The sequence below is a fragment of the Echiichthys vipera genome (genome assembly GCF_963691815.1).
Source record: "Echiichthys vipera genome assembly, chromosome: 3".
Lineage (NCBI taxonomy): Eukaryota > Metazoa > Chordata > Actinopteri > Perciformes > Trachinidae > Echiichthys > Echiichthys vipera.
The window spans coordinates 14188205-14476562 of record NC_139828.1 but is presented as its reverse complement, the minus strand read 5'-3'; the positions used below and the strand labels follow the sequence as shown (position 1 = coordinate 14476562).

General features: G+C 41.4%; 9 protein-coding genes across 9 annotated transcripts in view; 4 read left to right on the top strand and 5 right to left on the bottom strand.

The window, feature by feature from the left end:
* The window catches only part of fbn2b (fibrillin 2b), a 68253-nt gene extending 28316 nt beyond the window's left edge, over positions 1 to 39937 (bottom strand). Inside the window, exons 1-9 of the mRNA XM_083911063.1 lie at positions 39808 to 39937; positions 35803 to 36131; positions 26565 to 26647; positions 26203 to 26310; positions 20278 to 20373; positions 19108 to 19203; positions 8671 to 8868; positions 5822 to 5947; positions 1073 to 1198 (exon numbers count right to left, since the gene is read on the bottom strand). Of these exons, the coding sequence (XP_083767189.1) occupies positions 1073 to 1198; positions 5822 to 5947; positions 8671 to 8868; positions 19108 to 19203; positions 20278 to 20373; positions 26203 to 26310; positions 26565 to 26647; positions 35803 to 35981 (1012 nt within the window). The 5' untranslated portion in view covers positions 35982 to 36131; positions 39808 to 39937. The remainder of the gene's footprint in view (positions 1 to 1072; positions 1199 to 5821; positions 5948 to 8670; positions 8869 to 19107; positions 19204 to 20277; positions 20374 to 26202; positions 26311 to 26564; positions 26648 to 35802; positions 36132 to 39807) is intronic.
* A 28365-nt stretch (positions 39938 to 68302) lies between these two features.
* cers4a (ceramide synthase 4a) lies at positions 68303 to 80732 on the top strand (the record flags this gene model as incomplete). Its single annotated transcript, XM_083940277.1, has 10 exons — positions 68303 to 68478; positions 71469 to 71586; positions 72966 to 73084; positions 73421 to 73478; positions 73706 to 73756; positions 75232 to 75324; positions 76120 to 76248; positions 77991 to 78097; positions 79350 to 79506; positions 79596 to 80732. The coding sequence occupies 10 exons, from the start codon at positions 68303 to 68305 to the stop codon at positions 79794 to 79796; spliced, it is 1209 nt and encodes a 402-aa protein (XP_083796403.1). The 3' UTR covers positions 79797 to 80732.
* Positions 80733 to 82916: 2184 nt separating this feature from the next.
* LOC310945232 (kelch-like protein 23) lies at positions 82917 to 84992 on the bottom strand (the record flags this gene model as incomplete). Its single annotated transcript, XM_083911264.1, has 3 exons — positions 82917 to 83247; positions 83412 to 83823; positions 84008 to 84992. The coding sequence occupies 3 exons, from the start codon at positions 84990 to 84992 to the stop codon at positions 82944 to 82946; spliced, it is 1701 nt and encodes a 566-aa protein (XP_083767390.1). The 3' UTR covers positions 82917 to 82943.
* Positions 84993 to 85849: 857 nt separating this feature from the next.
* lsm7 (LSM7 homolog, U6 small nuclear RNA and mRNA degradation associated) lies at positions 85850 to 88893 on the top strand. Its single transcript, XM_083940523.1, has 4 exons — positions 85850 to 85876; positions 86153 to 86243; positions 86354 to 86425; positions 88401 to 88893. The coding sequence occupies exons 1-4, from the start codon at positions 85871 to 85873 to the stop codon at positions 88541 to 88543; spliced, it is 312 nt and encodes a 103-aa protein (XP_083796649.1). The 5' UTR covers positions 85850 to 85870; the 3' UTR covers positions 88544 to 88893.
* A 3161-nt stretch (positions 88894 to 92054) lies between these two features.
* On the top strand, positions 92055 to 101305 carry tmprss9 (transmembrane serine protease 9; the record flags this gene model as incomplete). The annotated part of the gene is made up of 15 exons (XM_083911007.1): positions 92055 to 92205; positions 92347 to 92474; positions 92558 to 92625; positions 93367 to 93542; positions 93685 to 93729; positions 94602 to 94715; positions 94886 to 95051; positions 96422 to 96696; positions 96971 to 97113; positions 98272 to 98557; positions 98679 to 98792; positions 98870 to 99038; positions 99116 to 99381; positions 99798 to 99934; positions 101144 to 101305. The coding sequence occupies 15 exons, from the start codon at positions 92055 to 92057 to the stop codon at positions 101303 to 101305; spliced, it is 2400 nt and encodes a 799-aa protein (XP_083767133.1).
* Positions 101306 to 101982: 677 nt separating this feature from the next.
* timm13 (translocase of inner mitochondrial membrane 13 homolog (yeast)) lies at positions 101983 to 105088 on the bottom strand. Its single transcript, XM_083940227.1, has 3 exons — positions 104872 to 105088; positions 103550 to 103618; positions 101983 to 103286 (listed from the first exon to the last, which is right to left on the bottom strand). Exons 1-3 carry the CDS (start codon positions 104989 to 104991, stop codon positions 103188 to 103190), a joined length of 288 nt encoding a protein of 95 aa, XP_083796353.1. The 5' UTR covers positions 104992 to 105088; the 3' UTR covers positions 101983 to 103187.
* Positions 105089 to 109451: 4363 nt separating this feature from the next.
* Positions 109452 to 121389, top strand: enc3 (ectodermal-neural cortex 3). The gene is made up of 4 exons (XM_083911324.1): positions 109452 to 109733; positions 110999 to 112033; positions 112122 to 112883; positions 119855 to 121389. Exons 2-3 carry the CDS (start codon positions 111011 to 111013, stop codon positions 112866 to 112868), a joined length of 1770 nt encoding a protein of 589 aa, XP_083767450.1. The 5' UTR covers positions 109452 to 109733; positions 110999 to 111010; the 3' UTR covers positions 112869 to 112883; positions 119855 to 121389.
* A 17768-nt stretch (positions 121390 to 139157) lies between these two features.
* On the bottom strand, positions 139158 to 185711 carry arhgef18b (rho/rac guanine nucleotide exchange factor (GEF) 18b; the record flags this gene model as incomplete). The annotated part of the gene is made up of 32 exons (XM_083911336.1): positions 139158 to 141414; positions 141889 to 142032; positions 143104 to 143452; positions 150107 to 150256; positions 151026 to 151307; positions 151468 to 151515; positions 151712 to 151780; positions 152926 to 153041; positions 153404 to 153550; positions 153710 to 153895; positions 154198 to 154271; positions 154900 to 155078; positions 155303 to 155379; positions 155511 to 155765; positions 155918 to 156035; positions 156602 to 156727; positions 156849 to 157099; positions 157664 to 157804; positions 160286 to 160392; positions 161083 to 161278; positions 162712 to 162754; positions 164052 to 164119; positions 173308 to 173494; positions 174326 to 174434; positions 175036 to 175110; positions 175590 to 175634; positions 176318 to 176372; positions 176483 to 176609; positions 177261 to 177435; positions 178105 to 178718; positions 179739 to 179881; positions 185636 to 185711. The coding sequence occupies 32 exons, from the start codon at positions 185709 to 185711 to the stop codon at positions 141086 to 141088; spliced, it is 5061 nt and encodes a 1686-aa protein (XP_083767462.1). The 3' UTR covers positions 139158 to 141085.
* Positions 185712 to 189294: 3583 nt separating this feature from the next.
* On the bottom strand, positions 189295 to 273479 carry insrb (insulin receptor b). Its single transcript, XM_083940495.1, has 23 exons — positions 272142 to 273479; positions 249735 to 250283; positions 216712 to 216920; positions 216451 to 216584; positions 210278 to 210417; positions 209893 to 210037; positions 209550 to 209764; positions 208815 to 208941; positions 207671 to 207921; positions 207013 to 207180; positions 206695 to 206893; positions 204942 to 205074; positions 204414 to 204567; positions 203468 to 203616; positions 201205 to 201361; positions 200861 to 200957; positions 200686 to 200753; positions 200341 to 200570; positions 199302 to 199412; positions 199035 to 199197; positions 198798 to 198927; positions 198584 to 198718; positions 189295 to 197363 (listed from the first exon to the last, which is right to left on the bottom strand). Exons 1-23 carry the CDS (start codon positions 272233 to 272235, stop codon positions 197009 to 197011), a joined length of 4113 nt encoding a protein of 1370 aa, XP_083796621.1. The 5' UTR covers positions 272236 to 273479; the 3' UTR covers positions 189295 to 197008.
* Between the last annotated feature and the right edge of the window lie 14879 nt (positions 273480 to 288358).

Here is a 288358-nt window from a genome sequence, read left to right as displayed (position 1 = left end):
CACTTAGTTTATTTTTAATGATCCCGTCTTTTAACTCCTGTCTCCAATGCTTTTAATTTTTATAGTGAATTGGTTCCTCCGTCCTCTTAGGTTTCCCTTAAACACCATATGCCTTTACACTGAAGCTAAACAATCCAACACATGACAGGCAAGCTCACACACCACCTGTGAGATCAGCTCCCATCATGTTTACAGTATGTACGCAACCTATACCAGCAACATGAGCGATCAGTGCACCTGCGCAAGCCCCCCTAACAGTGTAGGCAACAGCACTACATTAGTAATATTGTTGGAAAAGAACATGGTTTGGTTCAAATAAGTATGTATTACGTACTTAACTAACACCATGAGCAGTGAATGAGAACAGTCTGATTTACGATTATCTGATTTCTTCTTGGTATTTTCGATCCATTTCCTCTTTTACTTTTTCCAAAAATAAAAACAAAAGCTCCACAGAGGATTGAGGATAGATTGCATGAAAAGTAGTAAAATAACTGGGAAGAAACATGTATTTCCAATTACAGACACCCAGAGGTTTTACTTTGCTTTTATTGGAGTTGAGCTGGGCCTGTGATGCTGATAGAGTGAAACAGACAGACCCTGAGCTGTCCATTTTGGGGCTAAATCTTGTAATAATGTATTAACACCTGGTTGTGTTTCTCTGTGGCTGCCATGATTGGTGAGGATTGCAGGAATACATTAACACCTGGTAGTGTTTCATGGGACATGTCAGTAAAGTATGCACTTTATTTGTGTCAGCATATGTGTGAATGAGTCAGAGGGGCACTAACATTAGAGTAGATTAATACTGTCAAGGCCAAATAGTGCGTGCAAGTGTGTTTGTCTGCACATGGTGACCACAGGCCAGTTTGACTCATCCAAACTTTACTCACAGGAAGCAGTGATGGAGGGAGGGAAGTTAGCGGCCAGATGTGAAGCTGTTAGCTAGCTGGAGGGTGAGGAAACGCACAAATGACAGAGAGTAAAGTGTGTGTGTGTGTGTGTGTGTGTGTGCGTGTGCGTGCGTGCGTGTGTGTGTGTGTGTGTGTGTGTTTGTGAGTGAGACACTCACCGACACATCTGGAGCCATCCGTGCTGGAGACGTAGCCGCGTGGACAGGTGCAGACGTAGCTACCAGCGGTGTTGGTGCATTCTCCTCCATCACACACACCAGGGATGGTGCTGCATTCATCAATGTCTGAAACACACACACACACACACACACACACACACACACACACACACATATACAGTTAAATCATAAAAATTCAGGACAGTCCTGAATTACGAGCAGAAACAGTTATAGCCTAATAAAAAATTAAATACTGATCGTAGTTCAACATAATTGCCCACAGCGGGCACTGTTATGTTATGTCTGTAGCCTACATGAATTATGTCTGTTGTCCTTTTTTTAGCCGTGTACAGTAGTGCGGCAAATTGATGAACAACTATGCATAGCAGCTATGAGTTGTTGAGTTAAAACATTTACGGAGGGAAACCATCTATTTCTGACATGCAGCCTGTTGACCAGGGACCTGGTGAATATCCAGACAAAAAGCAAAAATGTGAGTGCAGGTACTGGGAGGACTGGATGGCAAAATACCCAGAGATCATTGCTGCCTTATGAGATCCAAACAACGCATTTTGCAAAGTCTGTAAGAAAGAATTTTTGCATTTCACACAGAGGGGAGGCCGATGTCACAATGTTACATAGAACAGAGTCATTGTGTTTCTTTTTTCTAACCACAGGCAGTTGACTATAATAGTACATTTTAGTGTTGGGTTTTGGCTTTTTCCTGTTACTGTTGGTTGACACTGAATGTAATGTACTGGAGACCACACCTTGGCTTGATTATGTGTAATTGTGATATCTACAATTGCTTCCAAACCATAGATAGCAACTACATTGGAAGAAATGGCCGCACAAAAAGAAACTCCCCAGGTTACAGTGAATAAGCTCCCTTATTTTATACATGCCATGGTTTGACTCAGAAATGTGTATGATGTCTGCGAATACCTGGGGATGGTGCTTGGCAGGGCTCACTGAGGTGTGGTACTCTTTATGACGGCATTAAGTTGCATTATTTAGTGGGAGGGAGCCTCATTGCTCCATGACGGGGGGAACCCGAAGTGAAGTTCCAGAAGGTATTGGGTTTTTATGATGTGTCACACTTATTTATACGTATACGTAATTACTGCACCACTGCGGGGCACAATTACAGCAATATTGCAGACGCGCTGTGTGGGGTTATGTATGTGTGTGTACCCTGCACATCAAGTTGGGAAAGTGAAGGGTGTGTTAGTGTTTGTCTTTCTAGGAGTAGAGCGGGTGTAACTTAAATCTATGTGTGTTTTCCTTTGTCTCAGTGTGTATGTAGTAGCGCCTGCCGCTGGAAGCTAAGAGGCTGCCTCCTGTCCGACAGCAGTGGCAGAAGGCCTAGGTGAGGCTGTAAAAGCCCAGCCAAATAAACCTTGTGTCAGCAGCAACAACAACACGCCAGACATTACGCTGCACACAGACGTAGTGCTGTTGGACTGACCACTGTGTGTGGAGGGAAATGTGCAGATACATGTCTAAAACTGAGCGATCAAGTCTGCCTGTGCAACTGTGTGTATCTCTATAATATATGTGGAAAAACTAGGATAAACTGTGTGTGGATTTCCATTTTCCATTGTTTCATGTAATCTAAACTCTGATGTGTGAAACTGTGTGTGTGTGTGTGTGTGTGTGTGTGTGTGTGTGTGTGTGTGTGTGTGTGTGTGTGTGTGTGTGTGTGTGTGTGTTTAGCGTGAGTTCGTGAGAATCTGTGAGTGTCAGAGCAACGAGGAGGTCCGTGTGTGTAATAAGAAAGTCTCCCAAATGTCGTAAGTGTTTCTTTGTTCAGCACTAACAGCTGGTTTTGAGCCAAAGGACCGTATTTATGGAAGGAAAATGGTAGGAGAAGCAGAAAAAAGCAGAAAGAAGAGGAGGGGGAGGGGGAAAAGGAGCACAGTCTGAACTAAAAGCAGGCCATAAAACCAGGTGCCTTGTTGTGCCCAAAACAATCAGATACCCATGACATCTTAACTGCACTTTATCTTAACTGCCCCCAAACCTCCGTAATTTCACTGTGAAAGCTCTAAGGGAGGCTTGTTTGTGCATTAGCTAGAAGGGCATTTCAGTAAAACCTCCCCAAAGGACCTGGTTTGATTGTTCCTGAGATTTCACTAAACATGTGTTTCCTGCAGATCCATGACTTCAGATACACGTCACAACGGTTCTTTTATTTTTACAAGCTTCACAAACACTGAACTCTTTCTCTTCTCAATCAAATTATAAAAAACCTTAAATAAATAAATAAACAGATCAACAGCAGAGCTGACATCAGTACATTCTGGACGTGCTTTCTGATAGAAGTTATTGATGCAAAAGATCCACATCATTTTGAGGATCCGTTTTCCAAATAGAGCGATTTAGAAGTGGTTTGCCAGTTTGCTGTCTTAAGAGTTGTATTGTCCTGTTTAATGCTGACAAGATCAGTCTGTAAGTAGATCGATAACTATTTTGATACTTAATCAGCAATTGTTCACTTATTTAATTGAGGAAAAATGTCCAACAGCTTGTTTGTTGCTCTTTGTTGCTCTTGCCTGGGTTATACGGTATTATTGTTTTTCAGACAGAACTGTATTGTATTGATTTCAGATTCAACATCAGTCATTATGCTGGCCCCACACTAGAGGATAATTGGAGACTTTTGGGGAGTGATTCACCCCTCATAACAATTGTAATTTCGAATCATAAAACGACTTGAAATCCTGTAAGAACAGTGATGGAATATTGCAACAGCCAATGAGAACGAGCTGAACCGGAAGCATCACCAACTGGATGTTGCAGACTTGTGAAGAACAGAAATCTGCCAACAGTGCGAATAAAAACTTTTGTCTCCTGAGCCAGGTGGAAGGTGAAAAGGAAGAAAAGCTTGTGGAATTACATTAGTGCTTGTTTAAGGTCATGCATTTTTATTTTTTTGGTGCACAGCATAGCAAACACAAGTGCAAGCATTTGACGACGATAGTTCGCCTCAATGGATGGTCAGTTCTGATTCTTGCTTTACGTCTTTGGTCTCTCACGTTTTTTTTTAAATCAATCAAGATTTAAAAATGCTTTAGTGTGCACCAGGCTGCAGGTCTTTTCTTGTTGTGACCACCTCATCTTTGCTGAAAAAGATAAAGCTCACATTGTTCATTAAGTGGCAGAAAGAGGAAGAGTGTGTAATTTAAGGTAAAAATAACCATTTAGGGGGTAGAAAGCTTACAGGACTTTCTATCCCTACTATTTCTACCTTGTCTCGCGCTCTTGTAGTATAACTGCTCAGCCCTCTCTGAGGTGGAATGTGGCTACAACATCCACACCCAAATGTTTTGAGCAGCGCTCAACATCTCTTCTTACTGTAAGTCCTGAACCGTTGTTGGCAACGACCCAAAACCACATCTGAGACTGAGACTGGGACTGGGCGAATTTAGTGAAGTCATCCTCCCTGTTTCCTCCTTTATCCACTACGACATAAATCACTTTTTGTGTATGTCACGGTAATTGCTTTCCATGTGGAGACGCTAGTTTTCTTTCTGTATGTGGTGCAGCTCTCAGCCATGCTACAAGTTAATAAAAAGAGAATGCAGATAATAATTCATACACTGATTCACTGATAGTCAGTACGGCCTTGGTCTGTTCAGTAGAATAGATGTCATCTGGCTGAAACAGTTTAAGGGCTTTCTGTAATCCTCCCTAAAAACTAAGAACACATCGGCTCCAGTCCAACAGACACAACCCCTGCCTGGCTAACTATCGCACTGTTTAGCCTGGACATTGTTTAAATTCCACCCAATCAACACATTGTAATGTGAATCCACTCTGCATGTGTTTCCATGTGTCTTCTTTAACTTTGAACATCTCCTAACTTTTTAAACGCTGTAAACTGATCCCTGCCGTATATCTCATTTTAGTTTTTTATTCTTTTGGACTGATGAAAAGTTTGCACGCTCAAGTACTCTGCATTCAAATACGATTGATATATTTTGCAATGTTTTGTCAATCATTAATTGAAAAAAAAAAAACAGCTTGTAGTTATAGAGTGCTGCAGTAATGAGTCCTAAAACCCTGAAATGAGTTAGCATTTTTCCGATTTCCTCGCCTTGAAACCAATGGGTTTTCTGAATAGGCTTTTTGTTAGATTCCTGAAATAATGTCTGTGGTTAACACAAGCTGAATACATTTTCCCGTTTTATTCTACAACATAAAATTTGTCAATAAAAACCCTACTTTTTGAATTTTTAAGCTTTTACGGGTCTTATAAAGCGGCTGAATGAGACTACAGAGGTTGTCAAACGTCATCACGCCAAACACGAGAAATCAAATGGAAGCTAGGGGTGTTGATGCAGTGTGTTTATAGCCTAAAGTTAGCTTTTAAATCTGTTGATTTATGCCTCTGAAATCATACATTATGGTGGTGTTTCATTGGAGAAGAAAGTCTTGCTGAACAACATTATCACAAACGTTTGTTTGTCACAGATCTTATTCTCCGGGTTTTCCCTGAATCCCTCTTTCAAAATTCTAACATTAGCGTGTTTTTCTTTGTTTCATATCAGTGAATTCAGTGGTGTTGTTTTGGATCAGAAAGAAAACAGTTAACATAATTTGGCAATTCAGAAAATAATGGCCGCACATGAATTTGAATCAAATTAATACCTTTGGTCCTCATTATGTATGCTTATTTCTTAACTGTTGAACATGTATTTGTGTTAAATCAACTGCATTACTCAGTCTTGATCAGATCAGACTCACCTTCACATTTGTGGCTGGTTTCACTCTGACGGTGGCCGGCAGGACATTTACACTCGTAGGATCCCACAGTGTTGATGCAGTTACCTCCGGCACAAAGACCTGGCACTGCCTGGCACTCATCCACATCTGAGAAAAGAAGGAAAGACAAATAGATGAGAAGAGACAAAAGCAGAAAACAACAAAAGTTCTTAAAAGTATTGTCATCTGCAGAGCATTGCTTGAAGAGATGCAGCATCCTGTTTGTATTACACCAAGAATTACAAAGGACTAACTTAAAACAATGTGTATTCTATATACATATATGCTTATATCAGTTAACTATGGTTCAAAGAACATTTTAGAGCATGTTTCTGGCTTGTCTTCTGTCTCCAAAACACTGTTATTCATTATTTTCTGCTACATCTTTGCAAAGGGAATGAGGTGAAGTAATGTGGCGCCAGCAGTGATGCCTGAGACCACTTCCAGAAAAAAGACCCACTCCAGCTCTTGTTTAACAGGAAATGGCTTTTTAAATGTACGTTTTTCCCAGCATTCAATGTGAGTCACTTTCCCCAGTATTAAGGATACGTAAGTCAGAGGGCGATTCCTGTAAGAAACTGTGAATACCTCGGATACTGTACCCTTGGACATGCACACACACACACACACACACACACACACACACACACACACACACACACACACACACACACACACACACACACACACACACACACACACACACACACACACACACACGTACATTCAATCTCTGCTTCTTTCTCAAAAAGGAAAATACTGTCTTGTGGTGAGGAACTCTTTCAGCCAAAAGGCTGAGAGAGGAATAAAGCATCTATGAGCCAACATCCTGATGTGGAGCCTGGAGTGCAATCTTTACATTTAGATTCATGGTCAGGTGTGCTTTGTACTTCTGCCAGAGAAACATTTCTCTAGGCTGTCTGTGTGTGTGTGTGTGTGTGTGTGTGTGTGTGTGTGTGTGTGTGTGTGTGTGTGTGTGTGTGTGTGTGTGTGTGTGTGTGTGTGTGTGTGTGTGTGTGTGTGTGTGTGTGTGTGTGTGTGTGTGTGTGTGTGTGTGTGTGTGTGTGTGTGTGTGTGTGAGAGAGAGAGAGAGAGAGAGAGAGAGAGAGAGAGAAAGAGAGAGAGGTGAAAGAGTAGAAACAGAGATTCAGAGAGCACAGGAAGTACAGACAGATTGAAAAAGAGAGTTAAGAGAGGAGGTATTTGAGTCACAGAGACGTGAGTGATTGTCTCCCACTAGCATACCTAAGGACGTGGTGGAGCTAAATACAAACCAGTTACTGATCCCAGATGTGTTACCTTTTTGAATTTCCCTCATAAATAATAGATACAGACCTATTCGTATATATGTCTGGTATTATATCTTATGGAAGGCCTTGTTATCAGATGTCTAAATATTTGCAAGATATACGTACATCAATTATTGTTGCAGAGACTGAGTGCATTACATTGAAATATTTCTGATATTTTGGCAGCCCCACTCAATTTACATACTTTCCCAGCAAATATGGCCCCGAATATGCATCACGGAGCAGTTGATGAAAAGGTTAAAAGATCTGTGTCTTCTCCCTCGCTATACCTAGAGCCATGAACATTACAGCAATTTCATGACAAAATAAGGATCAACGCTGGATTTCACCATTTGATCTGCATAAACACCACTGGGACACTCCACCCAGTTCTGCCCATGTTAGTTTAGTGCAATGAAATGACCAAACATGAACCCAAAGATGGACTTGCTCCTGACAAAAAAAAAATAAGAATGTGACTATTACTTGCTTTGTGCTGGACTTTTTGTTTTCACTCATTATGTGAATTACTGGATGATTCAGGTGCCAAGAACCAGGCTTCTTACACACACTATGTCAACATATCTCTCCATGAAGTCTAACAAGTAGACTATGGGTATAAACCCCTCATGTGTAACTTTCTGTTGTAAAGTAAACAACACTTAAATATGCCGTAATCCCCTACTTCCCAGCATAAATACGTGAACTCAATGTCCTTAACTCTGATACTGCTGAAGTGTGGCCAGGTGCTATAAGCGTCAGTACAAAAACACAATCTCCCTCTGTGACGACTCCAGCTAGACGTCAACCATCACAATCTGCCCAGGGTCGTGCTGGGTGTGTCTGTCTGAGAGGGGCTGGATTGAGGCAACAAAGAGCCTGGCTGGGTTCATTTAACAAGGGACACAACCTCTACATGAGTCATATATTGATGCAATCTTATTGCTTAGTTTGATTGGGACCATAGGTTACTATGGGGCCATGTATGGAGAGACTGGTCTAAGGGGGTTCTGGGACACCAGCATCAGGAATGTTGATGAAAGGAGGTGAATCTTAGTTCATATTTCCCTCAGTTTCTCTCTTATAATCTCCATATCTCACCCTTTTGGACTCAGTTTTGGGTTATGTTATCTCTGTACTGTATCGGTTGGGATTATTTTTGTGAGGGAATAAGGTAGCTTAAAGAAAGACTGAAGTAACAGCTGGAACCAGCTCATAATCAGAGATACAACACCTAAAGCTGTTGTTTACAGGGACATGGAGATGCATGTACACAGCTTCTGCTGAATAAAACCTTAACAGGAAAATACAAGCCAGCATCCGGCCTACGTGTACCTATGTACGTGTAAACACCCTTGATGTTGTTAACACTACCTTGAGGATGTTGTGGGCAGGAATGTTGACGAATGAAGTAATGGTTGCATTGTTTATTGTGATGATCGTGTGTGGCTGGGTTTGTGTGTCCTTCAACACTGTTGGAAAGAAGATCTGCCAGGCGTGTGTACAGGAAAGAGAGAAAGACCTATGTGCTTCGATTCTGACCTTGGCAGGCTCCAGTCCGGATGTTGGGGATGAAGCCTCGCCTGCAGGGGTGCGGCTGGGCGGGGCACTGCTCACAAGGGTGGCCCCATGCTCGACCAATGGTGGCGCAGCAGAGAGTTTTGGTGCAGACGATTCCACTGAGCTGGCCCTGGCACATCTGGTTGTTCACCTGGGTGAAACATGGCCCAGTCCTGTAGTCTATGGAGGGAAAGAAGGAAGAATCCTTTGTTAGTTAGTGATTGATTTAACATTTGATTGATTCTATGATAAAACAGTGATTCATTTCCTCGAGGCCATCTGGTTGCACCGTTAAATGAAACCAGATTATGTACATAGTTGAGAATTTTCTGCTTCATGAGAAACACATATTTCCTGTAACATCAAGTGAGTCAGTGATCTTTTCTTTCTTTCGTGATTTCACTCAAACAACAAATGGAAGGCTGTCCAAAAAAACACTGGCACAGCATTAGAACAGTATTTGAGAGAGATGACTCACTGGACCCTTTAACAGGTTGTCACAGTTTAATTGTTCTTTTATGTCTTGAGTCTTTAATCAACAATCAGCTCAAAAAGTGGAGATTTACAAGTAGCAGGATTTAGACTTAAGAGGAACAATATGAGAGCTGGTAGCAACGTAAGGGCTCACATAGGTGCACGCAATCCCAGGCCTTACTTATTAAACCTGCAGATTAAACTGCAAAATACATCAAGATTGCTTCTTTCCGCAGAAATTTAGCAACTGAATTTAAATGACTAATGTGTATTAAGTCTCTGTGATAAGAAGTTGACGTATAAGCAAGATCCAGCAACTTTAACTAGGAGTTATTGTTGGGTTAAACAGTGGGGGTTTCTGTTTCAACTGAATTGACAGTACAAGCAGCGTGATCATCAGTAACAATCAACCTGTGACAATCATTCAGTCTAAAAATGAATGTGACATTTTAACGCATTTGTAGGCCATCTTCAGGACAATGCACTCTTGTGTGTCCAAAAATGTGTCCGACATATGTTAATAGCTAAAAAGTAACGACAAATGTCTGATGTAAGTCAGACGTGTGTTGAAATGGCAGATCCTCTCTTTTTGGAAAGGGATTGGGAACAAACACCAGAGATAAAGAATATAAATAAATATGCGCAGATGTTGTGAGTAAACACATTATGAGAGCAAAATGTCTTCAGTGAAACCATGGCATAATCCCTTTGAATAAACTTCACAAATCAGGCACAATGACCTCATGCTGAAAACCATTTCAGCAACACGATGGTCGTCTTTTCAATCACATACGGTCTAATGATGGATTCCTTTGTGGGAAAAACCCTTATTATGTTCTCTGCAGTGGCGCCAAACTTAATATAGCCTTCATTAAAAAAAAGTACATTGTTAGATTGTCACAGGGGAGATGAAAGACAAACTGCATGGTTGACTAGCCAAGGCTGTGACAGTGAGATGTGGAGAAAGACAGCGGCCTGCTCAGCTCTGAAGGACAGAATGACATGGACAGATAGGAATCAGTGGTAGTGTCTGGTGGGAGTCCTTCTTCAGACTTATTGGTTCCTTGTGCTACATGAAAGGGGATCACAGATGATGGAAGCTAAAGAGTAGGAGACCCAGAAAGAAAGAAAAAAGAAAAAGAGAGAGGAAAGGAAAGTAGGTCACACTGAGCATGCAGAGTGCAGGTTGGGGCTCACGCCAGTTCTCCGTCTCCTCCATCTGTCTTCACTTCTCTTTGCCCACTTTAAGTCTTCCTGTCTGTCAGTCTTCTACTCTCTCCTTGTCGGCATATCAGCCGCTACTTGATCTTCCATCTACATGTGACCTGGTTGGGACAGTGGAATGGGAACTTATACACCACATGCATCTACTCATGTTCTGACAAATACTGTACTACGAATGAATGATCTGCATAGAAACCTGAACAAAAATACACAAAAAAAAATACTCCCTGCTTACTCTGCTACACATTTACATTTAATGCTAGACTAAACCTAAAGACTAAGGCTGCCATTATTTAAGATTATTGTTATTCAACCAGCAAATCCCATGAAATACCTAAACCATCTATGCTATAAGTCCATCCCTCATTATCACTTCACTACCCATCACTACAGTATCTGGGACATTCCTCCTGCTACAGATATAAACCTTTAAAAATAAACCAAAATGTATATTTTCAAGTTGTTGTTTTTCTAAAACAGCTAGCCTGGCATCAAGATACTTTTTGCAAATGCATAGTCCTCTAACAGAGGTAAAATAGTGCATTTGTTTGGGGTTATTATTTAGTTGCAAATCAATACACCTTTTTGTGCTTTAGTTAGCGCATTCAGCCGTTGGGTGGTGCATGTGAAAATGCCTAAAATCTTTGGTTACACGCTTGTTGGTCAATGAATTGTTGGTTTTGGTCTTTTCTTAGGATTTTTTGACAGAAATACATAAAGCATCTGCAAAAACAATCATCATTTAGTCTTGTTTTGCGACTAGTTGATCAAATATTTAAAGACATAATCTGTAAAATTTTAGATACATTGTTTGTAGCAGCCTTTTTGGCAATAAGATATAATTGTAGGTAAGGCCGTTTTTTTTTTTTTTTGCTTTTTTGTAAACTTTGACACACTCACCTCTCTACTTTCTGTCGGTCCCCTATGTGTTACCCTCTTAAATCCATACACACACATATGTTCCTGTTGCACTTCTGCCCTTACTACAAGCCTGACTCATGTTGGAAGTTCCCGATTTCTGATTTCAAGGGAGCACAACATAACCAGAATCTTATAGGGAGGGAATGTCGCCACAGACACTCAGATTGGAATACTCAGTCAAGAAGCAAGTAGAAGTTTTTCATTAGTGGGTCATAGGATCACCATTGTTTTAACTCACTCTTTGATAGATAGTAACTTAAAAGAAAATTAACTTGATAAAAAAAGATGTATGAATTACAACTTTAAACTGAAATCAGTTCAAATAGACAGTAAAGAAGAAAAGTGGGGGGAAAAATAAGAGGGAAAACCAAAGGACAAAAAGTGATTGGCGCTTCCAACTCTTCAGTCTTTGAACACTAGACAGTCGCACACAGCAGCCAAGTTCAGCAGCGAATGCATCTGCGCTAAATTAAATATATATGCATACACATGCCTTCACAAACACTGCCCTAATCTTCTTTCTCTCTCACACACAGACACACACACACACACACACACACACAAACGTCTGTGTAAATACACATGCCTGGAAGGAAAACACAGCATCTGTCTGAGCTGTAGCGTCGAGCCAAACAAAAGACTGGAGCAGCTTTCTTTAAAAGCACAAAATAACAAACAGTGAAAAAATGCTGTCTATATCAGACTGTCTCAATCACCGTGAGTACTCCATGTGTTCAGGCTTTGTTTGCCTCATGCATAAATTGATGTGTGGTATACACATCTGCATGTGATGCATGTAAAGTCAAAGTCGGTCACGTGTGATCGTGGACTCGGGCAGGTTAGGATAAGGGAGCGATCCAACATCCTGACTCAGTCCTGCTGACAACATTCGGAAGTAATTTTGCCTAATTAGTGTTCAGATTGCTCAATAGATCAAAAACATTCACCAGATCCTTCTATCCTCTATCCTCTCCTTAGTCCTAAATCCGCTGTTATCAACCTCTGCCTCTCATCCAGACGTCTCCGGTTTCATTCATAACCAGCATACATCACTATGAATAAAGTCATTTTCCTCTGATAATGAGAACTTGTCTCTTTGTCTGAGACCTAACGAAGTCTTCTCATTCTTGCAACTTTCTTTCTTCTTTTTTTTTTTTTATAAACATCAGCACTTCTAATAAAAGTTTTCTGAAGTCACTGCCAGTTGTAACTCAGTCCCAAGTTTGCTTCAAGCACTTGTAACCTTTCACCTAGATCAGTCCACATAGATTACCCAGAAAAGTCATATCAGACCATTTTAACGGGATCTGACCCTACACATATGATGTTTTTGTAGTGAAGCCGACCACATAATAATCTAACATTATATAAAAAAAAAACCTGTTCACGCATCAAAGCCAATTACTCTTTGTACTGATGAAAGTTGGATTAAAGCAAGATAAAATACTGTAAAGGCTGAGGTGAAAAAATATTTAATCCTGTCTGGAACGCAAAATTTCCTGGGGAAACATTTTCCCATCAACCCCGTCCAGCTATGGGATGGAGGAGATGGGATGGGGGGCGCTGACCCCAGCGTTGGAAGGGAAAGAGAGGGGAAAAGAAATGGCACGAGAGAAAAGGAAAAATCCTATTTCAGATTCATTTATAACTGCTGAAGTATTTATAAAACTCCCAGGTGGGGCGGTCTGGGAAGATAAGAAACTTGAAATATGAGCTGATCGCATGGAAATTAAGCTTCTATCATTTATACATACTTTCCTTTGACAAGAGGTCGATGGGTCAAATGAATTAAGAGAAGAAATATATACACACTTGCCTCTAGGTGTGTGTGTGTGTGTGTGTGTGTGTGTGTGTGTGTGTGTGTGTGTGTGTGTGTGTGTGTGTGTGTGTGTGTGTGCGCCTGTGTGTGCGCGTGTGTGTGTCTGTGAGCATGCATGTGTTTTTAAACCGGATGTCCTCTGTAGACTTTATACAGCTGGAAGAATTACACTGAGCCTAACGTCATGCCTTTACTCACCTGTTGGAAAGTAGAGACATTTTCTAATTATCCTGTGTGTGTGTGGGGGGGGGGGGGGTGTTCATGTTTGGTTGGTGTGTGCAGACTGAGCACATGTCTGGCCGCCCTTGTGGAATTTCTGATAACATCGCATTGTTTGTGTCCCTGTATCCTTGGCTGATGTGGATATAAATAAATGATTACAATGTGTGGGCTTGTTTGTTTGTGTGTGCACATGTGTGTGTGTGTGTGTGTGTGTGTGTGTGTGACTGTTTGGGAGGTTTGTCCCCATTAAAGCCAACCATAGCAGTCTCTGTTGGTCTTATCAGCGCCATTATCAACAAGCCTGAAATCACTCTTTTCCTTTCCTTTATCCCTTATCATTCCTCAAAGAGTATGTTGCTTTCTTTTCACCCACACCAAAAGCAGTCACCCAAACGTGAGTAAATATTTAACGCGCACACACAAACACACACACACACACACACACACACACACACACACACACACACACACACACACATCCAGGGTAACTGTGGGAAAATGGAAATGGGAGAGATAAGCCTTCAGCTTATGCTGAACAGAACAAATGAGACTGCATGGAAAAAATTACATTAAAATCTTGTTAAAAAGGAACAATTATAAGACAATTTCAACATAGTAACTTTACATTTACTTTTTGGAACTGGGACGTTATATCTTTGGGCATCAAGTCGTTATCTTTGGGCATCAAGTCGTTACTCCGTCATTGTTTCTATATCTCATTGTACTGTTAAAATACTCTTCAGCTATTTTTGTCTGTTTTGGGAAACTTCCCATCACAATGCTGTCCAGGGTGGAACAATAATGCAGACTGTATTGAACGCAGACATCGCCAGGCAAAAGCACAGTCAGACTCCAGGCTCCATCAACAACTACCACTCATGGGACATTCTTATTCAGTGAAAGGGGCAGTAGTGCTTTTTTTTTTTAGTGCTGAATCAAGATAAATCAGTCCATTTTTCATCAGGCCTGATCAAAGACAGCCTTCCTCTCCATTCTGTGAGGCTACTCGAGTATTGATTTGAACAAACCGGAGCCTCTAAATTTGGCCTGGGCACTGGTGAATAATGTCCTCCACTTTTTGTTAATGAGATGGCTCATCAAAATTGAGTGCCCCCATGAAAAGCAGACACTTAAACAAGCTTGTGAAATGTGACTTTCCTAATTACACTTAATGCATAACACGATTATTTAATTTGCAGGATATAATCACACATACGTAGTACGTTAACCCAGTGAGACTTCCAGAGATTTCCAGACATGGATTAAAACAGTGTTGTCTCAGCCAGTTCTTTAGTTGATATTTGCTCCTTTGTGGATTGACATGTGTCTTTCAGCAGAAATTCCTGCATATGGAAAACACATATGGGGTCTACATTAAGAAGCGATGTCACGCTCTTTTAGTATATAATTTATAGACTTGCTGTAAATCCAATTTTGCAAAGCTCCAAACTGGCTGACTCACACTAAATTGTCATTAGGAATATTTTCCACAGTGTGACCCGTCTCTGCCCCTGAGTCCCACCCTTTCACCAGCGCAGCCATTCTGTCCACCCACATTCTGCCCACTCTTATCCAGAGTCAATAGAGCAGAAATAGCGCAGGTTCCTTCTCTTACAGCACCTCGAAATGATGTCACTGTCTGCTGGGGGGCAAATTTCTCCTCTGCAATTTTCTGTTTATTTGCTCTGGACTGGGCTGCGGGCTGGGATTGCTAATGACCACAGAGCCTGTATAGGCCCACTGAGACAAACTGGACTGAGCAGCTAAATGAGCCAAAGCTCTGTGGCCACACATCGGCACCACCCCCTCTTAGCGTACATGCAGGGGAGACATACATTAATGCAAACAAGTTCAATGGGGCTAATATTGGCGTGTGCAAGACTAAGTGTCTTCACCCATGCTGAAAGCTCTATGAGACTGAAACTCGTGCACACAGGCAAACACACACATGCTGCTGATGACAGCGTAACTAATGGCGATGGTGGGATTTATTTTCATTTTAGGAGGAATTACTAATTCTATCTCTATCTCACCAAAGTCAGCGAGCCTCAGGCTGTGCAGCCATATGTGCAGACTCACTCCAGACATGCGAAGCAGGGAGGAGTTTCCCATGACTCCATCCCGGTTCACACATACTGGTTGACTTTCACTGCTTCATAATCATAAACAGTTTTTTTCACTGAATCAGACCGTAAATCTACTGACTCACGAACCCAGTTGCACAAACTCTCAAACCACAATACACAACAGAAGAGAAACTATCCATTTCAAACCCAATATTAATGAAATATACTGGACATTTATCAAAGTTATTGAATATCTCAGGCTGTTTTCTGGCAAGCTGAAGGACAAATTTTAAATTTCAGTTACAATTTCCTCAGTGACTTGTTTGCTAAAGATGCAGTGACAGGTTAAGTGAATATAGATAAATTGTAGATGCTTAAATTCAAGTTGTTTAGTTCCAACTTTCAATTTTCATATCCCACGCACGGTGGCTAGGATCGATTTCTGCTGTCACTAATATGATTTACGCTGTTAATTTGAAAAATTTAGCCCAACTCCGCTCTGGCTGAAGGTTATTTGGCACCGAAAACACACACACAAACAAAGATTTATCAGTGTTTCCCCTGTGACTTCCTACAGGTCCAGCAGTCTCCCTATTCCTGCAACATGGAGAGTGTTTGTACTCCCCTGCATCAGGCTTTGTGTACACAGCTGGGGAGTCCATTTTCATTTTTGCCCTGGCCCTCCCTTCTTCCTCCCCTCCATCCCTCTCTCTCTCTCTCTCTCTCTCTCTCTCTCTCTCTGTTCCCCTACCTTGCTCCACTCTTCATCGAGCAATGTCCATGATCACTCTACAAAGAAAGTCTGTCAGTCCTGTCGGAGGGGGGGGGGGGGGGGGGGGGGGGGGTTATTTATTGCCAGATGTCTTTAAGAGTCCCTCTGAAAAACTCAACCCCCAGAAAACAAGACCCCAGAGTTCTACGGAGAACATCGTTGAGGGTTGTTCATAACAAGAAAAGAAACCTTGAGAAAGGGAGATTAGGAGTGGATAGTATTTGAAGGAAACAGAAGATGAGTGTTTTAAGGAATGCAGAAGAAAGGCTGAGATGAATGAGGTGAGTGAAATTACAGGCCAACAACTTTCCTCTACCAAAGTGTCGGTAACAGCCGTGCGAAGAGGGAGGGGGTGGAAGGTGAGGGTCACAAAAAGGTGAATTTTGGTGAAAGAGAATATCTGGAAGTCAGTAAAGTAAGTAAGTAAAATGTATTTGCATAGAGCTCTTCACAGACAAAAGTCACAAAGTGCTTTACAACAACATACAGTGCGAAAAAACAGAAGAAACACAATACATCAAGCAAAACACAATGCACATTTAGGACCAAGGCTCCTAGTTGACCTGGTGCATGCAGGTCAACTAAAAGTCTGTCTAAACAGATGTGTCTTTATCTGACTTTTTAAGGAATAGAAACCGCAGACCGTGAGGGTACCAACTCAAAAGCTCGACCACCATCATGGGGTGCCTGGGGCGTAAATTTAACATCTAAGAGAACAAGCTGAGGCGATGGGTGAAGTAGCTCAGTCACATTTGCAGGAGCCTGCCCCTGCAATGCTCTGAAAGGCTGCACTCACACTTGATCCCAGATGATCCGTACCATGCTTTAGCATGATTGCCCCCCCTCCCTCTTTGTTTTGTCCAACTGTTTTTGAATACTCTTATCTGACTAAATCTGCGGTAAACACTCCTACTCTGCATCAGACCACCAATGGTGACCAACAGTGGCAACAGACATCAGGACCACCGTCAATACTTTACCAAAGCCCACCTCTTTCAAAGTGTTACGTGTTGTACTCACACTGGTCAAACAAACTAGACATAAGCACGGTACGAATGGTTAGTGTGAGTAGGCCCTAAGTAAGAGTGAAAAATTTAAACTGGATCCTGTATGCAACAGGGAGCTAGAGAAGAGATTTGGAGCATGGGGGTAATGTGGCCTTGCGGCAGCATTCTGGATTGACTCAAAACGATCTAGAGATTGAGATGAGATAAAAGCATGTATAAGCATCTCAAGTTCTCTGGCCAGTTGCTTAACATGGGTGTCAAAGACGATGATTGATCAAATATTACCCCAATACATTACATGATTATGGGGGAAACCTTCTCTGGAGCAACAACCAGAACTTGAAGGCGTAAAGGTTCCTCTCCTTCTCTGAAAAGATGAACTGAGGTGAACAGAAATTAAACGCAGCCTCCAATTCAGGTATTTTTTTCCACCGAGTGCCAACACCCCACCACCACTTCCCACCACACACATACCTCAGGCTTCTGTTCAAAGCTCAGGAGACCGACACCCACTGTCTGTCTGAGTTAGCTGTATGAAGTCATCCACATTAAAGGAGTCTGAATGTTCACCAAGCACTGAAGTAATGAACTAACAGAGTATGTCTGGACTGATAGGAGCACCACTCACGACTGGAAGACCACATCAAAGCCTTCCTGGTTCGATATCTTCCTTAACACGACAGTAAGAGTGTGTAGGGAGTATTGATAAAAGCATGGTCAGTTGACTCCCAAGCTTGACAAAGGCGATTCAAGTGAAAGGGTTTCATTTAAAGAAAAACAACCAAAGATTTACTTTCATACAGTTGGTAGTGGTCATTATTATTCATCAGTTATGATAAAGTTTTACACATCAAGTTAATTGCTGTAAAAAGGAATGCAATCACACAAGCTGTACACAAATGCTCACTTCAGCCATATAAACCTAATATTTGCACCTCATTCAAGAAGTGTATACAATAGACCCACCCTTAGACAGTGTAAAATATGGACATAGTCTCCTTTACGCCATCCATAGGTTTCTGGCGAGCCAAAATTAAGATTAAAGTGGCTCACGTCAGGCCGTATTGACATAGCCTCAGGCTGCATAGTTGTCCGGCACTGGGAGTGTCACTTATGGCTCGTTTGTATGACACCCTCACGTGTTCTTTAACCCCTAATGTACCATAAGTAGTCCTGCAGCTTCCCCCCCTGCAGCCTATTTGAATTTGCGTTTTTGTCGGACCCTGTGATCTAGTGAGAATGCCCGCTAATCCAAAAATGGGCAAAGAGATGGAGTATGCATGTGGCTCAGGCAGGCAGAATGCAGTCTACATTTATGCTAGCTGCATGTGATGGCATCCACCTGTCACCCAAAACAGCCATGCCTTTAATTATGCATAACCTTAAGTCTTTATATAATTTAAACTGGTCAGTCATATATAGATTCACCATCCGTACAGTATTCATGAACAGACAAATCAGCTAAAGAGACCAAAACAGGGTTTTTACCCAGGCTGTTAACATTTTTTTCTGCTGTCAAGTTAAGCATTTAAACATGAGCGTCTATGGTAATTGACTTGCTTTTGGAGCCAACCTCAAGTGGCCATTTGAGGGACTGCAGTTTTCGGCACATTTTTATGTAAATTTGTCAAACCAAAATTTGTCAAAATGTTTTCCCTCCTAAAAAGATGTGTAAACTGTGGGTTACTTTACAAACTGGCACAAATGAGGTATTAATAGCAAAACAAGACCCAGGTTGTGTAAAAAAAAAATCAATTCCCTGTACCTTGTTTCAGCGCCCTTTATTTTTCCCCCAGAAATAACAAGCAAAGACGAGTACCAGCAGGTCTCTATCACAACTATACAAACTGAGCTGACAGGAAGACAGTGAAGAATCATAACTGTGTCAACACAGCAACGAGGATGAGCACTCACCTCTCTCGCACTGCGGGCCAGTGAAACCGTAGACACAGGCACATCTGTTGGGCCCGATGCAGCGCCCGCCGTTCTGGCAGCCATTCTCACACACAGCTACAGAAGACAGAGAAGAATTCGCAGAGTTACACACTTCCCCCTCTCTCTCACTGACACACAAATGCATCTCTCATAAAGCTTCAAATGACTTCACCTTTTAATCACTTGCACCACCAACACAAACACATACTGTATTGTATATTTGTATTACAAACATACGCATTTGAGCATTTTCATTGATGACATCATTTCTACAGCCAATAACACTGACGTTATTCCCTTAATAATCACTTTAAGCTCTTCTCTAACTCAAAATCAACCCCAATGCAAACCTTAAACAACTACAGTGCACTTTGTTTGACAATGTATTTGACAATATAACTCGTTCTAAGCATACAGTGTACTGGGTTTCTGATTGGTCATTATTCAAGTGAAGGCCGGAAGAATAGTCTTAAAGGGGACAAATCATGCTTATTCTCAGGTTCATACTTGTATTTTATGTTTCTACTAGAACATGTTTACATGCTTTATTGTTTAAAAAAACTTTATTTTTTTATTCATGCTGTCTGTCTTAATATACCTGTATTCACCCTCTTTCTGAAACGCTCAGTTTTAACATCTGTCTCTTTAAGCATCCCCCCCCCTGTAAAAGCCCACTCTGCTCTGACTGGTCAGCGTTTCCTGGTTCTCCATATCTGCGCTCTCTGCATCTTTGCACCGTCATTGTATCCGGGGAATGACGATAACGGCACTGTAGCTGCAGTTTCTACCTATATAAAGTTTAGTTGTGACATCACAACTGTACAGAAGACACAGATTCTGAATACCGGCTGTGCATTTCTCTGTGGATTGAGCATTTTGATACTTTTAACAGTATTTATATATCACCACGACCTGCTTTATAATCAAGACATTACAATCTGACTTTTAACAATAAGGATCCTTTGTGCAGCTGCTGCATTCTTAAGTCCAAATATAAAGACAGAAATATGTGTAGTTTGTAAGTATAGTAAGTCTTTTAAAGTGAGGACAGTTGCAGGATTTCCATCACCTTTTCATCTGGCTGAAGACATTTGGTCCTTATAACTATACAGTCTAGCAGGTGACACAGTGCAACCAGATTTCACTCACGCTGTCCGCAGTGGCTGCCTGTGTAGCCCTTTGAGCAGGAGCATGAGTCCTCTGCACAGCTGCCTCCATTCATACACCTGACGTTACAGGACTGAACTGTAGGAGAGAGGAAGTAGAGAGAGAGAGGTTATGGGGTGGGATGATAAGTAAGAAGGGCACAATGAAAGATAAATGTCAACAGATACACTTTCAAGTTGATCAGGCCTCCACATATGATTGCATCAAATAACACGAGCTGCGATATAAACACAAAATGAACAAGATCAGTAACCTAGCGCATGTGCTTTGAGTCAATGACTATATGTTATTAAAAAGGTTTTACTCAAAAGCTTTCAAAACCTCGACTTTTGGGAAATCAAATAGGAGAATTAATCGATCGAGTGGTAAGATTTCTTCTTTACATTATTAATCCATCAAAAGCACTAATTTGTTTCCCAACACCAGTGACTTTCCCAACCATGGCCACTTTAACACATTAAGAAGCCTTTTCCACTTCAGTAGGGTTTGCACAACGCGGCTGTTTCTTTAGCAGCTTTAGATGAACAGACAAGGCCTAAAGGCTCCCAGGCCCCAAAACCAAAGCTAATCAAGCAGAGGGGAGGTAGGCAATAAGTTGAGCCAGCTGTATGCTACAGTCAGTCAGTCAGTCAGTCAGGAATTTGCTGAGAGGTAAGGGAAACTGGGTGAGGGGGGAAGAGAAGTATGGTACAATGGTAAAAACAAAAGGATGCACTGAGGAGCGACTTTAAGGTTTATTAAGGAAAAGAAAGAGAGTAACTTTGAATAGTGGGTGAACAAACAAATGCAGGTATAATCTGACAGTCTCAAACACGTAGCAGCAGCTCTCATAAAGGAAACTAATTGGTGTTGCTGGCAGACAGCAGCTTTCTGCTGAGCCAGCCTTTCACCGAACACAAGAGGACAGAAGACACCTACAGTGCTGGATGGTAGAGAACTGTATTGTCCTATTGTTTCCCTGCCTCCTCTACTTTCTTTTATCCTGGCTCAAGAGGATATTTTATTGTCCTTAAGTCTCCCTGTGCCTATATTTTTTTCCCTTCCTTTACCATTCCCCAAGCGCATTTCATGCTCTTCAGTCTGTAGCGTAATCGCAAGTTCAAAATTAATTTCCTCTCCCCCTTTCTGTTTATGTCTCTTTCTCTCTTTAAGATTTCTGGCATGCAGAGATGTGCAGCAGAGGGGAAATGACTGAGCTTCCCCGTGGCTGAGGTTGTCTAATGAGACTTTCTGAGTTTGCACACTTGCCAACAGCAGGCATACCAGTCACTGTAATCCACCCACTTATTCTGACTGTACCTAAACACACTAAATATGACTTCTGTGATTCATGATAAGTGAATGTACTCCGAGGTAGCTTTTCATTGTGATCCCCGAGCCTGTCTCACTGACAGATTACACAGGATGGACTTCAGTTACATGAGTCAAAGCCCAATAGCACGCATCTTGGACGTAGATCTGTGTCGTTTCATTAAATACAAGGCAGAGGTGAAATCCACTGAAACAAAGCTTTTATTCGCTCAATAATATTTAAATGCATCTGAAGTCTAGAAGGAATTCCAGTTAACTTTCTCATGTGCAACTTGGCAGACCCTATGTACAGCTTTGGCAGAAACAACTTCTTGTCTGGATTGTATCTTATGGCAACATATGGTGATAAATTAAAGCAAATAGTTTGAGACTCTGGGGCAGGCTGGGTTTATAGGTCAGTGTACTAGTGCGTTGTCTCTCTCTTTTTTCTCCCTTTTCTCATTTACTCTCACAGGGATGGGTCAGGTGAACGCTGGGCACTCTATTGACTCTCTTTCTCCACTCAAGGCCAAAAATAGGAGCAGCGATGTGAAGCCTGAATAATGATTGCAATGAGTGATTTCAGTTTACCGTGCCATGTAACAAACCGTGGAGAAAACTGTTCCAGCATGCTGTAATGCAAACTCCCTCAATGTTGAGGGCAACTTGGGTAAACTCTTCCCACAAACACACTGAGTGTCAAGAATATATGGGGAAATATTTTTGGCTTGGACTGGTGGGAACGGAGATGTTGCAGTAAGAGTCTTTAAGTCACTGATGCTGGAGAGATGGAGAGACACTGAAGACACCATGTGTACCAGGTGTCACGTGTTTTCTTTGCAACAGGGACCCGACAGGCGAAGGACAAGGACGCAAACTAGCACTTTTGTAGACAGAAGAAGATGATCTCAATGGTTAACCTCGGCTCTCGCTCCCCCTCCTCATGGCACTTCGTCCCCCTTAGGTGAAGAGAGGTGGTTTGCTCCAATGACCTGTGCCTGGAAAGCTACATGTGTAGAGCAACAGGGTTGGGGGATGTGCATGAGCATGTGTGTGTGTCTTCCAGACGTTGAGCAAAAGGAGTTGGGTGTAGGTTTGCGGCACCACAATGCACCTCTGTACTCTGGTAGTGTCGTCGGTGAGCCGCTCACATCTGGGTGTTTTTTACGAGAGGCTGCGAAACACAGGAAGTCCAGGCTTGTGTGTTGAGCGTGTGCGTACGGTAAATGTGTGTCTGATGGAAAACTGAGGAGCTTTATAGCTGTGTTTTGTCCTGGTTTACACACACCCCGAGAGACCAGTGACAAGTCAGCCTCAGTTTGGGCATAGATGGATGATGTAGTGAAACAGAAAGCTGCATGAGATTCTGGCGAAGCAGGTTTAGAGTGAAATACAAAGATTTCTTTCCATTCTAGGAAACTCGCAGTCCTCCAACTTAGTACCTCACACACCATCAATCTTCTGGTTAAATAAGACCCATTTATTTTCTTATATACCTCATTACTTTGCTGTCAAGATGGACTACGTTGAAGTGTCATGGCTTTTAATTAAAAAAGGCCTCTTTCTGCATTCCCAGGACTCACTAGTGCACAGTCAACAGCCAGTGGAAGCCTGTCAGTCTAAAGACAGCTGTTTCTCCGCATTAAGGCAAGAACATCAATGGTAATGATTTTGTAATTATGGTTATGGGAGGACAAGGTTATGAAGATGACCCTGTACGATCCTCAGCACAGCTGCTCTGCCCTAAACTGTGTGTTTATTATTATTACAAGGGTGACTTTCAGCGTGAACCTTTATAGTCTGGGAACTGACATGTAACTTCAGGTTATCGGTAAATGCGACCCATGCAGTAATGTTGCTTTGGCTTGCTTTTTTTTCTCATTTCTATTTCTGGAAATGTGTAAAATTTCTAAAGGTCTTCCAGGCTATCCACAGAAACACATGCTTGTATTGTTCAAACAGCAAAGATTCCAGGAAGAGCCATAAAAGAAATCATAGGCAACCATCTGTCTGGACACAACATAATCCCAGACACGTGGAATACCATGTAGAAGATCACAAATCTGGTGCTCATTTATTTAAACCTATTTTGCATTCCACAGGCAAGATGTGAGACATAAAGATGCTATCTTTAAAACAGCGAACCAGGGTGCTAGAATCAGGCTGTATAATTAAGGCAGAGGAAATTGACGTTTCCAAACGTATCTCCGAAGAACTGCAATTTGTTTCCAACTGCACTGAATTATCCTGTTAAATGATGGACCCTCTCCAAAAGCTGAATTTGGGAGTCAGCACGTTTGGGAAGACGAGGTCTGTTGTGAGGGAGGGTTTCTTCTCTTGGCCTGACCCAAAGACTCCAGGAAAGATAATGTTGTGAAAACAGCTTTCAACCTAATAATGTGTTACACACAAGAGTATTTCTCTGTGGGAATTCAATTCAAACCAAAGTTTTATTACTAAGCATCAATGACTCGTAGACAATTGGAAACATCTCTCCCATATATAACAAAGATTTAGACACCACTGAGGGCTGTGCATTATATGCAGGACAGTGAAGAAAAAAAACATTGCTTTTCATAGTTTAGTTATAGCTACAGCTGGAGGCTAATAATTTAAACAAGAGACTGCTAACTTTTACCAAATACGGTGACCTCCACAGTTACTCACAGCATTCACTGATGGGTGTATGTTAATTTCAGGCCATAAAGCTGTTTGACCTCAGACATTCATGAAAGCTGCCACAGGATGATCTTTCGCAGTGACCCACTATTGAAACACGCTTCTCATAAACTAATCACAGAACAATAAGGCTGTCTCTGATAATTCAGATTATACAGTATCTCAGTAGCTTCCTTCCCTGCCTATCCACTGCCTCTAAACCTATTAAAAAAAGCCACCATAAATCCATGCTGAAGAAAGCTGAGAAGCTCTCACTCTACTTTATCACTTTACTCTCTAGCGCCATTCCTGCCCCTAAGGAACATGACTTCATAGTGCTTGCCAAAGCACTGACTCTGCAGGAGATCTGTGTATATCCTACCATACAGGTCAGGGGCTGTTTTTCCTCCACCCAACCCTCCGTGCCCTTCCTCTTCCAGATCCTGATTTACACCTCTGGGTCACAGCCAACTGATACTCAGTGTTTGTTAGTATGAGTGTCTGTATATCTGTCAGTGTGTGCAGTTGTGCAATTGAAAATGTGTGTGTTAGCGAGTTTAACAGAATGTGAGTGTATGTAAAAGTTCTGGCAGGGGCCAGGCGTGTCTGACGAGCTGACTTGCGACTAAAGCAGTGAAGCTGAACACATTGCAAGCTACTAATACACACATCGACACATACTTTGCATACTCCCAAAGTGGTGCTTAGCGACAATGTTTTCTGCATGTCCGGCACATATTAACTTCATATTTAAACCCTGCACACACTGCACTAATCTCACTAAGACAAACGTGATTTCACACACTCTACATGTGCAATAAAACACCTCGTTCTGCTCCTGACACACACACACACACACACACACACACACACACACACACACACACACACACACACACACACACACACACACACACACACACACACACACACATCCTGAGTCTTCTGTAACTAAGCCCAGTAGACTGAGCTGGGGCAGCCAGACTCTCTCTACTTTAATCCTGACAAACCCTGTGACCTACAGGCAGTAGAACAGTCCTGGGACTCTACACTAATATTACACTGGCTACAGTACTATTCTGGCTCCCATGAGTGAAGTGTGGAACAGTTACATTTGGAAAAAAGCTGAGCATTTGGATGAGTAGGAACTGAAACTGCTCAGTGTAACAGGCAGTATCATTTCATGGGGAGTTTGGGCCACAAACTGGACTTACATTGATGTAAAAGGGAGTTTAGTCACTCTCCACTGAGTTGAAACACTTCGCAAACAGCTTTTTTCCTTTGGCCATTAGGACTCCTCCCTCTACTCCCCTCCTTACATACCTCTGACATGCATTACCATGACAGTCTGCTGGTGCTGTCCATTTATGTACTTGTGCTGCAGCGAATGACGTACTGTACTGACTTGTTTGTTTGGCTGATACATTAAACAATATATCTGAGTTAACAAGGCTGATGGGTATCTGCAGCAGCTCAAGGTGTTTAAGATGGTTGGCTATTTGCGCTATTTTGGCAGAAATATGCTTATTTGCTTTCTGTCCAAAGTTAACAAAATCCATCCGGCACCTTTAAAGTTCATTGATTAACACATCACACCCCATTTGATTAATCTATACAAAAAAAAGTGTAAAAACTATAATTTCACATTTTACAGGGGGTTATGTGCCATTACATTCTCCCTCTCTTGTTAGGTCTAGGTAAAGATTGGGGTAAAAATATATTTGATACGCAACTTACCTTTAAATAATTTACTAATTTTCTGCTCTTGAAGTGACCTTGATCAAGACACTGAATTCCAAATTGCTTCTGATTTGTCAACGTGAGGGAAGAGATGTAAGTCGCTTTGGATAAAACACTCAGATAAATGTATTTTTTTTTGTCTGTTATCCCCTTATGATGGAGTTTTGTCTGATGAAGTTCCGTTACAGTATTTGCGTGATGAGTGGTACTGCTACTGACCTCCCCCTCCTCCTCCTGCTCCACAGCTGGGAGAGAGCTGGCCATTTGAACAGGTGCACATGTTGGGTCTGGAACAGAAGCCATCGCCACATGAATTCCTGCATATTGCTGGAGAGGAGAGGAGAGGAGAGGAGAGGAGAGGAGAGGAGAGGAGAGGAGAGGAGAGGAGAGAAGAGGAGAGGTGAGGAGAGATGAGTAGAGAATAGGAGAGGAGAGGAGAGGTGAGGAGAGAAGTTAACATGTTAATTAATTGTTTTATGTCTTCAGTCATACACAATGGGTTATCCCACTGCTATTTATTATCGTCTCCACAAGGCTTTGTGGTATCATATTAAAGAGGATTAAAGGATGGAGGAACTTACGAACAATACACTGGTTCCCTCCCGGCAGAGTCTTCCAGCCCGGACAGCAGTATGAATGGAAGCGGGAGCCACACACATTGGGCCTGACAGAGACAAAAAAGAAAGAATAAACCAACTCGCCACTGACCCAGACCTCACACACATTAGTAAAACTCCTAAACAAATACACAGTTATTTTCTGAGCTGCCCAAGACCTGCATGGCCTAGGCTTTTAAAGTAAACAAAACAAACTTTGATACAAAGCCTCCTCAAGTGATGGATGGAGGTATTTTCAGAGAGGGGAGGAGGGGAAGGAAATGCAAGGGGCCTACAACGTGAGAAGCAGGATTTTTGTTTTCATTCAAGGCTGAATTTAAACTTGGAAGGACAGGATGTATAAAGTCCTCCTTTCTCCCAAATTCCATGCCTGACTGTCGTGTTCTCTGGCAAATATCCAATCCTGCTCCCCATCCCTACCAAGCCCCTCTCCCTCAGCTCGGATTCTTATTGGTGGAGAGCCTGCAGAGACCTTTGACACTGTCTGACAGATGTAAGAGTCATCACAGCTTATGGAGCTCTTGATTAGCCTGACAGGTTAACCACAAAGATTTCCTCTAAGGAGATGGCTAAACCACATCTAGAGATGACTGGCCTCAGCTCTCTCTCACACACACACACACACACACACACACACACATACACACACACACACACACACACACACACACACACACACACACACACACGCACACATGCAACAGGAGTGAGGTTTGCTGCAGCTGCTCAAACTAACGTTAAGAGCACTTCAGTTTTTATCTTCCATGAATAATTACACACCTACTTTTAACTCAGTTTATTTGGAAATAGAGTAAAAGTCTCAACAATGCATCAATCCTAAAACCAAAGTCCATATCCTACAAGGAAGTGTGCATGAGTCACTGTGTGCACTCAAGTGAAATACCCCAAGACGCTGCATAGAGCTGTTTAACAAGCTGAAGGGATTCCAACTATGCGGTGGTACTAATGATATCCTTGGTGACCTCTCAAAGCGTATAATGACGGGTATATCTGTGGTCATCTGTGTTGGTGGTTAGCTGTTTGCATTTGCCGATGGCATGACTAAAAATTGGGGGACCACAACTTTGTTAATTGGGATAAAGCTTGATCCAGATGCTCATGGTAAAGTCATTTGCCACATCTCTTTAGTCAACCATTTCTGTCCCCAAGACATAATGTATGACTATGAGATTACCCGGTGAGTTTTTAAGACGACCAAGGACAAGTTAGAGAAGACAACAACTTATCAAAAGGATACACCAGGGATTTGTGAAATGTTCAGACTTGGCTTTGACGTGCGTTTTGGATGATGCAATCATACGTGGACAATTTCAATTATGTCAGTTCACATCATGTCCGTGTGTGAAAATCAAATGCGTAATTTTCAACCAACAGGAGGCAGCACACCTGTGCCTACTCTATTGGAAATTAAAATAAAATACTGACAGGGTCCATTTTTTGTGTCAAGTTCCAGGCAAACCAAATGCCCAATATTGCCACACATAATATATCTTTATGGGCTTTTCAAAATTTTAAGGCATAGTGGACAAAGCCAGCTTACACATGGCAATTGAGAATGCTACACTTGCCATGTGTGGCTCAGAACGCCTGAGCAAGATGCGGGCAATCGCATCTAAGTGCGCCCTCAATGGGAGCACTGCATTCACAGCTGTACTCAGAGCTGTGAACTTGAAATCCGCTCACCCATGACGCATGTTAATCTCAGTCTGAACACGACCTAAGAGATATTCTGACTTTTAGTCCACATTATGACATTTCCCATGATGCAACTAAATAGCCTCTTTCAATCGAAATAAAAAAATGGAAGAAAAAACTTCTCAAGTTCCTCCTACGTGAGACAGATGAACTTCCTCTCCTCCTCAACAGACCGTATCCGTAGTAACCTCAGGGCTGTCACCAGCTGGGGTTTGAATCTTTGATGGATGGAGAGCAGAGCACACCTCCAACCACATTACCAGATGGCACAGGGAAGACAGAGGGACAGACAAATAGCTGGGCAAGCAGACGAGAGACATTTATGTAGGTTGATTTAATGGTCAGACAAAGACAGGAGATAAAAATAAAACAGGAAGGGGAGAAAAGACAGGAGAAGTGAATTCTTTGGAAGATTCACAGAAACTGAAAAAGCAATTGGGTTTTAGAGAGAAAGTGTGAAGAGACCGAGAGGAAGACAGGATGGTGGGAAAGGAACAGGGGATCAGTGGGAGGGAAAGCAAAACAAGTTTATGTTGAGAAGAAGAGGAAGCAGGAGGAGGAGTGGGGAGCGGAAAACAGAGATATGGAAACGAAGGAGAGAGCAGCATAAGCAAGAAGAGGCCAGACCCTTGGCGGGGGTTGAATTTCTGGGGCAAACACACAAACCAAACTGAGCCCTGAAAAAAAACCTTCAGAAATGCATGGAGCAAGACGTTAGCATTCCAACACTTAATGAGCAGTGAACCGAACATCATCCCTGATCTATTTCTCAACACAGCGTTGAAGATTTTCCACAGTTACAGACCAGGGGGATGACAATATATGGAGGATTATAGGGGTTTGACCCTGAGGTACTCTGGTTTGTTATTCTTCCTTGCTCTCTCCCTCTCTCTCTCTCTCTTTCTCTCTCTCTCGCTCCCTCGCTCAGTCTTTTCTCCAGGTCAATGCCTGGTCTATCAAAGAGAGGAGGCTTTAGACTCTAAAGCCTCCTCTCTGTGACAGACCAAAGTCTACCAAAGTAGACTAAAGTTTAGAGGATGAACTGAAGTAAAAACAGAATGAAAGACAGCCATAAAAAAGCAGTTTAAGCCCCAGGGGTTTTCCTCAATATTGAAATGTCCCACTGTTCTGAGAGCTCAATCTAAAGGCGATTAACTCTTCTGTGGCCATGTCGCTGCCTTTGAAGTCGCCTCCCGGCCCGTGAATTGCTCGTTAACTGCCATTAATAGTAATAAAAGGAAAATGGCTGCCACCTCTTCCCAGGGGAAATATTAAGAATGAATGCAAAAAAGGATACTGTAGACAGACTTCAAAGTCAAAGGGGGGGGGGGGCAAATGTTCAGACATGAAGTGGGCCAAATCATTACGTACGGCATCACAATGTGCATTTCTTGTAACTTCAAGAAACTCAATTAATTAGATTCATTTTTAGAGTTGAACCAATATGTCAAATATATGCATCTATCTATCCATCTATCTGTCTGTCTGTCTGTCTATCTATCTATCTATCTATCTATCTATCTATCTATCTATCTATCTCTCTATCTATCTATCTATCTAAAATAAACTTTTTGGATCATTAATCGTTTCATTTTTGAAGCAAATATGCCAAATATTCTCAGGATTTCAACTTTTTAGATCTGAAAATCTGCTGCTTTTCTTTGTCATAACATAGTGAAGTGGATATAAATGGGTTTTGGACTGTGGGTGACATAAAACAAGCAATATGAATAAATCATGTTGGAAATTCTAATAGACATTTTCACAAGTTTCTCTCTTTTGATAGACAAATCAATGAATTAACTAATTGTGAAAATGAACTTCTGATGAGTAGGGTTTTTTTGCAATGGGTTGTACAATTAGAAAAAGCAAAATCAACAAGTCATGCAGCTGTAGCCTGAGGGTCATCTTGCCTGTAGGAATCTACAGGGTTCAAAGGTCAAGGCAGTTCAGAGCAGCCGGCATCCACTGACCTACTACAAGGAAGGGCAGCACAAGGCAGGCATGGAAAAAGTCTACAGACAGTCCGTTTCCATAAAGACAAGACCAGAAGTTCACAGCTGTTAGGGCTTCGGGTCAGTTGTCTGTGTCAGTGTATGTGTGTGTCAGTGTACTGGTCACAGGTCAAAGGTCATCTGCCTGCTATCTGACCCCTTCAGGAAAACTCTTATGTATTGCTGCCCCTAGGAACACCTGGGCCTGTTGCTCTTCTATCAGATCTAAGAGTGGGGATGGTAAAGAGATAGTTTGAATTTATTTGAAGTGGGGTTGGATGAGATATCCATAATTAGTCAGTGTATTACCAAGCCCCACAGCGACTACCTGGTTGATCCAATAAGGAAGTGCCAAAACTGCAGTTCTCCGAGTGGCCACTAGGAGTAGTTTGCATAAAAGAGCAATTTCTCATAGACCCCCATGTTAAATAGGCCATTTTCACAGCATATTAATATTATTTAAGGCCTGGTATAAAAAACATTCTTGTCTGTATGTTTAGGTCATATCTGCATGACAACACTGAGGGGGTACACATTTTCTTACCAGGCTGGTTTCTATTTTATTGGAGGTTAAAGTTTATGAATAATTAGGGGTGCGGCCTCTTAAGTGACAGCAAGCCGCTGGCTCTCACTGCTCCTCTGAGGTATACGTCAGCCAGATGGACTCATCTCCCTCTGCCCAATGTCACATCAATGCCCTTTTTTGGTAAGAGGAAATGAGGCGGAGTCAAAGTCTGACAAGATGGCGACTCCAATGGGCTAGTATGATTGGATCGAGTTGAGAGAATGGACCCCGACTGGTATGCTACGTCCATTTTTTATACAGTCTATGTGTATTACCTACAGTAGATGGAAGTCTGCATGCCCCCCAATTTGGAGAAACAGGCTAAGAAATGTACTGGTGGGGATAGGAGCACACAGCAAAAGTTATTTTAGCTACCCAAAAAAGGCCCATCTAAGAAATATCTACACTGATTAAAGTTTACGCTATATTTCAAATATGTTTACTGTTTTACCTTGCCGTCAAACAACCCTTGAACTGGAGCCATTATATCCATCTGCACTCCTTCAAAGCCACCGGACTCCTTTGACAAAAACAGTAATTTTACCACGTAGGACACAAAAGTTGCTTGTCTACCGCTGCCTTGATCAGTTAGTTTGGTTGTCTTATTGTGTGACTCAAAAAAAAACTTTTTTAAAGGGTTAATTCGGAATTACCAAAGTACTTATGACAGTGTATATGTCCAGTAGGTACTTTCCACCTCTGAGATGAGGAATGAAGGAGAGCAACAAGAGAAAGAGATTGAGTGAGAGATTGTTGGCAGTGTAACAGAGACGGACACTTAAAAAAACCTACAGTAAATTACTAACTCCTGGCAGACAACAAGATATGCAGCTGTATAGCACAGTCACTTAAACTGTGGTCAACCACAAACCCCAGACAGGATATACGTTCATTGTTCTGTTTGTTAAAATGATGCGTCGCTTAGCAGAAGTAATTGTCAACCAAATACAGCTCTGTTTATTAATAATTAGATTATGTAATGGTATTATGTGTGCGAATGCAAAATTGTTGTATGTATGTCAGTGTGGGCAGAGACGTCAAATGTGGGAAGTAAACTGATGACTAAATCTTTTCATACAGTCTGACATTAAGTAGAAAGCACTTTTTGAACGGGCCACATGCCAATCAGCTGTCCCAGATAATCCTTTCTTTACAGCTCAGTCTTAGCCTGCACATACAGTAAGCATGAAATGCAGACACATAAAAACCTAAAATGGAACCCAATGCACATAAAACAGAGAGGGAAACTGGCAACTGTTCACTTATCATGAATATAAATTCTTTCTTGAGCTTCTTTCCTTCTTCTGTCCTGAAATACAGATACTGCAGGTCTGAGGTAAAGAAGTTTCTCCTGTGACATCCATTCTCTTTCAAATTAGGCATACGCCAAGGCAGACTGTAAAAGGAGGACCCCATCCAGGCCATCAGGGTGGTATTGACATTATACTGGGAGGGACTTGAGTGGCTGAAAGTAATTCTCTGCTTTGGGGCTGACTGTCTGCCAAGTTAGCCAGCATCCAAGGCGTTTCTCCTCAGCAGAGCTGGGTAAAGCTGGGCCAAGCTGAGCTAAGTTAATAAGGTGGGTGGCTGCAAAAAAAAAAAAGAACTTGGCTGGATTCTTTATACTCTAACATACAACAGATATTATTAAACTATAAATATTCAACTATATTAGTTGGGCATTTGAAGGCAATTAAGACAACTCATAAGCAAAAACTATCCCTCTTTGTCTCACACTTTCCTTCTCTCGTTCTACTCATCAGACGGTCAATCACCCTTCGAGTAAAGCCGGCCCACCAGCCTGCCAGCCCGCCAGCCCGCCATCCCGCCAGCCAGCCAGCCAACTAGCCAACCAGCCTAAGGTTTGATCAGATACCGCCCTTGAGTGGACTGATGCCAGGCTGCAGTGTGCGGTGGGAGCCAATAAATCAGAGTCAGTCAGCATCAGACACAGCACTACCAGAGACAGACCAGGGTATATGGAGTTCTAGCCAGCAAATAAACAGTGCACTCCAGCCCAAGGCCAGCGTAATGACCATCATTAACCTAACTTCCCTCCATCTCCCACACAGAGAATCTGTGAAACACATACTGACTTACTGACAGTCCACTGTGATCGCTAAAACTTTTAGATGAAAGCATTACAGTTAGACACATGCCTAGGTTTGCACGTATAATAGTTTGTTGGGGTGAATGAGTTGACTTAACATTCAACAACTCCTGTGTAAGAAAACACTTGGCCCTCACGACTAAGCAAAGCCAAAACACTTACTCATCATGTGATTTCTTCAGAGGTTCGATGAAACGTGCTCACAATAGATTACTAATTTTACCCGATTCCAGATTAACTGTGATCTTTTTCAGCCAACGACACTCAAACAGTTACTGAAAATAAATTCAACACATTAGACCTATTTACTTTGGCCAGCCTGCCGCAGTAGATGGGAGGTGGTTTAAAGTTTCTGAATAATTCCAGTGACAGTTCCCAGGCAACACCTAGAAATCCAAAAAATATAATCAAAAAGATCTCAGACATTTTGTCAATTAACTCTGGTTTGTGGTACTCATACTGGCCTGGAGCCCAGCGTGGAAACAGCTCTGAGTTTTTGTGATGCTATATAATCTCATCACCTATTTACTCTGGTACACAAAACTATCACTGCATGAACCTTTCATTGTGAGCACAGCAGCGCTTCCCGAGCTTAACAATGTAATGGAAAAAGTCTGCAGGCTTTAGTTACATGTTCTCATGAAATCACACACATCTTGATGGGAATACAAATGCTATTGTGCAAGATCTCCTGGTTTCCTGACTCTCTCCTCTGGCTGCTGACTGTCTGTTCGACAAATGAATGTGAAATATTGTTCAGTCAGATCATATTTTTAAGTTTTGGGTTCAATGCCAATGAACTCATTTGGGGTTCAAGGAACATTTGATGGGTCAGAGAGGTTAACTCTGGTGGTTGCAAACAGTACAATGGACATTGGAGTAGACATTTTAAAGGGCCTATTACTCTCATTTTATGGTTCATACTTGTATTTTGGGTTTCTACTAGAACATGTTTTCATTTTAAAGTTCAAAAAGCACATTATTTTATCATACAGTCTGTCTGAATATACCTGTATTTACCCTTCGTCTGAAACACTTAGTTTTAGCGCCTGTTCCTTTAAGCCACCCTTCCTGAAAAATCCCAGTCTGCTCTGATTGGTCAGTGCTTCCAGCTCTACTGCATCCCTGCTCCTGGCATCTCTGCAACGTCATTTCAGCCGGGGAATGACTGTAGCAGCACTTTCATAGTTATAGTTGTGACATCACAACTGTACAGGGGTCCTGACGGCTCGTTTAAAGACAATTTCTGAATATGGGCTGTGTGGATTTTCTCTGTGTATCTTCACACTTTTACAGCATTAATATAGAACCGCAACCTAAAAGCTTTATGATCATAGTAATGGAAGCTTAACTTTTTTACAGTAAGGGTCATTTAAAGGACTACCATGTTTGCTAGGTCTGGTATAAAAATGTTTAAAAATGCAGAGGGACAGTTTTCTTTCTTTTAATATTGACAAATTCCTTCCATATTAACCAAAATGGGTGACAAGCCAGACAAATCTATTTCTATTATGCGGGGGGGGGGTCATCACTGAATATGTTTTTAGAGAAAACACCAGTTCTAGGACTCATGTGAGCTGTGCGACTAACAAGTCAGAACTGAACACAATCCACCGAGTTGAGTTAATTCTCTCTTTCTCTCTCACTATCGCTACCAACTTCTTCTTCATCTCATCTCTCATTTACTCATGTGCTCTATTTCTTGCATACTTGTTCTGCCCTCTGTTATTCTCTCTGCTGCTTTGTCACCTACAGCAGTGAAACAAATGCCCCTTTTCATACCCCCCTCGGGTGATACGAATACCTCATTTCCTGTGGCTTGGCACTGGAGGAACCATAAGCTGGGACAGATGGGAGTCTGATTGGAATAACTGATGCAGACACTGAGAAAACGGGCCCCAACAAAACATCCTTTGTTTTTCGAGAAGTGGCGAAATATACAGTGAAAACTTCTTTGCTGTACTGACATACATCCCACATGCAGATTCTTAGTGTTTAGGTAACAAAGTGAAAGAATTGGACTGCAGGAGTGAGAAGGGACAGACAGAGGAAGGGGGGGGGGGGGGTGTTGCAGCTGGTGAGAGGTGATCCTCTGTAGTTCATTTCCCTGGATACTCCCCACATACAGACAGTCAAATGAACAACACCTTTAAAAACATACACACGTATGTATGTATCCACACACACACACATACACACACACACACACACACACACACACACACACACACACATTTTTCCTGCCTCAATTTAAAACACTGGTGCCGGCGATCTCCCCACAGCAGACATGAACTACTTTCTCCAGCTTAACTAATACACTCAGCGGAATTTAGGTCATGCTTTTTCACTCATCATCCCCTCATGAGATGTATAGAAAGCTGCTTTTCCCTCCCTTTCCCATGAAAATGTTGATTTTCTGTAAATACACTGGGAGATTTCAGTGTGGCAGGCAGCCGGTTAAGGTCGAACATGTGCTGTTTTTGCGCAAACAATGTGGTAGTATTCAGCAGCATAATTTGGTATAAGGCGAGCTTGGCCTCAGCCCAGAAAGCACAGCAGTTGAAAGAGAGCTGCCAGGAAAGCAAAGGGGGGAAGCCATTTATATTTTAAACCTTGTCCAGATACAAATACTCTGAGCTGTGTATGCATAAACCAAACTTAATGCACTTTTCTCCTTTTCAGAACTCTTCTTATGAATGCTTCTACAGTATAATATGAATAAAATATCAAACTCTATTATGCATTGGGATTTGACAAAGTCAGTGACACACACACCCACACACACACACACATATACACACAGATTGTCATCCCTACCCTCTCAGTGTCTCCTGGCCGCGGCGTCGAACCCGCTGCGCCTCTCTCTGGTCCACAGTGCCGGTTAAGCGGCTGGCTTGGAACGGCCCATTCCCCGTTTCACCACAAGCCATATGCAATGCCGCAAGACACATTGCCGCCCATCCCAGCAGCACCTGGGCCAGCTTGCCGGATCCCATTGGTCGGTCTGGCTATCCCTCCAATCGTATTATCTCCGTGTTACTTCTTACTCTCTTTGACTTTCTGTTCACTATATGGACCCAGGCTGAGTGGAGGGATCTAGACCTCGATCCAGATCAAAAGTCCTGGTGCGCACTTCAGAGTAGGGGCTAGACAGAGGAAGAAAGGAGACAAAGTTAAAGAAACACTCTGAAATACAAAGGTACTTGTCAAACTTACATCGAGGTCGAAAGTGTTTAATTTCATCTGACACAGTGGTTCCCACGTGCCCCCACAGCCCTGTCAGACAAGCTCATGTACACCCTCATCAGCACCATCACTCATGTTTTATATGTGTTCATCCAATCAAAATGAAAGAAGTCTCTGTCTGTCAGTCTGCCTGTCTGTCCTTCCATTTTTCTGACAACCTTCTGTTCGTCCATTACTTCACACTTGGCAGTATTGCTGAGAACAAAAGGTAGTGCGGTGTCGAGTGCAAGCTCTTGAGATCTACGGGACATACTTATTCTCGCTACCTTCAAGAACAGATGAAGAAAGACAAACCAGAAATGTTACATTGTAAACCAACTCACACATTTCCAGCATCAGCTACCATTGACTTTGAGACAAGGGAACCGGAAGTGCAAAAAATGTTAACTTATTTCTGGCTTTTAGGACTCAGCCCTGCAGCCCTCTGTTGCTCAGGACATAGGGAAACACAGTGTTGAGTGTGAAAGTGTTAGTTGCATGTTTGTATGTGCATGTTCAACATGCGCCTAACACTTTCACTTTCTACTTCTTATTTTTTTCCTGTTGAATAAAACAAATTATACCTGCTTTGAACTGTTATTTATAGGCTCTGGACAAATTAACGTTACGGTTGGAGGAAAAAATGAAATGACCTGCTGTCAGTTCATCGGTCAAGTCTGTCGTGAGGATATTCATGATTGAGATATGAGTGTTTTTTATTGCTTTCCGTGATTAAATAAAAACAATTATCGTCGCCTGCCCACCGCTCCAAACATGCCTATTTGAATGGTAACTGCACTCTGTGATTTATTAACTGGATTTTTTTTTTCAGACAATTGAATCATCTTTATCATTTGTAAGTTAGGCCTAGGCCTATTACTTTGAGTGACAGACGCTGGACATTTCAACCATTTATCAGTTACTTTTAGCAAAAGCTAGCTAACTATACATTGTTACTTCAGCTGTTCATTTGTTACTTTTGGTTAACTATTTCAACTATTCATTTGATACTTAAGCTAGCTATTACGACTGATTTTGTATCACTTTTAGCTATCTATTTCACCTGTTTTGCTTGGTAACTCTCAATTTGCAACACATGATTTTAATGAGAACTGACTCAGGTTGATTGGCAGCTTACTGATTATTCTAACGAAAGTAGTTTTTCTTTTTATTGCTTTTCACATACCTCCTGCAGAAGCACCCCCAGGGTACAAGTATCCCTGTTTCGGAATCACTGATCTAACAGACCAAATCAATTTTCGCTTTGTGAAACAGCTCAAATCATTCTCATACGTTTTCCAACCTAAAAAAAGATTGTGAAGAGGACACGGTGCAGTTCTCTTGTGAAATGGTTAGCAATGGAATTATCCACTGATTTGATTTTTCTGTTTGTGACATGCTTGGTGGTTATATTGAGAAAAGAGAAAACATATGAGTTGGGGGGTGAAAAAGAAGAGCATGCGAGGAAATAACAGAGACACTTAAATCCTGACTTCCAGCAATCTGTTTTCACTATACTGCACTTCAAAGCAGTCTCATAAGTGGTTTATCACTCCACAGACACCAGATACTGTATGTAGTGACTACACACTACAGAGAGAGAAGTCCTAAAGTGATTACAGAGACTTGTTCAGTGTCAAAGATCCAGTGCTGTTGGATATTATATTGTCATTAAGAGGGATTATAAACATATTCAACAAAAGAAGCAATGAAAACGTGTCTAATTATTAGTGAGACTATTTTGCCCCTCACTCTCATCTCATATATATGCAAACTGTTACAAGGCGTCATACATAGGCATTGCTTCAATTTAAAGGGTCAGAAGCCAAAAAGGTTGCAAATTACTGCTCTAATCACAGCCTTGTGCCTAGAGGGAGCCAGAGAAAGAGAGAGAGAGAGAGAGAGATAAGGGTAAAGATAATCAACCAGGTCAAAATGTTTTCTCTCCATCAAATACCACAATCAGAGAAAACACAGACCATTTACTCATCCATGAAAAGGCACCGAATTAAATTACTCCCATTGTTATTCCGTGTGAGTTATGGGGTCTGGCTTTCTAAATCAAATTATTTTGGATCACCCCACGCATAGCTCATATAGTCTTGCAAGCGTGCTCTAACTGCATGAGTGTAAATGAAACTGAAAAACATCTAGAATCCAACTAAACTGGACAGCCGTGAGGTTTATTTTCTCTTCTCCACCTCATTATAGACCACAGGTTTAAGAGTGAACTGTGGGCCCCTGGTGATATATAACCTCAGCGGACAACCACATTATATATCTGGGCTGGACAATGAAAAGAAAATAAATATGGCCCCGCATCCCACTGACTCTCAGATTTATTTTGAAGGAGGGTGAGAGATATATGTGCAATGAGCTCACTCAAGCATCCAGAGAGAGAAAATTGATGGCAAGACAGCGACTAGACAGAAAAACAAATACTAATGTTAACCTAATTGCATGGGATTATTCCATATTACATTTTTCTTGTTTTAAGACAAAGACAAATACAATGATTTAAATGTGTGTACGGCTGCCACAATTTTGATGTGGCCTATTGAAACTGTAATGGTAAACTATTATTACGACATTCCAAAGACAGGCGTATGAAGCTTCTTAGGGCTCGAGTTATTAAAAAAACTTATATAAAAAAACAATATTTTTCTACTCAAACACGACAAAAAAAGGCTGGTTTGAGCTGCTTGCAGTAAAAAAAAAAAAGAAAAAAGAAAAGAGAAGAAGAAGGATAAGAAGAAGAAGTGAATGGAGGCGGGATCAATGCCGAACAAAAGAAATGCCTGATCAATTACCGAGTGGGAGCTCTGCTGAGCACTTCAACCGTGCTGTCAAAATGACGCAGGTCCAGCCTGCATTTCCAATTCATCGACTTATCATTGGTGCGCAACATGCAGTTCAATTCTGACTGACACAATATTTATTAGAAGAGTGATTTTAGAAGTAAAACCACAGCTTTGCATGCCGTAATATTAGTTCAATGTAGTTTTACAGTTAAATAAGTTGCATGGAAATGCACTTGAGAAACACACGGCAGGTCCATAAAGTAGATATAGATCTACAGAAAGTTCAGGTTCCACACTTTAAAAGTAAAAAAAAAAAAAAAAAGCAATTGGCGCAGCTGCAAGTTGACAGAAAGACAAATATGGTTATTGCAGCAGTGAAACGAGCTCTGGAGGGTCACCGCAACTCAATGAATGGAGAAAAACGCAACATCAGCTCCTTATCGCTGAAACACAAGCTAATCCCAGATGGGAAAATAGGTTAGGACACTTTTTTAAAAAAATGGCAAATCTTATCCCAAAGTATGAAAACTCCAACGGGGCGAGCAATCAAACTGTAAAACTTGATGCCTGTCGTTTTTTTTCTTCCTCCATGCAGTTTCTCAAAAAGCCGGTGAAAGGTGCGTCTTCACCGCTTAGGAAAAAATGTTACATTTCTGCATCTACATTTAATTACTTGAGCCCTCTCTGTCTAACACACATGCACAGACAGATACTCCCCGTGAAACAATAGACACAATCAAAGCCATTGATAACTTCATTGAACTACAGTCAACATATCACCAAATGCACACAATACCTTGCAACAATTGGAGTGCCTTGGCGTCGAGGAGCCCAGAGTCGGAATTTGAGACAGGATGTGTGCCCCAGAATGGAATATTGAACTATAGCCTTTTGAGAAAACGAGAGAAGTTAGGGAAATGCCCTGTTTGGGAGAGGGGAGGGGACACAAGAGTGAGGCAGAGACAGAGGGAGAGAGGGGGTAGTAACGGACTGCAGGACAAACCCACATTCCTCAAGACTCCTAGAGTTGTTATAACAGGGGCCAAGCGGCCAAGCCTTCACTCTGTGGCTAACACTGCCTCACTATCATCACTCGGCACAAAAAAAAAAATTCAAGAAAACGGTGATGAGACAAGCGTCTTACCAGAGTAGATGATCTTGGATGATTGCTGAGCAGCAGTTGCATGAGGAAAATGAGCCAATAAGGACATGTCAATAGAACAACTAACATTATGCACTGACAGGTTAAGAGGTCATGGTGGTTCATGAGTAAAATGATAGAATAGACTGTGATTATCATATTTTATGGTCATTTAGCAGAAGTAATATGTGAAGTCTTTAGCTTGACACACTTCTGTTGTTAACAGGACGTGTTACTCTGTCACATTATGTCAAATGTACGCTTGCTATTCAAATAATCCTGCTATTTACTGCCTCGGCCCACTGGTGCATGTGATTGACACATCCTTGTGCTTTGTTGCCACAAGTGCTGATAGGAAGTTAACATTGAGAGTGAGGCCATCTGGGTGGTATATTGGTGAGGACAGCTGAGCACATCTCAGATGTTTCTGCCCACTGCGCTGATTTCACTCCTCTCAACAGAAATAGTTAAGTGCAGCTCCAGAAAGGGAACTCTTTTAGCTAGAATAAACCGAAACAGTAATGGTTGAGTTAAAGTGCCTGCTCTCAACGCAATGTCATTGTTACAAAAGGTAATATATGAATCAAGTGAAGACCACAGATACTCAAATAGACTTTAATTTCATATGAAAATAAAGGTGGAGTCTGCGATTCTAATCCATTCTATTGTTTGTCAAATTCAGTGAATATCATGCACTCCTGTAGCTGTCTGTTCTTGCTGAAAGAAATTCTGCTGTTTGTACACAGCCCTGGCTCTGTAAATGGAATAAAAACAAAGTGCCCCCCCCCCCCCCCCCCCCTTTCTATTGCGTTCAGAAAGGCAGTGGAAACAAGAGGGACAGTAAATCTGCCGCGCGCTGACATTCTGAAGGAGTAACAACAGGAGGGACGTATTTGTTTGGGTGTTGAGTTCAAATATCAATAATCTTTCTCCAGAATTGCTGACCCCACCTTTAATCTGACTTTATCCATCATCAAATTGTTGCATATTCAGTGTGACATCTATCGACGAATATGAGTTACTGTCCTGAAAAAAAACGTTCCACTACTTTCCACAGGACATAAACATTTGTGCTATTGTGGGATTTGATGAGAGATTGTGAAGAAAAACATCTGACAGACAAAAGATAAATGTTTAAGAGCCTGACTTAACAACATCTTTCCATTTCCTTTTGCTACTGAACCTGTAAAAATGGGCTCTATAAAGTATCACTCCAATACCAAAGGTGTTTTAATGCTTCCTATCAAAAATAATAAACTTCTCCATACATCCAATATTAAAACCCTTTAAAGCCTGAATACTCAACAAGTGAACACAAACATCACAACTTTATAGTGAAAGAAACAAATAGAAGCAACATTTTAAGGCACAAAAAACTTTTCCAGATAGTTGTTAGCACCGTCAAGCCCTCAAACGACCTCTGGAGAACCACAAACTTTCTTAGGAGGAAAACAAGTCGATTTGAATCGTCTCCTGTGTTCACACACGCACACACAAAGGTTTAATATGGGTCATAAATACTTTTTAACACAATAGGGCATTATGTAAAGCTTATTTGTTTTCTCCAACACCCTATGATGAGTCTTAAAAGGACATGTTTTGTTGTCTTCTGCCAGTTTTCAAGACAAAGTTTTAAAAATTGGGTAATTACAACCATGTGCATAAAACTTTTTGTCTCTGCAGGACTTGGCATGATGCAAATGTACCAAAGTGAATGTGGGGGACTAGGATTTCCGGATAAAAGATGATGTAAAACCGCTTTTAATTCTCAGGGGATGTATTTAAATTTTACTTGAAAACCTGAACATTTCCACATTGTGTTCATTGATGAATGAGTGTTCAGCTTTGTTGCCACCACATGATTTAACCAGCAGTGAAACTAACCAGGAAAAATTCATATTCAATCAGATTTAACATTTGCTACATTCTCCTCTCGAGTATGGACACAGACGTGTGAGCATGAGAATGTACGTCAAAACGTTCGTACCCCCTCTCACTTCTTCCTGTAGAACATGGCGATTCATTCAAATGGTGAACACGCAGCCTGCTGCAGGACCAGCCTTCAGCGTGCAGCAGAGTCCAGCAGGATGATTTGTGGTGTGCTGCAGAAGCTCTTCGGGAGTCTCGCAGTCTGACACTGACACCATGAAAGACTGCAATAGATGGAAACAAAGATTTAGACCCTTAAGGAGTTTTGAGCTCATTTATGTGTGTATATCCCCCCTTTTTTCTGTCTTGCCTCCCTCTTTTCTCCCAGCAGTCCCTCCCTCTCCCCTCTAAATAGAACCACATTTCGCTTAGCAGTGATCTGGCTACAGTGAAAACACACCACTGTCTGTGTGTATTGTGCTTTCAGAGCCCGGGGAAATAATTTTACTGGCCCTCCCTTCCTTTGCTTTCTCTTGACTCACTTGTCTCCCATCTCTTTCTTTAGTGCGCACACGTTTGTACACACACGTATGTAAAGTCACACACACTCAGACACACCATATGTCGATCCTAAGGTAAATACATTTGGCTCGAGTAGCAGGCTGCCTAAACGACCCAGGAACTGTGTTGCACTTGTGATGCCACTTACTTGTCATTACTGTAAAGTAGAAGAGAAAATGTTTTTGTTTGTGCGCTGGATTCATGTTTAGAGGAATAAGAACACATGCTTTTAAGATTAGGAGTTGCATTGTCAGGTCTTATATTTGTTATTCCATGGGAGAAAATGGGATCATGTTGATAAAAGCAAGTTATTTGTCTTGAGCAAAGCAGACTGCATTATTATTATCCAATGTGCCTGGCCCAGTATAAAGAATGTGGAGGCTCAGTCGAGCTTTGGGGTCCATCTTGTAGTTCACATTGTATATAAGATGACAAGCCAGTACAGAAACCAGATGAGGATTGCATTGTCCTCACATGAACACATAGTTTTACATTCACACACACACAGATACACACACAAGCACACACACACAAAACCCGCCTACCCTTCAAATCCCACCCCTGACTTAGATTCCATACGTCAGCTTTGATTACCAGTACCATTCATGAATAGAAGGATATGTTGTGATGCAACTGTGCGTCCTTGTCTTTAGCGTGAGTGCAAACTGAGATGTCTTCACTTATACTTGTATATTAGTTGAATTCTTGTAGCGGTGCCGGATCTCTCCCAGCGCTGAAAGACAGAACCAGGGGAGACCATCGGAGCCTGACGGGGGCCTACAGACTGTCTTTAGCCCAGCCAGAAGAGCCTTCACTGAGCCAAATCTCTTCCATGACAGCCTCTCAGCAGGGAGAGATTCATGGCCAGAATTAGTCATACTGTACTGCTGTTCTCAGGGGTGAACCGGTGCATATGTGGGTCATTGAAGGCTGGAGGGGTTTATGTTAAAGGATTAATTGGTTTCCATAACTTGTTTTTCTTTATTTCTAAGTTTTATAGCTCACGTTGTCACTAAGGGGGGACATGAACAAACTCCTTCATGATGTATAATATAACACAGCTAAAGGTCATTATTCATTCTGTATACAGACTTCCACATACGCTGTTTGTCACACACTTAAAAGATACAAGGTAAGATAATATGAACACAGAGAATACTTGATACGTGATTAACTTTTATGAGGTGTTCAATTGTGCAGTAACTCTAAACTAGCTTGCCTCAGATATGATGCAAGATATTCCATATAGACTGTTTGGAGTTCACACGCCTCTAACATAAGTGGTGAAGCTGGATGCACACCAAAGAACCTATGCTTCAGCTTGGCTAGTTTTAGCTTGTGGTTTTACTTGATGGTGGGAAATCAGCTGTCACTGGAGCTTAGGCATCTTTGGGGTTTGCAGTGGAGTTGATGTGTTAAAAAGAAGTGGAGCATATTACTGAAAGATATTAAAAGGTCCAAGGCTTAGGTATAGGTTTGTTTGGATTTGAATCTTAGTATGATTAGCAGGTCAAATTAGGCAATGATGATGAGGCTCACTGGAGCTTCAAAGCCCTTAAAGAGTGGAAAAAACCCAAATCCTCTTGTTTGTGTACATCACTGACTGACCCAGTTCCCATTTTCCAAACCGAATGTATTCACTTTGTCTCTCTCTAACTCGTAGTATGTTTTGGCAGAGGGTAACCTTAAGGTCATGGGAGCGTGCGGGTGTGTGTGTATGTGTGTGTGTGTGTGTGAGTGTGTGTGTGTGTGTGGTAAGGTGGGTCTGAGGGATTAGAGGTTGGTTTCGTAGTGTCATCATGGTCTTGGGGTTTGTGGTTTGAGTCTGTGGGGTCAGGGTGGAGTGTGACTGGGTCTAGAGATGATCCCAGCTGGGAATTATGTGGTCCGCCAGCGGTTTTTCCTTGGGTGGATGAAAATATGATCGCTGCACCACACGCATGAAAACACACATACACACACACACACACACACACACACACACACACACACACACACAAACAAACACACACAAGACCGCATTTCTCCTATGAACTCTGGACAATGTACAACAAATAAGGTCCAGACATAGTGCAAAGTTTCTCTTTCACACATGTAACAAACACCAGAAGATTGTCCCCATCAGATGCATTTTCACTTACCGGGAATACCCTGTTTGTTTTAGGGGAGGGGTAGTGCCTGGGTAGAGCGTGGAGGACATGATGCTGATTATACAGCAGTCATGAAGCCAGTTCATCATTTTGTCACAGACAACTGAGTGAATTTGTCTGATGATTTCAGCATTGCCCCTTATCGAGAGATCAAAGTTCCAAAATCCCATTGTCTCTCTAGTTAGACATGTTTGTTGAACCTTCTCCTTCTTCGCCCCTGGATGGTTGTAGTCTTGGGGTTTTATTTGAGCTTTATGATAGAAACATTATAACCCCCCCACTATCAAAAGATAGATAGAGACAGACAGACAGGCAGACCTCAACATGTCCTCACATGCAGGACACCTCGCAGGCTCCTTTAACAATTTTTTGCTTAGTTCAAACCCCTTCTCCTTTTCCCTCTGTCGTGCTTGTGACCTCTTCTGCCATCTCCCTTTCTATCCTTTACTTACCAGGCCGTCTTTTTTTTTTTTTTTCGCCTCACCTTACCCGTAGTGCAGCTTTGCTTGGCTCTGTAAAGACTTGGCCTTGTGCAGCTGCGCTGCCCCAGTGATGCAGTGGGAGAGGAATGTAGAACTTCAAAGTATAACACGAGCAGAGACAAAGAGTGGCAATGTTCAAGGAAGGATGAGAATATGTGATCTCATAAAACAGCACACAAACACATTGGTCCATTTATGCGAGGTTAGACTGCAGAGGATGATGAGGAGGGAATACCTGCCTCACATGTCCCACTTGCTTTGTGGGAACCAGAAGAGAAAGAGGCGGGTATACACGTGATGTTGTTCCCCAGAGATAGAGCACAGTGTAACACTGCGCAGCAGCCACAGTTAAATGACTGTTAAAACATACAGTGGGGAGAGACATTGAGAGAGGGTCATGTGTACGATATGGCTGAAGTTTGGTTTTAGTGGGCCATGGAGTGAGACTTTGGTTGGGGCCCCTGAAAAAAGGAAGAAATGAAAAGAGAGAAAGAGGCAAAGAGAAATGTAGCAGGATTCCAAGAGAGCGGAAAGAATCCTCAGACTGCTTGCTAACAGTTTGAGGGGCTAATGGCTTTCAGATGTGCGCAACGTCTTTTGTATTTTCAAAGGAGCATAAAACATTCCCTCTCAGAGGAATCCAAACAACGGCTGGAATTCAGACTCAAAATTCAAGACAGCGGTTAGGACTATATGTTTATCTAATGTTCGACCATGTTACAAGTACACACTGGGTTTTACATCCACAGACACAGGCCGATACTTTTTTTAAATCAGTTTTCATTTTTGGGTTCTTTACTTTTCTACAGTGTTGATGGTTTTTTTTTCTTTGGTAGTGCTGTAGCCTAACGGGTGTAAAGGGATGGGCGGGGCGGGTGTTTTCCCTATTTCCTGTTCAAACCTTGGGGGAGCTGGGACTTGAACGTGGTGAGGTCATTTCTTGCTCCATCTGTAAAGTTGACTGCAGAGGTGGGAGGTGGCTGAGGTTTCCTTGTCCACTCAGTTTCATGTATGTCACAGCTGCTCTGTGACAGACCAGGGGATCCATTTATCAGACAGTTTATAACACCATTATAGTGTCATTTCAGTCAATAACATGTACTGTAAAAGACACGCTCTCAAATCTGTCCATTATTTTCGGTTAACTTAGCTGAATGAGAATGGAAACAAATTAGAAACAGCTAGCACTGTTCTCTCAAAAGGTGACAAATCCCACCACCAGGTTACTTCTCCTTTGTTTTAATCTGTAAATTAAAATGAAAAACAACAATTTGATGTTTTACAGTATGTGCTGGACTATTTTTTGGCTGGGACCAATGACATCCTGGAATCTCTGCTGGTTAGACTTAGACTTAGACTCTGACTTCTCTTTATTGATCCCTTTGGAAGGGATCCCACAAGTAAATTGAGTCAACTAGGCAACAAGCAACTAACTTATTTGAAATTACTTTACCTTATCCAAGTCACAGCTCCCCACCTAGCATCATTTGGGTCTCATACACTGTGGGGCGGGTAACCAGACGGACATTTGTCTTTTCCCTTGCAAAACTGAAAAATGAAAACCCTCTAATAAAGCATAAATCTCACCTCACACAGGAACTACACAGGCCGACACAGACGCAAATTTGAGTGTTTTACCAGGTGTCCCAACTGTGCAAGATGCACTGACAAAAGGTGTGTTGAGATCAAAATGAAGGTTCAATGAAGTTCAAAGATGGGTGTGGTCGGTGCAAGGGAGCAAGGGAGCAAGGGAGCAAGGGAGCAAGGGAGCAAGGGAGCAAGGGAGCTGGAAGTAGGGGGCCAGAAAGTAGGGAAGGGGTCATTACCCCACCACTTACACCACTGGCCCAATTTGGCATAGCTGGTGTAATCCCATTGCAATATAGTCTCTGGTTAGTTATTGTTTTCTGCCCACCAGAAAGAATATAAGCATACTTTCAAAATGTGGAACTATTCCTTTAACCTGATAGAAACTGACAGGACAGATGGATGGAGAGTCACTGACAGACAAAAATAGAGATTGTTGTATTATTAGTTAGAAAACAAATCTCTACTATCAGATTTCTACGAACACTCATATAGACCATCTGCCATTCTCATATCCAAGAACGTTTTATGAAGAGTCACATCGTTACCTTCTGTCTGAAAACTTATTTCTGACAGACCCACTTGTTTTCAACATAAAATACTCAATGATTCAAAGCCCAGAAATCCATCACTCCTCATTGTTCCAAAATGAAATCAAATCTTTTTAAAAATCTATTTAGGAATTCACATCCTTCCAAGGTTTACTTCTCTAGTGAAGACAAAGACATTTATATAGAAATTTGAATTTCTAATTCCTGAATCTTTTCTGTTTTAAGACATGTGACTTCATTGGGATTGCATCAGGACAGAGTGTAACCTGTTTTAGTGTAAATTCAATTAACTCAGTTCAACAAATGTGTTTTTGCAGTGACCTCTGGCTTCACCTCCTCCTTTTTTTGTCTGTATTATCTACTTTACACTCCACCATTGCTTTTGTTCACTGTTGCGCTGTCTTTGCTTGTCCCCCCTGACTGTCACTACCCTTTTTCTTGTTTTAAGGTCGTCATCAATGTAAGCATCTTTGAAAAGCACTATATAAATGTAATGAATTATTATTATTATTATTATTATTATTATTATTATTATTATTATTATTATTATTATTATTATTATTATTTCCGATAAAACCCACCAAGAATTTCCCCAAGCCCAGCCTCTGAGTATGAAGCACTCCACACTGAGGCGTGGTCCTCTTAAAATGAATTATGCCTCTGAGTTAAAAAGGAATGAGGTGAAAAATGAAGCCTAATCCTCTCGTTGACTCTTGGGGGGTGTGGGGGATGGGGGGTCTGCCGCGCCATATGAAATGGCGTCTGGATTTTGAAACAATCTATCAAGCAGAACGTGAGTATAACAACTTTTATATCTCCATCCTTCCATCCCCTTAATATGTTTGCACTTTAGTGAGCCATAAACGTGTCGTCTCCATTCCAGTGGAGCCATAATTTGCCCATTGCAGAACTACAGTACATATGTACCTTTATGTATTAAAATTTACTGTGGTCTCATGTTTTAAAACGGTTCAATTTATGTTTACATTTAAAAAGTCAAGATTTACTCTTGGAGGGTTTTATATCCACAAGGATTTGAGATAACCCTTGTACACTTTAACCATTAAATATCTTCAACCCATGATGTTATTTTGTGATGAAAAGTTGGAAATTATGCTGTGAACTTAACCTCTATGTAAGTCATGTAGGCCTACTCCATTTAATACGGATTTCCTATATTCTCCAGAATGCCTTTTTGACTTTCCCTTGAGAACATGGCTGAACTTGTTCCATTCAACTGCAAATTATCCCAATGTGTAAGAACACATAGTGATAACATTACTACTACTACTTCTGTACTAATAATAACAGTGAGACAAACATTGCAAGATTTTCCAGTCGAGAAAAAGTGAGTCATGCCTGCTGTCAAAATGCAGCATGTCAAGTGGCTGTTTTGTATTTGGGTGTGTTATTGTAGGACCCCAGTGCACCTTTGGTGGGTTGTTGTGGTGTCCCAATTGTTAACAAGAACACCGACAGATGTTTTCCAGTTGTTCGGCATTTTTTAGATAAATATATCTGAATTGCACCAAATTAATTCAGCACCTAACAGCACTACACAGCCAACTTCATTTATGTCCAGTTTTATGTATCTAGGGAAAATCTGTGAGTCTCCAGTGGTGGAAGAAGTATTTAAATGCTTTACTTAATTAAAGCAGCAATTCACCGATGACCAAATATTCTGTTACAGGTAAGAATCCTGCATTTAAGTGTGAGTGTAAGTGCATAAGTACTGACAGCTAAGTGTACTTAAAAGCATCACGCACTCATCACATAATACAGCCCTTTTCAGCATGTTTAATACAGAAGTCACATAAATAATGTCTTGTGAGCTAGTTATTTTCTTGTAAATAGATGAAAAATGTAAGTCTTTGAGAACTTCACAACAGTATTTCCCTCTGATATGTAGTAAAGTGTATGTGTGTCGAATAAATCTAGTAAACCAAGTAAAATATATGTACAAGATCAGTGTCATTGTACTAAAGTAAATGTAGTTTACCAAGGAACAACTCAAAAACACAGTAATAAGAAGAAACCATAAAAGCTACATTGTATAATGCAACCTATAGTGCACAAGAGCACCCCTTCACCTACAGGTTTATAGATGAACTAAATGCCTGCAGTGACATTGGACCTTCAGAACTATCAACGCTAAAACCGGCACATCGGACATCGTCAGAGGTTTGCAACCCAAAAAAAACCTTGAATCCGTAATCAAAGATAAATTTCAGTCTAAACACATCACCCTTACAATAAGTACAGGCTAGATTGGCCAATTTCCTCCATCTGGATGGATGTCTCCCATTACAAACACGTCTTCATCTCTGTCAGCGAAGAATAAATGTTTACCCATAAATGTTAGCTCCCCGTCTGCAGAACAGGTGAAGATCGTGGCGGGGAATCTGATCATCAAAGCCAAAGGATTGAACATAATATGAGCTGCTTCAAGCAGTTTGAACCATGTGCTCATTTTAGTATCATTCCAAACCCACTAAGCCAATAATTTATAATCAGGGCAAATAGCACGAAAGTCCTGCTTCAGTTCACTTTCTGGAGCACAACAACACACGGCCTGTTATCTGCAAGTGTTTGTGAGCATACAAGGAGAAGAACAAGCGTGTGTCCTTGTGTGTGCGGGTGGAAAAGCCACAAAAAGCTTTTTATGAGTGCAAAACTCTAGTAAAGCAGGTGTACTTGGGACAAATGGGAGAACAGGACGTCCAGCAAACAGCCAGCCTGCTGCTTGCTCTGCTCTACTGCTGCACTGTGGTCATTATAGGGCAACAGATGCTAAGATACTCGGAACATCCTCTTAACCTACCTGCCTATCAGCATTCCTTCCATCTTTCATCCATCCCTCCAAGTCCTTCCTGCGGTTGTCTCACGCTCACTTCATGTTCGGCTGCAGCTGTTTTACACGGGGGAAATCACAGAAGTGATGACGAAAGTAGAGGAGGGGCAGATCTGTGTGTGTGTGTGTGTGTGTGTGTGTGTGTGTGTGTGTGTGTGTGTGTGTGTGTGTGTGTGTGTGTGTGTGTCTGTGTGTGTGTGTGTGTGTGTGTGTGTGTGTGTGGAGACAGTGAGTGAGTGATAAAAATATGTCAAGAGATGAATTCTTCTAAGGAATCGTCACTTTGTGCTGCAATGAAAACAAAACAAGACATACTCTGTCTATGTTCCAATAAAACAAATCAAGAATATGCCTCACTTATCCTCTTTATGGGAAACTGAAGTCATGTCCCTCTATCAACACAAACAGATCCTGTTGTTCCCCACGACTGTCTGTGACACATTTGTTTAGGGTCAGGCCTCTATTGCTGTAAGACACGCATATGCTTTGAGGCCTATTAAAGCCGCGTATCAATGGACCACCCAAGAGTTTTACACAAACCAAAAAAGGGGGTAGGGGGTGGTGGGGGGTTAGTGTAGAAACAAAGCAGAGCATTCGATGTGACAAGAGGAAAGATCTAACGAGATGAGTCAATTTTCACGCGCTGACCTGCTAATATATACAAATGGTCCAACACGTATGCTTGCCTGCACACACGTACTGTAGATGCGACGACGAGGCTGCGTGGTCACTACCGTGGTGTTTTTTCCGAGGGTCAGTTTGGGTTGAAAACATAAGGTGGCCAGCTGTGTTTGCTACATCATGATATTACCACCCGTTTCTGTTTCTCTATCCCTCCCTCGCTCATACACACATTAGTTTTGAGCTCATTTGTCTATTTCAGTCTGTCTAGGTCACAGCGATGTTGTTGCTCTAAAGGACAAATGCATTCATCTACAGCCACGTTTACTCAGATCCCTTGTCGGCTTTCACACTCATACTTTCCTCGCTTTCATCGTTACCAGTCATGTTATCAAATGTTGCTTTTCCTTGATAAAGATGGAGTAGGTTTTGCTAATTACTGTGATATCATACAATTTTTTGAAGGAATAGTTCAGCATATTGGGAACTACATGTATTCACTTTCTTGACAAGAGTTTGATGAGAAGATCCAGCCCACTGTCAATATGACAGCCAACATCATAGCTTAGCATACAGCCAAACAGGGGAAAATGGCTAGCCTGGTTCTGTTTTAAAAAAAATCAACCTACCACCAACTCTAAAGCTCATTAATTGAAGTGTTCTTGAAGATTTTTGATTGAACCTATTGGCCACTGAAGGCCCTTGCTTCTGCAGTATTACAAACTGGGTTCTGGTGGCGACATTCCAGAGAAAATTCACAAGCAGCACACAATATGTTTCCATCACCCTACAGTTGTCGTTCCACCGTGGAGGGTTGATGGAGCTAATGCAACAGACTCACTTTTTAGCTCACTTGTGTGTAATGCACTGTACGGTTTCTTCATAATCTCTGCTAGCGTTGCGATTAAACAGCTACAGTGAACCAACCAATAAAAGCGTGATGACTACAGTCAATGATACTTCAAGAACAAGTAAAAGTGAGATCCAATGACACACCTGTATTACTGCATATTGCCAATGGTGGCAAAAAAAGAGAGCAAAACAGAGATCTTTAATATTTATCTGGTTAATTAAATCCGTACAAAAACAGAATTGTACAAGACACAAGTTGTCATAGTCACAGTCACAGTCACAGTTATGTGCTGAATATTTCGTTTCGGTCTTTATGCTAAGCTAACTGTATCCTAGCTGCAGATTGGGTATGGTATTCAGAAGAAAGTGAACAAGCTTTATTCAAAACCAATAATTACCAAAATGTATAACTATTCTTTTAAGAATGGTTTAAGTAGCAGCAGCAGCAGCAGCAGCAGCAGCAGCAGCAGCAGCAGAAGCAGAAACTAAATCATTCTAACATTTCTTTCTATTCCTTTCAGATATTAAGATAAAACGTCCAATGCCAAAGTCTATGAATCTGGGTTCATTTTTCTGCTAAAAACCTGCTTTCCCTTTTTCACACAATGGGATTGAGAAAAATCTGCTGAACACCAGCTGGATTTTCACTGGCGAATCACGATTATTCGGCCAAGTATGTTATAGGTTTATTAAGTGTGCATGTGCACATGGGGAATTGGGAAGTAACGTTTCACTAAAAGAATGCATTATAGCATTTCCTTTTGGCAATAATCAATTAAATACAACAAAGGATGATAAAACAAAAGGCGGATCATGATGTCAGTTGATATTTTGGAAGGGTTGATAAACACAACAAAAGGTCGCAGTTCCTCCCTCAAACTGATTACACGCAGTCATTTTTATTTTTATCTGCATGACTCTGTTTCACTCACTCACTCACTCACTCACTCACTCACTCACTCAAAACCAGAAGTCGCTCACACCCGGTCTCCAACATGTGTTTGCTTGGCATTGACAAGTGTGATCCTGCTCAGCTGGGCTGTGGCTTCTTGTCACCCCACTGCAGCTCCCACACGGGGCACTTTGAAGTGTCAAGGGCCCCCCACATGGAGAAAGCAGTACTATAGGTGTACGAGCAGACAGAGGCCTGGGGGTGTGAGGGGGCGTTTTGTCAGGATGAAAGGCGCTGCTGTAGCAGTCCAGCTGTTTGCTCTGCCAGCCCAATACCAAGGAAAGACACAGGATTTGGCAGAGTCAATATTTGTTGCTTAGAGTGTCTGGTTGAGTCAGTGATAGACTCAGTGAACTCTTGAGAGAGCCTGTGAGGCCGCTTAGCTGCCAGTTCGTCATATTTGTGGTTCTTTGAATTCTAGCCTGTCCAAAGCTGTGAAAAAACACTTCTTTATTAGATCCTTAATACAGAGTAAACTTGGCCATCAATTTCCCGAGACGTCTTGTAATGATACTTGGAAATGGAAAGCGCTGAGATGTGACTGTGAAGGTGTGTGGTCTCGCGGAGGAAGTGTGTGTAAGCCTTTCTATAACATGTTCTCTCGCATCTGGTACTAGTTGAAGGTTGGTGGTTTGAACGTGCCCTGCGTAATTTAAAAGTCTCTGCCGCAACAGTTTTACTTGATTAGCTTTACTTATGTTGCTCTATTTTGTGTCTCCAAATAAAATAGAGACTCTACGTAGCAGATAAGAAACGTGAGTGTACATTTATCAACAGCATGGTTAGTCAATTCAGCTGAACTACCGTGCATTCTAAAAAATTACGTTCCCATATAACTAAACTTCAATCTCGTTCATTTTCGAGGGAAACGGGAAAAAACAGTGTGAAATTCCATGCACGGAGGTCGAGAAACACAGAAATGTTCTTGTCCCATGTGAAACCAAAAGTCAACGTACATCTCTTAAATCATTTAATTTAAATTATGTAACAAATGTTCCTTGTTTTAACCCAAACCATCATCTTTTTCAAATCCTTACCAAGTCATTTTGTTTCAATCCGTCACATAACTACGTTTAAAAGAGTGAACGTTTCATAACTGTGCAGGTCACTAGAAAATGGAATGCAGTTTTTCTGTGGGAACACAATATTCTAAAAGATGGGGTTTTGTTCAACTAAGTCTCAAAAAAGAGTATCAGTTCACAGCCTTTTTCCCCACCTCCTAGGCCTGCACATGTTCGTGATGAGCACACACTCAGACGTGTGCCTTAGTCTTTTGTATATGTGGAGGAGGAAAAGTAACATTGGAAGAGGTTTGTGACTTTGTGGCCCAGTGGTCAAAATATTTAAAATTCTAAATTAGTTATTATTACTATGGTTATAGTAGGTTAAGTTAAGATTACAGTTTGAAAAAATGGCATTTTACAGTGATATACAGTAAGTGTGTGTGTGTGTGTGTGTGTGTGTGTGTGTGTGTGTGTGTGTGTGTGTGTGTGTGTGTGTGTGTGTGTGTGTGTGTGTGTGTGTGTGTGTGTGTGTGTGTGTGTGTGTGTGTGTGTGTGTGTGTGTGTGTGTGTGTGTGTGTGTGTGTGTGTGTGATCACCGTAATCGGAGGACTAGCCTAAGGAATGCGGTCAGCTCTGTCAGCTCTCTCCGCCCTGTCCGTCTTCATTATGGCTGTTCTCATACTCGTCATGTGATTTACAGCTACGGGCCCCAACACCGGTGATATAGGGCAAATTCCTGACCGGGATCAGTCAAGTTCCATACACACAGCAGGGGTCAGGAGCCCAGAGGAGAGGAGGGCTGGATCAAGAGAAGGGGAGAGGAGATGAGGAGATAAGAAGCTGGAATTGGTGCAAACAAAGGTAAGGAAAGAAAGTATAAAGACTTAATGAATCTTTGGATTTGTCAATACCTTACTTGGCGCTGCTATCATAAGGGTTGGAGGTTTATCTTGATGAGGAACTGATGAATGCAGGGCATATGTACAAAGACATTAACTGAGGGGATATTGAAGCCAATGTACCACTGGACAAAAAAACTCACTAACACCCACTAACATTTGGCTTCTGTATCAAAGAGTATTCCCAGGACAAATAGCTCCGCCTAAGCAGCAATTAAATTAAATTAGTCCCCACAGTTTGAAAGAGAAACTGAATAAGAAACAAAAAGAAGAAAGAAGTAACTACTATTTACTGTATTCAATGCCACTGGTCTCCACTGTTTACTTACCCTAGTTTGCGATGTCAAATGTGATACCCCAGGAAAAACAGGCATGCTCATATACTGGCAATGAGAAAGGGGTCTACCGCTTACTTTGAGCGTGTTTTTCCCAGTATTAAAATTCTGGCATACATATACACACTCATTTTGCTGAAAAAGGGGCATAACATGATGAGACAGAACAAGGAAAAAGACATGAGCCATTTCCAAGTCTGGGGTTTTCTCTGAGAGGTGTGAGGTTTTACAGTGTTTAAAATCTCCAAAGTCTTGTTGACATAAGAACTCAGCAGAGATCACGGGCCAGTTCATGGAAACAGCCCCTCTGCTGTATACTGTGGTGGTGATCAGATTGAAATGTAGCATATGCCATTCATGTAGGCAGTTTGGCTTTTATCCCAAATGCCATAAAGTACATTTCAACCATGGGAAACATTGTCACCATCGAAACAAAGCCAAATCCCATTCAAAATATAGATTTACAAAGCTACAGATAACATTTAGTTTAATCATGCAAAAAGATAAACACCGTGCTTTAGCATGTGCAGAAAAACAGAGACAATCGTGTGATGGTAACACACCAGCTGGAGCACCAAATGGACCCTTCCCACCCTCTTACTTGCACGGTTGTGATGCTAAGGCTAAATCGGGAAAGTGCAATAGCATAAAGGACATCTTACACCCCTACTGTCGGTGTCATTCCTCGGACCACACCCATCTTTAAACTCAGGCTTCATTTTTTATCTCAACTACATACCTGTAAAGTTTCATGACAAAATCTGACTTCAGATAGACAGAAAGATGTATAAACACCCTGCAAAGTACTCAAAAAAACGTATGTGTTAGTGCCTGCTACATTAGATTTTTACAGGATCACATTTTGCCATTTTGCCACACACACAATCTCACAAGTTAAATAACAATACTAGCGCCCCTGTCAAGGTTGGTAATGAATATATCCATGGCCAAAGCTAACAGAGCCAAAGCAGCCCTGTGCCCTTGCTAACATATAGCAGGGCAATGAAAACAATGTAAAGGGTTTATAACTGCAACAACACATTCCCGGCTGTCATTGCTGATGCCAGATAAGGGTGCTGCTGTGGAGTGGCCATTCCTATCATTGTGTGTGAGCGGTCAGCATGGCCTATTGTGAAAACAACCCAGTTGTTAGCTACTTGAACAAAGGCCGGGCTTGTAACAAGTGAGATAATGTAAGATGTGGTATGTAACTGCCTCAAACCACTTCAAAACCAAGAGGACAAATAAGTGGAGTGGTGGAAAGAGGAATCAAAGCAGCAGCTGGTGATAAGCAGCAGCGTCTGGTGTGAGAATGATGACAATAGATAGTGATAAATAAGATGAGGATAAAAGTACGACTGCTCACAGGCATCAGGTGGCAGATTCTGTCACAACCAGGCATGGTTGATTAGAGTCGAGGAATAGCAGCAGTTGGCTACAAGGTTTTTCCGTTGGCCTCCAAAGTATGCTCCCTACGCCCCGCCACTGTTACATCTTCCTCCACATGCCTCATGACCACCTAAACCCAGTCTATCCCTTTGTCATCCCCAAGTTGTTCCCTCCTGACCAAGAAGGAAGTCAGCCAAATATGATGCAGTCGGAGAGACCTTAATGGTGGTATGATAATGATAATCATTACTGAGATGATGATGAAAGATGTGTTGCTGTGAGTAATTCAATGATGTCACTGGAAGACAATGAGAGCTGAGGTGGGGAGAGGCAGCTGTGCGCGTCCCAACCTGTAAAGCGAAGGGACGAGTCTAAGGGCAGCTGGGATGAAAGTGGACTCATGAGACAGAGCGACAAGAACTACAGAGTTTATTAAAGGTGGTGTCAATTACAGTCTTTTAGATATTTGTCCAGACACTAATGTAATTAGTAGGAGGTCTGGAGGTTTGCTGATTGTTGAAGGACGTTTAACAGAATAAGTGGTTGAAAAACAAGGCAAAGGTTGCTAGGACAACAGGGTACATTTTCTCTGGATGAGGGCACATTTTTTATTTACTTTAAAGTACAACACAATGAAGCTCATCTGGGAATTAGAACTAAAAGGAACAATGTGTGCAATGCAACATGGCAAGCAGTGATGGTTTCCATTTGAGTCTTAGTTCCACTGGAGTCTAAATTCCAGGGAATTTCCAAATATTAGTTTGATTACCCTAAACAATACGAACAACACACGATCACACAAATGATGCTGGCAATATATTCTTTATTTGTCATACTATATACAAATCCCATAAAAGACCAACGCCAACAATGAACTAACCCAAGTAGTATGTCCTGTGAAGCCCAAGCATAACCACTGCCCCATACCATTGTTGTCCAAATTACACCAATGAGCCACAATTTGGTAACGTGACTTCTCACCAGATGAATATAGTTCCGCCTTGACTCCACCTACTTCCATTCAACCATCTGGGATCGCTCCATAGGAAAGTGACTTCAGGCGGTTGAGCCAATCAGGACCGCTGGGCGGAGGTTTTATAGATGTGATGTAGCGGAGAAGCGACCGTTCGCATCGGTGCTTCTATTTCATTTATTTTGTCCAATCTAGCGAATATTTCTTCTTTTAAAGAACACCAGAGAATGGCCCTAAAGACTATTGTCGGTGGAAACGATGTTTGTGCCCTTCTCCCGACTGGGTTTGGCTTTTCCCTACGTCGCTCTCATCAGCGTCACAGGTTGGTTTTAGATGAAAGTGGTTGAAGTAGCATGTCAATAAAGATGACAGGGCCTTGTGAAAGGGCCCAGCCTCCTGGAATCACTATGGAGCGATCCCAGATGTATCGAAGGCTTTTTCAATGACAAAATCAAGGGAGTGCTCAAGTTTTTTTTTAGTGAGTGAAATTTTAGTATTAATATATGCTTGAATCATTATTATCAAGCTAGGATTGATTTGGTCTATAAACCCCTCATTTGGTCCTAAATCTCTTTGCCCATTTTTAGATTAGCTGAGAGTCAGGCACTGCCAAGATGGTAACGACCAGAGCCACTGGAGCCGCCCACTTTGAGCTTCATTTGGCTCTTCAGAAACTTATGGGTGACGTCACAGATACAAGACTTCATCCATATTTAAAACAGCCTGTGGTATTAATCGACACCTTAAAATAGTTCTCAACAAATCCACAGTTGATTCCTGTTTGAGTAATTAAGCCAGAAGTAACAGTGCTCAGCTGTTTTGGGAAATGACTGAGCCTTCTTTAGGAGATAAATTGTATGTATGTGATCAGTTTTTTAAGATCTACGTCTTCAATAGAAACAGATGGTTTTGAGTGCCATAGAGAAGGTAGGGTGGTCAGAAAGTAATAATAGACAGACCAATGTATTGTTGGTTTCATGGGATTTGTTATAGAAAAGTATAGAACATCAGAAATATGTGGTTTGAACTACTTATGAATGAGTCTAGTTGAATTATTTACAGTCAGAAACATTCATTGTCTGCCTACGGCAACTCCACTTATTGCCTTCAGTAGAGGTCTCAGGTCTGAAACTCCATTTATCATCCCTACTGTCTAATAAGTAAGTAAGTAAATCAAAATGAAGGCGGATCCTCCACTCTGTTATGGAAAATACAAATGTCATGGTCTCAATCTGTCAATCATGGCTCTTCCAATTTGGATTTTGTTGAATTCATGTTTTCTTGAGTTTTTCTAAATCAATCTTTCAATGAAAGATTAGAGGATAAGAGTTGCATGAATAATTTGATCTTGAATAAACTGAATTTAAGAATTTTAGAAGAAAACTTTGACACAATTGAGTAGCTGAAGAAATAGGACCGTACTTATGGCTGAGGAATGCCATGAAACAGACCTATACCTGTGAATACCTGCGACCTTTCCCCCAAAACAAAAGCTAAACACCAGCTGGACATAATAGCAGGGCATTAGTGAGGTGTACCGTTAGCTGGGAAAAGAGGGGCAATGGCTGAAAGCAATGATTTTACTGCTCAGCTTCACCTGGTTTCTCCTTCCAGACGTTTCAGAGCTGTTGGGTTGTAGACGCAAGTACAAGTTAAGCATGAAGGTGAAAGTCCCCTCAGAGCATACATTAGTCCTAACAAAATATATATAAAAGCACATGAAAGTCTTAGAAATGAAGGTAATGAAAGTCTTTTGGCTTTGTTCAACTTGTCGTATCCTGGTCCTGGTGTTCTAAAACCTCACACATCTGTGTCTCATGTTTCTTGAAATAAACAATAGTAAGTATTTGCAAATGCATATTGTGACTCTGTTTTTTATACAGTAGAACAAACACACAAACAACCAATTCACAGGGAAGAACAACACCAAACACAAAAGAGGAAAGTTACACATTATGTGTCACATAAGTTACAAGGTATTGACATATGGTTAACCACTAACCATTAACCTTTTTTTATTAATCAGACTAAAGACAGGTTGCCAGATTTTCTGAAAGTCCCTTTCTGTTTGACATAGTGAATCAAATTTTTATCTTGATATAAAATATTGCCTAATTCCTTCTGCCATATATCAAACATTGGGAACTTCTCAGATTTCAAGAAATATAGCAGCAGTCTTTTGGCTAGCAATGTGAGGTAGAGAGATGGATTAAGCTTGATACCTGTCCTTCACTCTACCTGGCTCATTCATAACAAATAACACAGTTGAAGGGACAGGGGGAACCTCCGGATCAAAAGCCGTGGCAAAAAACATCTTGTGAAGAGAAGTGCAACAGACATTTCGACTTGAAACACGCAGGTGAGACACATTTTAACTTGAAAAAGTGTTCCAGTAAGCCAGGACAGTGAGTCAGCATACACAGCACTCTATACCTAAATGGAATGTGGGCATTGTTTTAATGTCATCATTTACTACTGTGACAATTCAATTCAATTCAATTCAATTTTATTTACAGTGCCAAATCATAACAAAAGTTATCTCAGGACACTTTACAAATTAGGTAAAGAACACACTCTATGACTTATTTATGATTTACATAGACCCAACAATTCCCCCGTAGAGTACGGTGGCAACGAAAACCTTCCCTATTACAGGCAGGAACGTCAGACAGACCCAGCTCTGTGGAGGACGGCCGGTTGGGGGGGGAGAAAAGGAAAGAGAAGGAGAGAAAAGACTGAGAGATGCACAGAGAGAGACAAAGACAGACACAAAGACAGAGACAGACACACTTCCAGTAACAATAATAATATCTATAGTAATGTGAATATGACTTAAATGTTATGGCAGTTAATACAGCAGAATAGTAGAAACAAGCACAGCTAAGATTATAGATTATAATAGTAGCAGGAAGCGTCATGCAGGACCACGGCAGCAGGCACCACCACGATCAGCAGAGACCTGCGAGACGACAATGAAGACAAAATGTGTGCTGTGAAAAGGGTCTTTCTATGAATTGTATAAAATTGTGCATTTATTTAACATGCCTACTGTGAATATTTTCCACATTTAATATAGTCTGTACTTTTAGCACCTTATTCTTTCTGCCAGTTTTCCCTAAGTTAATTTGATGATGGACTATTTAAACCGCACCTTTAATACATCGTATGGTATAACAGTCAAGGGACAATCTAAAGCAGCATTATGAGGTTTCTGCCCGTGAAGTGGCTGAGCTCCTTAAAAGATTTGCAATTTTAGAAAACAGAGGAAATGTGAAGTTGATTGCTGAACGGTGTTCATATCTAAAAATCTACCAGAGATATGAGACCCTGCCTTCTCCCTTCAGAACAGGCCCTCCAGACCTGGTCTAAATGCATGATTGGATCACATAGGAGTGTCTAAGTATATTTCAGGGGCTTGGGGTGGGGTTATTTCCATACACGTCTACAAACCAATAAGAGAAGCTTTAGGATACGAAATGAATAGGATGACATCATCGGCATTGGTTTTCTCTCCTTATTTAAAACATGGTTCAGATTATACATAACATTTTAGGTCGGGTATGAATTGAAATAGTCTTTTTGTTGCGTCCTGGTTTTGTTTAGTGGCTTGTTTTTCCTCAACCACTTACTTTTCTTTTCTTCGTTCATTTGGTAAACATTGTTTCCAAATACTGGGGCATAAAGAACACACCTGCACATGTAATTAAAGTGAGCAATTTGACCTTTATAAAAATTCTAATTAAATTAAACTAAATTAAACTTGTATGATGTGTTTTTATTCTTATACCTCCTCTAGTTTCCTGTTTAAAAGAATAATAACCTCTGAAACTGTGTCCTATTATTGTCAAACAATGACGCCAACACTCAGCGTTGGTTGGTTTTCCTGGGAGGTTATGTCTTATGACCCCAGGGTCTCTTAAATACTTCCAGAGTGAAGCGATGAGAGGCTGACCCCCAGCCCAACACGTCAGATGACATAGCCTCATCTGACTTGAAGTTTGCCTGTTAATTAAGGCTGTAAACAGGTGGGTGAGAGAGGCTTTGTAGCTGACTTTATACTTGACAATCAAACTTCCTCACTTGAAGTTTAATGACCTCCTCAGGACCCCTTGAAGGATGAAATGTACCTTTCACCAAGCACATAAACACACAAACACACATCTGTACACAGACACACACAATCCTCTCCGAGGATTACCCATAGAGCTCCTTGTTGTAAGTGTCCTTGCTTCTTTATTGCTTCCACAGCAAAAATGCATTAACGACATACTCTCTTGGCATAATACACCTTAAAATAATACTTATTATTATAGCTTGGAGTGTTTTCCTTTGTTAATTTTTCAGAAATGAATTGAAGAATGTGATGTGTTCTGATAGCAGCAAAGGAAATATACATAACTTTCTGCAATGAGTGTGAATATCACACAATATCTTAAGTTGTGAGAAGAATATGCTCATTTTTATGTGCTATATGCATCTGAGGAGTGTGTGGGAATGAGGGCTAGGGTTGTGGGGGTGTTCAAAATATGTTGTCCTATTTTACAAAAAAAGGTCAAATCTAAAACAATACTATACTTCAATAAAAACACAATTCTCCTTCAACCTGGCCTTTTCAAGGTTTGAATGAAGTCCTGATGGGAAAGCATATGAGACTAGCAGTTGTAAAAGGAGTACTTAGAGCCTTTGCTTCAGTGTGAAAATACTATTAAATGTAAAAGTTCTGTATTTAAAGCCCTACTTAAAGGTAAAAGTACATTGGATTACATTATTTTTATCGATTCATCTATGTATAATATACATTATGTAGGTAGTTTAGACCAGTGGTTACCAACCATATACTGCATACTGCCATAGACTAGACTGTTTGACATCTGCAGATCCTGTTTGTCTGGCGCCCTCTGCCGGTATGAAGTGGTACGACTTTTTAGTTCAGTATAAGAATGAGGTCACACCTTGTTCATGAGGGAGATTTCCAATTACCCCAGGACCACCATCTTTACTGTATTCTTCCAGTTGTTGTGTTAGCCTGACCTCAGAGTGTGTTGAAGAGGAGGCCCTGTACTGTTATCTTTAGAGCTTAGACCCGGAGAGTTAACTGTCTTCACTCTGGGGGTCCAAGGGATAACTGACACCAAAATCAACAGACAAGAGAATGAGAAACAACAGTGGAGAGCTCAAGGAATGCTCTGGGAGAGAAATTAATAGAGGAAGGAACAGAGAGGAATGAGGAAAGAGGGGAGACGCGGAAAGAGAGCCTGCATGTGAGAGCTTATTCCACAGGGAGCTGGGAACAGAGGCCCTGTTGTGTTGGCAGCCACAGGGGGCCGACAAAACACCTGGCAGAGAGAAGAATAAGGGGATGACAGGGAGACTTGGGGGGGGGGGAGATATATTGGAGAGAAAGATCAATGGAGCCTCTGCTGAGGAGACTGTGTCTGTGTGTTTTCTTAGAGAACTCAAGAGAATGAGAAAATAAAATAAAATACAGGAATATCATTGTGTGTCTAACCTATAAAATGTGCCTGTGTATGCTCTTGTGTGTCTAGCCAAACAGCTTGCTAATTGTGCGTGTGTGCTTTTGTGCACACTACAATCCCAAGTCAGGGTCCCGTGGGAAAGGTGTGTGTGTGTGTGCTGGTGTGTGTGTGTGTGTGTGTGTGTGTGTGTGTGTGTGTGTGTGTGTGTGTGTGTGTGTGTGTGTGTGTGTGTGTGTGTGTGTGTGTGTGTGTGTGTGTGCGTGCGCGTGTGCATGTGTATGTGTGTGTGTGTGTGTGTGCCTGCTTGTGCGTGTAAATGTGCGTGTGTGCGTGTGCGTGTAAATGTGTGTGTTTCCTGGAGGAGCCTCTGGCCCCAGCTGAAACGTGACTTTGCTCCAGCCAGGTCCTCAGCAGCTCAGCTCAGCTCAGCCAGGATCAGAGCCGCCACCGCCGCCACCAGTGCTGCTGCTGCTGCTGCTGTGAAGCACTGGTTTCCTGTGCACATTCCCCACCTCCCCGGCTGTGTTATTCTTGGCGCAGACAGAGGGGTACTAAGAACCAGGGGCCTTGCAGAGGCCTCCAAGGTTCACTCCTCAAGGCCTACAGAGTTCAGAGGTAGCTGGATGTAGATGGTAGACCTTATCCAAAGTCAGTCTCAGAAATATTAATTAATATTAACTATTGTATGGATTGCCATTATTTTATAGTGCAGACATTGCACTGTGTTCCCAGGGGCTGAATCCTATTGTCAATGCCGATGAACCCCTGACTTTTCATCTTGTACCAACATTTGATTCACATGTCTAAAAAAGTGAAAACCTCAAAGACTATTGGATGGATTGCTGTGAAATTTGGCACAAACATTCATTTTCCCACTTTGGGGATCCTTTAAAGTTTTCATCAAGCACCATCATCAGGTCCAGTACATTGGTTCATGACAGAAATACCTGCAAAACTGTCGACATTTCCACCTGACCTTTGTGTGTTGTTGTATTTAATCAATTAAAAAGGTGCACAGGTTAACATTATACCTGCTAAACATCAGCATGTTAGCATCATCATCGTGAGCACGTCACCTTGCTGATGTTCGCATTCAGCTTAACCACCACTTCAGTGTTTAGTCTTGTTTCACTTTGGTAACCATTTTCAGAGATCACACTATATTCGTATTTGCATGGTGTAGCCCCCTTGAGGCTGCAGGTCACGTCAATAACAAACTGCATTCAGCCAGAAGAAAAGAGAAGGCTTTCATCACAGAGGAGAGGATGGATTAAAAAAGGTAAACAAAATAAAGTAGGACACAAGAACGCAACAGGCATGAATACAATATTTATATCGACTACAGACACACATGGTTTGCAGTTAAACAAATTTAAAGTGTTGCCCTGTATGTTCAGCATTAACAGTAATTTGTATTTACTACCTTTACCCACTGTGCCGTGTTCGTGCATCTGTTGTTGTGATTGGCCGTAAAACAGGAAATGAACTCAGTGTTTGTCACACATGCTTCGACACCAATGTTCCACTCATTATACCAATTATTATCCAACACACACACGCACACACAGTCACACAGGCTTGTCTGGGCAAGAACACACACTGACACCAGCATCCATGGGGAAAACCACTGCATGAAAGCATATGGTTTCATTTCAAAACCAACATTGAGATCACTTTTTTTTCATCAAGGCTCTTTTAAAACGTCACCGAATATTCAGTAGATCCAACTGGTGTCTTTGTCTTTATCCATTGACTGTGTAATGTTGACATCTGTGTGTGCGTGTGTGTTTACTGTCTACCAGCCTGATTCACTAAGTATGGTAACCTGCTATTATTCCAGAGTACATTCTTGCTCTGGTGTTAATAACATCATTGTGTCTCATAGATTTATTGATAGCTTACTTTAGGGAAATTTACTAAAGTGTGTATGATAAGGAAGTAAAAAGGGACTGTGCATTTCCACACATGTGTATGACTGCACACGAGTGTACATACCCATTTATTCAGCTAGTTCATGTTAGAACAGGTGTGCTCGTGTTAGCATTTCGGAAACGGGTCATCCTGCAGTTATGAGGACATAAAAAAAGCATACACAGCTCTGGTTTGAGAAAAAGACAACAGCTGGCCAACACAAAGTGATAACAGTGAACACACCCAGCTGGCAGGAAATGTCTCACTGCAGAGATGATATCGTCACAGCGCAGTTACACCTGTCAACCAGAGGACTTATCAGTGTTTCTGTAGTTCAACTCCGGTCATCAAAGGTTTCACATGGCAAATTAAACATTACCCTAAACACAAAACTCTGAGGCCAGAAGAACACTTTGTATTTGTGCGTATACAGAATACTTTCACAGGTTCCCGCAACATTATAGTATGCAATCGACCTCTTGCTGGACCCGCCTCACATATTTCAAGAATTTCTTTGCAGAAAAATCTCTTCATCTCTCCACCATAGCTGCCTCATCAGTCACATGTTCTGTCTGCATCACCCTCAACTCCTGCTCACATTCACATGATTTTAGACCTGAACTTGTCCTGCAAACTTAATGACATACTTAGGACCTAAAAGGAAGACATGCACATATAACCAGAGTCTGTTCTACAGGGGTGCCCTGCAGAGAAAGCACTACAATAAACTTTAAATTTACTGCCTGTAATCCACAAAGCGAATAGCTTAGGAAGTGGTGGTGACAGAAATCCATCAGCACTCACAGATCTACAGTTACAGTGAATATCCTGCATTTAATGTCCTTCAGACTTTGCCCTCCAGGCTCTATGAAGAGCAGCAAATTGGGCAGTGACGAAAACACGAGTCATTGGCAGTGTAGCGAGAGGAATACCTGGAATAACACCTATTACTTCAAGACTGTATTAACTAAAGAGGTTTAAGATTATGTGACATAGGAAAAATAAAGTTATTATAACTACACATACACCTACATATAGAACCTCTGGTGAAGGGTTGAACTTTTTATGACACCAGCAAACCAGGACTATAGGGGAGCTACTTTATCTCTGTGAGAGAAGACGCAAAGGAATTTTGGCAATTTTCAAAGTAAAATATAGCAAAGAATTTCTCTTCTAAGTAGCCTACCGTTAGAGTATGATTGGTATGAAAAGCAGCGTCATGTGAGCACGACTGTAAACCTTATCAGCTTACTTAACCTGAGCGTTGATTGATGAATGGTATAAGAGACAGGAAATATCCCCACAGTGTAGTTTCCTGAATCCACCCAGTAAAGTGAGAACGTGTCGTTTTTCTCCCGGATGAAAATGTCAAAGCGAACTTTAACATTGCTCATATGACTGAATGCCAATATGGTCATAAATATGCTGGTGATGACAAACATGACTGTTAAAGGTTCTGGTAAATACTAATAGATAATATCCCTATTGCCATAAAGGCTCTTGCACCTGAAATTAAAAAATCTCTCTAACAAAATATTGAATTCCTCCTAATTACTTCCTATTATGTTCTTCCCTGTTGTGTGTATTCTGCAAACCCTGATAAAACCGTGATCGCCATTCTTGGTGTACTACATGCTATTAAAGAATGACAAATATGTATATATTGCTCTTTTACAAAGAAATAATGGATAAACGCTCTGCCTCTTGTTCATTCTTGTGTCTCTGTGTCTCTGTTCATTTCCGTCTGCTCACCTCAGGAAGTGAAACAAGAGGAAGGTAGGAAATCATTCGGCCTGCTGTGATTTTCTCTAGAAATGTCCACAGCTCATTTCTGACAGCCAACATACATTCAATTAAATTATTATTTTTCCCTAAAGAAAAAAACAAACCATACAAATGCTCTTATCCTGTAGTTCCAGCAGGTCATGTGATTTACTGCTGCAAAACATGTTTTCCCCAATGACACATGAAATAAAAACAAGATGAACTCAACAGGAAGACAAACAGAACATCGCGTGCAGAAGATTGTCAGACTGAATAAAACACGAACTGATTTGCTTATTTGTAGCTTTGTTCGCACAAAATGACCACATGTTGTCACATTTTGATGATTGCCATAACTCTATTGAAAGGGTATGACAGCATGTTGTTATGCTGAACCGCGATATCACGATGAGACTGGCTCGTAGAATAATGACTACCACGTGCTTATCTCAAAAAGGGTGACACAAAACCCAATGAGATGACGGAGATGACAGCGCATGCCTCTCCCCGCCCTCGGCAGGAGCAGGTTGCGTCAAACTCGCTCCTCCTCTCCCATTTGCTGCTGTGCGCTTCCCATCTCCATCACAGGAGCGCGGACAGGTAACCTCAATGTCGCATTTCTATTCGGTTATGGAACAACACTAGGCGTTTTGTGGCGTTTCTGGCATGGGAAATAGATAAATGTGATTGAATAGGTGGGCTGTTGAACTGATGGAATTGTTCAGCCGGAGACTGTTCGGCGGTAGCGGGATGTGAGGGGCTTCCTGTGGCTGCCAGACATGTTGCGTGTTTTTAGTGTAACCTGATGTTATAATTTCTCTGTAGGCTCGACAAGGAGCGCGTCTGTTGTGTCTCTGGTTGCGCCTCGCTGTCACGCGCAAGGTGTTGTGGTGTGTGTTGCCAGCTGCCTGCATGGAGTCCTAAACATCACGCTGTACCGCTATTACCAACATGCCATCAATGTGACGCCATAAGAGGCAGCTTTTTAAACACAAACCGATCAACTTTGAGCGTGTGGTTTCATAATCGCATGATGGTGTTTGTGTCTCTGTGTCTATGTGTTTATGAATGTTTGTCTGTGTATGTGCACGCCTGAGCGTGCGTGCGTTTGTGCGTATTTAAGAGAGACCTATTTGAAGCCATTCATGCGTCAAAGCTGCCTTATTAATGTTCAGGTCTTGTTGGGATAGCCCACACGCAGAGGCTGACGCATGTTTTTGTTTGCTTTTTGCTGGTAGATTTTTATTTAGTAATGACTAAATAAACACTGTGGTTTCTTGTTGTTATTTTGTGGTCTAACCAATGAATGTGGTGTAGAGCTAAAATAATTCGTGGATCGACAGAAAATTAAGCAGCAACTATTTTGATAATCACAATTGTTTCTGTCATTTCTCAGTAGCCTTTGGGCTAAACTTTTATATTCATTATCGATCAATCTGTTGATATCTGTTTCAATTGACTGATTAGTTGTTCGGTCCATAAAATCTCAGAAAAGTTATTTTTTCAGGCTTAAATACCAAATATTCTCTTGTTCGGCTTTTATAATGTGATGATTTACCTTTTTTTCTTTGTCATATGACTGTAAACTGATTTTTTTGGGGGGGTGGACTGTTTGTCAGATACAACAATCACCTTGGGCTCTGAGAAATTTAAAATGCATTTTACCCTATTTTGTGATATTTTTAAAGACCCACAATTAATCAATTAAGACCGAGTCATCAAGAAAACAAACTGAGGATTAAGCCAAGTAGTTCATTTAGATCGATGTGTGGTGGAAATGCAAGAAGCTGTGCCTTTTAAGGTCTAATCTTCAAGGTTTCTGTTGCTGTTAAATATGAATAAGGCATCAATGTTTTAACAGGTCAAGTTTGCCAGGGAGCCTGACAAACACTCACATGAAACACTATTCTCCTGTCCTCAGGATGGAGGCCCTGTTAAATGAGTGGCTGTGGCAGGAGGAGTACTGGCTTCCTCCTGGCATCCGCTGGCAGGACATTGAGATAAAGGAGGACGAAGGCCGCTTTCCTCTACCCAGGGATCTCATCTACACCTTGCCACTGGCCTTCGCCTTTATAGCCCTCAGATATGTCTTTGAGAGGTGAGACACACCTGCCTCCATCACTGCTGGACCATGAATTCACAGACGCAAGATCTACTTTTGCATTGTTGTCATTAACTTTGACGTCTGCTGTGCTTGACTCGCTGGAGCAGTAAGTTTTCAATATTTATGGTTGATATTAGGGCTGGGCGATATGGCAAAATTATTCTATCCCGATAGAGGTCACTGCATATCTTTATAATGATTTATATCAGGATCTAGCATGTTTTCTGGTGATTCAGTAAATAAATATTCTATATGAAACCACCACAGGTAAAGCCTATTTTTGAATACTCCTGTGTGAATTAAATACTTGACAAATGACAACTGCTGAATATTTTCTCATTTTATTGAGAACTTAAGTGTCAAATGAACACAATGTGCAAGAATCAGAACATAAAACGTCACCAAATGATGTAAATATTGCTTTATAGTATTGCCGCACTTTTTTGACATTGCAAGAGAAATAATATAGAACAAAATATACGATCTACATTTTTAAGCTGTTTTGGCAACATATATCTTCCTTTTTGTATCGCCTGCTTTCATGTCGCCCAGCCCAACTGGGTTATATAGAAGAGGGACTTACTTTGATGATATATTCTATCATATTGCCCAGCCCTAGAGGATATGTTTGTTGATCTCAAATTATGTATAATTTATGTCAAGTAACAGTGTCAAGGAAACAGTTAAGCGTGATGGTGAAATGTTTTAACACATTGTGTGTGTCTTATTTCCTCTTGGCACTGGTCGTGCTGGCGGGCTGACGGGCTGGTTTTCTGTCTTCTAAGCTGCCTGTGTAGCTCAGCATAATGGCTCCTTTACCCTTCATTAGTGCATCCAATAGATGGAAGGTACATGCAGTGGGAGGCAGGCTTCATGAGTGGACAGTTTTAAGCTGCTGACTGTGTGAAAGCCCTTCCTCCTCCAAGAGGAGCCGGGCTCTGCCTTAAAAATTATGATGTATACGTTGGAAGAAAAGGAAGATAATATGCGTGGCGATGATGCTGGTTTTCTTTAGAGCTGATGTAGGTTTAAAGCAAGCTACAGCTAGTGGGCTAAACTAAAGCTTCTGATGTTGAATCGCTACTGATGCCGAGATAATTAACAGTACTAATTGCTGAAACAACCTGTACCAACCACTGTGCACTCACCGGGGAAAAAGACACAGTGGAAAACTTGAATGTAAATCCCCAGTATTGGTTACACATTGTAGAAAGGTCAAAACACCTGAAGTTTATCTTCAGCATGAGATAACGACAATAGCCTACCTGAAAAAGTGTGCTTGGTTTTGAAATATTTGAGCTTTAAGTGGATCTTAGTCATCTTTTAAAGGTCCCATGTTGTAAAAAAGTGAGATTTCTATGTCTTTTGTATTATAAGGCAGCTTGAGGTGTTATATAAATACTGTGAAAGTAATAAAACACTCAATCCACAGAGAAATGCACACAGCCATATTCAGAAACTGCCACCAAGAGCGCAGATGCGGAAGACCCGGAAATGCAGACCAATCAGACTGGGCTTTTTCAGGAGAGGAGCTTAAAAAGACAGGTGCTAAAATGGAGCATTTCAGACAGAGGCTAAATACAGGTATATTCAGTAAATATAAAAACAATATGTGTTTTTGAACATTCAAGCATGTGTTTTTTTGTAGAAACCCAAGATACAAGTATGAACCTGAAAACGGGCATAATATGGGACCCTTAAAGCACTTAATAGTCTGATTTCACGAGTTGCATTGATCAAACAGAGATCCTGGGGCTCAGGAACGCTGTATTATGTAAATTGTAAATTTAAAGCGTGGAGTGCGTGACTGTAAGTTGATGCTTAACAACAAGGCTGCTGTAAGAGGCAGCTCACCTGTACACTCAACTAGTTTTGCTGGTAGCAGGAGAGGAATTGACAAAGACGCCGACACCTGATGGATGAACAGATAGGAGGCTTGTATTTGCGTTGGTTTCCCTTATCAGCTACTGTATTATCTGTCCTCAACGCTGATCATCTGTGTGAGCTTGTTTGGCAGTAGCAGTGTAAGATTAGTATCATTGTTCGGCTTAGAGCCTAATTTGTACCTTCATCAGGTATTCATAGCAAACTAGTAACATTAGATGTATTAGTAGGAGATGAGGGGTCAGTGACTCGCATATGCTGTATACCAGCGTGCACCTATGTGTTGTAGTGTTGGCATGTGTGCAGTCTTGTTGGTTGTGGTTTTGGAGGAGCTGTCAGTCAGCAGAAAGGTGAAAAGGTGCGTCTTCATGTGATCATCCTGGGCCACAGCTGTTTTCTTGTGTTGAGCTAGGGTGTTTGTGTGTGTGTGTGTGTGTGTGTGTGTGTGTGTGTGTGTGTGTGTGTGTGTGTGTGTGTGTGTGTGTGTGTGTGTGTGTGTGTGTGTGTGTGTGTGTGTGTGTGTGTGTGTGTGTGTGTGTGTGCGACTGTGACTGTGACTGTAACTAGAGACAAGCTGTCCTGACCTTCTCATTCTCTCTGATCTCTCTCCTCCACCCACTTCAGGAGATAGAGTTACACACTTGTGATCATGAGTGTGCGCGCACACACACACACACACACACACACACACACATACACACACACACACACAGGCACGCACACATACATACATTAATGAAAACATCTCTCCGGTGCTTATACACTCACATTGTTCTCTCTCTGTTGCTCTGTCTGTCTCCATCTATCTTTAATTGACACACATGCAGATCAGGTGTCTCTTGATGCCATGTCAGCTAAAGGCCGTCTGGCCAAATGTCACAGTAGGCCCATGGGAGAGGCTCTACAGGCTGTAAGGAGCAGCATAATGACTGATGTTGTTGCCATTACTATGTACTGTACTGTGGGAGGATCACATTGAACAGCTGCTGATCTCACATGAATCCCTCTGGAATTATAATCTAGTTTGTTGTGTTATAAAGATTGGATTTGTTATGAATGTTTTTGTTTTTTTCTTCTTCTCCTATTCTCTGTCCTCTCAGGCTCATCGCCGTCCCATTCAGTAAGCTTTTAGGTGTGAAGGACCAGATTCGGGTTCGAGCCACTTCTGTCCCAAAGCTGGAGACCTTCTACAAACAAAACAGTCGGCAACCCTCGCAAGTTTGTATTACCGCTCTACCTTCACTTTTTATTTTTTTGACAGAAAATCTCCAACCAGTAATTATCAAATAATATCATCATATCAAAGCAAATATTAGTTCTCCCCACCTTTACATCTTCAGTTCTGTTTACTCAATAAAATTTCTTAACGGCATCCTTCATCTGGGGAGCCTTCAGCTATATATATATTGCTTCACCAACAACAGCGAGCACCTTATGGATTTCTATTCCCCCAAGTTTCACTCTCAGGCTAAAAGCTGCCGTAGTATTTTTGAGGGGTGGCTCTCCAGACATTTACTAAAGGCTGAAAAAAGTACTGCCACCTCCTCTGTGTGTTTTTCAGGTAAAAATAAAAAAAAACTTTGATCTACAATTAATGTTTCAAAATGATACTAGAACTGAACATAAATCATAGATAAGGCAGTAAAGGACAATAGTCTTTTTATTGATGACACTTATTTATCTATTGGTCTATTAAACAGGGGCAGTACACATTAATCTTAGCTGTAAATGCTCTAGTGTCAAACAAAAATTATATTTTTCATCATATCCTGTATGATGTGTTTGCTCTGTGTACCTTCTAAATTTTAATAACCATCATTATACTATTATAAATATGATTGTTATTGATTATAATACAGCAGTTTACACAGCAAGTTTTTTTTGAAGAGCACCATTATTATTGATAACCTTAAGTAGTATTTGCTAGATTTATATGAACATAGTTTATCTCTATCTTTGATGTCATTGAGAACCCCACATACATAAACAAAACCTCCACTCCTGGTTACAGCTGGAGGAGATAAAACAGAGTCTGAAAGCAGTTCTTAATGCCATACTCGTGCATGTCTCAACAGAGATCCTGTATAACCCTGCAGAGTAGATGCAAAGCTTAACTGCTTATGAGCCTCACTCTCATAATGGCTAGTGTGATATGATGAACAGGACGGAAAATGTGTGATCGGCTAATGCAAACGTGGAGGTTTGCATCGATGCAAAATAATCCTGGAACAAGGATATGTTAACAAAACAAGGACGTCCCTATAGAAATGCATCTAATTAACAAGGTTTACCTGGACGGCCTCCACCCTCCTCTTGGTTTCGCTTGGCACTGCTACACTGCTATTCCTGCTCTGCTCTGCACCTGTCAGTACAAGACATGGCCTGACATATCAACTGAAAATGAAGCACTCCATGAGCTCTGTGTTGTTTGATGAATGCATAATTCTGTTTTTCCCTGGTTTATTTGAAAAATCATCTATTTCCGTGTGCCCTAGACCACCAGTAACACCTGTCTGTTGCCTTAGTACTGTACTGTAGTACTGTATTACTAGTACTGTACAGTATGTGTGAATATGCATTTGTATTTGTGTATTCAGAGTGAGGTGGTGAGCTTGGGGAAGCAGTGTGGACTCTCCCAGAGAAAGATCCAGACCTGGTTCAGACACAGAAGGAACCAGGACCGACCCAGCAACACCAAAAAGTTCTGCGAGGCCTCGTGAGTTTTTATTTTCAAAAACACAGTTTTGTACGTCTGTCAATTAAAGCTGTAGCAAAAGTTGCCTGGTGCACATTTCACATCACAGCATTCATGTCACACGGTGGATGTTGTGTAGAGTCTCAGTCGTCTTTTTTTTTAAGACATGGATTGTTTTTACAAAAGGGAATTATATCAGTAAAATTCAGCATGTTGGAATGAAACCTCTCATACAGTACTGTTGCACATAAATGCGTCTTTGACATTTCTCCAAATTATTCCTGATAAAACTAATTCACTACTTTAATTAATACTGCACCCATTAACAAATGGTGGCATTTATTTTGATGTGTGCAGCTGGCGATTTGTCTTCTACCTCGTATCGTTCACTGCGGGACTTGGCTCTTTAATTAACGTAAGTCTGCTTTAATTCTTTCAAAAGATCACTCCTCATTACTGATTAGTTATTTAAACAATTTATAGCAATGGGACTTGTTATTGGATGTGAGCAGTAATGTATACACAAATCCCAAATGGTGTCATAGTCCTATAATGTGTAACTGTATTTGCTGACAAGGCTCGAGTTCATATTCATTCTGAAGTTTGTTTTGTGTGAAGACTGATGGTTGTTTGATCTTACAGACTCCGTGGTTTTGGGATCACAGAGAGTGTTGGAGGGGTTATCCCAAACAGGTGAGCAGAAAATGAAAGGATTGATGTTTTTTATGTAAACTCTCAAACATCTTCAGGCAGGATTACCACAAACAGCAGTTTTAGCGCCCATCTCTTTAAGCCCCCCTCCTGAAAAAGCCCAGTCTGCTCTGACTGGTCATCTGCACTCTTAGCATCTCTGCACCGTCATTGCAGTCGGGGAATGACTCTAACGTCACTGTAGCTGCACTTTCTATATGTAGTATCGTTGTCTCATCACAACAGTACAGAAGTCCTGGCGGCTCCTTTAAAGACACAGTTTCTGAATACAGCCTGGGTGCATTTCTCTGTGGATTGAGCTTTTTTATACTTTCACAGTATTTATATAGCATCTTGACCTGTTTTATAACCAATTTTTTATGTTAGATTTATTAGTGGTGTCAATAATTGTGCGTTATACACAGCCTTCATACTAAAATCCACCTTGTCTCAAACACAACTGGGATGTACAGTAACACCTTTAAAAGAAAAGTGAGTAGAATAAACAAAAACGGGGAAGGCCCCAACAAAAACATTCTTAAGTCTGTGTTTTACTGGATTAAGCCATATGTTTGGTTAGTACACTATATCCACCCATTAACGTTTTGACCCCAAATTCGAAAAAAAGCTAATATCTCTGCTGTGTTGATGACAGTTAGGTATGCCTGCAGGTCGGCATTCCTCAGGGGAAGCCAGCCTTTCCTCGTGGGGTCGTGGCCTCGAACAGAAAACACTAGAAAAAAATACAAAGCCGCATTTTCTGCAGTTTGACTGATTACAGCTCATGCAGGCAGCATTGCCACTGACCTTTTTTCCCATTTCTGAGGTGGCCTCTGACAGAGAGAAAGGATGTGTTTTCAAGGGTTAATGCCTCAGTCAACTTCCTGCCATTGTGTTGCTACAGACTGTGAATGCATGAGGTGTTTTGGTTACACCGCCGCAATCTTTGAATTAAAACACTTCCTCTTTTTGAGAGCACGATTGTTAATAAGCAGTCTGTTCTTGATGGGTATGTAAGTGAGTTATATGGGACCATTAAAGGTCCCATATTGTATAAAGTAAGATTTCCTGGGGCCTCATTTATAAAGCTACTTATTACTGCTCCCATTATCGTCATTCCCTGGAAGCACTGATGGTGCAGAGACGCTATCTGATTCAAAGCAACCAGACAGGGTGAAGCTGTCAAAGCTCAAGTCATGCGGAATCCTGGGTAGATTTAGAGCAGAGGGTGCCTTTGGGGTCCCATTACACCCAACCCTCACCCCCTAACAGTTCATTTTGCTCTTTTAGCTTTATAAACATCTAGTTTCAAAAATGGGTGTTCATTGTTTTTGCTTTGCTGCCTTCCTCCAAAATACTGTACGTCTACCATATGTTTTTTGATGCTACGCAGATAAACTGGATGAGGAAATGATTTTGCCACATGCCACTGAATGTAGATTTTCTCTTATTGTTTCTCTCTGTCTCTCATTCTTCAGCCCGTGGCCGAGGCCCATTACTGGTATTACATCTTAGAAATGGGCTTCTATTTGTCGCTGCTTCTGTGCGTCTCTGTGGACGTCAAGCGGAAAGTGAGTGTGAGCTTGATTTCAAAGGATACCCCCCCCCCCCCACACACATACACACACACACACACACACAACCTTAAAACCTCAGAGCAACACCCTGTCAGTCTTCACGTAGTTCCCTTTGCATTTCCTCTCATTTTGTGCCTGAGATTTAAACTTTCAGTCAAATGGTCAAAATCAAAAAGCTAGACGTCATCACTCAAACACTTGTTTTTTGCACAGTGAAATCCGAATGTTTTCCTCTACCACGATTATACTTAATATGGATTATGCACTGGATTATCTCCTATTACATCACAGCTGTGTGCACTTTGCCATTGCTCCTATTTTAAAACTGTGTGTTGCAGGATTTCAAATCTTTAGTAAGAGATTAGCACAAACTGTGAACTTCACTCAAACAGAAATAGAAGAAATTGATTCACCCCGGACTGTACCTAAGGGACACAAACCTTAAAATGTGTTCTAAACTACTAAGACTTTGCTTTGGTGCTAAAATGTTTATAATGTGTTTTAAGGAGACAGTTTGAGATACTTGCTGCCGCAGCTTTCTTCTTTCTTTTCTTTTTCCTAAATCCAGCAAGAAAAAAAATTGGTTTTACCAGCAGCTCCAAGGTTGATCAAAGATATCTGAGCTTCAAACGCAGCAACAAATCTCTCCTGACAGCATGTAAAGCTTTCCGATACTTGGACACAACTGACGGACAAAACCGCAGAGGTAGAGTTGCTGAGGTCTTAGTTAGTGTACTATACATCTTCCTCATAGTGTGTGGTCTCTGTGTATTCACGTGTGCATTCCAGGACTTCAAGGAGCAGGTAATTCATCACATCGCCACCCTATTCCTCATCGGTTTCTCCTACTGCGCCAACTATGTGAGGGTTGGCACTCTGGTGATGCTGGTGCACGACTCTTCTGACTTCCTTCTGGAGGTAAAACACCTCACAAATTTCCGTCTGTATGAAGTGATTCATTCATTCAAGTGTGTTTTTCAAGTTGGAGAACGGGAGAAGGAGGAAATGCATCATCAAAATGTGTTAAAAGTTAAAAGGAATTTGGTTTACTCACATCCAATGCTTTGATGCCAAAAACATTGCACAAAGGTCAGAGGGAACTTGACTTGAATTGAACCATTGTGTAGTTATTGTGGAAGTTTTCTTTACACACTCACACATTTCAAACCTACTTCCGATATGTTTTTATTGTTGTATTTCTTTGCATTTTGTTGTTGTTTTAATTGTATTAGTCCAGTATTCGTTTTTAGTTTAGTCCAGGTTTGACTTTTAAATTTTGTTTTAAGTTAGTATTAGTTTTTCAGAAAGTTTGAGTTTTATATATTTAGCTTTAGTTTTAGTAGTGGTTTTTGTTAGGCCTTGATATAATGTCTCAGGAGCATCTACATACCTACATACAAAATATCTACAACCCCAAATTGCTCCCCGTGCTGCGTATGGGTGTGTGGATGTGGTGTGAATGGTTACATTAGATTAGATGGTATGTAGATGTCTGTGTGAAAGGGTGAATGTGACAAGCAGTGTAAAAGCGCCATGAGTAGTCAGAAGACTAGACAGGCGCTATATAAGTGCAAGTCCAGTTACCATTTACCATACAAAATACATGGTTAGAGAACCTAATGTTTAATCTTCTCGCTAATTCAATGTGTGATGGGCACAGTGTCATCTCCTGGAGTGTCATGTTGGTTCAATTTATGTAGTTCAATGTCGCAAAAGTTGACGGAAATCCATGCTGTCTCCTTTAAATCGGTAGTGAAATATTAAATATAATTCAAAACAATAAATCTAAATTATTTTTTATTGTTTCATTATTATTTTCTTTACCCAGGCAATATTGTTTTAGTTTCACATTTTATTAAGTTTCAGTTGTCTAAAGAATAGATTTGTTTTAGATTCAGTTTTAGTTTACCGTAATGACTCTGGTATGAACTGAGCAGCACATAAAAAAGCTTTGTGGTTTACAGTACAAATCCAAATATACTTTGTGGCAGTAAAAGTCTTACCTGCGTGGTCCACAGCCAGACAATAGTTCCATTGTTCTTGGGTTAATGAGGCTGATTTTCCTGGGTGTAAAATTTCACTGATACCATCTGAAGTTAACTGTTAATCATCTCAGAGCCGAAGAAAGATAGAACTGATCATGTGACCTCAGGCGAGACTGGGTGTCGTCTGGCCTTTGATTAAATTCAGAAAGTAAAGGTGTCATAGTCAGTCTGTACATGTTTTTAATTGGTGGTAACCTTCTTAAGTTGAATAATAACAGAATCACATTTTGACCTGTGAAAGTCAAAAAATAAACTTCAGTGCCTGAATTCATTCATCTCTATCCTGCCAATGATTTGATAATAGATTTAAAGGATGGAGAATTTTGGATATTTCTTTCTTGTTTTGATTTTTTTTTAAATACTTCATAATTTATTTCATATGCGTTTGATATTTCCTGTTACCACAAACCAAAAACTGGTAGGTCGTGTTTAAGGAGACTATCCTGCAGCTAAAAGCCTGTCAGTCTGACGCACTGAACTTCCTTTTTGGCTGCTCCTCTGAAAATCGTGCTGGAAACAGTATCAGAGAAAAGCCTGGGATTATGTAGAGATTAATCATGTAAGATGTATCAGTGTTTGCTTTGCATAACTGACAGGTACTTTTTCTTCTGTCAGTCTGCCAAGATGCTTCACTATGCTGGCTGGACGAGGACGTGTGACTCGCTGTTTGTCATCTTCTCTCTGGTCTTCCTGGTGACGAGACTGGTGGTGTTTCCTGGCAGGTAAAACATCATGGTGGAATATAATACTTAATATATGTTTTTTCCTGATTCTTGAGCCGTTGTTTTTAGTTGGATTTTTTTTTTTTTTTTGCAATTTTTCCAAGATTTTGAAATTTCCTCACAACAAACACATGGATTCTCATATTGCCTCATACTTTGGAGTAATCAAGTTTTAATGCAGTGGTCATTTGGTCAAGTCTGTGTCCTAACAATAACACAGCAAGGCAAATCAGACTTTTATATTGCATCAAGCAGGACCTACGTATATACATGAAATTAAGGGAGAGATGTTAGAGCGAGGGGGCTGCCAGTGACCGGCGCCCTGAGCAGTTGGGGGTTCAGTGCCTTGCTCAACAGCACCTCAGGAACGCCCAGGAGATGAACTGGCACCTCTCCACTCACCAGTCCACGCTCCATTCATGGTACACACAGGGACTCGGACCGGCGCCCCAAACAAGTGAATGTGAAGGAAACTTGCCAAAAACCCCTCCTGGGGCTTGAAGAGTGGCATTCTCCAGGCAGCTTATTACAGAATTATGGCTAGGCACACAATTTGTATGAATCTATCGATAATATTAGGTATAGTAAAAAAAACACCCACAATACCCACATATGCATGCATGCACACACCCATACACATATCAACACTCATTCATAATACATGTTTATAGAAACACTAGCATTAACAGACTAACAGCATGGATTCATGTGATATGGCTTAGAGTTTTCATAAATCAAGAAACAGTCATAAAAGGTCTAAAGACGTGTCTGACAAAGAAAATGATTGGTTGGACACAACTTAAGTAGGCAACCCACATGGCCAATATTGGTTGGAATAAATCATTTCAGGGCTCTTTTAACATCTAAAAAATGTAAAGGCAGAGTATTTCACAATTTTTGACCCTCAATAGAGTATACTAAACTGAGATCTGAAAGTTCAGGAATAAGGGAATGATGATTGTATGCAAATATGTCATGAGGGTTCTTTTTAAGGAACTATGAACAAATACACCAATCTGATGATGGTTCACATGAAAAACACAGAGGACACCTTATTAAAGAAATGAGAGGAATGGCTTCAGTCTACACTCTGATGTCCCACCAAGCTGCCATCAGTGGATTCTCAGCTGAGAGAGAGCAGCAGGTTTACTGTTAGAAGCAGTACTTGTGTGGGTGAAACGCTCTAAACCTTTCAAGAGTTGGCGCTACAGCGATACTAAGTTTGATGTTTCTTACTGTGTTTGTTTTCCAGAGTGGTCCACACAACCTTGGTGGTGTCTCTCGAATTCTTCCAGCCCTTCTTTGGTTATTACTTCTTCAACATGCTGCTGTTGGTGCTGCAAGCACTGCACATCTTCTGGGCCTATCTCATCCTGCGCATGGTCCACAAGTTTGTGTTTCTGGGCAAGGTGAGAAGAGTGCAAATGGGAAGGGAAGGGGAGAGAGTACAGTCACTTTGGTATCAAAATGTTTTATTTTTTTATTTTTTGATTCATAGGTGGAGCGTGATGAACGCAGTGATGAGGAGAGTGAGGTGGATGATGAAGAGGAGGAGCCTGAGGAAGAAGGGGATGAGTGCAGCTGGGAGCAAAGAAAGGGCGCAATCAACTCCAAACTGGCATCGCTGGCTAACAACTGTGTCCTGAACAACCTGACCAACCAGAGAAATATAAACAGCAGACTGCCCAAAGCCAGATAGTGGAGCAGAGTCCTTTCATGTCGACCGAACCTCAACGGAAAAAAAAGTTATTTTCCCTTCCTCCTGTTGGAGATTAACTCACTTCTGACATATGATACATGCACATGACTTGTGTGCGTCCAACACGGTCCACTGATGATTTCAGATCAGGATAGTTCTGTATCCTGCTTATCTTCAAAAAAAGAGGGCAAAGAAGCACAGCTGATTGTAAATCTGTTCACCAAGTGGGAGATTAGGAAAAAGCGCCGCCGTTACTGTCGCCTATACTATTACCTACTGTAAAAATATATTTGGTAAAACAAGGAGTCAAAGGAGAGAAATTTCCCTGACAACAGATCATGCGCTGTTTTTGTGCAGATTTTGTATTTATGTTGTTTCTTTTTAATTGTATTATAATAACTTGTTTTAAATACATAAGGATACTAGTTCTTGAACTGTGCAGTAATGCATTAATGCTTCTTCTTTTTTTTTTTTACACAAAATCAAATTGTTCTACCCTAGTATGTGGTATAACATGTTTTTAACAGAGCAAACTAAAGCTGGAATTCAATAGTAAGTCATTCCCACAGCTTTATATCCACATGCACAGTATGGTTGATTGTACATAGACTATTAAGAATACTGATTGTAGTAAGTCTGTTGATAAACCACTTTATATATCTATTTTTATGAACCATTTACTCAACAGCGAAATTTCATGTTGTGGTTTGTGGTAGAATCCAAAAGGCTACCGCATAATTTACTTAGGGATGATAAAGTTATATTCTTCTGTGATAGGATTAGATTTTGTCAGTTATGTTCAAACTCACTTCTTAGAAGAGATATGGCGCCCCCTAGTGCCCAAAGCAGAACTCATCTCATCTTGTAGAAAAGCTGTTTGTCTGATGACAAAATGATGCCTTTATAAAAAACTGTAGTGCTCCTAGAAATATGGACTTAAACCATACGTGTGTGTGTGTGTGTGTGTGTGTGTGTGTGTGTGTGTGTGTGTGTGTGTGTGTGTGTGTGTGTGTGTGTGTGTGTGTGTGTGTGTGTGTGTGTGTGTGTGTGTGTGTGTGTGTGTGTGTGTGTGTGTGTGTGTGTGTGCGTGTGTGTGTCTGTGTGTGTGTCTGTGTGTGTGTGTCTTTTCTACTTTGAATATCATTGTAACAGGTTGCATGATTTCTCAACATGGTTTTTGTTAAGGTTTGCTCGGCTGGACTTTAGTTTGTGCCTCGGCTGCTGTTTTTACACTATTCTCTGACAAACACTTGATATTAAACTCTGTTTAAGTAGGTTTGCCTTCACAGGGCAGGTCTTATTGTGGCTGGTTTTAATGTTTTGCTTGAAGTGTTGGTGAGGCTGGTTGTGAACAGTAAGCCATGAAAAGTATGCACACAGCTGGGCATTAGTGAAATGTGAGATATTTTAGATAGCAGAGTTGTCTACACAGGTAAAAATGCTTTATGGCTCAAATTAAATGTAAATATGTAATCTTTTTTATAAAAGTTGATGGCATATTTTGATATGACTAGACTGGGCTTTGCAGGAAGCCCTGAGAGGCAAGTTTATGGTGATCCATTTTCTAAGTGTGATCTAAATTGTTTTCTATCCATGTTTATGAATAAAGAAAAGAAGGGGGAAAGTTTTGCCAAGATCAATTTATGTATACAGTATATACTGTATAACCAGGTGATAGTCTTCACTTTTAAGTGTTCATTGTTGTAACACCCATTTTGGCCACAAGGATGCTTCACTACCCCAGATCTAAATAGACAGTTTCCTTGGAATTGCATTGCTAGGCAACAGCTTGAGTCTATTGTGGTGCTCTCTTGTGGCTGAAATTAGTATTACAGCAACTTAGAAGAATGATCCTTGCGAAACTTTTTTTTCACCAGAAAACAATTTAGCTCAGATTAGAGATAGAAAATGGATGACTTAGGGCTTCCAAAGTGCTACTTTACTCGTACAAGAGGTCGTTTGGATTTGACATATATTTAAGCACAGTAAAATACATCGCTCAGTGTCAAGTGAAAACTGTTTTTCAGGCTTGGCTCCTGATGGGTCATCATTATTTTCAACAGGAAAGCACAGAGATATTGTTCAGACAACAACTGCAGCACACTCATACACAGCAGGTCATTCACGATCCAAACTGGTGTCACATTTTCAAAGGTTAGTGAGGACAACTCTTTAAGACAAGTGGTTAGACTAGAATCATGGTTGTATTTGTCTCTGTGACCCCATTGCACTGTGGGCCACGCATGATCAATTTGTAGAGCACTAAAAGGGCTGATCCACTGAATAACACATTTGTGACTCAACCAGAATATTGTTTTTTAAATCAAAAATACATATTAAACCAGGAGAAATGTCCTGTTTCCATGAAAGTAACTCTTGGCTGTTCTCTTATGAGTAAACATGGACGCTCTGTTGATTGTTTGGCCAGTAGGAATGTTTTAATAAAAGACTTATATTGCATAAATTAGTACTGCTGTCTTATTTTAAGTGGAAGGTTTTAGTTTTGAGTATCATTCAATGTATTTTTCTGAATTTCTTTATATTTGGAGCAAACATCCACTTGGTCTTATATATGAACTGATTAGATTTTGGTGGTCAAAGGTCAAAGCTCAAGGTCACTGTGACATCACAAAACAGGTTTTTGGCAACATTTCACACTGATGTCTAAAATGATAACATAATGAAGTGATGACATTTTATATCCAAAAGGTGAAAGGTCAGCTTCCTTGTAATATTGTTATGTTCTACAGAAACGCTTTTCTGGCAATTATTCAATGCTATAACTCAGGAACCGAAGATGTTACCAATTTAGTATCTTGGTTGCCCACCTTGAAACTGTGGCGACTGTAGTTCTTCTTTGTTGTCAGCTTGATAAGTGTGTGTATGAAGCCTCCATACTTGGCAAAAAGAAATACATATAAATATATATATATATATATATATATATATATAACATATATTATTCAAGTCTGGACAGTAATGGATGCAAACTTGATTGGTCAGCTGAGAAGGACAAACGCAATTTTTATTTCACCAAAATCATGACTTCCTGAATAAAAATATATTTGGGAAATGCTCTAAATGACACTTGATACAACTACAAAGAGTGTTGTATGGAATAAATGAATGCATTTTTATTTGGAGACCTCACCCTACCATTCTCATGGTGACACACCCTCTTAGGGGCACAGGGCAAGGTATGGCATCATCTACCTCAATGCAAGTGTCTATGTAGGGGTCCATCAGCACCATGTTTGGGAATGCTTTGTTACTCTTCCTCTCGCTGACCAAGTACATCTGACCGCAGACTGTTGTGCAGCCACAGAAGAACTTCCTGTCCAGACACTCCTCCTCCAGCACAGTCCATTCATCTGTCTCCACATCGAAACGCAAGGCTTGGCCTCCAAACAGGTAGAGGGCACCGTTGAGCTCTGCTGCGACTAGGTCATATCTGCGAAAGGGGAAAGAAAAAAAGGGGTTAATTTTCACATAATAATTATCCTGCTATGTAAGGCTGAAAGATATTTTGAAGAAACTATATACTAATAAAGAAAGTTTGTGTCAGAATATGTCAGAAAGCAAAGATGAAGAGTTGCTGCACTACTGAAAACTCACCGTGGAAGTGGAGAATAGGACACCACATCCCACTGATCCTCTTTCACCCTGTACCTCTGAATTCCACCATACGCCTCCCCGTTTTCATCCAGGCCACACGCCACGTAGATACAGGACTCCAGAGCAGCAGTGGCCGCCCTCTCCACAGCTCTAACCATGGGGCTGATGTCCTCCCATCCCTCCTCTGACCCCAGGACCAGCCTTTCTACATCAGCCACAAGCCCTTCATCCATGCTGCCCCCAAGGACATACAGTACAGAGTCCAGCCCTATGGAGCAGTGACTGTGCCTGGACTTCTGCAGGGTCGGCCCATCCACCCAGTGCTGGTTCCCACATTCGTATATCTTGACCCAGTCCACACTGAACCACAGCACATCCCTGAAGTAGCCGCCTGTCACAACTACATTGTCTCCTACATAATGAGAGAATCAGAAAATAGAGAAAATGTGACGTCTGGATACAGAGACTATTATAAAGATAATTGAGATGCATTTACACACTCCGCATGATGAATAAATACACATTCAGCCCCTCACACATCATTCATTTCATTACTAGCTTAATCTTCCAAACTCTCATTCACATCCAGCAATTACCTACTGCAGCTACCGAGTACTGTGTGAGGTTCCTCCTCTGAAGAGGTGGACAGCTCTGCCATCTACCACTGAGTGGGTGAAACTGGTACAGTGACTGCTGCTCCTGATCATGAGGTCCACCTAGGACATAAAGGCTCTCTTTGGCCCTGGCCCTCGTCATTGACCTCCCCATTGACCAAGATGTCGGGAAATGTTCATTGAGCATGCAGATGAGCCTGGCTCTCGGGTCACAGCCTCTCATTTTAGTCAAAAGTCCAGTGATAAAAGGTAAAGAGAGCGACTCAGGCCTCACCAGCTGAATAAGCTCCAGAAAATGTTCCTCTCGTTTGGGGTCAAATGACGCCCAGTGTAGGGTGGCCTCCAGAGCCAGATCATCTTTATCGATGACCAGGTCATCACAGGCAAGAAGGTCTGCTACGGTCTCCTTAGACAGAGACAGGAAGTCCTCTTCAGCTGTAATAGCAGAGAAGTGTGTGAGTGCCACCTGTCGTGCTGCGGTGTAGAGCTGAGTGCAACCCAGCTGCCAGGCGTAGGCCATCATCCCCAGACAGTTGCTGAGGTGCAGCTCACGTTCCAGGAACTTGCAGCACAGCAGCCGCGCTCGCTCCAGTTGTAAAAAGTCTGCGGTCTCAAGGATCCCCAAAACATTTTCTCTTTCCAAAGCTAGATTGGAAGTCTTGCTGTATTCCATCAGAACCCTGAAATGCTGCAGACTCACACCTTTGATCTCAACTTTCCTTTTGCTGCTCTCGAGGCCACAGCCAAAAAACAGAGCCTTGAAGTATGGACTCTGGAGGGCCAGTCGTTGACGGTTGACATAAAAGCTCTCTCCTTCAACCCGAAGAATAACATCAGGGATCAGATCAGACGCAGGAACTGTCACATCTGAAGCAGATTCGTCCTCCTCAGGTTTGCTACTCTGTTCAGAGATAGCTGTGGATTTAACGCTCTGGGGTATCAGCTCAGTGTCAGCTCTGCAGGCCATGTCACAACAACACCAAACGTCTTCTGCACAGTGCCTCGTCCTCGTTCTAGTCTACACACCGACTGGTGGTATAAATAGACTTTCCCCCTGACTGACTGCTGGCTAAACTCAAAGGAGGTCAGTTTGACAAACATATGCTAATTATAACACAGGGAGGCCAGGGACTAATAATTTAACATAATTGTTTGACTATTAAGCTGGGATAAAGTTAACAACACTGACACACAGACACAGACACAGACACACACAGACACACACACACACACACACACACACACACCCTGAGAGACTGCTACCACAGAAACAATTTATGAAGAAATTTGAATATTCATAACATTCATGTGTAAATTAATATAACTAGTGCCTTTTATCTATTTACTTTTAAAGTTGTACCTGCACAAGTGTCACATTTAAAACAGTATGCTGCTATTACTGCTGCTTTGCTGCTACTACTACTGTTTTCTGGTCCTGCTTTTATTTATTTGTTTGTTGGTTGTTTTGCTTTGTTTGTTGTTTTGCTTTATTGACTGTAAATTAATATATAATATAAATAGAAAGAGGTACAAGGTACATACATAGTTAAATAAAAATAGAATAAAGTACATAGTAAATAATTAAAAAGTAGAAGTACTTCAGGCAAGGCATTATCCCCTTCTATCAGTCAATGTAACAGTTCTCAAATAGGTTTATTTCATTGTACATGAGTGTAATGACAAGAAAGATCATTCTGATTCTGATTTTAACTGTCAGCTGCAACGATTTGATTGGTGGAACCCTTCTGAGGTCACGATTTGATTGGTGAAACACTTCTGAGGTCACGATTTGATTGGTGGATTCCTTCTGAGGTCACAGTTTAACTTCCGTGTCACGCAGCTAACATGGCGGTGAGTTCGTATGGTTTTCGTTTTCATTCAAATATCATTTTATCGCTGCACCCATAAACGTTTTCATGGAGAGGCTATGTTTAGCCAGTAACTGTTTATTCCGAACATGAACGCGAGACGTCGAAGTAATATACTACAGTAACGCGGCGTGTGTCTTACGTTTGCTAACGTAGCTAGCCACGCAAAGCTAACCTCAAGCTAAGCCTTGTGTGTTTGTGTTTCGGCTAGCTCAACTTACATGTGACTTACAAACAAATGCCCCTTTGCTCTGTGTAGGATAAAGAAAAAAAGAAAAAGGAGAGCATTTTCGACCTATCCAAATACATCGACAAACCGATTCGTGTGAAGTTTCAAGGAGGACGAGAGGGTATGCCTTATAATCCTGATGATAACAATGCTAATACATGTAGCCGGTGTTGTGGCATTGTTTCCCTCAGAGTCATTGATTTAACTAATGTAAGTGTATTTCCCTCTCAGCCAGCGGTGTCCTGAAGGGGTTTGATCCTCTGTTGAACCTGGTGCTGGACGGTACAATCGAGTACATGCGTGGTAAGTTACAAACTAGCAGGGGATATTATATACTTGCATCACTTCCCACTGTAGGTGTGTTTGGCCAAAGTCTGGGTCCCTTTTGGTGTGTATTTCCATTGCCCTTCACTATAACCCAAACGTATCATGTCTACAGTGCCTAACCTGTTGTTGTTTTTATTTTTTCTCTATTTATCGACGTCTGCTTTATTGTTTTGTCTCTATTTAATCTGTTTTTATTGCTTCTGTTTATTATCTGTTGTAAGTGCAGCGAAAGTTGCCAGTACTGCAGTCAAAGAAAAGTTTTCCCATGGGGACTATAAAGTATAACTGAATTGAATTACCATAACTTGGCATTAACCTTAATTAGTCAAGTTTGATGGGAGCAGCAGTACAGAAAACACCATTTGAAAGGGGGGAACAAAACATGAGCAGACTACCACAGTAACACCAACTATGATATCTAAAGCTGAGTAGTAGTGATGCTGGACAGTATGACCGGATGAACCCATGAATTGGCTTTAATTCCCCATATGATATGAAATTTTCATATATCTGAAACAATTGCTTTAACTGTTAAATAGGCAGCAAGATATATATTGTTTGCTGCGAAGAGTGCTACGTCAGGGCGCGCTGTGAGTGAGGGACCCCTACTAACTGCATACCCTTCTTACTAACAGTTATAACTTTTAACACATAAGCCACAACTAACTCTCTTTAATTGAAAAACACCATCACACACAGCAACTTGTGACACAGACAATTTGTAAGACTGATAATTGTAACTACTGCAGCTATAAACCTATAAAGGCCCAATCGTGCTAAAATAAACCACTGTCATATTGTGAAACTGCCTAAATCTTAAAAGAACTACTGTGGTACATTTTTTGGTCATACTGCCTGGCACTAAGTAGTAGTAGAAGTAGTATGGATTATCAAGAAAGGAAGTAAAATGCCATTGCTGTGTCCAGTTTACCGAACAAAAGTAAAGAGTTGGTTATATAATGGTGTGTCTTTTTCTCTATCTATTTAGCAGAATGCCAATTCAAACGCCAAAACATGACAGTTGGTTAAAAATGCCTAGTCGTCGTTCATGAAACCTTTAACTATTATCATCCCTGCCCTTATATACAGTGTTTCATTAAGGATGAAGCTTTCCGGCTGTCTTGCCATTTGTTTCCAAAAAGGGATTTGAGGCTTCAGGTCGTCACATTCACTAAGCACAGTGACATCTGGTGGCTTACAAAATTTATAGCAGCACCTCAAGACAGGCTGAGAGAAATTATGGGTGCATTTCCACTATGGTCAGCTACCTGAACTGAGGCCGGTCTATCTCCAAAAATGCCCCTAATTTGCATGTGAGTCACCCAGGAGGCCATTTGACCGGGTAGAAAATGGCCCTGTAGGAGATCTACCAGATTGCTGATTGGATAACGCTAAGCGGGGTGTGACATGTGGTAGTACAGATGCCACAACAACACCGTGAAGTAGAGCAGACAATTTTATCCATTGGTGTAGTAGAACGCAGTGCAGAAAATGATCTGTGCACGCACAACTTTGCACAGGTTTGCGGCCATGACGATTCTGACCTGTGGTCCTTGTCTGCATGCTCCCTCTCTCTTTCTCTCCCATTTACACACGACACAAATGCACCATACTGCAAGCAGGGTGCAAACCTCTCTGTCAACAAACACGTTTGCAGCGCCTCAAATTGTTAAGGTGGATTGTCTTCTTTCATGTTACTTGTACATAGGTTGACTTTGTGAATAATACAGGCCACCTTAAATCAAACTACAACTATTCTGTATTTCTCCTGAGGAAGAACACACTGCTGTTTCACAGTCACTCACTCACTCATCTTCAACCGCTTATCCGGGGTAGGGTCGCAGGGGCAGCAACTCTAGCAGGGGACTCAAAACTTTCCTTTCCTGGGCCATTTTAATTCTTGTGTCTGTAATCTTTATCACTTATTGATAAATCAATGTTGTCTGTCCAGATCCAGATGACCAGTTAAAGCTGACAGAAGACACCAGGCAGCTGGGGCTGGTGGTCTGCAGGGGAACCTCCGTAGTGCTAATCTGCCCTCAAGACGGCATGGAGGCTATACCAAACCCGTTCATACAGCAACAGGACGGCTAACGCACAGTCTGTCACTCGCTGAGTTACAATCTCGCACACACAACTACAACCACACACACACACACACAAAAACATTTGTGGAGTTTTTTGTTGTTTTAATTAAAAGTATAATGGTAATAATGCGTTAAACAAAGCAAATTTCTGTTAAAAGTCATAAGTTGATCAGCAAAAGGACACTTGAAAGCACTTCACTTTTGTTTTTGTCTGGTGTGCAAGTTTGCAAAGATTTGAGTTGTAAAAAGCCCACAAGTTTGCAAAGTGTTAACAGTACCATTTTTCTTTTTTATCCACAATAAGAAACTTTTTACTATTCTTTGTTGTTTTTGATAATAAAATAAAATGAAAATTTACGAGTGTTAGGTTTTGTTCTCATTCTTGACCATGTTGGATGTATGGATACAAAACTAGATGGCAGATCCAATTTAAAAAAATAAATAAATTCAGTGATTTTTTTTTTTTAATGTGATTCAAAGAACCCTGAAAGTTGCAGCTGTTTAATGAACAATGGACTTCTGTCTTCCATGGCTTGGCAGTCTGAATGAAGCAGCCTTTTCCAGTAGGGATTATATCCTATTCTTCAGGCTGTCTACTGACCACTGATATTAGTATCGATAGTTACTTAGTCTGTCTGTAGCTGAGTGTAATTTGGCCGAAAATAGACATGTTCTGGTTAACTAAATGCTAAAATACTGTATAAACAAACGCATGAGTTACCACCAAATATTTTCACATGCAGTCTTAGTAGATTGTTTAATAACTAGTTCAGACCAGTTGGAGGTCTTGTTAAACATGTCTGTGGATGAGCTGCTGGATGGAATACAGTTCCATCCTCTTACGCAGTAACAGTGTTTGTGACTTGAAAGTGTTTAAAGGGATTAAGGGAGTTTGTGTGAAGATAAGCCACTCAAGCCTGTGTGCACACTGCCAGACATCTGGGGCAGTAACTGCTGTCACTTGGAAATGCTTTAAGCTGGGTGGGGGAATAATGTAAACTGATTTAGGCTACCTTTGTTAGGATTGTTCCTTGAGAGGGATTGAGGGGAGCCATTATATGTTGACTATTGCATTAGCAAGCAGATGGGTCCTAATTTAACAAAAACAGGCAAGTCATTTTAATTTAGCGACTGCTGTTGAAATACTAACGACATTAAATTAGTGCCACTTATCAGTGTTAGAAAGTAACTAAGTACATTCACCAATTACTGTACAGTACTTGTACTTAACTTGAGTCATTCCATTTTATGCTACTTTATACATTTCAGAGGAAATATTGTAGTTTTTCCTCCACCACATTTATTTGGTAACTTCAGTTACTAGTTACTTTACAGATTATGTAAACTAAATATTAACAAATGAAATAGGATATATTGTTATAGATGAACCTACGCAGCAGTCTATAAAGTAAATCAAATGAACCCCACCTTTATCAGCTGCAATATAAACGTAATATTTACATTAATCTCTCAATAGTTATAATTCAATAATACACTATTCTGAAACAGGCAATTCTACCTAATGAGTACATTACTTATTTTACTCCGAGTATGCTTCTGTACTTTTAAGTAACATTTTGAATGCAGGACTTTAACTTGTTAGAGAGTATTTCTACAGTGTGGTATCACTACTTTCACCTAAGTAAAAAGCTCTGAGTACTTTGCATTTTTCTTGCGAACAGTAAATCCTGAATTGGGGCTCCAAATTCCACTTAGCATTTAGATTTTTATTACATTTGCGAATAAAATACTTCTTAAGATGTACTTTTATCAAAATTCACTCCATTTCTCTGTCATACCAAGTTCAGTAGGTGAATGAACTCGCACTACAGGCACCTTAACAGATCAGAGAAACTAATCCAGGTATAAGGACCTAATTGTTTTTCCAGGTGTGAGCCCGGACATCCAGGCAGAATAGAGGAGGCTTCGCCCCTCCTCTGCTGCTCAGTCACTGTGTCACAGGAGCTCCTACAGGCAGCAACCAGAGGGAGCCCTGAGCCCCACTGAGGAGATGTTTTTGTCTTTTTTTTTTTTTTTTTGCATCACTTTCCTCCAACTTTCTGTAATGAGTGTGTGTGTAAAGGAGAAGCCGCTGTTTATTTACAGTAGGGGACGGTAAAAATGCTTGTGCAAACCGGGGTGTAACCGAAGGGATCAAGGCCGATGGGAGGAGGGTCGTCCGGGGGATTTTCTGAAGCCGAGTCGACTTCCTAAAGTACACTGAAAAGGTGAGCTTACCTGCGGTGACGGCCGCGGCACGCCCCTTGGCAGGTGGAACAAATAGCGGACCTCTCTGTCCTTTCCCTTGTCCTCCTCCATCCATGCATCTATTCCTGTGTGCGCAAAGTCACGCACCGACAACTGCGGGATATCGTGATTGTCCGTGTTCGGAGGAGAGTAAGAGAGAGAGAGAAGAAAGAGGTGAGTGAGTTTACTTCAGAACATAAAGCCTTTATTGTTTAATGCTTCACGCAGGGATGCACCTGGAGGCACCGAGCGTAATGTGCTCGTGCAGGGAATATTCTCACCGAGTCCCGTTTATTCAGTGAGATCCTGTTGTGTGCAGAATTTAAGGGAGAGTTAACTTGTTTTTAAGTGTGACATTTTTTAACATCTCATCTGTGATCGCCAGGCAACATGGCCTCCCTGCCTGGTCTCTTCTGCCGGACAGAACCACTAACAGTGGCGTACACAGACTCTTTGAAGGGCAGGGGCGAAAAGGGAATAAAGGCGCACATATAGCGCAACCTTGCCACTGATGAGGGCACTTTAACACGCATTTTGGCCGCTAGAGAGCACTTTAGCAGGCGGTTTGGCTCCTAGAGGGCATTTAAGCAGGCATTTTGGTCCCCATTAGGGCACTTTAACACACGGTTGGCCGCCAGGGGGCACTCTAGCATGTGTTTTTCAACAATATTTTATCATTTGGGCATCTGGGCTGGTGCCTATGTTCCCCGCTTTGTATGTGACCGGAGAACATAGGACCCCTTCTGTTATTTTTTCCACAATCAGTGCCCAGCAAATAGGTTTATGTAGACCCTAACACTACCCCCTAACCCTGCCCCTCACCTTAACCGTTACTTCTAGCTCTAACAGAATGCCCAATTAAATCTGTGAAGGCAGAGGCTTAAGTGACCGGGGAAGATAGGGATGACCCCAAACCACCTATCTTCCTAGTCAATATTTCCATTGTTTTGGTAATCTCATTATTCTTACATTTTTGGTAACACCTTTATTTTTGGTTTGTTTTTTTTCATTTATCTTTTATAATGCAAATGAGTGGAACACAATAAGCTACATCTTTCATGTTCCTATTTGGACATTGATATCTATCCTCTTGCACATCCCTTACCCGCTGCATTATATAATAACGCCTCACTTACTATAACATCTTAGTCTAATGTTACTTTGCAGAGTCTCAAATATTGTTACTGTATTTTTTTACCAGGACTTCATCAAGCGTTATGATACTGGATACAGTGGAATGTGAGTTGTGAGGTTGGTGCTGTGAATCCAACATGGAGGTGAAGAAGGATGGAGGAGGAGGAGAGCCGTGGTCATCTACAGGAGCCGCCTCTGCTCCTTCCAACTCTGCCTGCTACAGGAGCACCCTCATATTCTTCCTCTTCTTCTTCCTTGTTATCGGGGTCTTTGTAGGCCTGCTTATTGGTGAGTGTCACATTCACCACACAGTTGTTCTTAAACATATACAGGTATAACATGTTATAAGCTGTTAAGACTGCTTTCTATAAATCATTCTACATCATCAACTCATTCTTTGAACGAACCGTTTCTGCATGTTGTTGCCAGCCTACCTGGTGCAGGAGAAGCATTACTTTATGGAGACGGTGGAGCTGAAAGGTCTGAAGTATGATCCAGTTCTGCAGGATGAGAACTCTGCGTTCTCCATAGTACTGACCTCAGTTTTAAAGTCCAAGGTTAGTGAAGACTGTCACCATGTTGAAATCGCATTATTTTCTTTTTTAAAAGTGTTAAATTGTACATTTTCCTTTTCTTACAGATTAAAAATGTCTTCACTGCCTCGTCGATAGCACATCACTACGTTGATTTTAGTATTGTTGCCTATGGGTGAGTGAAAGCTGAACTGAAGTTAATGATTTACTTGAGTTAAAAAAGCATCCAGAGGTTTAAACACAGGGATGGGTGATATGGTCGAAACTTTATATCTCAATACAGGGCGTTTCATAACTTAATAAGGATCACGATAAAACATGTTTTCTAATTCAATAAAAAACATTCTTTATGAAAAAACACGTGGTTAAACCTATTATTGTATACTCCAGTCTGAATTAAATACTTGACAAATGAAGAGTGATGAGTATTTTCTCAGTTTATTAACTTTAGTGCAAAATGAACATCTGAGAATCAGAATAAAAGCGTCGTCCAAATGATGTAAATATTGCTGTAATGCAGCTTTGCTTCTGTTTTTTTCCCCCCGACATTGCAACAAAAATAATATAGCACAATATACCGTATATAATAGAGATTTTTATATTGTTTTGGTGATCTATACTGTATATCTTCCTTCCTTCCGATATTCGCCCAGCCCTACTGGGTGACAGAAGAAGGTCTTATCAATACAGGATATCTGCACACACGTGAAATCATGCGTTATGTTATCCAGTTAATGTTAATCTCTGAGAAGTGTGAGTTAATGTGATTGTTACTGTCAATTTAGACAACGTAATTGTGTATCCTGAAATGTCGTTATGATTTTTTTCACCGTATTGATTCCATTGAAAGATGATAAATGATCATATTGAATCATCCCCAGCCCTAAACAAACCACATCATCTGTCTCTTCCCAAGTAACATTAATGGTGACGTGATGGCGACATTCAGGCTGGTCTTCAGGGTGTCCAAGATCCAGGAGTATTCAGACAACTTTGTTCAGGACCTGCTGAGAGCAGGACTCCGCTCAGTAATGCATGGAAAACCACTGGAGGTGCCAGAATTTGGAGAGATCAACGCTATCATCTTACTGGGTAGTAAAACTATATTGTCATCCGTAGACTGTCTGTGGTCCTACGAGAGGGTGTTTGTAGTCGGAGTGACACAAATCGGCCTTGTGTCAGGACTTCCACAGTCCTCACAGGATCTAATGTTTGTCTTTCTCCTCATTCCTAGGAGCCAGTGGGAAGTCATTTTATGCTATTGGAGATGATATGATAGGTGAGTGAATATGCAGTGTGCATGCAATAATGCAAATAATCTCCCATCATATATTTATAGCATGTAGGAATACCAAATGGATTGTGTTTCTTATATCAGGATTTTATGTGACAATTATTTAAAAAATATATATATAGTTGAAAGAGCTGATTTGATACTTTTCTGTGACTTTTAAAGGACAGGTTAATTTCTCCAGAACTTAAATGAACACTCACATGCTGCCCATACTGGCTGTGAAAAAATCTCATTACGTATTTCCAAGGTATAAGGTGAGGGAGAAAATCCACAGTCCTCGTTCTGTGCAAAAAAATACATTCTAAAGTTCATCTGGAGCTAATATGAAGCTTCAGCAATCTAAGTTTATCAAGGAGAGGAGAGTTTCATTCAAAGTTTCAATCTTTTTTCAGCTTTTTTTGTATTTTTTTGTATGTTATGAGGACTGTGGATTGTGTTACCCATCTCTCACATTTTAATCCGGAGTGGATCTCTTTATGTCGTATGAACAGGAGGAATAATTACAGTGACCAATAACTCTTTCCATGTTCAAATGTGTATGTGAATATCGTTTAAAGGCAAACAAGTATGACAATTATAGCTCTGTCATATCAATGGAATTGCCCTAAAGCACAACCATCATTCTTTGGCTTTAGATGGAAAATAATACCCAATACTATAAATAGTGTTTCATATTTTGGGGATGACTGTTTTTAGCTGTAAGGCAATATTTTCCTAGAAGATGATAATGAGAAATCATTTATAACGTTTATAGGATAACTAAATGGGGTAATAAAGGCATCTGATGTGATAACAAATTGTTGTACTTTAGTCTGTGACTCTCATCCTGACATTTTTCTATCGTCTGGGCTCTCTAGCCAGGTGTCCTGACAACACATTCACTTGTGACAATGGAGAATGCGTTACCAAATTGAATCCAGAGTGTGACTTCTTCCGTGACTGTGCAGATGGATCTGATGAAGCTCGTTGTGGTGAATGATTTGAAACTACTACTGTCCTTTTAGACCTTGTCATCAGATTTTCTTTTTCTCAGTTGTTACCGGTACATAAGAAAATGCTGGCACTGACATACGTGTAAGAAAAAAATCACCAATTCATCTCTGTTTTTGTCACATCATCCAACTCTTCCTCCCCCCCTCAGCCTGTGGTACACGTCCTGCTATGGGGAGTCGGATAGTGGGTGGTGAGGATGCTCGGCAAGGGGAGCTACCGTGGCAGGTCAGTCTGAGGTACCATGGATACCACACATGTGGCGCCTCCATCATCAACGAACGCTGGCTGGTCAGTGCAGCACATTGCTTTGAGAGGTAGGCATCATTTCCGAGACTTTTTTTTATAAATCTCCAAATCAGTGACATTAACTACGCTTGCCTCAGCAGCATTCAAAAATTAAGGTCGATATACATATGCATCTCATCTTATCTTCAACCGCTTATCCGGGGTCAGATCGCGGGGGGAGCAGCTTTAGCAGGGGACCCAGAACTTCCCTTTCCCTGGCCACATTAACCAGCTCTAACTGGGGGATCCCGAGGCGTTCCCAGGCCAGTGTGGAGATATAATCTCTCCACCTGGTCCTGGGTCTTCCCCGAGGCCTCCTCCCAGCTGGACGTGCCCGGAACACCTCCCAGGGGGCATCCTTACTAGATGCCCGAACCACCTCAACTGGCTCCTTTCAACGCAAAGGAGCAGGGGCTCTACTCCGAGTTCCTCACCGATGGCTGAACGTCTCACCCTATCTCTAAGGGAGACTCCAGCCCCCCTCCTGAGAAAACCCATTTCGGCCGCTTGTACCCGCGACCTTGTTCTTTCGGTCATGACCCAGCTTTCATGACCATAGGTGAGGGTAGGAACGAAGATTGACCAGTAGATCGAGAGCTTTGCCTTCCGGCTCAGCTCTCTTTTTGTCACAACGGTGCGGAAGAGCGACTGCAACACCGGCCCCGCTGGTCCGATTCTCCGGCCAAACTCACGCTCCATCGTCCCCTCACTTGTGAACATGATCCCGAGGTACTTGAACTCCTTCACTTGGGGTAAGAAGAAGAAGAAGAAGAAGAATTACTTTATTTATCCCACACGGGGAAATTGGATTTTTTCACTCTTATTATTATACATGCTACACACACAGACCCGAAATACACACATGCACAAACAGGGCCTATACATGCAATTAGTGGAGAGATGTTAGAGCGAGGGGGCTGCCAGTGACCAGCGCCCCGAGCAGTTGGGGGTTCGGTGCCTTGCTCAACAGCACCTCGGAAGTGCCCAGGAGATGAACTGGCACCTCTCCAGCCACCAGTCCACGCTCCATACATGGTCCACACGGGGACTTGAACCAGCGACCCTACGGTTCCCAGCCAAGTCACCTATGGACTGAGCTACTTCCGCCCCATAAGGACTCATTCCCTACCTGGAGTAAGCAATCCACCGGTTTCCTGCTGAGAGCCATGGCCTCAGATTTAGAGGTGCTGATCGTCATCCCAGCCGTTTCACCCTCGGCTGCGAACCGATCCAGTGAGTGCTGAAGGTCCCTGACTGACGATGCCATTAGGACCACATTATCTGCAGAAAGCAGAGACGAGATCCTCAGCCCACCGAACTGCAACCCCTCCCCACCACGACTACGCCTCGATATCCTGTCCATGAAAATCATTTTAAACATTTTCTTTTCTGTTTCTAGGGACAATGACCCCAAGGGGTGGACGGCCCTTGTAGGGGCCAGACTAGTGAGCGGTGAGGAGGCTGAGTCCACAACAATTAGAATCAAGTCGCTGGTTGTGTCTCCATTCTACAACCCCATGACCACTGACAATGACGTTACTGTGCTGGAGCTGGAGACCCCTCTGAACTTCAACTATTACATCCAGCCTGTATGCCTGCCCTCCCCGTCTCATGTGTTTGCCCCCGGACAGAGCTGCGTGGTGTCAGGGTGGGGCGCACTACACCAGTTTAATCGTGAGTTTGCCTGCAGTACACATAAACACATCAACACATGAGGGGTTTAGAGGATAAATGGTACCCAATACTAAGATGTAAATATTGTTTTAATATATTAGGGATGTTTTCTAAGCTGAGAAACAAATAATCCATCATGTGGATATGATAACTCAACGAGGAGATAAATCCATCCGATGTCAGCCAGTTGAGAAAATAAAAAGAATCCAGGACTATATGTGGAAATATGATCAGTATGAGTCATTCAGTTGTCTGGTGCTCCTCTGCCATTCAGCTCTGTTGCCTCCCACACTGCAGAAGGCAGTGGTGAAAATCATCGACTCCAAGGCGTGCAATAAATCATCTGTGTACAGAGGAGGTGTTTCTCACAACATGATGTGTGCCGGATTCCTGCAGGGCAAGGTGGACTCATGTCAGGTCAGTACTGTTTCACATGGTACACAATAGCACAAGCTATCAATTTACATTTTCTTACAATACTTTCTTTTTTCAGGGCAAAGTTTGTATCCCTACACTGATAATCTTGAAACTATAAATGGGGTCCAAACTGTATATTAACATTCATCCCATCCTGAAAAATAGAGACCTGTGGGCTGTTTCTATTATTTTCATCTCAGCATACCATGATGTGTGCTTTTTAATATTACAGTGAGAAAAATTAACATGAGAAAAATTCCTCCCCAGTAGAGGCTCAATCCAGCTCCCATTACAGTTCAATCAATATATATATATATAAACGGTATAGAGTATATATCACCAGGACACAGTTTAGATTCAACTCATAACACATTATATGGCAAAAACAACCCAAGGTATACAGAATTGAAATAATGCACTCCGATAATTGAACTTAAAATAGATATTTATGTTTTCCTGCTTACAAAAATGTCTTACATGGAGACTTGAACCTCTGTCCCACTTGTTTTAGCTTGTCCTGGTCATTGAATTTTCTAAACAAGGTTCAATTTATTCATCCATAAAATCATGGATAGTTATTGTGCTCCCATCCTAATCAAACAGCACTGATTACCTGACATTGAAGTCATAATCTGTAAGGTTTGAGATACGTTGTTTCTAGGGGCCTCTTTAGCGGTAAGATGTAATTGCAGGCAAGCCTGTTCTTTCTTTTTTTTTCTCTCTTTTTTAAACTTTATTGAAACACATTAACCTCTCTTTTTTCAGTCCCCTATATGTTACTCTCTTACGACAAGCCTGACTCAGAGGTTGGAAGTTCCTATTCCTATTACAAGTGAACAGAACATAACTGGCATCAGAGCTCCACATGGCAGACCAACGGCTGTCAGCAGCGTCACTAACATGGCGGTGTATTTGCATTTAGGGAGGGAAATATGCAATATGCAAGTAGATGTGCTTTCATTAGTGAGTCATCTGATCAATCACCATTGTTTTAACTCACTCTTTGATAGATAGTAATTTAGCAGATGATTAACAAGATGAAAATATTACAGATTATATCTTTAAACTCAACTTTACTAAGAACAAGGAAGTCACAGAAATGATACTAACAAGGTTTTTGCTTTGCCGAGTAAGTCAGAAATTGTGTTTTCCCTGCAGGGTGACTCTGGAGGCCCTCTGGTGTGTGAGGGGGCACCAGGGAGGTTTTTCCTGGCTGGGGTGGTGAGTTGGGGTGTAGGCTGTGCCCAGATCAACAGGCCTGGGGTTTATTCCCGCGTCACCAGGCTCCGCAACTGGATTCTAAGCTATGCAGATCCCAGCTTGGTACCTGATTTTTCCCAGAGTGCTCCCACTGTGCCAGTCACTGTGACAGGAGGAAACTTTGATTATGCACCAGTACTCGGGACCACAGCCACGGATGTGCCATCTGCACCAGCACTACCTGGTAATGTCATACTGAAAACAGCTTGATTTGTCACTCATTCATCAGTAAAGTCAGTCATAAATCACACAAACTTTTGTTGTCTCACACTCGTGCTACATGATATGTCCATCAGGCCTTTCAGTCTATAACTGCAGTGGAAACTTCCAGTGTAGCACAACATCCTGCATCAGCAAGGTCAACCCAGAGTGTGACGGCACCCCAGACTGCCCCAATGAGGCAGACGAAAGAAACTGTGGTAAGTTTAAACGTGTAAATGTGTACACATATAGCATTTAAAAGAAAATATTTCTGATACGCGTTTTTTATTATCAGACTGCGGTGAACGGCCTGCATTGGGCTCCCATAGGATTGTGGGTGGAGTAACAGCTCGAAGGGGGGAGTGGCCTTGGATTGGTAGTCTCCAGTACCAGAGACTGCACCGTTGTGGTGCTACACTCATTCACAGCAAATGGTTACTCACAGCAGCACACTGTTTCAAAAGGTACTGCTGAACCTAAACTTCACCACAATTATATTTGTTTACAGTAAAAATAACTCGTCTTCATTTGTAACCCCCAGTGACCCTAGCCCCACTAACTGGGCTGTGAGCTTGGGATCTGTGCTGCGCTCCGGGGCGGTGGCCCTGGTCATCCCCATCCAGAGGGTCATTATTCACCCTGCCTTCAATGGCACCAACATGAACCATGACTTGGCTCTGTTGGAGCTGGCAGTCCCAGCCCCCATGTCCTCCACCATCCAGTCTGTCTGTCTCCCCTCACCAGTGCACCGCTTCCTCAAGAATGCAGAGTGCTACATCACAGGCTGGGGATCCATGAGGGAAGGAGGTGAGATATTTAAAATCACACTGACTCGAGGTTCAGTTTTCCAGAAAGCATTGAACAATTGCATAATGACATTGCATGTGTCAACAAATTGGGAGTGTTAAAAAGTGTCTGGTGAAAGCAAAACAGACTTGAGTCTAGATACCTCTTTTTTCAATTCCTATAGGATTTTATTTTTGCACTGAGGTCCGTTGCAGTATTTCTCACTTACCCTTATGGAATTTAGCCATGTAGATAGTTTGGCTTTTATCTACTTAGGTTCTGACTTATCAGCCCCTGAAACTCCTGCTGCTACTCCGCAAAAATGGAGGTGAATTGAGTTGCAAAAATGCAACTTGTCTTTCCAGAAACAGCGTTGTAATCTTAGTCTTTGTGAATATGCATCACCCACTAATAAAATTATTATTTTTTTGGTACAGGTTCGTTGACCAACCTGCTGCAGAAAGCTTCAGTGAACATCATTGACCAGGAACACTGCCAGCAGTCATATGGAAACGTGCTGACTCCTAACATGATGTGCGCTGGTTACATGGAGGGAGGCAGGGACACCTGTTTGGTAAGATGCAGGACATTCTACTATGTGATACAAATACCTTTCACACAGCCTGAAAATGGGCTGGTACATGTGGGTGGTACAGTCTTAGCAGCATCTGAACAAGATTGTGGAACAATACAATACAATGGTACTCGGAGGCTCAGGGAAATAGGGCCATGGCTCAGATAAATCTCTTTACAGTGGATGGTTAACCAGCTCAGAGCAAGTCAATCTTGGTCTTTATTCTTTAGCTGTTACTTTGACTTCTCTGTGGAAAGAGTAAAAGCACATGAATAAATTAAAATTTGAAAATACTTGTCGGATAACTGTGTTGAAAAAAGTGTTGCTTGTTCATCTTGCAACATTGAGCATTTGCAGTCATGGCAATCATACTTCTGTCTTATCTCTGCTTTTAGTTCGATTCAGTCTATTCAAAATGTGTTCTGTTTGTAAAACACTGTAACTAAGTGTATTATTATTATTATTATTATTATTACTACTATTATTGTTCAGAAACATTGTCAGCACTTATGTGAGGGATGCTTGTCTGATGGGAGAGAGTACAGCCCCACTTTTCACCGGCTACCTCTCCGTAATCTGCTTATGTAAGAAAACCCACATGCATTCCAGTCTCGGTCGAGGCACCTGGCATCTCAGCAACAATCCAAGTGACATTCTGTTTGTACCTTACTCTTCTGCTTCCTCACTCATCCTTTATCAATTATTTTATTCTCCTTTACATGCTGGAGTTCTCCTTGTTTTGAGTTTATTTTAAAGGGGACATACGTATTGTGCTCTTTTTCCGGTTCTATGTTCAGATGCTTTAATGACCAAAAAACATGTTTTTTTCTAATACTGTCTGAATATACCTGTATGCACCCTGTCTGAAACACACAGCCTCTGTCTCTTTAAGCAAGCCTGTTCTGCTCTGATTGGTCAGCATTTCTACATTTTTTACATCTGCACTCTCTGCCCCATCATTGAAACGGCACTGTAGCACCACTTTCTATCTATATGTAGTGTAGTTGTGACATCACAACCTTGCAGTAGTCCTGAAGGCTTGTTTAAAGACACACTTTCTGAAAACTGGCTGTCTGTATTTCTCTGTGAGTTAAAGGTTTTGATACTTTTCATAGTATTTCGATAAACACAATTTTTTTTATAATATTGGACCTTTTAATTTCTAACAAATTATTATAAAAGCCACTCTTTTTCTCCCCTTTCATTCAGGGGGACTCTGGAGGGCCGCTGACCTGTCGTGAGCCCTCTGGCCAGTGGTTTATTGCCGGAGTTACCAGCTGGGGACATGGATGTGGGCGAATTGGATTTCCGGGGGTTTACACTCGTGTTACATCCGTCAGGAAATGGATATCTACACACCTGCCTTTCTGAAGAGGCAAAAAAAAGGAGCTGAACTTGCAAAAAAAATAGCAAACTACATGGACATAGTGGAATGTATTGATACATCTTCTCCAGAAAACTGTACTGTCAAAGGACCAAAGTCATGCTAAAAGCCACAATTACAGTTTCCAAAGTATTGACCTGTGTGACCTACAGGTCATAGGTGCTGTTTGTAATACTGTGGATCATCCTCTTTCATAATGTACTGAAGGAATAAGGAGAATACTGAACTGTGGCTTATGGACATTCTGCTAGCACATGCATGCTTGAAAGTATTTATTTCAGTTATTTATTTTCCTGAACGGTAATTTACTGTACATGGTGGATTTTTCTTTTCATTTTGTGTGGGGTTCTGAATACGTGTGGTTCATTTATGGGTACATTTCCTTGTGTTTTTGGTATCTATTCTTAGAAAACAAGACAAAGATGCAATGTTATAATTGTTAAAGGGGTGGGTTTTCTGGGAAAAATATAGTTGTGTTTGAAAAAAGCTTTAAAGGAATGTTGACTTGAGTTTGATAAACACATGGTGATGCTTCATTGATAAATATACAATATACTTTGATGAGAGACGTAAGAGGAGACTGACAAGATTTATTGATTTTTCCTGAAAATCATTCCATTTGCTCACAATCACACTGCAAATAATGTTCACAAGCTTTGGTGGCTCTTACTTCCCCACATAAACTCATCATGAGAGAAAAAAAAGGGGATTGTGGTTCCCAGACATCTGACAAGCTGTGCACATACAGCTGAGGAAGGTTCAGTACCCCGTGTACAGCAAGGCAGACCCTGCTCAAACAAGCCCACTACTGTGGAGGGCTGCAGATAGAGTGACAACTAGAAAACAGGTCAGACAAAACAGTTTTGTTCTCCGGGCGTACTTTGATATAGGAGGCTTGTGAATGTCAGGTTCACGCTTGTGAAAACACCAAGTTGGTCCTCAATTCTTCCTTTTGATTTTAAGTAGGTCTTTTAGAGCAAACGCATGTTAAGGGATGCTTGTGTTGTCCCCAAGGGCTCCAGTTGTTCTGCTTATTTTCTAGGCACAGTTGTGTAGTCTCTCTCTCTGAGCATAGATGAAAAAGAATTGGCAACAAACATGGGCACACTGACCGCTGGCAGTGTTTTATGGAGCAATTTGGTAACTGAGACAATTGTGTTTACAACTATTACAGGTATCATCATGTGTTCCAATTATACAGGCTCTTAAACACAGGACACATTCAACCTTAATTTGATGGCAGGAAGGGGGTTAGCGTTTCTACTGAAGCCACACTGTAGTAAACACATACTGTCATAATTACTCCAAAAAACAAAAGCCATGGTGCAGGAGTTGACTGATTTAACATTACATTGAAAGGGTGATTTATTTTCTTTACTGCTTATCCTATTCAATATATCCCAGCGTTCTCTGCTCAAGACATGGGGTACACCTCGGACAGGTCGCCAGTAAAATCACAGGGCTAATACGCCACATACTCAGACACATCACACTCATGTTCACTCCAACACGCAATTTAGAGTTTCCAATTCTCCTCACTTGCATGTATCTAAACATGCAGTTGTAGATTGCAGCTTTTTTACAATGCATGTTAACATAAAAACACAAATAATCAAACTTTGTTACTGAACTGTTCCTCAGAGACATTGTTATGGCTAGAGTCCACAGGCTCTGCTTGCCTGGCTTTCTGTGAGGTATTATGATGATGATGGTGGTGCGCTGCTGATGCTGCTGCTGCTGCTGCTGCTGCTGCTGCTGCTGCCACAACAAACCTGTGCACAGCTCCCGGCCTCCAGTGGAAACCCTGCGCTCGTCTTCACTGAATGCAGCAGCCCGAGGACAGGGAGGGAAGGGCGAAGAGAGGGATGTTCACATACGAGCTCTTTCCTTCTGTAATCTGGAGTTGTATGTTCGGGACACGGTGTTCCAGGCATCCATATATCGGTCCATACACATGGCAATACATTTCTGTGAGGACAAAACCAGTGAGATTAACACAAGTCATAATCTTTTTAAAAGGCTGCAACAATAAACAATCATTTTCATTATAAATCACTCTTCTAATCATTTGGTCTACAATGGATGAAAAACTGGTACATTTTTCCAAAACAGAGACGCTCCCTTCACGACCATAGAAGTCAATCTTCACATCAGATTTTAATAGATGACCAAAAATCACTGCTGATTTTCTACATCTGAAAGCAAACTGCTCAAGGTCTCAGCGTGCATACCTGCTCAGAGTTGTCCAGCGTGCTTCCAGGTTTACCTATGCATTTCTTGAAACATTTGTCCGTCATTCTCTGAAACACAAAAATAAATTATTTGTTTTTTTATAATTAATTACCAACAGCTGACAGTTTACAGTGTGACCAGGTTTGTAGGGTAAAAAAACCCTGGGACGTCTAGAAAGAAGCTGGTTTGAAGGCACACCTGGTTTGAGATACAAAGGGGTTTTGGAAGGTAACGTTAAATTGTGTCAACAGCATTTGAATGACTGCTGCTGTTTCAATGAGTTGTATTTCACGAGCCTTGGGGCCCCAGGCTAGAACTCCACCCCCCAAAGCAAAACAAATAAATGTAAACTACAGCAATGACAATGTGCAAAGTTTGCAATGACAGGAGGAGACCTGACCTTCTTAACCCTTGTCTGGTTTTATATGGACCCATTTCAAGGTTTTATAAGAGAAATGGTACAAGTATACATTCACTTCTACCTGAAACTCACTGACCTTAGCTTACTTTATGTGATAAACATGTACATAAAAAAATAAATAAATAGAGCACACATGCTACTATACCCCACACATTTACTTCCTCCATATGGTCTTAGGGCCTTTGACCCGCGCACACACACACACACACACAAAGATAATGTTACATTATTAAAATGTAGCACTCACTCTTTCCCCTCTTTCATGTGTCCTTCACCACCACCACAAAAAAACAATCACTTCCATAGTTCATTGTGTTCTAGTAGAGAAACACACATATGTTGCCTCTATTGTTTGAAGTTGAGATAAAGACAATATATGTAAATGGTTTATGAAGTAAAATTGGATTTCACACTTGTTCTGAAAACCCCAAATATGCCCAGGGTCAATCTGACCGGAGGGATACCAGAGGGTCACAAAAGTGAAGACCATACAAGGGTTAAGGGGGCCCACCTGACTCCACTCAAGTTTTTGTTGTTCTGGTTTTATTGCTCTTCATATTAATATGGTCACAATTTGTGTTTTAATGGTTATATTCATATTTTGACTCTTTCAGATTATAATGGTGTTGAACGTTCGGGGGGGGGGGGGGGGGGTGTATGAATTTTTGCCCAGGGCCCCGACAAATACTATAATCGCCTCTGGAGACTTTTTAATGACTCCTGCTGTTTCAATGAGTCATATTTCATAAACGTGATGACATAACAATGACAATATCGTCATGTAAGGCTGTGACGGGATTAATAACGGCGCTCATACCAACGTTACTACATTTACTTATATATGTAACGTTACTCTTCCATGCTCCGAGTTAAGTGTTAGTTTAGTCTTTGCAGCTTTACCTGCAGCAGCTCCTGAGCGTTAGCAACCGCGATCTGGACCTTGACCTGCTCCATGATCGCCCCGCTGTCCACTTTCCCACCGGCACCACCTGCTGAGAAGTCTGAACCGAACCCGTCCATTTCTACCGGAGTCGGTACCGAAACTTTTAGCTTTAATCAGTCTTCTTTGAATGCACGTGCGAACAGCTACTGTTAGCTAGGTTTGGCTCACGTTAGTTTTCGGTGCCCTTGACAGCGGCGGAAGACTTCATACGTCACTTCCGTGTAGGATATTGTGAGTTGGGAAATGTAGTTTTTGTTGAGCGGACACGTTCGCGTGTTTGCCGCACGGTGGAGATATACTCCACTGAGAGGAATTAATGAATAAATAAATACATTCATGAATAAATGTGTAAATAAATAAATGCTTTACATTTATTTCTACATGTTTGTTAACCTGCATTTATTTATTTATTTATTTCAGTGTCCATATGTTAATGAGAAAGGAGTTCCCTTTTATTCATGCATTTAATTTATTTATTCCTTTATTTCAGTCTGTCTTTTATCTGTTTATTTCTGCATGTATGTATTTATTCCTTTATTGATACATTTATTTATACGTATATTTATGCATTTATTTATTTATCTATTGAGACTTTAGTGATGTTTAGTCCTCTATACTAAACTCTGTAATGCAGTGAATAATAAGACTCTTTTGTATGCTACCAACAGATAACTTTTGATTATAAAGCTTTTCTTTACATATAATCCAATAGTTTAATGTGCACATTGTTGGAAATTGTGTTATGAGGTTTAAAACAAAATCAATCCCGTTTGTTTAAATGAGAATCTAAGACAAAAAGTAAATTAAATGTATGAAAGATAAAATAGTAGTCTTTATATTTGTAGTACAGTAGCTGTAAAAGACAAAAACTATAATGTAGGTTGTACAGTGATGCACTAAATGTGTATGTGTAATGAGATACAGATGTAAACAGGTAGTAAAACAGCAAGAAGTATATAAAGGTTGAGTGACTCATTTTTTGGCTGAGCATCTTGTGTGATAGCATTTGTAAATCAGTTACGTGTGAAATTTTCATTTATTTCCAAAACATCACTACAACCATTCATCTCCTGATCATTCACATCAGGCTGTGTTGAAAAAAATAAATTAAAATTATAATAAATAATCCACAGTGTTTCATTTCTATCAGAATATTTGATATTCCCTTCAATTATATTGCATTCATGTTCAGTCTGTTATTGCAAGGTAGTTACTGTAACATGAGCGGTAACTCAACTATTTGAAAAACAGCACAACACAACATAAATAGAAAGTCATAAGAACCTCTACATTGTTTGGTGTTGAAGCCCAGCCATGAGGATGACCCCCTCCGAGGACCCCTCTCCTTAAGTTTCAGACGGGATGACCTCAGTGAGAAGACCACCTGCCTTGAGTGAACAAATATGTGGTACAGTGAGTCTACAGGCAACAATGGAGTGACGGTTACTGTCACTGTCAACAGACATGTGTGAGTGGCTTGTTGCGGTGCTGGGGGCATTGAGGAATAATCGCAGGGGGTCTGATTAGTGGCGTGCCTGCCTAAGAGTAATTAATGACCAGTTACACAATGCTAGCACCCATACATACACACATGCACACACACACAAGTCCTCAGACCTGTTTGGCTTCAAGCCACTGGGCTGGATGGGGGAGGGGAGGGTTGGGTTAAAGTGCAGCAAAATGAATTAACCCTAGATTACAATCATGAGTTCATTAATCTAATCTGCTTAAATTGTTAATCTCCTTTAGGCACACTTGTGTGTATGAAAGCATTTGGCGCAGTCAGCTATAAGCAAGGCTTCAACAAGCGCCACCAACAATGGTTTTGAGAATGTGAATTACCCACAAGTGTTTATGGTGTCGAACTCTGGGGTTACACAGGACTGTCGGTGGTTACTTTCAAGTATGGGTGACTTAAAATATGAATAGCAGTCAAGTTTCAGTCCCTCGTGAGGAAAGGATGGAAAACAGTGGATAAAAGGGAAGCTCACTGAAAAACACACACACATTCAAACTCAGACAGTCGAGAAACAGCAGCAGCTTTTAATCTTCAAAAGCAGCTGTTGAGTGACAGTCAGGGGGAGAAAGAGAGAGAGAGAGAGAGAGAGAGAGGGAGAGAGAGAGAGAGAGAGAGAGAGAGAGAGAGAGAGAGAGAGAGAGAGAAAGAGAGAGAAAGAGGGGGGGGGGGCCTGAGCAGTGTGGCATTGACTCAGGTTGTGGTGCTTGTGGTGCGGAGATCAGTGAGCTCAGTGCATGGACAGTTTCTCCACAGAGCCCCTATTGTTTGAATAAAAATGAGACCTCAAATATTAAAACCACTGATCCATTAACTGTTTCAAGTATATATATATATTTATATGTATTTAATTTTTCATTTGTATCTGTCTTCTTCCTTGCTGACTTGGCAGAGATGTTGGCCTGTTAAAGCATGAAAAGCACAGATGCAGCTAATAACATAAACTCTGTCCCAGTTAAGGCGAATAGCCAGCATGCACAGCAGCAGGGCCCAGACCTGGTACACCTAAATGGAATCAAGCCATTATTAAAATTAATTACTACACCTGCAAAGATGTTGGGACATTCTACAACCATCTTTATTTGTTTTAAAGTACTTGGATACTAGTTACTTTTTGTCTATTACATAAATACATAGAAAGTGCACAGAGAGAAAGAGCTTTTCATAGCTTCTGTTTTATAAGCAGCCCATGGAATTCCTTGTATGTGCAGGCTGACTTGGCTGATTCTTGACTGGCCTGATTCTTGTCCCAATAGCTCACAAGTTCTTAAATCCTTCAGAAAATGCCAGGAATTCAGCTGGAGAAACGATCTCATGGTCCTCAGAAGGACCTTAACCTGCCATCATATGATCATTAAGACTGTTGGTTATGTGGAGGTGGCAAACAGGGCAGGGACTGTGCTGTGCCTGGTGCCTTAAGTAGAGATGCTAAACAATATCTTGATGACTATATTTTCAGTATTAATATATGTGGAAGCGTGTGTGAAAATCCTATAATGATGTTCTCTTTTTTGCTCTATCGGTTCCAGAGGTGAGGTCATGAGGTCCTGTTTCAGTGGGTTATCTTGCTTTCTTTAGCAGCTGGAGGAGGTTTATATGAATCCAAAAATGTGGATAATTTGTAAGTCAATTCCAGTCTTGTTAGACTCAACATGTTTGTTTTTTTGTTCAAGTATGAACCTGAAAATGAGCATAATATGGGACTTTTAGAGTCTTTTTTATTTCATCTTGTATTTCATTTTTGTCTCATCTTAGTTAAAGTGAAATTCAGGCGTAAAATCATCCCAGGGTTTTTTTCTGCAAATACACTCATCAAATAAGCCATCAAAGGCAATCTTTTTCATGTAACAACTATTACCGGAAATATCCTGGAGAGTTGCTAACAGTAATTAATGTAATGTAATGCGGCTAACACTGAGCTTGGGGCAGCAAGGTGAACGCATTAAAACAGCTTTTTTAACCACTAATACTGCTCATGATAACACCAAACCTCTGCAGTAGCAGAGTCCTTACACATAAAACAAAGCACCAACAACATAGTTTGTGAGCTAAAGTTTATTAAGAGTGTTTTGAAAGATTTACCAACTGGCCTCGGTTGCAGCTCCTCCCATAGTAAAGTCCTTTCAAGTCAATTACCAAATGCAATCCAAAAGGAAGGAGCCCATTGGTGCTTGTAATGTGTCGGGACTCTCATCATGCTACTGCAGAGGTTAGGTGTTATTTTGAGCAGTATGAGTGGTTAAAAAAGCTGTTTTAATGCCTTCACCATGAATTTCTTATCACTGTTAGCCACATTCAACTGTTAGCGATTGTTAGCGACTGTACCGGATTTCCCCGTTAATAGTTGTTACGCAAAAATGTCTTGATGGCTTATTTGATGAGTGTATTTGCTGAAGAAGACCCTGGGGAATAATTTTACGCTGGAATTTCACTTTAATGTTGCTAAAAAGATGCTGTAAAATTGCTCTTCTTTATAGAGGCAAACTAGAGTTTACTGAAACTTACAGCTGCAGGCAGGTGAAACACACACACACACACACACAAACACACACACACACACACACACACACACACACACACACTCACTCACATACACACACACACACACACTCACTCACATACACACACAAACACACACACACACACACACACACACACACTCACATACACACACAAATACACACACACACACACACACACACACACACACACACACACACACACACACATACACACACACACACACACACACACACACACACACACACACACACACACACACGCACACACACACACACACACACACACACAGAGGGAGACAGGTGTTTTTTTATACTCTTTAAGGCAATGCTATTCCACAATGATGTTGTGCATTGACCCCTGAAGTTGGATGGAGAATAAAGGGAGCCTTTGCGGCAGTGTGTCAGCCCATTGGACAGTCGGGAGGAGTGGGAGGAGCCGGTGTGAACACCAAGGCTGCCTCGGCTCTTTCTCTCCGCTCTCGTGCGTCGCTCTCGTGCAGGCTCCGTGGAACAAACCGAGCCCTTAACTTTCTTTCTTTTTGTGTTAAGGCTACATTGTTTTGTTTCCGCGCGTTTAGAAAACCTCGAAGCTTGCGACGCAGACAAATGGATCGACCGTTTCTTAACACTGTAGGGTATGATAGCGTTTTAAACTCGGAAAGCGGGTTTGTCTTTTAATTTGGCCACAAACTTCAAAACAAAACCAACGACGGAACAAGTTTTGGAATCGAGATATTTAAAAAAAAGAAGAAATCCGGATCAGCTTATTGCGCCCATCGAGGTAAGCATCACTACCCTCCTGAAGTGTCGACCGCAGAGATACGTGCTTGTTTGTCATTTCTCCAACTTCCGAAATGTGAGGAGTTCAGTCACAGATGTGTGTAACATGGGAGCCTTTGATGTCAATTGGTTGTAGCAGCCTGGATGTGTGCAGTCTAACTTGGGAGGAAAGTTGAGCGCATGCTGAAGTGCTGACCGTAGTTTCACATTTACTGCACAAAACGAATTGGATTTCACGCTGAGTTCCTCCACGGAAGTCCACAGTCTCCCCCCTTCCTCTTTCAGTGGGATTGAATAGCCGACTTAAATTTATCTGCTGTGAAACAATAGAGGCTTTAAAGCGGAAGAAATGTATTTGGTCGTTTTCAAGTTGCAGTGGGCAGTCTTTATTCACGTACTGTGCCATGCCATTAATTATTCAGACGTGATGTATTTATAAGTCATTCATTACAACTTCTTTTCAGCATGAATTCTCTATTAAATGCATCAAATACATGTTTTAATAGACTTAATGCAGCGACTACATGCCTGTCTAAACCCCACTGTGATCATCAAAATCATCTGTTGCACCGTGGTTACATAATTTCATCCTCAAGGAGCTGCACTGGGGTGTCTGAGGCATCTCATGTGGGCTTTGGGAGCTTTGGCACCATCTTGTATTAGAGGCAGCAAGAGGAACAAGTTGGAAGAGATTGATTGGCTCTCTCTGTGTTTGGAGGTGACTCACAGGCCTGAAATGTTTATAGGGGTGGGAAGATGTGATATAGTGCAACACACCCAGGTGCTCTTTCTTTTGTCAACCATTAATTACAGAAGGAAGGTTGAATTAAAAGTTAATGTCGCTCATTTGTTGTCGCAGGTTTGGAGAATCCAGTCTTGACGGTGATTCATGTTTTAAAGTGTAAAGCTCTGTGTACACATGCTGGTTTTGCTTAAGAGCGCTCCTTATCTGATCTCCTTTCATCTCTGAAGGCTGAAGTTTATTTCCTGATGTAACTCAGCTGATATGAGTATTTTATTTCTGAGAACAGCCCATTCATCAGCTGTTGGCAGAGTGAGTTTTGTTTGATCATAAAATGGGAGGAGTGTTTATGGTCGTGTTCACATCAAAAGCAGGGCGCATGACCTGATAAAATCACTTCCTCCTGTCCAACTAAATGATTGAATTGAATTAAACAAAACGTAAAGGAGTGGCTCTTATCACATGTGCTTGCGTATATATATATATATATATATATATATTTATCCTCTTGTTTCCTCTTCCAGGTCCAAGTCAAAATGTCTGTCAGTAACCACGAAAACAGAAAATCTCGCTCAAGTTCTGGCTCCATGAATATCCAACTCTTCCACAAGACGTCCCACGCCGACAGCCTGTTGACTCAGCTCAACCTGTTACGTAAACGAAAGGTCTTCACAGATGTTATCCTAAAGGCCGGAAACAGATCCTTCCCCTGCCACCGTGCTGTTCTGGCGTCCTGTAGTCGATACTTTGAAGCCATGTTTAGTGGTGGGCTTAGGGAGAGTCGGGACGCCGAAGTCAACTTCCATGACTCCTTGCATCCAGAAGTGCTGGAGCTCTTGCTCGACTATGCCTACTCGGCCCGAATCCTCATCAACGAGGAAAATGCAGAGTCGCTCCTTGAAGCCAGCGACATGCTTCAGTTTCACGACATCAGAGACGCGGCCGCGGAATTTCTAGAAAAGAACCTCCACCAGTCAAACTGTCTGGGGATGATGCTGCTGTCAGACGCCCACCAGTGCCAGAGACTGTACGAGCTGTCGTGGAGGATGTGCCTGGCAAACTTTGCTACTCTCTTCAGGACTGAGGACTTTCTCAACCTGCCCAGAGACAAATTCCAGGAGCTGATCCTCAGTGAGGAACTGGAGGTGGAAGATGAGAGCCTGGTGTACGAGGCTGTTATCGACTGGGTCAAAGCCGACATGGAGCATAGGCACAGCGAGCTGCCTGAGCTGCTGCGTTGTGTCCGCCTGGCGCTGCTCCCTGAAACATACCTACTGAAGAACGTTGCTTCAGAGGAGCTGGTGATGTGCCATAAGGTGGGTCGGGAGATTGTCGAAGATGCCGTACGGTGCAAAATGAGGATCCTCCAGAATGACGGTATTGTAACAGGGTTCTGTGCCAGGCCGAGGAAGGTTAGCCAGGCCCTGCTGCTGCTGGGAGGACAGACTTTCATGTGTGATAAGGTCTACATGATCGACAACAAGACGAAGGAGATCACCCCCAAAACGGACATCCCCAGCCCCAGAAAAGAATGCAGCGCCTGTGCTATTGGTTGCAAAGTATGTATATGAGATATACTTGAATATGTGCATTTGAATGTAATGCTATGTAGAAGTACACAAAATATGACCTCTCTCTGTGTCTCAGGTTTATGTTACCGGAGGACGTGGTTCTGAAAACGGGGCCTCCAAAGATGTCTGGGTCTACGACACGTTACACGACGAGTGGTCCAAAGCTTCGCCTATGCTGGTGGCCAGATTTGGACATGGGTCTGCAGAACTCGACCACATGCTGTACGTTGTGGGGGGACACACTTCCCTTGCAGGATCCTTCCCTGCATCTCCCTCTGTGTCTCTCAAACAGGTGGAACAGTACGACCCTCAGACCAATAAATGGACCCTGGTGGCTCCGCTCAGAGAGGGGGTGAGCAACGCTGCAGTCGTGGGTGCCAAAAACAAACTCTTTGCCTTTGGGGGCACCAGTGTAAACAGAGACAAATACCCCAAGGTGCAGTGCTTTGACCCCTTACAGAACCGGTGGTCTGTGCCGGCTGCCTGTCCACAGCTGTGGCGCTACACTGCGGCGGCCGTGGTCGGCAACCATGTGGTGGTGATCGGAGGGGACACTGAATTCTCAGCCAGCTCTGCTTACCGGTTCAACAGCGAGACGTACCAGTGGTCCAAGTTTGGTGACGTGACGGCCAAACGGATCAGCTGCCATGCAGTGGCCTCAGGAAACAGACTATATGTGGTTGGAGGGTACTTTGGGGCTCAGAGGTGCAAGACGCTAGACTGTTACGATCCATCGTCAGATTCTTGGGACAGCGTGACCAGTGTGCCCTACTCGCTCATTCCCACTGCCTTCGTCAGCACATGGAAGTACCTCTCAGCATAGAGAGAGACACACTGAGTGAGTAATTGTAGTTTCCTTAAACTGAAAAAAACAAAATGTCAATTATATGTGCTATTCATAGAGTCCCTTGTATTGTCATATAATATACAGGAACTCACTTAATGGAAACAAAAATGTCGTCCGATAAGTCACAGAACAGGGGTGAATGTCAGTTTGATCCGGACAAGGCCAGTTTAGAAACCCCTCACTGTTTTCAAGGTTGCTAGTGGTTACAGTTACACATTATCTAGCTGCTGTGACGGCTGGCTGTTGGATAAACACGGTGGAGTCCTGGTTTAGAGAGCTGGAGGAATGTCAGCGGTGTCGGTAATTACAGAGCGAGAGCTACAACACAAGACCTCTGTCACTGACAGGACTAAGGTGGAAAGAGGCGGGGATCAGGTCTGTGCTTGCAGTGGGCCCGGTTGCTCCGCAGGGCCGGCCCTGGGTGCTAACTGAACGCCTAGCAAGAGTCAGTACCTCAAAACAGCTGTGAGCTATAAAAGGTGATGTGATATACAGTGTTTAACATATGGAGGGCTTGGAGCTAGAGGAGCACAAGGAGCATTCGGTGATCTTCAGATAAGAGCCGAAACAAACCTTTTCATTAGCTTGTATGTATGACACACCACTTACTTTGACATGATTTAAGAAAATTTCCCTGAAAGTCCACTTTCAAACTTATTATTAAAAAAAAGTCTGATCGGTAATCTTATCAGGAATGTAGGAGGGGGGTAGTAGGGATAAAAAGGGAAGATTACATCTCAAGAGAATGAAAATATGATTGACTTAGATGTAACATCATATCAGTGAATAATTGCTCAGCCTAATGTGCCTGAAGGAATGACAGGTGGCAGTTTTCACAGCTTCATGTGAGATAAGGGATGATACATTCCTCCTGAGGGGTTTTTTGCACAGTGTGTGTGGATGGAGGAATGTAGCGGCCACTAGATGAAACGCGAAGAGGATGTACAGTCACACCTAGAAGGTTTTTGAAGGTTGCTTTTTTTACATGTGCCCGGTGGTGGTACAGTGAGTTTTTAGTTTTGTTATCTTACTTTAGCACTGATGCAATTAATGGATAACCATTTAATGCTGCAGGAGTCATTGGGTTTGCCTTTTTAAAAAGCATCTTTTTATTGTCGGCCCTTTGGTTTTATCTTTATTGGAGGTTTTATTAGGCTAACTACATTCACTGAGCTTTCACAAAGCACACGTCAGTCCCAGTTTATTATTTTTTAACAGTTTAATGGCAATTTGCTATAAAGCTCCAGTCTTTGATCAAGGAAAACAAATGTCCACACCGCTGTGCAGACTGGAAATTTTCTGTGACTGAAATTTGGATAAATCATACTCCTCTACTGCAAAACAACTGCTTTCTCTGTCGGGCAAGTCATTTGAAACAAGTTCCTTTTATGCTGCCAAGAAACTTTGAAAGTAAAACTGAGTGGAGGCAAGTGAGAAGCAGAGAGCTTAAGTGTGACTTGTGTCTACAGTAAACAGCTGGATATGATGGAGCTGGGGGCTTAGCATTATGAGGCTGCTGGTATGGACCGCTAGCCAACTAGGCTTTTTGGCCGGGATGGAGACAGACAGGCTGGCTATGAAAGATCAAGGCACCGCATCTTTATGAACTCTTGCATTTACAGTAGCTACCGCCGGCTGCCTTTCTGTTTAATTACAGCAGACATGGAAAAAGCTCAGATTTCCAGCTTGTTAAGCAGCCGTCCTACACTGACTCTCTCACCCGAGACACGGGGGCTTGGGAGGACAGAAGTGGCAAATATGTAGGGAGCAACAAAGTGACACCAAGCAGGACGCGTACACACAAACACACACACACACACACACACACATGCATACGGAGAGCGGGAGATGAAGTGGAGAGTTAGTAAGACCAGAAGAAGCAAAGCTATATTTTGCACCATTTGGCAGCCGGGACTAACGCCTGCCTAAAAATACTTTGCTCCCGAGGTTGTCAACTTTCAGCTGGGGTCAGAGAGAGAGAGAGAGAGATGGGCCCGAAAACCGCCAGTCAGCTGTTCAAGTATTCACTAGTAGTATTGTGAGTTTTTACGCAGTTGTGAAACCGCTCATTTTCCACCCGTACTACTGTTTGTCTCTCTCTCTCTCTCACACACACACTCACAGGCAGTCACATTGCTGGTGTTGACTGTCCTTTAAAAAGCCAGCCATCCTCACTCTAATTCGGGAGGAATGAAGGTGTGGCCTGCATTCCCATTAGTAAAGATTTGTTAATGTTGCCTGGTTGTTGAGGCCCTTCAGTTGTCCTGGCCTGTATGGGATTACCAGCCTTTTTTGTCACCACCTTGTGTAGTTGTCCCTGTGCATTTCCACCAGATGTGACCAACCACAGGCCAAGCCAGAACCCACTGTTGATGGAAAAGTATTTGTAAATGATAAAGCATCATGGTTTTTATTTGTTATGGTCCAGGTGGGAGAAGTTACTAACCTTTTTAGGCTAAAAACATGACTAATTAAATAGTTTTATTGTAATATCTAAATGAGTCCCTGTACAATCTTTTCAGTGACCAGTTCCACTTTAATTAGTATATTCAGTGTTTGTTTTGGAGATGGTAAGTAGAGTACCATCATGGTATAATGTGGTCAGTTGTTGGTACCAGACTACAGCCAGTAACCAGAGATCCATGCACAAAGTTCAAGGCAGTCTCTCTCTCTCCTCTAAACCACTGAACTATAACGGCCCCAGAGATGACCCCCCCCCCCCCCCATCCCTCCCTTCTCATCAGCCTTCTCCTCTTCTAAAACTCACAGACATAAGCAGCATTCTCTTTTTAACAGCTTCAGCCGAAGCGCTTACGAGGTGGGCATGGCTCTGTTGTGTGATAGGGTACACCTGGAGAGGTCAGGGGCTGCAGTGGGAGTCCTCGGCGGGCTCTTCTGCTTCCCCAGACAGCTGCTGTAAAATGGAAAGGTCATGGTGGGATCAGGGAGGAGGAGTGCAGAGGCCCCAGTCACTCAATACTAATGTTTTATTAATGCCTCGTTGTGAGGGCCACCAGGAACACACGCTGAATAAGGCTTTTATTGTGGCATCTGTGTACAACAACGATCCCCCCCTCTTCTCTCAGACAGACACACGCACACACAGTCAGTTAGCACGTGCACACAATTCGTCTTCAGTCCCTTGAGTAATCAATCTGCCACATTACGGCCTTCGGCACGGCTGCTTAAATTTGCATAAACCTAATGGAGTTTTTATTGGTCTTTTCTCCATGCTGGGAGTAACAAAAAGGAAAGGGGAAAAAGATGCTTAAAATGACTGAATAATCACCCAGACTAATTTGATTACGTCCTCAAAAAGAGGCGAGCTGTCCTACAGTTACAGGGGCCTTCTCAGTAAGCCAGCTGGGATGGTACAGAGTGCGCTTTCCTGGTAATTAATCTGAATTACGTAATATTTGTGCCCCTGAAGAAGCACTGAAGTGGTGCGTATTCAGTCACAGAGACGCTCTTTGTTCTCAGTCTTAAACTGGAGTTTCTCAAAGGATTCACCAAGACTCTATACACTTTGCAGCTGTACCAAGATACTTGTGTCTCTGAGTCCTTTATCAGTCCCTGAAAACAATGCAAACACATGTAAATGAAGTGGCTGTGATTCATACGTTAATCAATACTGTGCAAGTCTTTGTGTTCATTAGTAAACATGGCACAGGCCTTGTTGGACACAAGGGACAGATTAAGAAAGAGGACTCAGCTTTGGTATGGTGTATTTTGGGTAATTGGGCCTCTGGAAGATGCAGATGGAGTCCAAGGTGTAATAAAGCTTTAAAAAGTGGTGATGAATGTCATGATGCAGGTGTCGTTGCTGTGAAAAATGTCTTAGTCTTGGTGGTGCTGCTCTTCGAACCATTGTTTCCTTTTTGAATCCCAGAAAAGTCCAAGTTTTGGTCATTAATTTTGTTTTGTCAAACTCAATCTGGCCTTATTCCCATGCGAGGGAGAAAGATAAGTGATGGGGGCATTCAGACGGAATCAGGTTAAACCTCAGAGTGCCAGATCCAATCACTTCATATAGTTCAGTCCATCTGTTTGGTCTGCTGAAGGACACATGGACTCACACTAGTTACCGCAGCAGAGCAGACCGAAGGCACACGCGGGACATCTGAGCATTTTTCTGGGCTACAGTTATTAACCCTGCCACCTGTTGGCACACCAGACATCTTCCTCCCTGTTGGCAGAAGGAAGTCGGACTTGTGAAGGTTGTTTTTGGTGCAGTGAGAATTTGAAAGTCAGGATGAGTTTGTCCGTATAAACAATTGTGGAACTGTGTAAAAAGCTGCAACTGTGCAGCTGCTGCAGCTCAGCGTTGAGTATAATCGACCTTGACATGATGGGTAATAATGACAGGACTGTGAGGCAGTCTGAAGCTCATTTCTGGTGACAGCGGGACCCTTGTTGTGGCTGAGGGAGCTAAAGTTTGATCATGCGAAAAGGGGATGGTGTTATTGAATGAATGTACTGATGGTGACAGACATATAACCTTTGTAGGTCAGAGTGTATCTCTTTGGAATACAATCTAACCTTTTTTGTTCAATAATGCACATTGAAGAAATGCAGAAAAGTGTTTTTGAACCATACGATTTTTACAATGTTCACCCAGTGTTTGTTCTAGGATTTTTCTTTTAGTGGTGGGGGTAAAGGGTAAGGGTTAACAGAGTTCGAGCCACCGCTCTCTTTGCGGCAAAGTAGCCTTGTAGCGGTATCACTATTTTCCAACTATAGCTGTAGTCTATTGTGGGACTCACGTGAGCGCGGTTTCCATTCTCTGTCTAATGAGAAAATGCTAAACACATCGTTGTTTATCTGATTGTCATAACTTTGCGACTGATTGACACCCTGTCACCGGTCCAGCTGCTAACCCTCAGTGTGGGGACAGAGTGGATTTTTTTTTTACCACCACTGCAAAATGTATATAACAGAAACACTGCACATTCTTGACATGGCTGGCCTGGGTTGGGACCCTGCTTGTGTCTTGTCAACATGAATGCAACGTGTGAAAGCCCGCTCTCTTTGCAGTAGGTAGAGATAGAGAGACTAAATGTAAAAAATTGCAGCTCTTCCGAAAATGAAACAGTGATATTGTTGATGTTGGAGCAGAGTAGCAGAGTATTTAAGATACAGAGGCGTGTTCATCATCATCTGCACATGGGAGAGATTAGACCAGCAGCAGCAGCAGTAGACCTCAAGAAGTGCAGGCAGTGATCCATGCACATGTACGCAGAGAGACAGCAGCAATGGAAACTTCTATCAGACCTGCAGTTGCGTGTGATATAATAAACGCTGCTGCTGCTGCTGCTTTACTTAGATCAGGAAGGGTGAGCTGAGTTTGTCTTGCAAATGAGCTCTTACTGGTTGCTTTCAGGGCTGGGTATCAAACTCAAATACTTTTTTTGGCACCAGCCGAAACGTGTCCTTAGTACAGAGTATCATTAACAGTCGAGTTCTGAAAGCTGGCTCCTAATGTGTTGCCAGATTTGTAATCTTGATGATTTATTCTGAGCAATTTGGTGCAGATTAAAATAATCATTTTATTATTACAATTTTAGATGACTAGTTCTTGTACAACTGCTGGTGTTACAACGTTTAACAGGGTGATTTCTTTTGTTAAATTAAAGGAATACTTCTCTGGTTGCCAAGCAACCTCACAGTGGTGATAGGACACCAGGAAGCCACTGCTCAGGGCCAAGACGTAGACTTGTACATAATAACCCCCCGTAAAGCCACAGCTTGTCGTTTTTACACTGAAGTTGTTGCAAGGATTAAACAAAGGAGATATACAGTACAGTACAACATGTTCATTTAGAGTTGCTGTTAGGGGGATTTTGTTGCCAGGCTAGCGGTTTCCCCCATCATTCCCGTCTTTGGGCTAAGCTAACCGGCTTCTGTAGCTTCATATTTTAATCAAGATATATGAGTGATATCAATTGCATTTGTGTTGTCTAGTACATCTATTTTAGCATCCACGTTCATTGCAAAATACTCTAGTTTGCGTAGCAACAACCTGACAGTAATTCTTCCAGGGAGTTTAAATGTATAAGTAGATAGTTTATACTTACTGCTTCTTTCCCTGGAGCATGTTTGTAACCTCTTTTTGGTTCTCTGCTACTAGTGCAGAGCCCCCGCTGCTATGCTTCAGGCAATGTATTCACAACCGTAACAGATGTGTGTGGATCAGTTGGGGCTTCAGTAGTATCAGTCGGCTTTGTCAGCCATGGAAATGAGAACTCATTAGGTTATCCAAACAACCCCCCCAGCAGAGTCTGCCTGTAACTGTCAACTGTCTTGGAGAGTGTAGAATAGAGAACACGCACCGCACACAGCCGCATCCTTCATTTGCTCTCGCAGACCTGAGTTATCATCAAAAATATGCAAATCAGAGGTTTAGAGTTTCTCTCCAACCTCCCGAACATCCAGTGGAACATTCCTTCATAACAGCAGGGGAGGGAAATTAGATACTGAGGTTGCAGAGAAAGACGGAGATGAGAGATTCCAAAGAATTCACAATGTTTGTAATAAAAAACTGTTCTTCACACATACAGGAAAATTGAACCATAAGAAAGCCTCTTACAGTGCGAATTATATCTGGATAAAGCAGATTAGCAGATGCTTTTGGAATATGCGTTTAGTTCAGAGAAGCTTATTTTTACAGCGTGGGGGTCCTCTCCACTGCCACCCTCATATTTATTACCTAGCGACACAAATGGCTTGAGCAGCTTAATCCGACATGCCAGGAGGACTTTGGTTAAATAACGGCCCATCCTGAGGCATTATTAACGCTGTGTGGGTAAGCCTGATAAAATGGCATGGTGATAAGCTGATGTGTAGCCCGGAGGACCAAAGTCTCGGCATTCCTCTCCGCTCCCTGAGAATGTCATGTGGTCGGTCCTCATACAGCAGAGTTCACGGGACCTGAACAATAATCTCCCTCTTGTCTCTTTCTTTAGATCAGCCGTGTCGTCTGGTATGCAGACATGTGTCTCCCTTCAGCGGCTGCACCAAGAAGGAGGAAGAGGAAGAGTTTGAGTATTCCTGCTGTGGCTCCATCCAGCCTGATTCACACCATCTTCAGCTTGCAGAGAAGTGAAGGCCTAGAGTCCTAGAGGCAGCCCCAGAGACTGGACGTCTGCGGCCTCTTTCTCACCTGATCTGTTTACTCGTAGTTCTTGTGTAACTTTCCCATGTAGCCACTAGCCTGAGCTGGACTCGTTGCCATGTGTACTGCAGGGACCTCTCACATTCTCTATATAACATGTGAAGCACAGCCAGGAAGCAGACCAATAGCATAGATGTGTGCTCTGCCTTGGATCTCCAACGCTTTTCTCTCTCTCCACTTCCTGGAATCTGCTACTGCGACTGCTATCGGCTCCGCACTGCTCAACTGACTCACTCCATCGTACCAACATGTGTTTCATCACGCCAGTAGATTGCCAGTGTAAAAAACTCTGTAAGGAGCTCCTTAGGACATGTTGTTTTACAGTGAACTAAAAAAGAAAGCCGGCCCTTTTTGTAGCGGTTTCTTTCCCCCGCGTGACACTGAGCGTTTACTCAGGTGTAATTTATTTGGAAGACTGAATTAGACCTTTGCTGTGCCAAGCGTACGGGGAAGGAGAGAAGACGTTTAGAGGAAGTGTATGATTTTGTGCACAGAAACAATCTTCCTGTCTGTATTTTTAGACTCTGGACTTGGGCTTCCCTCAATTTTGGTGAGCTAAATCTGTATCTTCCTTCTCAACTTAAAATACAATCTCACAAGAGAGAACGTGGCCGAAGAAGATGCTTTTCTGTTCTTTTCAAACTATGACTTTGTCATTTTTGTATTTTGTGTCTCAGGGGTATGTATAGTTTTGCCTTTATTTGTTCAAGGAAGAGTAACGTCTTCTGTCTACTTTTTTTGTGAATGTACTGTTTTGTGACACTTTTTTTCTCACTTTAGAATACATTCTTGCATTGTTTTGCCATGTGTAAATGTATGCTTATACTTGATAGCGTTGGTCAAATGAATTTAATTTCTATGGATCATACTTAAAACATATGTATTGCCAAAACCTGAACAGCTAACCTTTGTGTCATTCTGGATTGAATTAACAAAAAGCTAAGTGTGTCCAAATTAGTACTTTTGTAGCTATAATATTATTTTTTCATTTCATATTTCAGGATCTTTAATGGAAGTCTTTTGTGTGTATAGTTTGTATATTTGCTTTGCATTTGTAGGAGCCTTTGATTTGCACATTTTGTACAAAGAAATTTCTCAATGGTCTTAATTTTGTATGTATGTCTTAACCCAGCTTGGGTAGTGTGAATAATCAAAGCGTTTTTGTAGCAAATTATCAAGTTGTTTCTCTTTGAACTGTCTTCACTTTGCTGTGTGCAGTTTTCCAATATATCAAATACACTGATATATTAAGCTATTACTGATACACCACCTGTTACTTCATGTTCTACAGCTCATAACTCATCAATAAATATCTTGTTGAAAACATATTTTCCGTTGTTTGTCCTCCTTTCCAGGGAATGACTGGAATTCAGCAGCTGTCATTTTAACAGCGTGGGCAGCCGTGTAATCACACAGGTACTCTTAAAGTGCCTGGAATAGTTTCCAAACGCAGGTTAGGAGTGGTTTTGGTATTTACCAGGAACACCCGTCTCTTTCCTCCTGTCTGTGCGATGAACACTTGCATGCTTTGTCTCTCTTATAATCCCCCTTATCATGGCGATATCACACTCTGCTTATGTGGCATGTAAAGAGCAAGTCTCTGCTGCCCTGGCACTCGCATGCAGAGGGGGAAGAAGTGCTCAGATCTTGTGGCTACAAGTAGCAACACCACAATGTAGAGATACTTTATTACAAGTGGACCTCTTGAATACAATTTTAACTTAAATAAAAGAACAAAAGCATCAAAATATATGCAAAGTGCTCATTATGCATATCTAAAATATTACATAATTTATTTGTTGATTATTTTGTATTAATCTCAATTTACAAAATGTACGTAATGTTATCAAAAAAATGTAGTGGATTAAGTGCAGTAGAAGTATATGTACATAAAAAGTATCTGACCTAAAAATTGTCGTTATATACCGTACTTGGGTAAATGTACTTAGTTAATTTCCACCTCTGCTCACATGGAAGATGTGAATACACATTATAAGCCTCCAACCTTGAGGAATGTGCTAATGCAGCTCAGTGTCAGGTGATGCTCCACCATACCTCTCATTCTGCAGCGGCTGGGTTTACGTGAGAAACCGGTGCAGTCCAGACTGGGCGTTGGATGGGAAGAAGTCTGGTTGGCACATTTGTGCAGTGGCAGGGAGGAGAACCAGAGAGGAATGTACCCGCACCCAGGTTCAGGGAGGCAGCTCGTAATGTGCTGCCTGCAGGCTTGAAGTTTGAAGATGTTTGTGACGTCTCTGAGCTACTGAGCTGTGGTGCTTGAACAATCTACCCCCTCTATAAAATGAGACATCACTTGATGGTTGTTTCTTTAGTGGCTGGTGGTATACTAATAGAAACAAAGTATTTACCTGAAAATGAGCATAATATGGGACTTTTAAAGAGCAAGTGAAGAAAATGTCAAAGCTCTGAGGAAGTGGGTACAAATCCCAAATGATCTTGTGAAAACTAACCTGTGGCATGAACGTTCTCTGTGAACAATGTTAACTCAAACCACCTCTTATGTGAACAGAGGCCCTGCACATTTCATTAATGTATTTTAGTGTAAAGTTTTTACTGCTTTTGAAAGCTGAAATTCTGTCAGGGTTACAGGTCCCGTATCATCACTAGGAAACCTAATCTACCTGTTGAACTATCCAACACTTGGCTAATTCTTTGAAAGTTCTGGTAAATAAAATGTAAATGGACCTGAGTTAAGGTTTTTGTCAAGACTTGTTTTCTTAAACTGGCTTTTTTTTGTGTTGTGCATTCACTGTCCCTGGTAAACCCTAACCCCATAAAATGAAAAATAAGATAACAAATGTTGTTGTTTTTTACTTTAGTAGCATGCAATATACTTTTTACATGTTTTGACTTACTATACTATGACTTTTTTCTTATTACATTCCTTTGACATACTAAACTAGGATTTATTTTTTTTTTTACTTTTTTTGACATACTATACTATGACTTTTTTGGGGGCTTATTTTTTGGACACCACTTCTTTCAACCAATTATGCTATGATTGCTTTAGACACGCTAACATATGACTGATTTAAGCATTTTTTTGGACACATTAAATTTTGACTTTTTTCAACATACTAAACTATGACTTTTTTGGCACAGGCTTTAGCACTAACATGCAAGTGTGATAAGATCCACAATAAAAACAAACGAAAGAGAAACTCGAATTACAACACACGCAGAGACTTCATTCTCTACTCAGGACGCCATTACTCCACTGTATCTTTACACAGCAAATGCCTGTTTGTTGCCATATTAATGCTCTGAATGTACAGCTCCTTCAATATGATTAAAAAACTTGATTCTGTCAACACTTAAACATGTTGTTTTTACGAACATGTTACAAGGCTGTCTCACAACTCATCTCTGTTTCTAAAATGGATGGATGGATGAACACATACATGGGTGTGCAAGGGTGTGTGTGTGTGTGTGTGTGTGTGTGTGTGTGTGTGTGTGTACAGTACGTGTGTGGTGAGAGTGAAATGAAATGCAGGAGGGACACACAAACACCATGCCAAATGTTTTGCAAGTTGTTTGCATGTTGTACTCACATGTTGTAGTGGGATTTGAATATCCAATAAACATTTCCTCAGATATGTTGACTGCTGTCACATGGGGTCTTAAACATTAAAAGATGGAGAGTAATATTCTATTCTGTCACGAGTGACACAATGCAACACCATTATTAAATATTTTCAAAGCCAACCGAAACAACTTCAAAGGCCGCTGTTAATTGGATGTAAACAAGAGGCGTCTCCAAAAAATCCCCCTCTGCCACCATGACATCATGCCTGTAACAGGCTACATCCAGTCAAGCATGTGGACATGTTTGTGCCAGTATGGGTACAGTGATTCATCAAAGGTTAATTTATGGATTTTTAAATACAATGCAGACGTGCATAGATGAAAGATGAAACAGCCCTCTCTGAAAAGAGGAACTGGCACTGGACAGCAGGATGAGCAGGCCGGTCAATGGCTCCTATTGTCATGCAAAATGTGCAAACTGAGCGATTTCAAACGGATCTTGCCGACAACACAATTAAACCATGGCGAATAAATAGACATTTGAAAGTCGGCTGCAGACAAAAGAACTTCAGACACCGCCAAAACAAAAAAAAAAAAAAAGGGGGGGGGGGGGGGGGGGGGGGGCAAACTGCCATAACAATCTGGATCCTGGATTGAAAGATATGTGGGGTGTCTGTGCATGTGTGTGTATATGAATTTATGCTTAATGTGCATCTGTGTCTTTAATTTGTGTGTGTGTGAGTGTGTGTGTGTGTGTGTGTGTGTGTGTGTGTGTGTGTGTGGTGTGGCAAGAGCAGTTACGGTTTCTTGTTAACCCATAAGAAAGGAGGCAACGAGGTGGAACCGACAAGGACGATGCGCTCTGCCTCTCCACCCAAATATTGGTGTGTGTCTGCTGGCCTGAGACCCCCAGCTGGGGCCTCTGCATGCTTTGGACGGGGACAAAGACGCCTTGATGAGGCCAGGATCGACCTTCTCTCACCTTCCCCAGGGGGCCTGGAAAATGTCCCTGCAGGCTGATGCAGGAAACCCCACAGACGAAGGGCAGATCAATATATACCTTCTGGCAGAAACAGATCTGATCTGACAGATCTGCCTTTACTTTATATCACTATATACTATATCAAGAGAGGTAACCGTCTACTTAATATTTCACTGTTTGTAACTCGATTGTAGCTAAATATATGTTTGAGAGAGCATATTTTGCTAACCAGGTCATTACTAAGAGATCATTTGGTAGCAGTGTGAGCAAAAAATGTATGTATATTGGTGTAGAGAATATGTGGTTGCAGATGGGCATGGAGTGTGCGCAGTAGTGTGTGTGTGTGTGTGTATGTGTGTATATTGAAATACCACCAGGAGCCACATCTTAAGAACTGTGGACTGTCTGAGGAGAATCGTCACTCTTCCGCAGTCACTCTTACATAAGTGTCCCCTGTGCAAATCTGTAAGTAAACATCATATTCTCTCTCTTTCTCTTATTGGCACGAATACTAAGAAAGACACAACAAGCCTGGCGTTCAAGACTAAATCATTACTAAACTATGTCGTTCCCCTTCTCTGCATCGAGGCTGGTTGTGTTAAATGTGTCTTTTCGACTTTCTCCCCCCTCTCTCTGGCTGTGGGCATCACTGCTGGCAGCAGCTCTGAGGTTTCAGAGCTGACTGGGTAAGTAAATGAGGAGTAAACAATGTGTGAGACAGACAGACAGACAGTCAGACAGCCTAACTGCTGGAGCGAATGCAGTGTGTGTGTGTGTGTGTGTGTGTGTTAGGAGCTTGAAAGGTCGGCTGGCACCAGGAGGAAAGAGAGACCTGAAGCCCTTCCTTTGAATCTGCACTCATATATTCAGAACCTCTGCAGACTGAACCATATTTGACCACGTTTTATATAATTTATAAAATGATATGGTAATACAATATAGGAGCAGCTATCGCAAGACTGTATTCTAAAATCAAAAATACGTTGAAAAGATTCTGATACAGCCACATCATTTAAATCTTGTGTTTACGTTTTCAGCTGCTAAGGTTAAGAAATATAAGATACTATACCATATATATATTATACTGTGACTATAATATTTATATCACATAAGAACTTGTGGGGATTTTTGTTCTTTACATACTATACTATGATTTTTTCATGATATTTGTATGGCATAGTATACTATGACTTATTAATCAGTTTTCATCAAATCAAATCATTTTTTTATAAACAACATTTAAAAGCAATAGCATTTGACCAGAGTACAATCAAATATAGCAAAAGCACAAAAAAACACAAAAAAACAAGAAGGACAGGTTTATTTTTTTATATACAAAAGACAAAGAAAGGCAACTTTCATACTGAGCTAAAGACCAAGGAATAAAACGGTTCTAAAACAGGATCTAAACACAGGCAGTGAAGAGGCTACTGCAAAAGTCTGATCCCCTCTGTCTTTCAACAATGGCCCTGGACTTTTTTTTGCCATACCTATGACTTTTAATACATTTTTTAATACTTTTACTTATACTTTTACCTTTTAGTGCATAAGATCCAGTACAATCCTTATTATAATATAATGGATTGGATTTATAAAGCGCCTTTCTCAGTACTCAAGGCGCTTTACAGAGTCCAGGCTCCATTCATTCACAGAGACATACATGGTGGAGGTAAACTACAGCCCCTCGGACCACCTCCTCAAACATCATACAGCAGTCATACACACTCGCAAGAGGCAAAGAGGTTGAAGTGTCTTGCCCAAGGACACAGTGACCATGATATAAGTAGGGCAGGGCTCGGACTACCGACCCTTCGAACATTGGCCCACTCGCTCTACCAACTGAGCCTATTAGTACTTAGTGTTTTGTCATTATAACTTGACACAGAGGTGTGAAATTGCAATCAGTGTGGATTACAGGCAGCCTGTTTTGTAGACCTGTTCTATTTTTGAGTGTCTGTGCAGTGAAGACCTGTGGCTTTGACAGAGGGAGAGGGAGCGAGAGATGTGAACATTGTGACAGGAGAGTGCTTTCAGACTGGTCAGGATTTGGCTACAGTAATACAATAATAGATTTTAACACAATGGAATAATTACCCAGTGAATTACGGGGGGGGGGGGGGGGGGTAGTCAGAGAGTTGATTGTTCAGCATTTAGGTCTTTGATGAGTACAGTTCTGTGTTTGATTCCTTGTACACCAGCTCAAGCATGCAAACACACATCTAATCATTTTACTGTTATTTGCAGCCTGAAGTTTGTTTTCTCTTTCTGTTGATGGAGCCGGTCCAAGATCAGTGGTGTAAACAGAGTATTAAGTACTGTAGCCAACTTCAGTGCAATTTTGAGGGACGTATGTAAGTAGTATCAATATCAATTTTCTCCTACTTTCTAGTTTTACTTTACCACATTTCAGAGGGAAACATTGTACTTTTTACCCCTTCATCCCACCTTGTTGGCTTGTGAACCCTTACATGTCACGTTTGTCATGTTTCAGAAATCTATGAGCTGTTAGTTCCACCAAACACCAAACCAACATTTGCCCTCTAAACTTTTCAGTTTCATTTAAATCACTGTTAACGGCACAAAGAGGTAAAAGTATCCAATATACTGAACCGTCCAAAAATATGCATTTATGTGGTATAACTATTTTTGCCTCATTCCTGCCCCATTAAAGTTGTACTCCATAAGAATTGAGATATGTTGTTTCTAGCGGCCTCTCTGGCAGTAAGTTGTAACTGCAGGAACTACTGTTCTTTCAGAGCCCTCTTTGTTCACGGTCACTATGTGTATGTTGACTATTTATTAAACTTTTTTTGATCTTTTATTGAAACACATTCACCTCTCTACTTGCAGTCCTTCCACTATGTTACCCTCTTAAATCCATACACACACATGTTCCTATTAGACCTCTGCCCTTACTACAAGCCTGACTCAGAAGTTGAGGTGCCGATTTCCAATTACAAGTGAATGCAGCATATCCGTTAGTGAGAATCTGTCAGCAGCGTCACTAACATGGCGGGGTATTTATGTCGCCACAGACACTCAGATTGGAATACTCAAGTACAAGTGCTTTCATTAGTGGATTGTATGATCAATCACCATAGTTTAAACTCACAATTTGAGGTAGAAATATAAAAGACAATCAAATAGATGAAAGTACAACTTTAATCATCTCACGACTCCACAGATTTATCTTGTGACCCTTTGCAGGGGGGCAAAGCCCTATTCACTGGACAGAACGACCTACTTGTATGTTTAGTAGTTAAAACTACACCTTATATGAATACTATTTACTCGTTGATTCATTATTAATATAATAATGTCATACTTTGATAATTTGGGTACATTTTTGCTGATATTACTTCAGTGGGGTTTTGAATTAAGGCCTTTTACTCCTACCAGAGTATTTTTATACATTGTTTTACTTTGACTCAAGCAAAGGTTCTGTCTTCCACCTCCTCATGATTTCATGAATGCGTAGTTGCATGCCTCTCCGACAAATGGCATTTTTCAGATGCCTCTCCCCTCCCGTTTTTTATCTCCTTACAAACAAAGGTGGGAGGACCATCTCAAATATGCACCCTGGTAGAATCGCCATTGTGATCTCCCATCACGTCAGAAAGTCAACATGAGGACAGTTTCATTCACAAGAAAAAGACACAAAGGCTTCGTCCACTGACCGTAGCTGATGAGCACTGACTGTGGGCAGAGCAGAGACGAGCTGGCAGACATTCCAGGCAAGCCCGGCATACTTTATGATTCATGTGGTACAAAATTTCTCTTCCTCTTTGGAACAAAGACACAGCAAAGCCCTTTGTGTTTTTTTTTTTTTTTTGCAGGAACTGAGATTCCTTTTAATATAATTTCCTCTGACTCTCATTAATAAAACAGAGATTAATTCCCAGTTGGGTTGGAGTGAGGCTAAAGGAGGGGGTTGTTGAAGGTTGGGGTAGCATGGAGGGGTTTGATATGTTGCCTGAGGTGACACATTTTCACACACACACACACACACACACACACACACACACACACACACACACACACAAACACACACACACACACACACACACACACACACACACACACACACACACACACACACACACACACACACACACACACACACACACACACACACACACACACACACACACACACACACACACACACACACACACACACACACACACACACACACACACAATCCCTCTTGCTTCCCCAATCAAAAGCCCCTTTCCGCTTGGAGAGAGAGGAAAAACTTCAAACGCATCATCCACAGCCTGATGAGAAGCTGGAGTGTGGCAGATGTAAATCCGCCCTCTGGCACACACACACATACAGGAAGACACACAAAAATTGAATTATGAAAATAAGCCGCATGCATGTGTTTGTGTTTGAGGTGACCCCTTCTGTTGCACCGTGTCCGGCTGACCACTCCGGATGAGATGTGACACTGAGGATGAATAATAGAACAGAGAGACACTCGGACGTGTCAGCAGCATCTGTCTCTGTCTCAGGCTGACGTGTGTCATCCTCCCTCCTCATTCAGAGCAGGGAGCCAGGCCTTATACAAAACTAATGAAGCAGACACGCTGTATTAACACACACTCTCATGCATGCACGCACACATATAGAGACACACAAACGAGTGTGGCTCTGATTGAACGAGGGGTGCCATGTGGCCACAGCGTGACCGGCATCTCTCATCTCGGATTCCTCAAATTCCCCAGAGAGCCTCACTCTGCTTTTGATACACAAAAATGAGATCTCAGTGAAGAGGAGAGGGTCAGCAGAGGTGGGTCACTGCAAACACTCGCGAGCAAGACCAAAACACTGAATGATTTATGATACAGCCGTAGTGAAAAGCTGGTTATTGTGTGGTGCATTGTTCAGAGTTGTAATTGAACTGAAGTGGAGTTTGTTGTCATTTTCAAAAAGGGCAATGGCCCAACTGCTGTGCTCTGATTGGCTGACAGACGCCGTTTCCCAAAGGGACAAGGGAAGGATAATAAAAATAAAAAAAACAGAGAGGAGAGGTAACAGATATGAAGTACAGAGGAGGAAGATATTTGCTGGATTTGAACAATAGCGCAGTCTTCCTTTCTTTGTGGTGAAGCAGGTTGTTGTGCAAGTTACAGCAGACAACAGAGCTTTCATGGGAGCTCGTGTCCAATTATCATATTATCCTACTTAATGCACTTTAACACTCTACCAAGAGTCTTTGACATATTAATGGTCTGAAAGAAAGAATTAGAAAAACATGCAGTGTGTGTGTTTGGGTGGATGTGTTTACAGTGTGTTGTGCATGTGAGTGCACGCCCAAGAGTGATTACACTGGGTTGGCAAATAGTTTCTCCTCTGTTGCGTAAGATAAGTTTCTTCCATCAAGGTGATGAGAACCTCAGCAGACGACTGAAGGATATTAGTGGTGAACAAAGACAAGAGGCGAAACTACGGAAGAATACTGCAGACAGGCATGAGATTTAAAGGGAGATTAAAAAAGAATGTCAACAATTAAGTCAATAAATTGGAAAAACCATTTTGAGTTTAAAGTCGAAATGTCGAGAATAAATTTGGACTGTTGAGGATAAAGTTGAAATATGCTACTATTTCGAGAATTATGGAAGAGTATTAGTGCCAGGGATGGGGGGGGGGGGTAATGAGGAGGAAGATTTTTTTTTATTTGACTTTATTCTCAACTTTTCAACGTTGTCCTCAAGCAAAAATCGACTGTTTTTCTTATGCCTGGCACTAATAGTGACAGTTTGAATTTATTGTCAACATTTTGACTAGTTCCTCCTTTCACACCTAGCTTAGGCGAGTTTGACTGCAGTCTCCTTTTATATTGTACATTAGTTGAACTACCCAACTGAATATCAAGTAGTTCAAATGAGCCTCACAGCTCACCAAAGTAAAATGCTAATTACACGTTGACTTTACTTTAAGTTAATGTAGCTGAGAATACTTGATTTTAAAATGCCAGAGTATTTTTTTTACATTGTTGCATTTCTACTGTTACTGAAGTAAAAGAATAAAAAATACTTCTTCAAATACATTTAGAGTAGCAACACAATGCCACCTAAATGAATATTTTATCAATATAATGAGGAAACGTTTGTACTGAATGAAACTGCAAAGTGGAAACGTGTTTATACTTAATGTACCCTGCAAAATATTCAACGTGATTATGTCCTTTTAAAGCGTGATTAACGTTTCATGAACATGTTTAGCTGTTGTCAAATGTAAGGTTGGCTGAATATTGTGGCCTTTATTAAATACTGAAAAAGTCCAAACTGCCTTGAGGCAAAGACGATCTTCCTCTGACCAAGTGCCTTTGTCTCCTAAACCTAACTATGTTCTTTGTTACACACCACTTCCTTCACTGGAAAAAAAAATATTGCCAGTTGATCAAATCCAACAGCAGTTTGGTGCTAACATACTTGGCTGGACGTTATTTTCTATTTCCAAATTGAGAATTCAGCACATTTATTTTTGCCGTGTTTTAGGTCACAGGGCCTGTTTTACTTTTAACTCAACGGTTCGGGGTGTTGGCTCCACAGATCCAGTGTCGGTCAGAGAGCTGAGTATGCCTATGATAAAACTCTGGACACTGTGGAGATATTCAGCTTTATATGGGCTTTTGGTTTATAGATTGGCTTTTGTGCCTCTGAACCGTTTCTGTCCTCTTATGTTTTTGGTAAATTATATTAACATGTCTGTATTTAATGATGGTACCTTTGAGTTAAATAGGAGTTTAAACAGGAGTTTTAAAATTCAAATTCTTTCTTTCTGCATGCTGGCACACACATCCCGCAGCTTTGTCTCATGATTTTGATTGTGTTGCAGCAGTTAGTGGCCTTTTGCTCTTTTGGCAGCGTCTTTACGTCTCCACTCCCCCGCCTCCTCCCTCCCTTCCCTCCTCCTCCCTCCCTTCCCTCCTCCATCAACAGCGGCCAGACAGCCACCCAACCCTGCCAGCTCTGGTGGGAGGCTGGCAACTGCTCTGTCCCAGCTCCTAAATCAGAGGCTGTGTTTAGATCCCCCCCGCGTAGAGCCGCACTACACTTGCGATGAGCTCTGCTGCGCTCCACTCTTCCAAGATGACAGAGGAAAGTGCTGAGGAAGCTGGACGCAGTTATTCTCACCTCTGTTTGTCCATGTCGTGCTGAGTCTGTCAGGCTTTTCTAGAAAACATTCTCCCTTTTCTTCTTCATCAGCTAATATTGCATTTGAGAAGGGACAAAGAGTGTTGGTGGTTGTTCTTGCAGAAGCACTCAAGGACAATATCAAAGAGCATATGCCGATAAAGGACACACAACCATCTTATTTAGAAAGAGAAGGCAACTTTTCTCTGCTTTTGATGATGTTGAAAGGTTTGTACCAGAGTGAAGTGCACCACCTGAGGCTACATTCTTCGAAAGGAACAACAAATCTTCAAAATAATACAGAGACCTTTAAGTGCACCATTAACAAAAGTGCATCTGCTTTACCTGATACTATAGTGAGACCCTACAGCTCCTTGTACTTTATATTCACTTCACATCGCTGGCTTTAAGGGCTTCCTGCAGGCCTTTTGTTCACTTTTACTCCCATGTAGGCTATGTTTTCCACTTCCCTTTCTTGAAAGCAGTGCACATATTCCCCAACGTACCTTTAGAAACAACTTTGATGATGGGATGGGAAGAAACTTTAACACAAAGCTCCTATTGGGCCTCTCCAGAGAGAAACGTAGCTACTTAATTTCCCCACATCTTCACATTCTGACATGGAGAGGGTTTTCCATGCTAGCTGCCAGGATGCTATTTGTCTTGGCACCACCAGTGTTTGACTTTAAGTATAAAAAACGTGTGTGAGTGTGTGTTTGTGTGTGAGGGAAGTTCTTTCTGCTTCTTTGAAAATGCCACAGAGACCTCCCACACCGCATCAGCCTTGAACAATACTGCATCCTGAAATACAGCTGGAAAATGTTTAAAGCTGTGGACACTGATTTAACAATGTTAATTATTGTAGGCTCCAGAGCGGATAATTGTGAAGGGGTCCTTGTTGGTGATCAAACAACTGCAATTTAGACTACAGGCTTTATGGCTTATTAAAAAAAATTCCCTGAAGTCATTCAAAGTTAAACTTACTTTTTTAAATAGTTTTGCACGTCATATTTCAACATCTATTGAAATACACTTGCTTGCTTTCTTAGTTAGAGAATATTGCTACTACTTTCATTTCTGCATGGTAAATATGAAGCTACTGCCAGTAAGCTTAGCTTAGCATAAAGACTGGAAACAGCTAGCCTGGCTCTGTCCAAATGCAATACTGCGCCCAGTTAAGAAACAGGCTAATCCAGAACATCATCCCTGCAAAACCAGCTTGATGTTTCTACACTGTAGGCTACAATTTAACAAACAAAATAAGAGATGGTAACTGATTTTGTTTGTTTATTTGTTTGTTTGCCTTTGGACAGAGCCAGGCTAGCTGCTTCCAGTCTGTGTCACATAGCCTACAGCCAGTCTTTATAACCAGCTCTGACAGGTTAATGTGCTTATTTTATGTCTTTTTGAGCTAACTTTACAACCTGAAAAACATTGCCAAAGAGTCTACAAACGGCTTGAAAAATACACGAATAAACAAAATTTCCTTTTAGAATTGTTGCAGGCTACATTTGAACAAGTTAAATCATGTCTCGCTGTGGTAATAATAAAGTTAATATAATAAATGTATTACTTAGTAATGTGTTCAAGTGGGATATATATATAAACACTAGAGTCAAAATCTAAGCACTACTGGGGTTATCCCTATGTTCCCCGGGTCTTATGAACGTAGGACCCTTTTTCCCCAAAAGGGTCCTACGTTCCCCGGTCGCATAAGCCTCTGTCTTCTCAGATTTGATTCAGCATTTTGTTCGGGTTAGAAGTTACGACCAGGGTGTGGGTCAGGGTTAGCGGTAGTGTTAGGGTCTACATCAGCCTATTTACCGGGGAATTCGGCACTAATTGCGGAAAAAAATAACAGACCGGGGAACATAGGACCCTTTCTGTGACAAGCGAGGAACATAGGACATTTTTTGTGAAAAGGTCACATACAAAGCTGGAACCGGGAACTTAGGACCCGGGGGACATAGCTACACTTCCACATTACTTCTATTCTTCTAAGTTACTGTAAGCGGTTTAGCTTTACCTCTCAATAATGGATTCAACCATTGCTTCATTTAGTTATGTGAAATTAGTTAAATGAATTAGTGTGTTTACTAAGATGTTTATTTTTCAATTAAAGATAGACAGGAAAGAGCTAGGTGAAAATAAGCACGTAAATATCCTTTTGGCTTAATGTTAGTTAATGCTAACCTCTGGCTTCCTCCTACGTTTAGGGAGTGTATCCATGTTCCCATTGGTTCCCAGTTCAACATCAATATTCAATATTTTAATATGAGACATTAAGGCGACCTTTCAAAGCGTTTTCAACAATGAACCCCCCCCATGGTCAAATGTTAAATGTAGCCTGCCTAGCCTATGTTTTCCTGGGTCAGTTCAAAGCACCCACAGTACAGCCCACTGATGTTATCTCCTTGAAACCAACGCCTTGAAATGTTTGGACAGGCAGTTTTCTTCTTAGTCTGTAGTCACAGCTAATTTTACATGTATGTTGTCATGAACAGCGTAGCCTACATTTCTATGGTTTAATTAATATCTGTTAGTACGGTAAAACAGATGCAGAACAGTCACATTCTAGATTCCAGCTTCAAATTGAAAGGTAAGATATCAAAGTGGTGTCAATCTTCTCTTTTACTCTTGGTTAGAAAGCAAATAAGCCAAGTTTCCCAAAACTATTCACCTAATCGTAGACTAAACATTGTTTTGTGATGAAATGTTTTGTCTCCATGAAACACAAAAGGACACATGTACATGAGAATCTAATGTGTTTACTCTACTCTGGAACAGGCTGATCTACCACAATGGTTGCATTCATCACTTCCTCCTGCAGTGTAATCAGCACACAGGGCACATGGGAATAAAACCGGAACGACCAGACAGTCACTGGGCTACAGCTGACTGCAAAATGCAAATACTGTCAGCACAGAAGAGCGATTCAGCACAGAGCACACTTCCTTTATATCCATCTCCCCCTTTCAATTCACCCGAGGCGTCTCTTCTGGCAGAACAATAGCCCTTTCCACCTGATCTGATTTCTACCTGGCATAACCGTTCTCTGCGGAGGCCTTTTCACCATTGCCCCCCACACAGGGACTTCCTTTGTTGATGAAAGATGGAAGACCAGTTGAGCAGCCTGGATAGGAACAATGATTCTTATTCATCCAAAGCAAAACTTTGAAGCAGACAGCATGAAATCTCTCCAAGTTTACATATCACACTTTACAACCCAGGAGAAATACCTAATGTCTGAGGCGTAGATACTGTAAATATGTAACTACACGGTCGTTTCAGGCCACAGCCCTTTACTGTTCTTCTCTTTATCTGTCACTGATAACACCTACAACCTGAAAAATACAAACCTTATCTTGGACAAACTTCTCTTTTCCAGCATGTACCCCCAGCTGCCAAGGAGGTTATGTAAGCAGAGTTTGAAGCAGCCTTGGCTGAGAGACTTGTTTTCCTCCCGGCTATCTTCCTGTAATCACCTTGGGTGTTAGCAAAGAGAGATAGTGTCCGCTTTGTCATTTTTTTTTTCAACAAGAGGATCTTTGTGTCAGCCAGGAGTGATGAAAAAATACTAAGATAAGCAGAAGCAGCCATGAAGCACATTCCTTCATAATGTCACTTGCAAAAACAGCAAGCAGGACGCTGAGGAGGACGCAGTGTGGTTTAAAAACAATGCTGATGTGGCTACAGTGGTTTTCAACACGGGGCTTCTGACACATCCACAAAGGGTCGCAAGATGAATCTGAGGGGTTGCAAATGATTAACAGGGCAGCAAAGCAGCAAAAAACCCATACTTCTGCCTCAATAAAACATGTTTAGATTTTTAGATGTTGGCATCGGTTGCAACGTCAGTGAGTTCCATCATTTGGTGCAGACTGAAACATCTCAACAGCAGCTGAATGGATTGCTATTCAAATGTTCTTCCCAGAAGATGAATCCCACTAACTCAAGACCTTCTGACTTTTCCTCTTACACCACCACAGAGTTCACATTTGTGGCCTCTTATCAGAGGCAAAATAATGATAATCAAACCTCTTACGCTCACTGAAATGAGACAAAGGAAACCTCACAACTGATGACGAGGGTCACAAGTAGACACTGCTTCGGTCTGAGGGGTCACGACAAGCCAAAAAGGTTGGGGAAACTAGAATTGGCTCAGTCGGCTGGACTCTTTGAACAGCCTAATGGCTCATTCAAACCTGCCTTCTGCCAAAGTGGGAGAAGTTGTTAGAGCTGAACAGAACAGCAAAAACAAATACAAACCAACTGCTGACACAAAGTCTATCAAAAGATTTGTCTCAGCGTTTTATGAGCCTACAGGGAGGTTCGTCTGCACGTCTGTCTCTGCGGAGCATCTATTTGTTTAACTTTGCGGTGAAAAGTGCCTCTGACACAGAAAAACAACAGCCAAGGCTCCTGACATCCTCCAAATTGCATTACATAAAATGCCTCTGAGCTGAGAGGCGGTTGAGTTGAGGATTGGAGACATTGGATGAGAGGAGAAGAGACAGTCGGGGAGACATGAAGTGGGCAGAGCAGTGGAAGGAATGAGACAGAAACAAAGCCGGAGTAAAATGCAGCTTCCCCTCCACAGGGGAAGCAGCCTGGAAAAATAATTGTTGAGAGGAGACAGAGGAAAGCCACTAATGACAGTAGACAATAAAAACAGGCCACTGCTGCAGCGTCTTCCCAGCCAGAATGACAATAACGCAGGAACAGACAGCCCTGCTCTTACTGTAGCAAGGGATTGAACAGCCACAACCACAGCACCTGAAAATAGAGCTTTGTCTGGGAATAGACTGTTATTAGGTCGCCTAAACACTGTTAGCGCACCTCCTAGACACAGAGGAATGACTGGGGTGCTAGCTAATTGGGTGGTCAGGATTATTTTGACAAGCGGTGAATAGAAATCTAAATAATGAGGCAGAATTATATATCACATGTGACAGTTGATGAGGGGGGGAAGAAGAAACAAGTCCTTGCAAATACACATTTACTTAGAATGACTTAAGACTGTAGATGGTCCACAAATGCAGCAAACCGTGTTAAAACTCAAGACAGTGAATACCAAAAATAATTTCAAGACTTTTTTTATTATTACTAAACTCTCTCTAAGGCAGCAGTTGTGTCCACAGGTCGTTCTAACGTCTCGCAGTGAATAAAATAAAATGGTACAAAAAAAAAAATCAGTTTTGCTGTGTGCTACAACATCATTAGATAGCTCTTAGTAAATAAAAGTTCACAGACAATAATAATAACAACAATAAGCATTATAAACATTCATTTTCCCCTTCAAGTATGCTACTATCCAAAGTGACTAGTGTAAAATTGGCCGAGGAAATAAAATATGTTCAGGATTATTTACACATTACAGGTCCAATATGCGCATGAGTGCGTGTATAATAAAAAAAAACACATGTCTGGAAACAAGTTTGAAATGTTTCCACTGTGTTTTTGGTGGCAAGCGTACACTCTCTCTCTCTCTCTCTCTCTCTCTCTCTCTCTCACACACACACACACACACACACAAACACATACATACAGTGATGCGACTGACTGGCTTCCAAGTTTTTAAACAGCAAAGAGGTTCAGCATTTCAGTAAAAGAACATTTAAGACTTGAGTTGATCCAAACAGCGGCACCAACAAGGAAGCTTCCACCTCGTCTGTTGAGGTTTACTAAGAGTCTCGTACCTTGAGCAGAACTATAGTGCTCTCTTACACAAGTTTTCCTGCTGCCTGACACCTCTCACTTGGGATTAAAGGAGACACTTGGAAACACAGGAAAATGGACAGTTATGGGAATGCTTTAAGTTTGTTCTTATCCTTCTTAAACGCCAAATTCAAGGCCCAATTCTCTCAAATTCAAGGACCCAATACAGCATTGTAAGAGTTAATTACTGTTACAATACTGAACATTAGTTCAATGAAATGTGGCTGACACGTGAATCAGTGGGAGACACATGAAGACAGCAGAATGTAGCCTGTTCTTCTACACTTTCAATGATCCATGTCTATTTTCCCCCCTTAAATATAACAAACTTTCAAGGACCTGTGGGAACCATGACTCATGTCTTTTTCCAAAGCGTTCAACCACATCCCATGGTCTTCATTAGGAGATGCTCATTTGTCAAGATCAGTAGCTGCAATGATTTAATCAATAGCTCTTTTCTTTTCCATGGTCCATTGGCACAACTATTCAAATGAAGACCATGTGATATAATTTGAAAGCTTGTAAGTGGACATTGAGTTGGGATTGTTCTGTCAAAGTCTGGAAAAATATTACATTTTTTTTATAAGGTTCCACCCACTGAGAACCACCAAGTATGTTCCCATGCACACTGCAATTACAATGTTGAGATGGAGATGTACATAAATGCTTCTACAATCATCTACAACTGTATCAGATGAGCTTGTATCCTGATAATGAAAACTCAAGTTGGATTACGCCACTTGGAACTTCAACACCCCATGTGATTTGTTTTGCTCTGGTTTCAAAAATAAAACTCTCTGTGCATAAAGAGATATTTATGACCTGGAACAAACCGCAAACTCTAAAATTAGACCTGAAGCCAGATATGAGCTGGACTACAATGTGCCGTAAACACACTTATAATGGACACTCCCTGGAGGATGTTTTGCCAAGTATTAAGACTGTGGATGAACACAGAACCAGCGCAGTGTCATTTATCCTTCATCCTTTAAGAGCACAGACAGGATCCCAGTCAACCCAGTGTGTCTTTGGTTTAACCAACTGAAAAAAGCACATGATTTCGTTTCTACGGCTGCTACATAATCTTGGTTGAGACATCACTCATGAATCGCAGCAGAAATGACAGACAGTGCACCTCAGCTTCAATGCTACAACATCAACACACATCAGGAGATTAAATATGAACACCTTCATTTTGTTTTTCATTAAAAAATAACAGCAACGACTGATTGTGGCTTTGTTAAACGGCCATGTTTCTATCCAAGCAAGGTGTACCGCATTCATACACACCTTTGTTTGTATTTTAAGTGTATACAGACATATATGCACGAACAGACTTTTGGCTGACTTTTGCATCTTGATGCATGTCAAATATCTCTGTTCCTAATACAATAATGTGTAAGAGGGCAGCCGGTGCAGAAGATATCACATACAGTATGTACAATAATATACATAAACACTCAGAAAACCTGCAGCTAGTGATCACAGCTTCAGACACAAGCTTACACGGGGACAGACGAAAAACTCTGCTAGCATTTTCCCCTCCAGAGACACAAAACACAAACATGTCAACTACTTCATGATTTAAAGGATTCTCACATGTATACAGCGTAATCTCTGTATTCCATCTGTGGAAAAAAAAAGGATAAAAACTGACATTTAACATAAGCGTTTTTGCTGCAGGACCACACTGCACCCAGTTACAGTACCGCTTTTCTGTCAAGCACAGATTTAAAACCCAGCTAATGAAATGTCATAGGGCAATCAATAAAACACACTTTCAATGAGACCCCAGGGTCTCAATTAAAAGCAACACCTTCATATATATCTCAAAGATATACCGGCTCTGCTAAATTTCACCCATCCTGACAGTACAGAGACAAGCTTTCAAAAACAAGACTTTTTCAGTCACATGAACTTTTCATTTCCTGACTTGAGTGAAAAAAAAAATGTCTTCAGAAAGCTGCGAGATATAAAACAGTGTGCACCTTTAGGCTTTGCTGTCATTAACCGACTTATCAGTATAATCTTAGCTGTGTATGTTGGAAATAAGACGGGGGTTTTGTTCTACTGGACTGACTTGTGCAAAATCATTAAGTTACATTTTCTATTCGTATGATGATGGATTTTAATAATAATATATCAACTCTGTATGAAATTGTTGTGACTATTACTTATGTTCATCGAAAGCCTATAACCCCAAATTATGTCTCTTCCCTGCCAAAGCAGTTAAAAAAAATATTGCCCTTAAAACAACATGACGGGTGAAATGTCGCAAATTGTACAATAAGCTATGGTTCCACTTGACCAGCAACAGATGCGTTTCTGCACGATGTGTCTCCTAAAGGGACAGATTTTGTGAAATGTAACAAACTCAGCGAGGTCTTTTTTGATGTCTTCAGAGTACAGTCTGCTAAAAGTTTGGTAAATATACTTTTAATATCTGAAGGCCAATAGAATTAAATTAAACTCAAATTGACATGTTTCTGCATTAAAGAAGTGAACTTTTATCTACCAGCTGACTCACTTGCAATAGTGACGCAAATATACCTTTGAAACTGTGTTTACAAAGCATTATCAGTGGAAGTAAAAATGAGTAAATCCTGTGTGTTTGAGAAAAGCTACTGCTAGGAAATGAAGAAAAGACCTTCAGCAGATGAATGTCACAAACTGTACAGACATAACAAAGGCACCCCTGAGTTTGTGTCACTCTGCATGAATTTGAACAACAGTTTTGCCACAAGCTGAACTCTCCCTTCATTGAAGCATAATTACAAAATAGCCTGAATAAAAAAAAAAAAAAGGTCTGTTTCAGGTTTCACAACCAGTGGCAACACCAGAATTCCACAGTTCAGTCTTCTGTAACAATCACAGATACAATCACAACAAGAACAACAAAATTAAATGAACCTTCACAATTTTGACACCTGTACACCCAAACAACACACATTTAGTCCATTAAAGATCATTCATTAGTCTGGAATGCAGTATTTACACTGTGCAAGCAGAATATTTCCTGTATTAAGATTTGGATCATTTCTGAGTTCCTGCTAAATCATCTTTTGTGGTTCCAGGTCCGGTAGAAGCAGATGATCGGACCAGGGCGCCATCGCTGCACCTTTCACTTCTTCATGCTTCACTAGCTAGCCTGACCTCCTGAAAAATCCCTCGACCGTTTTTCTTTCACAGTGTTCCTTTCAGTCAAATCCCCTTCAGCTCTCGTGGCTCATGTCTTTGGATTGGTTTAACTTCATTTAAACCGTTTAGTACAAGTTTACAAGGAGGCTTTGTCGTCCTCTTGAGTCAAGAAAATAAACTAAAAAAATTAAATAAAAGAAACTATGGGGTTTTAATAAACTCAGGGTAGCAGTGTTAAAATATAAATGTCATCTTTTTTGAATACGGTCCACTGAAGAGCACACAAAGGCTCTGCTCTCGGGTATGGATTGCTGTAACTTTGTACCGATATTTAAACCATCTTACCTTATCAACCCTCAATAACACTACGCCTGCCCACAGTGAGGAAGTGGCTCCCTGGGATGGGACACATGATGACGATTTAGGACCAGCAACCATCTGATAATTATTTTCTTTTTTGTTTCTGCTGGTTCATCTGAGGGCAGCCAAGTGGACTTTAGAAGAAGATGACATCCTCCTTGTTGAGGTCTTCTGTGGCGATCTTGTAGGGTGGCGGCATGCTGTGGCTGTGGGTGAGCCCGTGAACATTTACCTGGACATGGGCTTGGGCGTTTGGACTTAGGCTCCGCGGCTGCAGATGGGACTGGAACTGGAGGGAGCCTGTGCTCTGTGAATGATGAGGGATGGTTGGAGGCTGCATTGAGGGCTGAGGATGGGACTGTGCAGGAGGCATGGGGGGCTTCTGAACATTTGGAGGGTGGGAGGTGCTGATGGAGGAGGGGGGCTGGGTGTCTGGCCCAGCGTTGTCTGGAGGACTAAGTTGATCTGTTAAAGACATACAAGAAAGTCTTTTAGAGAACAAGGTATAACTCTAAAAATAGCATAATACAACTGGCAGGTTACTCATTAGTACCTGTTTAATAAAGCTGGTCTAACTGAAATCCATCACTGAAATCCTGCCAGTGTTATGTCAGTGGTGATTGTTAGGACGCAGGATTAAAGTGTCTGTGTCAGCAGTACAGCCTGTCATTAATCACAGTGAAGCTTGTGAAATTGATAGGTGTTTACACAGGGTGAGGCTGGGCATGAATGTAAGCTTTAGAGAGGAACGTAATCGGGTGGGGTCCGGTTTGCCCAAGTGGAGAATGTGTGTCTCATGTTTGTGTCTGTGAGAACCACGTTTAATAATGCAGTAGAAAAGGCGGGTCAGAGGAGATTGTGTTTGGGTTTGCCCTGACGGAGCAAAAGGAGGAAGCATGTGTGTGCGCGCTCATGAGGTTGTGTGTATAAAAAAGGTACCTGCGTGGTGATGTAAGGGAAGAGGGTGGGGAGGGGCTGACAGCGGGAGCTGCTGGTGGGGGCTGATGGAACGCTTGGCCTTGAGGGCGTTGTCATCTCGGGCAGACAGCTTCAGCGGCAGCATCTGCTTCATATCCACTGAGGCTGAGAGGAGGAGGAGGAGACAAGGGGAGAGAGAGGAAGACAGAGCAAAGAAAACAAGAGACAAAGAGGCAGAAGGTGGTTTAACTGTAAAATTAGATTGCATTGGTAAACTAGAGCAGCTTCTCTCAGGTCACTATTTGATGAATCAGAGCTGATCCAATATAGACAGCTAATGTGCTTCTGAAGAGCCACTTAACTCATGCAGCTCAGGTCAAGCTCATGTCAGGCACAGATGGCTTGTATCTCGAAGAGTGGGTAAATTAAACACATTTTGAAGAAGAGTGTACAAATTTCCCCGCTGGGGATCAGTTAAGGTGCATCTTATCCTAGCTTGTATGATACTTTGATGTTATCAACTTATGCACTGTTAGTGCAAGTGTAACAGAAAAGTTGCACACACCACCCTCTTCGTTTGTTGACTCCTTCCCTCTCTCCTTTTGTTTTAGAATAAAAAGAGGATGGTGCTTTCCTCCTTACAAACTATTTATTCATACTATATGTGACATGACAGGGTGAATAAAATCTGAGTGTTGTTTCCAATAAAGAAGATTGCCATACCTGCAGTAGAGTTGCAACGATGAGTTGAATAATTGATTAACAGAAAAAGAATTAGCTGCGTTTTTTATATTTGCGTGTATATTCGGTACCTTTTAAAGACTAACTCAATATCCATGAGCATGTTGCGTTCACTGTTTTGCTCAGAATTACTCTAAAAGACTTATGTGCATTCAACTTGTGACCACTTGGTATAAATACACTCGGCACCACAGAACCCCCCGCCACCTGCAGCTCCTCAGTATTCCCATGTCTTTTCCCCCAGGTGCTTGACAAAAATGAAGGGACAGTTTCTGGGATTTAACTGGTGCTGCTCGCTGACTCCGCCCACATTGCAAAATGTAAATTAACATATTTATTTAGCCTTTTTATTGGCCATGAACCTCGCGTTTATGCACCTATTCTCGAAAAAAATGGACTTAAAGCGAAAATAAAAGCTATGCTAAATAATATAGCTAAGTTATGTGAAACACGCGAGTGAAAAGTGCTTGTGAGTCACCTGTGGTAACCCCTTACCAGTGCTGTCAGTGCGATGTGAGGCCTTGCTAATCTTGCCTCCTTTTCCTTTGCCACTGCTGAAAGCGGCCAGCTTGGTGGGGATCTGCTGCTGCACCCCAAGCAGTTTGTGCTGCTGGTTGGTGGTGCTGAAGAGATGAAGGGGCACCTCCGTCTTCGGCAGGGTGGAAGAGCTCGCCTCCCGCCGCAACAGCACTTCAGGCCGCTCCTGATAGTCAGCAGGTGCGACAGACAGGCTGGCGCGCACCAAGGGCTTCTGAGGCTGGGGCAGGTCTGTGACGTTGGTGGTGGTGTTGAGGCCAGCGGACATGAGGAGCTCCCCGTTTAGACTACCAGACAGAGGAGCCACCTGGAGGAGGGGAAGCAGACTGGACTTTATTTGCTGAGACTTGACTGAAGTCTTCAATTGTTGCAAACATCATCATATAAGACTTCAGTGTGCAAGTTCAGAAAGGTTGGCTTCCCAACTCTGCACTGTAATTATCCATATTTGTGGTCAGATTCCGTTTGGAGTCGGGAGTACGTATGTCTGTGTGTGTGTAAGCAGCCTGCTGTTAGTTATGTATGAGTATAGAAGTATATTACTGTAGAAAAACAAAACAAAACTTAAGAACAGCTTAAGAGCACAGAAGACACACGCACACACAGATGCACATTATGAATCGTCTGTGGGACGCCATGTCATTACAGAAACACAATCTTTTGAGGAGCAGGGTATTTATGGGCTACAGAGGGAATCAGAAACACATGCGACTGTTTCTGCTGAGCACACATTTTGCAAACAGGCTTTTGATGTATTCCAAGAGACTCAAGGACAATGCACGCACACACACACAAAAATGAGAAACATAAAACCCTTAATAGTCCCTGTGCACATAAAGGCGTGTCTAACAAAACAAGCAGAGCTGTTGGACAAGCAGGAGAACAAGAAAATGGCTCTCATGACATCAGTGGATAAAAGACACTGACTGCATTGTCCACTTAATTACTAGACTGAATGAAAGATGATCTACAGATCGAGTCAACATTATCATCCAATCTGCATTCAATGATATTGACTGGGAGGATTTCTGCAACAATCGAGTGGTGTAGTGTTAGTAATCCCACGTGTTGCATTACATGAACTATAACAAGGATCTTTTCACTGTATTGTAAAAAGTTTAAGCCCTTCTACAACCAAAGAAGATTTATCACACATTGCATCAAAATGTCAACATAAAATTGGTCAAAAGGGTAGATTTTTGGCTGTTTGGAATCGGCTTTGTATCTCCATAAAGCTACATAAAAGAACTTAATGTTTGGGATACAGCCAAGAGCCTAATCTTAATGGGCTGGAAATGATCCTTAGCCCCATGTACCCAAATATGGACTGCTGAAATGGTCTCAATCACACGGACAGAAAAAGAGAGATCTCTGGGCCTCATCCAGACAACTGAGAAGTCTGAATCAGTTACTGAATCTGGGCATTTCAGATATACACACTTTTTGTGTATACTTCAGTACATTGAAGCTTTTGGGTTTCTGCTCATTAGTGTATTATCATGTATTTGGTCTTTTTGAAATGATACATTTTGAAAATAGATTAAAAATATATATAGTGCAGGTTATTTCCATCATACCAATTTTAGGTAAGAGGGATTGGAAGACGAAGAGAAGATGTAAAGGTTCCAATCAGACAAGAGATTTTTTTAAGAATACCATACGTGCATTATTAAAACATAGTAGTTAGAACACTTTCCAAAAAAGTGTGGATTTATTTGTAGTTTGGCCAGTATATGCTTTGTTTTCCTTTATAATAATAATATAATAAATCGGCAAACAAATGTCCATCAGTCTAACGGCAGTTTTACATAAAGTGTCTTTAACTTAAAGTCTTGCATCAGTCTGCAGCTGTTCTGTTTGGTATTCAGTCCACATGCTACATGATTGATGATGAAGCAGAATACTTCCTGTGGAGAGGGGGAACACATGATGACAGTGTTTTACAAGGCATGAAGGGCAGACTCATCTGACTGTGTGTGTGTGTGTGTGTGTGTGTACACATGGAGACAGAGTTTTCCCCAGTTGTAACAGCAGAGCATGACAGGACCCGAGGCAGAGAGGGGCCCTGCGGTGGGAAAGTCTCCCTACTTCCTTCTCTAAAGCCCCCGTTTTTCTTTCCCATCATTTTCCTCCCTCAGCACTCACTCATCTGAGCACACAGATGTTGCATTGTTCCCAGAACAAGGTGATCGGCTTCAAGCGGCACAAACAGCAGGTTTCCAGGGGCAGTAAACTTTGTGAAAGCTACAGAGCACAAAGAGCCCTGACTGACAGCACATAAACAATTAGCACTGGCTGCTTTCCAGAGGCTTCTGTTAATGACAGGCTTGGACTAGCTAATTATACAGCCAGGTTCCTCTCATCCTGAAAAGTGCTTGGATACTCCCATACCATACTGCACAATATGTTGCCTTGTGCACAATGTGATACCAGTGGAGAGGACATCGGTTGTTGAGTCTTGCTTAAATGAGATAAGCAAACTCATCAAACTAATCCAAACTCAAACCGTGTCCATGTTACTCATACAGAAATAAACTTGATGATCATCAAACAGAGTAAATACTGTTTTATATGAAGTTTGGTGATGACAAGCAATGACTCATTCATACAGTGCCTCCTGGGGCATCACATTAGAGCTGAAGCGGTTTGACGATTAAGTAACAATTTTAATTATTGATTCATTATTAATCTACGTAATTTATCAATCAACAACGGCAAACATTTTCTGAGTCCAAAGATTTGATGACATGGCTTGGCGGGCATTTTTTTGCAATTTTCTGATGTTATAGATAGTGTGCAGATTCATTGATAATGAAAATAATCTTTACGTCACATTACCCTATCTCAAGAATCGATGGCACAGAAAAAAGCAACTTATAATTACCTCTGCCAGGAGGTCATGTTTTCCACTCGGCTTGTCTGTCTGTTTGCAGTATAAACAAGAAAACTAGTGACCGGTTTGTCGTGAAGCTTGATGGAAGGACGTAGCATGGGCCAAGAAAGAATTTGTTACATTTTTGAGCGGTAAATAAATAAATCTTGCGGGAGTGGGCAGTTATAACAGCTACCGATTTGAAACTTTGCTGCAGGTGGGAACCATGCATGTTGTTAAAGAGCGGGTTGAAAAAAAACAAACTGCAGGTCCAAGGATTTTGCGAGCACCAAGTAGAAGGTTGAAATCTGAGTAAACAAAATTAGTTGAAAACAAGATTAACGAAGGCCATAAACAGCTCGCTGGCTAGACAGTCCCATTCTGAGCTGGTGTCTGTATCAGTCTCATAAAAAAAAAAAAAAATGAATGCAGCTCTAACTATGGACCGAATGTGGCGTAAAAGTTTGTTTCACTATCTTCCTTTTTTCTCTCACAGAGCAAACTATTAACTCAAACTATGGGTGGTTTGACATTATTGCAGGTGAAGATGGCTACAGAATAGTGCCGCATACAGTGTGTGTCAAACAGGTGAGAACTGTGTAGGCAAGGGGTGCCAGGCAGTCACTAGGGGTGCTTTTTCAACTCTCTGTCTTAACTTTCCTGACTACAATAACTTCAGAGACAGATGGCATAATAAGAAAAGGTCTGCCCTCGAGCTTGGTGTTATATTTATCCTCTCAAAGCAAATGGCACCAGCTGATTATAGAAGAAGAGTCACAGGTATATGTTTGTGTGTGCACGGTAAGGGTGTTGATGTGTAAACCTCATGAACTCACTCAATAACAGCATCGTAAATCAGCCTGAGGCCAAACAGGTGAAGAGATAACGTAGTGCAAAAACACAGATACAGGTCAACATTTTACAACTGCCCTTTCAATGTTTCACTTGAGCTTTGTAAATCTCCCCATGGTTTTAGCGATGTTCTGTCATGTTCATGTACATACTCACACCAGGTAGCAATTCAGTTTTACAGTTTTCTGCTGTTGAGCAAAAACCAGGACAAAAGGGCAGTTGTTAACTTGAGTGCTTTGCCTAAAAGGTATCTCAAAAATGTTACTGAAGGAAGAGCAATGGTTATTCATTGATGCATTTCCCCCAAAAGTCCTCCCTAATAGGCCGCAGATTAAACCTTTGACCTTATAGTCAAACAGTTTTCTACCCTTAAGTTTCAAATGTATGTTCCATTTCTTATAATTGACTCTTGCTGTATTATGCAGGTAACTTCTCGCTTGACTGTTTACTGTCAATCAAATCCTCGACTCCAGCTCTAACCTTGGTGTGAACACGTTTTAGGACTTTACACTCACAGGACTATTGAGCAATCAGACTTGAGGCACTGTTGGTGCAGAGCCAATAAAAAAAGCTCAAGCCCGATGCATTCTTTATTGAGCGGCCAAGTGTGATCACATGAGATAAAACATGAAAGCGAAGTTCCTTTACAGTCAGGGCATGCCGCAACAAGCATCGCTCTTGCGCAAACACACACACGCACACGCACGCACACCTTTTTTTTATGAGGTCTAATCATAGCTCTACGGGTTTGCTGATGAGTCTTAATGTTGGGTGGTGGTGATTAAATGCCTGCTGATATCAGGTTGGCACGAAGCCTGGAACAGTTCCTGAGGTCACAGCTGATGAAAAGGCCGTTTGATGTGTTTGCAGAGGGGGAACAAACCACTTCCAAATCTCCCATAACCGCAGCCAAGAAATTCCCATAGCACAACCAACAGTATGGAATTGCAACCAATACCTCTGCATGTGTACAAAACACAGAAACGCACTACATAGCTGGTACAAAACAAATATTGTGGGCATGCTTTAATGGGGTGCTGATAGGCTCTGACCTGCTTTATGTCTTATCTTGCAGTCCATGTACCAAACAAACCGTGCAGCAATCTTATTTACCAACACTGTTTCAGTGAAGGCCTCTAATTACCAGGGTCCCTGCATTACTCATCCCAGCAGATTAGGTCAATTCAGCCAGAGGCTGTGGTTTTCTAGGTACAACTCACTGTCTGAGTCGGCCTTCTGCAGCCAGTAATGAGATGACACACACAATAGCTCAAGTCAGCGTTTTTTGTTTGTGTACGCCTTGAGTTAAGACTACAGTGAACTCAGGACTGAGGGATGTCAGTGAAAGATCTTGTGACCATGAAACCTCTGGAATGCTAGATAGCAAGGCAGATGTCTGAAGATGTATAGCTGCAGTATACAAATAATAAAAAACAACAAGGGAATACACAATTTCAAAGAAAAAGTATGTATAATTCTGGAGGGTACTGTATGGATGGCTTGTGTCATCTGTTACTCAACTTGGTATGCAGGATGAAGAGGCACTTGGCCCGTCACAGATAACTCTCCAGCATCAACAAGATAGCAATGTAAGGCAGCAAAAAGCAACTAATGACGTCACTAGAGACTGCCTCAATCAGAAAAAGATATCAGTCTGGGAGCATGTGTATCAGTACAGCTCTTCAGGTGATCGGTTCTACTTCTTGGAAAACAGCACTCTAGTGTCTACGCAGAGACAAATGTTTTTTTCTTCTTAAGAAGCAGAAAAAATAAGAGAAGTAGAAGATGCTGACTCATCCAGTTGAAATGTTTGGTCTTCTTCTTTGGGAGCATTGCATTAGTCAGAGTGAGCGTTCCCATCAATAGGTGTGTTTTTATTATGGCCTCAACTGACAGCAACCTAATCATGTGCGTGACTCAGAAAGTGGCGCTGTCAATAATGCTCATGCTCCTCTCCCCGTGATCAAATATTGCTTCTTTTAAAAATGACCACAATAAAAGTCACCAATTTATGAAAAATGACTAAATCAGCCATCAGCTACTACTGTAAACCACAGGAAAATCCCAGTCAAGTACAACACCTCAAGAATATTTAGAGTCCGGGATTAAAGGTTTTTTTTGTGTATTTTGTGTCAAATTATTGATTACTTTAGTGAGTAGCCGTATAATAAGCGGGATAACGCTTATTAAATCAGGTTTATTTTGAAGATAAAGTCTGTATCAAGATCCATCTCTTCGGCTTGTCAGAGAGAACGCCAATCAACCAAACTGTGATGTTTATATGGGCCGTTGAAAGCACACATAAACACGGCTTATATTAACTTCACTGTAGCTCCTTGAAAGATCTTTTGTCACCGGGCATAACATTACAGTCAGTGGATCTTTCTCAAACCTCCTCTCCCATGAAAATGAAAAACAATGACCTGCATTGTACTGTAAGGAGAGAAAGAGGGATAGCACAGGGAGGAGAAACAGAGGTAAAGAGAGGTGAAGAGAAAGAATGCTTCCTACGTAGGTGGATTCCTGGGTTGAGTGGTTAGAGATGTATTCAGTCGTCTGAGTGTTTATCATTTGTCCATCTATGAAAGGCTGTGGGAACTGAAAATCGCTACTTTTCTACCAGTAAGAGAACCTGAACACAAGAACTAAAGGTTCCTTCCTTCATACATATATTATAATAGTGTTTCAGATGCTTGAGTAGCTGAAAGGGGTGGGTACAGCGTTCATGCCCAAGGGATGGGACTGAAGGAAAAAAAGAGGGGTATGGAAAGTTTTGGAAAATTGATGCAACTGCGAAAAAAAAAAAAGAAGTAAGAGAGACAGGAAAGCTCCTTCTTATTCTTAAATCTGTGAGTAATCCTCACCAGCACCATAGTTCCTGGTGTTACCTCTTCACCTCACTGTCACCTAGCGCCTGGCCTTTATTTTAATTTAACATACAACTTTAAAAAGGAACAGCAATATGACCTTCAAGTTAGAGTTTCATATTTTTCAAAAAGCAGTTTTTATCCTTGTAGGCAGACATCTAATGTAGTATAAACAGAACAGTGACTTCTCTCCACATCCTTTATTGGACTACATCCACTACGTTTTACTTTTTTGAGGTAAATCATTTCTGAGTTATTAAGAGATTGTGTCCATTAGCAATTAGCTAGCTTGCTAGTCTTGTACTGTATGTAGAGCTGCTAAAATGTATCAATTAATCGACAATTGATTAATCTGAGTCCTTTTTCCCACCTCAATAGTCTTCCTTTTGATCTTTTTCTGGTGTTCCAGACGTTCCTTTTCTTTCTCCACAGCTCTGGTGGACTCTCTCAGCCTCTCCAGGTCCTGTTGGTACGTCTCCCTCTGACTCTCCAGCTCCTTCCTTTCTTCTGCCAAAAGCTCCTGCATATTGTGTGGAATATTGTTATTTGAAAATACATCCTGTGTTGTCTTTTATGTTATTACTAGAGTGCAAAATGTACACACTGAACCGAGACATGAACTTGAAAGGAAGTACAAAAGGTTTCTAACATCACGTCGTAACAGCATCAGACTTCACACGTCGCATTGACACTTATTCATAGAAGATGTGGAACAAGCTGTAAACTATGCCCCTGAAAAAACACGTAAATGTCCCGTGCACCAGCGGACTCCTGATGTGTTTAACAAGGAGCAAGCGCCCTCACTTCAGAGTCTGCCTTCTTCTCAAACTGGCCCCTCACACACACTGTAGTGAGAGTAATTTCCTCCTTATCTGGCCTGTTTAGCTACAACAGCACATGTATTTATCTTTCGTAGTGAGAACGTCTCGTTTAATTTCAACTTCATAATCAGCTGTTCTCCATCCATCGCAGCACTTTCAACAAGCGCATAAAGAAAAACATAGAAAACCGGGCGTCCAGCAAAAGTGCAGCTCAAAGTTGCACGCTGCATCACTCGCGGTCAGGTAGGACATTCCAATGGAAAACGATGTAATCAAAGTGATTTTATCGCTAAATCAATATAGGAACAGTATATTTCTTTTCATTACAAATCATGATGAGATGAAAACATAGGACAATGGTACCATACATGCGAGGTCATGAAATTCAGCCCATTGCACAGATCTTCTTTAAAATCTAAATAAATCAAAATCTGTTCCACAGCCCTCGAGTAAGACTGAGCACTTCACCTCCAGCCGTCTGCATTCCTCCTCCCTTTGTCGGAGCCGGGCCTCAGTGGCCTCGACTTGCTGGCGGTGCCTCTCCCTCTCCCTCTCCCAGCGATGCTGCTCCTGCCGGTGCTGAGACTGCAGCTTGTTGAAGCTAGCCAGTTCTTCTCTCTGCAGGGCCAGAGTCCTCTGTTTCTCCTGCTCCAGGAGCACGTTCCCTCTGTGGCGGCCAGGCAGGGAGGCCCGCTCTGTCAACGAGGCCCGCTGCAGCTCAATGTGACTGTCCTGCTGGGAAATTATGGCCTGAAGACAGAGAAAAATAACAGTAAGGGACATATTTTAATTTTGTACTGCAACAATGTTTATTGACTATCAAAGTGATACAGAAATTGCAAAGATATACAATCCACCATGGTTTAGTTAGTTATTTCCATAAACAGTGGATGAGACAATATTACATTACCTGCAGACTATAGAGCCTTTGGGAGAGCATTAGCACTCTGTCAAAGAACTAAAATGGAGAAACAGGAAAGGTTATCATAAATGTTATCAATATCAACTATCATAATCACAAAAATAACACAGCATTTAATTGAATTAGAAAACTTCTCATGGATACATATTTTCAGTTCAGCAGGCATGGCTATGAATATCAAAACAAAGCAGTTGTGCAGCACAAGGTGACAGATCAGAGAAGGAGAGTTTACCTCAGCCTCAGGGAAGGAGTTGGACCAGATGCGGTTCCATCTGGCAGGAGAGCAGCAGCTTTCATCAACCTGAGCAACAGTCAGACACAAAGCAGGTCATATTAATGAAATCACATCACAAACACAAATACACAACACAACACAATACAACATGGGTGCTGTGAAAATGTTTTGAACATTTGAACTGCTGTGGTCATATGCCATTTTAAAATAAACTGAAATATTGTTTTTTTTATACTATACTTTGTGTCCAAAAAAAAATAAATTAGCTGATACACAATTCAGAATTGACACCATGTAGGGCGCCTCACGAGGGAGGTGTTCCAGGCATGTCCAGCTGGGAGGCATTAGGTTTGTAGTTAACACAAGCTTAAGAGATTTTGATATTTTGTTCTATGACATAAACGTTGGTAAATACTGTTTACCACTCACGTTTTGTATGTCTTAATAAAGGCGGTTGACAGGGACATTAGATGTCACCTTCACCTTAGTGGTGACATGTGGTCATGCAACCGTGGTTCATTAATAGCCAAAGGTTGTTTTTTTTACGTCTGCCTATTACGCTTCTAAAATCATAAAAGTGGCGTTCATTTGAGAAGATTATCCTGCTGAACAAAACCTGTAAGTATCACGAACTTTGGTTATTTCCTGCCATCATTCAAAATTCAATGGAAACATCACATTGTCTTCTTGATGTGGGAACCAGAGAGATGTTAACTTCCTGGTCGGCCTACAACAATATCATCCTTGCAGCTCTATTAGCCATGGTGGCAAAACTACTACTGTTCTGAATGGCAAATAGTGTTTAAATGAGTATTTTCACTCAGTACAATACAGGAAACACATTTTCTTATAGCTTAGACATAAAAATAAATAAATATGTAGGACCACAAATTGTGCTGTCTGTTTGTATAACAACTGATCCTGTGACAGAGATTAAAACTGGCTTTGTTTCTCAAACACTGCTTATTGTTAGCAACATGTTGTTAGATTGTCGACCTGAACATTCTTGTTCTTGTTTTATCAAGGCTTTATCTATTTATAAACAAATTAAATGACCTGCGAGAACAGGGTTACAGTAAACATCAGGACATGGAAACTTTCCAGATGACTTGGTCTGGTCATCTCTATTTACAGGAAATAACAGTGACTCATCCCAAGATACACTGTTGTTTACTCTCTCTGTGCGAGTGTGTGTGTGCTTGTGCCCCTACCGTCTGCTCAAGGGTGTGGCTGCCACAGAGGTCTTTGAGCTGAGGGTCGGAGCTAGCTCTCTGGCTTCTGTCTCTGTTTCTGGACTCGCCAGAAAAGTTCTTCTTCACACTGCCATCTGGCCCAGACACACCGACACACAAAAAGGAACACACACAATGGCAAACACACACAAGTATTTAAAACAAACAGATACATAGAAATAATGACAATCACAAATACTGCACAGAAACAACACACATATACATGTAAAACTGTGCCCATCGATGTCTTTAATTGATTTGATTTTTTTTAAGTTAGGAGTGTTGGACACCATTTTTTTTATGAGAAAAAAAACCCCACAAATTCAACCAATAAAACCAATTCAAGGAATAATTTGTTTATAATTCACAATTTATTAATGTCATAAAGGCCACTGAAATACAACTGCAAAATCAGTAGATGGTAGACTTCCTCAGTGCATCATTGTGCTGGACTCACTTTTACTGAGGATGGTGGGGCTGCTGTCATAGCCCCCAAAGGTATCCGCTCGCCTGGGCAGAACCGCAGAGCCGCTCCCTTCCTCAAACCGTGAGGTTGGAGCCTCCTCCCTCACTCCAGACTGCAGCAGGTTCTGGAGGTTCTCCACTGAAGTGAAAAAAATGGCAAGTTGGGGTTGAAAAGCTGAACAGAATGAGATTTTGAAGGGAATTGTAGCAAATTCTACTGCATACTGATTTATTACATGAATTCAGCAAGCAGTACATGCATGCATCTGTATCTAAAGCAGACACAGCATTTTCCTACCCTCAGTAATAGCTCCTTTGAGCAGGGCCTCCCCCTGCTGGAGGTCTGAGGCGTCTCCTCGAAGCAGAAGTCTGGAACGTGAAGCTGCGTCTTCTAGACCTGCCACAGTCTCTGCCATATCCGCAAACAGCTGCAGCTTCTCAGTAAGAGCCTGGACGACCACAGCATCCTTCTGGCTCAGCCGTTCTACGATGGAAAACATGAAACGGAAGAAGAGGGGTCTCAACTTTTTAAAACAAAAGGATAGGGAAGCAGGTTTTGTCATATATTCACTTCTTGTGCATCTACACAGCAACCCTTATTTTTTTACCACCCAAAATTTATGACCAAAACCATGTGTCCTAATTCAGTTTCAATCTATAGAGAGGAGATGTAAAGAAAAAGTCAATTAACTTCTATCAATTTTTATGATACATGAACACCCTCTTGTGGCCTACGATATCTACTTCTTCTTTATGCATGTCAATGCTCACTTGGTTTACAGTTACCTTGAAATTCTTTGAACCTGAAAGCTCGTGCCTCTTCCTCCTCGCTGAACAGCCTCTCTTCTGTGTGAGGACAACTAAAAGACAGGACAGAAGTCATTGCAGACTGGGAAACAGAGAAGGATTTCACATGAGAGACACAGGCCCCTGATCCGAGTTCACTTGACACCAAAGTCCTGTTTGTCTGATTAGGGTGAACACTGTGTACTGTCACAGTTCCTCAATCTCTTCCTGGGTCCACTTGAAAAGGTGGTCTTGAGTACGGTTCATGTACTCGGGTATGGCTCACATCAGTTTGAAAACAAACTCTACCAAAACACAGAGGTGAGCGGCTATTTAACCAGTTAAATGCCATCGGTCTCCTGTGAAATCTGTATGCACGCAGGTCATCTCATCCTTTGAACTGCTGGGTGATAAAGTTGGAAGGTAGGCAAGGGGATTGTGTCTCTAAAATGTAAACAATATTAAGTATGATACGAAGGTCGACTCAATTGTATGGGCTTGGGATCTTGCGACTGGTGACGCTTTCTACACAGTATTCACAAACAAATGTCCCATAGATGATGACACAAGTGTACTCAGGTATGAAACAACCTTACTAAGCTAAGCTGAGCAGCGTGGGAGTGGAGACAGGGGGCTATCCTACTCAGGCATGGTACAAATACATCGTACCCTAAGGTGTGTATTTCTCGTAAATGCAGCTACCTCTCCACAGTTTGCCGTATGTGTGCCATCCAAGTGTTTCGCTCCTCCTTGGAGGTGGTGTGGATCTCGTACATCTCTGGCTCATTAGAGGAGGCACAGATAAGAAACATGGCTTTCTCCTCATGGGCCACTTCCCTAACAATCAACTTCTGAAGAGAGATCACCGACGGCTTGTTATCCTGGGTGGAGGAGAAGAAAGAGGGAAAGAGACAGGAGGGTGTGCTTTTTGGTTACTGGTTTTATCGTAGAAAAAAATCTGATGAATGACATTAACAGAGACGTCATGTATCACTGACTAAATTCTGCTCCCGCTCATATCTTACTACATATTACTCAAGTATTCTTCTTTGATATACATATCGTTTTGTTAGTGTCACACTGTCAAAACAAATAAGTCACTCACCACTGTTGCAAATACATATCTCTGATCTTTCTCTTGCAGCAAGAGCAACACATCTGAAAGGAGCACTGCAATAATATCTGAAAGGACAAAAAAATCACAAATGACACTTTTAGACTTTCAAACTGAAGAAGAAGGTAGATGCACACCACTAGATATTAGATTATTATTATTATTATATAGTATTGTGCATCATCATGCCATATCCTACCTTTGAGCCTGCCAGAAGCAGCTTTCCAGTTGACTGTGCCTTCATGCAGCAGCCGTCTCCTGCCCTGCGTCAGGTCCTCCCTGCGAAACACTCGGCCATCTTTGATTTTTCCCAGTGCCTTTGGCTCCATCTTGTTGTGTATATCTCGGAGGCGAGAGTTCTTCTCATGGACATTAACCAGCGTGTCAACCTGAACGATGGTATCTTTAATCAGACCCAGCGCACGTATTAGATCATCGTGCTCCTCTGTACCCGCTGGAGACAGAAAAAAAACATGTGATACTTAATAGATGCAACAAAATTAGAATATAATGAGTGGAGTTCATCCTCCCTAAATATACAAGTATACACTCTTTAACAGAGATTTAGATTTAGTTATCAGAACAATGCATGTGAAAATACTGGACCTTCAGTGTTGTGTATAATGCGTTCCACAAGTACTGGGTACTTGGTAATGCGTTGCGTCACCAACAGAATACACTCGGTCACACCTAACCTCCGCACAATGGAAAGGTTGTTGATTTTCTGATAAGAAAAAAGGCATTATTTAATTCAACATTTATGAGACTGCAAGTGGACTGAATTCACTTAAAGCTGCAGTTAGCAAGTCTGGCAGATCAAGTTAACAAATTTCGAACGTTTACAACTCTCATGCCTCTCCCCCACCACCGCCAAGCACTCAGCACGCATGCATCAGATTCCTGTAAACATGCCTGTGTCTTCTCTCATCGGTAAACAGCATGGGTTACTAACTTACTCAACTGCTAACGTCATTTAGCGTATGCCTAGCTTGAGGCGTGTTTGTGTTTGTAACATGCACGATGGGGGAGGTTGGATCTGTGGTGTGTGCTAAACTGTGAACTGCGCTGAGTGGACAGAATGATACGGGTACAGTGGATTTTTGCAAAACAAACAAGCTCTGGGTGCATGTAGAGGTGTGTTTTTTTCTCTTTTCTCTAAAACCGGCATTTTTTTTTTCTATCACAACATAGTGTCGGCTTCAGTGAATATGATCAAACAAATATTGCCGACTGCAACTTTGACTAAAGATGTACTGTGGCTTCAATCTGATATCTAGACTAATGTCTTACCCGTATGATGTTTTGGAACTTTTTGTTGTTTTGTAGCTGTTCTTTGTAGTAGCTGACAGCCTCTGTGTGGTGACTGCAGAAATCTCCATAGCTGTCCTTCATCCTCTCTCCTATCTCACCTGAGAACTGGGGAACAAAGAAAACTGTTCTATTTTTTGAATGGCCCATATTACACATGTACTATGCTTTTAACTGCGTTGCTGTGCATGTGTGTTCTTGTTGGACATGCTATGCATCTCTTCCCTACCTGTGTGATCAGAATGTCTGCCAATCTGTTGATAGCATAGTTCCTGTCGTTGGGCAAAACAAGACTTTCTCGCTGCCGCTCTTTGAGACGAGACAGGAAATGTGTGTGAAGCTCGAGGAGGTTTTCCAAGCGGGGGAACAGACAGTCCAGCCTGCCTGAGTCCATCTGGAGGTTCTCCTTCAACTCCCGGACGTACACACGCAGCATTATCTTCAGTGTCCGCACATGATGCATCTCAGTCTGCATCAGCTCTGTACAAGATGATAAAGTTACATGTTAAGTTTGTGCCATGTAAAGCATGTACATGTATAATGCATTTCAAGGCTATGGACCGGCTCACAATTCATGCCATCCAAACCTGCCTGAAAATATTTTCTTCATATTTGAATTTGATTTCAATATAATCTTAAAAATTAAAGCGGTACTCAACTCAAAATTGAGGTTGAGGAGTTAGAAAGAAGTGTGCCTACTCTGCTCAAGGCTATAATTGCTGCTACTAGCATAAAACACCTGAATCTCCAATCCGACGATCAATGGTCAAGTTGCACTGTAGGTAATGCAGACACCAGGTTTTGTCATGAATGAATAATGCATGGAATAAAAAAGACGTTGCGCTGCATCAGTTTTTCACACACACTAGGCGCCAAGGCCTTTTCTAGAATGAATTCTGTGTGAAATAACAACTTTACGCCACCTTGCTTGGTTCTCTATAAATTAAGAAAAAGTCGACGTTGGAGCTTTCCTTCATTGCGGGACTAGAGACGTATTGATTGGACAGGTAGAAGTGTGAAAACGATCTAAGAAATCCCACTTACCATATATCACATCCTGTCTCTTCACCACTTCTTTAGAGTGCTTCTTAACATACTGAGGGTCGACTGCCAAACTCCACGACTCTGCCTCCAGGTCCTGGGCATCAGACTCCAGCTCAGCCCGCACTGCTGCATAGTGAGCATCTAAGGAGAGGATCAAAAACAATGACACAATACAGTCTTATGAAACACGGTAAGAAATTGTACAAAGTTGGGAGTCAATGTTTAGGTCAGCGTCTTCACTGGAAGGTCAGTCAGAGGTAAAGGCTAGCAGAACAGCTGGAAGAAAACAGGTGGATGACATCTCTCAAATAGAACGCAAAGATTAATCGATTAGTTAATCGACTATTAAATTAGTCTGCTACTATTTTGATAATCAATTCGAGAAATGTTTTTTAAAAAAAGTTTTAAAAAATTCGATTCCACCTTCTTAAAGGGGAGGGGTTCTTTTAGTCTATGGGGAGGGGTTCTTTTACTCTATGACACTAAACTGAGTATCTCTGAGCTTTGGACAAAACATGACATTCGAGGATGTCATTCTGGGTTTTGGCAAACACTGATCAACATTTTATAGATCAAACAACTAATCGTTTTATGTCCTCAATCATTTTGAGAGAAGAGCTGCAATAACGATTTTTTAAATATTTATTAATCAACAGATCTTGTTTCCTCTTAAGGACAAAAGTAACTCAAAGTCAACAAGTTCTTTAAATGTTCTTTATTCAGAAATAATAAACAATGATATTCAAGAATTCTCTTAGAAAAGGTCTTAGAAATGATTAGCCTCCAAGTGCAAGAATAGTTCCCTGCTGACGTAATGTCTCGTCTGTTTGTGTTTTGGCAGGGCTGAAAGTGATAAATGAAGATAGAGTCAAGGAAATATGAACTAAGTAATCTTGATTAAACATAATTTGTCCATCCTTTCCTTTCCTTACCTATATCTGGTCACATTTAAACCTGCGCTCAATTAAAAAAAAAACTAAAACAAATCACCCAACTTGGGGTTTGGACGATTAGACTCATCAGTGTTGACCTACTCTAGCTGACCCTACACTCTACTCATACTACTGTTTACTAAAAGTGCAAAAAATGGTGTGTGTTTACAAAATGTGACTAAAGGCCCCTACACATGCTACACGGTAAAAACGCTATGCGCTGGCTGCTCCATTCATTTCCTATGGAGGAGGCAGTAGCGCCCAAGGTAACGGCACACACTGCTAAGATTTGCCTCTCTGCTGCTGCGCTCAAAGTACAAATCAGCTGAACGTTGACCTTGTTGCCGCTGACCTTTCCAAAGCGCAACCAATGAGATAGAAGCTTTGAGTGGGAAGTGTACATTTCCTAGGCAAGCCAGTTAGAAAGATGAAGGAAAAACTCATTGTGTGTCCGAGTTTCCCGAACTATATATTCAATCATCTTCAACCGCTTGTCCCTGTCAGGGTCGCAGGGGGGCTGGAGCCGATCCCAGCTGACATCGGGCGTGAGGCAGGGTACACCCTGGACAGGACGCCAGTCTATCGCAGGGCACACACGAGACGAACAGAGACAGACAACCATTTACACCTACGGGCAATTTAGAGTCATCAATTAACCTAACACATGCATGTCTTTGGATTGTGGGAGGAAAGCGGAGAACCCGGAGAAAACCCGAACTATTTAACGTTACATTAAAGTCGTTTCACGATCTTGGAAGAAAGCGTGATGATGGAGGTTCATAAGCAGTCACACCAGGTTTGTGAATAGGCAGTTTACAAGCAAGCGGTTGTTATTATACTAATGTTGATTATACTAATGTTGATTAGGCGTCTATTCACAAACCTGGTGTGACTGCTTATGAACCATGAAGCATTACGTTTTCTTCCAAGAAAGTGATACGGCTTTAATGTAACATTAAATAGTTCGGGAAACTCGGACGCGCAATAAGTTTTTCCTCCATCTTTCTAACCGTCTTGATGTTGCTCTCAGGTTGCCTAGAAAACATTAACATCACACTCAAAGCTTCTATCTCATTGGTTGCGCTTTTGAAAGGTCAGCAGCAACTAGGTCAAAGTTCAGCTGAATTGAACAAATCTGAGCGGTGCCTGCCGCTACCTCAGGCGCTGCTGCTTCATAGGAAATGAATGGAGCGACAGGCGCAAAGCGTTTTTACCACGTATTATATGTAGGGGCCTTCAGAATTTTTTTATTGATACAGTACGCTTAGTGGTTCAAATTAGTACATACAAGATAATAACCTAACCATAACCAAAGTATCCTTTGGACATTGTCAAATTGTTTTTCTTCAGTTAATTCAGCAATATACTGTAGAGCAACAGAGAGAGAAAATGCTCCTGTGGCAAGCTAGTGCCCAATTAGCCTGTCTCTCTCTCTCTCCCACACACTACAACTTAATGAGACAGGGTGAGGTCACCCCTGACTCCACAAAACACACTCCACACAGTCTACTCCTTGGATTTAAGAAAACACCACTCAGGCAAACGCATAGATCTTAGAGGACTGAACACGCTGCGATAAAGGTATTGTTATCACAATAACCATGTCCCTACAGGAAACTATTTGAAACAAATGTGGAAATTGGAACTGTTGAAATTGAGGTGTGATCTCCTCCTCAGTCAGTCAACTCACCTTCAACGATGATGGACTCTGTGGTGGAGGGAGCGAGGGAAATGGCGTCTTCGTTGCAACGTTTAGAGCGGAGAGCATCTGTCTCATCCATCTCCCCGGGGAGAGATCTGAGGGATGACAACCACAGGTCCAAGGTGGCATACATGCTGACACTGAGACTAACTTAATGCCACTAACTAGTGGCAGCCTAAATAAATTTAGGAGCCAACATATGCATGTACCGATCCACATAAACAATGACATAAAAATAATCACAAAAGAGAAACCCAGGCAGCTGCATTTTTCTTTTTCTCCTGCTTACTGTTGCCCAATCTATGATTCCTCGTCTTCTGCTAGTTTACACCTTCACTACGCCTCTGTCTCTCTCTCCCATGTCTTTTCTTCGCGATGCAGCAGAATAGTTGTCCACTTCTGAGATCTGTCTAGACTCAGTTTCAAGGCTGTTACATAGATAGTAATAGACAGCTTGCCTTGATGTCAACTATAAATACACATTTCACGATGGCATAGAGAAAATAGCATACCAGCATCATCAAAGAATCTAAAAATATCCGGCATTAACATACAGCAAGTCCTGTAAACATCTACAGAATTACAGATGTGAGGGAGAAATAGCTAATTTTTGTTGTTGATTTTGTATTCCAGGTAAAAAAAGAATTCTGTCATTTGGGAGTAATATTTTTTTTTTAAAGAAAACAAGTTACAAAGAAAGAGAGAAATAAAAAACGTCCTCTGCACAAAAAAAGGCCTTAGGTGGAGGACTGAAAAAGGCTAACTTGCAAGGCAGAGATACTCACCCTGAGCTGTTGTGGTGACGGAGGCTGTGGCCAAGGCTGTGGGCTGTGGTGGAGGCGGTGGTATTGGCGGCAGTCGGCTGAGGTCCCCACGGATTAATGGTCATGCCTGGGGTGCTAAGGAAACCTGGGTGGCCATCAAGGGCCTGTGATGAGGCTGGGCCCGAATGCTCTCGCTCTCTGTCCCGGTCTTTTAGCGCTGGGGAGGAAATATGAGAGACAGGTGAACGGAGGTAACTTGCAGAGCTGGAAGATGAGAAGAAACGAGACGAGGAGAGAGAGAAAGGAGAAGATGACCAGCGACGAGGGGAAGAAGACGATGAGGACAAAGAGGCAGGCGGTTGCTTATTTGACTTCTCTCCTAGTTGACCCCAGTATTTTTTCAGCCAAGATCGAGGAAGGGTTTGGAAGAATCGGCATGTGATCAGGTCATGGTGCATCAACACTCGGACACCAGCATGCCCGGACAGACCCCATGATGAGGCAGAGGAAGATTGGTAGAAAGAAGAGGATAGTTTAGTGATCCTGGAGCAACTTTTGGAGGCCCCTTTGGGTTGGGTAGTGCCTTTGGTAACTGCTCGCTCCATTGTGAAAGCCTCGAACTAGGAGGAGCAGCAGAAGGATCTTTGTAATAATCCAAACTCCAAGGTAAGGTTCAATAGTCTCTGTCGCAGTATCAGTAGATGCAGTATTATTGTAAAAGTAATAAGTGATGTGCCTTCACCGCTGTAACCCAGGAGAAACAAGGAAAATCTGTTATATATATGCGACCCGCCCACGTCCTTCATGTCTGATCTCTCCCTTTCTCGCACTTTCTGATTCTCCACTTTTCCTCACTTCCCCCATTCCAGGCTTCCTGACCCCCTAGATGAGCTACTGATTGGCCAGAGCAGGGCAAGAGGAGAAACCAGGTGTGGCTGACAGGACTCCAGCTGTTCAGAGCAGAAAAACAACTGCTACAGGAGATTAATTTACGCTGCTTCTGCAGCCGCTCATGTCTCCTGAGGGTTCACTCACAAGCAACAGGACCTGCAGAACTTTAGCTGGAATTGATTGAAATTTTTTGGGATGGACCACTTGATAATGAATAAAAGCAAACAGCACATTAACTCAGAGGCTAATCAATATACCAAATAGCCTTCAATCTAATCTAGCTTCCTTTTGTTTCTCTTTGCTCCTGGGCTGCTGTGCAATAGACATACAACATGCACGTTAAAAGAAATAGCTGCAATTTTGTATCTTATGGTTTGGAGAATCCACTGCACCTATGTGCGCCGCTGTATTATTGATCAGGTCGGTACTGTGTATAAATTGTACAATATCACTAAATCTGTCCTGGGTGAATTTAACCAGAGGTAAAGCTCCTGACTGTTGTTAACAATGGCCAATCATCACCTTTGCCTATGGTCTGTTGGATGCCAATCTCCCACTCTAGGCTCAGTGTGTAGGCAGACACACACACATATACCAAGATCCCCGCCCCACCCACCTCAGACGTTCATCTGTTTAATCCTCTGCAAACCATCAGAGAGGCAATTTATCCATCAATGTACCGCTCCCGCCCTACTGCAAATGATACTGTGGTCAATGGGATGCACAAGGTGTAAATCTGCACATGCACATTCTGCTTACCAAAATTAGGAGATCCTGATGGGCCAGACCTCAGAGAATCTCTCTGTGTGGAGAAAAGAAGGAAAGACAGTATTTTTTCAAGACCATTCTCCCAAGGTTTTATCAGCTGAGTGGCAGATAACAAAATGCCTAAAAATTGCACTGTTACTGTACTTTCTTTACAGGACGAGGCTGCTCACATGGCCTTAACAAGCAAAGTCCATCTCATGCTGATTCATAAGAGTGAACAAGGGCATGTAATCTTCAGTCGAGTTGTTTTAAATGCCCTGACCTCTCCCTGCCAAAAGTGGATTAACACCGAAAACACATCGAGCTGGCCGGGCATTGCATGGCAGCTGGCCGCACTCCACTGTTGCTTGGTGTGTTTTTGGCGTTATGCTTCTCTGTTGAGGTGGTGCAGTAGCTAAATGTGGAAGCTTCATTGTTACATAGAGGGATCCCCTTTAGCTTATATGCACCGCCTCAAAATGTAGCAGAGCATAAAGCATAGGCTTTGTGGAGAAAGCAAGAACTGTGGTTGCAGATGCAGGAAGTGCCTGTTAATAGTTAAAACAACAAGTTGCAGAAAAGCTGCAAAATTTCAATTTTGCAATGTAGCATGGTCATTTCTTAATATTGCAAATCTTTTTCATGTCACAATTGTCATTTACTATTAAAAGTGAATATAATGTAATTAGATCCAATTACTGTCAGTATATAAACAATGAATACATGCAGAATATAAAATCCATTGTCTGTGTCACTGATCCAAAGTCTGAGCATGTGTACACGTGTATGTAAAGATAAGAAACCATTAAACATACTTTTATATCATCACACCTGGATTAGGCAAGGCAAGGCAAGGCAGCTTTATTTGTATAGCACTTTTCATACACAAGGCAGACTCAAAGTGCTTCACAGCACAACATTACCGTAACAGCACTTTTATTTTCCCAAATAGAAAACCTATAGATCAGCTACAGAAAGTACAACATCCAGCTACTAAGACTTTTATCCAGAGGAAACAGGTTTTGAACACATCACCCAAATTTAATCCTCTCTGTGCTGGCTTCCAATACATTTTATAAACAGATTTAAAAGTTATTTTTATTACTTGCAAGGCATTAAATAGCCTCACTCCTCAATATATCTCAGATCTTTGATCCCTATACAACCCTGCTCGTACTTTGAGATCCTCAGGCAGGGGCCTCCAATCTATTCCTGAAGACTAAAGGGGGACACAGCTTTCGAGATGAGAGCCCTGAGGCCCCAAATAATAGAGCACAGTGGAAGTGAAGGTACTAGGTTGTCTTAACTGTAACCTTAATCCTTGTTTTTCTGTGCTCCAGTGTAGTGTTTACCTTATTCCTGCTGCTGGTGCACTCACCCAGCAGAGACTTGCAGCTCTTGTGAACGTTCACTGCACAATCTGAAAAACAGCAGGACAGGAACACAGAGTCAGTGAGTGTTGCATTAGATACAGACCATACAGTACACAGAGGCAACTGTGGTGGCTTTTGGATTGAATATGGATGAGAAAATTTAAGCCGTAAACAGAAGTCTGAAATTTCACAACCAATCCAACAGCTGCCCTGAAGGCAGTGTTTGAAGTAAAAGGTTGTGACTCAACCAAAGCACTGAAATGGTGCTGAAACAAAAGCCTGGAGGCGAAGCTTTTTCAACTGCCGCCATCAACAATCACAAAGTCAAGTATTTGTTTTAAAAGAGGTATTCTCATCAATTCAAAGAATCACTTCTGGCTTCATTGTTGCAGCAGCAACTTCGTGGCTTCTGTTTTGTTTATATGTACACGATACAGAATCACACTGTGGGCCGGAAGGCCAGAAACTCCCTTTCTCTTAGTGAGGTTTCACTATTTGTCCACTTTTCCCCCTGTATGGAAAACGAAGCTACTGCTGGTAGGTTTAAATTACATGACTGATTGTATCTCTGCTTATTAACACAGATACAAATCAAAGTTGTTTTGGAAAAGCTTACTGCAGCCAATAAGTTCTCTCCTCCATGGTCTACTCAATTACTCAAAAGACAAAACACTTCAATCTTTCAGCCTGACTACATATTGTATAAGGTAAGCAACAGAAGCCTTTCCTGAGAGACTAGGCTGGCCAAACAAATTAAGTTACTATGCAAAGTCTAATCCCAACCCTTTCAGGTAAAACCAGACTGACGTAGACAAGAAACACATGGCCTTTAATGCAAAACGCACTAAAACGAGAGCTGCTTCTCTGTAGAAGCTGATCAATGGAAACAGGTTGGTGAGTTTTAACAGCCTGATCTAACGCAGCTATTAGGGAAAAGCTGAATCCAGCTTACTGCACAAAGTGGGCCACTCAATTCTGGAAAATACCAAAAAGACTGAAAAAAATAAAACATGTCTGTGTTTTGAGTGTATTTAAAATCAACTGGTGTTAAAGTGCTCAGATTCTCATAATAACACTGTTCTTAATGTTGTCATAATTTGTAGTTTAGCAGTTATCAGTTATTTTCTCAAATGACACAAATCATTTTTCTTGTGAAATGATGCGCTCAGTGAAACTCAAACTTGACCGGTAGCTGGTGTTTATGGCAGGTAACAAAGTGAACATGTTTGTTCCCTGAACACTGCCCCCTTAACATTTACCATGTTACATGGAGCATGTGGCACAATGGGGATTGTTTGGTTCCGGCTGCATAGCTTGTTGACAAAGGTTTTAACATGACTTATACTAGCAGCTTCCACTAGCTGCTGTAAAGCCTACTGTAAAGGCCTCTATTGCTTATTCCTCTTCTATGTGTCGAGACAATGGAGACAAAAACTCTTCTTCCTCTGCAGTAAATGCATGAAACAGTGACAGATAATCATTTTTGTGTGAGTGAAGTGAGGAGGAATAAAACATAGGTGCATATATTATACACTGCGAGTCCTTTATATTAGGGAGTGTTATCTTCTATCTTGCACTTACATTTAAATCCAGTCCTAACCACATTTATGCTATTATTTCACTTCATTCATAATCTCTAACCTACACCCCTCTGTCTCTGTCTCTCTCTAGTAATAAATGAACAATTGCTGGCCAAGCTGAAGGAAAAGAAAACAGAAACTGGCTTCTGAATAAGCTTCACCAGCAGCGCTGTATCCCTCTTGGAATTGTGTCCAACAGTACTGAACTGTTACACTACATTATGGACCAGTGCAAGCCAACTGAATCACATTTAGACACAGAGTAGTGCCCCAAAACACAAAATATATACAAACAATGCATTTTCAGAAATGAATGCTTTAGATCAGATAGTCCTCATCAGATTTCCCTCAGTTTTGAGGATGGAGAAAATATTGGGGGGGTGTTTACCTTTCGATGGAGGGTAATGGCATGGAAGTCAGTAAGCCAACAAACTCAGCAGTCAAGCCAAGCCAAACCAAGCCAAGTCAAGTCCATCTCGCTCCAACTAATATGCAAAATTCTTGTCTCTCTGCCAGCCTGGCTCTTTCAGACAAAAAAAGCACAGCAAACCTTCAACTAGTCTAATACAGTCTATTAAGCCAGTAGTATGTTTCAACAAAGCCTAAACACTCACACAGACTGGGCAATGCTGAGAAAAATATTGCTAATAACAGGAAAAGATAAGAGATAAAATATAGATTTGATAAAAAGTCATGTCATTGCAACAACATCCCTTGAAGTCATCACTGAAGGATCCAAACGTAAGCTATTTCTTTTTTGGAATGTGTAGTAGAAGTGATTATACCACTGCATTCAAAGGATATTTTGCTTAATGGAAGTTAAAATTATACTAAGATAAGCAAGAACACTGTGTTTTCTGTTTACTGATATCACAGCACTTATCGGCAATGACTGGTTGCAGCTCCAGACCACCTCAATGTTTGGCAATTCCAGTGTACCAATGCTGCATCAGAACATTGGTCACAACTGACAGATCAAAGTATACACAGCTTAGACATTAGGCCAGTAAAACGTATACTGTTGTCATAGTGGTCAATATCACCTGCTTGACATAGTGGTTGAATGTCGAGCAGCTCTGCCACTCTTGAACCATGTGATAAGTTCCAGTCACTCACTCATGTCAGCAGCACTGTGGTTTGCAGCTCATCCTCGAGATACTCAGCCCCCACCCCCACACCCAACATCTGCTGACTGGTAACTACCCTATCACATAAGAAGCACACTTGAGGTGTACGGCGCACAGTTCAGTGATTCTCTCAATGAACTAGAAATGTAACAGGGCCTAGGTCACAACTGAAATCTGCAGTCAGAGATGAGTAGCTTTGTCAAAAAAAACACTTAACAGGCGTTTAACTTAAACCAACAAAAAAGTTAAAACAAAAATCACCTGTGCTACAACCCTTCCTCTAAATAGAGAATGTGATGTCTCCTGTTATCAGGAAAAGAAGGCAGGAATCAGCAGAGCTCCTGATAGTGAAGGGTTGGTTCTTCTAGAGAAACATTTACTCCTACAACAGGACACTTAAAGACATGTTTTTCAGATTTAAAGTTCAGCTGTGTGTGTCATGGCAATATGGGCAGTGTGTATCTTTAAGCATGCTTTGTAGGACGCTAAAGCGTACAAAACAACAGGGAGCTGTCTTTTAAAGTTCTGTAACAACAATACTACCTCAGTCTAAATTAAAGGCTTCAAACCATGTAGGCTAGCGCAAGTGTGCAGTGTTTTCTATGGGCCACAGCATCTGATTAAAGATAAAGTCGTGGTCCACTAGTCACATATTTAAGTGTATGAGGATAAACTGCATGTACCCTCCTCACACTAAGTGTTAACTAAGTCAAAAGTAAATCTTTCAGAGTGTTACTTTAGATGGTGCAGTGCCACATTCTGAAGTGAAACTAACTCGGGTATATTCAGTTGCTACAGCAAGAAATAATGTGTGAGCCTGAAATGTTGTCCAAAAGGAAACATGCACAATGTTAAGTATTATATGAATTTTATGAATTTAAAACTGCTCTATGCCTCTATTTTCAGCCCCGAGTAAACGTACTGTAGGCTGGCTGTGGTTTCCTTACACTATACTTGGAATATAAACCTGTGTTAAAACCATGTTTGCCCCCTACCACACTGTGCAGTTCATAGAAAAACCCTGCTACCACAAATGAGGAAATGAGTTTACAACAGCTGTGTCGAAGGTATTACTTTTTCACACAGCAGCCAAAAAACGGACATAATCCTTAGTATGCATGACATTACTCTTAACTCCATGAGACAATAGGGACAAACACATCAACAAAATCACCTGAATAAATAAATACCTAAATAAGTCATAGAGTGTGGTGTATACCTAGTTTGTAAAGTGTCCTGAGATAACTTTTGTTATGATTTGGCACTATAAATAAAATTGAATTTAATTGAACACTCGGGCAAACCCTGAAGCAGCCAGCCGACCCATGACATCATCTAGTGAAACAGGAGGAACTGGGGCTTGGGGGGCTTTCTCACTCAGTGAAGCGAAGCATCTCGGCCGGTCACAATTCTCCAAATAGGAGCGTCATGATTGCCATTAAAGACCAGTAGCATACAGATAATACTAGAAGGTAACGTTTGGGGAAAGCTCAGACAGAAGTATGGTGTATCCAGATCTATTATGGGACTTGTGTCCATCACCTGACTAATCAGGCCAATAAATACCATAAGAAGTAGAGGATGACAACTGTTTAGGAGGTACACAAATACTGAGAGGTACTCAGAGGCAGACATGGAGGCAGTCAGACTGTAAATCTAGTAAAAGGCAAACGCCCAGAGAGGGCAGAGCAATGATGCATGGAGAAGTGGTGTGCTAACAGGATGAGATGTGTGTGAGACCCAGAGCCGGTGTGGAGTGGGCTGCTATGCCCCAGCAGACCTGCCAAGCACAATTACCATGTGACCCAGTCAGAAAGAAAGCTTTAACAGATAGGTGGAAGAGTTTAAAAAGCAAGAATTTGACATTTCAAGAGCAACTTCATTGAACACATCGAGCCAGTTAACTGCACAACTCTCTGGGCCAACTACTATAACAGGTTGGGAGCACCAGAATAAAAAAACAAGAGACAAAGCAGGACCCAATGTTTATGTGAATAACTTGAAATAACCTTTAAATTACCTTCATATTAAAAATACATCACATTAGAAGACTAAACAGCTGACTTTTAGTTAATAACAGAAACCATATTAATTACAGCACCCTTTTCGCTCTGCACCATTGCACTATTACAATGTTTACAATTTCATCGTCCTGTGTTTTTATATATAGTTATACTGTATCTGTACAAATTAGTTAAGTATTTATGTTTGCCTCTTTGTTCATGTGTATGTATCCTTGTTTTAGCTGTATGTCTATTTCTGTGTATGTAAATTGAGAGTGACAAAAACCCAGAGCATGTTTTACACTTACTTGGCCATTAAAGCTGACTCTGATTTTGAGTAGTGACCTCGGATGCTAACGTTAGCTTAATTAGCAATCACCTGTTGAGCTGCCAAGTCTGCAGCAGAAGCAAAGACAAACTCCTTTAAAACGAGCCACATGAAGTAAAACTAAAAAGGAGAGTTGTGCAGCATTCAGATACGAAGACACACACAAGACTTGACGTGGTCTGTTGTTGTAGTTAAGCTAATCAAAGCTTATGAACCTAACCTTTATTCTTTTTCAAACAGAAGCGGTTGTAAACAGGCTAACGCGCTAGCATTGAGTGGCTAATAGTTAGCTTTAAGATTTAATATGGGCCAGTTTGTGATAAATTAAACACAGAAGAAACTTTGGAAGTAGGTTACCCTTGTTAACTAACTGACTCTAAGCCGACATAACATACAGCCCTCGGGAAAAAGACGCAATAAAGTGGTTGTTTTGGCTAAAATTAGCATATTAGCTACTGAGCTAACGGCCAAAACAACGGCAGTTATCCACCTGATCCCGCTCGAGACCATCGCTCTGCCTCTTACCCTTCCAACAAGACCCGGGTTCATCTGAGTCAGCTGCATCCCGAAAAGAAATGTAGTCTTCCCGTGTGAGAGATGAATCTGTTCGGCCATTGATATGAACAGTAAAACAAAAAAAAGTTCCCCACTCTGTTGGTTTTGTCCAGTTTTGTCTCACTGGGAACAATCTCTGGCACACAAACGACGCATTCCACAGGCTGAATCCCCACAGGGCTGGGTTCAAATTAAAGGGACACTCGCTCCTTTTCTCAGGCCTGTGTGTGTGTGTGTGTGTGTGTGTGTGTGTGTGTGTGTGTGTGTGTGTGTGTGTGTGTGTGTGTGTGTGTGTGTGTGTGTGTGTGTGTGCGTGTGTGCGTGTGTGTGCATCAAGTGTCAAACTTTAGGATTTGTAGCTTCATCACTCTCGACTGTCATACTGTGGAAGTCCACAAAGGATCCTGCATGTCCAAAATAATAATAACTTACTATCTGAAAATAATGACTCAGTATCTCAAAATAATAAGAAACTTTTCTCAAAATTATAAGAAACTTTCTCAGAATATTGACTTGTATCTCAAAATAATAATCTCATTATTGTTTAAGATAGACTATTTCATTATTTTTAGATACTAAGTCAATAATTTGAGATACTTTCTCATTATTTAAAGTTACCTTCTCACTATTTTGAGATACTTTCTCATTATTTAAAGTTACCTTCTCACTATTTTGAGATACTTTCTCATTATTTTTAGATACTAAGTCAATATTTTTAAATATTAAGTCAATAATTTTAGATACTTTCTCATTATTTTAAGTTACTTTCTCATTATTTTGAGATACTTTCTCATTATTTTGAGATACTTTCTCATTATTTTTAGATACTAAGTCAATATTTTTAAATATTAAGTCAATAATTTTAGATACTTTCTCATTATTTTAAGTTACCTTCTCACTATTTTGAGATACTTTCTCATTATTTTAAGTTACTTTCTCATTATTTTGAGATACTTTCTCATTATTTTGATATACTTTCTCATTATTTTGATATACTAAGTCATTATTTTTAGATACTTTCTCATTATTCTGAGATACTTTCTCATTATTTTGATATACTAAGTCATTATTTTTAGATACTTTCTCATTATTCTGAGATACTTTCTCATTATTTTGAGATACTAAGTCATTATTATGAGATACTTTCTCATTATTTTGAGATACTAAGTCATTATTATGAGATACTTGATCATTATTTTGAGACACTAAGTCATTATTTTGAGATACTTTCTCATTATTCTGAGATACTTTCTCATTATTTTGAGATACTAAGTCATTATTATGAGATACTTTCTCATTATTTTGAGATACTAAGTCATTATTATGAGATACTTTCTCATTATTTTCAGATACTTTCTCATTATTTTGAGATACTAAGTCATTATTATGAGATACTTGATCATTATTTTGAGATACTAAGTCATTATTTTGAGACACTAAGTCATTATTTTGAGATACTTTCTCATTATTTTAAGTTACTTTCTCATTATTTTGAGATACTAAGTCATTATTTTGAGATACTTTCTCATTATTTTGAGATACTAACTCGTTACATTGACTTACAGGATCTTATTTTGGCGGAAATTGGCTTCCATTCTTAACAGCCAAGCTTGATGAATGGGGAATTGTCTCAGAGGGAGAGCGAGAGGGATAGATGTGTTATTGGTTTCTGGTTAATGTCTAAAAGAAGCTGCACAGTCTGAATCACACTGGATGTGTGGTGCCCTGTGCCTTGTGAAATATGCCAGATCAACTTTGTTTAATAAGCACACTATTTAAAACAATCACACATTATACCCCCCTCTACCAGACTGCAGGATTTCTAAATGTCCTGGACGTTTTATGGCCTTTGTCTCCTACAAAACTGAAGCAGGCAGGAAATGTATTAGGTAACAGCCATGAAATAATGAAGTGGTAGCACAGAATGACTAACTGTTCCTCTCCTTGCACTGCTGGTAATGGTCCAGTTCAAAGGAAATGACATGGCACTTTTATTGAGAACAGTTCTGTTTCCTTGTTCTTTGTTTGAAACTTTTTTAGTGATGTGAAATTCTCCACCAACAGAGCACATGGCTTAGGAGAAGCCGGTCTCTGAATTACGATAATTTCAGCAGATGTGTGGCATGGGACTGGCGGCGTCATGAGGAAATACCCAGTGGAAAATTAGGTTATGACTTAAGCTGTATGGCTCATGGAAGATCAACAGAAAGTCTGACTTTAAGCAGTTTCATCGCATCCCGAGAATGACACTTTAATTCTAAATTTATTATATAATAAAAATGAAAGTCTAAGCATTTCCAATTAATCCTACTTTATGCTTAAACTCACTACATATTGGAGGCAACTGTTGTACTTTTTACTCCACTTTGCTGCAGTTCCTAGTTATTTCTAAAACATCTAATCAGTTTATAGAAGATTAATAGAATACATATGCATCATTATTAAAAAAATTATATTCAAATGATGTATATGATAAAATACATAATACATTTAACACCAAGAATAGTGTATTTCTGCATAATGAGTGTGTTTTGCTTTCGATATTCTAAGTATGTTTTTCCTCACTTTGGACCGTTTTAAAAAGGTGCTCTTAAAGGTTACATGTTGACGGTCCTATATTACGCTATTTTTCAGGATGGATTTTTACTAGAACATGTTTACATGCTTGAGTTTTTAAAAAACCCATTTTTTCTCATACTGTCTGTCTGAATATACCAGTATTCATCCCCTGCCTGTCTGCACTCTCTGCACCATCGCTGCAGCCGGGGGACCCAACTGTAACAGCACTTTCCACCTGCATACAGTATTTATGTGACATGTTGACAGTTGTACAATTTTACAGACGTCCTGGCTTGTTTCTGAATACGGGCTGTGTTTTCCTCTGTGTTTTGATACTTCCACACTGATTCTATAGCATCTCAACCTGCTTTATAATAAAATAAAAGATGGAAATCTCACTTTTTACAATATGGGACCATTGAAGGATGCTATAAAACGATCATGTTAATGTCCACCGATCTATATCATCATAAAAAGGTGTATATTACTTTGTATATTACAGGCTTCATCAGCTGACCTGCAGGAGTGGCATAAGAGAGACAATAAAAGGTCTACTCTACTAAAAGTGCAGAGATAATTGCAAATTAGAAGGTTACGTGCTGTTTAAAGAGGAACTGAAAGGGAACACCATCTTCTTTTTTTAAACATGCGAAAGCCACACTCAATATGATGATGGCATGTGATTATCACTTTCTGGGTTATGACATAGTTGTGAAAACAAAGTGAAAACTTGTTATCTTGATGCTGTGATCTGCCACGTAACAAATGTGCCAACCAGTGTATTAAAATAACATAACGTCAGAAATACTTTTACCTAAAAATAAAAAGATTTTGAGTGTTTCCTGAATCATTTGTGAATGTTTTATAATTCATTACAGTTTCTGGTTGGGTGTGTGTGATTGTTTAAGGGTGGCTCTGTTTTTTTGCCTGTGTGCTCCAAGAAGTGTGTGAGTGAGCATGCGTGCAGTAGCATGGGTATAAATAGGTGAGAGTTTGTGTGTAAGCACAGCACGTGTGTTTTAGGCGTGTCGGGCTGAGAACAAGCGTGGGTGCGTGTACACCTGTGGTCGTGGTGTAACTCACTCATGCACTGCAGGCCATGCTTTCTCTGCAGGCTCTTGCTGCACAGTGAGCAGGTGGCACAGCTGGAGAAAGCGCCTGGCACCAAATAATGTCCGTCGCTGCTTCTTCTGTCACACACTTTCTCTTTGGCCTCTCGCTCCTTCTCCTTTCCCTTCTCTTTCATCTGCTCCTTTTCTCGGTTCTTACCCTGCAGACAGAAGAACAAGAAAAGTCAAACATAGACGGAGGCATTGCATTATACATGCAAATGTGTGTGTTTTCTTTCACTGTGCCACATAGTGCATGGTTTGGTGTAACATTACACAACCATGTCAGAGGCAGGATATATAACAGGGTTTGTGTAAGTAGATTAGTGACCTGTGTGTACAGCAACATGCTCACCAGGGAACTGTAACACCTCAGGATTTGATCTTTTCTGTGCAGAATGCTTAGCTCTTTAAGGTCCCATATCTTAAAAATTAGATTTCAATGTCTTTTTTTGTAAGTATAAAGCAGGTCGAGGTGCTATTTAAATACCATGAACGTATCAAAAGGCTTAATCCAAAGTGAAATGCTCACAGACGTATTCAGAAAGTCTGCCTTTAAACAGAACTTCTGTACAGTTGTGAAGTCACAACTATAAAATACTGTATACAGGTAGAAAGTGCCACTACCGATCCATTACAGTCATTCCCCGGCTGACGGTGCAGAGACGCCAAGGGAGCGGATGTGAAAGACCCAGAAACACTGACCAATGAGACGAGACTGGGCTTTTTAAGGAGGGGTCTTAAAGAGACAGGCGCAAAAACTAAGCATTTCAGAAAGAGGGTGAATTTGTGTATATTTAGACAGTAGCAGAAAAATAATGTGTTTTTGGGTTAATAAAGCATGTACACATATTCTAGTAGAAATCTTAAATATGAGATATTTAAAATACCTTTTAAATGCTAATGAGACCATATTAGTTTGCAGTTTAGGCAACACGGTATATTGCACCAAAGCGACATTATGCACCTTGTTTCTGTGGTAGAGGGCTTACCTTATCTTTATTGAAGGAGCCAGTCACCCTGTTCCTCAGAGAGCTGAGAGTCCTCTTCACCTTTGTGCCTTTCTCCACCTTCTCCACACGATCCTCCTCTTCTTCAGTCCTGGTCGAAGAAGTGGGGAATGAAATACACAACCAGAAATAAAGGAAACACAAACATACAGAAACGCCTCTTTGTCCAACAGAATTTAGTCATTTTACTCACATTTGATCATCTTAAAAAATCTTTTAAAAGCTTATATCCAGATGGAATAGTGTTAATCTCGTGCAAGTTATTTGATATGCCTCATAATTGTTTCACTCTTTTGTGATTGACACTGTGGAAATCAACACACATGAAATTATGCTAAACAGGTGATTTTGTCGGATAGTTTCAGTTGCAGTGATGAAACATTTAATTGGTGTGTTGAAAGGAAAAGAAACCACATAATTGCCAAACTAAGAGCATATTTCATTGTACAGACACTTAATGTTTTAACCCTTTTGGTTTTGACCTAGTCTTGCATTGCCAGGTCTATCACCACAGCATTGAAGAGATAGATGGCTACCCCGGCTTATCATTGTGGTTAAGTGAAAAAACAAGCGTGACCATATTTATGTTATAGATTGCCAATGGAAAACCTCTATGCAAATAAACAAGCTATGTGGAGACAAACTTTTATTTTCATCCAAAACTTCCATAAATATGTGTTTGCAGCACTTACTCTTTAGAGAGGAACTCATACCACGTGACATTTCCTGAAACTGTGGAGTCCGACTTGTTGTTTCTCTGCTTCGCTCTGCGGAGGACAATGAGAAGGTTTCAGTGTGGAGAGAGACTTGGTTTAATTGAAAAACCGGCCCAAATATTACCCATATATAACCATACGACTTTGAAAGCAGCACAATAGATACTATGAGAGTATAACATGATTTATCCAGCAGTGCACTTTTAAGTGATGTGTTTCACGTAAGTCCGCTGGGTTTCATTGTCAGGTGAGCTCAACGTCAACTAATGATTTTGTGAAATAAATAAAAAAACTTCTAGTGTTCCACAGACCCTTTCCAGACAGGATGGCATACAGTGTCAGTGCCCAATCACACATGCAAAAGCATGTGCCAAAACATGCATGTACATACATGTGCCCGCACCCACCCACACACACATAAACGCACAAATGCACACACACAGTGCAGTGCTCTCCCCTGGTCTGTCTCTGCTGCTGCTCTGAAAACTGGGACGAGCTTTTGAGCAAGCAGACCTCTCCTGTTTACTTACCCATGGTACAGCTTTAGCTCCTGCAGAACTTTCTGTACCATCAGCCTAAGACAAACAAGACACTGAGGCTGAGTAGGGGCTGCCAGAAAGTAGGAGAGGAGAGGAGAGGAGAGGAGAGGAGAGGAGAGGAGAGGAGAGGAGAGGAGAGGAGAGGAGAGAAAAAAGGACAAAACTGCTGGGAGCTGGGTGTCAAACTGCGATTTAGGGAAGAATCCTCCCTCGCCTGCTGCGTCTACACAATCGCCAGAGCAAACAGATACTACACACACACACACACACACACACACACACACACACACACACACACACACACTAAGGGGCCATCTAAGGAGCTGGGAGAGAGGACTGTGGGAGGAGGAGGTTGCAGACATATGACATGGAGCAGAAATGTCATGAGGGAATGGGGGAAGCCCCTCTGTTATGTGGGAGTTAGACAGCAGCAGCAGACTATCATGATTTACAACTACAGAACAGTATGTGAACTATTGTCCTGAACCATTCAAAAGCTACAGGTATAATTTACAGGACATAAGCGATCAACAGTTGCCTCCTGTGAATCAAACCGAAGGAGTGTCTGTTTTCTTTCTTTCAAGCATCATTAAACCTGATCTGCCAGTGACACTGAAGCATCCTCTGAAGATGAAATACAGATTTCACCACATATAGCGAGTCATAAAGGGGTGTGTAGTCTACCTCAAGCCGCAGGCGTAATCAATGTATAGACTTACATATGGCTTTGTCCGTCAGTCGAGTGTAGGTTTTCTTCAGGGTCGAACTCCTCTGCTGCAGTAGAGAAAAGATGATGATATAGAAACTATGTTGAAAACAGCTGCCTATAGACTGCAGATACACAAACTAACATTGACTGTACATGCATCGACACTCAGCCCCACCTCCTGCTGCCCTTGCAGCCTGTTTGGATGTCTGCACAACACGTGAAATGTGTGCAGCACGGGAACATTCGTCTGTGGCGAGGATCTCTGAGCGGGAGTACAGATGCCTGCCAGGCACGCCACAGGCCTGAAAGCATTGAAGAATAAACACACATGTACATCACATGCACATTTGATCTGTTTTACCTCCACTCCCCAACATACAGCTGAGATATGATAACATTTACTTAAAGTGGCCTTTATTAGTTTCACATTTATATTTAGTCATTTTTGGTCACTTTAGTATCTTCCTTATTTTAATTTAATTGAATTGAATTAATTATGCGCATGACGCAAAGACTGAGTGTCTTGCTATTTAGTTTCTAATATGCCGGCATCCTCAGCTGACTTTTTGTCTTTCAGAGGCTGAACACTAGCTTACAGCGAGAGTGGAGATATTGGTATCAAATGAATCAGAGACCATTCAAAGGTAGAAAAATGCACAAATGTCAAAAGTTCCAAATGCAACATTGATTTTTCTATGTTGTTCCTCAAGGTCTTGGTGTCTTGATGATGTATTTTGGAGGGATTGTTAATCATCAATTCTCGAGTGGTAAAATATGGTTAAAATCGAAGCCTTTTTTAAAAAATGAAAGTATAAATTTGTGACCTGTTTTCAAGGAATTATGTCTTCAGTGGAAACCAATGTGTATCGAGCTGGAGATCAAGTTTCACAGTTTTCGTTTGGAGATAAGATTTCTTGACATTTATATGTCTTATTATCCTGTTGCTTTATTACCATGCTAGTGACCCTGGGTCTTGGACCGGGGACCATCAGACTGGAGTCATCTCTCTCATCTCCAGGAAATGCTGTGCAGCTGTAGGACTGCTGCTGGGCGGACTGGAAGAGACTTTTCTGCCCCTCATCCTCTCCCTCTCCATCGCTGTCCATGTTATTGGTATCCAAACTGAGTCTGGCAGCACACACACACACACACAAACACGCACACAAACACACACACACACACACACGCACGCACACACACACACACACACACACACACACACACACACACACACACACACACACACACACACACACACACACACACACACACACACAAACACGCACACAAACACACACACACACACACACGCACGCACACACACACAGACACACACACACACACACACACACACACACACACACACACACACACACACACACACACACACACACACACACATACAGCAAAGTGTTCACCACCGAATAAAACTTTTGAGCGAGACACACTATGACCTGAGTTTATTCTTGGGTTGTTTTTTGGTTGAAGTATTTTGGTGCACTGTTCATATTCACACCCCAAAGTAAATGTGACTGCCTTATTTAATTAGCTGTGAAAGAACAACCAACTAAACCACCAGAAACACTGAGCTCAGCTAAACAGCACAGCAAGGTTTTTTTTGTTTGTTTCTTGTTACTGTTTTTGAGAGTGACAACTTTCAACAAAATTTCTTCCACTGATCTGTTCGAAAACATATGAAAATGACTCGTGAGTGCAGTTTGGAGGTAATTGTGTTTATCCTTAAAATATGTCTTCCTCCAATTCTTTCCATCCTTTACAACCATCCATCCATCTTACCTCCTGCCCAGGTTGATGGGGGACACAGGAACACCCCAGCTGTGCCTCCGAGACGTTGACATGGATCTGACCAGAATAGGAAAGCTGTCCAGCTCTGACTCTCCGTCTAAATCCATAGTGGTCTGCTCCTTTACATCCTCTGATCCTTTTATTCCGTGTGCTGTTTCCATTGATCCCAACAGTCCATTCAGATTAATTGTCAAGCTAAGCCCTACTGCGGGGCCTGAGGAGTCACCGCTGTCAATGATACAACCTGACAATAACTTCGGACTAAGCTGAGTGACCACAAAGTTTTCATGAAGTTCCTCTGCAGGGTGTATATAGTAGGGGGAAGATGGTGCAGTGACCTGCGGGGAGCGTGTGCTCAAAGAAGTCTGTGCAGGCTGGTGGATGACAGGACTGTCTGTGTTTAGAGACACCTGCAGGCCAGCAGTTAGGGTTTTGCTGGGGACTGTGGTTACTGTGGATGCAGTCTGTGAGGCCGGTCTGCCTCCCTCCAGGTCTTTAAAGTACTCAGACTCTCGGAGAGAAGAGCTTAGCCCCAGCAGGTCCTCCTCACTGCTGTTCACCTCCACACAGGGGTAGTCATAGTCACTGACTACTGAACACGCATCCTGCAAAAATGGAGCATGAAAAAATTAAAGAGAGGGGAGAGAGGAGAAATAAAATAGGCATGGAGAACAGAGCAGAGATAAACAAGATATTCTGAAGTAATATTGAGCTGCAATCCAAAATTCAAGTAACTCAAAACTTACTTAAGTCTGCAGCCACTCTGGCAGCTATATTGTCATTAGTTGCAGGTATTTGGTCATAAACCAAAGAATTGGACAAAGTGAAATTTGACCCAATGATGGCACTTGATGAAAGGTCAAAGGATCAAAGTTATTACAAACATTCTTCATGGACATGAAGGTCTAAATATTTTTTATTTATATATAGAGAGAGTAAAAGTCAGGCCATCACCAAAGTAATGAATGTATCTTCAAGTAAACGTTAATGTATGTACAATTTTGAGTCGATCCATGTTGTGGTTAGCCTGGCATCACCAGTCTAATTGGCAAATGCTTATTCGCCTTGGCCCTCCCAGTTCATTTTTTATTTCTAAGGGGCATTATCAACAGTGCAGAGCAAAATAGTTCTAAACCTGCCCCACGAGATAAACAGTTGTGATTGGTCCGCCCACAGCCAGGTCGGGTGGAAATCTTTCTTTGGAAGAGGGGACAGGCAAATCCACCAAACTCATGTTTCCTTTGTTCTGGCAGATATGTCTGGCCCTTCTCCCTTGTTTCCAGACTATGTTGTAGTCACTGAGTATGTGAAAATGTTGACCTGCTGATGACTCTTGAGTTCAGAGGACCACAAGTCATTAGAATTTATCCACTGGGGACCTTGAATATGTGTTGCAAATGTCATGGCAATAAATCCTGTGAATGTTTCACTCTGAACCAGAGAGTTCAATGTAGCGGTGATGCTAGAGGAAAGTCATGAAGATGCATTGTCCGGGAACCTTGAGACTAATAATTGTTGCTTTGGTCCAAAGCGGTGGACCGGCCAACTGACATGAGAGCCAGGGTAAAATGAAAGGAAAAATATTGGAAATAATAAGGATTGAAACTAAGAATAAAGAGCTTTACCTGGTCTTTATTGGTGCTACCAAAGAAAACATCCTCAGCGATAGAGGCAGGGGACGGTGAGGAGGAAGAGCCGGTCCTGCTGGGAGCATGAGGCTGGACACTGAGCTGGTCACTGGGCTGCCTACATGGCTTAGACTCTGATGCTGAAAAATAATGGATGTAATGTTTGTGAGTTAAAAAAACATTACCCCAAAAACTCAATAGCTTCAACACTACCATAAGGAGAACACAAACACAGAGAACGGCAGCTGATTTCAACAGCTTCACAACACCTGCTTAATCAGCGTCAGCGATTTTGAGTATGACGGAAGAAAAGCTCTGTTACAGCCATGCTCCGTCCTCTCACTGAAAGCTCCTTTACATTTCCATTGCATAAACAGATTCCTGGGTTCCCATGATGCCACAAACCACTGTCATCTCTGCAAACTGCTTGGTGAGCCAGCATTAGTCTCCATGTCAGCGGTGGAGAGCTGGGGATTATTCCCTGGCTGAGCTTGCCTGTGGTAAATAATGTAATATGCTGTAGTAAGTGCAGTGCAGCAGCATATATGGAGCTTGGTATCACATATTTGAGGTCAAAAAAAGTGTTTAATTGTAACATTTCTTACATGTCAGTGTCTCGTGGTGTCTGAAAGGTCTGTTAAGGCGTCTGAGTATGTTCACTGTTAAGGTTTCAGCCACACCATGCCCATCTGAGGAGGGGAGAGACGCTGCTACTACAGGTTACATAACCTCATTTCATAAGGGACGCCTCCTGTGAACCCAAACCCTACCTTAAGCCAGCCTGGCTCCAGAAGGCCTGACTCAGTTCTCCTTGAAAAGATTTTGCCCTCTCTCTGTTCTTCTGTAAAGGTTCATTTTCTGATTTAGCATGACCACTGTAAACAGGTTTCTGCTGGCACTAATGCTACACATGTCAGGTTCCATGTGATTTCAGTAATGAGGGAATGATGAAAGAGATAATGCTCAGACTCTTTGGACTATCCAACAGACCCATGCTAGGAGTATATTTTAAGTTGTGAAGAACAAAATGAATGCGACCTCACGCATGTAAGTTCACTCTCCTTTTAGCTTTGGTTTGATCTTCACTAAATACTGAGAGATATATTTTGCTCTTTAGCTGATGCAGTTAATGCTTCACTACATCTTAACCTGAAAGTGTCTGACTGCTGTTTGGTACTGGCAGGTTGGTCTGCAGTAAGTTTATCAAACATTGTGTGTTAGAAACAGCTGACTGCAGATGCTGGACACGATGTGGATGAGAGCGTTGAGACTCAACAGCAAATTTGCGGGCTAAAAGATGCTAAAAGATGCTAAAAGATGCTACGGAGAAGAAAAAATGTGGTCAGAGTGATGACAAGAGCGGCTTTAAAAACAGAAAGGATATCATATAGTCCATTATGCTTTCTAAAAGAGACCTAGGGCACTAGAGACGTCCATTTCATTTCATAACTTTTCTTTCAGATTATTCGGGAACGACTTGCATGAAATCCTTGTAATAAGCGTAAGCTAATAGGTAATAAGGGCCTTAGTAGTCCTTATAAGATTATTGTGTGTTAATAAGACTATACAAGTGTTAATAATCGCATCAATTCCAACAATATGTGTGATTGTTTGAATAAGAGTGTGTGAAAATTGTTTTGCGCAGCTCAGTCTTCGACCTCAGGGATATTGTTGTGCAGTGAGATCAAATGCAGACAGGCCACACTCATGAGTCCTGCATCATGTTCTGCTGCAGCATCCAATCCCCTCTTCAGTTCAACAGCCAGAGATGCTCTCACATAAACACACAGACAGAAACACTGTAGATCTATTTTCTATTTTACTAAATCACTCCCTCGGGCTGCGGGGATGGCAGTGTCCCTGCTGGAGGGAGAATTTGTTTGCGTCCAAATCTCACTCGTGTTAAGTGTAAACTCAGACACTGCTGCGGCTGCTTGATGCTGTCTCGTAGTGCCGCTGCAGCCTTTTATGGTTGGCCTCTTATATCTGCTAATACATCACACAAGGATGAAACATCAGTGTGTGTGTGTGTGTGTGTGTGTGTTCTGTGTGTGTGTGTGTGACCATCATAGTCAGCTGTTTTCCCCACAGTTTGTCTCTACATAACAAAGGGTGGTCTGCTACTCAAACTAATGACTGTTATCAACTTATAAATTACTGAGGTACATTAACGCCTCATCTGAAACTCTTTCAATTATTACATTTAACATTAAATACTTAATATAACACTACATGAATATTACTTTTATTATATTGTTCCTCTTTTCTCTAAATTGTGATTCCACAACGGTAACTTCTATCTATTAAAGTCCTCCTACAGAAACGTTTTAGTGGTAATTCTTAGGACCTGTGTTCAGTTGTTCCCAACAAATAGAGAGTGTATGCAGCCGCCTAGAGAAAAGATGCTTGACCCAGCCTTTTTTCTCCCAGAGCACTCCTACTTTTTTGAGCGCTTCTATTTGAAAATCCTTGAACCTTTCAGAAAAGCACTTGTGTCTTCGGTAAAATATCACAACTAGGACAGAAAAGCCATTTTTTTGGAGCAGATCAGCAGGACTCTCAACCTTACTGGTGAGTGTTGTGCTTTTATCATCGTACCACTTGTTGTTAGCTGAGCCAACACCCTGTTAACGTAGCATAGTGTTAGCTACCTTGCTAACGTCGTAGAAACAAAAGTGCTCCCCAGTGCTTTTTTATGTTGACACAGGCCCTTAAGATTTCAGTCCTGTTGATCTACAATTTCTATTTGAGTGAAATTAATGGTGTGCTCAGCGTTCAGCAGTCTGAAGACTTGTTGTTGATTAATGTTTTCAAAATTGTGCATGTAGTGGGAAAAATATTGGCATATTTTTATTTTTTTAGTCACTGTTGCATCTGCACACACAGCGTATTTGGCCATATACCTGAAATGTACTCGACAAAAGCCCCACAATGAATCTATTCACTATTTTACTGAACTGTAACTTAAGCTGTTTTGTAAGAGTTAAAAGTACATTTTTTGTGAGAATTAATCCTCACAAAATTAATAATAATTAAAACACGCTCTAGTGGTGCAGGATTTTCTTTTTTCCTTTTGTTCCTCAAAATGACTAAAAATGTTAGTGTTTGGTTAAAACTGAGAGAGAACAGAGATCCCATCAGAGTGAACATAGCTTTAAAAATCTCTATAAATAATGTATTTCTGTATGAGAAATGTAATTTTCATTGTGCAGAATGTAAATGACAGATTTGTGTGTGTTATGTTATCTTGTTTGTGTTTGATGAACTAATGTGAGAAGAAGGAAACGAGGGCACATGCTCACCACAAAGCTCATGGTACATATGTCTGCAACGCTACATGACAATCACAAGAGGAACTCCTGCATCACATGATACAGTCAGTTGATTATTAATAATGTACATGGTGAGTTTATGACAAAACACCGATTTAGAAAAGGTGTCTACAACGGAGACACTAGTACAAGAAACACCTTTTTATGTGTTGTTAAGGTCACTCTGATGCGAGACACCACACACACACACACACACACACACACACACACACACACACACACACACACACAGCCCATATATTACCAAGCTGCAAACACCACAGATGACAAGATAAAAATCACACTAGTAACTCATCTAACATAAATATATTATTCAATACTTCAAATGAAGTGTTAAGATTAAGGTCACAGTGAACATCAGTGCATGGATGATTCACGGACTGGTGTGTGTGTGTGTGTGTGTGTGTGTGTGTGTGTGTGTGTGTGTGTGTGTGTGTGTGTGTGTGTGTGTGTGTGTGTGTGTGTGTGTGTGTGTCTGTGTGCGTGTGTGTGTGTGAAAACAGAACACAGACGCTGTTAGATCCGAGGTCGAAGCACACATCAAAACAACTGTCATCTCAAAGATCCTCTTTGATCAGAAATTCGACCGACTACTGTTTCAAAGTGCCGAGCTACACAGACACCACGGCTGAAGCAAAATGGAAGCGCCCTTCATTTCTCTAAGAAAACGTCATATTCCCCTGAAGATAACAGCATGGGAACAGACAGCACAAAATAATTCAAGCTCTATGTGTCATAGAGAAGGATGAACAGAAACATTTGAGTTGTTGCGTGTGTGTAAACCTCCACATGTTTTTTTCTCAGTTAATTCAGTTTGTTTGTTTTTTTTAAATGGATTTACTTACAAAACTATAAAATCACACCAATGCTGCACCAAACGTCATCTTCAAAACCCTTCATACATGCTCTACATGTCACGGTGGCATACGAAAAAATAATCAGACAATGATTTTACAATAAATAAAGCTTTTATCCCCAATTTTATATATAATATGCTTTAATTAACCAGGTTAAAGTTCAATTGAGATTAAAGATCCCCTCTAGACACGTGTTAAGACATATACAAGTAGTCTATTCGGAGCAATACTTATAATAATACATGTGTCTGATGCGTTTCGTCCACAAAAAAAGTTAAATTTCATCATTAAAATCCTATGAAAATGCAAATTGTGTGTGTGTTTCCTGCTAAACACAAGATGTTTCCTTCTTTACTTTAGAGTCCATTCTGTGTTTGTTTAATGGCAGCTTCAAGTGTCTACATCACACTTACATACGTTGAAAACTGGACCAGGATTAACTTTCAAACTCATTGTGATGTCACAAATCCTGCTTGTAGTCCCGCCACTTAAAAATTGGTTAAAAAAGCTCTCTGCATCATTCTGCACGGTGAAAAAAAAGGGGGGGGGTCTTTAAAATCTTTTTCAAGAGTGGCCTGGCCAAGAGGGCGACAAAAACAAAAACAATACAAACAGGCAAAGACCACTGTCACACACTATAAGTACTGAGTGCGTACAAAATCCAGTTAAAATGCAATATAAGAAAATAGTTATCATGCATAAATAGGAAACATTTTTAAAAAATATCAGTGAGAAATTTTCACAAAAGTTTTCAAAAGGAGCACCGGTACTATTTTCTCAATTCTTTAAGATGTGAGAAATCAGGCCGTACTTACACATGTTTTTGACACAGATAAGAAAGTACCAGCAGAAGAAGAGTTTATACCAATGTTAAGACCGGACATAGAGAGATGGCCATTTAGCAGCAGCATACAGAGCACAGTGGTGTACAAGATTTCCGCAGCACAATGGTACACAGTGTCCAACTCCTTTAGGCACTGGTCAGGTGCATTCATAGAAAGTAATCCAATAAAGGTAGAAATGAAGCACAAAATCAAATGTTTCCTTGCCTGGAGGGAAAAAAGGGACTTTATCCTTAAAAAAGAAAGAAAGTTAATTAAAGTTTCAGCTTGGAGAAGAGGTTTTTAATGTGTGATTTGAATGAAAACTTGTGATCAATATTATCTAAACACGTGTATGTTGTGAACATTTCGATTTCAAACCCTTGACCAGTTGAGATCTTAGGAAGATTGGATGTTAACTTTTTGCCTTTTGAAACCAGCATTGATTCAACACCAACAAGTTAATCAAATGGGACTGAACTACATCAAAGACAGACTGCAGGAATTTAAGAGTTTGCACTACGGAAGTGGACGAGCAACAGATACAAATGGGACGTAGCATTTGATAAGATATCACAGAGATCTACATAAATTGAAAACAGCATTGTTGATAGATGCACTGGGATTCTCACCTCTTATACAATGTACCTGGGTTAGAAATGACTCACTGAACTTTGCAAAATAAACCTCTCATCCGATACACAGCAACCGTCACTCGCCACAAGCCCCAAAATGGTAAACAACAGCCAACATCCTCCTGAGGTCAAATCTAGTGCACAACCTCTACTCGATGATGACCCCCTCTTCTGTCTTCTTAGTGTTCCCTCTGCACCATCCAACAAACACAAAAGGCCTAAAGTGTCATCAAAATGTATAACCAGTACCTCTCTTGAAGGACCATCTCTTCATCCAGAGTTTGGAGAAGGAGGGCCAGGAGTTGTTAAGAGGAGAATCCGCCATACGAGCAGCGCAGTGGGGAGGCCAGCAGGAACTGGAGCTCGCTCACACTGGAGCTCTGGCACCCAGTGAGAGGAAGAGAGAGAGGGGGGGAGAAGGGGAGTGCAGGAGGGGAGAGGAGGGACGGAGGGAGGGAGGGGAGTCGAGAAAGAGAGAGAGAGTCCAAGAGAAGTAATAGGGAGCTGTTAGTTGGGGATTACCTCCCCAAAGGAGACAGAAAAAGAGTATGAAGCCAAGAAGTGTGAAATAGTTGGCTCTGGAAATTGAATTATTTATGATACAGTGAACGAGACTCCAAAAAGGGGTTTTACGCTTTCGGTTTTACTTGCAGGTGGAGGTGTTACAATAACAACATGTTCTACTGTGAAGAGGATCGCCTAGTTTCTGATAAATGCTTAAGGTGGATTCTCACCGCACACATCTTATAAGATGATTGCTGGATGGCAAAAGGCAGAGGAGGAGATCAGAAATGGGTGTTTGGGGCGACACAGTGAGCAGAGGGGCAGTCAAGGGAGGTAATGTGTATTTTAATAGTCTGAGATCCCAGGAAACACTCAGGAATTAGTTTAATGCCTAAAAAAAACATGTTTTACTGTTTAGGGAAATAAGGCTGGAACTGAAAAAGAGAAGGAAGTATACGCAATGAAAGGGCAATGATACATGCATGGGGCTTACTTATTCAGAGTCAAAGTGGCACAAACTATCACATCTTCTCGGAAGAATTAAAGCAAGTGAGGTCTTTTGGAAAGCTAAGAAACTGTGAAGAGGATCAGTATACAGCAGAGAGAGGCGAGGATCTGTAGCTGCTACAGCTACTAGACACAGAGCCTGACAATTGTTGAAACCATTGTGCTTCTTAATTTGTGCAGTGTAACTACGGATGACTGTCAAGTTCAGCTCACTGCACATCAAGTGGAAAAGTCTTCCTACTTTCCCACAGACAGGGGAGGCAGAGAGAACACTGGCACAGAGAAGGCAAGTAGAAAATGTACTAAAACACAACTCTACTGAAGAAGAATACCTCACATTTCAAACACAACGCATAGATAAATGAAAGGAGAGAACAGGGCCCTTGTGTGCAGATCACGGTTTGAAACTCAGAAAAGCAACATAAACTCTACTTACATTTGATGATAGGCAACAGATGGCAGCATGTAAATCCTCCCTGTTCACCTAAACAAGGCAGAAGAGGGGAGAAAAGATGGTTCAGAGTCCCTCAGGTCTGACTGTGTTCTGTGTGGACGTCAGCTTCGCCCTCATACTGACAGCACAGAGAGACAGCCACAGGATCTCAACCCTGCTTCCTCTTTTTTCTCATTCTGTGCCGCCAAATGGCCCACACGTACACTTCCACACATCGCTGCAGCTTTAAAAAGTGTTGTGGCAGCTGACGAACTTGACGGTAGCACAGCACTATTACATAAGTGCAAGTTGTGAAGTCTTCTGTTGACAGTTAACCTTTGTATTTTGACCCCACTTACTCTTAAAACATGTTTATTGTGACAGACAGATCAAACTACAATGAAGCTGGTGGATTCACAATTCAGTGTATCCATCACCGAGTTGTAGTGTCATCTCATGACTTTCATTAGTGTGATCTCTGTTCTGCAGTTGTGTATCTCTTCATGCTTTGCAGCTTTGTGCTCACCCCTGCGCAGCCCTGAGAAAGTGGGTTAGGAGGAACTAGCTGCGTTTGTAGTGGTTTCAGTCAGAGCACAACTTCATGGCAATCGCACGTACATAGAGATGCACACTGTACTACCGCTCATCATCTTTTACTCTTGAGATCTCCGTGAGTGAATGAACGCAGAAGCACACATGAATTAACTGCCAGGCCTCGATGGTTTCCCCTGCAGCACAATTCACAAGCAGTGAGGAGGGCAGCAGCTATCAGTGCATGAGAAACATTTACAAGGTGTGTCGTCATTTGAAATTGTCAGAGTGATTCTGCAAAAAAAAATACGATTGATAATAAATACAAACATATAGAGCTGCCCTCTGATTAACATTGATAACTTGCGTGTGAAGAAACACTAACCTCAATTACTGTCAAGGTGCCCTTGAGCAAGGCATTTAAGTCGTGCGATGGGATCATTTCAAATCAAATCAACCTTTATTTATATGGCGCTTTTCATACAGAAAAGTATCGCAAAGTGCCTTACAGAGATGTACAGAAGAAGAGAAACATCAAATAAAATCAGGAGAAGAAAGTTAAAAGAACCCAACCCTCCCACAGTCATGCACAGAGACACACACAACTGTTCATACACACATTCACATAAACACACACAGTCTTGCAGGCACACAGATACACTGACTCACACCTACACCAACGCTGGCTGTCACTACAGAGACATGGCCGGGCAGCGAGACCTGAGTTACAGAGGAGGCTAGAGGAAGCTACCTATTGGGGGGCCAACCACACCGGGAGAGATCCCAGTCCAAGGTCACAGGGAGCATCGCCACAGACACCACCGCGACCCAGGCAGGCAGGAGCCTCCGCACCAAAGTGCAGAGCCCTCTAGCCGCCCGGGCCGGAACCGTCCACGGGACAGCACCCCCCGCGGCCAAGTAGGAGGTCTATGGCTGCACCTGTTGCTGAGGAGTGAGTGTGGCCAGGAAAAGCAGGAGAAGAGAGAATGGGTCCCTAACAACAAAATGAAAGCTAAAGGTGTGTGACAAATAGAGGTGGAAGGGTTATTTTTCTGAGCTTTTACTTAGAAGTTGCAATATCACAGTTAAAAATACTCGATTACGAATTTTACTTAAAGGGGACATGATGCTCATTTTCAGGGTCATGCTTGTATTTTAGGTTTCTAGAACCTGTTTACATGCTTTAAAGAAAAACACACACATTATTTTCTCTAACTGTGTGAATATACCTGTATTCACCCTCTGTCTGAAACGCTCAGTTAAAACACCTGCTTCTTTAAGCGTTTGTTCAGCATTTACGGGTCTTCTGCATCTGTGCTTTCTGTGTCTCTGCACAGTCATTGCAGCCGAGAGCAGCACTTTCTACCTATATATAGTGTAGCATAGTTGCGACATCACAACCAGACATAAGTCCTGACGCATCGTTTAAAGGCACAGTTTCTGAATACAGGCTGTGTGCATTTTCTCTGTGGATTGGGCGGTTTAATACTTTCACAATATTTATAGAACATCTCTAACCTGCTTTATAATAATAAAAAACATGGAAGTCTCAATCTCAAACGTAGATAAGTATTATCAGCTAAATGTACCAAAAGTAAAAGTACTCATTATGGAAGCCAAACGGACCCGATCAGTTATATTCTTATACATATGATGCATTTAGACGTAAACAGTTAAACCAGTATTTGTCAAACAAATGTCAAATAATAAAGTAGCATAAAACGGAAAAACTAAAATTAGGTACTCGACAACTGTGCACAAGTAGGGTACTTGAGGAAAATCTATTTTGTTGCTTTCCTCTTCTGGTGACAAAACAAATCTCAACAGTTTTTTTTTTTTAAACTTTCATCAGCATATCTTCATCAATGAAGCGATAATTAGTCTTATGGTTGTATATGTATAAAAGCTGAGTCAAGGAGCACGAGGAGACACATATTCTCCAATAATTTTATTCATAATTTTAATATAAACAGTTAATTGTTGAATAATTTACACACAGCAAGATTTTTATTTTCATATCATTGCAACATTTTCTGTACATGTCACTACTTGGCTCTCCTTTGAAAACATAGAAAAAATAAATTGTCAAGCGTTCATTTAGTCATGGCACATTTTTGATCCTGTACAATATGCGTGTGTGTGTGTGTGTGTGTGTGTGTGTGTGTGTGTGTGTGTGTGTGTGTGTGTGTGTGTGTGTGTTCAATATATTGATATATGTGATACATAAAGATAATGGCACATTTGGATCCAGTGTGAGGGATGAAGCGATCTCTGTGGGTTGCGGGTTTTTGGACTTTACATACACACATATACACCTGCTGTCTGCATACTCACCGATGTCTCAACATAATGTTTACACAACATATCCCAAAAAATTAATACATCAGCATATTCATCGGCAATAAATGACATTAATAAAGAGGTATCCTGCAAGACTACACACATCATTCTGGGGACCACCTATGTGCACTGAGGAGAGAAAGACTTGAAGGACACAGAGGAGGAGGAGGAGGAGGAGGAGGAGGAGGAGGAGGAGGAGCAGCAGCGATCAGAGACAAAGAAAGCCGTGGTAAAGACTTCAACAGAGGACAACACAGACACAACTCCATCGATTTAAACAACGTACAGCACAGGTAACAGGATAGAGATAAATATAAGCTATTGGTGTGTAAACTGGAGCAGACCACTGGACCGACAGATGACTTTAAACTAAAGAAGAGGCTGCTTTTCCTCAGATTTGTCATCTAACAAACAGGGTCACCACACCTCCAACGCCCCCGCGCTGTCTGTCCTTAAACAATGCCGCCTCTCTCCCTAATCAATAACACAAACATGAACAGTTCATCATAACACTACTGACAGACAGTACCTAGTATTCATTCATGGCTGAAGGTGTTTTCACCTTTATGCTGAGCCTTCTTGAAGGGAACAGCTCAACATTTTGGGAAATACGCTTGTTCACTTCCTGGCAGAGAGTCAGAGAAGAACGGTGCCATGCTCATATCTGTCCGTAACACATCAAGGCTACAATAGTAGGTATCATTATAACGCATCAGTAATGTAGCCGAAGCTATGACTTTTCCACTGAATATCAACCAATCAATTGAAACTTTCTCTAGCACTTTTCCTGCACAGCAAAGGCAACACAGAACACATGCGGTGGTGTGTTCACGGCAGTTTTCCTAAAATTAGATTCAATAAATCACCGGATTCTTGCCAACGCAGTCCTAGATGCTATCGATTTTCTCATCTCAACTCTGCAATAAAGCAAATAAGCGTACTTCCCAAAATGTCTAACTATTCCTATAACACTTCCAGCGTTACAGTCTAAACTTAAAGATGTATGGTCGTTGAACCATCAGTAAAACATTTTTTTTTTTTTTTTAGCTTATTCAGGATTTTATCACTCGTTTCCTCTTCTTCAAAAGGATGTGCAGTGGTCTTTTCCAGTTTTCCCACATACAAAAAAAAACAAAAAACAAAACACATTTGCAAACTAAACACACGTCTCTTGTCAGAAACAATTTCATACAACAACATCTGTGACAGGGTGACGTATTTGTGACAGGACAAAGGCTTTATGGTTGACATGCTGCTGTGGCTGGGCTGGGTGGCTGAAATGCACGACAACATTCAGAACATGCATCGGATTAAGAGCAGGGTTCATTTGCGAAACGTTTTCAGGCCACATACTGTTTATGTCTTGTTACGCAGGGGTAAGCCCTCAGACTGGAGTTGTGCTGCTCCTGTTAAATACATTGACAGACTTGACTCTGCTTTGTTTTCTGTGTAGTGGGTTGTGTCATGATAAACAACAAAAAAAAATCTATCCTTTTAAATTTAGAAAAAAGTTATATACACATTGATAACAATGTTAAATTCATAATGTACATGAGTAGTAAAAGTTTACAGTCAGAAAAAGTAATTGTATTTGCCCTCCATACTTTGGCTAAAAAAAATAGAAATCAACATCTCTAAAATGTAATACTTTTTTCTTTTCTTTTAAACAAAACAATAATACATACAATGCTTTGTTCTCACCCTGCGCTGCGTTACGTTACTAGCATGCTCTGTCCAACCGCTTTTTAGGTCATCAGAGTTCAACAAAACAAACCTAAACTTCCCTAAAAGTCAAACGCTTTCGTTTTCTGTGGGGGCCGAGGGGATCTGCTGCTATTTACAGTGAAGAGCTTATTAATGCGTTCATTTCTTTTGAAAGTCATGGAACAACTCAATGCATTTCAAATGGAAGTCCCCAACTGCAATGCAATCACTTGTTGCTACTCATGGGTTTTTGCATGTGCTATGGGGCGTCGCTGTCAAAACAGACTGATGAGAAACAAAATCAGTAAGCATCAGATTATCAATCTATCCGCTGGTATCGATAATTCATATTCCCATGCACAAAGCAAACCAGAGCTTGGCAGAGGAGAGACACAAGTTCAAGTGTCATATAATCCAAATTACAGTATTTTCCCACCAAGCAGTGAGAATGTTTTTCTCTGCAGTTACAGCTAAAGAGAATGCATTAAAAGAGAACTCCTGTGATTTTATTTCATGTTTGGCGATGGGAAAATCCTCTTTTGCGATTGGTGAGGACACAAGTCTCCTCTGAGGGGAGTGGACTGGGTGGGAGGGGTCAGGAGGGCCGTTAGTCTGAGCAAGGCACTGTGGATCGGGGCCCTGTTTGCTTCGCCACCCCTGACCTGCAAGGCTCCCATCCAACCGCTAGAGGGCAGTCCAAACCACATCACGTCAGAGAGAGAGAAGAGGACTCCTGATTATCTTCAAAGGGGCTTGAAGAGATTGCGAGATTTCAGATTTATGAAAAAGGGTGTTTGGGTTATTGTTGTTGAAAACTTGTCCTTGGATTTATCATCTCCATTTTGCTTTTTGCAAGGATGCTGAGAACTTGCGCTTGCGTCAGAGTCGATAAAAGGTAGGTAGGTAGCTCTTTTTCCTCCTCCTCCAACCACAAAGCATCAGGCCGCCTCCCTGAGACAAAAAAGTTACAATCTAGATTTCATGTTTATTAATAGTTCTTATGGCACACAGGATTGTCCCAGTCCAGCTTTTTTTTCCCTTTGCAGAGGGGTGCTGGAAGGTAGGTGTGTGTGTGTGTGTGTGTGTGTGTGTGTGTGTGTGGGGGGGAGGGGTCCTCTTTAAAACTTTTTAACCAGCCCAGACGTCAGTGTCCTGATGAGCCAAAACAGACCCAATCCATGGCATTGACAGAAGGTAAAGGTTATCTCTTGATATTCACAGTAGAAAAAATTTACATACAAAACAAAAATCAGAACAGAGAAATAGACAAATAAACCAGCGACAACGACTGGAGGACACGTGGGATTTGAACGCTAACTGTTTTGACCACAAAGAGATGGATGGACAGACTGAAGAAGAAGAAGGAGAAGAGTAGGGCTTTCTGCCAGACAACAGGTGTAGTCTCGATGTGACTTTTAAAAAAGCATGAGGATCGAGGGCTGAGCTTCGTTTGCCTTGGCTGCATGTAGATGATCACAGATATGCATTTAAAGCCAAGAGACTTTCCTTTTTTTTTACTCATGCTAATGTCACATCCCCAGAAACCAGTAGAGCCGCCACTACATACAGTCCAGAGGATTGGTGTATAAAGCTACGCCCGGGGAAAGCCTCATTTTATAAACTGGAGCAACAATAAAAAGGATAAACTGTCCATGAAGTCGATTAACTGCCTGATGTTTAATAAGTGTAAAAATTATAAGGGGAAGGATAATACTTGTATATCTTGTAAATTTATCCCTAAAAATCAACGCCGCCGCCGAAAATATCCACATACTGCAGGGGTTGATGACAGCTTCCCCCAGGACACAAGAAGAAGAGAAAACTGAGGAAAAACGTAGGTAGAGGGCTTTAATACACCACAGGGGGAAAGGAATTCATCAGCAGTGTTGGTAATGTACGATAGAGTGATACTATTTGAAATGACGGGCTACTGAGAGACTGACGGGGATGATTTAGGCTCTTTAGACTGATTCCTCCATATGCACTGAGGTAGACTCTGGCCAAACACAAAGACGACGACAATTACTTATTTACTGACTAACTATCTAGCACTCCCGCTGCTCACCATCAGCTACACCACCTGTACAATAACAAACTAGGCTTTTACATCGCTCCGCTCTCAAATACCTTAAAAATGCTCGACTAAAAAGCTAACTGTGTTCTTCTTACACAATGACAATGATCATAATAAAATAAATATCTGGTATTTCAAAGATATGGGCACCATCTTAATTAAAAATTGCATATGCGTGTGAACACCACCACAAGATAAGCAACCTAGGTCAAGGTGGAGACGAGAGCTATGTCCTGCTTCCAAACTACATACTGATTCGAACTGAGTATGTAGTGTTTACAAAGATGCAACTGCCAAACAGTGTACTATTAAGATAACAATTCAGCATTAGTATATAGTGTGGAATTATGACACAGCTAAGGTCCACTGTTTTTTCTGTCATGTACACAAAACTGATGGGCATCAGATTTTTTTTTTTAAATATCTTTTTTTCTGCTTTTTTTTCTCCAAACTATGTCACAGATTATTTACAAAGTACAAAAGCCCAAGATTGTAACTCCTCAGAATAATTAGCTAAAATCTACATCATACCCTCAGACGCCTTTGAGTGCACAACAGCAGACTCTGGCCAATCCACAGTGTCACCGCTAAAGCACTAGGTGAACATTAGTGTTCGAACCTTAGGCTGGCAACAAGCCGAAACGAAGAAAAAAAAAAATGTTTAAAAAAACTGCCCCCAAAGACCTCTACTTCTCTTCCAGCAAAGAACAAAGTTGTAACCCAATAAACACAAATGTAGATGCAGCTTTGATTTCTCTGCCTCATGAGAAGAAATGCAGAGAGAGCACAGAGGCCTGTGTGTGTGTGTTACTTGCAGATATAACTAGCCTGGACGTGGCTCTGGGTTTGAGAAGGCACTGGTAAAATATGGAGGCAGCGTCTCTGCTTTCTCTGACTTTGATTTTGTGGGTTCTCATTGTTGACAGAACGCTGCCAACACTTTGGCTATACTATACGTAAGTGCTGAATGCTGTTCGGCTAGATTGGCAACCACATTGGTCTGTTTGTCCAGAAAAAAAAAAGTCTGCTGACTATCACCTGCCACATCGACTGCTGTGATTAGAGAGCAAGAGAGGAGCGTCTACGGAGGATCTACTATGAAACTTTGACGACCTTTGGGCTCCGAATGAGGGTCAAAGTGAATTAATGATCTTAGGAGGACACAATGAAGAGTCAGCAACTGGCAAAGGGTACAGTTGACAGGAATGTTTTTGATTCCCGGAAGGAAGGGACAAACTTCAGATCGTTCGATTACTAAGAGGGAAAAGTCTTTCATGTGAGTGCTCTGGATCGAGTCGGGTGTGATGATGGTTTCAGCTTTGCCGGCAGGGAGGGGACAAGGGAACGAGCAGTTCCAAATAAATCCTGGAATGTCAGACCTGAGTGAAATAGCTGCTGCACACCGTGTCCTGACTGCCTAACTGCATGTGATAGAGAGAATAATAGGATTAACAATCACTCACACACTCCCTCTCTCTCTCTCTCAGAAAGATGGAGAGACCTGCCCATCTCTCCTCTCCACTACCTGCTGTGGACAGAGTTGGAACTTTCCATATTTCTCTCCAGCTCTTCGACCACAGAACATGGAAATTTCCAACAGCCTGATTTTGAGCGGTGAGTTCAGCAGCAAATGGGAAGCCTCAAGAAGACTGAGGAGGGAGGGTGTGCAGGAGGTGTGTGTGTGTGTGCGCGGTGCAGAGCAAACCTAACAATGAGAGGGGAACCTAATGTGTGGATTTAGTAGAGCCTTCCATCTAAAACTGAGGTCCCGAACTAGAGCCTGATCTCAGGTCAGATGAAAAGGGAACTCTACTACTCTCCAATTTAAATTATGCGGGTCGTTTAGTGCTGGTTATAGAAACAGATAAGGGGCTCATCGTTTCACTTCACCTGCATTTGGCTGAGAGCTGGTGTTAATTCCCCACCCTGGCCCGCTCCAAGCAGCACCGACACAACTGAGAGACCATCACTGTTACGCCAACATAAGGAAGTCGCACTCTCACTGACAGTTAACGACGACCTGGATAACCAGCTAAATCACGTGAAGGACGTCATAAAACAGTGATAACAAACACATAAAGACCTTAGCTCCAACGTGATGTGACCAGAGAAGAGACAGCAGACACAGAGACAAACACACATCAGGTGCACTTCCACCTAGAAAGACCTCATTCCCCCTTTTATAAAGCTTTTTTTTTTTTTTTTTGGTTATTTAGTTGTTTTTTTTCCACGCTGTTGTAGTAAAGTTGCCTCCAGATATTGACAACTATCAGTGGGAAAAAGGTTTATAAAAAAAAAAAATGATGCAGTTGAGTTGACAATATTTTGGGGCTTTATCCCTTCCCATCCTTACGGAGAGAACGAGTGCTCAAGAGAGACTGGAGGCCTAAGACACAGAGAGCACTGATGGTAGATTAGTGTGATTTCTGGGGCTACAAAAATAAGAAAATTAAAAAACCCAGAAAGAAAAAAAACCTGGCAAAATAAAATACTAGCAAAGCTTCTGATGAAAAATATTACAAATATGAAGTATTTACAAAAAACAACAATGTCATATATTATATATGAAATATTGATACATAAATATCAGTATTCCATATATACTATATATATTATATATATTTATATATTTCTATACCCACTAAAATATATCAAAGCAGCAGCTATTGGTCAGTCTGAGGAACTCTTTTGTCCAATTCTTAACTGTTTAAATATCCTTCAGCCATATAGTGAGGACACAGAAATAAAACTGAGAAAGAGGAAAAGAGAAGAGAAAATAACAATAAGAGCAAATAAATTAAAACTAGTCACCAAACACCCGATGAATCTGTGTGTAGTTTGGAATTCTGCAGAACCAAAACAATAAAAACAAAAAAAGAAAACATTCCTCTAGGAATAGATGTTTGTTCTAGGACCAAGTCTCTGAAAGTCATCCCACCGTTCCAAACTGATTAAGTCATTGTTCAAAAGGAAATTAGTAAAAGCGCTGATAGACACTTCTCTTTGTTTATAGGCCACGTACAAAAAGGCCACTATCTGAGTAACAAGATTTCACTTGGAGAGAAAAAACAAAGCACAGAAATGTGGAAATGCAGATTGGTGGGGAGAAAGGAGGGACAAGTCTTGAGGGTTGAACATAAGCAGCCTTCTTGGTTGTCTAAGGTTTGTTGTGTTCACAGTTTTCTTTTCTCTCTCCGTTTTCATCACAAGGAGTCCTGGAAACGTGGCAATAGTGAAAAACAGAAGATAGGTAATATGGTAATAGAAAGTCTGATGTGTTGTGGAGGAAGTTAAAAAAGAGTTTACACCATGTTTGCACCCCCTGGCTTGCCTGTGTGCGGCAGCCATGAGGAAGAAAATAAAAAGTCCTGAGATCTGTGTCTTTTTTGAAAGGCTTCTCCAAGAATCAGAAAATCATTTGAAAATGATGCGAGGAACTTGAAAGATACAGAAAGAAAATTGACTGGAAGAGAAAGGGGGGGGGGTGGAGGGGGCAGGTTAAACAAGTTATTTTAGGAAACAGGAAATGTTAGGAAGGGCTGGATCTGGGCAACGATAAGATTCGTCCGTTTTTCTTGCCACCGTTCATATGTGTGTAGGGGACATGCTCCTCATAGTTCCCCCTGAGAGCCACCGAGGGCCCGCTGTCCCTGCCTAAGCTCTCCTCTCTCTGTGAGTATGAAGATGGATCCAGTGGGATGCTCTCCATGTTGTCCAGGTCCAGGTCATACTCCTCTGTCTCGGGGACTTTGTTCTCCTCGCTGTAGAAGAAGGAGAACTCGTGGAAAGACGGGTGCAGGTCCTCCCGCAGCATCTCGATGATCTCATGGAACAACGGCCGCATCTTGGGGTTGTACTGCCAACACATCTGCATTAGGCTGTGCCTGGAAAAGGGAATAAAAAGGTACAAAGCTTTAACCCTTTAATGCATACCTTAGGTTCTTACCCCAGGACTACATACACGCTGTTTAATTCATTCATTTAATCCAATTAAAAGGTATCTACTCAAAATACTGTGGGACAAAAGTGAGCTGGGATTGCCTCCACATGGCTCTCACCCCAGTACATGAAATAAAGTTTTTTCGACCTTTTATCCTGACAGCACAATGAGACACGCAATGTGTGAAAAAGCAATGCATCTTTATCTCAATCTTCTGTTCCAGTCTGTTCCCAGACCTGGAGAAAAACAACCACTCAGAGCAGGGAGGTCTCTGACGCAGTGTCAGTGACTGATCAGGAGATCAGATTAAACTGTGGAACTAGGCAGCGTGGATCAAATGTGAATTCTGTTACTGTATTTTCATTTTTTCGCATAAAGTATTTTCAGAAACATAATTTAGTGTTCGGTTTAGCTGTTAAATGAGAAAGTTTGTGGCAAAGTTGAGCTGAAACCAAGTACCTTTCTCGTTTTACAGCTAAACAGTACACTAAAATATGTTTCTGAAATCAATTTATGCAAGAAACTCACTGGGTGTACTCAGAGTAGGGCTGCTCGATTATGGCAAAAGACCTAATCACGATTATTTTGGTCAATACTGAGATCAAGATTATTTAACGCAATTACTCACTGCCTTTGGAAACACACCGCATTTATGCATCTTTTAAACAGTGGATATTCTTAAACTTTAAATACTGTACGCAAATAAAAATAATACATGAAAAAGATGGTGAATAAATGGCAAATAAATAAAGTAAATTATATATTCTATTTAAATATAAATATTATATATGTAAACAAATATTATAAAAATAATAAATATAAATAAATTACAACAAAATGAACTAGATCTAATATGTTGTAGTGCACTGCCAAAACTTTATGAAAACTCCTAAACATATATTCAACATATTCCAGTCAGTAACCCAGTGAAAATGGACAGAAGCGCTCTCCTGTAAAGGAAAAAGGTTTGTTGGATTTATAACACAAGATGAAAAAACCAGAGCATCATTGTGAACCGAAATTCAGCACAGTAATAGTTCCATTTTGATGATCTTGTTCGCTGGAAGCCCTGACTAAAATAAAAATATATACATGATTACAAGACAAGTGATAATTAAAGGATCAAGACAACACAAGTTCCCCCAGGTGTCTGTATTTACTCACATCCTCTCAGGGCAGTTGTCCGGCCGGTCCAGGTATCCTCCATCCATGACAAACTTTAGGACCTGTTCGTTGGATAAACCCTGGTAAGGCTGCTCTGCTAGCGTGCTGATCTCCCACAGCACAACGCCAAATGACCTGCAGACACATACAACCACGTGTGATCGAAAGGCTCCAGTAATGTAATCAGGACTGGAACGACTGCAAATTAACTTACCAGCAGTCAGAATGGGCAGTGAACACCCCGTCCTTCAGAGACTCTGGAGCCATCCACCTGACAGGAAGCAGGCCCTTTCCTCCTTTACGATAGTAGTCAGTCTCATAGATGTCTCGGGTCATACCAAAGTCTATCACATTGATAAACACAATTGATTCAATTCAACCATAACACACAACTACCTGAGATTGACTGGATATGCACCGAGGGAAATGAAACAAACACAAGAAACAGTACCTCCGATCTTGACAGTGAAGTCCTCTGCCACCATGCAGTTCCTGGCTGCTAGGTCTCTGTGCACAAACTTCTTGGCGTTGAGGTAGGCCATGCCGTCTGCAATTTCTGCAGCCATTTGGATCATCTCCTTCAGTATAGGTGGTGAACGGCCTGTGGGGTTGTTCTATGACAACACACAAACACACACACACATAGAAATATCAGACCTAAGTATCCTTTAGCCGAAGAGGTCTCCACCTGAAGAGATGGGGTTTCTGTGACACATACCTCAGAGTCCGGCCTGAGACCGCGAAGGTAGCTCTTCAGGTCACCATGGGTCATCAGCTCCATCACTACCAGGGTGGGCTGACCTTTGGAAACCACACCTAACAGACGTACCTACAGAGTACGTACAGAGAAAAATAAAGTTAAATAGACATTGTCATACACATGTGAACTAAACAATATTTACTAAGACTTTGACCGACTAACAACATTAGCTAACACTTCTCCTTGATATAAACCGGTCCAAAACGAGCACCTCATCTCTTGTTGGGAGGTAAAGAGATTGATATCTTTTATATTTCATATAATATAACTCAATTAAAGTTCAGGTTAAATTGTCCAAGGAGTTGTGGTCACATGAACTAAGGTCTGCTACAACGGTAAGCTTTTAGCTAGGTTTAAAGTGTGTGGTTAACTTATATTTTAGAATCAGTACTATTACCTTTTTAAAAATAATAATAATAATTGTTATTATAATAACTTCTTATCTGTTTTTATTGTATCTTAAGTTGTTTTTGTCCCGTATGATCTTTACCTATTGTTTTTCACATTTAAGAGAAAGTTGCTGCTGTTAACCAGGCAAGCAAGATAAAACATTTATAAAATGTTGCCACTATGTCAACTTTCTCTCTCTCTGGGTAATAATAATAATAATAATGATGATTATAATTAATGATTATTTTTATAATATGAATAATCATTCCCACAAACATCTCAATATGATTTTACAGCTGACAGCTCAACATATGTCAATTTACTTGGTCCTTAGAAGGCTGCTTAATGAAATAATATTGGTAGGCACAATTGCTTACCAAGTGTGAACATTTGTTGTTGGAGTCAAACTGTGTGTCAATATGGCAGCGTCAACACAGCTAACGAGTCATGATTCTATGAGTCATACATGTTGTTCATGCTGGTTTTCACAACATGATGGGAAGCTGTAATATACTGTAATTCACAAGTGTATGGACAGACACTCCAGTGTGCCTGTTGGTCAGTAACGAGGCTGTGAGAAGTTGAAAAGCGTTGTGCAGTGTCGTACCACGTGATGACAGCTGAACGCCTTCATGACAGAGGCTTCGTTGAGGAACTCGATCCTCTCGCGCAGGCTGGCCGATTCATTGACCGTCTTGACGGCTACCCGTGTATCAGGGTCTCCTTTGATGATGTCCTTGGCGATTCCCTCATACACCATGCCAAAGGAGCCTTGACCCAGCTCTCTGAGCACCGTGATTTTGTCCCGGGGCACCTCCCACTCATCAGGAACATACACTGCATGAAGCAAGGCACAAATTCACCCTTTTGATTAAGTGAACCGCTAACAAATCATCATGAGGTGCAATTTATCTATTTAAATACATTAGCAGTTCTGTGATAATGTCCCTACCGTCGTTGGTGCTGATGTACTCAGGGTTTGAGGAGGCGATAAGGGGTCCTGTCGGGCCTTCTGTTTGTCTGTAACACAACCACAGAAAGCGTCAGAGACACTGAAAACTGTATCAGTTTATGTATCCAGCAGGGTGGATCATCCTGACAGGTAGATTCCAAGTCAAAGACCTTACCTCTTCTTGAACATCACAAAGACTCCGCCTCCCACGAACAACAGCAGGATGAAGCAGATAACTGGACCCATCACAATCCAAATTAAACCCTGATCGGCTGTAATTAAAACAGAATTGATCATTGGTCAGTTCACTTGGAAGATCAGAAAGTATGAAAGATCTACGTTTAAGAATTATTATGTGTAAGTAAAACAATAATAACAGAGCTGAAATAAGCCTTCGTTATTAAATATCTTAGAACATTTCTGAACAATTATGTAAGCAGTTTATAAACCTCCAGATTCATGTGAGTAACGCATGACATGCAAGTGCAGTTAAGTCAGATATACAGCCTCCTGTCTTACGATTGGGCATGAAGAAGTAAGTGGTTTCTGTAAAAGAGCCGTTTCCTGCCAAGGAGGTGGCACGGACCCTCACGCTGTAGTTTCCAGGTTGCACAAGTGAAAGTTTTGTGCCACCTGACTTGAGGTAGGCCGGCCGCGACACACAAGCTGTGTGATCCTGGGAAGAGAAAAAGAAAGAAAAACGTGAGCATGAGAAATCACAAGGAATAAACTCTAAATCTGAGGAAACCGAGATTTTTCTAAAGGTTGCTTTACCCAAATCACTATTCAACTTATTTCTAGCAAAGAGAGTTCCACTACAACACTGTGAAGTATGAAGTGTGTATAGTAGTTTAGTGTGATTCTTGGCTTTTAATAAACAAACTGCACTAAAAAGGCACAAATTAACCATGACTCAACTTTGGTTAATTATGACCTACTGGCAAAGGTTCACACTCAATACTAGCAATACTATTCCATTCATCGAACTAAAACAGATTTCTTTTTTTTACGTCTAGGCAAACTATTTCAATTTTGCAAACTATTTGTTTAAACTCTCATTTCCTTTTGTAGAGTGTTTTCACATTACCACTCTGCCAACTCAGAGCTATTAAGCAGGAGCAACTTTAGATTCAGCGTCCTGACTGAGAAAATATGAAGATCTCAGATTAATGGGCATATGAACTTGAGTTCATTTCATGCTCTCAGACTGGGAAGCACATCGCCATTATTGAATGATATAACTGGGTTTACTCATAATAAAAACATGTATAACAACAATCTAAGTGTGTAAAAAGGGAAAACGTTGTGGATCACAACTAACACCAGGAGAAATGCAGAAACACACATAAAAAGAAATTGAAATCCATGAGTCTGTTGCCTGGGTGCGTGCCTACATTCCCTCCTTTGGATTCTACAACATAAATATAAACTATAAGATATTTTCATATTGCTCCTTGACCACCAACTTAATTTAATCCAGATAAGAAATAACATCTAAGAAATAGGATCGTCTTCCAGTGTAATTCATTTAGAAAGCCTCTCATTTAAATCTAGTAACTGCAGTACACAATCCAGTAACAATTTGACTTTTAAATATCCCTCATGTACGCAACATTTTCAGAACTGGCTTCAAGAACTATGCGTCTTTTAAATGAAATGAACTGCAAACTGCCCTCTAACTAGAGCCTTGCATTCCTCTTGGAGATTTTAAAGCGTTAACATCTTGTGTTTTTTATGGTATTTTTTTTACAGTTTTTTCTTTTAAATTCCTTGTTTATTGTGTAGTTGTGTATTTTCTGTTTTTGCTGATTGTGCTTGTTCTCAGGTCTCTCTTGGTAAAAAAAAAAAAAAGATCATAATCTCAATGAGACTGCTTGATTAAAAAAATAAAGGGGAAAAAACATTTAATTAAAAATAAATGCATAGTTTTACTGTTGGGATAACAAAATATGAATTAAATGAACAACAGAAGTATTGCTATATATTTTTTAGATTTTAGGTAGCAGATATAAAAGGAAATAAAACAGCAAAACTGTGCTAGAATATCCACAACTTTTAGTATGTAGGCCAATTAGTAGTCAGTCATGCGTTTAATCTTGCCATATGCCACCACTGAGCAGTAAACCCAATAATTCATTTGACCCTCTGACATTCTCCAAACAGCATTTTAAATAAAAACAGATGCGTTTGGGTCAGCTGCAGGGTGTGTTAGCGAGTGGTGTGTTTTCAGTGCAGTGCGGGAGATGTCGTCTGAGATGCCAGTCCATCCCTGCCACTGCATTCTAGTCTTCCTCCCTGCCTCTGTCACTATGGTAACAGAGTTGCTACTGGCTCCTAGGGTCAGGAAGTGCAGCAATGAATAGCAATGAGAGATAAATTCTCACATTTACCGCAAGTAAACAACAACAAAAACTAGCACACTTACAGAATCGCACACAGCACGTCTGCACACAAACACACAGACATAATAATATGCAAACACACGCAGCAGAAAACATCAACACATGCTGTGGCAGCATTGGGAGTTTGTAAACAAATGTTTCCTTTGTTTCTCTCTTCATATAAGGAGCAGGCAGCAAACCTTTCCTGTCTGAGTCTACCCAGTCTCCCTACCCTCTTACCTTCATCCAAGTATTTTTTTCATGCACCTGTCTCCTCTTTAAGCCTTGTGTTTCTCCTTCCAACAGAGTATATTGATCATTTCTGCTGGCTCTTTCCCTCCTTCACTCCTTGTTAATTCAGTTTAGGAAACTCTAAAGGTTCGGTGATGGTTGATACTGACCTCTGTGTCTCCAACCTTCTTGTAGAACACCTCGTACAGGATGATTAGGCCGTTAGGAGAGCGAGGTGAATTCCATTTAATCAACACATATGGAGGCTCGGCTGTCACTATTTCATGGGTCACAGGGCCTGGGATATCATCTGCTTTCTCTGTAGATATCAGACATAAGACAAAATATAAAGGCATTGCATTTACACATCATTCTTAGTTGGCCATGTTTGTCTCTGATTGCCTCTAGAAACTGTTGCAAATCTGGAAATCATCTCTGTTGCGCCTCGTCCACATGTACACAGGTATTCTTGAAAATACGGTTCGTCCGACCATCATTCTACAAAAAACTTCTGCATTGTTATAAAGAAATCTGTCCAAATGAACATGCAAAAACACAATGGAAGCACTGTCAAGAGCATGCTAGAACAACCGATGGCAATATAAAACTAAAGCCATATTGGCCAATCACGCAAAGAAGAGGATGTTGGCAAATCAGTAGCCTGAAAAAAAAGATATTGGCGCAAGGCTACTTAGTGCAATCTATGTAAAAAGTCGTGTTAGCAGTTAGAACCAGCACTATTTTGGCCAAGCCCACCATTGCACAAAACGTCGCCTCATTTGTGATGTCTCATAAAAAGAGATAACGAGCACACTTAAGTTATGAGCTTAAAAATCTGTTCCCCTGTCTATTGAACAACACTGAAAACACAGTTTCTGAAAATTTTCACCCTGGCAGGAGTTCAAAAGGCCATGCTTTGCAAAGAAAGCAAAAATATAATAAAATAATAATAATATTATAAAATAGAATAAACCTCCCCCAAAACTGAACATTCTAACCAGGTTTTCTTATAGGACTGTTGTATTAGACTGTATTACATTTAGGTACTGTAGGGTTACCTGATAAAATGACAAGTGAGTGTGTGTAAGTTTTGGGATTTGATCTATTTGTTCTTACCCTCTGGCATAGTTCGAGCACTGACATACGTAGCCATGCTGCAGCGTTTGAGGTCGGTTGCATGGTTGCAGGCCATGATCTCTATCTTATAACTGGTAAAGTGGTGCAGGTTGGAGATGACTGTTGACTCCTTTGAGAACACCTTCAGCTCCAACTGAACAGAAAGGACAAGGGAGATGATTACTCCAACAGCGTCAGTGATTTGTGGTTACACTCAAGTCTCATTATATACCAAAAAAAGGGTCTTTAATAAAGTTCATGTTAACTTAAGCACAATATGGATGATGAACAATGTTTCATGGAGAATAGCATTTTTCATTCTAAGGCGACCCTGAAGAGTTTTCACTTTTGTTGCTGCTGATTTTGAGCAACTTGTAATAGGATATCCATATTCACTTTCTTATTTTACATCTGCATCTTAAAACTGGAAATCGAGGACTGGGAAATGCAAACAATCAGCACATATGTTAAAACGAGAATAACAAATGTATGTTATACATTTATATACATATCTAAATTATTTGAGACCTTGGACTCCTCATTTTCATTGTTTTCAGGGGTAGCCGTGGTGGAGCCAAATGCCAGACCGGGGGCGGTGGTGAGGAAGAAAGAAGGTTGGGTGGCGTTGGCGACTCCGACTGACCGTCGGCGACGAGATGGTCTGGACAAACAGAGCAAGAGGTAAAGCAATTAGCAAAAGTTAGGTAAAATGCCACTGAAAACCTGACTAAGTAAAGTTATTTTTTAGAGATTCTGCATACAGTCCTCTGACACAAAGGCTCTCAGACATGTTGGGATAAATTATCAACAGAAGTCCGAAGCATTTCATGTTAATTAGATCCTGTCAGATGGAGCAGCAGTGTGGAGGAGGAGCTCTGCTCACACTAACCTTTACAGTGTGTAGTAAGTCGGACTTTGTGACATTTATCCACAAATACCACCTACTGCCCTGCCATAAGAGCTAGCAACCCTCACCACTGGGTGGTGCCAATGAGTAGGTTGGCTTTAATCTCAGCTGTTATGAGTGTAAGCCCACCACAAAGGCTGTGAACATAAACCAATTAAGACATAGAAGACCTGCAGTGCACCTCTGTGTAAGCACAGGTAAAGTCATTGTCTACGAATTAGAAATCTTTCTTCCTTCTTCCCAAAATGAGCAACTTTAAGTGTTTTGAGAAGTGCACTTCACCCCAAGCTGCTACAGTGAAGCCTCTCCTTCACTGTACAGGGAAGTGTAGTTAATGTTGAACCAATACTTGCTCGGGTAGGAGAAAAACACAAAGCTTCCTGCATCCCTTTGCGTGATGGAAAAAGAGAGCACGAGGAGTTCTTTGTGTACTTTAGTCTGTATGGACCTGACCTTGGCCGATTTAATAGCATGGGTTCAAAATCCAGCTGAGGTGTGTGTGTGTGAGTTTGAGTGTTTGTGTGCGTCCAAATGGCCGTCTGCATGACTGCACCCCTGACTGGCATGAATGATAATGGGCACAGTAATCACTCCCCTGGGGAAGCGGAGGGAGAGACTGTGGATGTTTGTGTGTGTGTGTAGGGCAGGGCCACTGCGGCCCAGACAATAAGCAACTCCCACCCTAAGCCCCCCACAGCGGTGTACACACACACACACACACACACACACACACACACACACACACACACACACACACACACACACACACACACACACACACACACACACACACACACACACACACACACACACACACACACACACACACACACACACACACACACACACACACACACACACACACACACACACACACACAGTTGGCACAGAGCTGTTTTGAGACACACATCATGGTGGCTGGGACAAAGGAGGCGTCGCTCTACAGTGTTGCTGCTTCACGGCTACAATCATCAACTAACAAAGCAAGAAGCTCCTGTTAGTGCTACACTTTGAATGTATAAAAGCTTTTTAGACAAGGTTCATTAAAAGTTGTGACCGAACTGCTGTACAGTGTGTGCCTTTAGTGTGGCCACTGCGACAAGAAGCCTAAAGATGGCCTGTTTTGCCTAATTATTGATCGCTTACTTCAACCTGTTTCAGTGAGTATGTAACATTAATCCACCTAAGATACATCTTTAGTGGTGATGATGTGATGTATCATAACTTTTTTGAGTCTTAGTGAAAAACATGCTTTTAAGTGAAACATTTCATAATAGAAACTGATAATATTATCATAAAACTGGGATCAACTGTTTCTGTCCAGATGTGTTGGTCATGAGCTGTGAATATATAATCACAATCTTAGATGTGTACCTGCTCTCAAAGACCGCATTGTGGAGGTAGTTCTCAAAGGTCTTGCGGTACTCTATCTCCTCTTGCTCCTTCTTTAGCTGGTTGTCTGTTTTGGGACAGGCGCAGCACCTGCCCCCTGAAGCGGGCTCATCTGTGTGGTTCCACTTCTGCTCATCATCGCTGTCCAGGTGGGTCGGGGTACGAGACGGCAGCTTCATCCCTGGGCAAAAGAAAACAGGCATGAGAGAAAGCCAGGCAAAGGACTGTGAAGCGAGCACCAGCTGATTTGAAAACACATCGCCTGAGTGGATTTGAATGGATCAACCTGTGAATACTGACCTTGGAGGCAGTAGTCGAACTTGTAGAGGTCACTGTCCTCAGACTGCTTACGGCAAATGACGCGGTAGTGGGTGATGTTGCCGTTGGGACTGGTGGGAGGCTTCCACTTCAGGATGATCTGAGAGGAGGAGTTGGAGGAGGAGATGGGGTCCAGTGGCACAGAGGGCTCTGAGGGTGATGGAGAACGACAGTCAGGACTGCATTGATGTTCTTAGGCCATGTTGAGAACAACACACACTTATTCATTTAAATGGAGCCAGTCTGGGGATGGAGCCAAGGCCAATCAAATATATGTAAGTGCAAATCTCATCTCATTTCGACTGTTTACCTCATAATTTTTACAACTAACAATAAATGATTGGTGTGGTGACATTTTTCCAGACAGCAAAGGTGGGGAGGAGGAAGACCGTTATCAAGCAAACATGTATGTAAAAAACAACGCAGGGTTGAAAATATGCAAAAAAGGTTGCCAGTGATTTACAAGGAAATGCATTCGGCATAATTGTTTGTTTACAAGAAAACTCCACAGGGTACCTGTGAGCCAAAACAGTCAAAGGTCCAACAGTTTTGATTCTCTATCCATCGATCCATTCCGTCCAAAACAAAAAGTCTCTAAAAAACAATTTTCCTTTATTTCTTTTTAAGTGGTGTAACTCACTGGAGGCATTGGTGCGGACATAGATGATCTCGCTCTTGGCTCCATGAACCTGGTGCTCGTCGGATGCAGACAGTTGAGTTTTGACCATGATAGCGTACTGGGTCCAGGGCTTCAATGGTCGGATCAGGTGCCCCGGATCATCGGCCTTCTTGCTGTCCGTGGAACGGGATGGAGGATCAACATCAGCGATCGCCCAGCTGTTAGAGCCACACGCGTCCTGTCCATCAAACTCCGTAACATTCTTATACGGCCTAAAGCAGATGGTAAAAAAGAGATTGAAGAAGATGGATCAGGAGCTAGAAATTGACAGTAAGAAGTACAAACTGAGCTAATTTGGTCAAGGTAAGGCAATGCAATTTTTATTTATAATGGCACATTTTAGTACAGGTAACATATGCGGGGGAGCCAAACAATTAAGTGCCTAGACTATGAATAGAATTTTGAGGTTGATTTTTTTATTGCACTAGGAGAAATTGAAGTGATTTGAGTACTGCAGCAAAGAAAGTATTACAGTATTTGGACCTGATTGAGATAATGCATGGACCATCCTCTCAGGGTCAACTTGAGATATCAATGTTCAAACTTTAGATGTTTTTCAAGTGACAAAAAGCAGCACTTGAAATGACTTTCACGGCAGGGTCCAAAATAACTTGTGATCTGGGATCTGCACTCCAGAAACGCTGATTCTAAGATTGAATACATCTCTTATCTCTGTTTTTTCTGGTCTTTATTCAACTGTAAAAGAGTTCATGACATCCAGTTGTTTATATTCCCTCCGTGTGTGTTGTAATCTGAGTTTCTCTGTTTGTTGTGATAGCCGGTCCGGACGCGTGCATTTTAGTGCATGTGGCCGTGAAAAATTGTTTGTATTTCAAGTATTGGGGAGCAGTATGTTGACTTTTTTTCCCAGTATTTTATTTTCAATACAGCTCCTTAAAGAAAAGGACCTGTTGAACCAACGTAATTGTTGTCATTCGATTATAATATAATTTACAGTATCAAAGGCAGCAGTGCAAGCATAGGCCAATCGTAATGGTAATGGTTGCTCATTGTGACGAACTGCTGATATTTTATTTTGTAATAAAGTTTGGTTTGTTTTGTGCCATGGTACGGAAGAATCCCACCATTTTTGTCAAATACTTACGCTTCTTTGTAGAGAACCATAAAGCCCAGCAAGTCTCTGAAGTCTAAGGGCCAAAAGGGCTCCCACCTCAACATAATCATATTTGATGAGGTCTTGATCACGGTGAATTTCAGCAGCTTGGTCTCACCTAAGGGATGAAACAGATGATGCTCAGCTCATACCTTTGGTAAAAGAGCAAATGAACAGTAAAACCTCAAAGACCCAACTTCTTTTGCTTTTGAGGCACAGATAAACACACCTTAATGGTTAAAATACAAATATATAAGCAGTTTTTCTACACAAACATCTAATTTTCTCAAATAAGTTACATGTCAGATTTGCAAAACACACATCACACATAGTAAGGATGTGATTTTCCTAAAGGACAGCTGTCTAAATATTTTATGTCATTCAACACCTGGCTGCTATCATTTGTTCAAGCAGCTCTGCAGTTCATTCACTGACAACACTGTGCATTAGGTATATTGCAGTGCAATAGTATTCTTCAATACATTCAGCAAATAGATGAGTGACGCATGTACTTTCAGCCTCCTAAAAGGAGCAATGTTGAGGTATTCACATCAAAGAAACAGGAAAATCTTTTTTCTATTAGGTGGAAAAGATGTAATTATGTTTGTACTGCAAGCACAAACAAACATAGAGCAGATTTAATACAAACATTTTAAAAATAAATGCAATCAGTAAGGATGTGAATATAAAATGACAATCTCAAGTTTGACATTCTGGTTATCTTACAGGAGGCTTGGTCCCCGTTGGTGCGTACAGCGATGTCATTCTTTAAGTTGCGCTCCTTGGTTCCCGTTACCTCCTCCATCTTTCTGATTTCAGACATGCAAAGTTTGGAGTTGTAGTGGAAGAACGTACGACCACGATTAATGGTCAGGTTGTGCTTGGACCAATCCCACAGCTCACGTAGGTTCTGGTTGTCCAGCGCATAAAAAGCGAAGACACTTAAAGAGACAGAGGGATAAAGAAATTAGCACAATGTTTATTTGAGAGGAGAGGAGAGAAGAGGAGAGGAGGGGAGGGGAGGGGAGAGGAGAGGAGAGGAGAGGCGAGGAGAGGAGAGAAGACTTACTCTGCCTCGAGATGCTCCCCCCTTATAATGCGCAATTTGCGGAGGAAGGAGAGAGAGACCAGGGCGTAGGCTCTGCGAACAGTCAGATAGCCTGTGATTTCTTCAAGTTGGCCCAAACTAGCCTCCAACTCAGCTGCAATGTTATCTGCAAGGAGATGGACATTTGGTCATGTAGATAACCAGTAGGTGATGGCAGTGAACACACAGATGGTCATACAGTCAGACAAAGACATACACTTGAATGTCCAGGTGGACAGACCAACTGTATGGCTAGAAGTCCTGATAAAGAGACACAGACTGAGAGCGGTGGAAAGAGAAAGACACAGTGTGAGAACCAGCGCCTCTATAGGAGGCCCAGCAGGCGGTGAGGTGTAGTAGTACTTACTCCCTCCTCGTATCTTGATGATCATGTTGCCGTGGAGAACAGTGCAGCCTCTCAAAGCTTGGGCTGAAGTTACAGAGTCAATCGTCTTATTTCCCACACACAGTTTAGGACACAGGCCTGCACATGGCGAACAGGTCAGCCTGCGTAGAGAAAGGGAGATGCACACAGATTAATTGTATGTCAATGCAGTAATGCATTTAATCTACAGGGATCATTGTGCTCGATACATTCCGAGCCGCCAGTTGACTCTTGGAGGTGTCATGGTAATATTTAAGAGCAAAGCAGAAGCAAACAACAAACTGTTTTTTCAGAAAGGAAAACAAAATAAATACCATGAATGTTTCTGTGTGCAGATATCACATATGGAATGACAGAAATGAACGGTATGAGGCAGGAATGCTCAGTGACATACTAGTGTGGGTGGGTCGGGACCGAGGATGACATGGCATTTTCAAACAACAAGGCTGAATCTGTTAGGTGGAATTTAACTGATACACATTTCTCCTCCTCACTGGAATCTGTTCTGGATTTTATATATCGTTTTTACCTCGTTTGTAATTTTTCACTGTGTCTTCTATATAAAGCCGATATAATAAATATGCTATTAAAAGCACAACCTTTACTTGACTTAAAATAAATATGTCCATTTCACTATTACCTGGGGTAAAAATACTAAAGCGATTCACTAAATATCAACAATATTGAGGTTTCTCAAACTGATCATCTCAATGAGAGACAATCAAACACAGTCATGTATTCCAACAAATGAGCTGATGTATTCAGAGGTGAATCTCTATAATTATCTCAATTAATGTGATAAGTCCCATAATGAATCCATAGGCTTTTAGGAGTGGAATTAGATCATGCAATCTCTCATCCACATCTGAGCCTCCTTCAATTTTATTAGCCCTGGGGGATAAAAGAGATCCTTTTCTTCAATTACTTCTGTTGTCCATACAACACACACACACAAACACACTCACAGCACAATCACAGACAACAAAAACAACATGACTGAAACACCAGCTGCAGTTCCCAACAGGCATTCTTCTGTGTCTCTCTCACAGCTCTATGAGTGGCATCCTCTCCCTGCAAACATGTGCTTGTGCACGCAATCACATACACACATGTACCACTGAGCAATGAGGCCTTGATAGGGATGCCTTTCAGGAAATTCATTCACAAAAGGCAGGCCTTGTCTAGTGAGCCTTGTACACGCCATGCAGAGAAAAGGGACCCGATGCTTCATTCACAAATGAGCGCCTCTCAGAAGAACATAATTTGTCTCTTTTAATTCCGCTTCCAGCCTTGACATCTCCTACGACAAAAGATCCACCTCAGATTTAAAATGCTGCTTTTTGAACATATCCAAACACCATCGAGTAGATAGCATCCCCCAACCACCAACGTTTTTTCAGGGGGCTGCTCTGATGTGAGGTGGCCTCGCAACCGAAGCAAAACAAAGTTGGGTCAAATCTGTATTCTTGAAAAACACATCCACAGACCACAGGACATGGGATGACACTGGTTCACTTGAATGGATTTTGAAGCAGTCCAATCAGGGTTTCAAAACTCAAAGTAGAGGAGACAATGACATCAAACAGTAGCACAGCAGGCACCTTTTTAAAGCAGCCCCTGTGCCTAACAAAGGATGCTGTTGTTCGCTGAGGGGTCCATGCAAGCCCTGCCATTTGTAAGCTCACCCTGACTTAATTCTATGTTTATGTAACTCTTATTATAATCCCCCTTTCCAGGAAGCACACACAAGTACACACAGTATTACCCAAATCGTGCCCCTACTTTCCCCTTAAACAGCCAAGCTGTGCTACAGACGCCATTCACCATGGTGACATGAAACACTGAGTCCCAGAGGTGTTGTTTTGGTCCTTGTCTGGCTTTTCCTATCCACCCTGAGAGAGCCAAATGACCCATTACACACCTGGCTTCTACTAGTTTCCATCTTATCAAGTTCTTAATAATTTACATCAATCAGAGACCGAATCATTGTTTCCCCTCTAAGACTTCTGGGTGAGTGGAAACACACTGCAATGATCTCTCAAAACAACAGTGAGAAAAAAAAGGTTATTTTGTGTGTGTCTCTCTCTGTCTCCCACATGGAAAATCATATATTCAGCTCCTCGAAAGTAATGCTCTAGTTGCAGTGTAGAAAGAGAGAATGTTTTGAGCTGTTGTACTGAAAAACACAGACACACAGGCAGACAGGCTGGGTCCAACTGCAGCTCTTAAAGGGACAGTGTTTATCTGTCCGGCTGAACTCTGTGACTCCAGGGTCTGCTAGAACCATCTACAACAGAGGCCGCAGCTGACGGCTTTGGTTTTGGCGGAAAACACACACACGCACGCACGCACGCACGCACGCACGCACGCACGCACGCACGCACGCACGCAAACTGAAAACATTTACCGGCCAAAATATTTTCTCAATCGGCCACAAAACTGTATAAGCCATTCAAAAAAGTGCAGCTAATGGTATTGCTGTAATTAAAAAGCTCATCTCCCCACACGCTTATGTGTGGAGCACCACTTCCTGACAAATTTTCTTTTAACTTCCACCTTTCTCCTCCAGCCATGTTCAACCACATAGTTGCAGACTCTCATTGGTACCCAACCAGTACCACAGGTAATCACACTGGGTAACGAGCTAGATAAAGTATAACCATAGCGACGGTGGAAAGGGAGGGTAAATCATAGAATTGTGATACAATTACTGGAGATCACTGTTGTGCTTACAGTATACCACTAACTTTACAAACTAAACACGAACATTACAAATACTCAAATTTGCATCATAGGATTTTATTGTTTCTTAGTGTCACGGAAAAACCATGATGCAAACCTTTTTCTCCTAATCTGGTACATCCCGACTCCCCGTCAGTCCTCATTGGTGTGTTTGTGTGTACTGATAGGTAAAATGTTTTTCGTCTGCCTGTCTGGATGTGTGAGTCTGTCTGTCTGGATGCAGCTTCTGCCAGACTAAGCTACTGTGATGACGCCTGTTCTTCTTGCTTTAACCAAACCATAGCAAAACAGACGCACAGAGGCCCTGATGTTGCTACTGCGTCAGAATACCAATAAAAAAGAAAAATGTGTTTATCACATAATGTGTGCACACATATATCTTTACGCAAGCATACGCAAACACACACAAAGGATGCCATTCTGTCTTATGCCCCAGGGTGTATAAATGAGACTTAAAGCAATGTTCTTTTCTGTCTAAGCACCTGATAATCCCTGCAGGCTGGCAGCATACAAGGGAAAGTCAATCTCTCTCTTAAACACATACAAACACACAAGATACATTTTGGAGAAAGTAATGTTGGGTTGAAAACTTCCTAACCATTTCCGTTGGGTGTACTAAAGCTCTGTGCACCTGAGCGTGTGTTATTTACCAAATAAATATATCTCTCCCTATATAAACCTCTCTCTATCTGGATACAGTGGACATTTCCCCCAGCCGGCACCAGAAAAAGGTTACCTGACCAAATGAGCTAATGTAGTCACAAACACGTTCAGCACACACAAACAGTCAAATCCATGTACATGCACGCACATAGACATATAAGCAAAACACACAAACACCATTAATCATCCAGCCACCTGCGGCTTCAAGCAATGCAGACATCTCCAGAACACAACCTGCTCTTATTAGAACAAATTTAGAGAAATACACCTCTCTGTGCTTCTTTTTCACTCACTCTCCATCTTCCTTCCTTCTTCACACTCCATTAATGTCCCTTTCTGTCTTTACACCAACAAAAAGTGGTCTCATACTCAGTAAAGCCTTCTGTCATAGCTTAAAGACACAAAACTACTACTTTTTCTTGGTGTGTCACTTGGCATATAATAATGTTTTTAAAGCTCCTTTGATAGTCAGATTTGACTAGCCACAAAAAGACGACCGGAGTAGTAAGAGCTCAGTCTATTACGCTAAAGCTACTGAGAGGTCTAACCCTGGAATGACCTGGCTGCCACACTTGCTTTGGTTTGATGGTATCATAAACTACCTTTGCTCTGTGTGTGGGCGGCTTTTTGTTTGTTTTCAATTACAGTGAAGCCCTTTGCTCGCTGATTTCTTTCGCCGCCCTATGCACCTTGCGTTTTTGTGTGCTAGACATTATGAAGTCATTTAACATCATGGCAATATACCGGTTAGGTAGAGAACAGGTGATTCACTGTTTGCCTAGAAAGAATTTAAAAAGACGCAACTAGCAAATGTTCCATCCTCATTGCCAACACCTATGTATGCGTTTTGAAAGCACGCAAACAAGAGCGGTTTCAAAACAAATATGTATCCTCATCATTCAGCAACAGCTACACTACACTACACGCTAAATGAGGAGGTCAGTGACGCTCCTCTGTCCCTGTTTACTACACTTGAGAATGCTCAATAAGGTCATGCCCTTGCTTGTTGCACATGCAGGCAAACCTGTGTGCTAAATAGGACCAGTTGAGGTCCAGACAGTTTTTTGGCATTGCTTTTACTTTCATGGCACCTGGCTGACACGTTTATCCAGAGGGAGTTCACAATTAGAGGTTTGGTGTGCTTAAGGGCAAATGCATTTAACAGGCATTTGAACCTTTGATCTTTCACCTATATACTTTTAACCACATTAAACACTGAGCTACACTGCTACTACAGAGAGCCTATATGCCCAAAGCATTCCTCATCCAGCCACGAATGTTAGTGTCTCTTACCCCAACTGGGTTTAAATACATCCGCCAAACCTGACAATCAATCAACCATTCTTATTATACTAATTTGTTATTATTTCACATGAAATAATCTCATTTGAGTCACTTAACCGGACTAAGTAAACAGGTCCCAGACTGTAAAGTTGAGCTCAAGTTCCTACTGAATAATCCCTTCAATAGGAAAATAATTGGCTACTGCGTGCATAAAGACCCAGGCTCATTATTTCACCCTGGTGCACCCTTATATGCTCTTTCCAAAATAATAAACACTTTAGCACGATTAGAAATGTTGCACCATGCTGATAAAAATATTTTTTTGTATGCAACACAAAATCCAGTTTAAGTAAATCAAGTTAATGCATTTATTCTGCATATGATAATGTTAATAACACTTTTCTAAACTGCTATGGACAACTATTTGTTCTTTTATGTCAGTTTGGGAAGGCTTCGACTATATGCAGCTGTGTAATCACTGAGAACACAATGTGATGGAGGCTCTGAAAACACCATGGACTCATTTACAGCAACTGAGATTAGAGGACTTATTTGAATATGACGCTATGTAGTCTCATGCCTATATGGCAGCTTTGTAGTTGGTGCTACTGACTAACTTCAATATTAAGTGACATTAGAGCAATAAACTTTAATTTATTCACATGGCATGCTGCTTATTTTGTGATTCATACAACTGAAGGTTCAACTAAAATCAGAATACTAATGGAGTTTTCACAACCTAAGGGTTGAGAAATAATGACTGCAGATTACATGCAGTTTGTATTCAAGTTTATCACAAAAGCAGGTCTTGGCTTACAAACAATCACATGACTTCTTAATACATATGTTATTTCAATGTTATATTTCAATTGTTCCTTAACAAACCATTGGCTCCCTAATGCCTAATTCCAGTGTCCTATTCTGAATACTTGAAGATAAAAATAAATATATATCCAAACATATAACAAATAATATGAATGTGGTCTTCCCCATGGACTAATAATTGACACTGCACATGACTGTAAATCGTAAACCTGCATGTTTTAATAGCTAAAAAGCACTGCTTACATTTCACAATGAGGCAAACAGAGAGGCAGGTCATGTTTTGCCTTTTTCTTTGCACCTCTACAGTGTCTCAGCCTAATGTGTCCTCAGAGGAGACTTTCCATGGTGGAAAAATACTACTGACTTTTTGTTAGATCAACTTCTAACACCATCATCTATCGTGTGCAAATGTTATTGAGTGTGTTGAGTGACCACAGTCCACTCGTTCTTTCCGAAGTCACAGAGGGATAATTTGTTGTGGGTGACAGTAACATCTCCAATCATGTAATGATGGCCACCATCAATAAGCAAAGCAGTGTTTATGGTGGCATTAAAGGTAGGTGTGTCTGTGTGTGTGTGTGTGTGTGTGTGTGTGTGTGTGTGTGTGTGTGCGTGTGTGTGTGTGCGCGTGAGAGACGTACGTAGTGGAGTTGATAGTGGTGTACCCAGAAGGACACTCTGGAATACAGGCACCATTGTGGATGACGTATTCGTAGCAGCCCAACTCCCGGTCCTGGTTCAACTTCTTAGTCAGCTTACACTGGTTGTGGAGCTCCTGGATTTAAAGACAAGAAAAACACATATGAAACACATGTGTTTACACCAGTGTGTGTAGTTTACTGTGTCTACGTGTGTGCTTAATATTATATGCATTAACCATAAGAATTTCAGTTATTACAAACCTGACAGAAGGAGAAGCTGATGCAACGCCAGCCTCTGAAGACATAGTATCCGGGAGGACACTTCTCCAAGCAGGTATTCCCATGCTGAAGGTTCCTGCAGGCCACACAGCTACTTGCATTGCCTGGTTCAGAACAGCCACCTAGGCACTGGTCATGGCAGCACTGGCCCCGGAGGGTACACGCACTATGCTTACAGTTGTCCAAGCACACTGAGGAGAGGAGGAAAAGGAGAGGAGTGGTTAATGTCAGGTTTGATACACATGGACTCAGTCATACTTTATTTTGACCCCCCCTAGTATAACCCTGAAGATTGTGTTTATGATGGCCCCTGGAGATGAGTGGGAGAGCAATGCGACTTATTCAGAGTTCACAAAAATACAGAAGCAAAGTGAAATGTACAAACTACCAAATATAAACAGCACAGGACTGCATGGAGGCAAGGATATTTCTCTCCTTCTAGCATTTAACGGCTCACGGAAGGTTAAAACAAGAAGGGACGGAGAGAGCAAAACCCTGTGGTCATAATGACCACCAAGTGGTGGTTTGCTCTGATCTGAGAGCAGTGAGGGAACCACATGCATGTTTGTTGCATGAACTATAAACAGGTGTTCTCAGCTGAGCCTTGCGGTTTCTTGTTGCCTCTTGAATGTGTCTTTTGCGAAGGAGAAAATGGGAACGTGTACTGCCATCAGAAAGTGTTCAAACTTGCAACTGAAAAACTTTTGACCATCACAAAAAAAAAATCAAACCAATGTCACAAATAAAGCACAGAAGCATCAGTGATTTCCTTTCTGGCTGATTGATTGCAGAGTTACCAATCACTTGATCCCAAATTACCCCACACATTTCAGACACACTTCTCAGTTTTTCTTCTACTGTAGAAAAACAAAGCATGGACCTATCTAGCCTAAGCTACTGTATTCAGGGCAAGGTTGGACGATTTATATCACCTATCGACTATGCCCAAGTACATCGTCGGTTGTTAATATCGCCAGACCCTAATTCAAGGTTCACACACCTTCTTAAACATCAAATCTGAGGACTCAACACGGCATAGTTTGAGACATGAATTACTCTTACAACAAAAGAACATCAATTTCTATTCTTACACAATATACACAAATCCAAGCGCTTTCAATCCCACCCATGTCGATTTTCAGAATATTTCATGGCCTTGATTTTTATTCTCAAATTCACAAACTTTCAAGGATTTCCCAGATCTGGGGAAACCATGTGAATTGGTTAAACCCTGTTGTATAAACAAGTTGAATAATAGGCTATAATTGCGTTCCCTCACCTCTGTTTTCTGTGGTCATGTTACCCAAAAAATGCCACGCACGCTATCAGACAAACACTACTCTGCAGTCTACAGTCTGCAGCGCCATAGAAACAACCTTAATTGCTAATAGGCTGAACATTATATGTCATTGGCTTATGTCAGGTTTCATTTGACCTATTGGGAAATTTGGTGAAAAGGCGTAAGTGTCAATTGTGATTGGATTAACAGTCAGGTTTGACCTGTGCACCCCCTAATGATCTAATAAACGAGCTGTTATTGCCTTGTCTGAGGGCAAGTAGAGATTCATTACATCTCACCTTATACCAGTGACTGACCTTTTTTTTTTTTTAACCAACTGCACATACTGACTGTAAAAACAGGACAGAAATTCACCATAGGGGAACGGGTTGGTAAGAGTCTAAAATCCACTTTGGCAGGCAAATAACCTCAGCAAGATGTTTAGAGACAAAAATGTAACTTTTTAGATTTATCAGATATACGTAGCACCTTTAGACAACAGCATATGTTTTTTGTGCTGGCAATGCATGCTAAAGACACCAAATAAAACCAGTGTTTCAATCTTTCCATTAACTTTGGAATCCATTAGAGAGAACAGCAAAATATCTAGGCCATATCTGACCTTCGACTGGGTTTCCTGTCCATGACCCTGTGTGTTAACCAGGGTCTCTCACCGTGATTCTAACTATACTGTCAGCTTTGATAACATGTGCTAACTCAACCAAAGAGCACCAGGGTAAGTGGTGGATCTAAGTCAAATAAAAAGCTCAAAACATTTATATGATTATTTGACCTATAACTCCCTTATAGGTGAAAATGTTCAGCAGGAAAATTCTGCATTAGAGAGTATTGTTATTAACTCCTATGATATTTGAGCTATCATTACCATAAACCGACCTAAAATAAAAGATGGACTGCTGTCTGGTAGGTTTCCTAACAGTTACAAAATTGGAAGACATCATTTTTGGAGAAGTGCATCACACTGTTAGCTTAAAAGAGCAATGAGGCCACTGCATGCCAGCCTTCGTGGGATGCCACCTCTGTGAGGACATCACATGAGCTCTCACTGCCAAGTATACAGCTAGGACCCCTCCTGCACTGAGAGGGCTGCCCATTGTGCTGCCTGAGTAAAAGCAGAGAGGACAGACAGGCTTGTGGAAGGGGGAGCGGAGGGGTTGGATAATGAGGTTAAAGAAAAGAACAATGAAGAACTGGACAGGAGGTCAAAACCTCAGAGAGGGGGGATGACTAATGTAGAAAAAACACAATCTCCGACCTTCTGGGGTAGTTCATGCAGGGGTCGCTCCATGACATTTTCTTCACTAAGAGTTAGTAAACCCACTACTGCATACAGTCGTCTCTGACCCACGGAGAAAAAATGCATAGCTCTTCCCCAGCCCTCCCCCTCTAGTCTGTCTGCTGTGTGTGTACATGCTGTGACCATGGCATCACATAACAGAGCAGGGAGGGCTGAGACAGCTCGCAAATCCAGCTCCAGTCCACGATCCATGCCGGAGTGCCACTCCAGCCCCAGATCCACCCTCAGCTTCAGCCAATGTGTTTGCTGACTGGGGGAGGCAGCCATTCAATGGCCTCTTCCATGTCAGGGAGGAGAGACGCCCAGGGTTAACCCTGGCCTTGCTGGGGCAGACAGGGGGCAGACGCAGCCAAGTAACCAGTGTGCTAGGGAAGATGATTCCACTGCTGCTGCTTTGGGTGAATTAGAACAAGCTTAAGAGTGGAGCTGGGCCGAAACAGAAATAATCCATTCTGTGCAGGGTCATAAAAAACAGTTGTTTACATCCCCCTGTTATATTAATAGAAATGTGCAAAAAAAAAATATCAATGCACTAACTTGGTATTTTATCTTTCTGTTCTTTTCTTTGTTAACATAAGGTATATCCACCCATTTCCCCTGCTGCATTTATCTGATCCCAGCGCAGCGGTCTCAGCAGGGAGCACTATAGTAGCATAACACCACTACTGCAGCAGCATTATTCCCCATTCTGCTCACGCTAGCGCCGGGCTACACAAGCTAGCTGCAATGCCAAACATGCTCCAGTCAGCTCACTCATTCATTCATTCATCCCCTCCTCCTCCTGCTGCTCCACTGTCCTCTTCTCTATCCCTCCCATCCGCCACTGCCTCACCCTACCCTGCACCACTATCTATCTCTCTATCTGCCTCCCTGCCTTTCTAGGCCACTCAACCCCTCCCACTTTCATTCATACAACGCCTTGTTTTGTTTTCATGCTCTATGGAGGGGGATGGAGGGGGATGGAGGGGGAAATAGGGGGAAGGAGGCATGGATGGAGGGATGGAAGGATGATTTCACTCATGCTTCAACAACAAGGAGGAGGCAGTAGCATCCTGGATAGCTTATCTCTCATTAAACTAAACACACACACCTCACTGTGTCATTCAATAATTTGCTTGGCACACACACACACACACACACACACACACACACACACACACACACACACACACACACACACACACACACACACACACACACACACACACACACACACACACACACACACACACACACACACACACACACACACACACACACACACACACACACACACACACACACACACACACACACACACACACACACTCTTCCAGTAAGGGTTTTAAATGCAAAGCCTGATCAAAGGTGTGTTGTGTTTACCTTTCATTTGGCCATGGCAGTAAAGAGCCCTGGCTGCTCAGTCCCCGGGGAAGGAACATGGGAGAAGCTGGGCAGCCAATAGCGTGCAGCCACACACAGCAACTCTTCCTGCTCTTAACACATAAAACCTCCCCTTTAATTGGCAGTGTTGTCTACAGGCGAAGTGCTGGGAACAATAACAAACACGTTTTTACCCCAGAGCCATTTACTCAGGAGAACGTGCACCCGCACGGACGGACGCACGCACACACGCAACCACGCGCACACACACACACACACACACACACACACACACACACACACACACTCACGCACACACACACACACACACACACAGCTGCTGGATTCACGTTACTATGTCTGATGATACTATATTTGGCCACGGTGGGAGTCCTAAGCTTCGATCTGATGTAAGACATTCTAGGAGGGGGGTGTGGGGGGGGGGGGGGGGGGGGGGCACTGATTCCTGAGTGATACTGTCATACAAAGCGTCAACATAGATGCAAGCAAGTGCACACATACCCAAATACAAACACGCTACACAAATACAAATACGCTAAGGCAAAGGTCTGTTTGTGTTCACTGTTGTGGCCAAAAGGAGAGGAACAGAGGAGGGAGAGTAGAGAGGGAATGAGGTAAGCTGAGGAGACAAGGAGTGATACAGAGTGAGATAAAAGGTGAAGGAGAAAGGTATTCAATATATAATAATGTTAGCATAACTTTTATTTCTATCATAACCTATCAATGCTTGCTTTATCCATCGAGCTAAATAGCCCCCTCCCATTATGATAAGCCAAGATAAGTGTGGCCAGAGTCAGAAATGCAGGTTTAGTGTGATGTCCTCAGGCCCAGAATGAATTACAAAAAAGACTATAACTATAGGGGATATGTCCTGAAAGTCATGGATACTCAAAAAGACTGTTAGCCATATGTAGGTATTCAAAATCCATCATTGAAGGCTGCTGTAAAACGGAAGATGAGCTGAATTGCTTCCTGTGTAGCCAGGAGCTGAACAGCATTGCTTGATAAATGACAGGGAGCACAAACTGCATTGCTGGCTGCAACAGTGTATGAAGGAGCAACTGAAGGAGAATGAAGAGTCAGAATAATAGGAAAGCACTAAATATAGCGTACGCAATGAAAGGTGTTGAAATGAGAGTTATATTGTGAGGACTTATATGAGCTTAAGTGTACGGAGAAGGAGTTGAGGTGTCATTCAAGTGTCTTAGCTGGAATAAGGGTAAATCATCAGCTGAGGTCTATACCCTGTAAGCACTGCTATGTACTCCAAAGAGTTGATTTGTCTGTGTAATGTAAAGATTTTTTTAATTTTATTTTAGTCTTCATGAATCTCATGTTAGGTTTTGGGGCTTTAATTTTGAAAATTAAGCTTTAAAAAAGCTTATTAAAATTGTCAAATATTAAAACAAGTATAAAAGACACAAATACTAAAAGTAATTCAGATTTTTTCAATGAGCTAATAATGTTTAAGTTTGGATGACGTTTCTATTTTTAACGAGAAAGAATAGTAAAGAGAAACCGAGAAGAATATAAATGGGATTTGCTGTTGCCCAGCAACATGGTGGGGTTGGTGATAGTGCTTCATGTGTTTTTTGGAATGAAAATATATATTTTTGTATTATAGATTTAAAATGAACTTGTGAATATGTGCATTGTTCTTCTGTATCAAATGATGAAAAGTAAACAGTCATACCCCCCCTTTCCGTCTTCAACAGCCACTCCCTCTCAAGGTTATTGACACACCGCCATTATGCAAGAAACTTTCCAAACACAGGAACCTGAGAGGTGTCCATGAGTTTACTCGTGCAAATATCAAGATATTTCACTGCTGTTACAAAGCTGAGTGGGGTGAGGAGCAGTTGATGAGACCTGATGAGAAAGGGCAGTCACACTAACCCTGCAGGTTTGTGCAGTAGGGGTGGGAATCACAGAGTACCACAATAAGTGATACTATCACGATATGTTGCCCAGAATAAACGTGGTATCACGTAACAGCGAAAAAGGGGCAAAAAGCAGGAATTTTGTATTCATTCACTGCATTGTGGTGTCAGTTTCACAGAATTTGAAAACTGAGATGAATCAATGTACAATAAAGTGCAGAGTCGTAGCTTAGAGACTCTTTAACACACACTCACTGACTGCAAAGTGTCATGTGCTGAAAGCAACGCTACTAAAATAAGTTCTTGGGAATTGTTGTCAATCAGTGTGGCTCTGGGCATCACTACTACTAAATGAAGAAAATACAGAAATAACATTCAGGAAATCTGTCTCCCATTCTATCGGCTCTATTTATCCTGTTTAGCTGTCACTGCGGTGTCCATTAGTGTGTGTGACTCACACGCTGAAGCCAGAATCCAAAACGGCAAATGTTTGGACATATAATGCATGTCCAAAAGGTCTTACGCATACCAGCTTCACACACACACACACACACACACACACACACGCACACGCACACGCACACGCACACGCACACACACACAAGATGTCCGTTGCCCTGTTTTATGTCACTGGGTTACGATGACCTTATCGCCAGAATTGTATATTGCATGTGGTAAGAAACTGACACATTTGTAAGGCCATTTTACACTAATGCATGTGCATAGTTGTTCACCTACTGCAGTGATGCTTACCCTATCGACTATTTGAACATAAATACAGGGCCAACAATAATTAAAGCATCACCTTCACAAGAACCTCCTGTATCAAATACAAATTCTTATATAAAAGTTAGTGACATCAAGGGAGGGAAAAGTCAGAGCACCATGACAAAAGATTTTCCATTGTTGCAAAGTATCTGTGTGTGTCCTATTGGCTCAGTGACCCAGACAAAATTGAGTTACCGATGGTTGGAATTGGCTGAAAGAGAACAGGACTCGTCTCTCTCACACACAAACACGTACGGTTCATGCAGAGGTCTCTTTTTAGTGTTTGGTTCACTCAAGATAGCCAACCTCCCTCGCCCATAAACTCAATGACCTGCCCTTTGTAAGCAGGTCACTGTGGTGGAAACGTCATGTTTGTGTAAAATTGAAGGAATATGCAACCGAATCATAATTCTACTTATTCACTAAATGATTTAGCTGATCTCTTTTTTGTTTACAGTTTTTTTGTGTCATCAATTACATTATCATTCAGCAAGATATCACACAACAAGGTTCTTAAATCTAAAATAAAACAAAATCTAATATCTTCTTTAGCCATTGAAATGACAAGACTTAAGCACTAAGCACTAAAAAAGCTTGATCAACTCAATTAGAGGTTTCTTGCTTTGCTCCAGGACAATTCAACAGTAGTTGCTGAGGGAGCAGAAACATGTATTTGCCTTAGGGAAGTTAGACTTACTGTCTTTACATTATTTGCTGTTGCATGATATAATCCAGAAACATTCAGATCACAAGCATCCTGCTGCTGCACTGTTTAGTAAAACCTGTCTATACAAGAGCAAAAAAAACTATTTTATATGTCACATATATGTTCGAACAACAAATACTAAAGTCTGAATGTAGTGTGACCCTGGAGCATGAACTGATACACACAGACATGTAGACAAACAAAGTGACGAGGTGAATCTGGATTAATTGGCATGATTTTGCTCCCTGCTTTGTCTGTCTGTTCATTGATTTCTGTGTCTTCCTGTGTGCTGGCCAGCCCAACTGGCCCATCTTGTTACCATGGAAATGAGTCCAGACATAGACTGTCTGCAGTAATTAGCTACATGCTCCCAACAGGCGTTTTCTTAGATTCCCCTCTAGTCATCATTTGTGTCTAGTCTTTTTATCATAAAGCTGCACTCGCACCATCTCACCCTTTAAGATTTGCACCCTTCTCTCCTCTCCCTGATTTATTCCCCCTATCTCGTCTCCTCCTCTTCTCCTCTTGACCCTCCTCTGCTAGTTTCCCTTCTCCCGCCCAGCCATGGTGTCTCGCCCCAGGTGACAAATGTGCTCCTACAGAAAGCCACAGCCACTAGATCTCATTACAGACGCTCAGCATGCAGCTACAATCAATACGTCCCACTGACGGCCCTCCTCACCACTCCCTTATTCGTCTCTCTTCCAACAGATCTGCTGTAACTCCCCGCTCACCCATCCTCATCCCTTCTTCCTATCTATTTCCTCCCCCCATGCCACCTCTTTAATTTTGTCACACTGCCACCATTTGCTGCTGGCTGAACTTTTTCTGACATCTAGATGCAAACATGAAATACACACACAAACAAAGACAATCTGGGACCGCACGCACGCACGCACGCACGCACGCACGCACGCACGCAGGTCCAGCAGGTTTTGCTGACTGGACAGTTTGGTGACAGTGGGCAGGTGATGGAGAGAGGCAGTGGGTGAACATTCATCTAAAGAGCAAGACACCTGCATCACTGGCCTCATGATTTTCCTTCACATCGCCACCAGCAAGAATCACTCATAGACACACACACACACACTGTAACAGAGCAGTCTCTTCATAACCAAACCCCAGTTAACAAAATGCCGGTACCATGCTCAGGCTGCTGCACTGGCAAGCCAAAGCAGTCGGCCGGAGTGAAAATAACCAGAGTCAAAAGTATCCTGCTGTTTCAAATTCTACGATTTCACAGAGGAAATTAAATGTCTGAAAAAATGAAATAACGGTAAACACCTTTTTTCTATTAAACACACACACACACACACACACACACACACACACACACACACACACACACACACACACACACACACACACACACACACACACACACACACACACACACACACACACACACACACACACACACACACACACACACACACACACACACACACACACACACACACACACGCAGTGATTTGACATCTTTAACTGGGCACTGCTAAGTGCATTTTTATGGATTGTTGTTGTGCTTAGATAAATACCCCTTCATCTGGGTAATTTAATCAGTGGCGCTGAGTGGCGGCCCAGTCATGACTAAGGTGTTTTAAGCCTTCCCTTTCTGCCTCAATGGCCCATTATCTCCTCATATAAGCCACAGAAAGAGAGAAGGAGAGAAAGGCAAAGACAGAACTCAATTCCCTCTCTCTGTCCTCAGTTGACACTGAGAAAATATTTATCAAAGGGCTGATTGTCAGATTCCTTCTCTTTCTCTTCTCCTCTTTCCTAACTCCATCTTTCTCTCTTTCCTCTCGTCCTACCTCTACCTCTGGTTCTCTCTGTTATCCCTAGCGTTCTTGTGTGTCAGGGGCTTTGAGTTCAGCTTGTCCTTATGACCGGGACAGGGACTTGGCGCTATTGGGGATGCTAAAGTTTGTACGATCTTGGATTAGTCAGTGAAAAGACTGGGACCAGGCTTCCTTGATTAGTCAATTAATTGATTAGTCTACTGACAGAAAATGAACTGGCAAAAAAAATGATATTTTACTTTTTATTTAAATACCCTTTCAGGAAAAACATAAACACCAAAATGTTAACGATGATACTTTTCGGTGTCAGCCCTTTGAATATCTTTGCTTCGAGACTAAATGAATGGTAACAAGTTTTATATATTTTTACTGGGTTACATGTGTATATAGACAGACACACACACACACACACACACACACACACACACACACACACACACACACACACACACACACACACACACACACACACACACACACACACACACACACACACACACACACACACACACACACACACACACACACACACACACACACACACACACACACACACACACACACACACACACACACACACACACACACACACACACACACACCTGTGTTTCTGCAGGCTGGCCAGCTGCACTGAGGTGTAGGCACAGTGAGGGGGCCAAAGCAGGATGGCTGCAGTGCAGATGCTAGCTGCCCTATTTCATATTCACAACATAGCGCTAAGCAGAGCTTCGGTACACAGGCAGACAAATACACATATACGCATGCATTCATGTACAAAGAGCAGAGCAACTGATTGTAAGAGGAAAAATAACACCTAACGATGCTACAGATGTTTCAGAAGTTTCATAACAGATGATAAAGCTTACAAATGTACTTTCAAACTACTTTTCTACATCAAATTAAATCACAGACATTACCTTAGTTCTGAGTCACTGAGTTAAAAACGCAATGCTTTTTTTCAAAATACGGCCAGATGTCATTTTAAGTGCCCTCAAAATCTGAGCACCCCCATCCTGCTCGTCTCCTCCTTCCATTCATATCCCACAAGGCCTCAGGAAGGCTATTTATTCTGGGAGGAAGGAGGGAAACCCTCCATCATTACTAGGAGAAACAGGCTTGTCACACGGGGGTCACATACACACATTCCATAATCTCATGTCCAAACCACCAAAAATACAGTACATGTAGTGTCACATGTCGCAGACTCTAGTATCTTTCTTTTGTTCTAAGACAAGCGTCCCTCCCTTCCTGCCCCTCGACCCCTGACCCCAAGACTGGAGAACAACATTACAGCTGCCAGCCATGAATATACGTAGAGCTGCCTTCATAGAATATTAATACATATAGGGATGTGTCAGTGATCAACTGATATCTTCTTACTATGACCGTCTCATTTCTGACTTTCTTTTTTATCTTTCCAACAAAAAGCAAAAAAAAACAAAAAACATGTCTGCTGCTTCCAGATGACTAAATGAAACGCTGCCAAATATTTGCAAGAATATTAAACACAGATCTGGGAGAAACACTTTGCATGTCACAATGGTGAATTGTCAGCTACAAAATGTCCTTGAGGAGTTGAAAAAAAAATCCCTGACATGGACAAAAATGGTTGCATTGTCTAGCACATTGGCATGGGTTTGAAGGGCCAGTGGTCAGTAAAGTACTTGAGGTTAAACAATCTAAAACATGGTGGTCATAATAACTTTGCCCACAAAAATAGTTATGGAACTGTGGTCATCAATTCACAGTCATCCTCATCCTCACAACCTTGCTACAAGTTGCTGAAGCCTCGGTTTGACCTAACTGAGACTCATCTTTCCATCAGCAGAGTGAGAAGCCAGGGAAAACAGCGGAGGACACAGGCCAAGGGTCCCCTGGGCTGGCGTGCAGGGACTGATTATGGAGAGTGTTAGTCATAAGCAAAACAGAGTAAACTCAAGATTCAGGCTCAAAAAGCGTCAAAGGAATTTGGGGAAAACCGGGAGATCCTTTTGCTTCTGTTTGGTCTACTTTTAGGTCATCCATCTTTCTGATCACATCCCCTGTGCTTTTTGTCCTGTACTGGAAACATTGTGTGAAGTCTGTGGGAAAACCGAGGACTGGAACCAACCAGGTCTACAGCTCTGGATGACAGTAAACCATGTGAGATATTGAATACAAAAATGTTTTATGAAAAGTATCAAACTCCTATTCCCATTTGGTTCAGGCAAGGGGTGGCGCCTGGGTAGAGCGTGCAGGAGGCAGGACATGACGCGGATTACACGCAGTCACGCAGCTGGTTCATAATTTGTTCATAAACAACCAAGTCTCGTGCCTTTGCTTATATTTGTCTGACGATTTCAACATCTTACTGACAACTCTGTTGTTTCTGATCTTCCATTTTTTCACAAGCCGCATTATAGAAACATCATCAACACGCCCACCCGTTTGCTGTGAATTCTCACACTTTGGACTAAATCGGACATTACACAGACTTTGTACTAGGGAGCTCACAGGGTAAAGTCTGTTTAAAGTCTGATCCAACTGATTCGGACATTAGCGTTCTCACATACAGCTCCTCTGGGTAATATGATGATTTCAGGTTTGCAGTGCATGTTTGAAAGGGGCTTAAGTTTCCCAAGTCGCTGTCACTTTGAGGTAAACCACTGCCAGACAAACCATCCTATACTATAGTTATTTAAGAATTAATATTCATTCATTCATCTTCAACCGCTTGTCCCTGTCGGGGTCGCGGGGGGCTCGAGCCGATCCCAGCTAACATCAGGCGTGAGGCGGGGTACACCCTGGACAGGACACCAGTCTATCGCAGGGCACATAGAGACGAACAGAGACAGACAACCATTCACACCTATGGGCAATTCACAGTCATCAATTAACCTAACACGTGCATGTCTTTGGACTGTGGGAGGAAACCGGAGAACCCAGAAACCCATGCAGACACGGGGAGAACATGCAAACTCCACACAGAATAATAATAATATAAGAAGAAAAAGTTATTTTGGACACTGCCATTGTCTGTGCCTCTTATTTGCCAGGATAGATATTTCTGCTGGTTCGGATGATGGCTCGCTATCTGCCTGCCAGTCCACCCCTCAAACATGGCCCTGTTGTAACGCTAATGCAGCGTGTGCTCCTCTAAAACCTCCCCTAATTAAAATCTTAGTTCCAATAACTGCCAGACTAAAGAGATTTTCAATAAGCACACACTATTAACTGCTGCAGTAGAGAATAAAGGGAGATTATGTGCATGTGTCCCTGCGTGTGCATCCACATGCCAATGACAAGAATTATATATGGGATGTTTGGACCTAGACTATTTGCACGTCACAACAAACAACAGCAATCTAGCATACAAGCTAATTTTTTTTTACACCTCCTCATAGCAGCATCAATTGTGAGCTGGTCGGGCCATAAACAGATGCTTACACCACCCTGGTCACACATTATGTGCCCCGACATGCCTTCAGTGAAGATGGGAGGAAGGAATGGAGGCTCGGGCCGATGCAGCATGTTAAAACAGAGCATAATACGCACTTGAATGCATCGATACAGATGCACAAGCGAAGTGAGCGGTGGATGGAGGAAGGGGATCAGGCAGAAGGGTTAAGCTTAAAGGGAGGGAAGGAGCTGAAAGGGAGAGGCAGAGAAAAGTCTTGACACAAGAAAGACAGAGAAACAGTGAATGATGCAGCCACGTGGCCACTACGAGGAGAACAATTAGCAAAACGACACAACCAAACAGTATGGATTCAACAGTCCAGGATAAAGAGCTCTGCGTTTGTGTCCTCCTAGCCTTCACTCACTCAGTCTGATCAGTTCGCTTTGACAAACACCCCTCCCCCAGGCTTGTTTTTCTCTCCTGGTACAGGAATTCACAGGGCGTCTCCTCAAAAACAAGATTAAACCGCGGACAGTTACCTAAGGATGGCCATTAGAGATATCAGTTAAGATTCTGCTAGTACTCATATTTATAAAATAAATCTATCACATAAATCATATTTCTTATGGTATATATATATATATATTTGAAAAGCTACTTTTAAATTCAAAGTATGATTATATATTATTTATCATCTTTACTTGTATTTTCTCAGAATGAATAACTGAAAAATACAATATTCTCATGGCATCAATGTTTGATACATTTTTTCCAGGTTTCATTTTCTCATCAATGACCACATGAGCAAACCTCCTCCACTAAGTCTGGGCTCTCACCTGTATTGCATATAAAACATACAAAAATAAAACCAGAAATGATCATTCCTTCTTCAGCTCTGTCATGATGAAACGGTTGTTTATCAGCATTTTGATGCCTGCTTTATATAGATGACACTGCATGAATTGAAAATATTGACTATTAGGGCTTAAAAAGAATATGACAATAATTTCATTGATTTAACTCCAAATTAATGCCAACCTCAGATTCTCACGTCTGTCTTTCTTTGCATGTTTCTGTCTGCAAAGCCGCCATGTGTGAGACTGTGAGTAAGAACGGGGAGCTGCTTTTCACTGTAAGCACCCAAACAGGGACTGGAGGGAGGGGCGGCTGACATCGGGCGTGAGGCGGGGTACACCCTGGACAGGACGCCAATCTATCGCAGGGCACATAGAGTCATCAATTAACCTAACACGTGCATGCCTTTGGACTGTGGGAGGAAGCCGGAGAAAACCCACACAAACACGGAGAAAACATAGAAACTCCACACAGAAGGGATTCGGAACAGGAACCCTCTTGCTGTGAGGCGAGGTGCTAACCACCACACCACCGTGCCGCCTGAAATAATGAGACACAGGACAATAAAATCTGCAGCTCAACTCAAAACATGTTTGCCTATTACAGACCAAACTACAGTGAACATGTTTTACAAACTATTTCCAAGAATTCAAATAAATGGGGAATACAGACCACCACATCTCTTCCGTTGGGGCATAATAACACTGTCTGCTTTACTGAACAGGGCCTGTTGAGCTAAATTGGCCTTTCAGAGTAAAATCTCCTAGCGTTTAGCAACACGAGCAAGGATACACAATAATTTGCCATTTAAGGAACTTTTGAGTAAAAAATAGCCAGTATACACTGAAGCTGAAAGCTTAGCTCAAAGCACATTTGTGGCTACAGAAAACTGTGTAGCTGTAATTGACTTGATCCTCTGTCATGTGTATAATCCAAATTTGATAGTAACATAAAAAGAAAATATACAAAGAAAAGAAAATATACAGCTGTAGGACACACCAGCTGCAGCAAGTGCCAGTCCCCTTCCACCCATTACTTCTTTGGCAGCGGGCACTACAGTGGAGGAGTTGCTGTTTTATTCTGAAAACATTCACAAGCTATTATAGCTGCAGCATAATGTGGACATTTGAAGCAGAACACAGAGAGGAGCTGGGTCCTCAGCCAGTCTTTAGGGGCCTGACTGAAAAACAAACCCGAGCTGAGGGATTTACACAGTGGGGTGACTGCTGTAGGAGAAGGGTCCAAACACAAAGGAGGACTCCTTGGTATCATGTGGCCTAATGTGTGGATATGCACATACATAATACATGTACACTAGAGTATAGGACAAAGAGTAAGGAACACAACACATACATTGGAGAAAAGGGTGTCAGGGGACTGAAGAGGCCCTACTTATCCTTTGGGGCACAGGTGTTGTCAACAGAGGCCGGCAGGCAGCCTGGGAGTGGGTGGGTGGGTGGCTCACAAAGAGAAAAGCCTTTCACTGAAGCAGCCAGAGGAAAATAGAGGAAAAGACAAACTAGCAGACACTACTTGTGCCTCATGGAAAGCTTTGGATCAGTTGCTGCTTATAAAATAAGAATAAATAACAAATACAGCTTGAATAAAATCACAAACTTTTCTAAATTCACCTCTGCAAATTGCAATAGCTTGATTTTCCAGCTACATTCAAAATCCCCAAAACAATACAACCCAAAATAACCTTTGTTTTACTGTTGGTGTGAAGGAATATCTGAGCAGCAAAAAAAGAAAAAAAATGGGGGGCATGATAGGAATTTTACTCTTGTGATTGCTGTGACTCTGTGAATCTGAATCGTGCACAAATATATGGCCTGTGGCTACCTCAGAGTACCTTTAAAAAGATCTTGGCTAATATGTTAGGGTGGGCGAGAAGGCAGGGTCACAAATGACAACTCATACTTGATCTGTTTGCCTGGTTTAGCAAAGGGCATGTGTGTAACATCATGCACGTAAACGTTATTGACCCGGAGCAGGCGAACACAAAGACGCCCAGAGCTGATTTACACACATCCAGCAAACAATAAAATACAGAGCAAGAATATTATCTCTGGATGCTGCCAAGGCAAACATAATGAAAGCAGCTCAAATAAATAGATGCCGCCTGCAGCTCAGCTGGCTACTGCACGGATGTTATTCTAAGCTGCTGTTTTGCAGATCTGTGAGTGTGAGTGAGAGAAAAGTCATTCATATGTGGTGAGTAAAGAGCAGTTTGTGGAAAAGTAGCATTTAACAGGTGGGTTGCTAAATATCTCTTCGTGAGGATGTGAAACATGCCAATCCTCTCATTGTTTTTAACTCATTGAACAAACAAGCTCGATGAGTTTTTTATGTGCAGCAGAAAAAGGTTCTGTGGCCAACTTGCTTAAACACCACAACCCCACTGTATAACTGATGTGATTCTCTGCCACAGAATATTGGAATAGCAAAGGTAAACAGCCGTGTGCTTGTGTATGTATGTCTTTGTAATAAGATTTTAAAAAGCCGAATGAGGGCTAAATTAAATCAGTGCAGAGGGGAGAGTCTGGGTGGTGAGGGGAAGAGCGTTTAACGGAGAGCAGCAGACAATAAACAGGTATTGGTGATTTATGCCATCAGCAGCCATAGCCAGCTAAGTGTTCACTGAAGGACTCATTGACAGTACATGGAGAGAAAAGATTATGTCTAACAAAGGAGAAGATCAAACTACTGCTTTGTTTTAATTAGATCACATGCATATTCAATCTGTTATTTTCACTCTATTTGGTCTTGGACTTAAATAAAAGAGGGTATTGCCATGAGCTGGTACTACTTAAACTGAACTTTTAAATAGCTACACTTCAGATCAAAATTGGAGAACAAATAATTAATAATCGATTTTGGCAATATTGTTTTTTTATTGTTCAGAATTTGGTAGAATATCCACTGTGGCTATACCACTGCTGTACTAGCATATTTGTTTTTTTAAACCAAGGCACTTCAACAAAAACCTTTATTTTGTGATGAAAACAGAGAGCAAAATTATAGAACAGTAACCCCTGTGTCAGAAGAGAAGATGTCAACACTGTTTTCTTCGGGCTATAGGATTAAAAAATAGGAAGTGTAGAGGCCCTTGCTTTGAATGACTTCAGCACATCTGTGCCCACTAGTTTCTCACACTGCTCTGGTTTGATCTTGGTCCGTTCTTCTTGCAGTCTCTTACACAGTTCGGTAACTGTAGTGGGTTTCTTAGCCATTACTTTGTTGCCAAGGATTTTCCAGAGATTCTCTATGGGGTTTAGATCTGGACTCTGGGCTGGCCATTTCATTGTTTCAATAATCTTAGCTTTAAGGAACTGCCCTGTTCAACACTGAACTAGTGAGCAACTCCAGCTGCAGTGTTGAACCGATTCCACATTGAGAGTCTTTGCCTTTGCATTGTCCTCTCGTGCACTTGTTTTGTGTGGACAACCAGCCTTTTTGAGGAACTTAAATGCTTGAATATTTGTTAGTAGGACGTGTCCTTGTAAAGTTTCAATATTCTCGAAATCACAGACTTGGAACGCCCGACCTCTCTTGCAATGATTGGGAGGGTCATCCCTTTCATCTGGACAACCTGCTGTCGCAGGGTTTCAGTCACCTTTCAGCAGCTTTCCATCTTGCAAAGTAACCAGGAGAGCTGACAGATAAATAGGGTGTGTCCAACAATTAAGTAAATTGTCACCAGGTGCCAGATTTACACCAATAACTGGGAGGGATCTGAAAGTGTTTCTAATTTTGCTCACTGTTTTTTTTTACAAAATAAACATTTTTGTTGAAGTGCCATGCTAGTACAGCAAATTCTGAACAATAAAAAATAACAGTATTTGAGAAGAAATCAAGTATTAATGTTCTCTACTTTTGATCTCCAGTGTAAATAAACATCATGTTCAGTATCAGTCAACTGTTGACAATTTAAATAAAATAATAAATGAAAAAGCTTTGTGGCAACATTAAATTCCTCCAAGTATCGTTTTCTGCATTATATGTTCTGTAAAAAAGGTTTTCATATCGCTGCATATCAGAAAACTGAGCTGCTGCAACCCATAGATGCCAATATGTCTTTGATATTATTGTTATGTACATTTCATTACAAAGCATTTGTATAGCATTCTTTAGAATATACAAAATATAATATAATATAATCAAACGAAAAATGTGGAATTTAAGTTAATTTTCTCTCCACTGTAACAAATACTACGTTAAACAAGTTCTCATTAATAAGAGCACAGCTTTAATCAAACCATTGCCAACAATCACAGCACAAGATCTAACAAACTTGGCCAATAAGTAATTTGGGGGCAATATGGTCATCCAATCTGCTTGCATAGGCGAAGAGTGCCATGCATCACCATGGTTATTTTTTCTGCAGTCCGGAAAAACACTATTGGCATGTTCATCTCTGTCAGTGATACACACGGGACGAAGAGACTGGAGCATCTGTTTCAATCTACACATACACATACTGTCCACGTATAGAGTTATGGAGCGCCAGACAGTCCCTCCTACAGACATACGTCCCGTCAGAAATGGGAGCAGAGTTTGTCATCCAAGCTGCTCTCTGCATCTCTCTCCATCACTGGTATCCAGCCCTCTGAGGGGTCACACACACAAAAGGCAATCATGGACACACACTTACAGCCGAGTGCTGCATTAACAGAGCCATTAAAGACGGGGTGAGTTGTTTAAAAGTGCTGTGCTGGACGGACGTTCAGTTCATTCACACATCGAGCCATTGATTCAGCAAAGTGTTCATCTCTATGATCATATACTCCACAGCCAGGAAAATGACCACTGACATGATCTCAAAAAATGAATTATAATAAGCTTTATAAAGGTTTGGGTTTTACATTGTATGTAGGTGACAAGCAAAGCCATGTGGTGTCTTATGCATCAGAAACCTTAGTTTCCAACTCATCTTCCTATTACAGCGCTTTACACAAAAAGTGTAAAAAGTAAATCTTGAAACAAGAGAAGAATTCACCTCTTATCAGCAGGGATGTCGGGATTAACCAATTTTTGCCATAACCGCGGTTACAAAGAATTGTAGAAGTTATGATATCTATGGATGGATAGATGGATGGATCTATGAATTTTTGCCCCATGAAAACAAATCATGTAAGTCACCTTGTTTGTGTGCAAAAAAAACAACTTAAACTGCAGTGTGGGAGCATTTCATCTACAAAATGACCCGGGAGATGTTGTGGAAGATGGATATCCAAATCGCAAAGGGTCCAAAACATTGAATATGTTCCAACATCTTCAAAATAATCATCCAACCCTTTTTGCTCGAGTCAAGGTAAAAATGAATAACTAGGGAATGTGTTCCAAAGGTGTTATTCTTTCTAGTTGGTGGGGGGGATATGTAGTAGTTACCTGGATGTAACTCCAGTTCTGTACCTGTGGAACCCACTATTTTCAATGTAAAGTAGGCTGATATGTTTCATGTGCAGAACGGGACCAAAAGAATGCTGGTGCGTGCCACACTGCCACACTGAGAGGAAAAGGCAGCTCCAAAATGGTGGTTCGTATACTGGGTTAGTTGGCTTGATACCTGCGGATGAAATGGTGTTGTTGTCGTGTGTCGGCTAATGTCCACTGCTCCTCCCTCGTGATTGATATGAATCACACTGGGTCACATGCTTGCTGTCCACACACCAGAAATACTGTGAGTTGAGTTGATCTCATTAACCTAAATTCTTAGTTGTGCAGGTCAGATGTTGGTACAGTACAATACACACAAGCAAACTAAAAGAGGAAAACCGACAGCACATGACAGCAACATTCCTCATGAAAAAAAAATCCTCATTCCACTCACTCTCTGTCAAGATACAAATCGCACAAGGAGTAGTCATATGATATATGGGTATTCACAATGCACACACACACACAGGTGCAGCACAGTTCCCCGAAACACCAGCAAAACATAGCTGTGAGAGTCATCTGTGTCATGTGTGTTTGAGTGTGTGTGGAGCAGACGACAGAGTGCAGTATGTCTGGTTGACAGGCGGCGAGCAGAGCACCAGAGCAGAGCCTTATTTAGTTGCAACAATGCCATCACAAGGCCCAGAGCAGGAGACACTGGAGAGAGGAGGCAGCAGCCAAGGCATGCTGAATATTAGCTGGGCTGGACGTCATTCTGCCTGGTGATACACACACAAACACATGCGTCGTAAGAGACTAGCTCACTAGCTCATAGTCTATATTAAGGACAAGTTCGGGTGCTACTCAGTGTCATCTTCAATATATGTTAGAAGGCACAATTAATAGAAGCAGCACTTCTGATTTGTGCGAAGCCTCCATAAATGGGTCCCATACGGAGCACTGAAGCTATTATTTCATTAGCTGGCATGTTATGAAATAGGCAGATAAATAAAACACTGTACTGCGCCCTACCATGTGATGAGAAGGTCAGTGTCTCATTGTTACATGCATTTTTATCTTTAAACTTAATCCTTCTTAAATTCATATCTTAAACTTTACAGACTTAAGTGTGTGGGTGTGTAGGATTTTTGATCTTTTCTGTCGTTTCCTGTGTTCTTTACACTCTGTCCAGACCTGGAAATGTCAGTCTACATGCATCACAGGTATCTGTGGCCTGATGTTATAACGTGTGCCGCAGTTACGACTAAAGTGGCTTTCGGTTTAATTAAAGGCATTATTAAGAATTGTGTAAAATAAAAAAAAAGAAAGAAAGAAAGAAGTGAAAACCAAATACCTACCCAAGGAACGAATATCTGACTAGTACAGCCGTAGTATTTATTGCATTTATGTTTCTTATGTGATAGTAAAGTAAAGTATATATGGGGTTTGTGCCGTTGGATGGGTAAAACAAAACATTAGAAGATGTCATTTGAAGACGTCATTTTAAAGACAAAACTATTGGTCAATTAATTAGGAAAGTAACTGGAATGTTAATCAAAAACTAAAATTCTTAGCAGCAGCCCGACTGAGCCACAGTCTCCAAATGACACACCCCTCATTCACACACACAAGAAGACACAAACTCAGCGGTTTGCAATAACACAAGTCTCTGAAGCCAAAACTGTGCAAGAGAGAAAACAGAGAGGTAGAGTTATTGTCACCAACAGTCACAAAATTACAGATGAAAACTGTGCCTTATACAAACTAAAAAAATGAAATTCACAAATTTGCCAACATGTTATAACCAATCACATGGGGAGTAACTCAAGACTTGCACCAATCACAGACACACACATTGCCGGGGCAGCCATCTTTAGTAACAGGAGCCAGGGCTGACAAGTTTGGTCTATCATTTTGAGGCCCAGAAATTCCTGCATGTCTGCATACCACAGTGCAAGGGGAAGGAAGGGGGGAGAGCACAAAGCAAAGGAACAGAGGGCCAGAAAGGAAGAGAAGGAGAAGGGAGGGAGTGCAGAGGGAGGATCTTTCACATAAGGTGGAGCAACAGCGAAGAGAAATGGAGAGAGAAAAAGAGAGAGACCATTTCTTTTCTCTCTTTCATCACACTGTTTCATTGGTGTCTGATGCTTTTTGCAGGCTTTTCAACACATAACTGGACGACTGGACATCCCAACCATGTTGGTTAAATTATTAACTGCATTAAGGGTAGCGAGCAGAGAGGGTGCATGTATACTATGAGCATGACTGCAGTCCTGTCTGTTCTACAATTTTCTACTTCTGTTCAATAAAGATGCTGTACTGCGCGCAAGACAGACGGAGAGAGTGAGAGAGAGAGAGAGAGAGGGAGAGAGAAGCAGCAGCCATTTTTACTGCGGTCTTAACTCTGTCACCACTCTGGTATCATCATGGGATGCATTTAGGCAAAAAGAAAAAGATTATAATATCATTTTACATCTGTCTTGCAAATATATATTGCTGCTCAAGCAATCGGGAGGAAAGTGGAAATGACATAGGCAGCCAAGGGACTTTATAGGCCTTAATGTTTTTACAACATCACTATTATACTACAGGGCCGTTCAGGCATGATCGGGACAGACGAGTGGAGAGGCAGAAACAAACAACTCTACGATGTTTAAAACAGTGTGAGTGAGGCCAGGTGTTCAGATAAAACAACAGAAAGAGAACAAAAAAGATGAATATTCAGCAAAGGAAGTAGCCTTTTGTTTGAAAGGATGATCAAACATGATCTACAGCTTTAGTATTTAGAAGCTACGCTTAAGAGGAAACTTAAAGCTGTCGGTTTTAAAACCTCATGCTGTGACCAGGGTTCATATCTTCATACCCTGTGCGACACACAAAGAAACAGTTGGCAACAAGATTTTTCTGGTTATTTATCTGGACAAGTTACGTTCGCTCATATGTGCATGTGACTCAGGTTTCCGCTTCTGTGTAAAAGATTCTTATCTGTTAGTTTCACAACAGATTCTACAGATTTCTTCTACCAGTTTCTGAGTAATGCCACAAGTCTCAACACAAATGCCACAACAAGTAGTACAAGTTGCAGGTCAGAGGAAAGTACCTGTTTTGCAAATTGGAGCGATGCCAGTCTCTGTACTGAATGATGCCAACAGTGTAGGGGTGACACAGCCACTGAGCCATGCAGCATAACAAAGAGTTTCAGACCAAACTGGCTTCTGTAATAACAAATGCTTAATGACACCATTTCCTTAATAGATGAGATAATAGATTTCTTTGTGAGATATCTTACTGCTGCATCTAATGCCAAAGCTTGCCCCAGGTGGTCCAGCTGTGGGAGACACAAAACTTGGATGCAAGGTTTAAATCTGTTCAAAAGCTGACAGACAGTAGATGGGAAATGAATACTGCTTCGCACAGATTATTCTGATTAATATATGATATGTATTTAGATGTTAGCAGTAAAGCAGGTCAGTAACATTGTGAAGAGGAGGAGGAAGAAGGAACATGAGTTCTCCCTGTGTGTCATTGCTGCTAGGCAAAAATACTATGACACACACCTGTCCATTTGCCTCATTGGCACTTCCTGTCTTTGTGAGTCCTCCTGGAATGTGTGTGTGTGTGTGTGTCCATGTCCTACCCTGTAGTTATGGCCAGCAAATGGCCTGCTGGTTTCTGACCCGTCATCTCCCCCTCATCCTCTACTTGCTGACCTCTGACCTAGGTGGGTCAACTTAGGGTCACATTCTCCCAATAATGCGCCCCTGCATCTGTCTAGCCCACGCCTGAAGCCTAGTGTGACAAGTATCGCCTTAAATAGACAGAGGTTCTCTGGACTGCAACAGCCTGCACAGGAATGGTGGTCAACTTTCAGTGCTCAGGTTACTGAGAATTAAGCTCCTTTCCCAGACACTTAACACATTCTAGGTATGGCCTGACTCCCTGGAGGGTGCTGTGTTTTTTTCGCTAAGAGAAACCTGTTAAATGGTTCAAGGAAAAAAGCCATTTCTTGAAAGCCAAGGACATGACATTAAGTTAAGTGAGCTGAGTCTGGACAGAACTACGTGGAAAGAGTCAGGTTTAGAAGCGACTTCAAGGATGGGGAGGTCATATGAGGATAAAAAGGTTCAATTCAGGAAGTGCAAGTTTAGAGTTGATTTCCAGCGCTGACTTCGGAGAGCTTCCTTTAGTACACGCATGTTTTCGAGATTAAAGTACCAACCGTTTGACTGTTGAAGAGCACGTAGTGAACACGGGGAAATATAAATATATTATTAAAGCATACTAATATTTTCCATGTGTTAGGTGTTAGATAAGCATGAACTCCACAACTGACACGAATACAATCTCAACCTGTGGGAAACTTTGCTTTCCCAAGAATTGATGTAACAACAAAATTCTTGAGAAATTCAAATGTCCAAGGATCCCTCCCAAACCGCCTCAAAGCCACACATGAAATACCAAGTATCTGACAGAGCAGATGCATCACATACTCCAAATACAGTACATACTAGAAGCTGTGATTGCAGACTATGTTAAGCCTCTCACACGTGGTTCTGAAATCATGTATGCGTGAACATACACAGAGTTTCCTTGCTCCACTGAAGCAGCAGCGTTGTTCCCTTTACAGTGAGTTAATGATGTACAGGTAGGGACTGTATGTGCTTTGACTGAGTTACGAAACATCACTCTGTGTTTATAGAGGGACTGTTATAGTAAACACTACAATAAACACTTTTCCTTTTATTATTTCCTTTACTCAAAGTGTGAAAATCTTTATGGTAACTGTCAAACTGTTTATTGTAGGCTTCGGGTTTCATGTGTATGCTGAAACAGGAGCAATGAAACCACAATATAGTGTTCATGTATGACCTTTGTGTGTTTGATGACGTGTCAATGTTACAATATCAACTTTATTATTGGAATATCGTGTGGCAGGTATGGGGAGGGCTTGGTCACCACAAAGGAGGGAGTGAGGGACAGTTTTTATCTGTTTGTTATACATCAGTAATAAAGATAAATGTCTCCATGTAGGGCTAAGGGATATGACGACATAAAAAGCTCGAAAAAGTCATTTTTATCGCAATGCCAAAAAACCAACAGCCAAACTCGTCACGGTAATATTTACAGTCATTTACGTTCTGATCCTTGCATGTAATGTTTTTTTGTACTTTAGTTCTTAATAAAATAAGAAAATGCTCAGTACTTTTTATTTGTCAATTATTTAATTTACACAGGGGTATATAAAATAGACATTACCATGGTCCATTCATTTAGACTGTTTATTGAGTTACCAGAAAACATGCTATATTGTGATATGTATTGTTATCAACAAAGCAGTACATAATAAAAAAGCATGTTAAAGTAACTAATTTAACAAAGAGAAGCAGCCTTTGATCAGAGGAGTCAGATAAGCTGTTTGACATTATGCCCAATAGACAAAAAAACATTTATTGCAGCTTCTGTCGCTCTTACTGTGTTATTGTAATTCAAAATTGTCAAGTGTACCTAAATGTGAGTGCTATGTTTCTGGTTGCCATGATAGGACTGGATCATATTCAAACAATACTAGGACACGAGGCTTCTGTTGATCACATTGTGACTTCACTATCAAGTTTGTAATACATATGTGTGTGTGTAGTGTTGATGTCATCTGATCCGGCTAAATACCTGAAAACAATCCCCTTCCCTCGACCACAGGGAGGGTCGTGTTATTTCCCTCCATCACACACAAACACTCGTCTCAACTGCCTGTATTCTCATTTCTGACAAACTGATTTACAACCTTGGGTTTGCATTTTCTTGAGGCTTGCAAAGTGCTTAATGAAATAAACATTTGCAGCACTGTCGAGCTTGGCATGTATTTTACAGGTCGGAAAGATCTAGAGACTTGTGATCCATTCATCTAACTTTTTCTTTCCTTTCATTATCTCTCACATGTAAATATCTCCGTCCCACCCCACTCTCTTTGCCCGCAAGCCTTCCTCCAGGGCCTAGTTGTACAGCTCGGTAGTAGGAAGTGTTTTGGACAAAGGCAGGAAGTAATGAGGAAGTCCTTTCAGACAGCTCAGGCTGTAACTACCACTTGGCTGCCAACATCCTTTCCTCTGCAGCTCACACATTTCACATCAAACCTCTAGTGCACAGAGGGAATCAAGCCTTTACCCTCATTCTGAGGGTATATCAGCCTCCTTCTCAACATCCCCTTGTCCTGTGTTAATATTAGTAGCATCTATTCCCAGAAATGCAAAAGAAGGCTGTATTAAGAGATAAGAAATGACTCTCTCATTCTTCACACAAAAAAAACACAGTGTGGACACTTGATCCAGCATGTTCGTATCCTCAGAAGCCCCCATCCTCTCCACACTATAGGCTGCTTACATCTATACCTCTATACCAACAGCCAATCCCCTGTTAGAATAGTGGGCAGCAGTGTCAGCGCGCTTCACTTCGCTTCGTGTGTATGTTTGTGCTCCACTTGGCTCTGTGTGTATTTGTTGTGCATGTGTATTTCTGAACAATTGCGTATACCCATGTGCGATTTGTGTGAGTGTGTGTGTGTGTGTGTGTGTGGAGCAGGATGTGGGAGTGCCTGTCCATTGATGAGCTGGAGGAGAGAGGAGAGAGAGTTTTCCAGATCCCCTGGGGCGCTCAGCTAGCATTGCCTGCCTGCTACTGAAAACACTGCACAAATGGAGCGGGTAGAGGGAAACACACACACACACGCATACACACACACGCACACACACACACAAACACATGCATATACGTAACTGGTGCCAGCTTATCAAAGTTAATTTGGATTTGTTAACGAGAATGCAAGCTGCCAGGAAGAAAAATACAAGAGCACAATTACAAACTCTCCCTCTCCATCTGTCTGTTTCTATCCTTTCTTCCCTCTTCTCTTTCCCTCTCTTTTGGTTTTTGTCTCTTCCCATCACTCCTTATCCCTTATAAGATATTCATGGCAATTCAAACACGTGTGTGTGTGTGTGTGTGTGTGTGTGTGTGTGTGTGTGTGTGTGTGTGTGTGTGTGTGTGTGTGTGTGTGTGTGTGTGTGTGTGTGTGTGTGTGTGTGTGTGTCTAAGCCACCACGGAAAAGCTTTAACTATCACAAATGGACAACATCAAAGAGAAGCTTGTCTGTGTCTATAGCAATAAATGAGAGAGAGATGAGAACAAATGTACACGGCTCTTTCTTTCTGTGCATCACTGTCGGGATCACATCACATGAAATTCGCTTTACTCAGGACCTAGAATGGAGAAGGAAATTGGAAACAATTCAAGTACCATCATTCAAGTGTTTGCTCTCCACTGTTTGAATGAACAGAAGGAAGACAGAAGGTTTAATATTTTTACTGAAACATGCTGCAAAATCAGGATTTTTTGAATCACAATTCATGACCATTAATTTATAATATTATCAGGGCAAATTACTGTAATTGATACCTGTGGTCATTACAGTTAGACAATGCTTTTGGCTGTATTAATATAGCCCTAATCCCAACACTGGTGTGAACTGATGTGTGCCAGACTCTCTCAGATCCTCTGTTATGTTAAATGGCACGTTAGACAAATGCCCATACTATACTACCATCTATGTGCTGTGGACAAGTTATTTAGTTAACTGTAAGTCAAGTTCTCACTTCTAGGCATCTACGTTAATTTCAAATATGGGAGAAGACATCAAAGGATAGTGTTTAGAAAAGCATCTGTGTCAAAGTTCAAGTGGCCTCGGGGCTCCAGAATGAGACTATGTGCTTGCCTTTTACGACAACTTTTAGGCACGGTGACACAAATGTGCAAACAGGCCCTTAAGGTATTGTTGTATGTATATTCTTCTCTTCTTTATGTTGATCCCCAGAGGGAAAGAGAATTTCTGTGTTTGTGCCTGTATGACAGGTGATTGGCATTCAGGAAAAACAGCAAACCTGCTCCTCCAGATGGAGACTCATGGGTGGAAAGCAGTGACTCAATATATGTGCAAAGGTTGTTGCTTCTTGCATCAAATTTTCATTTTAATTATTTATCTTTTTAAATTTTTGAAGGTGCACAATGCCGATTCTAACCCTTGTGGCAGTTCTCACTAAATGCATGTAGAGATGTGTCTGTACCATTTTTTCCCTTCCCGGTACTGATTCTGTTATTGGAACTTGCATATCGGCTGATACCGAGTACTGATCTGACACCTGTACTTTATAACTAAAGTCTTGTATACTGTTCACATCGCTGTTTTACTGGTGGGATTTTCCAGCGTAAAATATTGTCAAATTACTGCAATTTTTCCAGCTCTGACTAACGTTAAACTCTCCACTCGCACCAAACATGTTGTTGTTTGCCTGCGAAGCATAAATTAGCGATCATCGCGTGATGCTGAAATGAGCACCACTTTAAGGAAGCCTGACTCGATCCTTTGTTTTTTTTACGTTCTTGTGTTCCCCATGTCACGGAGCACTAAATGGCTAATTAAGAACGGCAGCTTCAGGAAAACTCTTTCATTTACTTTTCACTGGAAAACTGAAGAAACTGAACCAAAGAAAGACAGAAGAGAAGAAGACATCAAGAGGGAATTGAGTGTGGAAACAGCCTGAGCGGAGACACTTCTACACCCCAATTAAGAGGCCGGGCTAGTGTTTGGCTAAGTGTTTTTGTTTGGTAGTGAGCACTAGCCAACAGCACGCTTCAATGAGCGTCTCCATCCTTAATACTATCAGTTCATTTCTCTCTTGGCCGCCTCTAGCTTGGCCACTTGCCACTCTGGAAAAAGTGAGTGTGTGTGCATGGTTTTTGAGTGTGTCTGTGTGTACCTGGGAACCACACTTCAAACTTGTTTGTTTTGCTCTGTTTATTTTTGCTTTGTCCAACCGCTTCTCTGTCCAGTTGCATTTGATAGCATGAGAAATAAAACGCGAATGGAAATGTCACTGATGAACAAGTCCCATTACCAAGGAAACCGTGAATATCAGCTGAGTATAATGTTATGATGAATAGCACATTGATGCTGTTTAATGGCAATATAGATATTGAACCAATTAGGAAATTAGTTTATTTTGTTATATTTAGTTAATTGCTTGGTTGCTGTGAGTTAAATCAGTAGATGGATGCCTGTTAATTAAAAAGCTACAGCCAGGAAACCTTTAGCTTAGCATAAAGACTGAAAGCAGGGGGAAATACGTCGATATAGGTCATCTCATATCTCGATAACAATATACATCAAGATATAGCATGTTTTCTGTTAATTTAATACATAAACAGTTGATATGACATAATCACAAGGTAAAGCCTGTTTTTGTATACTCCTGTGAATTAAATATTTGACAAATCAAAAATGTTGTCACTTTATTATCTTTTATTTTATTAGTGCAAAATGAATAAAATGTGCAAGGATCAGAATGTAAAGCTTTGTCCAAATGACTTAAATATTGCTGTATTTACATATATATGTAAATAATATATTTGTCGTCATTGCGAGCAAATGATACAGAAACATATATGTGACAGACATTTTTATATCATCATATCCCCAAGCTCTAAACTGCACCAAAAACGAAGTGTAAAAACAAGAATTTCTGTTTGTTTTAGAAGTTATGTGCGGGACTATTTCTTGACTGAAGCGACCAATATTTCTCTCAATGTACATGTGAAACCTATCATTTAATAATCCTTTCATAGGATCAACATTTTCTTTTCTTTGCTGTCATAGAGTGCTGTCACAGGTTCATCCCCGCTCAGTACAGCTGTAGCTCCATGGAAGTTAAGCTCCAGGGCCTAAGAATTACATAAAGTACTGAAAACCGTACAATTACAATTTCTCATCACACTCTCTTTCTCTTGTTCAACTGCTTCTGTACTCTGGGTCTCTCTCTCTCTCTCTCTCTCTCTCTCTCTCTCTCTCTCTCTCTGTTTTTACAAAAGTTTGGAAGATAGCGATGTCTTTTAAACGTCCGTATAACATTCAATTCCCACCCCCATTAGAGAAGCCAGGTCAGAGCTGTGCAGTCTGACCTGTGTTCAACTCTGGTCAGGAGGAGGGTCACAAAGCCATGTGGAATGACGCACTTTGACCCATTTAGATCGACCACCAGTGCAGGTTTAACCTGTGACGCTCTGACATGGGTATACGTGTAATGGAGATAGGGCATTTTCCCCTCAGTGTCACTGGGGAGGTGAAGCTCTGACTGTGTGCTTGTGTGTGTTTGTGTGGTCGAGGCGAGCTTGACAACAATCTCAGCAAACAACAAAGCACGTATGCGCAGGCAAAGTGAACTTTGACCTGAAAAGCTTTCTCTCCTCCTGCTTGTGTGCGTGTTTTTGTGTGTGTGAGTTGTGCAAGCACCGTACTGGCTGGTGTGTGTGAAGCTGAACACAGTGTGCCAGGCCTCAGCGACAGTCAAAGCCTTATCTCAACGGGAGATTGACTGTTTGCTCCCATTCCCTCTTTCTCTCATCTGTGAATATTACCCTTACTTCCTTTCTATCTGTAGTTTTATCTCTCTTCACATCTCATTTGTCAATCCAGTCCTCAGTATTGTGTGCTTACTTTCCAACTAGCAACCTGCCTTTCTTTAGTCTACTCTCCATCTTATGTTAATCTCTTCTGTCTCATCTAAGTTTGGCCTTCTGGCTTCCTTTTTATTTATTCGCTATTGTTTTCTGCTAATTTAAACCCAAACCGCTTTAAGAGGTGCCATTGAAAAAACAAACCTACACTCTTACATTTAAAGGCCATTTATTGTGCATAAGAGATAAGAGGTTAACTACTAAATTAATCTCAAAACCCAGCCAATAAACGCAAATACAGCACAGAGGCAGAGAGAGAAAGGAAATGCTTTCCATCGCATTAACCGAACCAGGCCAACCCGCAGCAACATCTTTGATATGAAAGTATGCCAGCACACTTTTTTTTGGTAATTTTACTCATCCTGGATGCATCATGCATAAACATGTGGGTGCAGAGGTTGCATGCCATGTCCTGTCAGTCTCATTTAATGCCATAAACCCCTCTGATCTCAGACATGACAACCTCCCCCTTCTCTTCTTGAAGTCTTCTTTTTATGACCAATCTGGTATTTCAACAACAGTAGCAAACATTTTTTAATCTTGTGATTCTTGACTGAGAAATAATTCTTTTCATTCTTGGTTTTCCATAGGGACCTCCATGTGCAGGGTATGCTGCAGAATGGTACATGTACTGTAGAACTGGTAGGCATTCACTGCTCAAAGACATTTCAACTAAATAAGTCCACAGAAATGTCCACAAAGAAAATAATAAATTGGGATTAAAGGATCCCAGTGTATTGAGACTTTTGGAATATGTGATGGTATGAAACGTCCTGCTCTACAGCACATCACAGCCTGCATAAAGTGGACTATCATCGTTGACCGAAATGCACTCGACTGTTGACTGCAGGAAAAGCAAGCAACCACCAACATTCAATCAGGCAACAAAGCCACAGTGACTTGTGACAGCTTGTAAACGCTGGGAAAATTGCAGCCTGAGTGCACTTCACTAAACCTAATGCTGGACTGACCTCCACATCCGAACAGCTACCTGCACAAATTTGTAAAAACATACAGGAGGCACATACACACAAAATACTGTACATTTGTGCGTCAGATACATGCGCACACACAAAACAGAGAAAATCTCATGGGGCAATAAATGTCAGATCTCATACACTCTCCGGGATGTTTGGATTGCCAACAAGTGCCCTGCAAAGTTAAACATGACATGTCTTGGTTCTCACACACACACAAACGCTCACAGTGGTTTTCCTGCTTGTAAGGAGCATGTGTAAGATCAGAGGAATGCAGGCTCTCCCATGGATCTTTACCTAAGGCAACTGGAACCCTGTAAAAACACAACAAAAACAACCCCACAGTTTCCACTCGCACATAAACTTTAATGCCCCATCTAATGTTCCTCCGCCCTACACACGCACAAGTTTGTATGAGTGAATCTAAGTTTGTAAACTGTGAATTTTCATTCACAGAAGCTCTAATTAAATATCCTACAGTTTCTTTGCACCCCCACCCAGCACGTGTTTCACTGTATATCACTGCATAAGCACACAAGGGAAACAACGTATTTCTTCTTTTTGATGTTCACATCTCACAACCTTTTATCTGACGTGGGGCTGAAACGGGCCTACATAGCAACAAGCTGCATAAAAGTGGTATTAAATTCTTTCACAACTCACTGCTAATATAACCAATACTGTTCCTACTGTTATTGTAAAAGATTTCATAAATATATACTTACATTTGAATATCATTCTAATCTAGAACAGCACTTATTTGAGAAAAGCATTAGAGTTTGGCTGCTGTAGGATAAAAGCATGTCTGTGGAAAGGTGGCACTGACTGCACACACAAATCAAATACACACGCACACTCAAAAGTATTTACAGTAAGTGTACACATATCATCTCTATGTGTAGCCTCACACTCCCCCCGCCAAAGGGGCAGACAACCATTGCATCATGTTCTAGAAATGGCTCCTGCTTTGACACACAGCTTTTGACTAAACTGGAGCCTGTCACGTGAAAAAGAGCGCAGCGTCATACCTGCTCCCCTGGCCTATCCGAAGCAAAGGAGACATGAACGCACATGTACTACAGGTTGAATGCTGCACTGTACACCCACTTCTGTTTATTAGTCAACATTCTTTTTTTTTTTTTTAAATGGTCATGGCGTTTGTCTTTGAAATCAAATCCAGGGCTTGTAGTGAACAAATTTCACATAATTAAACTTATGAATGCTCAACATAGTACTAAAAGAAGTTTTCTAAGGATAATTTCCCACACTGACTGTGGAGGATGGGCCCTTAATATACAGATAGAAAGTGCCGCTACAGTCATTCCCCAGCTCCAATGACGGTGCAGAGAAGCCGAGAGCGCAGATGCAGAAGACACGAAAATGTTTACCAATCTTACATGCAATTTCTCCTCCTCCGTAATGCTACAAGTTGTTGTTTTAACCTTACTATTAAAATAAATTGAATGCTGACACCTTGTCAAAGTCAAAACTCTAAGGCAATGCGTGTGTTTGCGAGACACAAAGAGAACAATTCCCTCTATTGCTTTCCAGACATTGAGACCTGGCAGAAAATCGAGAAGCCAACATTATATGTGGGCTGCAACAGTCGATGTTAGAGTATAAACCTGGCCGAGGTTGTTATGCTTTGAACGCTAGCCTTTCTGTCAGACACAGAAGAGAAAAAACAACATAAGCTATAATCGCCTGCAAAAAATAATAAGCATTCTCTCTGTGCGTCTTACAATAGAAGCTATTCTCTATGTTTGTGGTAGGAGAGGAAAGAGTGACTGACCAGCCGACATACTGACTGCAACAACAAGCAAAGCCAGCTCTTTTCTACTAAAAGGACAGAAAATCTGTACAATTTTCAACAAACAAGTGTACTATACTGTTAATTCCTGTCCATCAACCCTCTCGCTCTAATTCTCTTTCTTTCATTGCATTTTAATTTACCGTAATGCCTACCTTTGAGCTAGCAGTTCCCTGACTCAACAATGCAGTTGAGCCATTTCACACATCAAGCAGATCCCGAGCCTATAATTACAGATCACTTGCCCACAATGCTCCAGTCAATGAGTGCTAATCAGAGGGAGTCCACGACCCCTGGCTGCTGATATTAGGAGCAACCCTCCGCATCATAGTAATCATTACAAAAACCATTCGGAAATGAAAACATCAGTCATCTCAATTGATTTCTGTGCGGAAAAAATCTCCAGTGCATATTTTCATTATGTGTCTCCATGGACCACTTTACAACGAGCAGCGTGATGGATTCTGAAAAGGTGCTATACTATCATGTCTGCACACAACAGCCAGTCAATATGGAGATTTTTCCACTGCTACATACAGTCGGTATCCGGCTGGTTTAAACACCTGACAAGTGACAGCAATCAACTTTCTAATCAAAAATCAATCAAATGAATTTGACAAAGCTGCTTGGGATGTAAACAGGAAGTATAACGATGCCATGGAATCAGTTAGTTATCTGTGGCCTACAACTTGACCCATGTTTTTTTTTTTAAGTGTGCTGAATTAGCTATTAGCTACTAGCTACTATTAGTTACCTTGATACTGAAGAAAACTTAATGTACACTTACATACATCAGCAATAATGATATCCTTACAAAGTCACACTGAATGTTAAAATATAGGAGTGTATGGGGGAAAAAAATAATAAGCTCTCTAACTTGTTAAAGCTCGTTAAAGCACATCTACACTTACTTCTCTGGCAGTGGCTCTGTGACCAGCATCGCCCCCTGAAGTGTCCGTTGATGGTGTTCTGTGGGCAGATGGTCTGACCTTGGGCCGTGCCGGGACACACATCTCCACACTCTCTTTCATTCTTGTTGGCCACGATGAAGTTGTCCTCCACAGAGTCCAGGATCTTGGCCCAGTCCAGGGTGGCCAGATAGCAGAGGTCTGGATTCTTCTCGATCCTCACGGCACCCCGGGTGATATTCATGAGGCTGTAGAGGCCCACCTCCTTCAGCTGCAGCATCTCGTAAAGCACAAGAGCGTAGTTAAAGAAGAGGTTGTTTCCTCGGATCACGGTCAGGTTGGGGAAGAGATCGCTGAGGGCTTCGAGTCCGTAGACCCTGAACAGCAGCACATAGTCGGTCACCACTCGCAGCTTTGGATAGCTGAGACCCCTGAAGTCCTCGGTCTTGGTCTTAAACATGAGCAGAATCTTCAGGTGGCCCTCGATGATGGTGCAGTTCTCCAACGACTGGAGGTTGGTCACATTGTTGCGGATGTCCTTGCTCTGGCAGACTGGAAGGATAAAGAGGGAGGGAGATGTGAGAAGCAATAATAAGCCAGTCGAAGAAGAAAAAAAGACGATTAATCCAAGATTTTTGTTCATGTTTCTTGAGACACCTTTTGAGCTTTGCCTTGTCTATAATTTATTAATTTTAAAATAATACACAAAACCAGGGACATGCCTAGAAAGAACACAGCTCTGCTAAAATACTTTTATATTAGACACCTTGTTTCAGGGCACATCAGCAAATGTGCATTTATATTCAGCTACCATTTTATTTTTCAACACTTCTTTAAATTTAGCCTCGAAATAAATCCCACCTTGACGAAGGTCACTTCATTCCACTTTCTTTAACATATTTTTTTCCATTAATCCATTTATCAATGAAAACAAAGTAAAGCAGCAAATCCACAGAATTGAGAAGCTGGAATTAGGATAGTTTGAAATAGTAAGAATAGGTGGTTATTTTTCTACAGATCGACAAATAAATTAATTCACTTTTTGTTTCAGCATACTTGGTTTACAATCATTGATAAGTGTACATCACACAGTATAAAAAGACATGTCCCTCCTCCACTATGGCTTACAGTAACAGGCCAAACAGGCAAAAGAGTGTCTTCGCTTTGCAACAGCATCACAATAAGCAGATATGAACATCAACCCTTCTTTTTCCCATGTAAGCCATGAAACCACAAGAGATCTGCATTAAGTGGAGCAGAGCCATTCATGAAACAGCCTCACTAAAGTCCCCTCTAAAATCTGACTGGCTGCAAGCACTCTCTTTCCCTCCCTCTCTCTCTCACACAGAGTCGCTCACTTCTCATTGGCTCCAGCATTATTTCTCCAGAGAGGAAATTACTGTATGGCACTGTCTGATCTGAATGAAGCAGACATGAAAGGGTTAACAGAAATGAAGCCTGGAAGCAAAATGCTTATCCATGCTCATTCACACTCTTTAGCTGCTGCACAATGGCCCACATTTGGACGTCTCAGAGTAGAGAATTTGTTAGGAGACAGGAGATGTGCAGGGAGAAGAGGCATGCTGCTGTTGCTCACTACCAATAATAACAATAAGATGCACGATTCCTATGTATTCCTCGGAAGTTAAAAAAGAAAAATATTAAGAGGTAAGTTAGCCTAATGGTTTAGTAAAAAAAACAGCTTTACAAAGAGGACACAAAGAGACAATACTGCTCACACATGATCTGTTGTCAAAGGTGGCACGTTTCACCCCACAAATATGAACTCAAGCAAGTGTCAGCTCATGTGAACAGACTTGCTTTTTAAAGTAGAAGCGATATGATTTACTGCTGCGTATGATGTCTATACAAGGTGTTGAAATGAGAGATACATTTGCATAAATTCTGTGGCGTCGACACATCCATTTACACTTAGTGAACATACTCATCAACTGCACTGGTAGTTAAGAGACATACTATAGTACCAATTTGACTTAACCGTGCATGTACCGTATCAACCATACTGTCAACCATAATGGCCTAAAACAGATGATTATGGTCAAAACCAACATGCAAGAAGATTTGATTTAAATGCAATTTGTTAATGAATTTGTTCAGTCTAGCCTGCTGCTTTTACATCGATAGTACAGAAACACACCTGCTAATCACACTGTCTGTGTCTTACGTGCATTTTAATGGCGTGAACCCCATCTGCTCCCCACCCTTTGCCATGTTCCCCATCAATCCTCCACTACCAATTTGCACAGGCTAAAAGCAACATGCATCTTAAAATAGAAAAAAAAATAATAATTCATTGGAGTGGATTACTTGGTTCCATTGAGTTGTTATTGACCGTCGTCATTTCCCAGGTGTGAGCTACCTATGAACTTCCTGCTCTGTTAATGGTTAGTGAGACAAACGTGTCAACAATTCAGGTACAAACTTTGACCGGCAGCACATCAATGGAGCACTTTTAGTGACCTTTTTAGAATGGATAGGAGCCAATAAAGCCTGTAATCACTTCACTGCCAAATAAAACCATGTTGTTTACTACAACAGCGTGTTGGCAATAGTGGTAAGTTATTCAGGGGTGGACTGTGTCTGAGTGGAAACAGTCTAAGATATCAAATGGTCAGAAGTTAATTTGCTAAGTGCAAGCTGTGCTATTAAAGAACATCTGGACCATATTGAAATTAAAATTATCGATGAAAGGCATCAGTGTTTCACATCATTTTAAGCATGGGTAAATATGTTCTTGATTTTTGTCTGTGAATGTGTCTGATAAAGTAAAATAAATAAAACTGATATTTCTTTATTTAAAAAGATCTTCGCAATTTATTATTCTATCTATCGACACATGATAGCAAGACTGAATGTCAAAATCTAATAGTAGGATATCTAATAAAAGAGTAATAAAACATAGGCAGGTATGTTGATAATAGTTATCTAATTTGACCTCTTTAGTATCTCTTTATTCAGCAAATGAAAACATTTGACACTAAAATATGAAAACTTTTTCTTTCTGCCAATAGATCATGAACACTGGTCCTTTCAGTGGTGTATTCAGTTGTGTCCACATTAGTGTGGACGTGGCCAAAGCCGGCTCAACTTTGCGCACTTCCGCCTGCAGCCAGTGTTGCCAGCCTTGCCAGCAGCCAAAAACAACTCGTAAAATCAGACAATAAATCCATTTCAGCTGTTAAGCATCTCATCAGATAAGGCAGAGTTTGAAACAACAACAGCTACTCATTCACACAAGCTAGCCACTTTGCCCTGGCCGCACCCTCTTTATTAGGCACTGTCAGAAACCAAAACATAAAAACACACTTCTTCCTCCACTATGTGGCAGTTGATGTTATTCCCAGTGATAACAGCAACCTTACACCTCTTAGCCCTTCCTGCCTTATCTCCTGGACACATCAAACAGGCCTACAGGCCACCCACTCGCTGTCAGCCTGCAGCACCAACCGGATACCTATTGTGCAACGCGACAACATAACAAACTACGTTACGCAACACCAACAGGGACAGGGTACAACTCACCTCTGCCCACAATAATCTTCAAGAAAACACCAAGAGGACACAAACACGACCTGTTCACATTAATGTATTTTTCCCACTGCAGGTAAGACATACAGTACATTACTGGGAATGAGGTCACTCTCTTCACACAGCGTACTAACAGGCTAGCACATATGTCACGTCTACTGTTGGAGAAGCTTTATTGACACAAAGAATGTTAGTGGGCCATGAGGGGAAGCAGTGCACGGTGCTGCTTGGAGCTCCCTCCGCAAAATGGAGTCTTGTTTTCGACTGACAGGAGTGAGAGAGGGGGGGAAGGAGTGTGTGTGGGGGGAGGGGGGGTCATCGGGAGTAAAGTAGTGGAGGAAGGGTTGTTATGTAGTCGTGGGTTGGCTGCAAGAGCCACTGTGTCTTTAAAATAATGAGCCATCTCCTCCCTCTCTCCTCCCAGGTTTAGAAGCAGGGGGACACAGGAGAGGCAAAGAGTGCGAATAGGGAGATGGTCGCGGGTCGTGGGCAAAAGAGGAGGAAGAAGAGGTTAAGGGGGGCAGGGAAATGATGGGAGGGGGAGTTAGCGGGGTGAAAGTGTAACCTGAGCTCAGGCAGGAACGCAGGGTGACGTAAGGGACCTACAGGACGGTTGGTGATCACATGCATGAATGGAGGGCCGCTATGGACCACTGTTACATGACAAGCAACACACAGACATACACACAGACTCACAGCGGGCGGGCACGACGACACACAAACGCAACAATAAGCAGTTCACCTACAGCAGAAAATAGTTAAAACTGAGCTTGACTGAATGTTTGAAGGGAGAACATTAGACAAAAAACAGCAAAAAAGAAGAAGATACCTGCTGCACAGTTTTTCACTTAACATTGTCAAATGCTCCGACACAAAGACTATACTGTGAACTTCTTTAATTTCTTAAATTTTGACTTACATAAACAGCCTCACATAAAAATTCATTAAAAATTTTTAAAAAAAACTTGTAGACTCTGAGTGGGTGGGGGTTTGGTGGACAATGACTGTGACCCCTCTAAAGCCCATCCTCCCACTGAGGACCACCCATAAACAGACAGCTTGGTGCTCTCACTGGCTGCACAGGAGCTCTTAATTACAATAACAACCCAATCAGCCGCTAATGAGCCTAGGGATGGGGTTGGGGTGGTGGTGGTGGGGGGGGGGGGGTCCTGTATCGGAGCAGAGAATGGAATAGCAGAGCACAGACTGGAACGTACTGTACCATACTGTGGATCTCTATAGGAGAAATGTGGGCCATCCACCCGCCTTCCCTGTCTGTTTGACACTTAATTTGGCAGCAGGAATGAGAAGAGAGGGAGAAGGAGGAGGAGGAGGAGGAGGAGGAAGGGCAGTATAGAGGGGTGTCAGACAAACAGAAACAGCAGAGGAAAAAGTTTGGTGATAGAGCGAGGTAAATGAGTTTAAGTCCTCAATAGGAGATTGGAGAAAAAAAGTGCATCTTCAGAAATGTCTCTTGATAATAAACGTGTCTAAAAAAGATCCTGTCTAGACATTTATCACTGCGTGCTGCTTGAATAGTTATGAGATCTTTTCACACCTTTGCGCTGTAACTGAATTAATTGCAGAAACTGTTCCAGTGCAGCTTCTGTTATACACACATGCAATGCCTGCATGTTATTTTACAATAGTTATGCTTTGATGTTATTTTAATATAATGTGATTGAAGAACCACTATCAATACACTGGTCCATCGTACATACAAAGACATTAGAGCATAATGCAATTTGCCAGGATTGGCAGGAGCATGACAATACTGGGGAAATGGAGAACATGTGCACTGTAGTCGAAATTATTCAGATGCATAGTTTGCAATATTAAAAATAAAAGTTATATGCTATCAACTTTTTAAAACCTAAATCATTTTATTTCCACTAACAATTTTTTATATATATTTATTTTATTTTTTCACACATTAAAAGTTAGACACCAAACTCTCCATAAGCATTCAGTCTGCTGAAAATGACATTTTGTTGTGAAAGATGCGTGCATGCGAAACCAGCAACCGAACAGTAATTAAATGACGCAACAGTAAGTTACATTATTTATCAGAGAGACTGGCTGTTTACTTTAAGAATTGGTCTTGAAAAGGGAATTTTGCAGGGGGGTTTTTTAATGCTATGTAAAACCGAAACGCTGTTCAGCCACAGTGTTAAGAGGATATAGGTGGAAAATCTTGATTTTACTACACAGCAAGGCACAGCTCTGTAGAATGGGAGACTGTGTTTTGTGCATTGTGCTTGTTACAGTGTGATCACCAATTCTCTAAATTATAAGTATTGGTTATTTGTAATGAGTGTGATAAAAAAAGCTAACATTTTTCCAAATTGCACTCATCCTATAATACTCTAAAGACATCTGTTAAATGGTAAAAATATAAGCAAATGTCACTTTTGCTACCTGCCTTTTTTAGCATCTGTCTCTTTCACATCTTAACTCCCTCTCCTTATCTAAAATGGAGAAGAATTAGCTCACTTGCCATGATTACAGCTCAAGAATTATTTGAGCATGACCAGTGCAACTGAGGTCATGCCCATGTAATGGCTATCTCTGACAGAAATTGCCATCTCCACTATTCAGTGAGTACCCACAGCTGTAGCCTCCATTATAGTGTAGCTACAATTTCAGATAGATTCTTCTCTAATTTTAGAGTTGCGCTCCCTGAAGAGAATTTAATATGCATCAACTAACAGTAGCTGGCTGGCCGTGAGATAGTGGATCACACTGGCAGTTTTAGAAGGTGAGAGTGGAGCCCTCTGTGGCCCAGGGACCTGCCTGCCTCTGCCTTTCACTGTAGCAGAGGGCAGCCGCACGTTAGCTTAGCGTGAAACAAGACCTGTCTAGCATGAAACCAGGTGGCAGCTAACTCTGGACTGTGAGAAGTTTCCTCTCTCTGTCAGCTTAGACGCATGTTGCCCGTGATGAGGTGATCTGCTGATTATAGATTTGTCAACAGCTCAGTTGCTGAACAAACTCTAGGAGAGAGAATATGTGGCTGTGGTGCCAAGTGGACTGCAAGTGGAAAAATATCATGTTTGTTAATATAGCTGTGGAAAGTCCTGAGAAGTAAAGCCAGCTCCCTGTGCGCCCACTGCCAAGCTGTGGCTTCCACAGTGAAAAATGATGCTGAGAAATTGCATGAGAAGCATTTTGATTAACATGTACCAACTTGTACCTCCAAAACAAAGAGAGTTGAGGACCAAAATAACAGTACCTGAGCCAGGAAAAGACAGAAAGGGGGGCAGTTTGAAGAGTGGAAATAACCTCAGCATGCTATTAAATTAAACTACACAGGAAATATTGTAAAGAAGAAATATTCTGTTCGCAATAAGGGGACAATGACCAAGTGAAACGACAAGTGGGCAAAACACGTGCATCGTGACTGACCTGTACTTCCACATTTGAGGACATGAGATTAGGGCGGGCTGGGCATGGGAAGGGAGACGGAGCGGAGAGAAAGGGAGTGTGTGGGTTGAAGCACCTGTTCCTCTATTGCCTCAGCTTCCCATTGAGGAGCATGGCAAGGGGTGCTGGCCTAGCCTATTTATACACAACGCTGGGTCCCCTTACAGCTGTGGCACAGGGCCAGGCTGTGGCAGATTGAAGCGGGTAGAAAAGAAAAACATGCAGGCCCTGTGCTGTCAGATGGCTGGCCAAGAAAAGAGAGGCCTAAATCAGATCACACTGGTGACTTTGGCTCGTCTCCTTCCATCTACCTTCAGGCACTGGCAAAGGAGAGAGGAAGGGAGAAATGGAGGAATGGGAAGAATAGGTACAGACAGAGGGAGACAAAGAGACAGAATATAAACAGAGAGAAAGAATGAAAAAGAGAAAATTAATGGGGGGGAGGGGTATTTTCTACTTCCACTGAGCTTGGTTTGGCCTTGGACTCAAGGCTTCGTAGAAAGGGGAGAGGAAAAGACAGGTGTAGGGGCAAAGTGGAGGAAAAGAAGGCAGAAGATGCAAGAGCAGAATGTGTTTGGATGGCCCAGTTTACATCTTTAAAGAGTGACAGGGTACTTGATACAGTAAGAACTGATTCCTCGAGTCCATGTCCGCCAACCCAAAAACCAAATATCTACTGTGTGGACGTGTGTAGTCTGAAGATGAAACATCTTTCATTGTAAGATTGAGACTCTAAGGTCTAAGGTGACCTTACAGATTGCTAGCCTCTCTATATCTCCAGCATACTGTTGCACCCCTGCTCTGACTCCAACCAGCAAACAAAAAGCCAAGAATTTGAAATCTCAGTCCATATGTAAAGTAGATAAGATGTTCATTGTCTTTGTATTAGTTCCTCATTCCATTTCTCATTTCCCGTTCTCCTTCTCCTTCCGTCCGCCTTCTATGCTTCTGCGGCACAGCAAAGCACAATTTAACTTTTTGAAAAGATACACACAATCACACAGTTCTATTCAGCTTTTCCCTTAATTCCATGACCATTTTAACCAACATGACCAACAGCTGGTAATACACAAACCAAGAAAAGAAAAATCTGAAAAATCCTGGCCACTCCTTACAAAATAGCTAAACCAGGTGGTGCTCCAAACAAATAAAAAGCATGTTGGGGGGAGCGGCATTCCTGACATAGTCGAGGCATTTGGGAACAGACAGACTATGAAACAAGAGCAGGTAATCAACTGCAGGCTGGACTGTGCAGAAGATATAGTGCAAGACAGACAGAGAACACACAGAGTGAGTAATACAAAAAACATCTGATGTTCCTTTTCATCTTCCCACGTTAGCGAGGGGAGCGCAGAGCAGCGTCTTGGTGTGGTGAGCCTCGGCCTGAGAGGGAGGCAGCCGGAGCTTGGTTCTCCTGCTTGACTTGCAGCCACACAGCAGCAGCTGCAGGGCCAGGCCCCACCAACGCTCCGACCCGCAAACCAGATCTACACATGAGACTGGACAAGCTACGCCTGCCTGATGGCCCTGCCCAATAGTCTTTTCAATCCCCTATGGCTTTCTTTCTTCTTTTAAATCGGCCTGTCTTCCTGCTTAAGACCTCTATGGTTGAGGCTATGAAGCTACATTTCCAATCCTAAACTTCTTCGTGTAGTGCTGCAGTTTGTGTTTAAGCCGCATTCAGACTGAAACAGTAAAATCCAGATGAAGAGGGATTCAGAAAAAAAAGGGAGAGTAGGAGAGCTGTGATGGGACACTTGCCCAAGCTGTAGCTCCACATTCTAATGCCGTCTTTTGACACTGGGTAGTTTTTACCTCCACCTAAATCAGTTTAGGGCTTTAGTGGAGGTATTCCCTGTGTGGTGAATGGACGAGTGAGCTCATCCCAAGCATGGCAAATCCTATTGATCTAACTAGATTGCTACAAGGCTGCCAACTCTGAGCTACAGTGGAATTCAAAATTTGATGCAAACAAAGAAAAACACCCAGAGAGGAGGAAATAATTTGATTCTAACTGCCTTGAAATGAGACTTGTTTGTGTGTGTATATGAATGTTTGTATGTGTGTGTGTGTGTTTGTGACTAAAGTGCAGCGAGGAGCCAAGTTAACAAGCAGAGGAGATGGGAAAGCAAGCAAGAAAGAAAAACAAAACAAGGCAAAACTTGAACAAACAAGGGGGGCTGACAAACCCAGACAGAAAAGAGGGATAAGCAGAGAGGAGGCTGGAGGGATGGAGAGCAGAGGGGCCAGGTCAGTTTAATGGCCTGTCTGTCTACACTGTTAGACCACCAGCTGCCCCCCCCCCCCACACACACACACACACACACACACCTCTCTTCTTCCTTCCTTCTTTCCATATTTCTCCCTCCCTCTACCTTTTTCATTGCTCAGGCCTGTGCCCAAAGCTTCAGTTCCTCCTTCCATTTAAAGTTTAACTGAAATGAAATTGTATTTTTTTGTCTGTTACTTGTCCTCTATTCTGCATTGGGAAAAACAACAAGAAATCAAATGGTAGAAATCCATGTTAATATTTTTGGTTTCCCCTAGTTTTGCATTAGTTTGACAGAATAATTAAGTAACAACAGGCCATTGTATGTTATTATATCACAGCTAAGGGGCACCGTTAGGTGGGTAGGTAGGGATCTACAGTTTAAACAGTATAGAGCGAACACCGGTAGAAATTTGCGCTACAGTATGAAATGGTATTTTGACTCTACCGTGTAATCAGCAGAGTAGCTCTGATCTAACCACACAATGCATGCAGATCTAGTCAGCGAGGGAATATTTACTAGCCCTTTGAGTAGAAGACTATGTTAAAAAGTAATTAATGGCCATAGTGGCCAATGTCAACTGCTGTCCTCTCTCGCATCTCAGCGCAACTGTCTCTGTCGCGTCAAATACCGCGCTGGGAGACTTGCTCCACGCGCTTCCTGCAGGCTCCTGCTGCGCTCTTCTTAGTGTGCTTCTGCATCGTTCCCCTCAGCCTGTTGTTGTTGTTTTTTCAGCCTGGTTAAATCACTACCACAATGTCTCTTTACTTTGAAAAACGAAAGATTGACAGAAAACCGGCAATTCAACAGCAAATGGACAGAAATATTATTATCACCGTGAGCTGTGTGTTTACTTTGCAACAAGTGTATATCAATGTAAAGCAATAATCTTAATTTTTAAGTAACTAGTAACTTAAGTTATCAGATAAAGGTAGTGGAGTAAAAAGTAGAACATTTCAGAATTGTAGAGGAGTAGACGTATAAAGTAGCATGAAAATAAAATACACTAGTATAAAACAGTATTAAATCTTGGTGGTTTGTGTGATTTGAACTAACCGTTTAATAACATGTCTACATAGATATCTGATTTCAAGTGTGTCATAAGTCTTTAGCAAAAATCTGTTTTTGATTCTAAATGCATTATAACACCAATTTCTTACTGACTTCATATCATTACACATGAAGCAGCAAAGTCATGATATCTATAAAGATTTAGTTGTAGGTGTTTGATTATGAGCAAATATCCCCTCCGCCGGCTGTTTGTTTTTCCACAAAACCCCTTTGCAGATTGCCAAAGACTTTCGATCACTGCCCTCCCTCCCCTGTTGGTTTTTCCGTACAGGATATCCACAAGCATGCTAGGCATGGCATGGATGGAATACTGACGTCATGTTAACGTTCAAAAGGCCCCCCAGCAAACAAATCACTCGCTGTTACCTTGCCTCTGACAGACAAGTCCCTGGAGGGGAGGGCCTGTGGCCACAGCGGTATTGTAAAATTACTTCCATTCATTACACTGTCATTTAACAGCAAGGCATGATTCAATATGGGCCCCCTTTAACTGTAAGTGAATTAGGAATGCTTGATGCAGGCTCATAAACTAAGCACAAGCGCTTCATCTCTCTGTCCCTTTTCACTCCGTCTTGGCATGAGTCCCTCCAGTGTTTTCTCCCAGATGGAGGCTACAGTATCAGCGTTGCCACACTGAGACTCTCCTTTCACTCCGGTCTGTCCTCAAGTGTCTATTTTCCTCACTTTTTTAAAAGCAAGACGCTTAATGGCTGGTTAAACATTGTTACAGCAGCAAAAAGAAACATGATGCATACACACATCAAAGCAAGTGTCAACAACTATCCAATGACATTTTTTTTATTAAAAACAAGGTCTGACCTGAATGCTTCAAGTTCTGCCATAACTGACCAGACGTCTCTAATTAGATTGCTTTGCATTTGTTTTTCCCGTAACATATATAGATACAGAGGAAGGGTAGACATCACATCATTACTTTTACTCAACAGATTGTCTTACAGGAGGCTATATTTCACTGATGAACCAGCCCCGCTTCACATCAGTGTTTTGTAGAATATTGTCAAGAATTTACTTTTGTTCAATATTGTTTTAAACTGCAACTCAATTCACGGATTTTAATCTGCCATGAAGTTCAGAGAAATTCCCTTGTCTGAGAACCTTTTTTGACAACCTAAGAGACTCTGCTCTACGCTGCAAATAATTTACAAAAACTGAAAATTGCACTTCGTCCATTTTAGAAAGACATTGCATTTATGTTAACCTATCTATTAAAATCAGTTTGTGAATTGTAAAAAATGGTAGAAATCTGCGTGAGCTCAATTGATTCGCTTTCCCGTTTTAAGAAATATTGAGCTTGAGAGATGTATTTTGGCATGTGCAAGGCTTTTAGTAAGTGTGTTATTACATGCCTTACTGCCAATGATTAAATAAAAGCTACTGTTCAATAGATAAAACTCCCAAAATGCAGAAATAAAAAACTGTTAACAGTTAATTAAAAAAAACTAATAAACATTATAGAAGCATGTATTCTGTAATTAAAAGATTACATTTACTGCTTGGACAGAGGTTTTGTGGGGCATGGCCAGATTCTCACCCATCTGGTTTCATGACTGCAGTGGGTGAAATGGTGCAGAGGTGGACAGAGCAGTGCAGTGGGCACAAGAAGGAATTGAGGAGGAAGGTGCTTTCCGTTAAAACAGAATCTGTTGTAATGTTGGTGATGATACAGTGGAGACTGTGTAGGGTATACTGCATGTTGAGAAAGCAGAAGAGGTCTGAGGAGTGTGGTGTGTTGCTGGAGGTGAGCAACACTGCAGTTTTGCCAGTATTGCACAGAGCTTCTGCGGATGTCTGTGATTACTTGTCATGCAAAATTAACAAGTGAATCACAGGTAACATTATGAATCAATTGAAACACTTTTGTAACTGTGTTATTGTGGTGAGTCTGGGACAGTGCAGGACTGAACTCTCGTCGGTTATTGACAGACTCCCACATAGTACAGGACACTGATTGCAGTGAGGCCCTGACATGATTACAGGTGCTGAGACCGAATTGTTGAAACGACCAGGATAGATTTGTTTACAGTAGACACCACTCTGGGGGTCGAGAGAGGGGGAAATCAACCATGATTGTATCGCCACTGACCATATTCCAAAATCACACAGCATCACCTCAACAATATGCCGCTAGAGACTATATTAGGACAGCTATGATAAGAATTTGTATCCTACTTTCTGTCACTGAACATTAAATGAGTTAAATGTGAGTTAAATTCAGTGAGGCTAGAAGAGTATTTAAACAGGAGAGGAGGGGGGAGCACTGTACTGCCAGAACAGCTAGTGCTGTCACCATAGTAACTCATCTCAGGCTAGTTCATCAGGACAAAAACAGAGCCCCCCCCCCACACACACACACACACACCAAACACACCTCCACTGAACACATGCAAAAAAAAGGCAGACAGACGTAGCATGTGACTGGGTGTTCAAAACGTACAGGTGTACATGTTATGCATCACTTAGGCCCAGCTGGAGCAAGCAGGCCTAATAAGAGAGGAGAAAGCAAAAAATAAAGAGTGGGAGTGGGAGAGAGAGAGAGAGAGAGAGAGAGAGAGAGAGAGAGAGAGAGAGAGAGAGAGAGAGAGAGGTGTCAAATGGATGGTGTTCACACCTTTAAGAGGTTTGAAAGAGGAGGCTTTCCCACCCCATACAGAGCGGGATTAGCAGGTGTGTGTGCGTGTTTGTGCGTGTGTGTGTGTGTGTGTGGACAGGTCCGCAGGCTGTGCGCATCTGCAGCGTGAAAGAAAAACAAATCAGCGAATGAGAGTGAACCCTCTTACCCCTGAACGTAAAAGCAGAGGGAGGGGGGATGAGAGATGGATATGGGAGGAGAGAGATAACAGCTGAGAGAGAAAGACACAGGAAGGAAAAGAGGGAGTAGAAGTTGCTGTGTTGCAAACAACTTCTACAGATTCTAATTTCAGATTACACTGATCAAATTTGTTGCATTTTCTCACCCAGAATGCACCAGAAACAGAGACATGCACCAAATCATATACAGCGGCTGACAAAAGACAGATTAGTCAAAGTTTAATTAGGAAAAAACACAAAAAAAGGTAAAATGCATGTGACTAAATGACCTGTGTTTTTTCAACCTTTGAAATGATTTTTGCCCTCCCTACTAAGGTCTTTCCATCAAGCACATATTGTATCTGAAGCTGGCTGATCAAGGTTAAAGTCTGACTTGATTTTTCTGTTTTTTCTTTACAGGACCAATTCATTAACTTTAAACACAACTTCCACAATACAACAATCCATGGATTGGCTGAATTTGTGCAATTGTGATCACAAATATCAACAGCTGCCTGGGTCTGTAAAACCACGATGTTCGAATTACTTTGACATTTACCAACAGCTAATGTCCGTGATTGATTTCTATATGCCATATTCATTAACGGTAGGCGACACTCCTTTGAATATATCGGTTCCTCTGCTCAAAAACAGTTATCAACATTGTTATTCTGTGTGTGTGTAGGAGTGTGTGTGTGCGTGCGTGCGTGTGTGGTAGTAATTGACTGCTAAGGGACTCACTGGGCTGTATGTCAAATGACCACTTCTCAGTCATATGACAGTCCTCAAAATAAGTTTAACCCATCAGGTTCAGTTACACAGCCACTCCAGCCCAATGAGCTGTGCACTTATATACTTGGAGACATGATAGAGATACAAAGAGGGTGACATTTTTACAACGTTAACCATTATCCATGCCACGCAAACATTTGGACAACCCACAAGTTTTTACCCATTAAATTAGATCTTTTCTGACTGAAATGCAAACATTATTAATGTTGAAAGAAAAATGCTTTATTTGTATGAAGTTCATAACATTAACAGCTATTTTTTTTTTTCCAAAGCCAGAATTAACTATTATAAATGCTAATCAATGTTCAAAGTGTGTAGTTATTATGTGAGAATTATACCATCAAATATAAAAACATTCATGACAGAACTAATCCTGGCACAGTTGGTGCGCATTAAGCTTTTCTTTACACCTTCTTTTATTATATTCATATATGTACATTTTCAGAGTAACGATTGGTAAAGATCTTAGAAAAAAACTTTTTTTTAAAATGTGTAAACTATACATATATGCTTTCTGCAGTGAGGTCAGCTAAAAGATCAGTGTCCTACAGAGATGGCCATGTTAACTGCTGTGAGTGTGACCCTCAAATTGCAGGATGGTTTTCTGAACTGTAACCACCAGCGCCCAGATACAGATTCCCATGTGACACATACAATTCAGATTTCCTCTCTCACAGTAATGTAGATAAATCGGGAGACGCTGTTTAAAATGTTACGTTTTCTGTCTACACAATTGCTTACATGAAAAATCTGCCGTCCACTGAACTGCCAAAACAAAAGAAAAGCACTGATAGTTCGTCTCTTGTACTCTGCAAGCGCCAGCCAACTGAGCCAGCAGCTTATGTCATTTCTACCAAAGACATCTCCCCTGTCTTTGAACAGTTGTTTACCAAGCGAGGGTGAACGACGAACTGTGCCGAGAGACAATTTGGATGTTTAGTTACAAGCCTGGATCATATGACAACATTTATTTCAACTAAAGGTTCTCTACTAAAGATTTTGAGCTGTGCCAATGGAATGAAATGGTACACACTTTGAGTGTATTGACCGCATGTTGATGGATGAAAAGTTATGTGCATTATTTATTTATATTTTCTTTTGTTAACATTAGATAATAACACAGCTAACAGTCATATTTAACAATACAAAAATGTGTTTTTTGAGGCATTCATGAACGTCAGCTGACGTTAGGGTGGCTGTGGGTGGCCCAGATCTCATGAGAGTTGTTGCTGAAGCAGGGTCTTAAACAAAGTTTATTTCAGAATATTTTAGATTTGTGGCTTGTTAAAAAGGGGTTGAAGATTTACTTCAGTAACTATGGGTCTAAGGGATCAAGCATAATCCGTGTTCATGTTCACTTCTCTCATTTTAATCAATACACTCAGGACCTGCCGCTAGTCTCCTAAAGAGACAGGGAAGTGGGTTGAACCGTCTCACTTTTTAATCATTTCTGCTTCACTAATCTTTAAAAAGTAGAATTTTTCCTCATTATAAGCTTTGGACAGCATCTTTGCAAAAAAAAAAAAAAAAAAAACATAGTAAAAAACTCAAGGTCGCTGTGGATGGAAGGCCCATATGAAGACAAAAAGACAGATTTTCTAATTCACTCACATTAGGACATGGACGCGGCCGCCACCAGTGTCTGGTCCTGTCTGCAAAAGGCCCCGAAAAGATCCCATTGCTGATCCCTGTATTACAGAGCCAGCTCAACTTGGATTTTACTGTGTGAAGTCACCAACGGTTAAAATAGGGCAGATCCAAACAGCAACAAGGACTATCAAATCAGATTGTTGCAGCATGGCGTAACAGCGCTCTGTGTGTTGGTGTGTATGTGTGTGATCCCTGCACCTCATCCATCCCCTCCCAACTCGACCACATTTCTGTGCAGTGAGCAGAGGTTTACATAAACAGCCACAGTTCTCTATCTAGGAAAGGGAGTCACAGAGGAGGGCATCAGCTAAGCACATAGTTCAGCCTCACATGATACAGAAATCATTTGATCGCCGTGTTCTCAAATACACTCAGGAGCTTCAATCAATCATTTTTCATTGTCAGATTCAGGATCAATTCGGCAATGACAAAGTTTTCAGAATATGAATGAATGTATGAGAAGTCTCTGACCGGAGTTTTCTCTTTGGTTGTGGACATTTAACTGAGGCTTATGGATTGTGTTGTATTCATAGAAACATTCAATACACAAAATGGAAAAAAGTAATTTCTAATAAAAAAAAGTACATTTTAACTTTCATTTGTTTGTTTAACTTCAAATATAATGGATGTTCTTACATTACTCGAAAGATATGCGGTTAAAATAACTGATATCAAAGTTATCACAGCCAGATATAACTGTCCAGCCCTTCGTGCACATTATGCTACACTTCAGCATGCCCTTGCAACCCTTGAATGGGTATATTTCTCCTTTAGTTGGCTATTCAAAGCCTGTTGAGAACATTGTACATCGTCTTCACTTTCCAAAGGCTGAATTTAAATAATCCTTTCATCCTTTTCAATGGATTATAAAATGAAAACCATGTTAACGTCATACTGTAGCTTCTGACGAAAACAGATGAAACTGAACACACAAGCAAACACACTATAGGAATGTGTTTGCTTGTCGGCTGATAAAAGTGTGAGTCAAAAGGTCAGGTTGTGTTTTTCATCCTCCGCTTGTGTTGCTGTTGGAAAGGACTGCCAGGGACACACATAAGTGCAAACTAAATTAAAAAAAAAAAAGCATTGGCAGGTTAAAAGAAGTTGTAAAGGATACTTGGAAAGATAAGAGCAGTGGAGGAAGCACTTAGGAAAGGGACCCCAACACTTAATTTCCTTTAGCAGTACATATTGCCTTCCTGGCCAAACACAGCACACCGCTTGTGGAGTCCTCAGTTCATGACCCCTATTGTCTGTAGGCTCTGTGAACATGGACTACCCAAACGCACAATGGCAATCTGTGATCAGCGGTACGGCTGCATTGTGAAAGCCACAATTCTGCATGTAGCCCATTAAACATTCAGTAAAGGATGTTCTATTAGCAAGGCGCAAGAACAATATGCTGCAGGCAACAGCAACAACAGTAAATTACTTTAAACTCATTTTAAATGTGTTAAAATGTTAATCCAAGCGATTCTTATCAGCGACACATGTGTTAATATCTTGATTCTGCTGCTTAAACCCTTCCACAAGTTGTGTTACAAAGTATTAAATGTTGGGCCAAACACTCACAATTGTCCATAAGCATTATTGGCTTCATGTCGTTATCTGTCGTTAAGATTATTGTGGGAGGAATGTTCTTGTTTCTGGTTCATCATGAGGACTAATCAAGCACAGTCCTGGTCAGTCATTTAATCACTAGAGGTGATATGATAAACAGTAAAAACAAATTGCTAATTCTTGAGGGATATTTCAAGCAAAGAGGACATTTGATGGTTTCAGCTTCTCAAATGTGAGGATTTGTGTCTTCTCTTGTCTTGGTTGTAGTAAACTGAACCCCTTGAGAAAATGGACAGCGCAACCAATTGAAAAAGTTAGCTGTAAAATGTATTACTAAGTACATGTCGTCGCCAGTCTTAAAAAACTCAAAAATGTTTATGTTATGTATATTATCTCTTCTCTGATCTGAACATTCAAATATGGCAAGTGTCGGGGAATAAAATCAAAAATAACTTTACTGAAAGTTTAACTGACTTCAAATTTCACTTTTATGAAAGCTTTCGATACAATTGACCACAGTATTTTGCTGAATAAACTGGGAAAATATGGCATTAGAGGGACACCACAAAACTGGCTACAGAGCTATTTGCAAGACAGACAGCAATTTGTACAGGTTGATCAACAAAAATCTACTTATAGAACTGTATTGTGCGGAGTGCCTCAAGGTTCCATTTTAGGACCAACTCTGTTTTTAATGTACATCAATGATATTTGTAGCATATCCACAATTATGAAATTTATACTTTTTGCTGACGATACAAATATTGTTTGCTCCGGTGAGAATTTCAAGACACTGTTGACTAACATCACTCAAGAACTTCATAAGTTAAACAATTGGTTTAATATAAATAAATTATCATTGAATTTAAAAAAGACAAAACTTATGCTTTTTGGATATCGGAAAAAAGATATGCCAGTACAAGTAACTATTAACGGCACTATTATTGATAGAGTGCAACAGAATGTGTTCTTGGGTGTTGTAATTGATGAAAAGCTCTCTTGGAAACCTTACATAAGTCACCTGCGTTCAAAAGTGGCAAAATGTGTTGGTGTGATGAAGCGATGTAGCCTGTTACTCAATCAAAATGCTTTATTTATTCTTTATCACTCCTTCATAATGTCATATTTAAATTATTGTTTGGAAGTGTGGGGAAATTGCTACAAGACAAACTTGCTACCGCTCGTCACTCTTCAAAAACGAGCCATTCGAATTATTCACAAAGTCAAATACAATGACCACACCCATCCACTTTTCCTTAAGTCATTTAACTTAAAATTAGCTGACTTGGTGAATTATAAAACTGCGCAAATTATGTACAGGGCATCAAAAAATATGCTGCCGGGTAACATTCAAAACCTATTTAGAGATAGAGATGCTCATCACACATATAATTTGAGAGGATGTAATCAATTGTACCAACCACATGTAAGGACAGCCCTTAAATCTATGTGTGTCTCGGTGAGGGGAGTCATTGTGTGGAACAAACTGGCAGAGGAAGCGAAAAGTTGTGGAAATCTCATTCAGTTTAAAATAATATTCAAAAGAAATATGATGTGTGAGTACCAGAAGGATTTGCCGGACTGACGCCGTTTTTTCGGGGGGGTTTTTTGCGCACTCCTCAAGCTGGGGCTCCACAGCCACGCAGGCACGCGCACACACACACACACACACACACACACACACACACACACACACGGGTGCGCATTCACGCACACACACGCGGCGGGCGCACACACGGACACACCCATTGTCCGTCTAGGCGTCTATCTATCGCTCTGCCTACCTGTCTGTATAGATGCCTGCCTGTCTCTGAGTCTGAGGGTCTGTCTGTTTGTCTAAACACCTGTCTGTCTGAATGCCTGTCTATCTGCTAATTGCCTGGCTGGCACTTGCTCTGTTGCCTATATGTTCTGGAGGGAAGAGGGGGTGTAGAAGCAGGAAAAGTTTGGGCCTATCTGTCTGTTTGTCTGTCTATATGTCTGTTTTGTTTGTCATGTATGTCTGTTTGTGCCACTACAATATATTGTATTGTTATAATATGTTATTTTGGGTTGGGTGGTGCTGGGTGAGGGGTTGGAAATTTATAAGCGTTGCTTCCTTCCATCCCCTTTTCAGACTGTATGTGTAAATTGTTAATTCTTCTTTTTTCTCTTCTCAATGTGTTGTTTTTTTTTTTGTTTGTTTTTTTTCTCATCTTTGGATTACAAGTCTGAAATAAATGAATAATACAATTATTTAAATACTGACTTATTTCTTCTCCATTCACTGTCCATCTTATCAGCACAATAAAACACTTTGAGGTCTCCTGAAATAAAGTAATGGATTCAGAAGAGGAGGAGGAAGAGGTCACTCTTAGACTCATTTATTGTTTTTATGTATCTGACACCTTGTCATACATTAATGCTTAATCATTTAGCAGGATGAGACAACATGCATCCTGCTATTTTTCTATTTGATTAATTGGATGTGTGGTGGGGCCACTCAGGGCACAGGGACTAGCGCTAACAGGCAGCCCACTCTCGGAGCCTGCTGCTCTGGTACACACTGTTCTCATGCATGACCACCTCCTCCAGATACACACACATACACAAAAAACATACATTGCCCGGAAGTGGGCAGGCCAGGAGCTGAGAGATGAGATCCTGCAGACAGCACAGGGTGGCTGGGTTGCATACTGATACATGTGTGCGCACAACACACACATACAGAGACACAGGCACAGGCACCTACATGGTGGGCCACTTCAAACAGATTCCACAGCATGCACAGCATTGTCGGAAAATGCCACTGTGCACTCCAGTGAGGAGTGCCTGAGTATCCAAATGGGCTGCACACAAACTCACATACAAATGGAGGGTATCTCTAGTTGTTCGTATTTTACAAAGCAACGTGTTACTCCACCAGTCGAGTTGGAAAAGCAACTATTCAACTGTAGTTTCTGAATAAATGAGACTGCTTTGGACATTTAATTCAAATGGTCAGGGTGGGAGATTCTTTAGGCTTTGAAGTCTGTGTGACGGACTTGGTTTAAGAAGCATACAGACTGTGGAAAACCTACATTACAACACATGCATGTACACATGCACACTACCTCTTTCCAACAGAGCTGTGCTTACAAGCCTGAGAGGAACAAGAAGGGGGCAAGGCTCCCAGTTGCACAACTTGTTTTTCGCGAGTTAGACCAGGAGAGAGCTCCTTACTTCAGAAAATGGCTGATAACTATGACAAACAGCCCCAATCCAAATCAACTTACAACGGACTTTAAAAAAGACTATCACATTCTCTTGAGAGCATTCAGCAGATCACAGCTGCAGCATGGTTTATAACAATACTGCTTCCTCTTTCCCATGACTGGGGGGGTCAGGCAGCGTGTGGATTCAGAATGAAATATTCAAAGTATTTTGGTTGTTGCCCCCCCCCCCCATCCAACCCCTTCAGGCGTAAACATCTCAAGAGTGCCAAATATGGTCACTTCCCAGAGAATTGAGTAAGTCAGGAACCAGAAACAGCCAATGACATAGACCCCACTCCCTGAGAGAAAGAAAGAAGAAAGAGGAGGAAGGAGGGGTACCAGCAGCCCTGTCTCATAAGACCCCCTTTCAGGGGCCTCTGTTCTGTCTGCATACATGACCTGTGTAAAGTAGCCAGAACATTTCCTTTGAACCTGGCCACTAGGAGCCATTTTTAAGTAATACAACTAAAAGTTTGGAGAGCCACAGCGGTACTTAATTAAATACAAGAAACAGCAAGCATTGTTTTATTAAAGGATTCATTTAGCTAATTTATCCCCTAATTTTAAACTGGGATATTGGCTCACTTGCTCTATCCACATGCACTTGAGTCATGTACTGTACTACAAGTACAAATGTAGGCCAAAGGTTAAGCTAAATGATAAACAAGTCACATGTGCTTTAATTCATTTCAGTGTAGTTGTATCCCAACCATTTATCTTCATCTACTATGAATGGTTTCCATTGATACATTCATTCATTCAAACTGAGCTAACACAAGCTACCACATGGTCTAATGTATTAAGTAACATGGTTTCTTCTCTCATTCAATTATCTCACACTGTCAAGTTTTTAACAATATTACAAGATTTATATTAACACACAATTTAGTGATTCACAGCTGGGGATTTTATTTTGAGTCAAGTCGTTGTGACTCTCCATCTCGACTGCTTTAATGCAACAGGAGCGAAGAATAATCGCATCAAATGTAAACAAAACACTGCAAATTATCACTCCACTAATATAAAAGGCGAGGTCGTTAGGCGGTTTAGAGCTGGATCATTATCTCCAGCTCTCTGGCACGCCACCACGGCACTGTTTATATCACTGGCAGTTTTATTATTACAATCAAAACCCTAATTCATCGATTTAAAAACACCACACAGAAGAGACATCCAACGATGAGGAAGACGCCCATGCTTTGATGTGATCTGCTAAACCGTAATGTAGGCTAATCCTCCACCTGTAAAGAGACTTCTTAGCGTCGGCGGCTAATTTGTTTACGTTCAGGCTGCAGCAGCGCCGTGTGTGTGTGTGTGTGGGTGGGTGTTGTTTTTGGTGTGTGTCTGTCGCCATGAGAGGCCTAGCTGCGCTCACAGGGCCAATCCTGCTACTCCCAGTTTAGACTCGCTGCAGCGGACCACACTCGTCCAGTTACAGTGACTAATCTGGCCCTGGGGCTGGCGCATCCAACACAGGCCTCTAAAATATGTACCTTTAAGAGACGACGCGAGGGGGGCGGGGTTTATTACTCAATAAATTTACGCAGGAAAATCAATTATTAGCGCGCAGCTACGCACACGCAGCATCTGAAATGACTACCCCCTTAATTAGACCCAGAGTGATTCTTTACGCATGCGCCAAAATGAAGGCGAGTCTTGGCTAAAATTGCAATAAAATTGATCAAATAAATAAAAATACTCATACTATTTTATGAGCTAACCCCATAACAGCCCACAAGAAAGACTTGCTTTAATATTCAAACACATAGATATTCCTATTGTAATTCACAGTTCCTATATAGAGCGGTATATCATACTTTATGGTAGTTTATCCTCCTATAATGATACAGTAACTGTAACAACTGTAGATTATATACGTGTAATATATACAGTATTAAGTGTTTTTTTTAAAGTAAACAAAAACAAAAGACTAAAATGATTTTCTTCTGCATGTGCAACCTTACACGTATTTATGTTACATATGAACGGGTAAACAGTACAATATGTCATGAAAAAAGATACTGAAACCTTTAAAAAAAAAAAGCAATACTTACTTTCTCCGTTTATTAGTCCACACTGGCATATAATGCAGGTGCCGATGATAAAAAACACAATTTGTGCTCTCAGCTTTAACGTCCACCGTCTCATTTTGACTTGCAGGTAAGTTGTGCTCTCCTCTTAATTAAAAAAAATTCCAATCTTGAGGGAGAAATTATTGGAATATCAAAAGTATTGAATAATTTCTTTAAAAATGAAGGTCCAATAATAGCCAACTGATTCAACGTTGCCCCCCGTAAAGCCGGGGGAGCAATACATTTATGAGTACCTTCCCAGCCAAGTTCGCGTTGTGTGTGTGAGCCACTAAATAACGTGATCTTGGGTTCTGGCAACACATGTGCGAGTAAAGATCTTCATTTTCCATAAGTGAAGTCTGCAGTCCACGTTCATCTGGTTAATGTGGGTGCTCCGCTAAATCAAGAAAGAAATGATCATATATTACTATTATAGTAATATCCCACACGCGAAGAGAGGCTAGTTTGGAAGGACGTCCACTGGTAAACTCATTTCTCTGTAATGCACTGCTCCAATGAGGGAAGACACTCTTCAAAAACAAGAATGTCTCCTATGCAGAGTTTTAAAAAAACAGCCTCCTCTTGTGTTCCCCCTGCAGACATGAGCTGAAGTTGTGAGTATCGCCGAGAACGGGAGGTTAACAGGGTTTTGCGCTGTCTCCTTTGAAGTCCACAGGTCTTTATATTACCCCCCTGTTTGCTGGTGACTCCTCCGAAGCTCACCCTTTTTTAAAGACAGATGGGGAGCAGCACATCCCAGGAAACTCCTCTACGTGCAGGAAAAACGTGCAGCGATACACAGCTTTTTCCCCTACTACGACCTTCCTCTGAACTCCTTTACCCCCGCTGACAACAACCACGCCGCAAACGAATGAACACCCATAAAAAAAACGGTATTAAGAAAACAAAGAAGGGAAAACTTGGGTAGGGTTTCTTCTTCTTTTCCCAATCCACTGTGGAAGATCGGGGAGGGAAAGAAAAACGTCAAAATAACGGTTTTAACGGCTTAACCTGCACGTTGCTATGACCACGCCGCCCGTTCCTTTTTTCTCCGATTAACGTTCGCTGATGTGGGAGAAAAACAGCTAACGTGAGCTAAGCTAATCCAAAACAAACGAGGTTTCGGTGTCGGCGATAGAGTTAAAACATAAAACAAATAAAACACGCACACACACGCAGATAAAGTCGGTATCCCCGTCTCCGATAGTCAAAAAACGTTGAGGTAAACAAACATAAAAGGACTTAAAAAGACGGGTCAAGTGTGAAAAAAAACTTGGATTCCCGTTCCGTGTAGCGGTTGCTCTCCCTCAGGTTTCCCCCTCTTTCCGTCTCTGTTTCTGCGAGTCTCTTCCACCAGTAAACAAGTCCTGCCAGTCACCTCAGCTGGGCCACACGTGGTCTGCGGGAAAACACGGAGCTGGAGAACCAGGTTACCGACCAGCACAGGAGTCCGGATCTGGACTGTCTGAGCCGCTGCGGTTGGTGTCAAAACACCGGTGCTCTTTGTCAGGGGGGGAAGGGAAGGGTGATGACGGACATACATTAACCGCCTCTAACAACTTGAAAAGAGTAAAATACTGATGGATATGTGTAAATAAAAATAAATATGTCGAGCAGATTATCCCCTTTTCTGATAGGAAACACTAGCCCAAATGGGGAATCACCTGTTAAATTGTCTTTATAAAAATATATATATATATATATATTTATTTTTTTTTAAACCCACGGGGCGTTTTAAAAAAAATATATTTATATATATATATATATATATATATATATATATTTATATATATATTTATATATATTTTTAACAGGTTTGATAACGACTTTCTGTCACGTTCTGTTTACATTGTAGCAGCCAATAGCGTTGGGAATTTCTGGTTGCCGGGGTTGACTGTTGTTCGGTGCAGCTACTGTAGGCTGGCACTGGGTGAAATGGAGTTTACCAATCCTGCAGCTGCTTATTTGTCCCAGCAGCTGAGTGACTGGAGACGGGAAAAAATAGAGTCAATATAGGCCAAGCATTCACTCCATGGACTGAGATAAAGGAGTTCAACGACATTAAAACTCACGCACAAATAGCTATGTTTCTCCTTGATCGGTAAGCTAACTTTCATGTTTACTTAGCTGTAACGGCTAACGGTAGCTGTCAGTCAAACTCCTCTAATACTTGTTTTTATGGTGTGATTTGCCGAAGGGGATGGGTTTAAACAGACTCAAACAGACTCCTGTCTCCTGTAGGCTGCTGGACCGGGTCTGACGAACATGGCAACCTGACCGGTGGATATATTTTCTGTTGTTGCGACTACGATCTTGATCTCTAGATGGCGGTGCTCTGCTCATTCTCCATATTCAACCTTTAATATTGTGTCACAACAGACTGATAAAGGAAAATGTCAACTTTTTTTTAGTTTCTTTACCACAGATTGTGGACAACATAACAGAAACAGTAAAGCCCTGCAGTAATTACGAGACTGCACCGTACACACATTTCATTATGTAGTATCCAATCATTATGATTAATCTGCTGATCATTTTCTCCATTAATCGATTTGTCTATAAAACAATTTCTTGTTTACTCATTGACCGATATAAGTGACAATACCTATATATATACATATATATATATATATATATATATATATATATATATATATATATATATATATATATATATATATATGGTAAGCTAATATTTTTTCAGGCGATTTTTCAGTCAGACTAATTGTGAGTCATTCGCTTTTTTCTATTTTTCTTATTTAAATATTTTCAAGTAACAGCTTCTCAACACCTTTAAGATATTGCACAACAGGATAACATGCAACTGTTCTATAATGAATTTACACTTTCACCTGATGTTCTCTTTTTCCACATTGCCGCAGAGCAGTGAGATTTGTGGCAAAAACAAAGTTGCTCTCTGTCAGAGCAGTGAAAACATCACACACTGCCTTGGCCCTGCAGCCAGGAAGTTGAAAAAAAAAACTGCCTGCAGTAAGGAAGGTACACATGGTTCCCTTAGATTTGCATAGCAAATATCCTGATAATGAAACCTGTCCTATTGTTGGAACTTAACTGCAAACAATACCTGGGAGTTTTTTCTATTAGGGTGGATGAATCTTCTCTCACCTTAACATAAGACCATGTTATAGAAGAGAATAGATTAGAAAAGAGTGAGCATTTGCTTTTTGTTTATCACACCAGGGTGCAGCTTGTGTGCTTGGATGGTCTGGTGTGCTAAGAGCTTGTGGTGCAACTTGTTAATCTGAGGAATGTTGTTACCCAGTGAACAGAGTAAATTAGGTCTTAGTGAGATTAAATGTCACAGGTCTGAAGGACTAAGGCTTGTGGAATCTAGTCAAAACAGATCTCTTTGTCGTCGTCCCGCTGTCTGACGCCAACTGGAGGCAGACACATGCAGCGTCTCTTTTCTCATTCTCTTCACACACTTGTCCCACGTCCTCTCAAAGTACCATGCATAACACCAGTTTCTTTCCTTTTCCAGTGGGAGTAGAGGAAGTCAAGTGAAGTGGCGTTTCATCGCACTAACCTACCTAGAGTGCTGTTATGAGTCTACACATGCAGCACTTGTGCAGCACTACAGCTGTTGTACTACGACTTCATTGCAGTAGGTGGCACTAAAAATAACTCCGGCCAATTCACTTACTACAAAAGTCAAACCAGGACAAAGGGATACAACGTTGTGAATAAATAGGATTAAATCTAACCAGAGAGGAAAGCGTAGGGAGCTTAGGGGTATGTCAAATAACATAATGTGATTCTCTCAGCACACACACAGTTCTATAGGATTCGTTTGGAAAGGTTGCTTCAAATAATGTCTGCAAATGAAGAATTAAAAATGGAGTATGTGTTTTTAAAAAAAAAAGCCTGTACATTTTATTTTCTCTGTTTCTGTCCCTCACAAAAGCAGTATTCTGCACCAGGAACATGGATATCTCAGAGTCATGGTGCCTGTCACTGTCAACTGTACACTGTCAACATGTTGACACTCCTCTTTTTATCACGAGCTCTGGGGCAGAACTGGGACATTTCCACCTGGTATCTGCTGGTTTATTCAGACTGGAGGATATGCAGATACGTGAATGACACAAAGATGGTTGACAGGTGAAGAAAAAGCTGCAGGGTCAGCACTCGTGACATAAATGAAAAGCTCTTCCTCAACTCAATGTCCCAGAGTGTGTTTCTTTTTGGGGGGGGTTCTGGCAAAACAGAATATGCCCATGTATACAAGTCTCTTCTGTTTCTTCTGGTCCAGCGAGGCATTCAATCTGTAAACACAAATCGAGTTAAGGTATTGTATCTCTCTAAATAGAAACGTCCTAAAGCAGGGAACAAGTGTCTCTGTTAAAGCCCAACATGAAGGCAGGAGATCACTGACTTTGCTATTCACTTTATTCGGGAATCCCTTTATAAATTACAGACACAAAGGTAAGATTCGCATCATATCTTGGTACGGCTTCAGCCTCATCAACCAAGGTGTCATATAGCAGCTCCTTGGAGAGAAGCAGCCTTTATTATTACAGTTAGGCCTTTACACATACATGTTAAGAACAGTGTCTTCCCTGGACCATAAGCACACTTAACTGTGCACTGAAGTAGTCTGTAGTTGTGTAATAATTTAATTCATTCTAATGAAGTGAAATCTTTACATGTGCTCTAATGCAATGCAACCTCTTCCAGTGCAAAATTATACTGTATTTATAGATTTTAACCTGCTGTTGTCTGTGGATGTTTGTTTGCTTTAGTTTTCGCCTTTGTGATTTGTGATTGGAGTAGCACACATTAGAACTACTTTGGTTGGATTCTGTACAATGGCAATGAAAGGTTTTCTATTCTATTTGTATTAATGGATTAAAAATGCATACATTTGAATTTCCATCTCTCACAGCATACACTGCTGCAAAATCGACTCCTACTATAAACACATGAACACATGCAGAAGGCAAAACAAACCCCTGCTCATTCTCTCTGCAGTCGCCTCTGCTGCAGCCTGTAAATGGAGGGATTAATATGTTTGAATGGAGAGAGTCTCTTTCCTTTGTTGGTTTGGAAGGCTCAGTAATTAGCTGCCTGGGGAGCCAGGAAGCAGGAACCTCCGTTCAGCCTTTGTGTGTGTCTGTGTATGCACGAGGGCATCTGTGTGTGTTTATGTATGTGAGATGTCCACCAAGGAGAGGGTCATGAGCTTTAACAGACAAAGCGTTCCTGGATTATCTTCTTCAAACGGCTCCCTGTGTTAGTGATTTACACTTTAGCACTTGCTGTCCCTGCACTTCACTCCCTGTAGCCTGCAGCTGGGAAAAACAACATCTATCTCACTGTCTGATTCCCTTGTTTTCTCTCAGTCACACAGTGCACAGTCACATGCACTGTATCGTGTTGTCATTTGAGCAAGAGAAGAGGATCCACACCTTTTCATCTCATGTGGAGGAACTGCACAACACTCCTTTGCAGCTTCTGCACACGTCACATCGGAAAATGGAGTTTATAAAAACACACACAACAGAATACATGGCTGATACACTGGATACACATTAATATCCCAAAAGGAAGATGTGAATTTTGGCACTTCAGCTGAAAATATCTGCATAGAATCAATGAATTCTGCCTGTAACTTTCATAAGTAAATGAGGTTCAGATGTATCCTACGTGCAAAACACTCCAACTGTTGCGGGTCTGTGATGTGGGGCATGATCAGCTCCTCTTCCTGTACAGGTGCAGCGGGCGTAAGGGCATATGACAGGCGTTGGTATTTTGTGGCTCTTTTTCAAAAGTCTATTTAGACTTCATCCTCATCACCACGGTTGAATAAATAGCCATAATTGATATCTACATGCAATCATGAGTGATGTTTAATGTTGATGTCTTTGTTACATAGTAATTAACCGACACTTTCATTAGTGCATTGCATTTTCATTTGTACTCCGCACCTCCTTTTATTTCCTTCTTTTCTTTTATTATATTTTGATATGTATATATTTTATATCACAATGTATGTTCAATGTATACACTACTGTCTTTGCATTGTTTTTGTTGCCAAGTGTAATAACTGAATTTGTCCTTTTTTATTTGTGACTATTTTTGTCCCATTACACTTTATAGATACTATTTTTGAAAGGGTTTTGCCATGCTTCCTTTTGTGTATAGTAGATCATGTAGTTTTAGGTTAGTTTTGAGGTCTGCTAGCAGCTCTGTAGGTAGCAATGATGATCGATCCATCACTTTGTTACAGAAATATTTAAACAATTAGATGGATAAATTAATTTTTTGGCACAGACATTCATGTTCCCAATAGAATACATTTTACAATGATAAAAGTTATCCACTGACCTTTCATATTATTGCATCATCAGTTCAAAACGCTATTTGTCCAATACTATTAGGGCCAATATTAAGATAGTAGGGCGGCTGTGGTTCAGGAGAGCGGGTCGTCCATTAATCGGGAGATCAGTGGTCGATCCCCTAGGGCAAGACACTGGACCCCGGATTGCCCCCTAAGACTGTTCTTTTTTCCTTCAGGATGAATAACATTCCCTCTTATCTTGTCTTCCTTCCAGTTTGTGAATGGGATGGGTTAAAGTTGAATGGACTGAACTGGTCCCAGGTAGTCAGACTCACCGAATGTTGACTGTTGGGGTAAAACTTGCCATTGGACGCCTATTTCAGCCGACATTTTCCTCCCCTTACGCTATCGCCACTATCTATTTTTCAAGGGAACCATCGCTGCATCTGGGGCTTAGTGCTGCCCAAGATTGTTCTCCAGTGCTGACACAATGCTATGGAGGTGGGTCCCAGGTGATCCAGGTGAAGTTGAGGAGCAGACCCCCAGGCTGTGTGGGAAATAGGAAGATTAGGGAAGATGCTGACTATAACGGTAGATGTCAGACTAAGTCACTGATGAGGAAGACGAAAGCTTTTGGAAAGAGCAGCGCACTTGGCTCAACACTGTGATTATGATTACTATTAGTTATCAGTTTAAATTATTAGTGAACTGATAAATCTCACACATAGACCACACAACTCAAGTTGATAATCCATGTTGATAACTGCTGCCTTTCAGGTCGTCGGATTGATCAACGCAGTCTGTGTTTGATAAATCGCTTCTGCCACTAATGAAACTGTAACCAAGGGTACACGGTGCCGTCTATAAAGCAGCTTGATGTGCATTACTGGGGATTTATGAATCAGAGAGTACATACTGTAGGTCAATCAGCCTTTCAGATGATGACTCTTACACAGTTTACTGCCTCACTATCTCACTGATAGATTTAGACACAAGTCATGTGTGCACATGTAAGATATTCAAAGCATTTTCCTTACAAACTCATGCTCCTTAATAGCCTAGAATCACCAGACCAATTCACAAATGCATATCAGTCTGGAACCTCTCAGCTCATTTTGAATTTTTAAACGGAGGGATTGTCAATGGTGTGGTGGTTAGTAAGAGGGCTGCTTGTTCGAATCCGGGCTGGGGCCCTTCTGTGTGGAGTTTGCATGTTCTCCCTATGTCTGCATGGGTGTTCTCCGGGTTTCCTCCCACAGTCCAAAGACATGCACGTGTTAGGTCAATTGATGACTCTAAATTTCCCGTAGGTGTGAATGGTTGTCTGTCTCTGTTTGTCTCTATGTGCCCTGCGATAGGCGTCCTGTCCAGGGTGTACCCCGCCTTACGGCCGATGTCAGCTGGGATCAGCTCCAGCCCCCCCCCCGCGACCCGCTTGGGACAAGTGGTTGAAGATGGATGGATGGGAATGTCAATTATGCAGACCAAAATGCCTCTGGATGCAATTGGATAGACCTACAACCGTTCAGACCAATTAAACATAACTTATAATTAGAGCAAAGAAACAATGTAGCACTGAACAACATATGCAAGTTGAGGCGGTGCTTGGTCTTGGTTTTGAAAAGGCACGTCAAATTACAGCTAAACAGTAAACTAAAATGTATTTCTGAAAACATTTAAGATGAAAAATATTCAATACAGTGACAAAATCTTGTTCATATTTGATCAGTGTTGCCTTGTTTGACAGTTTGATCAGTTTTATACGCTCAGTAACTACGACGCTCCTCTGTCGGTAATTGTCTTAAATTGTTGATTTTGTCGTTTGGCAAAATTACAATTACTTTATAATTGATTAACTGTTTCTGTAACTTCTCTGCTTCTAGCTTCTTATGTCAATATTTACATGTGTGTGATTTGGACTGTTAGTTGGTCAAAAGAATCAATAATAAAATAATCATAAATTTCAGTGTTAATTAAAAAATGTAGCTTATATATAGTTGTATCGAACAGGAAGCTGCTGCTAATGGTAAGAGGCTGTTACATGACTGTCTATGTTTTGAAGTGAAGTAATTACAGCAAACCTGACAAAAGTCACTATTTGTGCACATAACCTTGTTCTTAACATCTAACTTTCTTTGGATCTTTATGTCGAGCTGACAAAGAGAAGTCCTCAACCTCTTTGAAGATAAAGTGAGACATATAGCAGTTTATTTTCTGAAGGAAAGGTTTGACTTCCTCTTTCAGACAGCTCTATCTGTGTCACAGTGTCCTGAACGATAGGACCCTTCACTAAACCCGACCTCTGTCCTCCATCATGTGTGTTGTGTGTCCATGTGAGCTCACCCCTGGACTTTATGTAAGACACTTAACCCTGGGTCACGCACACACATCCAAGAGTGTCATGCATTTTCCCCACACATGGACCACAACACACTTATCTATAAACAGATTAGGCTGTCAAGGTCGCCTCTGCAGCCTGCTCCTCGCTCTTTGTCTTCTTACCCTCAAACCCAAATCTACCTTCTCCATTTTATACATTCTTCTTTTTCCCCTTTCCCACATTTTCCTCTTTCCTGACCTCTGTTTCCTCATTTGCTCTGCCTCCCCCTCCCTATGTTTAATTTTTTTCTCATCCTTTGCTCCGCACCCTCCCCTCTATTTCTTCTTTTTTTCTCACACTGATTGGAGGTTCAGGGGCCATAGGGCCATGTGCAGGGTTAAAGGATTAGCTTTATCATTGATAAGGAACGGGGAAGAGTGTTGCATGCAGAGCTTGAACCGGAATGCCCTTCCTGAGAGGATGTGTCAGTGACAGCTTTATCCACATATTGTCAGAGTGACAGCTCGTGCAACACATCCACAGAGAGAAGCACAGTAAATACATGGGACAGTCAAGGTCAGGTCAATGTTATAACTCCCCGAGCAGCAAGGGCTCAGGGGGAAAAGGTGCGTTGGCTTCAGGAAGATACGGTGTGTGCTGCACAACATCAAAGTATGGCTCTCATACTTCCCCTCACACTGGGAGGAGGTAGCTGTGGGAACACCGTTGTTTTGTTGCTTCCTTTGCACGTAAATGCGTCCACGTGTAGGCACACATATAGGACAGCAAACAGCTTCTGAGTTCCGTTCCAGAAGTAAGAAAACCTGATTTAAATCACATTGGCATTTGTAACTATGCTCATAATAGCAGCAGGACATTGTGAAATTTTTGCATTAGTTTACGGGGGCTGTAATTGTTTTTATTTTCTGTGCATACAAAGTAAACCAGGGTTTCACTTTCTTGTAGCAGATGCTGTGTTGGATGCTGATTTGTCTTAATATGGAAAGTAAACTTTGAAACATGATTATTTCTTCAGAAAGACCAATAAAAGAAACGCTGAATGAGAAATGACATTAAGTTGCAGAAGCTAGTGGAAAAGAGACGGGACATAACAACATGACTAGAGCTTCACCTTGTTATATTTCTTTTCACATTTTAAAAGTTACACATTGTAAAAAGTGAGATTTTCATCTTTTATTTATTTATTAGAAAAGCAGTTCATGGTGCTATAAAAATGCACACAGCCTGTATTCAGAAACTGTGCCTTTAAATGAGCCGTCAGGACTTTATACCTGTAGTGCCGTTACTGTCATTCCTCAGTTGCAATGACAGTGCAGACTTTTTTGGGACAGGGGCTTAAAGAGAAAGGCTAAAACACTAAAACAGAGCATTTTAGTGAGACAGACACTATGAGAAAAATAATAATGTTTTTTTCTTACATTAGCATGTAAACATGTTCTAGTAGAAATCCAAAATAAATATAAGTATGGACAGAAAAGGAGCAAAATATCCCCCCTTTAAAGTAGCTTTACTCAAAATACTCAAAAAAATTGGCTGGGGTTGTCTCCACATGGCTCTCACCCCAATATACACCAACATTTTTTAAAGGCCACATGTACTAACATGCACGTGCAAATCAAAACAAATAACAAAGAAACTGAGATGACTACAGACACAGAGGGAGACTGACTTCATCCGTCTCAGGACGCCATATCTTTACTTAGAAAATTGTTTGTTGCTCTATTAATGTTTTGAATGTTGAGTACAGCCCCTTTAACCAACTATGATTTTAGGACTTTAGAATAATTGACCAAATCACTTCGTAGGAGGAAGACTTTTATCAGTGAGCTACTTGAACGCTTTTCTTTCCTTTAAAGATATTAGCGAATTCATCCATCTGTGTTTATGATCTTATTTTAACAAGTAGATTAATGATAACAGATGGATGTTGTTTGTAATATGATGATGTTGTGTCATTGTGTAAAATGTGACATTTATAGTGTTTTTTATTATCAACCCCCTCTTTCAGTGCATGTGAAACCATCTGCAGGGTGACTTGTGAGTGCAGATCAGAGCGGGGATAGAAAATTCACAGGATTCCAGTGACACGGGGACCTGACAATGACCCTCTGTGTCCTCCCTGAATGGATATATCCAAATCCAAAAGGCTTTAGATATCCATCTAAGCACCCATGGACACACATGTCCAAATAATAAATGAGTGTTGAGAAAAGAGCAGAAAATTGTTTAAAAATATGTGAATTTAAACCTGTATCTTAAAAAATTACAAACATGCAACTGAAATGTATTTGCAACAACAACCTATAAATAGTTTCTAGCAGAGATGTATCAGAAGGGGGGGGGGGGGGGGGTACAATAAAAAATACATTTTCCCTACAAAAATAAACCTAAGCTGCAGGTCAGAGTGTAGAACGTATTTTCTCACTGGCACACAGATCGACTGAGACTAAAAAGAGAAAATGGGAAACAATTACTTCCCAAGAGTGAGCCATGGTTGTGCGATAAATGCAGCAGCATTGTATTAGTGTTTACAAAGGAAACACACTCAGCCGTGCACCAGCCATCCTGGACGTTGCAAACGCCACATTTAAGGTGAGAACTATTTCTTCTGAGAGGATCAAAGACAGACTGCGGCGTTCATGACACCCTGAATACAGGGGAGCGAGACACTAACTGCTACTCTTAGTAACAGTAACCTGACCCGACATCTGCAAAGATATTCCCCCCTCTGACAAATTAATAGCAACATGGCTGCCAAACAAACTGACAAAATCCTTGATTAGTTTCCTCTTCCGTCTGCCTTTTACTATTGTTATTGACCCTGTGGAATGAAGCCTGAGCACTGGCCCCCAAGCCCTTGTCAGTTGTTTGACAGAGAGGTTTAAGTGTGTGTGTGTGTGTGTGTGTGTGTGTGTGTGTGTGTGTGTGTGTGTGTGTGTGTGTGGCCTGTTCTTTTCCATCCCAGAGGAGCAGCGGGGAAGCCAGTCATCAAGGCTTTAACTATTCGCTTTTCCCAAGTCCTATTTCCAGCCACAGCCCTGGGGCACGCTACTTCGACATCCTGCGACTCAGGCCTGACCGACCACAGTGCTGCTCCGTGACCCCAGGGGTCAGCGATCTGCACGCTGAGAATGGGAGGAACCACGGGGTGTTGTGTCTTCAAAACTTCCCAGAATGACAATAATAAAAACAGTGTTTGTTTATGTTCTCACAAGGAGAGGGATGAGGAAGTTGTGGATCAGGGAAGGAGAACGAGTGTAAAAGTTCAGCGAGGGGTCTGGGAGTCAACAAACAAACTGTTGCTTTACTCCCTGGAATTATTGTAATGACATTCACTTGACAGAGTGCAAGTGCGTGCAAGTGATGATTGCATGCCTGAAAGAAGCCGGCTGTGTCAGAGTACAGTGTGTCTAGTCACTATAAATAACCTCCAGTTTAAAAACATGAGAGAAAAATAGCCCAAATTAGGACATAAATATTCAGTGTGTGCAAAAATAACCAATCCCATGAAGCATGCAGGCTGCATTTAGACAGGTGATGATTGGGAACATGTTGTAACTGTCCCTGCATGTATTGAATGTTGTGTACTTGGGCAAATGTTTTTGTAAATGGTGGTCAAAGGTTTAAATACACTTTTCAGGGACACTTTGGACAGTTTGGGGACTTAAATTATTTCTGCAACTGTGTTGTCACAAAACAAATATCTTTGGGTTCTTTTATTTTTTGTGAAGCAAAAATATACAAATGAACTTGTATATAAATACTGGGGGCATAGATAAAAAATGGGATTCAGCACAGTTGGTAACTTTTCTGTGCTTTTATAAATAAGACGTGTTTGAATGCACGCATTATAATTGAGCCACAAACATCACAATAAAGGTCCAAAGAGCTCGGTACAGATCTACAAAAGTGCATAATAGACAAATCAGGAATGACACTTGTGGTCATGTCAAAGCAGCTTCAGGTCCCAAGATCATCAGTGCAGACAACTGAGTACTGGCAACATTGGTGTCTTTGTGAAAGTCTGAAAGAAAACCCAAAGTGTAACACTTTGCTGAGAGACAGCTGATGGTCCAAGACTCACAAAAACCAAGTCTGCTGTGATGAATAAGCTGCTGGAACACAGGTGCACACACAGTCAAGTGACAAACAAACAAACAAACAAGAGCAAAAGTCTACAGCCATGCAAATGAACAAATACATGTTTGTGGATAGAGAACTACGTGTGAGTCATGGTCACACTTGTTGATTGAGTTCTGTGGTTTTACAACATTGCTGATTACACATTAAAAAGTGCAATAAAAGCTTCTATATGCTAGCGGCTCTGTGAGGCGGTACTTTCCTAAATGCTATCATCAGTGTTGCGCAGGTATAATGTTTACTATCTTCCCCATCTTGGTTTAGTGTGTTGGCATTTGCAATGTAGCACTAAACCCAAAGAAGAGCTGAGGCTGATGGGAAGGTAGGTATGGCATCAGTGTAGGAGGTATTTGGTCATAAACAAAAATATTGGACAATTTCAAATTTTGACCTGATGATGATGCTATTAGAAAAGTGAGGGGAACACCAAAGTCAAAAGTTTTCTGAGGAACATGAATGTCTGGACCAAATTTAATAGACCGACCAAGTGACTGACTGAAGAACTGACAGACTGACGTCGTAAATGGTCTCATGGCCAAATGCCTTCTGGAGAAGGGTTTTCTTGTCAGGTGTAACAAAGATGGAGTCATTTGGCCACAATAACAGGAGGTATGTCTGGAGGAGTAAAGGTGACACTTTCAACCCTGAGGACACTGTAGCTCCTGTTAACTTGGACACAACTCACCCTCGACATGCAAAAGGCCCCACCATCTTTCCTATATAGAAGCAAGACACAGACTTTGTGATGCTATTGCCCCTTTTTAAAAAAAAATTAAAAAATGTTTTAGCGCAGCAGGAAAAAGAAAATAGACATGAGAAACGGAACAACACGACAACAACAACAACAAAAAGTAACAAACGAAGTAAACTAAACAAAACACACAAAAACAAAAAACCTTCCAGTTCACATATAAAGTGCATGTATGCAAATCAGTCATATGTCCACAGATGGATTAAAGGTCAGTTATAAGGTCCATGGCTAAGTGAGATTCAGGGAGGCACAAGATAAAGGCTAGTAGATACAAAAAAACAAAGCAAATACAATGGACTATAGTGCAGTACAACACATTCTGATACAACTAATTCCCAGGTTGACATTTCTCCATCCCGCAGATGTTGAGAAAGTTGGGGTAGGAATTCAACAGAGCATACCGAATATGAAACTGTGTCATTTAGGAATACTTCCCCGATTTGCATTAAGATTTGTATCGTTAGAAACCCAATTTTTAATGCCTGTGCACCATTCCCTCATTTTCCCCCGAGACGGGAGAGAGCCGTATCTGCCTCTAACATTTCCTGCTTTAAATGCCGTAAAAATCCTCTTTTTGCATCATTTAAAGCAGGAATTGATAGAGATATGGGCTCTGGTAAAACTACAAGCACTAGTTGGGACCCACTGACACTACAGACCTATTACAGATCAGGGGGTCGGACTTCACTTGCCGAAACTAATGCTATGTCCCAAATCGTGCACTTCAACCCTCAAACTGGCTTTTTTGTCAGTAGAAGTGCGTTCAGGCCGGAAGTTGGTAAAATGCAGTGTACTGCATTTATCATGTTGCACACTCAAAAACGGCAGTTGAGTGTGGATCAATGAACACTCAGTAACCTCAATCGCTGCGATTTTGTCTATGTAGCTGAAGAGGCGGGACTTAATTCAAACTGGAAAATGGCGGAACAACAGTGCAACCAAGCGGCAACAACTAGATAGACTTTATAAATGTAAAAAGAGGATCATAAGGATTTTTGGCGGTGTGCTGAGTCAGACGAGTTGTTAGACAAGCTTTTGGAAAAATAAACAGAAGAAGAAATACAATCGTCATTTCTGGTAAGTGCAGGGCAGCAGTGTGTGATTTCAGAGAGCACTTACTGAGGGAATTGAGTGTACTGATCGTGTCAGTACATAGGGCACAGGGTGCACGAATGTCAGGACACTCACAGCAATGTGCGGTTTGGGACACAGCATAACATCTGCCATCTTACTTGGAAGTTAAGCTAAGCTTATTGGCCAAGAGAACAGGTGCTGTGACGGAATGACGGAAGGTACTCAGTCTGATATGGAAGAAGGGGATTTCAAAGATCTTTTGCTTAAATCAGATGTTCGAGGCGTCCTTTACGAGCTGCAATATAGTGATGAGCACCTGAAGCTTATGGGGGAACGGGAGGCGTCTACTGAAACTGTACAGCCGAGGCCTGTCGCTGACCAGGACAAGGTGCAACATGGGAGTTGTTTTCAACCCACAAGCGCCATAAAGTCACTTTCTGCAGTTCTCCGTCAAGAAGGCACCAAATTAGAAATTTAGGTTACATTTCAACTACATATATGAGCCTCTTTCAATACAGATTAATGTTTCCACCGGTGCATCATTCCTTTAAAGCAAGGAGGGAAAGTTGACTTCCACTCCCTCAGAATTACCCTTTTTGCTACAACCTTACCAAATGTGAGGGCTTGTCTCAGTGTTAGAGGGAGTCAATAAGCAGGTGGAGCAACCCAATATGACAAAGATACCATTAGGGGTTAGTTGTCTATTATACAGTATATACTGCTGTAAAGGTGAAAGATATCATCCCAGAAACTCTGGAGCTTGGGGCAGGCCCAGAAAAGATGACCTAAGGTCCCGTCACTCGACTACACTTATCGCAGGTAGCAGGGACAGAAAGGAAAAATCCTGTTCAGTTCGGTTTCAGAGAAGTGCAGCTGCTGATCGACCTTAAACTGAACACTTATAGCATTAATAGAACTTGATTTGATCCTCACTCTATTGTTCATAGCTGTTATTTGCAGATACTAAAAATAGCGGCCAGGTGGGAGACCAAATTTCGTCTGAAGTTGAGCAAAAGATGCAAAACGGTTGCAGGGGTAATTTTTTGTATCCCTGTGTAGTTGTTATACACATGTAGTTGTGTTTTGCACCCTCTTTGTGGTTATTTTGTGTCTCATTTGCATCTCTTTGTGGTCGTTTTATGTTTCTACACAGTCATTTTGAATCTCTTCGAGGTCAGTATGGATCTCTTCGAGTGACATTTTGTAGTTGAAGTCCAGCGGGGCCCTGGGGGTTTGCCAGGTAAGCCCGTTCATTAATCCATCCATGACCGTCAAGCATGGTTGTAGTGGTAGTTTCACGTTTTGGGGCTGTTTTTCTGCCAGTGGAGCTGGTGCATTAAAGGAGAAGGAAGATTAGCGCTCTTCAGTCTTGTGTCCTTTGTCATGTTCAGCCATATGGATTTCCTGTGTGTTTGGAGTTATTCGGCTGATAAGGGTTGTTGCTGTATTTGAGCATCCTTGAACTATGACTATTAACTATCAATAGCTCTGCCATTTTTCTTTCAAGGCTTATCACCTGCCTGGCGCTCAGACAGGAAGATCGGGGCTGTAACTTGTCAGCATCAATCACAGATAAGTGAAGTGATGTTGAA

What these genes read in the sequence shown, in the direction of transcription:
- insrb (XM_083940495.1), bottom strand. Translation starts at nt 272,235, where the DNA reads ATGAGACGGTGGACGTTAAAGCTGAGAGCACAAATTGTGTTTTTTATC. An exon ending in CGTTCAGCTGTCATCACGTG is followed by an intron (nt 199,413 to 200,340) that starts GTACGACACTGC and finishes CGTACTCTGTAG; the next exon opens with GTACGTCTGTTAGGTGTGGT. An exon ending in GACAACTGCCCTGAGAGGAT is followed by an intron (nt 197,364 to 198,583) that starts GTGAGTAAATAC and finishes TCCCTTTTCCAG; the next exon opens with GCACAGCCTAATGCAGATGT.
- enc3 (XM_083911324.1), top strand. Translation starts at nt 111,011, where the DNA reads ATGTCTGTCAGTAACCACGAAAACAGAAAATCTCGCTCAAGTTCTGGC. An exon ending in CCTGTGCTATTGGTTGCAAA is followed by an intron (nt 112,034 to 112,121) that starts GTATGTATATGA and finishes TCTGTGTCTCAG; the next exon opens with GTTTATGTTACCGGAGGACG.
- lsm7 (XM_083940523.1), top strand. An exon ending in GTTTCAAGGAGGACGAGAGG is followed by an intron (nt 86,244 to 86,353) that starts GTATGCCTTATA and finishes TTTCCCTCTCAG; the next exon opens with CCAGCGGTGTCCTGAAGGGG. An exon ending in TACAATCGAGTACATGCGTG is followed by an intron (nt 86,426 to 88,400) that starts GTAAGTTACAAA and finishes TTGTCTGTCCAG; the next exon opens with ATCCAGATGACCAGTTAAAG.
- timm13 (XM_083940227.1), bottom strand. Translation starts at nt 104,991, where the DNA reads ATGGACGGGTTCGGTTCAGACTTCTCAGCAGGTGGTGCCGGTGGGAAA. An exon ending in ACGCTCAGGAGCTGCTGCAG is followed by an intron (nt 103,619 to 104,871) that starts GTAAAGCTGCAA and finishes TTTGTGTTTCAG; the next exon opens with AGAATGACGGACAAATGTTT. An exon ending in CGCTGGACAACTCTGAGCAG is followed by an intron (nt 103,287 to 103,549) that starts GTATGCACGCTG and finishes TTGTCCTCACAG; the next exon opens with AAATGTATTGCCATGTGTAT.